Source organism: Calliphora vicina, chromosome 3 (genome assembly GCF_958450345.1).
Source record: "Calliphora vicina chromosome 3, idCalVici1.1, whole genome shotgun sequence".
Taxonomy (NCBI): domain Eukaryota; kingdom Metazoa; phylum Arthropoda; class Insecta; order Diptera; family Calliphoridae; genus Calliphora; species Calliphora vicina.
The window spans coordinates 5222828-5511185 of record NC_088782.1 but is presented as its reverse complement, the minus strand read 5'-3'; the positions used below and the strand labels follow the sequence as shown (position 1 = coordinate 5511185).

At 29.0% G+C, this 288358-nt stretch overlaps 1 protein-coding gene across 3 annotated transcripts; it reads right to left on the bottom strand.

The window, feature by feature from the left end:
* Window positions 1-91763: 91763 nt before the first annotated feature.
* GluRIB (Glutamate receptor IB) lies at window positions 91764-245498 on the bottom strand. 3 transcript variants are annotated; one of them, XM_065503486.1, is made up of 15 exons: window positions 245276-245498; window positions 212187-212339; window positions 207946-208073; window positions 204399-204528; window positions 155195-155448; window positions 151201-151365; window positions 148768-149124; window positions 143373-143715; window positions 142844-142938; window positions 142575-142742; window positions 131185-131281; window positions 118106-118530; window positions 106736-106980; window positions 103886-104279; window positions 91764-92139 (listed from the first exon to the last, which is right to left on the bottom strand). In XM_065503486.1, the coding sequence occupies exons 1-15, from the start codon at window positions 245496-245498 to the stop codon at window positions 92032-92034; spliced, it is 3285 nt and encodes a 1094-aa protein (XP_065359558.1). In that variant the 3' UTR covers window positions 91764-92031. The 3 variants fall into 3 exon arrangements, with proteins under 3 accessions (XP_065359558.1, XP_065359556.1, XP_065359557.1); XM_065503484.1 differs by lacking the exon at window positions 245276-245498 and having other exon boundaries at window positions 212187-212335; XM_065503485.1 differs by lacking the exon at window positions 245276-245498 and having other exon boundaries at window positions 91764-92115; window positions 212187-212335.
* Window positions 245499-288358: the final 42860 nt, after the last annotated feature.

Sequence of the window (288358 nt, the reverse complement as noted above, 5' to 3'; positions counted from 1 at the left end):
AATATTAATCTAAAGAGGTTTGTAAATCAGGTTTCAAATCAGAGCAATGTGTATACAATGAATATTAAAAATGCACAAAAACATGAGATTTATTAATTTTGGTCTCAAATTTTAAAAATCGGTTAACCTGAAAATCATCATTTCAAATTAACCGGTTCGCAAAAAAACGAGATATCGAAGAAAACCGGGTTTTCAGTTAACCGGTTTGTTAACACTAGTCGGGGTGCTTTATTCGTCATGAACCTGTCAGAGACGATATCTCAGATAATAGAAGAACTAACTAAAAAACGTTGCTGCGATTTATTGCATGAAATGTTGTCAATGTAAATAGGCTCTACGCACAGTGGAAAATTTTGGTCATTTTCGTATCAAAAATCTGTAACATTTGAATGGATGAGGAGTTTTGTAAGATTTTTTGTTTTGATGAAGAGGTTTGACTTTATGCTTTAATATGTATTTTTAATCATAAAAATCGAATTATTAAAAAAACAGTTATGAACGGTTAATAATACATTTTTGATTTTTTTTTAGTTTTTGTATAAAAGTAATAGTACTATAGTACCTCTAACTCCCATATTTTTAGGCCGATTTCAAAATTTTAAACAATTATGAAGAGGCATCGAATTAATCTTTCATAAATGTCTGCATATTTCATGAAATTGTATAAGATTTTATAAAAAGTTTAGCATTTTTTTATTTGTTTCGTAATTTTTCAAATTCAACAATAGTTTAAATTTTTTTCTATGAAAACCAATTTTTTTGCACAGTGTTTTAAAGATAATTTTATATAGACAAAAATGAGACTTTATTTGTTAAAATCGATTTATATTTGCAAAAGTTATTAAACTTTTTCGAAAAAAATTATCTTGTTAATTAAAAATTGTACAAACAAATTTTTTTTATACTTAGTTTTTTGTTTTTTTTTTTATTCATAGGCGCTGAGGGAGAAAAGACTATAAAAGGTGTTAATAAAAAATGGGATAACTTTTACAATTTTTATCCGGTTAAAAAAATTAAAACACCGTTTTGTTAAGAACCAAATTTACTTTATACATAATTATAAATTTGTATAACCTATCATAGCAAAATAAGCTACGACAATCAATTAAAATCCAAAAAAAGTGATAATTTTTTTTATTAAATTTCTGAGATGCTCAACATTTTTGCATGCCATTTCTTTATAGGCACAAAGAGGCAGCTAACTTTGATATATCTTTTAAATAATAAATTAAACTTTAATGCTATGTTAAAACGAGATCGGCGGCAATCGGCGCCAATAGTTAAAATCCTAGTCAAATTTGCGTAGGTAAGCCAAAAAACATTATATATTTTAAATGAATAAATTTCAAATCTGCTAACAATATATACAAAACTCGTTATAAAGATAGAATCTGGACAAGATACTCTTTCCAACAAGGTATAACATTCCTTAAAAAAATAATTATAAATATTAAAAGTACGCCCTTGAATATGATATTATTTTAACTGCCCAAATCATTAAAATTGAAAGTAGTGTGTTCTGTCGCCATTTTTGAATACTTCTGTTGACATAATAACTATACTTTCTGCAAATAATTATTGCTTGTCATCTTAACTTTACGATACAACTTGTTTTATGGTTAATTTAATAATTAGAAGTTCTGAAACACATGTCACAACATAATATTGAAAAAAGTACCTCCTTGTCACAGCCTTTTATTAAGATCGATATCGGAAAAAATTCTATATTTCACATTTTTAGAAAATGTATTTAAAAAGAAAAATGTTTTCGTTGCTAAATTATGTTTAGTTTTTTAGGAGGAATAAACTACTAATGAAGTTTTGTTGAACATTTTTAACGGACTCAAAATAACCTAGAGTATGATCAATCGAAATAAAACATTGGAATCGAAACCATCCAAAAGAAAGGAGCAATGTGATTGTTATCTTTATAAAGTGTCTAAGTTATTGAACTATGGCAAACACCCAGCATGATTGTCAAGATCATAAAGCAATTAAGTGATCTTTAACCCTTTTCATGAACTACAGAAATCAGATTTTTACACTGATGTCGAAAATAGGTTTACAAATAAATGTCTTACAATTCGAACATTTGTTTTCATCCTCTTTGAAAACACTGAAATCTGTTTGGGAAATTTTGACCCAGGTTAAGGGTTAATTATTCCAAAGATCGAATATATAATTTTAGAAAACAGCCTAAAATGAATTCAGACATTTAGGCTGACATTCATATGTATGTATGGATGGATGTATTTGGCATAATATATTTTGTTTTATTTTATTTTATTTTATTGTACACTCGTTGCTGATGCTGCTGCTGTTATAGTTGTTATTTTATGTTGAAGCATATTATTTGTTGGCGTTCTTTTAGGCGTTTGTTGTATTTTATTTTTTGGTTATTTGTCTTGTTTGTTTTTGTTGTCGATTTGGTGAAAAAGGCAGTAAAGTAGCAGTGAATGTTTCACAGCTTGTTTAAATTTTAAACAGACTGTTTGTTCGCTAAAAGGGAAAAATCTTTTTTCTACTTTATGAGTGTGTACGAGGGCTACCCGTGTGTGTGTGTGTCTGCGTTTAGATGAGTGTTATTTTTGTTGTTGTTGTTGGGAAAAACTTGTATTGAAAATTTAAAATGTTTAAATATTAAATATCCTGACGTTTCTTTTGGGTTTTAAGTTATTTGTTGTAAATACACACCAACACTCATGCAAACATAAACACAAATATACTAACACATCCATACAGCCCTGCTGCTGTCAGTAGTTAGTTGTACGTGCTCTACCGCTGGTGGTGGGTTTAAGTTTAAATTATATTGTAGATTTTCTTGTCCCAAAACACTTTTTGGGGCTTCAAGTTGCTGTTGTTGTTGTTTGATTTTTTTTTATATTTTCCTATTCTTTACTTTTGGTTTTGTTTGTTTGTATGTTACGCTTCAGTTTGGGTAAAATTCTTAAGTTTGTATTGCCATTGGTACATTTTAGATTCATGAACATTTTAAGTTTTCAGCTTTCATTCGGTTTGATACTTTTTAAGGCGATGCTGCCGTTACGCATTTTTAATAGAAACGTTTTTATGAGAATATAAGCGTTTGTGTGGAATTATTTATTATTATTTATATTTTCTATTTCCAGTTTGTTTTTTATATATAAATACTCGTACATATAAGAATAGAGTTTGGCTGGCTGTATTTAACTTTTAAACGCTCAAGTAAGAAAAGTTAGTTGGTCAGTTGATGACAGCTTTTCAGTTTGGCTTGATTAGAATAATGGAAGGAGGATTTTTGCTGATTTTGATAGATGTTATTATAAGGAAAATTTTAATATTTTTACACGCAAACAAAATCATATTCTTAAAGTTAAAGTAGGATTAGTTAGTTGTCTAAAACTATGAGACATCACTAACCAATTGATTGGTAAACACATACTCTTTAGAGTCAGTTGGACATTTCCATATTTATTTTTTTCTTAATTTCGAAAAACTCGCGATTTTGGAAAGCTACTACTTTTACACTAAAATAAGAAGAAAATGAAAATTGTTTTAAAAAATTAAAATCGGATGACCCAAGGTTAAAAATCTGTGCTTCTCTGAAGATAATGTGATGTTTCTGTAATAATATTTTTGTTAAGGATCTAGATTGATAATAAATTTATTAAAAATTTCTAAGTTTTACTTTAAATTATGATATACAAATCATATGCATATTAATCTTGAAGTCTTTGGTTGTAAAACTTCTGTGAATCTAAATTCTAAAAACAAAACAAAATTTAATGAATAGGCGGCCATGTATTTTTTCAACGTCAAAGGAAATCAACCTAAATATATTTACTCGTACATAAAGACCTAAGGAAGAGTTTGTCTGCTTGTATTTTGTTGCTTGAGATGTTAAGGACTTTTGCCTACAACTTTTGTTTTGCTCATTGATGCAAATGTAGGCGTTTTGTTTACCAAAAAAAATTTGTTGGCTGGGTAGCAATAGCGTTTTCTTTTTTGGTTCTTTTCTCACTTGAATTTATTTTTCAGTTGATGTTTTTTGTGTGGCATTCACATCGTCATTTAGATGGTGTATGTTTCTGCGTTGTATTAAAAATATAAAAAAAAATTGCAAATACACGTGAAATAAAGTTTTCATTTTTATCATCAAAAAAAAAAAAAAAAATAAATGGAATTTTATTTAAAAGTTCGAATTTGAAATTGAGATTTCAAACAGCAGGAAAATAAACTTAGGCCTTTAAAGCTGAATCCATTAAAGGAGTGTATGAGTGACAAAATCGAAAAAATTTTAGAGGCTTTTTAAACCACTACACAATTTTGATGTATCGTGTTTCCTGTAGTACATATATGGTCCAAATTTTAAATTCTATGGAGAGGTTTTTTTAAAAAAAAAATTTAAATAAAATTGTGAATGAAAATATGGAAATTTTACAAGTGTTTTGCTATTGTAACAAAAACAAAACACATGTTAATTTTCCACTCAAAATACACGCTTGTAAGCACGTAAAATTTTGTAAAAATCAGCGAATTCACTTTAAAAATAGCTGTTTTCACGAAAAAAATATTTTTTTTTCGCACTACATATTTGTACATAGCATTCGAAAAATGTTTTCAGAATTCAAGCAACCAAAAGAACTACATAACTACACAATTTTATGCATATCAAACAAAAAACTAAAATTTTGTGAAAATGAGCGAATTCACTTAATTGTTAATAAATTCAAAAAGAGTCCATCCATTTTTGTGCACGTTATCCCATTTTGTTGCTATTATATGTGGCTTTTATATATGATAATAAACCTGAACAATTTCTGCGGATTTAGATTTTTCATGATTTTTTTAAAACAAAAAATATAGATATTTTCACGTAAAAAATAATTTTTTTTCTTCAATTTGTTCTTATAACTCCGAAACTACTGAGCCGATTGATATGCAATAGATATGTGAATATTTTGACATAGTAAGGGGAAAATGTTTTCATATTCAATCAATCGAAAGAAGAGCATTAACTAGTCAATTTTATGTATATCAAACAAAAAACAAAAATTTTGTGAAAATGAGCGAATTCACTTAATTGTAAATAAATTCGAAAAGAATCCATTGATGTTTATGCTCGATATCTTATTTTCTTCCTGGCTTTGCGATAAATTAAAAAATCTGAACAATTTCTGCTGTTTTTGTTTTTTCACGATTTTTTTAAAACAAAAAAAATTATATTTTCATTTGAAAATTTTCGATTGAAATGGAAATTACCAAAAATATATTAGCTATAAGAAGTATACATAAAAAGCTATTACTTATTTTTGTTTTTAAATCGTTGCACAATATTGGTCATAACACAATAACATTTATGCGTAATCAAACAGCATTTAAACCAGAACCAGTTAAAATTTAAGAATTGCGAGATGCAGACTTGAAACAACTAAACAAAGAATTGAATATATTGGTTGTGTGGAATATAATAATTTACCGCAAATTTTAAAACATATTAACGAAATTTCAACATTTAAACAAAATCTAAAAACATTTTTGTTAAATAATTTAGAAATGCTCTTAATGTAATATATTTTACTAGCATAACCCGGTGCACTTCGCTACCCCTACCCTAGTAAAATTAAAAAAAATATGAATGGAAATACGAAAATAACACATACAAAATTTGAGAATCTCTCAATTACAGTTCACTTGATATTCGGTCAAGCCCGACCATATAATACCCTACACTAAGTAAAAGAGCAAAAACATTTTTCTTTTAAAATTTCAATAATTTATATTTTTGAGTGATTTTCGGAAGTGGGCCTTATATGGGGGCTATGACCAATTGTGGACCGATCACCATGAAATTAGGTCGTGTGATTTATGTCTATATTAAAGTTAAGTATGTTGAATTTTGTAAGCGATTTATGCACGTTAAAGTAATTTTCGGAAGCGGGTCTATATGGGAGCTATGACTAATTATGGACCGATCGTAACAAAATTTGGTGACATGAATTTTGTGTATATAAAACTTATTTGGAGCGGAATTTGTGTAGATACATATATAAATTAAACATTTATGACCGATAAAGTCCAATTTCGGGAGGACATTTGTATGGGGGCTAGGTGAAATAATGGACCGATTTCAGCCAGTTTCAATAGCTTGGTCCTTGGGCCGAAGAACTTATATGTACCAAATTTTATCCAAATATCTTCAAAATTTAGATCTGTACTCTGCGCACAATCCAGCCAGAAGGACGGACGGACGGACATCTTTTAATGGACTCAGAAAGTGATTCTAAGTCGATCGGTATACTTTAAGGTGGGTGTTAGACCAATATTTTTGGACGTTACAAACATCTGCGCAAACGCATAATACCCTCCCCATTATGGTGGTGTAGGGTATAATAAATGCTGTAGCCGAATTTGTTTTATCTAAACACATTAATAAGAGATACGTTTACGAACTAATTAAAATTAAAATGGAAACCATTATTTTTTTTTCATTATTTAGATATTCAATATTTCTGTGTTGTAACACCGGTGTCCCAGTGGTAGTAAAAGTGTTAAAGATTTTTCAAAAAAACGACGAAAATTTCGAAATGAAAAATTTTATTTCTACATTTACTGGTCCCACTCACTACTAGATTTTTGTTTAAGTGTATTCACTTTTAAGTAGATAGATGTTGATTTTTCCTCTTTTTATGTTGGCCACCATTTCTAATCATACCGTTATATTTCTTCGAATTCTCTTTTTTTTTTGGTTGTCACACACAAAAAGCGATTCTTTATAAATTCACAGAAATATACAAAAATATCTAAATTAGGATGGTACCATTTGTAAGGAGCTATTTTAAGAATTCATTTCTATAAATGTTGGATGTATCCTTTACCTTTGATGAACTTTGGCAATTGGCAAATACATACTTTTCAGGTTTATTTATTGATATGGAACTTTGATATAGAATCAAATGACTTTGGAAGACTCATTGAAATTTATATGAGAAATCGAAAAGCATCAGCAAAATTCTAAAATTTCAGATATCCTGAGAAAACCCGCTTTTGTTTTGCAGTTATACAAAGTTTTATTTTAGATGCTATAATTTTTGTATACATACATACATGCATAAGTATGTATGTATGTCTTCCTAATGTGTAAATATGTATGTATGTATGTAGATTTTTGAATATTTAATCTGTATATCGAGGCACATGCCAAAACAGAAGATGAAAAACAACGAAATTTTCTCAATGTTAAGAGTGTGTGTTAATTTATATCTGTGTCGATGTGCTGATTATATTTTGTTTTTCTTTCTTATTTTCTTTTCTTTTAGTTTGTTTTGTTTTTTCTTTTCGGTTTTTTGTGAGATTTTTGTTTTATTGAGACTATAGCTTTTGGTTTTTTAAATTATGCGAAAGTTTGTGTGCAGAGAAAGGGTGTGAGTGTGTTCGTCTATTGAAACAAATGGTCTTTGCTCTTCATTCCGTTTACCTTGAGGTGACATTTATCGTATTGAATAATTTAATTTTGTTTATTATTGAAGCATGTGAGTGTGTGCATGAGAATGAATGATATATTGTACAATGTACATATGTATGTATGTGAGTGTAAATAAAAATGTAATTCTAAATATGTATAACAACAAGTACATATATACTTACTTACATACTGACATACATGTGTATTTACATTTTATTGTGTTATTGTTTTTTTTTTTAGATTTTTTTGCATGTTCAAGTAGACTTTAGGATTTTTATTTTTGTAAACACAAAGTATTGTTTATATATTGTACGAATTTGTATATTTTTGTAAATTGCATAAAAATCCATACATTTTCAATTCTCTAACTAAAGGAATTTGAAACAACATCAACAAATATGTAAATTGAAATACAGAATTACATTCATACAACTAAATGTAAAATTGTTTACATATACAAATCTTTATATACATATGGGCAATTCCACGAGAATCGCTACCACGACTGAAAACACAAAAACCCTTGAAACTTTTTTTTTAAGATGATTTGAATAGAAGAAAATAATAAATTACAACATTTTAAAGACAAAAATAATAGTTTAAACTGATTATATTTAATTTTTTAATGTTTTAGGTATGTTTTAAGCTAAAATTGCGACGAAAACTAGGCTCCCAATTAGCTTGTAGTATGAAATGAATTTGACATTGATTGTTTTTTTTGCTATTGTCAAATTGTTCATTGAAACCGAATGTATATTTTCTATTCACTTTTTTAGTTTTCGTATACATATATTTACAGAATATGTATTGTTTTATTATAAGAGAAAAATCTGTCACGTACGGTATGTCGCGTACGATATTAAATTTTATTTATTATAGAATCATCCGAATATTGTTTTTATTTAAATATGACGGATTGTAAAGGAAAAATATTTCGTTTAGTATAAGAAATTAAAAGAAAACATAACACCTCTCACGGTTCGAATATTTTCGCATATTTCTACATGTACCTCAAAATGAGTTCCGTTTTATGTCACGTACGATATTCCCTTATTTCGCTCAATATTTTGGACAACAATATTTTGAAAGAACTTTTTATTATTTGAAAATATAGTACCCTTTGAATGGAACATAAAGACCAAATTATTTTTCAGATACTCTTATTTTTTCAATATCTGTTCCACTCCATAGGCGTACAAACGTCACGTACGATGACATGGAATTGCCCATATGTATATGAGGAAATTAAAAAAGTTTTGGAGAATCGATGAAACTGAATTGAGATGGATTGTATTTTTTTTGGTTTTCGAAATTGATAAAATTAGTAGCGGTATTCAGTGTTTTGTGCATTTTAGGTTGCTACTGTTTGTTATTGCAATAATTTTGCAATTGAAAAATAACCAAAATAATCCAGAACAATTTTTATTTCATCTGGAGTGCACTTTTTGTTTGGTTTTCTCTTTTTAATTATTTTATTTAGAGTTGTCGTCTTCATTACTTGAATTTTGTTTGACGATTTTAAATTATTGTTTACAAATGTCAGCTGTTCGAGTATCACTGATGCAAACGCAATGCACGTAGCAAAAAAGCTAACTAAAACCAGTTTTAGTATTGCGCAAAAGCGCACTTTCTCAAGACCATAAGCATCAATCACTGAACTCCGCTAGTGACACAAATCGGTAGGCTATAGAAACTAATCTTTCAACTCTGTAGTATTTTTTAAAATTGAAAATTAATTTGATATCTGAATTAACAATTTCTAACTTATAGACAAACCTAGAGTTTCGTCTTCGGTTTTAATCGAAACCGAAACAGCGGTTTTTCAAGGCCTAAACATTCTGACAATTAAAATTCAAATGACTGTTTATTTAATATAAAAAAACGAATGCAAAGTGTTTTTAACAAAAACTTAGTTATTTTCAAATATCCAATAAATGTATTGAGTATTGGCTGACCCAGTGCGCTTCGTCACACAGTGGAAAATGTTGGTCATTTCCGGATCATAAATCTGTAACTTTTGAATGGATGAGGATTTTTGTAAGATTTTTTTTCTTGTTGAATAGGTGGGACTATAAGCTTTAATATGGATTTTTAATCATAAAAATCGAATTATTAAAAAAAAGTTATGAACGGTTAAAAATACAATTTTTATTTTTTTTTGGAGTTTTTGTATAAAAGAAAAAGTACTAAAGTACCTCTAAATCACATATTTTTAGACCGATTTGAAAATTTTAAACAACTATGAAGAAGAATCGAATTAATCTTACATAAATGTCTGAATATTTCATGAAATTATGTAAGTTTTTATAAAAGTTTGTGATTTTTTTTTATTTTTTTTTGTAATTTTTCAAATTCAACAATAGTTATTTTAATTTTTTTCTATGAAAACCTATTTATACCCTACACCACCATAGTGGGGAGGGTATTATGCGTTTGTGCAGATGTTTGTAACGCCCAAAAATATTAGTCTAACACCAACCTTAAAATATACCGATCGACTTAGAATCACTTTCTGAGTCGATTAAGCGATGTCCGTCCGTCCGTCCGTCTGGTTGGCTGGCTGGCTGGCTGGCTGGCTGGCTGGCTGGCTGGCTGGCTGGCTGGCTGGCTGGCTGGCTGGCTGTCCATGTAAACCTTGTGCGCAGAGTACAGGTCGCAATTTTGAAGATATTTCGATCAAATTTGGTACATATTATTTTTTCGGCTCAAGGACCAAGCCTATTGAAACTGGCTGAAATCGGTCCACTATTTCAGCTAGCCCCCATACGAATGTCCTCCCGAAATTGGACTTTATCGGTCATAAATGTTTAATTTATATATGTATCTCCACAAATTCCGCTCCAAATAAGTTTTATATACACAAAATTCATGTCACCAAATTTTGTTACGATCGGTTCATAATTCGTCATAGCTCCCATATAGACCCGCTTCCGAAAATCACTTTAACGTGCATAAATCGCTTAAAAATATTGGTAAACACACAAAATTCAACATAGTTAACTTTAATATAGACATAAATCACATGACCTAATTTCATGGTGATCGGTCCATAATTGGTCATAGCCCCCATATAACCCCACTTCCGAAAATCACTCAAAAATATAAATTATTGAAATTTTAAAAGAAAAATTTGTTTGCTCTTTTACTTAGTGTAGGGTATTTATGGTCGGGCTTGACTTTCTTACTTGTTTTTTTTTGCAGAATATTTTAAAGATAAATTTATATAGACAAAATCGAGATATTACTTGTTAAAATCGGTTTATATTTGCAATAGTTTCGAAAAAATGTACCTTGTAAATTAAAAATTGTACAACATTTTTTTTTTTACTTAGTTTTTTGTTTTTTTATTCATATGCGCTGAGGGAGAAAATACTATAAAAGGTGTTAGTGCAAAGTTGTATAACTTTTACAATTTTCATCCGATTAAAAAAAAATACATCACTGTTTTGTTAAGAACTAAATTTACTTTATATATAGTTATAAATATTTATAAGCTATTATAGCAAAATAAGCAATGAAAAGCAACTAAAATCAAAAAAAGTTGATATTTTTTCTTTTTTTAATTTCTGAGTTGTTCAACAATTTTGCATGCCATTTGTTTATAGGCACAATAAGGCAGCTAATTTTCGTATATCTTTTGTAAATTATGAAAATATCTCTTATAGTTTTTCCGTACCTGCGATTTAAATTTTGAAATTTTCGAGAAAAACCAATTATTTGGCAATTTTTAGGCCAATGAGCTCTATTTCCTTATTCTTATGAATTTTAAGTAAAACTTATTGAGAATATTATAGTCCAGATAATTCTAAATATACTCTGAAACTTCTACTAAAATCGGAAGACGTTAACTCTTAAATCGTGAAGGTCAAAGGTCAAATTTTTCAATATTTGGAACTTCTCGAAAGATTTCGAAATGTTGTATATTTTTGGGCCGATTTTAATGAAATTTAACAAAAATTATCTGGACTATAATATTCTCAATAGGTTTTACTTAAAATTCATAAGAATAAGGAAATAGAGCTCATTGGCCTAAAAATTGCCAAATAATTGGTTTTTCTCGAAAATTTCAAAATTTAAATCGCAGGTACGGAAAAACTATAAGAGATATTTTCATAATTTTTTCACATTTTTATTCCCTATTATATTCTTAATAAATCCCAATGAGATGATCAAAAAATTCTGAAATTTGTTTAACAAAATTTTTAAAAATTTGAAAATGGAGTTTTGAAACTGCCGTTAAAAAATTTTATTTTTTTGTTTATACCTAAGAATAAATTAACGGTATCCTACGAAGACAAAAACTCATATACAAGTAAATATGGACATATTTTAAGTAAAAATGAGCTTTTATTGTAATATTTCTCAAAATATGTTAATTTTGTTCCTACATTTCTTGTTGTAATGGTCAGAGACACGTTAATGGCCTGGCGAATTTTTAATAACTTTAACATTTTTTGACCAATTTCTGTTTTTTATGTCTCATTAGAACGACAATTACGTACACATTTCGATTCTTTTAAATTAAGTTACAAAATTTTTTAATTTTAATTAATTTTTTAATAGCAAAATTTTGACAAAAACTGAAAAAAATGCATTTTTTCCCCTTGTAAATGCATCTCAAAACTTCAGAGGGCTTGCGTCACGTCTTAACCCCAACCGATTTACCTAAAATTTTTTCAGGATGATTTTTTTACTAATGTTCACCAAACTGGAGGGTGAGAATGGCCAAAATCCAACTTTCGTTTATTAATGGCCACTCTAGTGTTCTATGGCCGTTTTCGAATACTTCTGTTAACATAATAACTATAATTTCTGCAAATAATTATTGCTTGACATCTTAACTTTACGATACAACTTGTTTTATGGTTAATTTAAATCATTTGCAAAAATCAATTATGATTATACCAATACCTTATATAATCCACTGTGCGCCACCCCAATTAGAAGATAGAAACAAAGTATATATATTCTAGATCGTTATAGATAGCGAGTGGATATGGCCATGTCCGTCTTTCCGTCTTTGTGTTGAAATCAATTTTCCGTAGAACCCCAATAACTTACATATATGATAATAACTTACAGTTATTCGTTTCATAAGAAAAAAATTTTGAAAAATATTTTTAGTCAAATTCTCCAAAATATTTGATTTTCCCCATATTCATGTACACATCATCATCATGTATTGTTTATGAATTTTTTGTATGTATTTCCAAATATATATACAAACAAACATACATAAATATGTATCCAGTCAAATATTTTAAGCATGTTTTAGCATGTCGTTGTATTAAATATTTTGTTTTTGTTTACAAACAAACAACAACTGCCATTGTACAACATACAACATTTGAAAGTATGGGTGTGTGTTTCTTTGTGTATGTGTGTGAGTGTGAGTGTATTTGAGTGTATACATGTGGGTCAGTTGTGTAAACATTTTGTTATTAATTACTTTTTGTTTAGTTGGCAAAATGTTTTTCAAAAATACTCGTTCTACATACTACAATACAATATAATATAATAATATTTTGTTTTTCTATATTAAGTATTGTAGATTAAAGTAATTTGTTAACAGAGAAAGCTGAAAGTATTGTAAAAAAATGAACATAAACCAACTAAAAACATAATAATAGAGAGCACAAAAAACATTCTTGTCCGAAAATTGACCTAAAAAGATAAAAATATTGTATTTCCACTGTTATTTCCTTTTTTTATACGTATGTACGTCTCCATTTTATTTATATGGTCTTTATTATGCAAGTACTATAGCTACCTACTTATTTATTTGGCTTTAGTTTCATTTTGTACTTAAAGCGACTTCCTGTGTGCCAGGCGGTAAGTGCATCTGTTGGCTTCTGCTGCATTCATTTTCCATTTGTTACTTTATTTTATTTTATTTTATTTATTTATATTTTCTACCTCCGAAAATAAAGAAAGAAAGAAGAAATGTTAAAGGTAAGCTGTTGTTTGTTCCCTTTAGATATTTCTAGTTGGCATTATAAATTTGTTTGGCAATTCACTAACAAAGTTAACAAATTAAATATGAAACTTTTATTTTGTGAGTTTCTAAAATGTATCTTTTTATGGGGATAATAGCATTAGAAGTGTTGTTTATTTTTCAGTTTGTATTTGACAGTATAAAATAGTTTCAATAGGAATTCGTGGTGACTGTATGTTATTTCGTTTGATAAAAGGAATTCATGTGCAAGTCTTAAATTCAACCAATATATGTTTTCATGTTTAAAAATCTCTTGAGTATGAGATATGAAAGTGACATTAGAAAAGTAAAACATAAGGATTTGATACACAATAATGCTTGGGAATATTTAAATTTCTTGATTGTATTAAATTAATAAATAATTAATTAATAACATTATAATATATTATCAAGTTATAACTTTGAGCTGAAATTGACCGATTTTTATAGTTTTAAATGATTAAATTTCAGATTTTGTTTAAATTAATACGATTTAAGAAATTTTTTATGAATGAAAACCAAAGAAAGCAAACAAATCTTTGTATATTATACAAAATTTAGACTATAAAAATTTACTACGGGGCGTATGATTAATCTATATAAATAAAAATCAAATGTCGTTCGGTGGTAATTGCATCAGTAGAGAACGCCGGACCGATTTAGACAAATTTTGTTTCAAAATTTGGTCATAGCCCAACTTAGGTTTTTACGGAATGAAAAATTTACCACTCCCACTTCTACGCCCACTTTTTTCGATTTATATAAAAACGGAAAACAGGTACATTGATTTGGCTAATTTTTTGTTAACAAAAATCGATTTTTTATATAAAAACTAAAAATATCTAAATTCTTTAATAACTTGGCCAATAAGCGTTTAATCAAGAAATGAGTTCGATCTGTGACCACTCAGATGTTGTCCTGTCCAAGTTAAAAAAATGCTTGTATTCGATTTGTGAATTTGTGAGAAGCGGTTTGAAAAGGGTAAAAATAGTTAAAAAGAATAATTTTTATTCATATAGGACGAAGAACCTAAGTTTGTTGTCAAAAACCTACGTCTTGCAACAACAGAATACATATAGTTTTTATATAAGTAATCGAATTTTGGTCTGAAAAATGAGTGAAAAATTAAATGACAGATCGAGCATTATTTGCCAAGTTATTAGCGAATTTAGATTATATAAAAAATCGATTTTTGGTCAGAAATATGAGTGATCACAGATCGAACTACTTTTCTTGATTAAACGCTTATTGGCCAAGTTATTAGCGATTTCAGATGTTGAGTGTTTTTATATAAAAAATCGATTTTTGGTCAGAAATATGAGCGATTACAGATCGAGCTCTATTTCTTGATTAAACGCTTTTTGGCTAAGTTATTAGCGAATTTAGATATTTTGAGTTTTTATATAAAAAATCCATTTTAGTTAAGAAATATGAGTGATCACAGAACGATCTCTTTTTCTTGATTAAACGCTTTTTGGCCAAGTTATTAGCGAAATTAAATATTTTGAGTTTTTATATAAAAAATCGATTTTTGGCCAGAAATATGAGTGATCACAAATCGAGCTCTATTTCTTGATTAAACGCTTTTTGGACAAGTTATTAGCGAATTTAGATATTTTGAGTTTTTATATAAAAAATCGATTTTTGGCCAGAAATATGAGTGATCACAGATCGAGGTCCTTTTCTTGATTAAACGCTTATTTGAAAAGTTATTAGCGATTTCAGATGTTGAGTGTTTTTATATAAAAAATCGATTTTTGGTCAGAAATATGAGTGATCACAGATCGAACTCCTTTTCTTGGTTAAACGCTTATTGGCCAAGTTATTAGCGAATTAAAATATTTTAAGTTTTTATATAAAAAATCGATTTTTGGTCAGAAATATGAATGACCACATATCGAGCTCCTTTTCTTGATTAAACGCTTATTGGCCAAGTTATTAGCGAATTTAGATATTTTGAGTTTCTATAAAAAAATCGATTTTTGGTCAAAAATATGAGTGATCACAGATCGAGCTCCTTTTCTTGATTAAACGAGTATTAGCCAAGTTATTATCGATTTAAGCTATTGTGAATTTTTATATAAGTAATCGAATTTTGGTCTGAAATATGATTGATCACAGACCGATGTATTTTGCAGATGTATTCAATAAGTGGGCGTATTAGTGGACTGGACAATTTTTATTTATGTAAAAACTTTTGCGGACTATGTATTGCGTGTATTAAAAAAAGCGAATTCATTTAATTCTGAATAAAATAGGAAATAAGCGATCGATTTTTATGATCGGCTTTGCGATAAAGCAATAAATCTAAACAATTTCTTCCGTTTTCGATTTTTCATTCAGTAAACTTTAGCATGAGTAATAAATTTTCAGTTCTGCTACAAAATTTTAAAAGGGTTAAAAAAAGTTTGGTTGCTTCAACCAAAAATCTGCTTTATCAATTGACTTTCTGTTGATAGAGCCGAAAAATTCTATGTGTGCAACCGAATCATTCGATTGGCAACAAATTCGGTTGCTAATGCGAATCTATTTACTCTGAGTGGGAAATAATGGGAGTGTGCAGTCTGGGTTTTTGATTCCCCCGAGATACTCTGATTTCTAACATTACAATAGTATTCCTTGTTATGATCGTTAAATTAAGTTACAATATTATTTGTAAATATTTATATCGTAGCATAAAATATGTAAATAAAAATCCCTTTAAGTTATATTTGTGTCCCATAGTTTTCTCATGATAATTGGATCATTTAAATTTTAAAAGGAATTTTATCCATGTTGCAAAAATTACAAAATTATTTATGTTTCATATACATATTGTTGAATATTTAAAAGCATTTGTCAGCTCTTCATCGTCATTATAATAGACGGATTTTGAAAGAAAACACATATAATTCGTATTCCATTGTGTTTTTTGAAAAAGGCGCATATAAAATTTAACAACTTTAATTACAAAATATACACACGAACTCAACACACATGCAGTTTAAATTACAAAAGAAGAGGAAACGAACTAAAATCGTGTAACAAAGGAAAAGCGCTAAAATAAACATGAGAAAAAACGGTGAAACAGAAACAGAAGCATCGACATACAAAATTTATTACATGTGGATAATCCGAAAAGCTCATTAAAAATAAAAACAAAAACAAAAATTATTTCACATCTTTTTGAATGGTGTTTAGCAGTACACAGTGGGGTCCATCGAAATTAAAGTGGTAATAAATCTGAATCTTCTAAACTATTTGTCCGATTGTAAAATGATGTTTGAGCTAGGAGGATATAGGCTTTAAGAAAATTAAATTTATGACCATCCTGTTGGAATACATTGCAACTGTACAAAGTTTTCCAAATAAGAGGTGGTCGAATTTGACACCTAGTATTTTAGCTTATTTTCTAGGTTGGCCACAAATTTTATTTCCTTAAAGCCAGTGCACTCCTCTACGACTCGTTCCTTAAACATTTTGCAATCGGACCAGTACACGCAGAGAAAAAATATAATTGGGCATGGTTACTGTAACCATTTAAATAGTGTTACAAGATTTTTAACAATATTATAGTGACAGTAACTATTTACATGCTTGTGGTAACTATAATATGGTTAATTTATGATTCGCATGATTGTATTAACCATATATATGGTTACAGTAAACAAATATATGTTTGTGGCAACCATATTTATGATGAATAATTTTATCATAATATGTTGTTCTCAGATTATGATAAGCCTTAAGCCGAGAGCAACATAATATGATAAGTCCTTCATCATATGAATGGTTGTCACAAACATATATTTGTTTACTGTAACCATATATATGGTTGATACAATCATTTGAATCGTAAATTAACCATATTATGGTTATCACAATAATGTACATGGTTACTGTGACTATAATATAGTTAAAAAACTTGTAACAATATTGAAATGGTTACAGTAACCATGCCCAACTGTATTTTTTCTCTGCGTGTAGTTGAGAAGATTCGAAGTTATTACAACGTTTGCCGAACGATCCCACTGTGCAGTAGCAGCAATGTCTGATCGTATATGTGTGTATGGGTGACTGTGTGTACATGTTTATGTATTTGTGTGGCTTTATTATTTAACAGTTTTGCCTATTTAGTCTATGATGTTTGTTTTTATTTGGTACAAGTCTTTTTTTTTAGTGCATTTGTTTCGCTTCAAGTTTCAATGTTACAGCTGTAGTCTGTGTGTTTAAAATACAACCACAAGCTCTATTACTAAATATTCAAATTGTTCATTTTAACCACATAATTATGCTTATATTTAACCCCTTTTAGCTGAGTTTGTTTTTGTTTTTTGAATTTTATTTTTTAATGTTTTTTTTTTTAATTTATATTTTTTAACATTTATTTCGCACTGTGTTCTGGTGATGTCGAGCTCGTTTTTCTTTTGTAGCAGCCAAAACCATATTGCATGCATGGGTGGTGGTATACAAAAGACAAGACGCTTCGAATGAGTAAGTGTGGCTAGAAGGGAGGGAGGTACCATGTCATGTTGTTGTTATTCTTTTGTATGTATTCAGAGCTTTATGAATTTGTTTCTTCTTTTGAAAACATAAAAATTCATTAAACTTGTCTACGCTTAAGGCACAATTTAACATTAGTCGCTTGAAATGATGCTGTTACATATAAAAGCTCAAGCAGCATGAAGCAAAACTAAGGCTGAGACACTGAAAATTAATTGAAAATATTTTCGAGCAAAAGGACCGAATAAGTAGACACATACAAAAGAACAATAAACATTGGCAATGATATTTTGGAGACACAAGCAAATGAATAATAATTGCTGATGAAAAAGTAAGCAATAGAACAGAAATCTTATTTTGAGAATTAACTAATTGGATCTACATATATGTATATCTAGCAAGTACTTAGTGTGATAACTTGACTGGTTTCACTCTCAAATAGCCATCTTAGGAAATGTACTTAAAAATTCTAATGATGGCAACATGTGCACTTGCCACTTACAAATATTGTGTTAAAACTAAATCGATTAGTATATCAAAACATTATCAACAACTCATAATGTCACACCATCCAAACAGCTTGTTTTAAAATATGTATAAAAATAATATTAGTCTCTCTCATACGATAAACTGATTGTAAGAGTGTTTCCATGTATACGAATATAGACGTAGTTGGATATAAAAAAAAACTCCATATAAAAAATGGGTTATATCAAATGCACAATAACAACATGCTCACACAACACAAGAAACAACAACAATAAAAATATCACAAATATAAATAAATAAATGTATGGATATAAAAAAATATAAGAATATACATATAATACTTAAACATAGACATCAACGTACTGCGTACAAGAAGTTTATGATACAAAATGTTTGTAAAACAGCAAATGTGTTCGACACTATACTTTATTTCATACACTACCCGGAGGCAAACCAAGAAAATCACAAGGACTTCACTTTGCAGGCCTAATTTCTTTAAGTCTCTCTGTTGTAAAACAAATAGGGAAAAAATTATTTCATAACAATATCATGGGCATTTTCATCATTGATATGATTGAGGTAACCATAACATGCTAATGCTACGATTCACATGATGGTTGGTAGAAGTTTTGTAAGATTATGACAACCATAATCTGAAAGCAACATAATTGCTGGATTCACAAGCATGTCACATTAGCATAACACAGTACAACACATGATTTTGGGACTCAATTCTAACAATTGCACGTGAAAGTAGCCCCAAAAATAAGAACTTATGCATCACTAGTTTTGTCAATTTGGCTGCCGTAATAATTTAATGGCCATACGAATTTTTTTTCCTCAAGGTATGATCGGTCCATAATTATTCATAGCTCCCATATAAGACCCGCTTCCGAAAATCACTTTAAAGTGAATAAATCTTTTAAAAATTATGGTATACAAGCAAAATTCATGATAAAAAACTTTCATATAAACACAAATCATACGACCTAATTTCATGGTGTTCGGTCCATAATTGGATTTGTAATCCAGTTATTGAGCAAAAAAGGTGAAAAATTGGTAAAAAATTAAAAAAATTGTCATTTTTGCGATTTTTAAGGCACTGGATGCAACTTTTTCGGGTAGGTATGTTCCGTACTTTTCTTCTACTATTCAATATCTACAACTTTTCTTCAGCCACAAAAGAGATATTCCGTACGGTATACAAGATATAACCGTGCTAAAATATAGAAAAAGTAAATTAATTAAATTATTATGGCAGCCAACTTGACAAAACTAATGATACAGAAGTTCTTATTTTTGGGGCTACTTTCACGTGCAATTGTCAGAATTGAGTCCCAAAGCAATGGACTGAAAAATGTTGTACTGTGTAATCTTCTAATATTTCACAATGGTTCAAAAATTTTATTATTGCCTTTAAAGCTAAAAATTCCCTAAAATACTACTACTCTGTAAGCTGTGTTTATTGTGCTGTCATAGCCAATCAGCAGATATCTGGGTCGAACACCTAATTGCCGGATAAGCTCAGCAGCCGAGTCGTGAAATATTAAAACATTATGACATGAAAGGATACGTTGTGAATCCTTTATCATAAATATGATTGCCACTAACAAATATTTTGACATTTTTTTACAAAATCAAAAACCTTTTTGCTTTTTTTTCAAAATGGCCCTGTTTTTAATTTTTTTTTCTCGATAGAAAGCCTAGGTATTTACCTTGAATACCTATGTGACCGCTTAGTGGGATGCGAGTTGGCTATCTATCAAAATATATCCCACTCGCATCACACTAAGCAACAAAGTCAACAAAGTTTTTGATTTTGCAAAAAAAAGTCAAACATTTTATGTTTTGAGTTACAAAACATTTATTTTTACAGATATCCAACTTGCATCACATTAAGCGATCAAATACGTATTCAAGGAAAATAACTAAACTTTATTTTGAGAAAAAAGGGCCCATTTAGAAAAAAAAGTTTTGAATTCGGAAAAAAAAATTCAAAAAATTTTTTTTTTCGAAAGATTGAAGAAATAGCTATCTAAATTATTTGGGACACATTTTGCTAAGAACAATAGGTATTAAGTTAAATGGATGAGAAGCAACACCAGTTTGGCCAAAATGTCAAATTTTTACCCACTCAGTGAGGTCTTGACCGATCTTATTGAAAAATTGTGTCATAAGTAGGACTAACCTTGGTGCAAATTTAATCCCGATCGGAAGATATCGTTAGTTCACTTGACATGAAATCCCCTATATATATAACTGCGCTGATCATGTACAACTATGTTTCTTCTTTGGATGTAGATCAAATACATATTTCAACTTCTATTTTTTACAAGGTGTTGCCTTGATATTTCGTTTTCTTAGCAACATTAACCCAACTATTCAGAAACCTTTATGAAAACTACACCAAATCCAAAAAAGAAACAAATTCTAAGACAAAGATCACACTGCAGCATGAATTTTTTTTTGTGTTGCGTTAACATTTTTGCAGAGATTGTATTGGATTTTTTAAAATGTTTAGCATTTATTTTGAAATATTTGTACAGTATAAATTTATTCAAACTATTGGGCACTGTTATCTATGACATTTTCCCATCTTTCTGGCAACATATGAATTCCGAGTCAAAACTTCTCATCTTTTGGGTTCAAGAGCGATCGAACCAAATAGTAGTTGGACGGGGCAAGATCTGGACTATAATGCCGGTGAGGAACTCTTCAATCTATATAATTTTCGTCCAATGCTCCGTTCAAACCAATAGTTATTTTGCTTCGATACAGATTTCCAGTGATGATCTGGATTTCAGCTGCTCATAATAGATAGGACACTTTTGGTCACTCCAAATACAGAGAATTACCTTAGCACCATGGCTTTGGTGTCGATTAGGCTGGTTGGACGAGCTTCACATATGATCTAGAACGCTTCGGGTTATCGTAGTGGAAAAAGTAATTATTCGGTTTGAAAATGATTTCCTTTTATAACGTTCAAACTGCATTTAAGACAGTTTCAATTCGTGTGATACCAAATTTCCCTACTTTTGAATGAATCAAGCTGCTTGCAAACGTTTTGAAATTACTGATTGCGTAGTTCCCAATGAGTTTGCAAGATTTTGTTTAGCTCTTCAACAATCTTCATGGAGTAAAGCCTCAAATTATGGTCTTAAAACATTTTGTTTAGTTCAACGAACTTTAAAAAGCACCTTTTGCAGGTAAGTATTGCTTAAAAAGGCCTTTTAGTAGGCCACCTTACTCCTTCATTTTTACCGCCGGGTACTTGTTTGAGAATTTGTGAGTGTGTGTGTGTAAGTGAATATGAAATATTATACACTGTATCTACAACTTAACTACATACAGCATACATTGACTATAATGTCATCTAAGTATATTAGGATGGCCCAATTTGTGTGCCCTCAAATAGCATTATACAATGGTAGCATTCTTTGAGGTAGCTGTACTGTAGCACTATTACTTTGATGATTTTGTAACTCCACTTTGTCAGATTCATAAATTGGTCCTCAATCAATAATTCCTCATTCCGTCATAAGATCAGTGTTGCCAGTTTAGCCTTTTTGAGGCTAAATTTAGCCTTTTTATTTACTCTTTAGCGTCGAAATTTTGGTTTTAGCTTCGTGGCTTTTTTCTAGCCTTTTCTTAATTTCAAAATAGCCTTTTTTGAAATTAAAAAAGGCTAAAAATTTCGAGACTAAAGAGTACATAAAAAAGCCTAAATTTATATTTGTGAACCATTTTCATTTTAATTCATTACTGATTTTCATTTAGCTTTTCAACATACTCAAGAATTGTGCAGTATTAAAAGAACAAATAACAATTGCCAATATCAAGTGGTTCAAAATGAAATAGAGTATTTTATATCTGAAAGCTTAAATGTCTAGCAAATTCTCTTTCAAGACAAAATTGTTATTACACATTATATTCATCATTATATAATGGACAAGAGCCCCACAAACTCTTGAAGGCTTGTGATACTCGATGGCGTTCAATAGCCATTAAACGTCTTGTGGATCTATGCTTCGAGTTAAAACCCATTTTGTTTTAATTTCGTCAAACCAGCAATTATAAAAAGCCAAACTTTTAAGTAATTAATACACTGATTATAATTTGGCGTACCATCTTTTTTTAAAACCAGTATTGCACAAAGTACAAAAAATAAATAAATCATTTGCTGTTTTCTGATTTAAAATTCAAGGAATTTGATCCATTATCGTCGCCAATTGAAAATTGTTTAATGTTTTTGACACATTTTTCATACTAGTTTGATGAATGAGAGATAAAATAAAGAACGTTTTAATTAGTGAAGATTATGACAAAAATAATACGACAAATTAAACTAATTGATCAATTGCGACAAAGATTACCATATGAAAACTCTACGCAAAATCAATTTTTTTCCCGTTGATAATAAAGTAGTAAAACCAAAAAAAATATATTATGTCATATTGATAGTGAAAAATTAAAGTGCTAATAAAATTACGAAGCTTAAGGCTCAGGGGCAGAATATATAAACTACAAATGGACAAATATAGAACCAACAATGTCCATTTTCTGACATGGTTAATCTAGTATTTAACTTTTTAGTACTTCCTTTAAGTAAAGCTGATGAATTTTATAAACATATTTTCTAATTTTTTATTTAAAAATAAATATAAACCAAAATTCTTAATTTATAATATTTTAGCTTTTTTTTGGCTTTTTTTCTAAAGCGGTTTAGCTTTTTCTGGCCTTTTTTTGAAGCCAATATAGCTTCTTTTTTCGCCAGCTCCTGGCAACACTGCATACGATATATCGCGATCGTTTGGTTTTAAACAGTTTTTATGCCGCTCTGCTTGGTGTTTATCGCTAGAAGTAGTTGGATAGTTGAAGCATTCCAACTCAGCTAAGACTGATTTAGCCTAATCTAAAACCGGATTTTAGTACTTTCATGGACTAGAAAAATAAATTATTACAACCGAAATGGTGATCGAAGGGGAGGCAGTAACCTAACCTCACAGCTTTAAAATTAATTGTAATATAGAATTTGGAATCTTTTCTGCATACATTTTACCGTTTCACAGTTGAAGTCAGATTATTTCAGGCTGAGTTGTTCATATAACTGAAATATTTAAGGAAAAATTGTCAGTTCTCGGTTCTTCAATACGTATTGGTGTATGACTTAAAACATTTGTACAATATAAATTTATTTAAAGAGGGTGAGGCAAATCTTCCCAACTACTTCTTTCTAAATAGTTTTAAACAGGTATTGCTAAATGGGGCCGAGCGTTGTCATGATGGAATATTGCGGTTTAATGTCTGGCTGCATATTCTGGGCTCTTTACGTGCAATACTTGCTTCAAACAAATCAGTTACATTCGGTACAGATTGCATGTGATGGTCTGGCGTGAAGGATATTTGACTTTGGTGTCGATTTGCCTGGTTGGCCGAGCCTGGTTACAGTAGTGGATACATTTTTCATCGCCAGTAATGATTTGGTGCAAAAAAGATTTTCTTTTATATTGTTCAGCAGTATTTCTGACATAAAAAATCGTCTTTCAATATCTCTCGGATTCAATTAGTATGGTACCCAATGTCTCTGCCTTTGGATGAAACCTGTTGCTTGCAAACGTTTGGAAAATGCGGATTAAGTCGCTCCCAATGATTTTGCAAATTCTTGTTGAGTTTTTCAATAATCTTCATGGAGTAATACCTCCAATTCTAGGTCTTCAAACTTTTTTGGCTGGCTTGGACGATATTTGTTTTCCGTGTCAAAATCACCACTTCTGAACCGCACAAACCATCTCTCACATAAGCTTCTGTGAGCATTCGGCGTAGTTTAGTGGCAATTCTGAAAGACATTTGACCAGACATTTAATATTTTTTTAATCTGTAGCTTAAAGTATACTTTGTCAAAGGTTATATAAGAATTGGCACAACAGATTATAACAAGCTTACTTGTTATACCAAATAACTTACAAACATGATTGATACATCAATATATCCACTGGCTGAGACATTAAAAATATCTGGTTTACTGAGTCATTAATATAGACACTATGGATATCTAATTATAGATATTTCAAAGTAAATTGTATCAAAATCGGAAAAAAAAAATTTAATTTTTTAAATTTTTTTTCACTAATAAATTTAAAATTTTTTTAACAATTTTGAAATAAAAAATCATAATATTAATAGGCAAGTCGGTTTCTTTAGACCCCTTTTACGCTCACATTCTACATTCAATTTGGGAAAAAAAATTACCATTTTAAAGGGATTTATTCACAGATTATATATATTTTATTGAAATCGGTTCAAGTTTTTAGGAGTTATTTAGCGTTAGCGTTTAAAGATGTTACTAGCACATATGCAAAAACGTGTACATGTGAACCTTAAGCTAAAAAGTAAACACAGCAATGCATATTTGTCCAATTTGTTGTTGTAAATTAATATGAGAAACAATTAAACCGTATTGATTTCGCTCTGTTTTAAGTGAGAGTTGTTATAGAAAACAAAGAAGAGGACTTTAGTAATTTAAAGTCACTTAAATAAATATATTTTGAAGGTGTTTTTTTATTTTTTTAACTCCCATATGCATAAACAATTTTTAAATATATCAAAGGTTTATAAAACAAAATTTCCATTAAAAATTGTTTTTATAAACCTTTGACAAATTTAAAAACTGTTTATGTCTTTTGGGTTAAATATGTAATTGTACGTAAGTAAATAGTTATTTTATAATATGTGCAGAACTATAATTGAAACGATTTTCAAACTTCATACGAATCAATTTTTTATCACTGCATGAAGTTTAATCAAAAATTGGAGGGATCGGAACCAATGGTGAGTCACCTCCCATACAAAGTAAATTGTTATTTCTAAATATTTTGTGAACTATAATTGCAAGATTTTCCAAATTTTGTCTAAAGAGCGTAGCACCTCCCATACAGAGTAAATACTGATTTCGAATATATGGGAAACCAACATGGGATGGGTTGGAAAAGTATTAACTACAAGGTTCTTCAAACTTTCTCCGCATAGCACTCTTACCATTTTATAGAGATTGGCTGAAAATGGTCGAGATTGCATTAGTGGTCGCGTCATAAAGTAGATAACTAATTTTGAATATCTGGAGAACTATAATTCTAAAAGTATTTAAATTCTGTATCAATTAATTTATTACCATTCTCCCATACCAAATTAGTTATTTTCGAATATCAATTGAAATGTAATTGAGAGATTCTCAATATTTTGTATGTGTTATTTTCGTACCAGTTTACGTAGTCAGATTTTATCAGAAATCCATTCATATTTTTTTTAATTTTACTAGGGTAGGGGTAGCGAAGTGCACCGGGATATGATAGTTTTTAAAATTTTGTTTACTTAAAAATATTTAAAATTTGTATTTTAAAGTATAAATTGGCCGAATATAGCTATATTACTTGTTTTTATTTGGTTTCATGATAAGGAAAATAACAAAATATACATATGTATGTATATTTTTTGGGGCTATCCTAACTTGAATGTATGTATCCGCCTTTGTTTTGTTATTTACCATATTTTATAAATGATGATAGTCACAAGCAAAGAACAGTTAGATAGACAGACAGACAGACACACATCTACCCTTTAAAATCCCCTTTATATTGTATATCATGGCACAGACACTTGCATAAATATTGTAAGTATATGGAAACTTTAATATTTATTTATAATATTTGTTATTTATGTATATGCTGCTGCAAGTACATATTAGTGTGTAAATGTGTGTATGTTCATGTGTGCATGCATATGTTTTAATGCTTAAATTCCCTGCAGTTTACGTATGAAATATGTGTACAAATATATGTGTTTGTGGTTGGATTAATTTATAATTACCTTTAATAAAAACCATTTAATTCTAATTTATAACACTACTTTAAAGGTTCGTTAAATGTGTTTATATTTAATAAACTTAGGTAAGTTGAATCCAAATGTGGTAAGTCGACTCGAAATTTCAAAATGTAATATATGTATAATCACTTAATTAAGCTATGATAGTTGGAAACTAGTAGTAAAAATACTTGATACGGACATTATGTATGTATGGTGGGTAAATAATGTTGCGAAATTTTATTATCGATATGAATTTCACATTTCTATTGGTGAAGACTTCTTCGGTAAACAATATCAATGGTATCTACGCTGTTATTAACATTGTTGCTGAGTATAACAGAATTAAATGTGAAGCAGTTTAAAAGCACTGGATGATCCTTGAAATTGCTAGAAGATGACGCTAGTGTCTTCTAGCAATATGCCCAAATGAAAGTTAAGAAAACTATTTAGAAATTACTAACTGAACAATTTAGCCACTCTCATTTGCTATTTCCTTCAGTCTTAGCTATCTGAGTCGTCCTCACATTCAATATACGTTAGAAGATTGCTCTTTATGATGGCTATGCCTTTCATATTTTACTTTTGCCATCGTATTATTTTGTTGTTCTTCTTCTTCTAGTCATCATCTTCATCCTTTCTACTTTATTCACTGTGTTAATATTGTTTTGAGTTGTTTTTGTCTTCTAGAGTCCTGTTGTTGCCTTTGTCGTTAGCATTCTTATTGTTGTTGTTGTTTTAAATTTATATTTATAACAAAAGCTCAAGTAGGAAGTTGTGGTTTAAATAAACCTTTTTGCTAAATTATGATTCCCACCTTCCAGCTACCAACAAAACTAACTAAAGTGTAAAAAAACAACAACTACTACAGCGGCAACAAAAAACAAAAAACATAGAATTATGAATTTAGTACAACAAGAATTACAACTACATCATCACATTCTCATTTATATGGATAAAATAGTGAAGTCAAGTAAAAGTAAATGTTGTTTATCTTTTTTTCGGGGGGGACTTTTTGTCTTTTCATACACATTTTTTCGAGTAATTTTGGTTTGGTAGTTTCAGTTGTTGTCTAAGAGAACATCATTTCTTTTGTTAAATACAATATTCTTTACCTTGGCTTTGTTCATGTACAGATTGTGCTGCTTGCTGTCTTAGTGTAAAAAATCCTGAATAGGAAGGACAACGAAAACAACAATAATGTTTTTTTTTGTATGAGTATAGGGACAATCCTGAAAGTTGTAACGAAATGTATGGGTAGAAACTCGTAGGTTTCAAGATGTTCTTATTCAAAACTAAGGTATGAGCCAAAAACTTAAATTTTGGTTTAAATTTGGAAACGGATTTAGATTCATGTTAGGATTAGAGAGATTACTAATGTAATATCATCAATGGAGGTCTAGTGATCCATCAAATGAAACAACGGAGGTATAAAAGTTTTTATATAGATGAAAGAGAATGGCTCATGATGTAGTTTATACTGTGAAAAGTTAATAAATGTTGGAATATTCACATTAGAATTTAAATCATATTTCATCGGAATTTCAATATTCTAAAATGCTAAGGACATTTATGGAAATGTAAACCAATGACACGTATCAAACCCACTGATCTAAAAAAAATGATAAAAAATCTAATTCATGTAAAATAATGGTCCGATTGCAAAATTAATGAATCATAAAATTTGTGACTACCCGTAAAGTAAAGTCTACCACCTACACAGAAAAAAACTATTTCTTAAACCGTTTCAATTCAAATATATATCATATATTGAACTGGTTTCAATTATTTTATAATTGAATCAAGTATACATGTGCTCAAAATCAAAATTTTCTGATATTTTCTATTGAATTTTGAGTTTTGAATTTAATAATTTTGATAATTGAATATACAATTTTCGTTATTAGTTGAACTTTAAATACAAAACTGATTGAATAGATAATTTTCGTTATTGAAAACACATTTTTGTTATTTTTTGTGTTTTCAATTACGAAAATTATCTATTCAATCAGTTTTGTATTTAAAGTTCAACTAATAACGAAAATTGTATATTCAATTATCAAAATTATTAAATTCAAAACTCAAAATTCAATAGAAAATATCAGAAAATTTTGATTTTGAGCACATGTATACTTGATTCAATTATGAAATAATTGAAAATGATGCTTGGTGTTATAAAAGAAAATCGTTTTTGTACTGAATCATTACTTCGGATGAAAAATAGATCCACTACGATAACACGAAGCGTAAGATATAGTATGTGAAGCCCGTCCAACCAGCTGAATCGACACCAAAGCCAAATATCCATTGCGGTAGGGTAATTCAAGTTCCGAACATAACTGATTCGGTTGAAGAGAGTAGTGGCCGAAAAAAGAATATGCGGCCAGACATGAAATTGTAATATTCCATGATGACTACACTCGGCTGGTTGGGAAGTTTTGGCTCAACCACTTTATATTCTATACCTTGCCTCGTCCACCTACTATTTGTTTCTACCGATGCAGAACGCTCGCTCTGGGATACGCTTCACTTCAGATCAAAGTATCCGAAATTGGCTTGATTCGATCTTGCCCTTAAGAGATGACATTCCATATGTTACCAGAAAGATGGGAGAAGGTCATGGCTAACAATGACCAATACTTTGGATAAATTTATATTGTACAAATGTTTAAAAATAAAAGGTAAATATGAAAAAATCCGGCCTAATCGTGACAAATAACCAAAGTCAAAATATTAAAATTAGTTTGAAAAATTGCTAAATTTTTTTTAAAAAAAGAGCAACGACTTTTGAGGTCTTTTAAATTAATTCAACTAAATTTTTATTCATTTTTTTACCCTTCAACTTCGTGAGAAGGATATATATAAGTTTGTCATTCCGTTTGTAATTTCCAATATAAAGTATATATATTCTGGATCCTTATAGATAGCGTAGTCGATTAAGCCATATCCGTCTGTATGTCTGTTGAAATTAATTTTCGGATCCAAATCTTCAATAATTTGATCAGACATGCTTTCGAGAAGTTTCCTATTCAGCAAAATCGGTCCACAAATGGCTGAAATATGAGGAAAAAACCAGGACAACCTCGATTTTTGACCTATATCTGGATTACTAAGTCATTAATATAGACAATATGGATATCTAATGATAGATATTTCAAAGACCTTTTCAACGGCGTATATAAGAACATAGTAAGTTGGACCTACAATGGGTCAAAATCGCAAAAAATATTTTTTAACCCGAATTTTTTTTTAACCAAAAAATATTTTAAAAACTAAAATTTTTTTTTTTTTAAATTTAAAAAAAAAAAATTAAAATGTTTTTAAAATTTAAAATAACAATTCGAAAAAAAAAATTTTTCCAAAAAATAAAAAAACAACTTTGTAAAAAAAATAAATTTTGTTTACCTAAAATATTTAAAATTTTTATTTTGAATTATAATTTGGCTCTCTTACTTGATTCATTATAAAATTGAAATATGTGATTTTGTTATTTTTGGAAAAATCTTTGGATATCTTTGGCCATTACAGAAGATATTTACAAAAAATTTAAACTTTAATATTTCAAAGTTTTCCTAGCCAGAGGTGGTCAAGTTTGACACAATGTATCTCAGCATGTGTTCAGATTCGGATTAGTTACCACTTATTATCGATCAACCCGGTGCATCGGTTGTACAACTATTCTTTGTACAGGCTGTACTGCAATCTTTTATAATAACACCTCATGATTGTTTCCTTTTTCTGAAGAAAGGGCTAAGTGGATCTGGTATAAAGATAACTCCTATTTGGAAGGATTTGAGAAATTGTTTAATTTCTGAGGAAGGCTGATATATAAAATCTTTTTAATAATCTATTTATCTTTAACTACAAAACGATTTCTCAGACTGATTTCATATGTATGGTAATAATAATGATGTTCGTACTCTGGTGTTAAAAAAATGTTCGTTAGTTTTTGAATTTTTAATAATTCGTGAATATGTTACGAACTACATAGTAGTAATAACAACAACAATAACAGAAGCAGCATCAAAAACAACAACAGAATGGAATGGAAATGGAAATTTCAAGATTACAATATGAAATCCATGCTAAACATCACCATCATCAGCCATTCAGTCATCCAACCAAACAATTCATCTACACACAAATGTATTCCATGTATTGTACTTTACACTTGCAAACATAAAACTAACTAACAGATAGACAGACAGACAGTTTGTCCAACTGACAAACTAAATGACGAAATAACTGACGGACTAACAACAAGCAACTTAGTGAGTTAGTAAATAAGTAAGTAAGTATCCGTAGGATAAAGATGTGCATGTAAATGAAAACTTAAATACAGCAATAGTTTGTGTGTGTATGTCGTCCTCAAATAAGGTTTGAATGAAACAATGTTTTTGTTGTGTTGTCTCGTACGCGTCGTTTTTTGGTTAAAATGTTGAGTGGATTTTTTTTTATTTAATTTGTGCTCATACAAACATACATACATACATCGATACATGTTTAGTTGTAGATTTTTGCACGTGGATCTGTGTTTCTGTCTCTCTAAGTGTGTTTTTGTGTACGAAAAGTGTATTTTTGTTAGCGATTTAATTTGCATAAGTACATACTAAAATAAGTATTTTAATATGCATTGAAATGGGGATTAAATTGTTTTAAGGTTTGGGGAGATAATCGATTTTTTTTTTGTCTTGCTTTCTTTTTACATCCTCCACCTCTATACGTTTCATTCACATTTTAATTCTAATTCGTATGTGAAGCGAGTAAGATCATATACGTATGTATGTACATATGTGTACATTATGTGTTTACCTGGCAACTTGTGTTGGTAAATAGTATTTTAAAATTTTATATTTCCATTTTAGTTGTTTAGTTTTAGTTTCACGTGCTGCAGCACTATTTTGTATATTCTATTGTTTCATTAAAATTTAAAATGATTTGTTGAAAATTTCGTGGTTCCATTGACATTTTTGCCGAATTGATTAGAACAATGTTTTAGTGATTGCTTTTGAAATTCATAGAATTGGATAATTATTTTTTGATTGTTATACATATACACAGAAAAAATTATATTTCAATTCAAACATTTATCCCATATTGAACTGGTTTCAATTATTTCATAATTAAATCAAGTATTCATTTGCTCAAAAACAAAATTTCTTGATATTTTCTATTGAATTTTGAGTTTTGAATTTGATTATTTTGACAATTGAATATACAATTTTCGTTATTGTTTGAATTTCAAATACAAAAATTATTGAATAGATAATTTTCGTAATTGAAACACAAAAAATAACAGAAATGTGTTTTAAATTACGGAAATTATCTATTAATAATTTTTGTATTTGAAATTCAAACAATAACGAAAATTGTATATTCAATTGTCAAAATAATCAAATTCAAAACTCAAAATTCAATAGAAAATATCAAGAAATTTAGTTTTTGAGCAAATGAATACTTGATTTAATTATGAAATAATTGAAACCAGTTCAATATGTGACAAATATTTGAATTGAAACGGTTTAAGAAATAGTTTTTTTCTGTGTAAGTAGGAACCCAAAAAACTCTATTTTATAAAAGCCAATAAAATATTTATGTATGTATATAGTTATGTCCCTCAGTATTCCTGTATCCAAAGATTCCAAATAAAGATTTTACTGTTTACTGTAACCATTTAATTTTTTTTACAAGTTTTTGAACAATATAATAGTCACAGTATTTATTTATACGATTGTGGTAACCATAATATGGTAAAATTAAGATTCACATGATTGTCGCAATAATATATGGGGGAAGAATGACAACCACGACCGAAAAAAACAAAAACCATTGAATTTTTTTTCAAGGTGATTAGAATAGGAGACAACACTAAAATTTTATTATGTGAAATATTTTGAGCTTATTACAATATTTTAAGGGCAAAAATAATGGTTTAAACTGGCTATATTTAATTTAATAGGTAAGCTCTCAATTAGCATGTAGTATGAAATGAATTTGACTTTGATTGTTTTTTTTTCTATTTCAATTTTTTTTTTTTTTTAGTTTTTGTATACATAATGTGTTTGTTACATATATGTATGTACAGAATATATATGTATTGTTTTACTATAAGAGAAAAATCTGTCGCGTACGGTATGTCACGTACGATATTAAAATTTATTTACAACTAGATGACCGCCCCGGCTTCGCCCTAGAGCTATTTACTAATGTTAGTTCTTCAACTTTCTCCAAGCGACATACTCCTTCCTGCCTGTTCTTATTTATTTGCAAATAAAATATCTAAATTTGTACTGCAAACTTTAGGGAGATTTTTTTATTACAAAAAAAATTTCCGAGTATTACCCGGAATTTTTGATTTTTTTTCTTTACAAAACAATCTCCTGACAATTTCTAATCGTATAAAAAAATCAGCCAAAGCGCTCCAGCCGTTCTCACGTGATGCCATTACATACATGAACCATTTAATTTTTTTTTTCTTGGACCAGCACTCAGGGGATGACCACTACTCATGTAAATCATTGTGTTGGAACTAGGAAAATAGGTTTCCATAACTTTGGAAAGTGCAGAACAAATTGCTATTGGGCGATAATTTTCAGGGTTGTTAGCCTCTCCCTTTTTCTGGAAATTTGCAGGCACGGTATAAAGTGCTGAAAATGTTAGCTAATGGACGAACTAGCGTCGAAGAACACTGCCCTTTTAACTGTAATTCTTCACATATTTTAGGCATGGAACTAATAAGATTATATATTGTTGTCATTGGAATAGATGACCATGCCTCATTTACAGCTTGATAAATTTATTTGGATCTCGATGTGCTAATTTCTCATTTCCCATACATTTTCTATAGGGTTCAGGTCTGGTGAATAACGCCTTCCAATTCAAAAAGCCTGTTTATTAAGTTCTATTTGTGTTTAGGGTCATTGCCCTGTTGAAATGTCCATTGTTTTGGGCATTTTAGCATTAACATGAGGTTGAATCTTCTCCTGCAATATATTTATAAGTTTGTCATTCCGTTTATAATTTCTACATTTTTCATTTGCGACCCCACAAGGTATATATATTATGGATCGTTATAGATAGCGGAACCTTATCTATCCGACTGTATGTATGTTGAAATCAACTTTCCGTTGCCACCTAATAACATACATACGTGATTCATATATCCAGATATCCGCTTGGTTGCTATTTAAAATCGTGAAAATCGGCCCACAAATGGTTGAGATATTAGAAAAAGCTAGGACAACATCGATTATTATACCCTTCACGTTCGTGAGAAGGGTATATATAAGTTTGTCATTCCGTTTGTAATTTCTACATTTTTCATTTCCGACCCTATAAAGTATATATGTATATTCTGGATCCTTATAGATAGCGGAGTCGATTAAGCCATGTCCGCCTGTCTGTCTGTCCGTCTGTCTGTTGAAATGAATTTTCTGAAGACCCCAGATATCTTCGGGATCCAAATCTTCAATAATTCTGTCAGACATCCTTTCGAGAATTTTGCTATTTAAAATCAGCAAAATCGGTCCACAAATGGCTGAGATATGAGGAAAAAACCAAGACAACCTCGATTTTTTAACTATTTTTGACCTATATCTGGATTACTAAGACATTAATATAGACAATATGGATATCTAAAAAATTTTTAACCCGAATTTTTTTTAAAAAAAAAAAAATTTAAAAAACATAAAAAATTGTTTTAAAATTTAAAAAAAAAAAATTTTAAAATTTAAAATAACAATCGAAAAAAATTTTTTTACAAAAAATGAAAAAACAACTGGAAAAAAAATTAAATTTTGTTTACCTAAAAATATTTAAAATTTTGAAGTATAATTTGGTGAAGGGTATATAAGATTCGGAACAGCCGAATATAGCACTCTTACTTGTTTTTACCTATTTTTGATATATGTATATCTGGATTACTAAGTAATTAATAATGATAGATATTTCCGATTTTTTTTCACGTAAAACATATTTTGTCATAAATTTATTAGGCAATTTTTTTTTATATTTGGTTCGCCAAAAAATATTTGAAATTTTTATTTTAAAGTATAATTTGGTAATGGGTATGTATTAGGGTATTCAAATTATTCGATTTTTCTCTTGTTCGAATAAGAGATTTTAACTTGTTCGAATAATTCGATCACACGATTAAAATTAATCGAATTATTGGTACAATTTAAATTGTTTTTTAAAAAGTAAAGAATGAAGTTTTGATTTAGGTTTTTTTAATATTTTATTGTTAAAAAAAAACAAAAAAATAATGTTAAAGTTAACAATTCATGTATTGATAATGTTATAAAACATTCCACAACAAAGTCCATCATTAAATTTTCATCAGAAATATTCTGATCAGATTCCCTCCCGAACAATCTATGAAACAAACTCTTTAGTTTCCGTTTTGGAGCTATGCTTTAAAAAATTTCACAAAAGAAATACAACATTGTAAGAACATTTTTAAGCGAGACGTATATAAAAAGTAATAGCTCCAATATTACATACTTGCTGGCTTACTTGGCAAGTAGAGTTTTTGTTGGGACACTTTTCAAGTACAAAAATATTTATCATTTTGAGTTTTATAGTTAAATCAGTATAAAAAAGCACAAGCAAATTAGTTTTTCGTGTGGAAATAGAATAGGAGCGGTTTTCCTGATTAAAGTAAGAATCCTCATAGTATTATTAGTTAAATTTTCGTTCTTCATGACAGTGTTGATGCTTTAAATCCTTTAAAATAAAAGTAAATAAAAATTTGTTTCAAACAAAATAAGCACAGGCAGTTATTTGTTTACATACATTTTATACTCTACAAGTACGAGTAAAATTCATACTTAGCTAATGTTTAAGTATGTATGTATCAAAATGTTAGCACGTGTATGTATTTTGGTATGTATATGTATTCATATTTTCATTAACAATTTTATCTTGTTCATAACACACATAAAAGTAAAATTTAACAACACTAACAATCATTAGCAGCGTTTACAACCTGCCAGATGTATAACTGTTGGCTCACAGAAAAAACAAAAAATTTGTATACACAAACATATTTAAAGAGTTGGTGTATATGTTTTGCAGTAGTAGCAGGACTATGCTGATGAAATGATAATGATGGAGTTTTAGTAGTAGTTGCTGCTATTGTATCTTCATAAAATATTCACGAAATAGTACAACAGCAACGAGCGAGCAGTTATATTTAGTGTGAGAATAAAAATGTAAAGTTCATGCAAAAATAATTTTAAGCCACATGAATTTTTAAAAATGTTTCTTTCGTACATATAGCAAAACTTGAGTCGAAAAGACCTTCACTTACTTAACTCTAAAGGCAAACGCTAACTGCCACATACACTGAGAGAAGAATATGTTAACAAATATTGTGATGTAACAATAAAATCTTCATCATCATCATCATTGTCTTAAACAAAAAAAAAAAAAAAAAAAAACAAAAAAAAAAAAACCCGAAATAAACAAAATTCAAAATTAAATAAATATGAAAGTGTATGTTTATAAAACACTAATACTTAAGTTAACAAACAATAACATCATCATCCTCATCGTTGTCAGCATTGTCATCATCGTCAACACTAGCACCAGCATCTTAAGCTACAGCAGCAACCAGTGATGACAACTAATTTTGATCGAATTGCGCTGAAAACGTTCTAGAAAGCGCTAGCAATTACACAGTGATACAAAACTCTTTTTACCTTTTAAACAGAAAAATGGTTTATAGTCAGAATACTAACAGCCGGGGTATTATACTGACTGATAGACAATATTTCGAACAGGAGAATCCATCAGTGTCAAAGTAACATTTTGTTACGAATTTACACTATCAATTTGAATTTAATCGACTGCTTGCAACATTAATCATGTTTGTAGTGCTCGAATCTTCTACTCATCAACAATATTTATATCACGTTGTTATTAACAGTGTTTATAATTATAACAACATCATCTGTTAAAGCTGCTAAGAGCTCTACAAATAGAACATTCTTGTTTTGTTCGTTAGATAATTCAAGAAACTACTAGAAGATGGCACTGTTTATATAAATAGTAACAAGAAGTTGAAGAGGAGTTAGTTAATTGTAGACGTTGTTAGACTTAATATCAACTGTATTACCAGTGTGTTTTTAAAGTGTGTGTATTAAAAGATATTTACTATTTAAATTGTTGTGTAAATTTAAATAAATAAAGAGTTGTTACAATTGTTAAACTACTGATCGCTTTTATTTGCAATTAACACAATACGATTTATTTAAAGGAAATAAATCACCGTTTTTAAAAGGTTAAAATGTAACAATATGATTTAAAAATATAGACACTAAATATAAAATTGAATATATTTCTTCTAGATAATTAATGGAATAGACTCATAGACGGGGTCAGTCGACCACTTTTCCTTAATAAAATTGGTAAAATCATAAGATACATCTTTGACATTTGAATAAAGTTATATTAAAACAAGTAAGAAAGTATGGTCGGTCAAGCCCGACCATATAATACCCTACACTAAGTAAAAGAGCAAAAAAAATGTTTCTTTTAAAATTTCATTAATTTATATTCATGAGTGATTTTCGGAAGTGGGCCTTATATGGGAGCTATGACCAATTATGGACCGATCACATTGAAATTAGGTCGTGTGATTTATGTCTATATTAAATTTAACTATGTTGAATTTTGTGTGTATACCAACATTTTTAAGCGATTTATGCACGTTAAAGTGATTTTCGGAAGCGGTTCTATATGGGAGCTATGACTAATTATGGACCGATCGTAACAAAATTTGGTGACATGAATTTTGTATATATAAAACTTATTTGGAGCGAAATTTGTGTAGATACATAGATAAATTAAACATTTATGACCGATAACGTCCAATTTCGAGGGGACTTTGTATGGGGGCTAGGTGAAATAATGGACCAATTTCAGCCAGTTTCAACAGGCTTGGTCCTTGGGCCGAAAAAGTAATATGTACCAAATTTGATCGAAATATCTTCAAAATTGCGACCTGTACTCTGCGCACAAGGTTTACATGGACAGCCAGCCAACCAGACGGACGGACGGACGGACGGACATCGTTTAATCGACTCAGAAAGTGATTCTAAGTCGATCGGTATACTTTAAGGTGGGTGTTAGACTAATATTTTTGGGCGTTACAAACATCCGCACAAACGCATAATACCCTCCCCACTATGGTGGTGTAGGGTATAAACACATTTTAGTGAAACGGGCCAATCTAGAGCATTTTTCCAAGTGGCAAAAATGCGACCTTTTGATTATTAAAAAGCCCTAAATAAAGCGCGAAAATCGCTAAATTGCCAACGATGGCCACAACATATTAATATTTTACCTAACGTCCACTGTCAATGTTGTGTTGTTATTTTGTATAATTTTTTCATATCAAAATCCAACAACAAGAAAAGGCAATGAAAAGCGAAAAAGCAAAAATAACTCTTCTTTATTATTATTTGTGTGTGTGTGTGTTAGTATGTGTATTTTTTGCATTAACTACCAACAACGCGCAAGCGTTTACCCGGGAATTCGTAACAGAAGCACTCACTAACTAACAAAACACCGAAAATAAAAATGTACGAGTAAATAAGTACATGATAAAAATCTGTTAAAGACAATAAAAGTTTTTGTTTTCAATAGATAAAGACAATATTTCTGGTTAATTAATGGGGTAACAATGCCGTTTTAAACACATTGAAATTTTCCCCAAATAGTTATAGTTTTCGGAATATGTGTAAAAAGTCAGAATATGATTGTGTCCAACAATGTTATGAATCCAGTTCAACCAATATATGATTATTTTAAAACTTATTAGATGATAGTATTGTTGTAGCATAATCGGAAATTGATTAAGCTCATCCATAAGATGGTTATATGTATATGTACAAACATAGCAGGAGGTATCATTATATCATGGCATGGTATGACAATCATGATCATATTTTGTGATCTACACTATTATATTTTCATTGACTACTTTAAAAGTAATACAAACCCTAGGATATCAACACTAAAAAAGCTAAAGTATTGAACTGAAATCAAATTCACCAACTTCATTTGCAATTAATAATTTTATGATTGTGTTTGTGATCATGTGAGGGCTAAAACTACACAGAAAAAACTATTTCTTAAACCGTTTCAATTCAAATATTTGTCACATATTGAACTGGTTTCAATTATTTCATAATTAAATCAAGTATTCATTTGCTCAAAAACAAAATTTCTTGATATTTTCTATTTAATTTTGAGTTTTGAATTTGATTATTTTGACAATTGAATATACAATTTTCGTTATTGGTTGAATTTCAAATGCAAAAATTATTGAATAGATAATTTTCGTAATTGAAAACACATTTTTGTTATTTTTTGAATTGAAACCAGTTCAATATGTGACAAATATTTGGATTGAAATATAATTTTTTCTGTGTATAATAATATTTTTTATCGTTATTATAATTTAGTTGTACGTAAAATTTTCTTAAACATAAGATCGATCAAAATCAATCACATTGTATGACAATACACTATTGGAGAATCCAAGTTATTATTGAAATGAATTTCAAAAATTTCTTCTTAGATTGTCGCCCTTCATTTATACAATACATTAGGGTGGGATAGATCCCAACTAACATTAAAGTTTATAAATATAATTCTATATTAAACTTCGATAAAATATTATCTCAAATTGTTAATATTTTGATATATAATTTTTTATGATTTTTCTTATATCTACCAAAGGAACTAAATAAGATTTTGGTTTTGAATTGATGCATATGGTTCAGTAAAGAACAAACATTGATCATAAGAAATAAAATTCATCTATTTTATTTGTTTAATATTTTTACTATAGAGGTATAACCATGCTGTTTTTGAAAGTTTTGAAATTTAAGATTACAATTCATAAATTAGCATACCAATGAAAAAATCTCAAATAAAATATTAGAAAACAAACTATGAAATGTTTATAAAGAAATAAATTTAACAAAATTGTGACCAAAAATTTAATTTCCTTAAAATCTGCTGATTCAGAATATGTATTTTATTATAATCGAACTATTTTTATTTTTAAATTATGTTTGAAAATTGTTTCAAAATGTAAAATTTTGGATTTGAGCTGAGCAGGAAATTGTATGATTTTCTCTGGTACAAATATCAAGTTAGAATGGGTTAAAGATGGCAGAAAATTTTTATATTTTATATTTTAAGTTTAAATTTTAAACATCTATACGTAAATGAAATTCAAAAACAGTTTTTAATTGGATTTTTTCAACATTTAATTGAACTTAGGAGAATCTGTTTTGGTGACTGGCTCCGAACTAGTGAATTATCTACAATAAAGGGTCTCCACTGGTTACCGAATTAATTATTTGATATCCCTTCGTGGATGTCAATTGACCCTACATCATATATTACAAGGACTAAATTATGGACAATAATAAGTGACACTAAAGCGATAAGTAAACTTAATTGTCACACTTGCTTAAATAGATAATAATTTGGCCAATAAGCGTTTAATTAGGAAAAAGAGCTCGATCTGTGATCACTCATATTTCTCACCAAAAATCGATTTTTTTTTATATAAAAACTCAAAATATCTAAATTCGCTAATAACTTGGCCAATAAGCGTTTAATCAGGAAAAAGAGCTCGATCTGTGATCCCTCATATTTCTTAACAAAAATTTATTTTTTATATAAAAACTCAAAATATCTAAATTCACTCATATTTCTCATCAAAAATCGATTTTTTATATAAAAACTCAAAATATCTAAATTCGCTAATAACTTGGTGAATAAGCGTTTAATCAAGAAAAGGAGCTCGATCTATGATCACTCATATTTCTGACCAAAAATCGATTTTTTATATAAAAACTCAAAATATCTAAATTCGCTAATAACTTGGCCAATAAGCGTTTAATCAAGAAAAGCAGCTCGATCTGTGATCACTCATATTTCTGACCAAAAATCGATTTTTTATATAATATCTAAGTTATCTAATAACTTGGTCAATAAGCGTTTAATCAAGAAAAGCAGCTCGATCTATGATCACTCATATTTCTGACCAAAAGTCGATTTTTTATACAAAAACTCAAAATATCTAAATTCGCTAATAATTTGGCTAATAAGCGTTTAATCAAGAAAAGCAGCTCGATCTGTGATCACTCATATTTCTGACCAAATCTTGAGTTTTTCTATAAAAACTTTAAATATCTAAATAACTTGGCCAATAAGTGTTTAATCAAGAAAAGGAGCACGATCTGTGATCACTCATTTTTCAGACCAAAATTCGATTACTTTTATAAAAACTCAAAATATTTACATTGATTTACCTGTATTCTGTTGTTGCAAGATTTAGGTTTTTGACAACAAACTTATGGTCTTTGTCTCTCAGTAGCGCTTCTATGTATTTTTATTTTCTATGTTCTATATGAATAAAAATGATCATTCTTTTTAACTATTTTTACCCTTCTCAAACCGCTTCTCACAAATTCACAAATCGAACACAAGCATTTTTTAACTTGGACAGGACAACGTCTGTCGGCTCAGCTAGTATTAAAATAACTAGTCACATATTTAATTCTGTAACTGGTGGTGACCCTAAAATCACTAGATGGCGGACATTAAACCAGAACAGCAGGGCATTTACAAACACTCACATTTACTCGAACACACACAAAGAAACAGACTCGCGCAACTTCAAGTTCGTATAAAATGTTGTGTACGATCAAGTTGATTCGTAAATGTTAAGTGCAAACAAACGAATGAACAACTAAGTACGAGTCGTAGATTCATTTTATAAACAAAACATTTTGTATGTGTATTGAAATGATTATTCGTGTAGTTGTGCGTGTGTGTGTGCGATGGTGCGTATGCAAGTAGAGGTGTGTTGTTCAAGACCGTTTATATGTATAAACGTGTATTTTGGGGCTTTTTTTCTGCTTAATTTTTTTTTATTTTTTTTCATTTTATTATGACCCTTGATGTTCATGTTTTTCAGGTTGTTGATGATGATGTTGATGCTAAAATTGATGCTTGTACCTCATTTTTTGTTTGTTTTTTTTTTATTATTTTTTTCTGTTGCTGTTGTATGTTAAAATTCTTTGTTCTTATATCGATTTTTGTTTTGAACAGAGGCTAACAAAATAAAAGAAAAAAAAAATAACAGAAATAAAAACGCACACAAAAATGAAAAAGTAGCCATCATACGCATTTTATATTCATTTTATTTTATATATTGAATTTGTGTTGTTGTTGTAGCTATTGTATTTGTTTGTTGTATACAGGATTATTGATGCGTTGATATTAAAATTTGCGCGTTTTTGTGTTATTGTATGTGTGTATGTATGTTTGATTCTACATTTGAATTTATTGTGTATTCGTGTGTTTATTATACCATATTTTGCAGATTTATATTTATTTATTTATGTATTTATACGGTACAGGCTCTTATACATATGTTGTAGAGGTTTTATTTGGATCAAATTGATTGTGTTGTCTATAATCTCTAATATAAATGAATATCTTCTTATTTAAATATTAGTTGATTCTAACAATATTTAATACTGAAATTGTTTTGTCAGTTTTTATTAATGCTTAGAAATAAATTAAATTTTAATACTGACATTTTAAACCAGAGTGGGAATAAACTTTTAATACAAATTAGGATAAAACATCCATATCCTTCCTGCTCAAGTACAAGTCGCATCATTGTAGGAATCATATAAATTAAAGGCTTTTTAAACCACTACACAATTTTGATATATTGTAGTTCCAATAGTACCAATATGGTGCAAATTTTAAACTATATGGAGAGGTTTTTTTTAAACTTAGAAAAGTTTAGATTTACATAACCGTTTATATATTGCGTTTTAATCTCCTCAGCAGTTTCGGAATATTTTTTTAAATTTATTTTAAGATTTTATGCGATTACTTTTAATATTTATTTATTCCCTTTTTTTAATTTTAAACAAATTTTAATACAAAAATTTTATATTTAAATTAACAAACCAATGTAAGCAAACTTTAACAGATAGAAGTCAGAAAATATATCGAGCCAAAAATAATCAGATGGATTTTTAACAACAATTTAATGAAAAAAATACAATTATCTATTATTTTTTAATTTGTTTTACCAAAAAAATTAATTTAATATACCTCAATTCTTAAATTGACAAGTCTAAAAACCGGTTATTCGAACCGAAATTATTCGAAAACCGGTCTTTAGAATATGTCGAATATTTGACAACTCTAATATCAAACAAAAAACAAACATTTTTTGAAAATTAGCGACTTCACTAATTGCTAAAAAATTGGAAAAGAATCCATAGGTTTTTATGATCAATATCTCGTTTTGTTCCTATTACATGTGGCTTTGCAATAAAGCAATAAATCTGAAAAATTTATGCCGTTTTCGATTTTTTATGATTTTTTTAAAACCAAAAAATTGGCTATTTTCACGTAAAAATATATTTTTTGCTTCAATTTGTTTTTATAACTCCGAAACTACTGAGCCGATTGAAACGCAAAAATTATGTGAAAATTTGTATATCAAATTAAACAAACTAAAATTTTTTGAAAATTAGCGAATTCACTTAATAGCGTATAAATTTGAAAAGAATCCATAGATTTTTATGATCGAGATCTCATTTTGTTCCTATTACATGTGGCTTTGCAATAAAGCAATAACTCTGAATAATTTCAGCCTCTTACGATTTTTCATGATTTTTTTAAAACAAAAAAATTTGCGTGAAAATAAAAATATATGTTTTGCTTCAATTTGTTTTTATAACTCCGAAACTACTGAGCCGATTGAAACGCAAAATATATGTGAGAATTTGCACGTAGCATGGAGAAAATGCTTTCAAACTTCAATCAATCGAAAGAAGAACATTAACTACTCAATTTTATGTATATCAAACTAAAAATAAAGATTTTGTGAAAATGAGCGAATTCACTTAATTCTGCTGGAATATGAAGAGAATTCATCAATTTCTAAGATCAATATCTCATTTTGTTCGTAGTACATATTGCTTTGCAATAAAGTAATAAATATGAACAATTTTTGCAGTTTTCGATTTTTAAGGATTTTTTTAAAACAAAAAAAAAATGTTTTTTGGTTCAATTTGTTATTTTAACTCCGAAACTACTGAGCCGATTGAAACGCAATATATATGTGAAAATTTGTACATAGTATGGGGACAATGTTTTCAATATTCAATTAATCGAAAGAAGAACAGTAACTTCTAAATTTTATGTAACTAATTTATGAAAATGAGCAAATTCACTTAATTGTGAATAAATTCGAAAAGAATCCATAAATTTTTATGCGCATTATCTAATTTTGTTCCTATTACATGTGGCTTTGCGATAAAGCAATAAATCTGAACAATTTTAGCAAGGTTCGATTTTTCAAGATTTTTAAAAAAAAAAAAATTTGCTATTTCACGTAAAAAATATATTTTTGTGCTTAAATTTGTAACTATAACTCCAAAACTATGTAAATTTAATTTTTTCTAAGTTTATTTTAATAACATGGGACTAAGCCCCTTTTTGAGTTATCATTAATTATGTGGAGAAACGTCTAACAAAATGTATGTGCATCATAATTTTACCATATTATGGTTACCGGTATCTTATAAAGATTTACAGTGAATATAATATTGTTCAAAAACTTGTAAAAACATTGAAATGCTTACAGTAAACATGTCCAACTACATATTTTGTCTGTTTGTATTTTTAAAATTAAAATATTTCATTTCAATCTGATGAATTAGTTTTTGGAGACACTTTGGCAAATATCGCTATTTTGTATACATTTTATTTATGACACCAACCACAGCACCTTGATTTAGTTTATTTTTAATTTTAATAATTTCATCTTTGGCGACATCAAAACCTCCACTCAATCTGATGTTTTGCATAAGCTCTCATCTCAGCACAAACACTGTTTCGAACCGCACAATCCAACTAAATTAGTTTAATGAATTTTAATAAACTGGTAATTTTAATTTTGACATTTATTAAAAAAAAGTGATGTAATCATTTTAATGGTGTAACATTAATGAAAATTACTTTTACCTAACGACATCCTCATACACAGACACACAGACACACACACACATTTACCACATATTAAATTTGTGTGTTTTTGGAAAATTCTACTCAGTTCAATTTTGTTTATTTGTGTGTGAATTTTGCTTTTATTTTTCACACTCGGTCTTTTTTTTCATCCTCTTCAATGCTGATACTGGTACTCATCATTATCATTATTATTTACATTAATTTTTGTAGCTATTGCTCTGCTCTGCTTTGGTTTGTTGCTTTTTATATTCATTGGCATTTGGCATTACAATGTGCATTTTGTCTATTTAGATTAAAATCATCAAAACAAAAAAAAAAAAAAAAAAAACAACAGTACAAAAGTATTTATTATGATAAAATCATTTATCACGTAAAAATTATAAAATTCCTGGCAAAATTTTAAATTTTCAACACAATCTCTTGCAACAACATGAACAAACGAACAAACAAACAAACATTTGTGTTTTGACAATTTCATTTATGTGTTGTACGTGTAATTGTTGTATGACAACTTACAACTGGAGAACAATTATCTCTATTTGTATATTATTATCAATTTTTATTCTCTCTGTTCGTTATAAAATTTTTATTGCTCCATAATTTTTGTTTCATTGATTGGAATTTTATCATAAGAACAATAATGTTACAATTAAATTCAAGGATAATTATAAATGTATGAGAAGAATGTCTGTTTGCTTGTTTCATTTTATAAATATTTAATAAATCATTCAAATTTAGAATTTAAGAGCTCAGAAACATGTGGCTTATTTGCAATTATTAGTTGGCTTTAAATATTTAAAGGATATTAATTTGTGTGCTACATTACATAGAGTAATCAATAAAATTTAATATTACTGAGATTTTGAAACTTCTTTGGGTTGTGAATATTCAAATCCTGATTTAATCATTAACATGTGCGTAATAGGGTTCTATAAGTCGAATGTTCGATTGTTCGAACAATAGACTTTTTGCAGAAAAAAGTCGAAAAGTCGAAAAGTCGACTTTTTTTTTCAGCTATAGAACCCTAGTGTGTAACCTCACCTAATGAATTTTTCGAGATACCGGAATGATTTTAAACAAAAGTGTCCTTAAAATGGGCCTTAAAATGGAATCATCTATGGGGCTGTATAAAAAGACATAACATAGTATTGCAAAGATAATTTCCTATATAAGATTTTTAGTCCCAATCACGTAAGCGGAATGTGTATTAAAAACGTTTAAATTTGAGTACCGGTATTAATACCGATACCGAAATAATTATTTCATACCGGTAATAATACCGTTATCATAACGGTATCATTACTATGGTACTCAATTAATCGGGTTTCTGATTTAATCGGTTAATCGAATAATTTAGATTTAATCGGTTATTTTTAAATTATTCGATTAACCGGATAATTTCCATTTTAAATTTAAAAGAAAAACAAGAATTTTGTGTACTTATTAGGGTATTCAATTAATCGGGTTTCTGGTTTAATCGGTTAATCGATCAAATAATTAATCGGGGTTTAGATTTATTCGGTTAATAATCGGTTAATTTTAAATTATTCGATTAACCGAATAATTTCTATTGAAATGTTAAACTGAAACTAAATCACGAATTGTGTGTACTTATTGAAGTATTTTATTAATAAAAAGAACAAAAACATAAAAAATCAACCAAAAAGTAAATACTTTTCTTTAGTTTTAATAAAACTCGACTTGGAAAAAACTCTCTCGTTGGAGATGTTGGATAAATCGAAAATAAGACGTGATAAAGAATATCCAATTTGTCAGTTATTATTTTAGTTTTTTCGAAGCATATAAAATGCTCCATTATACCATTTTTGGATTTTTTAAATTTTAAATACTTTTAATAATTTCGATAAGTTCTGATAAAAATTCGTTTCAGTAGAGTCTCCAGTTTCGTCTATTATCATGTTCTCATCCGACAATACATGTAAAGTTATTATACTCACTAAACATATTTCTTGAATGCTCGAAAAAATATGTAATTTTAATTTGACATTTGTATTTGAATTAAAATGAAAAATAAAAAAATATGTTAAAATGCAAAAAAAAAAGAAATTTCGGTTAATCGGTTAACCGACACAAATTAATCGGTTTATTCGTTATTTGAAAATCGGCAGTTTTGAATTATTCGAACAGTTAACCGAACAAAATTAATCGGTTGAATATCCTAGTACTTATATAAGCATTTTGTTAATAAAAAGAACAAAAACATAACATTTCAACAAAACAATAAATAAACATGTCAGTTTTTTTAGCATTTTAGATAGATCTTCTGAAATAATCTTTTAAAAAAAGAATATAATTTAAATAATTTATTTTTAAACGATTTTTTTTAGTCTTAATAAAACTTGAATAATAAAACACTGATTGTAGATGATGGAGAAATCGATAGTAATGCATGATAAAGAATATCCAATTTCTCATTTCATTTTTTAGATTTTTGTAAGCATATAAAATCCTCTGTCATACCACGTGAGTCCTTTTTGCATTTTCTTAGATATTGAATACTTTAATAGTATCTTTAACATGTGATAAAAGATTCGTTTCAGTAATGTCTTCAGTTTCGCCTATTACCATATCGTTGTCCGACTCATTAGGACAAAGTTCATCATAGAACATTCTAGAAAAAAGGGTCATTTGCAAATTCCTTAGTGTCAGTTTTCGTACTATGCTTCAAAAAACTATTGCTAGAAGGGAATGTTTACTATATACATATCTATATAAAGTTCCAAAAAAAACAAATTTCGGTTAATCGACACAAATTAATCGGTTTATTTGTTATTTGAAAATCTGAATTGAAATTTTGAATTATTCGAACAGTTAATCGACCGGAATTAATCTGTTAACCGATTAACGGTTAATCGACTGAATACCCTAATAATTACCTTTATCATACCGGTACCAATTGCAAATTAATACCGGCAACATACCTGTTTCAATACCGATATTATACCGGCATTGTAATTAAATTTTGCAAAAATGGTTGATATTACATACAGAATTTATCAATAATATTGCTGCTTGTAGAAAATAGTATTTGAACCTTGACGACAATTTTACTTTTTTGATACTATTGGTCAATTCACAAGGTCTCTTGTCATGTCATATTCTCATAATGTCCTAATATTTCAGAATGGTTTAAAAATATTGAATGCTATTCTCTATTGTGTTGTCGTAACCAACCAGCAGAGACCTGCGCCGAACACCTAAGAGTCGGTTAAGACGAGCCGCCGAGCAGTGAAATATTAGGACATTATGGCAATATGACTGATAAGAGACCTTGTGTATTGACCATATGTATATGATTTTCAATAGTACCTTGATACACCCGATACTCTCAAAATATCTTCAGTGTTTTACATAACATTATTAACAATGTTTATTTAATTTGTACATTTAAATGGTTCTATTACTGTTTTTAAAAATAGTAGTATTTCTACTACTTTTTTAAAGAAGTAGTATTTTTACTACTTTTTTAAAAAATAAATTTCTAAAAAAGTAGTATTTCTACTACTTTTTTTAAATAGTAGTATTTCTACTAATTTTGTAAAGAAATAATAGGATTTTTTCAAAAATAGTTGTATATCTACTACTGTTTTCAAAAAATATTAGTATTTCTACTACTTTTTTAAAAAATAGTAGTATTTCTACTACTTTTTTAAAAAATAGTAATATTTCTACTACTTTTTTTTTAAAAAATATTAGTATTTTACTACATTTTTAAAAATATGTCACAATGATTTAAAAATGTTGTTAGAGTAATATTATTTTAGGAATTTAAAGGCAATAACAACATTTTTAAACCATTGTGAAATATTTTTAAAAATGTAGTAAAATACTAATATTTTTTAAAAAAAAGTAGTAGAAATATTACTATTTTTTAAAAAAGTAGTAGAAATACTACTATTTTTTTAAAAAAAGTAGTAGAAATACTACTATTTTTTAAAAAATATTAAAAATACAACTATTTATTTAAAAAAAAGAGTAAAAATACTACAATTTTTTTAAAAAAAAGGTAGTAGAAATACTTTTTTTAAAAAAAAAAGTAGTAGAAATAATAATTTCTAGAAAAAAGTACTAGAAAAACCAATATTTTTGAAAACAGTATTAGAAATACTGTTAACCAGCAGAGATCTGCACCGAACGCTAAAGAGTCGGTTAAGCCGACATTATGACAATATGACTGATAAGAGACCTTGTGAATTGACCAAATGTTTATTTTATTTCTGATATTTCGCTATTTCATTGAGTAGCATCTTCAGGGTAAAATTGTTTTTTATATAAAAGTAACCTAAAGCTCAATAAATTATAATTTTGAAAACATAGTATTTTTACTATTTTTTTACTTTTTCGAGAGTACTAAGTACTTTTTTAAAAAGTAGTAGAAACACTTTTTTTTAAAAAAAAGTAGTAGAAATACAATTTTTTAAAAATATAGCATAGTTTTTATCAAGAATTTGCTTCAAACTAATATTTTTACCCATTATTCGTTCAAATTTCAAAAAGTTCCAAAATCCGTTTGAATTTTTTTCACAACTGCCCACATATTTTTTTGGAAAAATTATGTACTATAATACAAAATTTCAAGACATACAAATTTTCAAATGTTCAAAATTGGGAAAAAAAATGTTGTAATATGTTTCATATGAGCCGCAGAATAAAAAGTACTTTTTTGAAAATTTAAAAATTTTGGCAAATTAATTTTTTCTAGAAGATTTCAACTCAAATATGTAAAAAAAACCAAAAAATCAATTTGTAAAAAAATTAGAAAAAGTACGTTTTGTTCTGCGGCTCTTCATATACTGAGCTTGAACAAAACTAATACAGAATATTATTACTCAATCCATAGGAAATATATTTATGTACTAGAGATTTTGCTTAAATAGAAAAACGTTAATATTTTCACCAACGGGATTGAAAGGATCTAGATTGTTGTACATTTATGCATTCAACTTTATGCAACTCTTTTATTACAAACTCTGTTCATTATCAAAATTTTGGTTGTGCTTAATTTAGCATTTTACAAATGAATAAATTTTAAACAAACCTCAATAAAATCGGTCTTTACAAACTACGTACATACTACATATCTACTATACATTTACAAATCACTCGACCGAATTGAGTGCATTTTATATACAAATATTGCTAAATGATTATCTGATTAAGGGTAATTTCCAGGTCAACAGATTTTGGGCCTGTGTTAATTGTTAATCTTGTTACGTGAGTTGCAAGCAGCAAATGGCCACCATCATGTACATTTGTATGTAAGTTTGTACACATGTATTGTATATATATACGTATGTATGTCGTGTAATTGTCATTTTCAAGGGCATGGAGATTAAAAACAAATAATAATAATGCGTCTGTAGTGTGTTATTGTGACAGCCAGAACATTTACCAAAATTTAAAATTTATGATTTTAGAGATATCAAATTTATTTATTTAAATTAAGGTTATTTTTTTGTGTTATAATTTATTGGTAAAAAATGAAAAAAAATAAATAAATTTTATTTACTAATTGACATTTATCCGCATCTAATAAAAATGCTAAATACTCTTTCATATCAGTAGAAATGAAAAAAGATCATTATTATCATACAAAATACTTGCTAGAAGTGAAAAAATTAGAAGAAGAGGTACTACTTCCCACTTGGTTGTGTATTGTATATACTCGTGCATACGATGATAGAATTATTATTTTATGTGTATTAGGAGTGCACTAACAGAAATTGTTTCATATGTTTCGTCGAAATGAAGGTCTTCATTATTTTCCACTGCCACTTCTCAGAATTTACTTTAGGTGGTGAGCTGTATTAAAGAACATGATCTTTCTCTTGATAGATTTGAACTGAAGATTTTACCGAAATCGGTCTGAACATTATATTTTATTCTAAGTAAACCTTTTCACAGGCTTTGAGTTCAAAAACGGCGAAATTTTTAAGATATTTCAGTTTTTATACTAAAAATGATTGAAAATGACTGATTGAGCTATTTTCCTTAAAATCACAGTATTTGCAAAGTTATTAACGATTTAAGATATTTGAATTTTTATATTAAAATCGATGAGTGATCACAGATTGAGCTTATTTTCCCTAGAATTGCAGTATTTAGAAAGTCATTAACGATTTATACTAAAAATTGATTTTTGGTATAAAATCTGGGTGATCATAGATTGAGTTTATTTTCCCTAAATATAAAAAGTTAACGTTTTAAAATATTTGAGTTTTTTTTTAATAAAAATCGGTTTTTGGTAAAAATATGAGCGATCGCAGATAAAGCTTATTTTCACAAAAATTACAGTATTTACTAGGGTATCAATTAATTGGGTTTCTGGTTTAATCGGTTAATCGAGCAAATAATTAATCGGGGTTAAGATTTAATCGGTTAATAATCGGTTAATCCAGTTTCGTCTATTATCATGTTCTCAACCGACAAATACATGTAAATTAAATATGTCAGTTTTTATACTCATTAAGGTATTTATAGACGGCAATACTGAGTATTTACACTTTTCAAATTGAAATACCCTCTTGTTGATCAAGTGCGATATCCGATACATATGAAAATAAAAACTTTTTTAAACAAATTTTGAATACCGACAGTAAATCAAAAAAATAATTTGTATTTTTTGAAAATCTAATCAAATTTTGTTTTGACGATGAAATTGTAGTATGATACTTGAGTTTTTGACAAATATTAATACCTTACCGTCTATGAATACCTTAAACATGATTCTTGGATGTTCGAACAAATATGTAATTTTACTTTGACATTTGAATTAAAATTGAAAAATAAATACAAAAACTTGCAAAAATAATAAATTTCTGTTAATCGGTTAATCGACCCAAATTAATCGGTTTATTTGTTATTTGAAAATCGCCAATTTTGAATTATTCGAACAGTTAACCGACAAAAATTAATCGGTTAACCGATTGAATACCCTAGTATTTACAAATTTATTATCGATTAATAATATTTGAGTATATAGTATAAAGATATTATAGTATAAAAACTCAAATATCTTAAATCGATAATAAATTTGTAAGTACTGTGATTTTTGTGAAAATAAAGGCTTGAAAAAAACAAGATTTAACTTGACCAATAGTTTTGTTAGTAATTTTTTATACCGAAAATCGAAAAAGTCCATCAAATTGTTCAAATAAATTTTCCGAAGCTACCAATAACTTACAGAACCGATATATTGACATATCAATATATCGGGTAATTAAAAAGTAGTCCTAATTCAGATGCTGGGGTTGAGATATGAGCTGAAAACCCTGACAACCTCGACTTTTTTTTTTTGTTTACACTATAATGTGCAATAACTAAATGAGAAGAAATGACAGATATGTATCCTTCAAAATTAAAAATAGAAACCGCATTCAAAAGAACGTAAATATTTTTATGAGTATTTAAATCTAATAAAAATTTATTATTTCTCAATATTAGTTTATCAAATTGTATTTTCTCAACTTCAATTTTTATTTTCAAATTCTTAATTGTAATTGGTTTTTTCTCAATATAAAATAGGATTTCTTATTTCATTTTGTATTTTCTCAATATTGATTTCAATTTCCCAATTTTAATTGGGTTTTCCTCAATATTAATTTGATTATGTAAATTTCAGTTTATATTTCTCAATATTAATTTGGATTTTTTAATTTCAATTAGCTTTTTCTCAATGTTAGCTAGCTTTCTGTATTAAAATTTATATATTCTCAATATTAAATTGAATTTCCCATCTTCTGTTTGCATTTTCCCAATATTAATTTGGATTTATCAATTGAAATGAGTTTTTCTTTCATTTCACATTTGCCTGTAGCCTTCGCCATTCACGGTAATGTTGACACTGGTTTCGGATTTAAAGACAAATGCGCCGATGACGCCCTCGGCATGTAAGCCTCTCCTAACAGAGTTTTTTCGGGATGTATTGGAGTATCATGAGGATTGTACTCTCTACAAAAACGACAATTCTGCTTGTTAACATATTCATTAAGCCAAAAATGAGCCTCATCGATGATGATGATTTGATATGACGAAGTGCTTTATAAGTTTCGCGAAAAGAGCGCGATTTTTTGGAAATTAATGTGCACAATTCTTAAGCGGTCCACACTACGCATCTTCGCATCAAAGCATTGCGTGATTTTCATACTTACATGCTTCGCATTCTATGCTTCAAGTTATATGCGATGCTTTTTAAGCGTAATTTTTTTGTTTTATTATTTTTTGAAAAATACACATAAAAAAAAATAATATAAATTGTCAAAATCAGCTGACATGTTCGTGCGCCGTTTGTACTTCAAGCATTTTACGCTTTTGTACTTGTAACTTGCACCGTACAAATACATTGATTCTACTTTTTTGACAGCCGCGTAGAATACAAGAAAGCGTAAAACGCGTGGTGTGGACCTCCAGATTTAAAAGTTATTTTGATGTATGTAAGTCTTTGACATGGTGATTTGCCAAAGTATACTGAAAAAAAGTTAGTATGACAGCTAAGTAGTTTTACAATTATCCCTATCGGAAGTTCTATATGTCTAAAAACCAAGAGCCAAGAATCGAAAAACTTTGTAATATATCATTTTGAAGTAAATTTGTTTGCCCCCTGGAATGTTTATACTGACCCCTATAGGGCTGTGGTCCCCCATTTTAGAACTATTGCTTTACTCTTACTTGCTAATGCTAGAACAAAATTTGTTTGGAAATAAATACTTAGAACGAAATGAACTTTGATTTCATATAAAAACAATGACAACTTTTTTATCACCCCACAAATGAATCCCTCCTAATATACATGCATGTAGGACAAAATCATCTTCAGCATTATTGTGCATGTGAAGAAATATGTATAGATTTTGTTATCATTTCATGAGAATCTTTACTACAGCAGCAGTAGCAATAGCAATAACAACATTGAGATATTTTTGTTAGATTTATGTGGTGATTTTCTTTCTTTTAGATTCTCATTCAACTGAAAATGCGTTCAATATAAATCTTCAAGAATATAAATAAAATCGAAAACAAAAATAAAAGAAAAAAGGACCAAAATTGTCGATAACACAAGAATTAAACGCACACATACGCTCTTACTCTTAAATACATGCAGTGTATTTGAAGTAAAAGAAGCGTATAATTGTGTTGTATGTTGAATACAAGTATCATATTACACGCATATGTATTTGTCCACATACAACGAAACACAAACACATCTATACATAAATACATACATACTAATGTGTATGTGTGCATGTATGTATGTATGTATTTATTTGCAAAAGCTGAGTGTCATGCTGGCATTGCGAACATGTAGTGCCAAAGGGAGTTCAATTTCTTGGTTGTCGAGTACGAAGTTTAGTATACATAAAGTCCATAAATTCTTGCTGATAAATCAAGCAGAAAATCAAAAGTAACATTTTCAAAATGTTTTATTATAATGATGGGAACACTACGCCATACACACACACACAGATACACGAACACATTCACACATATACTCGGAGGGCTTTTGTACGTGCAAGTACGATTATTTGTATACTAAAAACGAAAAACAACACAAAAAGCTAAAACAATAAATACCATGAAGTTTAATAAAAATCTCAAAGGAAATAAACTTTAAAATAAACACACACACATACACGTACACAGATACACACACTCACACACACACACAGAGACACACATATATATTTTACAGTTACACTTGGATGCTGTGCTCAATGTTAGTGTGCATTTATGAGTGTTGCTCTCCATTGAGCAGACCAGAGAGTGTTAAGTGAAATAAAGCTTTTGATTTTGCAACAAAATGAGAGCAAGAGAGTGGAAAACTTGAATTTGTATGTTTGTTATTGTTGTGGTTGGAGACGTTTTGATCCGAAATATAGTGTAATTTTTATGACGTCATTAAAAAGCATTTATGCTCTACCTTGTTATACAAGTCATTCAAAAGAGTCAGTCCTTCACACAGTCAGCCAGTTTAGGCAAAGGTGTGTTTTCTGTCTGTGAGTGCGTTCGTGTAAGTAAGTGTATCAAGAGTCTGCCAAAATGTTTAAATAACCTTCCAGTGGAAGCTGCAAACACAAAATCATAATAAAAACACATGAAAACAAAGCGACTAACGTATGTGTATTTTATTATAGGAATATATATCTATGAATTTTAGTATAATATAATTGAATAAGAGTGTAGTCTGTGGGATTAGGAAAATAGCAAGAAAATGGAATCACAAGAAATGGAGAAAAACAAGAGCTTTGTATTTGAATAACTATTGTACGAGTAGTCAGTCGTATTAGATGTTTTATTTACTTTTCCCTTATACTATATTTCGTTTACTGATTTACAATGCTTACTTACTTACATACCTACCTACATTCATACATATATTCTTTACATTCTGGTAATACATTCACCTCTTTCAGTTTACACTTCCATACATATATTTGTACATTTCTTTGCTTTACTTAGAGTACAGAAAACAAGGCGGGTGTGTTGGTGTATTACTGAGAGATTTCTCTTTTGTACTCCCTTACACATCACACAGACATCCTTATGTTTAAATATAACAACAGTACCAGTGACCAGGGTCCATAAAATACAATCAACATTCTTAAATCTACAAATACTTATACCTATACATTAGGCTGGCCCTTAAATTGGAATTTTTCGATTTTCCGATTTAGAAGTAAATAAAGAAAATTGGAGATAAATTCGGATAATGTTTAGAGGTTGCAAAATTTGGTGCATAGTACACGCAGAGAAAAAACATAGTTCGACATGGTTACGACAACTATACTCTGTTCTTTGTAACAATATATTGTTGTCGTAAACATATAATTGTTGTTTTAATTTAATTTAAACAATGTTTCACCGAATGGTACGGACAACTAAATAATGATAAATAGGTAAAAATATTATATTATGTACAACCATTAAATGTTAGGTTTCTATACGCGTAGTCATAATATGTTTAAGATGCAAACAAAATATGTTTACTTTTAATACACTTTTTTCCAACCATTTGTGGGAGGTGGTGTTTGTCTATGCTGTGTTATTTTTACAAGTAAATTTTGCGTGTCTGTAATTCCTATTCGCTCTACAGTTTTATTTGTATATTATCTTTAACTTTCCTAGAGCGAATAACAATAAATTTACACTTTGCGACAAATAGTAGGGTCAGTGATCGGCGGGGGTTCTGCCCAATGGGAAATTTTTGATCGGTAAAAAAAAGTTATACGTGTCCCGGCGTTTCGCTGGGTCAGGTCTAGGAATCGATATATATCGATTTGAAATTAGTACATATATATCGTATAGGAAAAATTGTAATTCTTTTGCCTTTTTCATGCATTTTGACCATCTAAATGTCCGAATATTGCAAAGTTATGTTGAGTAAAGTTGTTACGCTCAACGCCGGCTACAACATAGTCAAAAAAGAAAAGTGTCATTTTTGGTTTTCATTAAGTGGGACCCTGGAAAATCAGTTTTTCATACTTTTTTTCTTAGTTATCTTACAAAACTGAATTAAAACCTAATACTGTATCCAAATAGCTCCTTCTATAAATATATAAACATTACTGCAAGAAGTTACAATTCTAAAAACAAGTCTTTCAAAATGTTTAATTTAGAACTTGAAGCAATAAAAGTAAAAAAGACTTGATTTTGGAATTGATTTCGAAACAGAAATTTTAGCGTCTAAACATGAACATATGCTGGCGAAATATTAGCAGAATCTCAATTAATAATCATAATATTAACCCTCCTGTAACCTGTAAACGTTATCCGATTTTGCTCAAATTTTCTGCACTGGTTTTTAGATGACATACAACAATTTTAGAGCTTAGCAGCACTGTAAATCGAAAAATTAAAATCTAAGGGCCATCCTAATACACATAGTTACATACATATTTAGAACACATTTAACTATACACAGCACATTCATAAGTTTCTATCAATCTTTTGACTATTTATGAACTGTCTGAATAATCAGAAACTATTTTATAGTATTGAACACAAGTATGAGTTGCATTGTGTTAGTGTGGTTGTGTGTTTGTGTTTACATTCATGTACAAGTGTGTGAGTGTGATACGTTTCCGTTTTCTATTGAAATGTCAGTTAAGTGTACTTGTCAGTTTGACATTTGTTATGCCACACAAACACATTAACAAATAGCAAATGGTTTGCTGTATACACATGCATGTCATTTAGTTATTTGGGCGTTGGGCTTTATTGAAAAGTTTTTGCAAATAAAGAAAGAAAACAGCAGGATGAATATGACTGCAAAAAAAGCAGTTGTCTGCCTGTCTCTATATTTGTGTTTGTATGTGTGTGCAATGGCTTTTTAAGTCAATCTAGTCTTTTGCGATGTAAATATTTTATATATATATGAATGTATGTATGTATGTAAATGTATTTGTGCATATTTGTGTTGGTGTGTTTGTGGTGTTAAATGCGAAAGCATTTTTTATAGTGTTGATATGAAATTCAATAAAATTTAATGAACTTTATCTGACACTCTATATCCTTCATTAAAAGAGTGAATAATAAAATAAAAATAAAAATAAAAAAATATAAAATACATGTATTTTTAACAATTTATTCAATTTATAAAAACGAAGCTGATACATGAGCAAATGAGCGTCTATTGGTTGGAGGATAGTGTTCAATCATATATAGGGCGTGATGGCAATTTAATCACCAATCAACTTTGTTTTTTTTTAATGAGATTTTTTTTAAAGACGTTATAATAAAACATCAATGTTTTGGAAGAATACTTATGAATATTTTAAATGTAGCAAAGCACTTGTTATGTATTTTTGTATTATTCAATTATCGCTTTTAGCTGATAGCAATGAAAATCTATACCAGTATATCGAGTGATCTCATTAATGATCACATTTGTACCGGACTGTCTTTTCCTGAGACAAAAGGAATACTTAAAACACTTTGGGTATTATCTACAAAGATAATTAAATAATGGTTAATGGTTGCCTATAAAATCCATATTATAGCCAAAAAACTAAAAATTCAATTTTTGGGATTTTTCAAATTCCAAGTTTAGCTGTTAAATTTCATTAGAAAATCTTCATAAATATAAATTTAATTTAGGCCCTAATTTTGTAAATCACATCACCAAAGTGATATTTATGTGGAAAGCGAAAACAAAATTTCAAAAATTTTAAAAAGAAAGTGATAGACTAATATTTTTGGGTGTTACAAACATCTGCACAAACGCATAATACCCTCCCCACTATGGTGGTGTAGAAATGTAGGTATACACACAAAATTCAACGTAGTAAACTTTCATATAGACATAAATCACACGACCTAATTTCATGGTGATCGGTCCATAATTGGTCATAGCTCCCAAATCACTCAAAAATATAAATTATTGAAATTTTAAAAGAAAAATGTTTTTGCTCTTTTACTTAGTGTAGCGTATTATATGGTCGGGCATGACCGACCATACTTTCTTACTGGTTTTTCTATACCACTGTGCATTGCGGAAGTTTAAAAAGTTGTATGAGTTTAATGTTTACAGAAGTTAAGCTACATTTAAGTATGAAATGTTTCTACACAGAGAAAACAGATTCGTGATAGAAACCGAATTTGTTGCCAATCGAATGATTCAGTTGCACACATAGAATTTTTTCAGTTCTAACAACAGAAATTAAATTGATAAAGAAGAATTTCAGTCGAGGCCACCAAATTTTAGTTACCACTTCTAAATATTTTAGACACAACTGTAAAATTCGGTCACTAAGATAGAATCATTCGATTGGCAATAAATTCGATTGCTATCACAAATCAGCTTTCTCTGTGTGGGATTCTGCTAGGAACTGGAAAATTAAAATTTTTCGTTTAATTATTCTTGTTTTTGATGTTTTAAAGTTAAAGTTGTGAAACTCATGAATATTTCTTAAAATATTGAAAACGTGAAACATGAATATGAAATATAATTGGAAGAAATAACTATTTAAAAAAAGTCGATTTGGTGTATCAGAACTATTAGGATCCAAAATATGCATGATCTTTAATAAAAAGTTTTTAAAATTTTGAAGTTTACTTTCACGGTATTGAAGTAAAACTACAAAAAAAACAAGTCAGTGCTGGTTCACACGCGTCAATTTTACTTGCGTAAGCGTTGAGTTTGTAGATGAGAGAGAGGAGATTGGAAAGATTTTCCTCTATTTCTTCCTGTCTCTTCTATTCATCATTAAATTATTGTTTACAATTAGCCAGAATTGGTCAATTCCATAGTCAGGGAGTAGTTAAAGAATTTAAAGTAATTGACACAAATCTTTAGATTTGCATATTTTGCTTTGATATGCTTTAATTGCAGATTGTAGATGCAGTCACGTTCTTGATCCCAATTTGAAGTAACAAGCGACAAATGCTATATTTTGGACTAATAAAATACTCTAGGTTAATGGAAACAACAAAAAATAAGGTTTCTTAGTATGTTTCACTCCAAAAATTAGAAGGTAAAATTTTTGTTTCTTCCCAGTAATATTTGGAATTATTGTTGACAGTAATTTGTTTAGACTATTGAATTTGAATCCTTAATAAGTAAGTAGATGGTCAAAACGATTGCATATCGTTTTTGTAGAAGAGGCATTAGTAAAATTTAGAAGTTTCGGCCTTGCGGATCGCGAATATATGTATATTGTGGCCAGAAAATTTGTAGTAATTTAATTGGATACAAATTTAAAACAGTTATTTCAGCTTTAATATCCCAATTATTTTGTTTTCATTTTGTTGCTATTCTCAGGGTCAGAATTTCCAAGTAATTGAATTAATTATAATAAAAAATAAATACACAATGCGAGCCAAATTAAGTTTTAAATCAAAGCGGATTTTCAATCCAATTAACAATATTTTTATTTATAACAATCAAGAAATTGTTCGTGTCACCAAAAAGTAGTCAGTAGGTGTAAGTATAATAACAAAAATAAATATATATGTAAATAATAACATTATTAGTTGGTTCATAAAAGTTGTGGAAAATTTCTAGGAATATGTATAAATAAATACTTAACATTTGTTATATGTAAAACGGTTGATAAGTACGAGTTCTAATTATTTAAATGACAAATTTCAAAATGTTGTTCTTAATTACAGATATGTATATAATTGGGTAACACTGTAGTTTGTTTTTTTGCTGTATACACAAGGTAGATTGATGCTTAATTAATGAACATAATCCATTATACTACGACTATAATATTTAAGTATGTAAATGTGTGTAGGTGACTTCGCAAATGTATGTATGTCTGTGGCTGTGTGTGTTTCTGTTATAGCTTGTGTATGTATTACACGAAAAATACTTCCGCTCTTAATTAAGAACTCATGTAAACTATAATTATTTGGCACATGAAATTTTTATTAATTTATTTCTACACTTTAACACACACTCACATGTTCAGAATACAAAAAAAGGTGACCTTACTCCCACTCAGCAAGAAAGGAAAGGGTGATTGGCTAGAACATTGTGGCTAGATATGTTAAATAGAAAATAAAAATATTTACAGTGCCGGACTTCCATATTTTTTAAATGAACACAACAAAAATATCATTGAAAAATATTATCTAAGAATAGTATTACGTTCCAGAAATCTTTATATTTATTTTTGTAAGATTGTTTGTAAGTATTTTTCAATCGGACGACAGTTTAAGAGTTTGGAGAAGGCCAAACACCGAATTGGAAAATAACAATGTAGTAAACACTGTCAAACATGGTGGAGAAGGGGTCATGTTGTGGGGTTGTATGGCTGCATCTGGTGTAGGAATCTTAGTTTTCATCGACGGTTCAATGGACAAAACAGTGTACCTTAATATTTTAAAAGAAAACCTACTACAATGCGCTCTAAAGTTAAAGCTTGGGAACGTTTCTATTTTCAACAGTACAATGACCCCAAACACACAGCCCATGACGTCCGAATATGGGTAGTGCATCATGTTCCCCACATTCTTCCGACTACTCCGCAATCACCTGACATGAATTCCATAGAACATTTGTGGGATAAATTGGCTGAACGTGTAGGAAAGCACCATATTATTAGAAAGACTCAACTTAAAGAAGTCCTCTTACAAGAATGGCAAAATATTGTAGCTGACGTCACCAAAAATTGATCGATTCAATGCCAAGACGATTAAAATAAGTCATTAAAAAGATAGGCTACTCCACAAAATATTAAGCTATTAAAAAAAAACTATTAAAAATTAGAAACTGTGTGAATATTTTTGTCCCCTTAAAATCGAACTTCGAAACATTAGTTAAATTATTTTTCTGAAATGTGCCAACTTATGTTTAGTTTTTCCATATATTTCAATAAGTTATACGTAAATAAATATTTTTTTGAAACCCGTACGAAAGTTGTGGCCTTCGTTTAAAAAATATGGAAGATTAAAGATAAATCTGCATGCTGTGTGAATATTTAAGTCCGTCACTGTACGTAATGTTTTTTCTTTTCTGACATAAATCTTCTTGTTCTTCTCTGAGTTTAAGTGAGCGTTTAACGTCTTCTTTTCAAATAAAGTCCCGAAAATATGCTACATGTTTCACCATCAATTTTGTAAAAGGGTTAAAAAGTCCCACCTTTGTTTGTGTTAATGAAACAGTTTTTTGTATTTTTTGATTAAAAGTGTTAAAATGGTGCAAAAAGTAATACATTATGAGCGTATGGGTTACCTTTAATAAATGGAACAATATGTGGGCCACAGTTTGTGTCAGAAAAGAAAACGCCATTAGTATCTAGTGCATGTCTAAGCATTCTACTGCATTTACACTGAAAATAAATTAAAACCCGAAGTCAGCTTACATTTCTTAAATGTTATTAAATTTAAAATAATCAAGTTTCATTAGCAGTTTGTTTCCGAATCCTAAAACTTTTAATTTCAACTAAAATTGCAGCAATGGCCACCTTAGTAAAAGTGAACGGTAAATACACATCCATAAACGACAATGAGTGTGTATATATTCATTGCATACAACCAATGATAAACTGCTAAGAGCTTTATTAAACATGATACAGCTGTTTGTTTGTGTGAGTGGATGGATGCGAGACAATGGCTGAAGATAGCAGCACCACCTAAATCCACAATAGTCCTCGTCCTAGTACAATCAAATGATAAACTATCGCACAACTCAACTAAACACAGTGAACTGATGGACAGACTGGTTGGCAGCTTCATTGCTGCTGATGTTGAGGATGTTGCTGATGGTGACTAGTGTATAGAAAAGCATGGCTTAGAAACAATAGTTGGTGGCGACCAGGATGATGATAATGATGATGGCGTGTGCTTGATGATAATGATGACGACGATGATTTTGATTATGATGACGAGGCGAATGACAACCATCATGGTTTTCTATCATTTTTAAAATAATATCTGTTTGCATACGTTTTTTTTTTATGATGTGAGATTCATTACAGCATTGTCACTGGCTAAAGCATTATAAATATTTGGTTTGTGAAGAAGTTAGTTCTCCAAAAATGCGATCTTATCAATGATCAAAATCGAGTCGTAAATAACTTGGTAAATAAACATTTAATTACAAAAGGAGCTCGATTCGTGATGCATAATATTTCAGACATAAAATAGTTTTTTTCTGATCACTCATATTTGTATACCATGGCAAGTGGTATGTCATTCCGTTTGTAATTTCTACATTTTTCATATGCGAACCCACAAAGAATATCTTTTTATGATCATTAATATAGACAATATGGATTTCAAATAATAGATATTTCAATGCCGTTTGCAATGGCGTATATAAGGCCAAAGTAAGCCGGACCTACAATGGGTCAAAATCGGGAAAAATATTTTTTATCCCGAATTTTTTTTAAGTTAAAAATTTTTTTTCTCTAAAAAATAAAAATTAATTTTTAAACATAAAAACAATTTTGTTGCCGTTTCGTTTTTGTCTGTCTGTCTGTTTGCTATTTTCGAGAAGTTTGCTATTTAAAAGCATTCATATTTTTTACCTATATCTGGATTGACAAGTCATTAATATAGACAATATGGATATCTAATGATAGATATTTCAAAGACCTTTGCAATGACATACAGTGGTGGCCACCAATTTAAGACAAATACTTGATTTTTTTTCATCAACTGAATTTTAAGTGCAATAGAGCCAAAATAAAAGGACCTCTAAGGGTATGAAATTTATTATTAATGTTTCTAGTTTCTGAAAAATGTTTGGAAAAATCGGTAAAATATATATGGACAAAGATATGTGGAAATACGTTGACCCACCTCAGCGAACATCCGCTGTTAATAACATGAAATGAGCTAAACTAATGGAACTAAAAATACGAAATTTGGTCCCAATATTTTATAATAATAAAAATATAATCATATAAATGTGAGAAAATATGTTTATTTAAAAAAAAAAATTTCGAAGCTCATGATAAGACTCTAAGAGCCAATTTTTGACTTCGTATTTAAATATTAATGAGTTTCTCAGCGCTTTTTTAACTGATTCTTAAATTGCCAATGTTGGTTATTTAAATGCTATTTAGGTTTCACAAACTACCATATGATATTGACTGCTTACTTTTGTTGTCTGTTTTTTTCACTCCATTGTACGCTTCATTTTTTTACAGCATCTAGCTACATTTCCGATGCTGGGAAATTGGGGCTTCTGACCAATAATTTTATTGTTAAATAAACTTTATTTTATTGAAAAACTCAAAATCTATATAAATACCGCTTAATTTGGACCTACAATTGGTCAAAATCGGAAAAATACTTTTTAACCCTTTTTTTCACTAAAAGTTTGTTTCGCTAAATATTAAAAAAAAAATTTAAAAAAAAATTTAAAATGTAAAAAAAAATTTTTTTAAAAAACAATTAAAATTTTTTTTTCCAAAAAATTAAAAAACAAAAAAAAAAATTTTACCTGCAAATATTTAAAATATTTATTTTGAAGTATAATTTAGTGAATGGTATATAAGATTCGGCACAGCCGAATATAGTTCTCTTACTCGTTTACTTTGACTTTATTTTGTTTTTCGCAAATATCAATGATTCCAGAATGTTTTTCATATTTCAGAAAGATATTTTAAAAATAATTTTAAAATAGTAAATATTGTCTATGTCTGCAACGATTTAAAAATCTGATATTAGCCATTTTTAAAGCCTGTTCTTTTCAAATGTATACAAATTTTAGGAAATATTTTTGTCACTACTTTTATCCGCCTCTATGTTTCCTTCATATATCATTATGAAATCGGACCACTTTTGTTTCAATTGACTCCACTGTGCAACATGTAAACATTGTTTAGATGACGGAGATTAATTTCTGAATTTAAAAGTCCAATGTAAGGGCCACCCTAGTGATATCTAATATTTCTGATTTAAAAATTTTAAATACTAGAAAATCTGAAATCATCAATAGCTATGTAAATAATTGTTTAATCGCCAAAGTTAGCTCAGTATGTGATCAGAGATCACTAAAATTTCTAATGAAGAATTTAATTTGTTAATAAAAAAACTCAAAAACATAACTTTTAAAATAAAAAAAAAATAAAAAATTTAAAAAAAAAAATATTAATTTTGTTTAAATAAAAATATTTTTAAGTATAATTTGGTAAAGGGTATATAAGATTCGGCACAGCTCTCTTACTTGTTCTAACTAGAAATCTAATTTTTATAGATTTTTTGGTAATTATTCGTATTTAACTTACTATTATTAGGAATTAGAATATGGGAAGCCTAATTCATATTTATATTATTTGACCTTGACAATGAAGATTGTTGATGACGCCCTTGGCAGGGTAGAAAATGCTTTCCAATTTGCCAATTGTCTAAAATTTTAGTATTCAGTGATATTCTTTGAATCATTACAAATAAATTATAATAAAAATTAACTTAAGCCTAATTAAAAATTTACTTTCAAAATAGAAATCTAATTTTTATATGAAAAACTCAAAAACGAATAGAAATCATCATCTGTTATCTAAAATATTTCTTATCAAAAATCTATTTGTTGATGATAACCTCCAAAAATCTCAAATTAATCATGAATTACTTCGTAAAAATGCGATCCTTTATTAAGAAAATTTTATATTTTTCCCATGGAGTACATAGAAATTGCTTTCATTTCAACCAAATAATTACATGAACCCATTTAAACAGCCTAGTGTATGCAATGAACACATGTATAATCATAAGTTTGTCACACAAATAGTGTATAGTATGTAAATACTATATTGGTACACACACACACACACACTCATTCATTTTCATATCCGTTTAAAGGAAAATGAGCAAATAATTTTAATGTATTTAGGGAGGCAGTTCGTTGGCAAGCTAACAATAAGTATCTATGTATGTATTCTGTGTGAATGTATGTGTATATTAGTTGTTTGCTTCGTTGTGAGCGGTGTTAGAACGTTAAGTTAACGACTCGACTCCTTTGATGCATTTAACATGAAAAACTATATGTGCAAAAGTTTGTAAGTACAGTTTCATCAAACAGAAATCGTTCAGATTAGATTGAAAATTTGGGTTTGTTAAGGCTTGTGTAGAAAAAAAACTATTGTACAATATGCTTTTTTCTAAAGCAATAAACTATAAGAGTAGCAGGGTAAATTGTTTTTAAACGTGATTAAATAATAGTGATGTTTATTAAGATGCCATGCCAAAAATAACAAAAAAAGAAAAAATCGATGCTATTGCACCGTATAATCAAGGTGCAATAAGGTAAGGTGTTGGCAAAAACAAACCAAAAATAGAAATGAATAAAAATCATGTCCTTCTTTCTACATACGTGATAGATTGTTATTAAAATGAGTTTTTCTTTTTCTCATGAATTTAAACTAAGTACTTCTACTTTTAGTGCGACTACTGCTTACATACATGCAGACATTGTAATGAATACATAATAATATGGTTGTACAAACCAACAGATGCAAATAGGGTTTGAATGGGTTCATTGCATGGAAATTGTGAATTATATTCTCTGTGTATGTGTGTATGAATGCATGAATATGTGTGTGTATTTGCATCTGTGTTTATTGCATCGTTATTGTTGCTGCTGTTGTTGACAGTACGGATTGTTTAGGTTTTTTTTTTTATTTTCTTCCTTTCAATTGCATTGAATTGAATTTGTTTATTGAATGGTTTTTGCCTTTTGTATTGAATTAAAATTTATTTATTTACAAGTATTTAGTTTTTCAGTTTTTTTCTCTCTCTGTGTACTTTGTTTCAAATTAAGTGCCAATAAAGCAAAATGACATTACGAAATTAATTCAATATTTGCACAAAGCCAAGTGTAATTGAGTTTTTATTTCTTTTAAATATTTGTATTTTAAATTTAAATGGAAACAAGAATGACCTTTTCATTTTATAATAATTTCATTTAGACTGGCTTTTGAAATACATATATAAATAACTATCAAAACACATTGATCATGAAATATCTAAATATTTTCAGTTAAGTAAAATTGCATGAGTGATTCAATAATCTATTTGCTAGTACTAAGTCTACACTTTCTATATTAGCATTTAAATGTCCGATGCTGAGAAATTGGGGCTTCTGACCAATAATTTTAAAATAAACTTTATTTTATTGAAAAACTCAAAATCTATATAAATACCACTTAATTTTAAATAAAAATTAACTAATTAAACTGGCCATAACTCGCTAAGTTTCTATATTAATAGAAGAAGAAGATTGTAAAATTTTAAAAATTTTACCACTTTTGATAATACCAGAAAAAACTAGTAAAAGTGTTATATTCGGCTGTGCCGCATCTTATACACCCGCCATCAATATTTGGGTACACACACCGAGAGAAAAAATATAGTTGTACATATTTATAGTAACCATTTCAATATTTTTCCAAGTTTTTTAACAATCGCCGACCAAAATGCTCTTAAATAGTGGTTATAAAAAACCGAAATTTGGCATTTTTCGGTTAACCAACATCGAAAAAACAGGTTAAACCAGTTAACCGTCATATATGTAAACAAGTAAGAAAGTATGGTCGGTCAAGCCCGACCATATAATACCCTACACTAAGTAAAAGAGCAAAAACATTTTTTTTTTAAAATTTCAATAATTTATATCTTTGAGTGATTTTCGGAATTGGGCCTTATATGGGGGCTATGACCAATTATAGACCGATCACCATGAAATTAGGTCGTGTGATTTAAGTCTATATGAAAGTTTACTATGTTGAATTTTGTGAGTATACCAACATTTTTAAGCGATTTATGCACGTTAAAGTGATTTTCGGAAGCGGGTCTATATGGGAGTAACAAAATTTGGTGACATGAATTTTGTATATATAAAACATATTTGGAGTGCAATTTGTGGAGATACATTTATAAATTAAAAATTTTTGGCCGACAAAGTCCAATTTCGGAAGGACATTTGTATGGGGGCTAGGTGAAATAATGCACCGATCAGCCAGTTTCAATAGGCTTGGTCCTTGAGCCGAAAAAATAATATGTACCAAATTTCATCGAAATATCTTCAAAAATGCGACCTGTACTCTGCGCACAAGGTTTATATGGACAGCCAGCCAGCCAGCCGACCAGAAGGACGGACGGACTTCGTTTAATCGACTCAGAAAGTGATTCTAAGTCGATCGGTATACTTTCAGGTGGGTGTTAGACTAATATTTTTGGGTGTTACAAATATCTGCACAAACGCATAATATTAATATTAAGCATTTTAGTAAAAACCTAAAGGAGTATTACGAGAAGAAGATTATAAAATTTTGTAAATTTTACCACTTTTGATAATACCAGAAAAAACAAGTAAGAGTGTTGTACATATTGATAGTAACCATTTCAATATTTTTCCAAGTTTTTTTAATAATTGCAGACCAAAATGCTCTTAAATAGTGTTTATAAAAACAGACTTTATAAAAAACCGGTTAATCGGTTAACCCAAAATTGGCCTTTTTTAGAAAACCGGTTTTTCGGTTATATATAACTTATTTTAGTCCAATTGCATCAAGACAAACAATTTATTTTTGGAGGCTGTCATTTGCTATAATTTATATGGTTACGAAATTAGCTAAGTGGTTTGTGAGGCTGTGAATTGAATGACAGCAGTTAACTTTTCTCAACCAGAGGGTGATGTTAATAATAATATATCCTTACAAAACAATCAAATACAGTTAAACCTCTTTTCTAAAAATTTGTAAAGTATGTAAAAGCTTGTAAAAGCGTTTTTCTTGAAAAACTTTCCCTGGTTATTATATATTTTCTAAATCATTCTAAAAATTTAGCGAGGTCGAAATTAGCGAAGTATCCTTTTTTGTTACAAATTATAGTTTTTTATGTTGTAAATTGTGACTTTACTTAAAATTATTTTAATATTTGAAAACTAAAACTTGGCACTACTAATTATTGACAGTTGCTAAACTTAGCGAAGCTTTCAACCATAATGACTGGTGGCCACATCTTGTTGTGAAAGTTTGCATTCTTGGCAATTTTCCTGCAAATTTTCATCTCCGTTTATCAACTAAACTTGTTTTGACTTTTGCTTTTCACTTTTAGTTGTTCTTCGTGAGGCTGCCGCTAAAATCGTAATCCTGTCGTGTTAAAATTTAATTTAATAACAGACATACAGTCAAGGAAAAAAGTCCAAATACATCCTACGATTTTGAAGTTTTAGAGAATTAGTGGCGATAATTAAAAAAGATGTTATAGCAATGTTTAAGGTATTTAATATTAAGACTATTTGAAGTAAAAAAGAATGTGAAAAAAATGTAACATAGAAATTATTGGGAAAAAACGTAATAATTAGCGGGAAAAAAGTCTACATACAATGTAGTATCTTCTAACATCAACTATGTATAATATTTAAAACAAAGAAAAGGAAATAACTGTTAATTTCGTTGATTTATTTAAATTTACAAACATTACAATTGTTAAAGTGATAATTAAAGATTTTTTTGAATTTTTATCCTTGAAAATGACAAGTTGAAAAGAGATTCATATTCCAGTTCGAAATATGGTCGCAAATCTCAGAAAGGAAAATAAATTTTATGGAGAAATAGCTAAGACAACAAAATTAAGTCAGCTACTGTACATACGATCATAAAACATTATAATAACACCAATAGAACCGCTCTTATTCGAGCATAAGTCGAAAAACACCCTCTATTACAGAGAATTTGATGAAATTAATGCACCGTCGTCTTATTGATGCCAAAGGTGTACCAACCAAATATAAAAGTTATTTTTTTTTTTAATTTTATATCAAATTTTGAAATTATATTTATTTTTTGGATGCTGTATGTAGACTGTGAATTTTTAATGTTTTTGTTATTATGGTTTATATTATGTAAATTTTTTAATTTTTTATTTTATAAATAAAGTTATTTATTAATGCCTTAAATACTGACATAAACATTTTTTTCATTTTCTTCACGAACTCTCTAAAACCCCTAAATCATAGGGTGTATGTAAACTTTTTTCCTTGACTGTAAGTGTTGGATATTAATAAATCTATTATAAAAATGTTATTAAATACATAAGGAACATAATAAATGTGTGTTTTTAATAGAAATAAACATTATGTGTAAACAGTAAATGAAAATAACTTTTTTTCGTTACTATTTCCCACCAAAAACGTTCATTGCCAATTAATGTGTTATAATGTAAATTTCTGACACATCAAAGTGGAGGTAAGTACAGCTTATAGATATATAATTACTTTAATGTCGCTACACATTGGGAGTTAGGTATCACAGAAGCCGTTATCAGTAATAGAAAGATATCAGTTATATTAGAGATAATAAATAAGTCATAACAACTTATTTGTTGAATGTTTACTAAATAAAAGTGTTAAAATAAAAAAAAACTTAAATACCTTTCTTTCTAAATAATTAACTATATTTTTGTAAATATTTTTTCAATCCATTCTGCATACAAATGGTAATTTCTCTGTTGAAATAAAGTTTTTATTATTTTTTAAGAAACTTTTACTAAAATACTAAAAAAGCTGTTAGCTTGGTTCAAATATATGCTTTATAAAATTCTTTACAGCTTTCATGAAAACTTTAAAAGGTCTTAAGAGCTTAAAAAGCTCTACAGTGGAAGGTATTTTTTTTAAACTCAAGGTTGCCAGATAATTTCTGCGAGTAAAATTTCCCACAACGAGTAAAATTGTGTTGTGTATTTTCGTTTACTTACATGTGGCCAGGGACACATAATACCCGGAGAATTTTTAATAACTATTATTATTAATATTTATTTAATGCAAATTTAATTTACAAAAAATATAGAGCAAAAAAGGACTGGCTGCCAGGGCCTTCGCCTTTTAACGAATTTTTAACTTTTTTGTCTTTATTCGGCTGTACCGAATTTTATGTACCCACATTATTATAATATTGTTTATTACAACAAGATATTAGTGGTAATTTTTATGTAGCTAGATTCATGCATTTAACTCATTCAGCCACGCTTTTTTGTGTATAAGTTTAAAATCAAAACAATTTTTACTTTAATCAAGGTTAGTTTATTATAAAAAGTAAGAAAAAATTAATCAAAACATGAAAAAACCACCCCATTCCAAGGTTTTTTGTGAAGTGAAGTGGTTAGTTTACTAACCACCGTGGCGGTTGGCATTAAAAATAACTATGATCAACATTTTTGTTTCGTAATTTTTTTTTTTAAATCGAATATTTTTGACTAAATTATCTGACCAAACAACCGAAATATCAAAGTAACACTGAATTCGATGAACAATAAGAACCCTGTGCTTGGTTTTATTGAATGAGTGAAAGTCTCTTAAAAAATTGATTTTAACAATATTTTTAAATTAATCACCCTTATCGTGGTTGGCGTAAACTTCATACGCCTACGACAGTTTCGTACTAGATTAAATAAACAGTTTGCATTTTATCTTTAATCTAGTACGAAATAGTCGTAGGCGTAAGACCTTTACGCCAACTACGATAAGGGTGAATATATTTATCTAACAAGAGCAAAAAATATAATTGTGTAGCAAAATGGCAATAGATGAAAATAAACTATGTTTTAAAGACTATGGAAAATGTGGTTAGTAAGCTAACCACCAAACCGCAAAGATTTAAATGTTTATCATGCATTTGACTCAAAACATTTTAAATGTTATTGTTATATTTTGTTAATTTTTATGTTTCCAAACAAATAATTAAGAGTTAAAATTTATTCTTCAGATGTCGATCGACTCTTTAATGAATAAAGAAGAGTTCGCAAAGAATGCCAATTGCAAAGATCCCACAACTCAAATCAACACCTTATTTACCCCGATCATATCAAACTAAACAGTTTATTGTACCCCCTTTTGGAGCAGGTAAATTATAAGCGAGTGGTTAAGTTTTCCCTAATTAATTTGGTACGTAAAGAACAAAAGGTAGACATATATATGTATATATTATATATCAATGGATTGGGGATTTTGTCAATTTTGAAAAAATATATATAATTTTTGACAATTAATAAATTTATGGAATACTTTTTTGAAAAATATGACAAAAAATGCCTTTTTGTGTTTTTGCAAAGACAAACATTTTTCAAATTGAAATTAAATTTTTATTCATGAATATTTTTTAAAAAATTTAACAGTTATATACACAGAAAAAAGTTTCAACATAAATATTATGATTTGATTTCAATTCATAACATTTATAAATAATTTCTTAAATATTAAGATTTTGTTCATAATTTAAAAATTAAATCTAGAAGGCTTGAAAAATATAATTTCAATTATTATCTTATTGAAAAATGTTTAAAATTTTCCTTGGAAAATTTTATATTTATTTTTATGATTTTCAGCTACAAAATGAACAAATATGCGCGAAATTGATTACATTTTTTAAGGGGATTATATGCTTAATGTTTATGGATATTTTAATATGTTTAATGATATTTTTTAAGTTTCAGATATTGTTGATTCATCTTAAAATATTGGCCAATATATAGCTATTTAGCAAATAATTTTAAATTAATTAGTTAGAAAATGCAATTATAATGCAATTTATTATAAAATATTATTAAATTTATGCACAAAAAACAAAAATTTCCGTCATGAACAATTTTATAATATTTATGAACATGTTCTTATTCTGAATGAAAAAAGTTTGGGAAAAAAAAAGTCAAGTTCAATTAATAATATTTATTACAAAATTCATTCCAATTATGAATTTCTTTTTTCTGTGTAGTTTTTTCCATTGAAAATGGAAAAATAAAAACAAATTTTGAAATTTGTAATCAGGAATCCCATAATTCCCAAAAAAGTGTTAAAAAATCCCAAAAATATGATTTTTTAGTTTTTTGGCAATTAGAACCATACTAGATGCGGGGTTATCGGAACACTTTACAAAATAATTAAGAACATATTGAGCCGTCTAAAATGGGTTACTATATTTTGATATCGACTATGCGCTTTGAGAATTTGTTCCCTAAATTTGAATTTTACATAAAAAATATTCGTTTTCTGGACGGACCTGGTCCCTTCGGTATCAGAAATTTTTAAATTTGTTTTCATTTAAAATATTTGATGTAACGTTAGCTTTTCAAAAAATATAAATTCCTTATACATCTTCTTAGAAGTTTTTTGAGATAACTTAAAAATAAAGTACTTTTTTCCCAAAAAAATTGCGAAAAATGCATATAATTTTGGACTCAGTCATTATTTTTATGCAATTCCTTTTTCATTTGACATATAAAGTTATTGTTAGTTTAAAAAAGGAGAAGTGGAGAAAAGCGGAAAATATTTGGATCCCGCTGTTATCAAAAAACTGAAGTAGGGTGTTGAAAATTTAATTTTCAAATGCAAATATCTTCTAAGCTATGAGAGATAATTGATAGCTACATGCTCGATGAGGAGATGCTATATATGTAACTTTTTTGAAATCAGAACACAAACGAAGAAATAGGATCGTTTTAAAAATTTAACATACCCTAGGAGTCCATCTTTGGGGACCTCCTGGAGAACCAATTTGGTCCAAGTTCAAAACTTAAAGTCGGCAACACTTTCTCTTTGCGCATGTCGAATTTCATTTGAATCGGACTTAGGGTTTAGAAGTTACAGATTTATATCTCTCTATTTTTTTTCCTATACCACTGAGCAACGTTTTGAGATCGAGAGATCGAAAAGTCTACTGTTGATTTAAACACCAAGAAAGCACCTGGTATTGACAAAATCGGTAACCGGATACTTATATCCCGGATACCCCGGATAGCAATAAAAATAGTTAGTTAATTCTATTTTATCATTATTTTAATGCTATTTTATTTTATAATGCTAATCAGTTTCAACAAATAGAAATATTCAGTTTTATTTAACTGAATAATTACAATTTTGATTAAATAAAATTTGTTTTAAGGAAAAATTCCATCCATCAAATTGGAAAGTAAGAAAACTATTTCCAAATGTGTGAAAACTATTTCCAAATGTGTTACTATAGGCTATTGGGCTTTTGTATCGAAATTAAGTAAGGTACACATATGTGCAACCACGGTCTAAGAGACTAGAAACATAAAACTAATCAATCATCCTAATCTATATTTGCAAAATCAACTAAAGCTTTTTCCATGTTTTTATTCAGAAAATTATAATTCAGTATTAAATATTATGCAATATTTTTAGAAATCTTTATATTTGCTTTACCTTTAAGATGATATTCTTGGTTTAAGAGCCTAACATAAGCTTATCGATTGAATCGTTTATTTCAAAAACCAGTCAAGAAACAAAAAACCAAAAATTAAGCTATTGGGTGATTACTGTTTTGTAAAGGTAAATGCATCGTTTAATGCAAAAAATAGTTAAATACTGCCCCCTTAATATGGTGAAGAAGAGCCGAAAAATCCATGCTTAGTGCGGAAAGAAGTCAAGTGACAGATCCGGAATGATTTTATACTATGTAATACCAGTCCCTAATCTTTTTTTTAAAGAATGTTGTAGATCTCAATAATTGTTGAAAAATAAAAGATTTACAGGCTCTAAAACCCTTCTTGGTTGGATATGAAAAGTTTTATGGGAATATTATCCAATGGCCTACAGGATGCAGAATGTACTGTTTAACGAGTGTAAGATTTGTTGCTTGACCTGTTTTTGAAATAAACGATTTAATTAGTTAAACTTAGAGATTAATTGCAGAATCTTAATGTACAAGATCTTTAACTGTAAACTAATTAATATAAAATTACTATTAAATGAAAACACTTTTTCGATTTTTTTTTTTTTATAAATTTTTATTTTATTTACTTTTTGATGTTTCGTATGCTTGATTATTCTTTTTTTCCTCTTCAAATAATCGTATTTTTCATTAAACTTATTTGTTTTATTTTTGTTGTTGTTGTTAATTTTTCTCTTTTTTTGTTGTTGTTTGTTTTATTACTTTTATCTTTTAATATTTATTAAATGCGTAGTTTTAACAATATATATGTATGTATGTTTTAATATATATTTATATTTAATAATACATATTGTTTATTTCTTTTTTTTTTCATTATTATTATTATTATTAATATTAATATTATTTATTTGTTATATTTAATATAAAATATTTATTCATTAAGTACATACACGGATTAAAAAGAAACACAACCAAAAAAATGTTTAACAAATAAAACATGCGTAATATTTATTGAAATTTTTTAACACATGCAAATATTTAAATACAACAAAAAGACATGAAAGTATACAAAAATAAATAAATATATACATAAATAAATTTAAAAACCACAATTGTAGTGTGCAATTTATATAAAAATAATTAAATGAATATTAGTTTCTTACTTGGAAAAATATAACGAATATTTTTCATTATTGGAAAATTTCTTTGAGTTTTTATTTAATTCTAACTTCCTAGGTAAAATAGTTTTGATTTTTATTATATTCAAATTAGATTTAATTTGAGGGAATTTGGTTTTGTTACTTTGTTGTTAAAAAAATCAAATTCTGAACATTATAACGTCCCACAGTGGGGCAGAATCGAAATTTTTTGGAAATAAATCTGGCATTTCTAAACGGCTGGTCCGATCGGGATAAAATTATTCGTGGGCGTAGCCAAGGAGCATTCGAATTTTTAAACATGTGTCATTTTTTTGTTTCCCATCCGATTTCATAGATTTTAGTATTTTTGAAAAGCTAGGTCTTCAAAAAACATGATTGCGTGTGCTATTTATCTCATCTAATTTTCGAGTTATAGGCATTTAAAAATTTAAATTTTAAAATTTGGCCACACCTTGGCCCGCTTTTTATAAAAATATAGGGCGTAATTTCGTACCGAATGGACTCGAATTTTATTTTTTTGTTATACAACTAAATTAGCAATAATATATAAAAGATTTGAGGTCAATATCTATTATGGATCCAAAAAGAAACGATTTTCAATTTAAATATTAAAAAAATTTGCTGTTTTTTGGGCGAAAAGCTGACTTAACTGTTTTTTAATTAAAAAAAACTTTCTTTGAGAACATATATTTTATCAAAAATTCAACTTTGGTCCACATGTTCTAAAATCCCAAAACTGGGATCAGAAAACAAAAAGCAGTTTTGGAAACCTTGATGTGTTCCCTATTTATTGCCAAAGTATTTTTCCCAGCTCCAAAGGAAATGTGGACCCTATAGGCAAAATTGTAAAAAATACCATTTTTGGGATTTTCGCTCCAATTTTTAGGAATTGCGGGTTGCATTTGACATTTTGACAAGTTTTTTTACACCTTGTTATTTAGAATGACAAACTTAAAAAGCTTTGAAAATTTCATTGAGTTTATCAAAATTTTAATAGGATTGCAAATATTAAGAACAATTTGATCCACATTTATTCCGAGCTATATTTCTTTGTTTAGATAAGTTAACTTTTGGTCTTACAAAAAAAATTTCAAATCAATATCTCAATTAGATTCAAAAATATGCCACTTTAAATCTCAGTCCTTCAAAAATATTGCACTTTTTCATACTAAAAAAATTTGTATAAATTTTCTTAATATTTTATTCAACACAAGCCATTGGTTCTGACTCAGTCACAGTAAGAAAATTTATACAATTTTTGTTTAAAAGTTCATTTTCAATTTTATGAAGGAATAATAATACTTGGTCCATGCAAGTACAAAACTCTTACTTTAATTATATTTATTTAAAAAAAATAACAAGGCAGTTAATGCTCTATCCTTATTTTCAAACAAAATCCCTATAGAACTTAAGTTATTGTTGTCTGAGAACTGATATGGAAAGGGACTTTTAAGAGTTTATATTAAAAGCGGGAACTCTAAAAGTCTAAACCATGCAAAACTAATTTGAAACTTTCTGCTACTGTTCTCAATACTATAAAGCAGTCATGGGCAAACACATACCACCATGAGTATATTTGTGTGCGTTAAGCAGCAGAGAGATGACTGACTGCACTGACTGTAATAAAAGAGAGAAAATCATAAACATAAAAAAATCCGTAACATAAACTTGCTTCTACAAATGCTAAACAGCAACTGATTTGATTTTGATCTCTGAGATCGTAACAAAGCAACAAACAAGTGGTCATTTCAGTAAAACACAGACACACTAATTCACACAAGCTTATAGTGTAGGTGTGTCAACAAAGCGTCAGCAGAATTTTTTGGCCTATGCACGCGTGCATTAGAATCCCAATTTTGCTCGTGACTGCTATAAAGCATTGGTAGGCAAAAAGAGGCATTTAATTTGTGTGCTCTTTTGGGTAAAAAATAAAATATCCACAACAACATCAAGAAACTGAATGAATTGTGTGTATTTTTACGCTCTATTACGCTCTTTTGTTCACATTCGGGTTGTTTGACGAAAATCATCGTAACCTGAACAATATGAACGCCTACCATGGCTATAAAGCAGTAATGTTCACGCCATACAACAATTGTTTGAAAAATTTACACACATTTGTTACGCTCTTTTAAAAACTTTTGTTCATTCATCGTTTAGCTCTCGATGAAAACACATGCGACGGACTATCGTCATTTTTTTCAGACATTTACTAAGCATTGTTGTTGGTTGTTTTTGGACGAAGCATAGCAAACACAAGCGTTTCAATTGCAATTGAACACATAATAACAAAGTCAAAAATAAATACAAAATTAAATAGAATTTAGGCCGTATAATGCATATTTTTTCTTTTCCTTAAAATTTAAATTACATTCATTAAATAAATTGGTTATATGTGACAAAAATTATAAATCTAAACTTTCATTATTTTGTTCTTATTTTAAATGTTTGACATTATGTTTGCTGGGTAGCTCTCTCACCAATACATCTTCATTTTTATTTTTGAACATCACTGCTATAAAGTATTTATCAATAAGTTTGATCTTGATAGTTTGTTGTTGTTTTGGCGACGTCTGTCAAATCAGTTGTTTATTATTGAGTTACTCATGGTAAATCACCATGATCATGATACGATTGAGTGAGCTTTATTATTGAAGTTAGTGTTGGTTATAGTGCAAACGTCAGTATTTTTAGCGACGAGGTGAGGATAAATGGCCATGGTAAAAAGCAAAATTTCTGTATATGGGACGTCGTCTATTCAAACGACCTTCTTCAAGGTCGATGGCGTGTACTATAGATCAATGATTATCTGTATATGTTTGCCCGAGTTAAAGTATATGGATCTGGACAACATGAGGTTCCAGTGGAACGACGCAAAGTACCTCACAACGAACGCTATAATGAACAATCTGCATGAACGATTTGAGGGTGTGGTTATTTCGATCTATCTGGCAGAGTCATTAAACAATTTAACTCTCTATCATAATTTCTATTTATAGCAACTGTAGATCAAATTTTATTCCCTTCTTGTGTTATTTTGAGTTTTCCGATTTTTACCATATTCAGTTAAGACATACCCTTTTTTATTGTTTTGTATTTTGAAAAATTCGCCATTTTATTCCTGATTTAAATTTTTGGAAAAATCATAAAAAATTACTTTTTTTTTTATTTCAACCTACAGACGGATAGACGGGCATATCTATATCGACTCCGCTAACTATAACGATCCAGAATATATATACAAACTTATATATGAAGCTATCAGCGTAATAGTGGTGTAACCCCAAACTAATTACTTAGTAGAGAATAGATATTTTAAAATTGATTAATATTTTTTTTTGAATTGGATTTCTTTTGTGAACATTATAAAAAGATCTTCCAAATTTACGAAGATGTGTATTTTTTAATTAAATGTGGGTTACTCCACTTCTGCATTTATGATATTTTGGTCCAATTTAAAATAATAAACAAGTTACACCATTTTAGAACAAGTTTATTAAGAAATTAAACAAAATTCATAGTACAAGAGCTATTCATCATTTGTCTCATCATAATAAACCTCATCCTGACACTGTTGGAGCAATTCAGGTTGTTATAAAAATTGCAACAATTCGAGAAAGTCTTTTTTAATTTGTTCAGCAGCATCTTCGGTTTTTCCAATGCATCTAGTTGTGTTATGGACACCAACTGCATTTTTTAATACTGTCTTCGGTAAAGAGACATTTTCATTGTTAGAATACTTTAAAAATATGGATGGATTTTATGGATTCTTAGCCACTGAGCTTTCAACCACTCCACCTTAGTGTTACTAACCGACATTTTTCAAGCGTATTATCTTGAATGTTTGCCTTTTTCGAGCAGTGTTAATTACTTCAACCCAGTTTTCTGTTACATTTTTTTATTTTTATACCCTTCAGCTTCGTGAGAAGGGTATATATAAGTTTGTCATTCCGTTTGTAATTTCTACATTTTTCATTTCCGACCCTATAAAGTATATATATTCTGGATCCTTATAGATAGCGGAGTCGATTAAGCCATGTCCGTCTGTCTGTCTGTCTGTCTGTCTGTCTGTCTGTCTGTCTGTCTGTCTGTCTGTCTGTCTGTCTGTCTGTCTGTCTGTCTGTCTGTCTGTCTGTCTGTCTGTCTGTCTGTCTGTCTGTCTGTCTGTCTGTCTGTCTGTCTGTCTGTCTGTCTGTCTGTCTGTCTGTCTGTCTGTCTGTCTGTCTGTCTGTCTGTCTGTCTGTCTGTCTGTCTGTCTGTCTGTCTGTCTGTCTGTCTGTCTGTCTGTCTGTCTGTCTGTTGAAATCAGTTTTCTGAAGACCCCAGATATCTTCGGGATCCAAATCTTCAATAATTCTGTCAGACATGCTTTCGAGAATTTTGCTATTTAAAATCAGCAAAATCGGTCCACAAATGGCTGAGATATGAGGAAAAAACCAAGACAACCTCGATTTTTGACCAATTTTTGACCTATATCTGGATTACTAAGACATTAATATAGACAATATGGATATCTAATGATAGATATTTCAAAGAAATTTGCAACGACGTATATAAGACCATATTAAGTTGGACCTACAATGGGTCAAAATCGGGAAAAAAAATTTTAACCCGAATTTTTTTTTTCAAAAAAAAAAAATTTAAAAAACCAAAAAAAAATTTTTAAAATTAAAAAAAAAAAAAATTTTAAATTTAAAAAAAAAAAAATTTAAATTTAAAAAAAAAAAATTAAAATAAATTTTTTTCCAAAAAATGTAAAAAAAACAACTAAAAAAAATTAAATTTTGTTTACCTAAAAATATTTAAAATTTTGAAGTATAATTTGGTGAAGGGTATATAAGATTCGGCACAGCCGAATATAGCACTCTTACTTGTTTGTCTATTACACCAAAATCTTGGTAAATTTAAATTTCCATTGATCAAAAATGTATGATCTATTTCTTCAATAGTATAATCCGGCTGAGATACAACATACTGACAGAACAAAGACTTATTTTTGTTTCTATTCTGTCCCACACATTGGTAAGAATATATAATGAAAAAGTGATATATTCAACTTACATCACTTCTGCTCTATTACTTTGTTATATTTGGTCAATTCACAAGGTATCTTATCAGTCATATTGTCATAATGTGCTAATATATCTCGACTCGACAGCTCGGCTTAACCGACTCTTAGGCATTCGGCGCAGGTCTCTGCTGGTAGGTTACGATACCACAATAAACATGACATACAGAGTAGTATTATTTTAGGACATTTTTTGCTTGAAAAACAATAAAAACCATTGTGAAATATTAGGACATTATGACAATATCACATGATAAGAGACCTTGTGAATTGACCAATTATGTTCTGTGAAAAAATTATTTTCTGTAGCTCCATCTGTGATAGTTGACAAATTTTGGGTTACACCACTTTTGCGCTGATGACCTCATATACCCTTGTCACTCATGGTGAAGGGTATAAAAATATTGACTATAAAAAATTCATTCAAGATGCAAAAACAATTTTCCAGAATATTCAAATTTTTCCTACAGTTAAAATCGGAAATCCCAAGTGCAATATCTTTGTGATGTCTTTTGGAATGGATGATATATTATTAGCCCAAAAATTTACTATAAAATAATGGAATATTAACCCATTTCGCTCCGCTGTTCGATTTTTCGAAAAGTAAAAATAAAATTTTTCAAAAAAATGTGGAAAAAGGTGGAATTTCTGAAAAATTTTGGTATGAATGTTAAGACTAATCTTTTAGCTAATAGGTTATAAAGGCAGCTAGTTATCAACCAGCTCACTTGGGTCCATTAAATTGGTCCCTTTGTGTTACCCTAAGGATCATGCTCAGGTCCTCAAGAGGTCCTTCACATGTAGATAGATCCGCTAGGCGCGTGTAAATCAAATTCGCATAAAACGAGGTTCTCTTTTGTGGAGCCAATAACTTTTTATTTCAGGTAAAACAATACATCAGTCACATAACAAATAAGAAATTGGGACCTAAAAATCGCGTTAAATCGAAAACACCTTAAATGCAAACGGACGTAACTACACAAAAATTCAAAATTGAGGTTTTGATTGATTATGGTTCTTTTTATCAAACTACATGTTCACGCAAATTTGCGATCAAAAATTACAAGTTTACCAAATAAATTCAAACGCAAAAAATTGCCAAGAATACTCTATTATTATTGATTTTATAACGTGTTTTGCTTCTCCTGTAAAAACAATAAAAATGTAATTAAGTCCGTTTGCATTTAAGGTGACGATATATACTTTTTAAGTAAACTTATTTTATTTGTACTTTTATAAACTTAAAACAAAAGTAAAGTAAAAAAAAAAATTCTTTCGAAAATTAAGAAAAAAATTTCAATTAAAAAAAAAATATTCCAATGCATTAAAGAGATCAAAACATAACAAAAAATTCATAAAAATTAACAAAGCAATTTCAAAATAATAAAAAAGTGCATTTAATTTTGAACTGGCTTTTCTGGGAAAACGAAAAATAGGAAATTTTTTGTTGACCAGATATTTGCAATCAGGGGGTCATAATTATCCTAAAACAGTTTTTTTTTAAAAATAAGCAAACATTTTTTCTCGAAGCGAAATGGGTAAATAAATTTTTAACACAAATTAAGTTTTTTCCCGAAATCCTGAAAAGTTTTACACAAAATTCATATTCAAATCTGGGAAATTAGTGTTTTTAAACTGTTCTGTCTATTCTAGAATTTTTAATAATTTGAAAGTTTTCAAATCGATATTCAATTTTCGTATTTACGATTCCGTTGTAAGAAGTTTTGCAAATGCGATTCCAAACTTAAGATATAGCGGAGGTTAACATTATCCGATTTGGCTTCATGCTAATAAGACCCGCACTACTTGAATTTTGCCATTGAATATCGGCCAAATCGTATTTTAAATAAGATAAAAGAAAAAAGCACATTTCGCCAAAACGTTGTTGGTTCTAAACTTTGTATCCTTAAGATTGTTTAAGTTTCAAAATAATAACAACAAAGACAGGACAAGGAGTGAGTAAAAATGTTTTTATGTTGGCAGTTTTATAAATTTATCACGAAATCGGTTAGTTCAAGAAACTTCACTAAACATATAAATATATTTTACAATCAATAGACACTAACATCTAATAATCTTTTTCTAAAAAAATACTCACAATATAACAAAAAAAAAAAAAAGAAAACTAAAATTGATTAATTAAGTTTTTATTACAAATGTTGTTTTTGATATGATTTACATACAGTTTATTTTGTTTTGTTTTAATAATTAAATTATTAGTTCAATTTATTAAATAATTTTGCTTGGTTTTTTTGAGTTTTTCTTTATCACTTAACTAGTTTAGTAAATTAGAATTTGGAAAATGGAATGGAAATGGTATGAAAAGAAAATAATTTACAATTAACAAGTTAATTTATAATTTTAGTTGATTTATTTACGAGAGAGCAGCCCTAAAATTAAAGATATTTTTGTTTTTAAATTGTCACTACTATTACTTAATTTATTAATTAATTAATTACTATTAATTAGGTTTTGTATATTTTTGTAAATGAAATTAATAGAAAAACAAAAACAATTTACAACATTTATTTAGTATTATTATTCATAATTAAAAGCAGGTTTATAAATTTAATTTAATTTTATTTATTTTTATTTTTTTTTTTGGGGAGATTTTTATTCTTTTGATATAAAAAACGGAAGTTTGTGACATGTTTAATTTTTTTGCTTTATTTTTTATTATTGTTGTTAAATACAATGATTTATTTTATACATGTTTTTATTTGTTTGTTGTGTAATTTAATGTAAAATTTTATATTAAAACTATTAAAACAAAATTGTTTATAACTACCAGTTTCCTTTGTTTTTTAATAAAATTTTATTTCGGTTTTTTTTTTTCAAGGAGTTCTTTTTTTTGGGTTTTTGTAATATTAAATATTTATTTAACCTATAACTATTATTAATTTTAATTACTATAATTAATATTATTTGGTTTTAATATTTATATTTATAATTAATTTTAATATTAATTAATCATCCTGCAAATTTTACTTAGTATCATTTTTGTTTTAATTATAATAATTAATTATTTTTCTGTTTTTTTTTATACGTTTTGATTTTTTCATTTAAAATTAATTACAACAGTAGTTTATGTTTTGCTTTTTTTTACAATTTTATTTAATCATTATTATTTGGTTTAAACTTAAGTATTTTTCTTTTAATAACAAATTTTAATTCAGTCATTTTAATGCAATTAATTGCAAATTCATTTTTGTTTTTTTTTGTTTTATAATAATTATTAAATAATAATAAATTTTAAATATTTGTTAATAATAAATAAACTAAATGTATGTGTGTGTGTATGTATGTATGTAGAGTATGAAATGTTTATGTAATGTACAAATATTAGGGTGGCGTCAAACAAGTGGTATAAATAGTATTTCTCACCAAATGACATGGAAAAATCATATATATGCTAAGTATTCGTAAATAATATTAAAAAACTTGTAAAAATGTTGAAATGGTTATAGTACACATGTATAACGATATTTTTGCTATGGGTGTAGGTACTTCTTTAGGTACTATATGTAGACATTGGTACCAGGACTCATTAGTACATTTTAGTAATTCTGGTCTACACTTTTGGTACTTTTCTGAAGTATTGTAAGAGTAGTCTTCAAATTTATGATTTTCTCTTTTATACCCTTTACCATGAGTGGCAAGCTTGTCATTCCGTTTGTAATTTCTACATTTTTCATTTGTGACCCACAAAGTATATATATTCTGGATCGTTATAGATAGCGAAGTCGATATTACCATGTCCGTCTGTCTGTCCGTCTGTATGTTGAAATCAACTTTCCGTACCCCCCAAATAACTTAGGTACATGATTCATACATCAATATGTCGGGAATTCTGCCGGCTCGGATGCTATTTAAAATCGACAAAATCGCTGATACATAAGGGACAACCTCGATTTTTGGCCTATTTTGGATCTAAATCTGGATTACTAAGTCATTAACAGGGAAACCAAAAAATGCAAATGCATGTTTTTTCTGGTGAGCCTAATGAGCACATGGATAAGATATTTACACGTTTCAGAACTATTTAAGAATTTTGGCATCGATTTGTTAGTGCATATTTTTGCATATTTTACCCTTAAATGCATATTTTTGCTTATATTTGTTTTAGGAGCATATTAATGTCATATTTTTGCATTTTTAGAGCATATTTTACTGTTTAATAGCATATTTTGACTTTATCAAACAAATTTTGTCTTACTTATTTTTCGATGTTGTGTTACAGGTTTTTACTTCCTTTGTTTAAAATTCAATAATAGATGGCTTTTCACCAAAAAAAAAAATTTTTTTTAAAATTTAAAAAAAAAATAATTTAATAAAAAACAATTCGAAATTTTTTTTTCCAAAATATGAAAAAAATTAAAAAAAATGTCTGTTCAGCTAAAAACATTTAAATTTTTTATTTTGAAGTAGAATTTGGTGAACGGTATATAAGATTCGGCACATCCGAATATAGCTCTCTTACTTGTTTTAATATAAAATAAGCACTATTTTAATAATAGCGCCATCTTAATTTCAAATTTTAGTTCTAATTCAAACTTAACCGTTCTAAGTGTTAAATATTGTCTTTTAAATATGCTCCTATAACATCAGTAGATGTCGAAAGAACATTTTCTATGTATAAAAATGTTTTCAGATCCAATAGACAACGATTTTTATTTGAAAATTTAAGTCAATATTTTGTAATTTATTGCAATAATAACCTTAATTGAAGAAGTGACTTTATATTTATATAAAATATCAAACAATACATCTCGAGGCCTTAGTTCATGTTATTTTTGCTTATTTTATGTTACTTTACCATTTTAGAAATGAATGGTATTAGCGGTATTTACAATGTAGAGTACTTGGCCTAGTACAAAAGCAGAAGAGCTATTTATTGACAAACGTTTCAATTTCTAATGTATTTTGTTTTTATTTTTTGGATATTGTATTACTGACTACATTGTCAGGCCAAGTACTCTACATTGTGAATACCGCTATTGATTTTATTTAAATAAAAGTATATTTTTTGGTTAAAAATTATATAAAAGTTTGTTTTTTAAGAGCATATTTTTTAAATTTTAAGAGCATATTTTAAAGTTTTTACTGCATATTTAAAGCGCTTAAAACGTTTTTTTTAGAGCATATTTCCGGTTTCCCTGGTCATTAATATAGACAATATAGATAACTAATGATAGGTATTTCAAAGTCCATTGCAACGATGTAGATAAGGCTATAATAAGTTGGACTTACAATGGGTCAAAATATTTTTAACCCGAATTTTTTTTTTTTAAATTTTTGTCATAAATTTTTTTTTCAAAATTAAAAAAAATTAAACAAAAAAAATTTGGAAAAAACATTTTTTAAAAAATGATTTTGAAAAACAATTTTGAAAAAAAATTTAATTTTGTTTACCTAAAAATATTTAAACAAATTTTTTTTAAAGAAAAATTTGGCATAACATAACACCCCCTAGACCCAACCAAACTTCACCAATTTTTTAAAAAAACATGTTGGTTTGAGTACCAAATTCTAAAAAGGCTAAACACCATTCATCCAAAAAGCTACATATTTGTAACCCTATATGTTTCTTAAACACTTACAAAGTTTTTTTTACTATAACATGATAAATAATGATAAATAATAATAAAGTTTTTGGAACACATTTTCCCCGTTTTAGGAATTTTGGTATTTGAGAATAAAAAATGCCATAAATTATAATGCCATTGATTTTAGAACATTTGAGTCTATATTAGTTCAAAATTTTGTTATCTTTAACCATGAAAATTTTACATTAATTAAAATTTTATGTTTCTCTTCATGGAAAATCACCATATTATATTATTTTAGATTTTAAGGTTTATTATTTATTTTTACTTAGTATCAATCTCCAAGTCCTAAGGTTTTCAAAAATACCAAATAGTTATATAAAAAGCATTTATTTACTCCTCAGAAGATCCACAAACCTTGCCCTCTTTGAAAAATGTGTACATTCATCATGTTTATAAACATTTCCTTCAGTAAAAACGCTGTTATTAATATTGTTTACTAGTTGATCGCCCCGGCTTCGCCCGGTAGCATTTACTAATGTTAGTTCTTCAAGTTTCTCCAACCCACGCACGCACGCCTGTTCTTATTTATTTGCAAATAAAATATCTAAATTTGTACTGCATACTTTAGGGAGCTTTTTATTAAAGTTGACTGGACTCACAAAAAAAAAGAATTTCCGAGTTTTACCCGGAATTTTAGAATTTTTTTTCTTTACAAACCATCTCCTGAAAATTTCGAATCGAATAAAAAAAAAATCTGCCAAATCGCTCCAGCCGTTCTCACGTGATGCCATTACATACATGGACCATTTCATTTTTATATATATAGATAAGTATGAAAACATTAACTGTTAAAGCTGTTAACATAATTTTAAAGCTGCTTAAAGCTTTAGATGATCATTGTGGAAATAGAACATTCTAGTTTTATACGTTAGAAAAATTCATGAAACTACTAGAAGTGTCATGAATAGTATATCGATATATATTGTGATATTTTGTAAACTGAAGCTTATTTATTGATTTTTTAAAAATATAAAATTTTTTCAAACATATTCCTAAATTTCAATTATTGCGAGAACCCTCATTGTGACATTCTAAATTTTATATATGATATTAAATTTGAAATGGCTCATATTTAAAGGAAAATGGGAGATACTTTTTTTGAGATATCCTTTATTTAAGGATGATTTTCTATGTTATATCCTGTTATGATGAGAAACGGCTTATAAAATCTTATATGAAATCAGTTCTAAATTTTGAATTTCTGGAGAATTTTAAATTTTGCATGATCATGGATCATGTGTACCAAATGTTATCGAATTCAGACGAGTAAAGTTTCAAAAATTAAATTCTTGATAGAAATTTTTCGTTTCGTCCCTGCTATATTTATAATTTCGCAAAAAGTTGTAGTTCTAGTTACATATTAATTTATACCGCCCTAATGTAAATGTAGGTAAATGCAGTATGTATGAATTATGAAATATAAATGTATGTATATACATATATTTGTATGTACTACTACTGTAAGTCTATAGAGTTTATTATGTAAATGTTTTATGTGGTTGTTGTGAAGTAGTTTTATGACTCGATAAGCACGCAAGTGTCTAAACACAAAATCACACAGATACCCAAACTCCTTATCTACAACGCTCACTCACTTGCACATGTATAGTGGTGATATTCATGCTGTAAAAAAAGGAAGAATATTTATTCTATTTTACATTTATAGTTGAACTTCATACCCCAACAACCTTGGACTTTGCGATATTTGTTAAATTTTTTAGACACACATCTTGAAGCTGAAAGGCTTTGAATTGTAAATTTTACACACACAAAAAAAAGTACGCAGAAATATACACAGAATATAAACTTGTGTTGGAAAAAAAAAACAAACAAAAAATTCTGTATAATAAAAATTTAAACGTCAAGGTTCTTTTCTATTTTCCTACATTTCCTTTGATATGGCTATACTTTGATGTGTTGCTTTTTTCAATGTTATTTTTTCTCACTTTTTTCACAATATTCTAAGAATATTTTGGACAAACATTTTTGTTTTATTTGAAATACAATTAGTAATGAACTTCCGGCAATAGGACTTTATCCTTTTTTTTTGCTGCCTTAGAAAGATATTTAAGAATTTAATATTACAGTATTTCTTTTGAAATATATTCTAGGCAATTATTTATTATCATTGGCAGTTGTATTAATAGTAATTTAAGAAATGTCTGTGATAATTTTGAGGCTAAAACTCTAGTACCTACAAAGTACTTGAGTGGCTACAATGAATGTTTTAAGTTCAAAGTACCATCCATAGATTCCATATAATACAAAGTAAATATTATTTATGCAATAACTAGAGAAATATTAGAGTGACAGTATCAGAACTTAAGATGAAAGTGGGTGGGGCGTGGCACCTCCCATTCAATTGAATAATTATAGAACTTTGCACGGGTTGGTTCCTTATCGTCCAATATGAGATGAGCATTAGTCAACAGTTGATGTGGCACCTCCAATTCCAATTATTTTATTAGCATCTTACATAGTGAGATAAAAATGGATGATAACCGATTATTGACCATGGTTATTCTTATGCAAATAAATATTTTTAATTAAATTTCTTGAAAACTATAAAAGAGAGATTATTTTCTACAACCTATTTTGCGACTATTGTAATTGAAATTTAAATGAGCTGCGCACATTTTTCATCGGACAAAACCCTCTAACGTTTGAACCGATAGAGATACATATTTTAGATTTTTTGTTTTATGTAGAGAGAGATCGCCCCGGCTTCGCCCTGTAAGATTTACTAATGTTAGTTCTTCAAGTTTCTCCAACCCACGCACACCAGCCTTTTCTTATTTACTTGCAAATAAAATATCTAAATTTGTACTGCATACTTTAGGGAGCTTTTTTATTAAAAAAAAGTATTTCCGAGTTTTACCCGGAATTTTTGAATTTTTTTCTTTACAAACCATATCCTCCAAACCATTTCGAATCGAATAAAAAAAATCAGCCAAATCGCTCCAGTCGTTCTCACGTGATGACATTATTATTTCTTCACTTCATTTTTATATATATAGAAGATATTTTCATGATTTTTTCTCCAGTTTTAACGTCATACAAATCGGTTTAGCAGTTGTTAAGACATTTAAAGCTAAACTTGAACTTTTTAATTTGGTTTTAAAATGACTCAGAGTAATCCAAGAGAGGGCCACCCTAGTGTGTAGTTATTAAATCAGTTTTGTTGTTTACAAACTTAAACACAAATTTTTAATATTCATACATATTAAACAAATATTGAAGTTTAAGCTGTTGTCAATAACTTTTAAATGAATACTAACCCCCATTAACACGAAGACTGGTTATGGCCTAACTAATAGTTATACTGTCGGTTAAAAATATTTTTGTATGAAAACTGTCAGTTTAACTATTAGTTAATACATAACCAGACTTCGTGTTACTGGGGGTAAGTAATAAAAAAATAGTATTTACAGAAAAAGTAATTAAAATATTTTAAACGATTTCTTTTTTAGGTTTAAACAAAATATAATATAAATATGCGTCCGCATAGTTAGAAAAGGGATGATTTTACTGAGTGTGTGTTTTAAGTTTTTTTCTTGTTTAAAAAAATACCAACATATTGTATATGTATACTGAACATACAAATGTCGACAATGTAGGTATATTTTATGATGATCGCTATCGAAAGTGTATATTTTTTCAAAAATAAATAGCAAGATCTTGAAAAAAGGGGAAAATATTGTATAAGTTATAGCAAGTTGCGCAATAAAAAGAATCTTTCTACTATTGAAATATTTATATAACTTTGACGATTGATACTAACAGTGAAATTACAATAAATTTTTCATTACCAGTTGCCTTAAATACGAAGCTGTTTTTGAAATTACTTGTTGAATTACTATTACAAATCTAACGGGAAAATATGTCGCGTTATAAATCCCAAGTGCAAAATCATCCAAAAGTTTATAAAAACAAGTAAGTGGGCTATATTCGGCTGTACCGAATCATAAATACCCTTCACCAAATTATAATTTAAAATAAAAATGTTTAATACTTTAGGTACAAAATTTTGATTTTTGTTTTTTTAAATTCCAAAAAATGTTTAATTATTTTTTTTTAAATTTATTATTGAAAAAATTAAATGAAAAAAATACGGCTACAAAATATTTTTCCCGATTTTGACCCATTGTCCGAATTACTATGGCCTTATATTGCCGTTGCAAAGGTCTTTCAAAAATCTATCATTAGATATCCATATTGTCTATATTAATGAATTAGTTATCCAGATATAGATACAAATTTGAGGTTTGCTTATATATGAGCCAATTGTGGCCCGATTTATCCGATTTTTATTTCAGTAGTGTCTCCAGTTTCGTCTAAGTATTATCATGTTCTCATCCGACAAATACATGTACATTAAATATGTCAGATTTTATACTCGCTAAAAATGTTTCTGGATGTTGGATTTGAATTAAAATGGAAAAATAAATACAAAAAAATATGTTAAAGTGCAAAAAAAAGAAATTTCGATTAATCGGTTAATCGACACAAATTAATCGGGTTAATTGTTATTTGAAAACCGCCAATTTTTAATTATTCGAACAGTTAACCGACCAAAATTATTCGTTTAACCGATTGAATACAATACGGAATATATATAATTTGTAAGGTTGCAATGAACAAATTGTAAAGGGTATAATTAAAACCAATGCAAATATTTCAACAAGTTGTCATTGACAACTATAAATAGATAGCTACATTATTCCATTTTAATTTAAAAAAAAATCGCGTTAAAAAATTATATTCCAATTCGTTTAAATTTTTAGTTTATAACGATTTTTTGTCACGTTCGGGATCTCATGTTTATTTCTAAATTATTGGACATAACTAATCGATAAAACATGCACACAGAAAAGAGATTTGTTGGAAATCAGTTCTGATTATAAAATTTTTATAATGTGGAAGGAAATTGTATTGTAGTTATTAAAATACTATAAATTAAATATAATTTCTATGTTTAGAATTGTAAAACCATAATCGTAATTAAAATATGATTCCAAAAACTGTAAAACACCGGTTTGTGTCTTTACTAAACATAAATAAATTGATTCGGAAATCACAATCGAATTAATTTTAGTATAATAATAGTTGTTGCAATTAAAAATTCGATTATGATTTACATAACAAAGCCAAATTCGAGTTATCAACCAATGGATATTTTTTTTTGTTTTTTTTGACATTTTGAAACAAAATTATTAAAATAAAACGAATGCAAAAATTAAAGAAATTAAAATATTATCCACAAAGACCTAAAGAAGTAGTCAATTAAAATACTGAAGATTATGTTGAGGATTGGAGCTTTCGTACAATTTATGTTTTCACTAATGATTTTTTTATACTCTTACAGATTAATGAATTAATTAGCCATCGTACTTCCTTATGTTGCAAGATATTGTCATGAAGGGAAGGCACGCTGAAGCATTTACTGCGTGTAACTCCCGAAAAGTTTTTGAAAACCACACTACGATATGATCCATGGCCATGAAGTCAACCATCTGAGGTAGAGTACCATAAATATTTTCCGTTATTGCTGTCCAGCCCCTACATAAATGCAGACGTCATAGTATTTCAATATTTAAAACATTCATTATAATTGTATTTTACCAGTTTTCTTGTATTAAATAAAATATGTAAATTGAAACAAAAAAAAATAAATAACTTTGAATATAATTCACAATAGTAGATTTTTATTGTTTTGAAAACAGTTACGAGTACAATATTCATTCAGTAATTGTAACCGAATTAGGTGATAGTACTTGCAACCGACAAAATTCGATTGGCGCCAAATTCGGTTGCAATTACGAATCTGTTTTCTCTGTGTGAGAAAACAATGTTTAATATATTTTTTTCACTTCAAAGCTGTACAAATGTCGCGTTCGGGATCGTGACCTTATAGAAACCGGGCCTTTGAGGGAACCAACAATGATTAATAACTTAAAAGAGCCACGTTGAAAGTTTTTTTTTAATGTGCGTAGTTAATACATACATATGTACATTCATATGTGTTGGTGTATGTGTGTGAGTTTTAGCATGACCTATGTGTTTGTATATGTGTCTGTTGATGTATATGTATGCTTGTGATAATGTTTAACTTATGGCTTATGTTTATATTTTAATGGAGAAACTGTTATATACATAAATGGTTTTTGTGTTTTAGCTCTTTTTTTTTTCTGTTTACAACTGATGTTTTATGGTGTGTTTGTGTGTGTGTGTGGTTGCAATTTATTTATGTTTTTTTGGTTTTTGTTGTAGTTGCCTGCAGCTTCCGCGTTGTTGGTTATAAAATGCTTATTGTTTCCTTTTTTGATGTTTATATTGTATTTTTAAATTAACTCATCATGTTATTGTTCAATGATGGTTTGTTTCTTAGTTTTGTTTTTGGCTTTTATTTGTTTTGTGTTACTTTTAATAAGGTACATACATCTATAATGTTGTTTGTTGTTTTTTGTTTGAAACTACCAATGTGTCATCTGTCATATTGAGTGTAGCGTTTGCTTTCATTTGATTTGATTTAATTTGATTTTTGTTTATGTTTTGATTTTTGTTTTCTGTTAATTTATTGTTTATCTACAATGACTAAATACGGCATTATTTTAGTTAAATGTTGGAAATAATTTTCATGTTTTTTTTAAGGGATTTTAACAATTATATGGGGGATAGTTTTAAGTTTTTTTTTTTTTTGGGAAAATTTTACATCTTACAAAAAAATATATTTATATTTATTTATGTATGTATAATAATTTAATGTTAATGTTAATATTATATTTATATTTATAATACCTATAGTTTAATATTATTAATATTACTTAATTATGTCTATTATTTTAAATATTTTAAAACTAATATTTACTTACATTATATAGTTTATGTGTTAAAACTGGTTGTTGTTTTATTACAACTAATTTCCTATATCGGTTTTCACTTAAAACAAAACCAAAAAAAATGTATTTTGTCTAAGTATGTCTAAGTATGTCAATGTTAATGTTAATGGTTTTCACTTATATATTGAGGGGGAGGAGATGGTGTTGAAATAGGAGTTGTTGTTAGATAATCAGTTCCATTTCATTTATTATAGGGATGATTTACATCTGGATTACGCAACAGTGTACTATTCTGACTGCCAGCCAACTGTTCGTGATTGCTTAAGATCTTTTCGGTTTCTTGTCGACTGTTGGCCATTATGCGTCGTATTGTTGGTGCGCAGGGTGTACGTCATAGGCGTGTATCCTGCGCATGTTCATGTCAAACTTGACCATGGGCATTCATGTGCATTGTCTCGGCATCGGTGGGTGGGGTGCCGGCATTTAATTGAGCTGTAGGATAGTACTGTAACGAGGCACAATTTAAGTACTAAATTAGTGTTAAAAGAGTTGTACTATAAATTAGTTGGTTGTTTAATAAATTGAATGTTTATAAAAATGAATATAAAAAAAATGTAGGAAGAAATTATGCTCTTACTCCATTTCGGTTAATCGTTTCTTATTTTTCTAAATGACCTTACAGTTAAACTTTTGTAGATGATAATAATATTTGCATTATCAGTGATTTAAAAACAAAATGCTGAAAATTTTAGCAAAATCGCATAACATTTGATTTTTTGAAGGTTTGGGTCATTATTTTCCAAAAAATGGTGAAAATAAAAAATTATTAAAAAAGTTTTTGTGAAACAAAATTTGGGATGAAAAAAATGTTTTTGTTGAAAACAAAACTTTTTGCTGAGAAAATAATTTATTAAAAAAATTCGGGTTAAAAAATATTTTACCCGAATTGAATTAAAGAATTGCTTATCTCTTGAACCAAATTCGGATACTCTGTTTTGAAGAGAAACGCATCCCAGAGAGAACGTTCTGAATCGATCGCAAAAAATAAAGAGGTGAATCAAAACTTCCTACCACTTCTATCTAAATATTTTTTAACAGTTATTGGAATGTGGTCAAACGTTTTCATGATGGAATATTATGGTTTCATGTCTGGCTGCATGTTTTGGGCGTTCTCGATCAATGTTCGCTTCAAACGGTGCAGTTGCGTTCGGAACAGGTTTCCTGTGAAAATCTTTCCAGATTTCAGTAGCTCATAATAGATAGAATAGATTTTGGTCCCATCAATTACAGAGCAATTGGAGGCATTACTCCATGAAGATGAACTAGAGCTTGCAAAAACGATTGCAAGCACCATACGAATTGAAGCTGAGAGACCTTGAAATTGTGTATGTCTGAAATGCTGCTTATACGCTATAAAAGAAAATAATTCTTCACCGAATCATTACTTGCGAAGGAAAGTGGATCCATTGCAATAACCCGAAGCGTAAGAGATTGTAAAAAGCCAAATATCCATTGTGCTAAGGTAATTCTCTGTATTTGGTAAGAGAAATAAAATCTATTATGAGCTCCTGAAGTCTAACCACATCATCACAGGGAACATATACCGAACGCAACTGTTTCATTTGAAGCGAGCATTGGACGAAAAAGGCCAGACAAGAAACAGTAATGTTCTATCATGACAACGCTAGACCACATGTTACAATACCTGGTAAAAACTATTTAGAAAGAAGTGGTTGGGAAGTTTTGCCTAAGCCGCCTTATAGTACAGACCTTGCCCCGACTGCTTACTATTTGTATCGATCGATGCAGAACGCTCCCTGTGGGATACGCTTTACTTTGGAGCAGAGTATCCGATATTGGCTTGATTTGTTCTTGCTTTCAAAAACTGAGCAGTTTTCATGGATCGAAATCCATATGTTGCCAAAAGATGGGGAAAAGGTCATAGCTAGCAATGACCAATAATTTGAATAAATTTATATTGTACAAGTGCTTCTAAATAAAAGCTAAAAATTAGAATAAATCCAGCATTTTTAATCAATAAACAAGTAAGGAAGTATGGTCGGTCAAGCCCGACCATATAATACCCTACACTAAGTAAAAAAGCAAAAACATTTTTCTTTTAAAATTTCAATAATTTATATTTTTGAGTGATTTTCGGAAGTGGGCCTTATATGGGGGCTATGACCAATTATAGACCGATCACCATGAAATTAGGTCGTATGATTTATGTCTATATTAAAGTTAAGTATGTTGAATTTTGTGTGTGTACCAACATTTTTAAGCGATTTATGCACGTTAAAGTGATTTTCGGAAGCGGGTCTATATGGGAGCTATGACTAATTATGGACCGATCGTAACAAAATTTGGTGACATAAATTTTGTGTATATAAAACTTATTTGGAGCGGAATTTGTGGAGATACATATATAAACAAGTAAGAAAGTATGGTCGGTCAAGCCCGACCATATAATACCCTACACCAAGTAAATGAGTAAAAATATTTAATTTTTGAGTGATTTTTCGAAGGGGCCTTATATGGGAACTATGATCAATTATGGACCGATCACCATAAAATTAGGTCGTGTGATTTATGTCTATATGAAAGTTATTTATGTTGAATTTTGTGTATATACCAACATTTTTAAGTGATTTATGCACGTTAAAGTGATTTTCGGAAGCGGGTCTATATGGGAGCTATGACTAATTATGGACCGATCGTAACAAAATTTGGTTACATGAATTTTGTATATATAAAACTTATTTGGAGCGAAATTTGTGTAAATACATAGATAAATTAAACATTTATGACCGATAAAGTCCAATTTCGAGGGGACATTTGTATGGGGGCTAGGTGAAATAATGGACCGATTTCAGCCACTTTCAATAGGCTTGGTCCTTGGGCCGAAAAAATAATATGTACCAAATTTGATCGAAATATCTTCAAAATTGCGACCTGTACTCTGCGCACAAGGTTTACATGGACAGCCAGCCAGCCAGCCAGCCAGCCAGCCAGCCAGCCAGCCAGCCAGCCAGCCAACCAGACGGACGGACGGACGGACGGACGGACGGACGGACATCGTTTAATCGACTCAGAAAGTGATTCTAAGTCGATCGGTATACTTTAAGGTGGGTGTTAGACTAATATTTTTGGGTGTTACAAATATCTGCACAAACGCATAATACCCTCCCCACTATGGTGGTGTAGGGTATAATTAAACATTTATGACCGATAAAGTCCAATTTCGGGAGGACATTTGTATGGGGGCTAGGTGAAATAATGGATCGATTTCAGGCAGTTTCAATAGGCTTGGTCCTTGAGCCGAAAAAATTATATGTACCAAATTTCATCGAAATATCTGCAAAATTGCGTCCTGTACTCTGCGCACAAGGTTTACATGGACAGCCAGCGGACGGACGTTTAATCGACTCAGAAAGTGATTCTAAGTCGATCGGTGTACTTTAAGGTGGGTGTTAGACTAATATTTTTGGGCGTTACAAAGATCTGCACAAACGCATTATACCCTCCCCACTATGGTGGTGTAGGATATAAATATCGTAAATTAGAAATACAAACATCAAATTTTAACAAATTTTTATTCGGTGCCAAGGGTCGCCTTCTTAAATTGTTCGTTATATCTTTGGTATTTACAGTCGTATCATAAAGTATGATATATCAATGTGTTTGTCTCTAGAAGGCCAATGCTTTGCTGTTTTACCATAAGTATACTGTTTTAATATTTATCCAAAAAAAATTGTACTTAACTGCTTACTTTATATTAGGGGTTGCACGGGGATTTTTTTTGAGGTACGCGTCTAGTGCTTATCCATCCATAATAGGTAGAATCGTTTAAATTCGCAATATTAGTATTCATTTACCATTTGTTGTAAGCGAGCAAATTTTTATAACATTTTGGAATTTTCATTATGAAAAAATGTGAAAATGTTTAATTTGGGACTATTTTGGGACTAGATATGCTAAATATTTTTGGTTTATCAATGTCAGAAATATTTTATGTTTAAATGTAAATTACGAAAACCAGTTTTAATTTGATTTTTTTTAACATTAAATTTTTAAACATTTTTTAAGCCAAATCACGAAACTTCTAAAATTAGTACCACCCTAATGTATATAAAAATTTCCTAACCCCTGTACTCTAAAATATGCATAAAGTAAACTTCTTAATAATATTAATGCAAAAGCCTTTTATATGTCAAATATAATATTGCTTTTGATAAATTTGTTTATAGAATAATTTACAATAGCCATTGCAATAATCAAGAACATTTCAATGACTTTCTTTACACTTTCAAGACAAATATTTATCTTTAGATTTTTGCCTGTTTTATCAAAACAGTTAAATATCACTCATACGCACGATAAACTTAATATGAATTTACACAACATACAATATGTACATGAACATTATTAAGGTGGACCTTCAATGTATAGAAAAATTTAAAACTCATCTGTTTCAAAAATGAAGGCCAGTTGTGTTAGGTTAGGATAAAAAAAATTTTGTCAAAAGTTTCAGCTCGATCGGTTAAAAAGTTCGTGAGAACATTTACACGGGGAAAAAATTCTATTTTTTCAGTCTTTGTAAAAATTTTGCCATTGACTAATTACTTTTGCAATTTAATATAAGATAATCGAAATCTATACGTAATTGTTGTTGTAATGAGATATAAAAGACAAAAATTGGTTAAAAAGTGTTAAAGTTATTAAAAATTCCCATGGCCATTGATGTGTCTTAGGCCACTGGAACAAGAAATGTATGAACAAAATTAACATATTTTGAGAAATATTAAAATAAAAGCTAATTTTTACTTAAAATATATCAATATTTACTTGTATATGAGTTTTTGTCATGTATCCTACGATGACGTTAACATTCGCAGGTATGACCAAACAAATTTAATTTTTTTATTTTTTAAAACTTTTGTTAAACAAATTTCAGAATATTTTGATCATCACACAGGGATTTATTGAGAATATAATAGCAAATAAAAATATGAAAAAATGATGTCTTAAATTTTGCGATTTTCGGGAAAAAATAATTTGTTGGCCATATTTTGGCGAATGATACCAATTTTCTTACTGTTATTGGGGAATTTTTAATAACTTTAAAATTTTTTAACCAATTTTTGTCTTTTATATCTCATGACAACGACTATTGCGTACACATTTCGATTATTTTACATTAAATTGCAAAAGTAATTATTTAATGGCAAAATTTTTACAAAAACTGAAAAAAAACCAGCATATTATCCCCTTGTAAATATTCTCACGAACTTTAACCCTCGTGCGACATGCCAATTTTTAACCGATCGAGCTCAAAGTTTTGTCAACATTTTTTTATTCTAACCTAACACGAAACTGCCCTTCGTTTTTGAAAATCGAAAATAAAAAACAAGGTCCACCTTAGTGAACATGTATGTATACTCGTACATACACACAAAAACATTCACTCACACACATAAACGGAAACGAGTACAAACAATTTTAATTGAAATTATTGACGTTCTCTATCAAAGCATTATCAAACATTGCTGCTCACATGCACTCATGAAGTTTTATACAGGCCTACATATACATTAACTTTACAACCGGAAATGTGCAGATGACCGTCGATATGTGTGTGTGTGTTTTTAAGTCAGTGTGCGTGTGTGTACATAAAGCACTTGCAAATGACTTTTTCAACACCAAACAACATCATTCAACAACCAAAGGGAAAGTAAAATTGCAAAATAACAACAACAACAACGACTTCAACGTCAACTGCATAAAGTAAACAATTATACATATGTACGTATGTATCTACAAACATATATAGATGTATATACACACGTACACCTGAATGTGGAATTGTACATACATCTGTAGTTGTTTTACCAATACACTCATATTATAAGTTACATTCAATTTGATTTTGAATTGCTTTCAAGATCGTTTTGAATGCAATTAGGATGGCAAAATGGATGGCCCGTATTTTGCGTTTTCAAATACTCTCAAGGTCTAAAATTGTTATCCGTCATCATAAACATCAAATTCTGATCAGATTTAAGCTGAATCGGATAACGTATACTGAGTATTAATACTTTTCAAATTTAAAATATTATTGAAATCATTCGGTATTTCAAAAAATCGTTTCGAAAAAACATTTATTGTTTACACGATAGTATTACAAATATTTTATTTATTTGTCGATTGATATTTTTCTGAAAACTTTATTTTTATTTTATATTTTCTTGACATTTTTGTTTGCCTTATGTATTTGTATTTAAAAATACATACCCGATACATATGAAAATAAAAACTTTTTGAATTATTTTATAGGGCCCATACACAACACCATCATGATTGTGCATTGTGCAATTAAGCTTGAAGCACACAATATACCAGCGTGCTGGTACAAAATTCATTTTTTAACAAAAATTGTATAGAAAAGGTTGTAATGAATAACGATAAAATTTGCACTTATTATTGCTATTATCCAAAAACGAAAACGAAAAAGGGGCAAAAAAAACATTGCTTGTAATTTGTTCGAAAAACGTTGATTTTTTTTACCACTTTGTCTCTATTTGCTTCTTGGTCCACCTCTTTTAATTTTTCTACCATTTTATTGTATTCCGTACTTTTAACTATCCATAGGCAAGGCATAGTTTTATAAAGTTCGAGAAATTCTCCCCAAAATATTTTTTCTTTGGCATTCATATTTAAAATTTTGTATTTTTTTGATGTTTATGCCTTGACTATTTAAATTGTATGAGCTAATTTTACAAAACACGATTCAATCATGCTAGTACAATCAAAAAAATATCAAACTATTTTTGATAAAGCACCAGCAGCTGGTACAATCACACCACAAGCTCATACACGGCCAATCAGCTGGCACAATCAATTGATTGCACAATCATGATGGTGTTGTGTATGGGCCCTATTAAAAAAATTTTGAATACCGACCGTAAATCAAAAAAATCATTCGTATTTTTTGAAAATCTAATACAAATTTTGTTTAGACGATGAAATGGTATTATGATACTTGAATTTTTGACAAACATTAATACTCAGTATTGCCGTCTATGAATACCTTTACAGGTTGTTTTCAAATAAAATCAAATAAATTGTGTAACGTCAGAACATTTTGAGATTTTGGTCAAATTACATAGGTCAATAGCAAAAATAAAAGGCTTGGCTAACCACTAAATAGATTCGATGCATCGTGGTTATCTAAATACAAAAATGGTAAAATTTTATTTTTTAATTTTTAAGTAAAATTATAAATTTTGTTAGAGGTTTCTCCATGTTAACTCAAAAACGGTTAGTCCAATATTATTAAAACAAACTTAGACAAATTTAAATTTAAAAAACCTTTACTTCGTTTATGTATTGTGTTTCAATCGGCTCAGTATTTTCCGAGTTATAATCACAAATTTAAACCAAAAATATATTTTTTATTTTGTTTTAAAAAAATCGTGAAAAATCGAGAACGGCAGAAATTGTTTGAGGTTTATTACTTTATCGCAAAGCTACATGTAATAGAAACAAAATAATATATTGATCCTAAAACTTTATGGATTCTTTTCGAATTTATTCACGATGAAGTGAATTCGCTCATTTTCACAAAATTTAAGTTTTATGTTTGATGTACATAAAATTGAGTAGTTAATGTTCTTCTTTTGATTGATTGAATTTTGAAAACATTTTCCACATGCTATGTACAAATTTTCATATATATATTCCATTTCATTCGGCTCAGCAGTTTCGGAGTTATAATAACAAATTTAAGCAAAAAATATATTTTATACGTGAAAATAGTTAATTTTTTTTGTTTTAAAAAAATCATGAAAAATCGAAAACGGCTGAAATGGTTCAGATTTATTGCTTTATTACAAAGCCACATATAATAGTAATAAAACGAGATATTGGTCATACAAATTTATGGATTCTTTTCGAATTTATTCACAATTAAGTTAATTGGCTCATTTTCACAAAACTTTAGTTTTTTCTATGATGTACATAAAATTGGGTAGTTAATGTTCTTCTTTTGATTGATTGAATTTAGAAAATATTTTCCTCATGCTATATCCAAATTTTCACATATATATTGCGTTTCAATCGGCTCAGTAGTTTTGGAGTTATTATAACAAATCGATGTAAAAAATAATTTTTTTACATGAAAATAGTAAATATTTTTGTTTTAAAAAAATCATGAAAAATAGGAAACGCCAAAAATTGATTAGATTTATTACCTTATCGCAAAGCCACGTGTAATGGGAATAAAATATGATATCGCTCATAATAATCCATGGACCCTTTTCAAATTTATTAACGATTAAGTGAATTCGCTCATTTTCACAAAATTTTTGTTTTTTGTTTGATATACATAAAATTGAGTAGTTAGTGTTGTTCTTTCGAGTGATTGTATTTTGAAAATATTTTGCCATGCTACTTACAAATTTTCGCATATATATTGAGTTTCAAGCGGCTCAGTAGTTTCGGAGTTATAATAACAAATTTAAGCAAAAAATATATTTTTTATGTGAAAATAGCAATTTTTTTGATTTAAAAAAATCATGAAAAATCGAAAACGATTGAAATTGTTCAGATTTATTACTAATTGCAAAGCCATGTGTAATAGGAATGAAATGTGATATCAAAAGCTATATATCCTTTTCGAATTTATTCAAAATTAAGTGAATTCGCTCATTTTCACAATTTTTTTGTTTTCTATTTGATATACATAAAATTGAGTAGTTAATGTTCTTCTTTCGATTGATTGAAATTTGAAAACATATTCCCCATTCCCTATGTAGAAATTCATTTCATTTTTATGATTGCGGTGGAAAACTAATAAATGCTCAGAAATGTGTGAGCAGGCTGAATTGCTCTTCTTTTCCCTTGGTATTATCAATCAGCATTTTATTCTTAAATGACTAAGAAAAATGTTAAAATCGTAAAATTATGGCCACCCTAATACATAGACTCTATTGCAATAGTCCAATGCTAAAGAAAATGTTGAATATTGTTCCCAACTACCTAGGATGTTGTTTGCATCAGCAGAAAATATTCTGGTCTGAATTACCATAAACAATACTACTAAATACGATTAGGCAGCCTTGGGAATTTAACAAAGTTTAGAGTATTGAACATTTTCAATACAATTTTAAAGAGAAATCAATAACAACAACAACATCAAGTTGAAAGTAACAAAAACAAAGAAATCAAATTTCAAAAACTCTATTACTAAATGGTTGTATTTGAATGCTGTTGGGGGAGATGATTTCTCAAACTAAATGTTTTGTAAGACTCAAAATAATTATGCTGTTGTGCTGTGCCTATCTTTGTATCAACAACAAAAGCCAACTTAAGGATCAAAATTCATATTTGACAATTTGGAACAATTTTAGCTAGGATTTCTTCTCTGTTGTTTATTAGTCAATGTAAAAGGCAGCAAATTACAAATATGAGGAAGAATAAGAAAAATATTCTATTTTTGAAAGTGATTTAATATAATGTCGGAACTACTTTCTTATTTGTTTTAAAATTAGAGCCTGTTTACAAATACTTTAATTTTTTGTTTTGATTATCTGTTACTTGTTAAATATATTTTTAATTTACTTTGCATTAAGTAAATCTTGGTATAAATATTTACTTTTTAATTATAGCTAGTCAAAATACTTGCATCCATCAGCAATTTGGCGAAAACAATAATTAAATTTCCATGAAATCAAAATTCACAAAACTTCTTCCATGTTTATTCGCTCTAAATTTTAAACATATTTCAATGGATGTAATTGAACATTTCCATTAGAGTTTATGTGCTCGTAACACAGATTGTGTGTACAACTGCATTTACTAATTAAGGCCGCAAACAACTCTGATGTCTAATTATTATTTGGGAATAAAAATCAATAGTTTGTTAGTTTGTATTTAGATAATAGAAAACTGCATTGCGTTTATTGCTAAATTCTAATAATTTACAAATTTATTTATTAACTAATATTGGGGTTAAATTAAATTGCATTGAATTGCATAATTAAAGCTGCATGCAGGTTTCTCTTAATGTTTCCTATGAAAATAATTCTTCTAGCAATAAACAAATAAAATTAAATTTAGCTGGAATTGGTAAATCTGTTAAGTAGAGACATGTGTTCTTCATAATCAGCAGATTGATAGTTGATATTTTGAAAGTAGAAATATAGGGTTTCATATCAAAGTTATTTCATACTTTTTTGGTTACCGTTTACAATTAGTGAGAACACAAACTAAAATTTTGAATTTTCAATAATTTTAAAGAAAAACTAATAATTACACAGGTCAATGAGTGAATTTACTTAATTGTGAATAAATTCAAAAGCAATCCACCGATTTTTATGAGCGATATCTTTTTTTATTCCTATTACAAGAAGCTTTGCGTTAAAGCAATAAATCTGAACAATATTTACCGTTTTCGATTTTTCATGATTTTTTTGAAAACAAAAAAATTTATATTTTCACATAAAACAAAACTACTGAGCCGATTGAAATGCAGTATATGTATGAAAATTTGTACATAGCATGGGGAAAATGTTTTTAAAATTCAATCAATCGAAAGAAGAACACTAACTACTTAATTTTATGTATATCAACCAAAAAACTATAATTAGGTAAAAATGTGCGAATTCACTTATTTGTGAAGAAATTCGTAAAGAATCCATCGATTTATATAACCGATATTTCATTTTGTTGCTATTACATGTGGCTTTGCGATAAAGTAATAAACCTGAACAATTTCTGCCGTTTTAGATTTTTCATGATTTATTTAAAACAAAAAAAGTTCAATTTTCTCGTAAAAAAAATATATTTTTTTTATGCATTTGTTATTATAACTCCGAAACTACTGAGCCGATTGAAACGCAGCATATATATGAAAATTTGTATATAGCATGGGGAAAATGTTTTCAAAATTCAATCAAACGAAAGAAGAACACTAACTACTTAATTTTATGTATATCCAACAATAAACCAAAATTAGGTGAAAAATAGCGTATTTCACTTGTTTGGAAATAAATTCGAAAAGAATCCATTGATATTTATGATCAGTATCTCGTTTTGTTCCTATTACATGTAGGTTTGCGATAAAGTAATAAATCTGAACAATTTCTGCCGTTTTCGATTTTTCATGAATTTTTTAAAACAAAAAAATTATCTATTTTCACATAAAAAATATATTTTTTCCTAAATTTTTTTCTATAACTCCGAAACTACAGAGCCGATCAAAACGCAATATATAAACGGATTAAAGGCTATGTAAATTTAAATTTTTTCAAGTTTCTTCTTAATAATATCGGACTAAGCGTCTTTGAGTAATCATTAATTATGTGGAGACACGTCTAAAAAAATTCACAATTTTACTTAATTTTTTTTTTTTAAATTTGGACCATATTTGTAGTACTGGAACCACAATACATCAAAATTGAGTAGTGGTTTAGAAAGCCTTTAAAATTTTTTCGATTTTGTTAAAACTACCATAATGAAAAAAATTTAATTTTCTTTTCATCTCAAACCAACTATATCTTTAATAACGTGTTTGAGCTTCACTACTTCTTTTTCGATTTAAAACAAATAAAACGAATAATTGAAAGATTGAAAAAATATTTTTTTTTTTTTTCGATTTTTGTCTTATTTACAACTTATTTATATGCGGCCAGTGGATGGTGATTTTCCAATAGAAAAATCAATAATATAAAACGAAATGAATTAAACAAAGAAAAAAAAAATAAAGGAAAACGAATTTTCATTGCAGTTATGCGGGCACTAGTAAAATTCATATAGAAAATAAAGATATTTGTTTGTATATTTACTGGTGGCATCAATGATAAGCAACCACCGCTATTCTTTACTAACTGCTGCCTTCTCCCATTATTATTTACTTTGTTCTTTTATGATGGAAATTCAGAAAGTTTGAGTGAAACATTCTATGGTGTTTACCCTTTTCAAACTTATGTTGTTCCCAGTTATTCTTGTCTATTTTTTTGTGTTTGTGCTAAAATGAAAACCTCATGAACTACAAAGAAAACTTATCACAAGTACTTTAATGTAAACACAACATGGAAACATTAAATGAGGAACCAACCCACAGCAGAGATACCACCATGGAATCAAAAGCATAAACGTGAACGTAAAAATACAATGGCTTTTTAAAGCCAACCGGATATTAGAGAGTTAGAGCAAGCAATAAAAGGATGAGGATGAGGATGGTTATAAGCAAAAGTTAGAGTTAAGTGGAAACTTACCCCAACACGTCCATTATCATATTCTCTGCTCGCTTGAATAGTCAATTTTGCTTTGGAATGCATGGCATCCGACAGTGAATTTCTTTGATGTGTTGATGATGATGTGGAACCTAACATCGAACCATTTATTTTGGCGGCTGCAGATGACGACGACGATGACGACGATTTACTGCGAAAGCAAAATTCTATAATGGCCACAAAGACTGCCACCAGTAGACCACCGATCAGTATGTAAAAAATGCCAGCTACATTGCTCAGTGATAATTCATTGTGTGAAGTTTCCTGATTGTCCTTGTTGAGGTTGCATTCGGTTTTGTCATACCACCATTTATTGCGCAATTTTATCAGTTCGCCATTCTCCTTTAGCGAGAGTACGGCTAAATTAATTGGATCCCTGGGACAACAACAACAATAAAAAAATATGCAGTCATCGGCGGTATCAAAACAACAAAAAAATGTAGTTGTGCATGTTGTGTTATTGTAGTTGTTTTACAATAAATCCATATAAAAATGGTACACGGAAAGTGGAAGAAAAAAACAGATAGGAAACACGGAACATTGTTGATGATTATAAAGATGAGGAGTTGGGTCGAGTCGGTCGATTGCATTGGCAGTAACGATGATGAATAATAATCGGTTTGTGTAAAAGTAGTCGAAGTAGAGGTAGTAGTTGAATAAAGAACATCGCAGGAAGTGGTGGTGTGGTGGTGGTTGGTTGGTTGGTTGGTTGGAGTAGAAGTGGTTTTGTTGACAATACACATATGAATTTATATGATTTTTTGTTTGTTTGCGTTGATACAGCAAGTCAGCGAAGCGTAAAATACAGATGCATGTAATAATAGTAGTAATAATACCAGCAGCAACATCCCAAGAAACAATCAAATATCCAGCATTTTTATGACGACAACAGCAAAGATGTCAACGATGATGATGATGATGACGACGATGTTTTTGTAGGCGTTAATTTAACACAGGAATTCCAAATGAATTTGATGCAAAACGTTGTGTATATATGAAACGAGAAAGAATTCTTATTTTAATTGATGATTCTTGTACATGTGACAAAATATTGTAGGAAAAACGTAAAGTAGAATTCACAATAATAAACAAATTCCAACACAAAATGAATGCATTAATCTTCTTTAATTTGTTAGTGTGTAAGCCTGCTGAAAGTTCATTTCTTTATTTGTTTTTTCATTTTCTTGTTTTTTTAATTTTTTATTTTCTGTAATGAATAAAAGTGTCTGGTGTGTATGGGTGTGTATGTATGTGACTCTATAATCCTGTTACAGAACTAAGTATAAATTACTACCGTTAGGCGGAGTATGAAATGTACCCAACAATATTTATGCCTGTATTTGTATGTGCTCAACTATGCAGATGTCCTTTGTAATTTTCCTTTAATATTTATTGCTTGTAATCTTATTATACACACATATAAAGTACATTTACAAGTAAATACCTCTCTACTCTAACGATGAATATTTTTCCTATACACACATTTGGAGACTCTAAAATATATATAAAATATTACACTCGGGGAGATTCAGTTAAGGGGATTAGTTTAGTTATTAGAAGGGAATATTGCAAATACAGCAAGTTTTTTATTGTAATTTACATACATGATTCGTACATCAATATATCCGCTCTAGACCCGGTTCGATTGATATTTAGAATCGAGAAAATCAGATCACAAATGGCTGAGATATGAGAAAAAAATCAGTGCAAACTCGGTATTTTACCTATTTATACCCTACACCACCATAGTGGGGAGGGTATTATGCGTTTGTGCAGATGTTTGTAACGCCCAAAAATATTAGTCTAACACCCACCTTAAAGTATACCGATCGACTTAGAATCACTTTCTGAGTCGATTAAGCGATGTCCGTCCGGCCGTCCGTCTGGTCGTCGTAACCACATTTTTTAGCATAAATTTGTTTAATGTTGTTTACTCTTACGAGTGTTTTGCAAGATCAAACAGCATCAAATTAAAAAATAACTAAATATTTATTATGAATCATCCTAAATAAGATACGTTTTTGAAATAAATAAAAGAATTAAAATATATTCTTTTTCGTCAAATATTTGCCATGTGTGACTTTACCTTTAGTCACCAATTTAGTCAATATGGATATCAACTGAAAGATTTTTGAAAGACCTTTGCAACGTTATAATAAGTCGGACCTACAATTTTTTTTTACCAAAAAAATTTTTTTGCCATAAAAAATGTTTCACTAATAAATTTAAAAATTTTATTTTTTTTAAATTACAAAAAAATTTTAATTTTTAAATGCGTATAACTCGGAAATTATAAGAGATAAATAGCACACGCAAGCATGCTTTTTCAAGACCTAGCCTAGCCTTGCTTTCCAAAGATATAAAAATCTTTGAAATCGGATAGGAAACAAAAAAATGGCACATATTTAAAGACCTTACATGTCGAGGGTACCCTACTTTGAGCCCCCATATCGACGCCCCTGGAGCATTTGTATGACCCATACAATAACTTAAACACGTCAAATTGTATCATGATCGGACCAGCCGTTTAGAAATGCCACATTTATTTCCAAAAATTTTTTATTCTGCCCCACTGTGTACTGTGTGGGTACGAAACGTGTAATGTCAATATACTGAAAGCTTTACTAAAATTGCAAAGGCATCTGGAAGAGATCCAGGTTTGAAGCAACATATAACATAAATTAATTTTACAAAACCAACCAACACCCTTAACTGAATTCCAATGAGTGCAACTACTAACTGAGTAAGTGCTCTAATTTCATTATATACAAATAAAATCATCTAAAATTATTTTCATCGTCATTACTAAAATACTAGCAGTAGAATACTCACTTGAGTGGTGATCCAATTGGTGTGGCAATACCAAAGCCTTTGGTATCTAGATTTCGTCCAACCTTCATGGTATCGCAGGGTTCTCGTGCATTTACATACTCATTCTTGGGTGATTCCACAAGTAGAGCGTATTTGCCTTTTGAAGTTCTAACACGTCTGATGCCTTCATCGTACGTACTAACAAAGACATGTTTGCGTGAGTTCATATACTCCCACATTTTATTGTGTAAACCAATTTGGGATCTCTGCAAATAGACACAAAAATAGAAAAAACGGCAATAGAAAATGAGCGGAGAAGTATGGAAAATAAAGGAAGTATGTAGGTATAAATAAGTATATTACAAATATAAGTGCAAAATGTAAAAAAACCCAACAAGAACAACTTAGTAGTATTTTACTTGCATATTATATCACAGTATTTGAGATTCTTTAGTTTTAATGAATGTGTTTACAGGAAGTTGGTTGGGTTTTCTATATTTTACACATTTAGCCAAACACACACACACACACGCAGTCACACAACTAAACAGGATTCATTCAGTGTGTAAATATAAGTTTTAGATGGCTGTAAGTATGTATGTTTGTGTAAACGAGCTCTTGAGTGTATTTAGTTATAAAAGAACCAAATTATTGTTTGTTCATCATAGTTTCTCTATGTATTTATTTAACAGTGTGTTAGTGCAAGACTCCGTTACCAAATTGTGTCTGTGAAAATGTGCAAATGAGCAACAAAAATCAGAAATAAGCATATTTTTCACTTTGATGATTACTGAAAATACGTAAAAAAATAAAACTGAAATAAAATATTAAGAAGAAAAAAAAAAAACATATAAACTAGGGAGTCCCTTTCACTTTTTGGGTTTTCGGTGCTTCCAAGTTCTAAAATTGTTCTCCGCCATCTAAAAACCAAATGGCAAACATTTTAGCAAAATCAGGTAACGTGTAGAGTTTGCACATTTTAAGAAATATTTTCATACTAACAAATGTTTATAAATTTTCTTAATATTTTATTCAAGAAGAAGGCAATGGTTCTTACTTAGTCACATATGGGCAAAATGCGCAGAAAAATAGGCTCCCAATTAACTTGTTGTATGAAATGAATTTGACTCTGATTGTTTTTTTTTGCTATTGTCAAATTGTCTATTGAAACCGAATGTATATTTTCTATTAATTTTTTTAGTTTTTGTATACATATATTTACAGAATATGTATATATTGTTTTATTATAACAGACAAATCTGTCACGTACGGTATGTCACGTACGATATTAAATATTATTTATTATAAAATCATCCAAAGATTGTTTTTATTTAAATATGACGGATTATAAAGGAAAAATATTTCGTTTAGTGTAAGATATTAAAAGAAAACATAACGCCTCTCACGATTTGAATATTTTCGCATATTTCTACATGTACCTCAAAATGACTTTCGTTTTATGTCATGTGCGATATACCATTATTTCGTTCGATATTTTTGACAACAACTTTTTATTATTTTAAAATATAGTTCCCTCTGAATGGAACATAAAGACCAAATTATTTTTCAGATACACTAATTTTTGCAAAATCTAGTCCACTCTATAGGCGTACAAATGTCACGAACGATGATATGGAATTGCCCATATGAAATGAAAAAGTGCAATATTTTTGAAGGGCAGAGTTTTATAGTGGCATATTTTTGAATCTAAATTAGATATTAACTTGAAATTTTTTTTGTAATACCAAAAATTAACTTATCTAAACAACAAAATTAGTTCGCAATAAATGTGGATCAAATTGTTCTTAATATTTGGAATTCTATTAAAATTTTGATAAAAATGTTTGTTTTGGAAACTGAATAAATATGTAATATGAAATAAAATCTTTATTTATTAACAAAACTCAATAGAGTTTTCAATGTTTTTTAAATTAGACATTCTAAATAACAAAATGTAAAAACACTTGTCCAAAGGTCAAAGAGAATCCCGCAATTTCTAAAAATTGGAGCGAAAATACCAAAAATTTGTTGTTTTTACAATTTTTCCCATAGGGTCCACATTTCTTTAGATGCTGGGAAAATACTTTAAGGATAAATAAAGAACACATCAAGGTTTCCAAAGCTGTTTTTCGTTTTCTGATTCCACTTTGAGACTTTAGAACATGTGGCCCAAAATTTTAAATTTTGATAAAAAGTAGGTCCAATTCCGAAGAGTGTAGGGGCGACATATTCGATAAATATTATATGTTTTTAATAACAAAATGTTCTCCGTAAAGATGTCTTTCAGAAAAACATAAAATTGTTATATATTCTTAAAGAAAGTTTGTTTTTTAATAAAAAAAAGAGTTAAGTCACCTTATCGACCAAAAAACAGCAATTGTTTTAATTTTTAAATAGAAAATCGTTTATTTTTGGACCCATTGATATCGCTCTGAAATCTTCTGTATATTATTGGTGATTTAGTTTTCTAACTAACCACTCTAAAATTACGCCCTATATTTTTAGAAATGCGGGCCAAGGTATGGTAAAATTTTAAAATTTAAATTTTTAAATGCCTATAACTCGGAAATTATAAGTGATAAGTAGCACATGCAAGCATGTGCTTTCCAAAAATATAAAAATCTTTCAGAATGGATGGGAAACAAAAATTTGCACGAGTTTTAAAATTTTACATGTCGAATATACCCTAATTAGAGCCTACATAACACCGCCCCTGGAGCATTTGCCCATTTTAATAACTTAAACTCAAATACTCCTTGGCTATGCGCATGTAAAATTGTAACCCAATCGGATTAGCCGTTTAGAAATGCCAGATTTATTTCCAAAAAATGTTGATTCTGTTCCACTGTGCACCGCGTATTTAATTTACAAGGTAATTTTGTCGATATTTTTTTGGTAAAAGTTTAATAACTTTTGCAAATATAAACCGATTTCAACAAGTGATGTCCCATTTTTGTCTATATAAAATTGTCTTTAAAACACAGTGCCAAAAAATAGGTTTTCATAGAACAAATTTTAAATAAGTATTGTTGAATTTGAAAAATTACAACAAAAAAATATGCGAACTTTTTTTTATAAAAACTTAAATAATTGCTTGGAATATACATTCGATACATACATTTTATGAAAGTTTAAGTCTTTGTCTCTTCATAGTTGTTTAAAATTTTGAAATCCGTCTAAAAATGTGTGAGTTAGAGGTACTACGACCCACAGAGGGATTTCGGTGAAAAAGAAGTCAATTTTTCAAACACTCAATTTCAAAAATGTTGAGAAATGTTTAAAGATAAAATGTACACTTATAGTTTTAAGAAAAAATTGATTTTATTTTTAAAAAATCTAAGTAAAGTCCATGCAAGGTGTTAAGCAAAAATTTACTTATATTTTCAAGCAACTCAGTGGTTTATATATGTATAATTTTCCTAATAATGCCATTTACCTTTAACATATTTGAAAAATATAACATTTCTCCATAAATAAAAAAATGGGGATATCATAAACCGTTAAGAAGATATGCCCAAATCTATAAGTCTCTAAAAATTATTTTATTTTTGATATTCCATGGAAAAAAATGTAGCCCCACTTTCCCCCACTTTGTCTTGTTTCGATTAAAAAAAAATAGTTTTCGGATGTTTTCGGAACAGGATGAAAACTTAAAATTTTTTGGCGAATAATAATCGAAATATCAAAAAAATTCTTATCTATGTATGGGTTTCGTGGGCGGTGGGGGTGACCGCCCATGTACCAAATTTCTAGACTTTTACTTGGATAGGAAAAGTGTTATGCGAACAAATCTATTCTATATTAGTCCATATAATTCTCGGTGTCAAAATTCAATGCTCTACCACCATTCCTTATAATTTTTACACAAAAATGTATTGCATGGACGGTATACGGTGGGCATGGCCGATTTTATTGAAACTCGGCATACGTTCATATTTTGTTTCAGAAAATACATGTACCAAATTTCTAGACTCTTAATTGGATAGGAACAATTTTATGCGAAAAAATCGATTTGGACTGTATGGGCAGTGGGCGTTGAGCGTGGTCGATTTTGATAAAATTTTATTTTTTTCTTAGTTTGGTCCATATAATTCTCGATGCCAAATTTCAGCGCTCTACGACCACTCCTTATAATTTTTGCAAAAAAATGTATGAAGCTATCCCTCTGTGCGAACTATCCTAAAACAGTTTTTTCAAAATAACTAAAAATTTTGAGGGTGTTTCAAAGTTTTTGAAAACGATTTTAGTATGTCCTTACCTTGGCCTACAATTCCCATTAGGTCCCTTTTCAAGTTCTGTCAAAAAGTGTTATTTTGTAGCTGAGTGTTATTGGAATCGAAAACATTTTCTTTAAGTTTGTTGAAATTTCGTTTAACAAATTTTAAGAAAATGTCACAAAATTTTTAATTTTTGGGAAATATTGCTGCTTTGACCCAAACCCGAAACTTCAAATAAAATATGCAACCTCTAAGAAATATCCGATTTTACGCAAACTTTCAGCATTTGGTTTTTAGATGCCATAGAGCAATTTTAAATCATGGGAGCATGTAAAATCTAAGAAACTAAAATAAGGGCCACCCTAATCTACACAATTTGCTGCATAAATGTAAAATGAATCCTGAAGTATATAAGGTTTCATATAATAACAAGAATATTACGTTTATTTAATTCTCTTAAATGTAGTTTTTTTTTTTTTTGCCATGTTAAGAATAATGGGTAACAGGCATATAAATATTTATGAACACAGTACTGTGAGAAACTATTAGATACATTTTGCTAAAATTACTAATTTTCTGTAAACTTTAAAAGTAACAAAATTCTTTGCAACAATAACATTTTTCTAATTAACTAAATTTCAAGAAATTATTATGTACTGGAATAAACGAAATTAGGAAATTAATAAAAACCTTTTATTTTATGTATATACCCTAGAAAATGCATGTCAAATTAATTAATATTCTTAGTATTTCGCATAAAACTGTACTTCGTCAGTTGTAAAACCTACTTTTGTATAACAACATGTAATATGTTGGTTGATATTGTAAGGTTTGTTTTCAGAAAAACATGAAATAATGAAACAAAAAAAAAAAAGAAAAACTTTTTTTGTACTTAAAAATTCCAAAGGATTTTTTAATAAATTGCTCGATTTTACCAACAAGCATGGGTTCGTTTATTTTGTTTTTTTTTTTGTTTGTTTTGTATGTGTTCATGAATTAATACTTCTCAGATTCATTTTGTAAATTATACGTTCAATTCTTCATACTGCTGCCACCACCACCACTAACAGGCTACAAAATCCTACTTAGTCCTTTTTTTTGGAGTCTCAAGGAAGAACATACTACATACAATTACATACACTAAATGCCAAGCAGTTCATGTTTTCAAACACACACATACTCTTACTTTTATATAGAGAACGGAAACTACCATTCTACTTAAGCGGATGTTCATCTTGAATGTTTGTGCTTGGTTTGGCAGGCAAATTAAATTAAAATGATCCTCAATGTCTTTGTGGTGGGAGAAGATTGTTTGTTGTATTTTCCCTTTAATTTTTTTTCGTTTTGGTTTGGTTTGCTAAATGTTGTACACATAACTAGTTGTTCTTTTAAGCAGCAGGGAGTAGATTGTAGGTGTACGAACAGTATGTATGACCATGTAGGTGGAAATGGTTCTGTAAATCGTTTCCTTTAACATTTTTTCTACATTTTGTTTTGCCTGCTGTCTGTCTGTGTGTAAATTTTATATGTTGTTCATTTGGTTATAAGGTTTTCCCCTTTTTTTTTTGCTGTATGATTTCCTTAAATATTTGTTTAATTTATTTTCATGATAATGCTGGTATGTTAAATTGAAATGTGTTCGTGTTTGTAAACTTCAATATATGTTTGTTATAAACGTCAAATATTAAAGCCAGTCTAGTAAATATTTTCAACATTTCAGATCATTCAAGCAAGAAATTAATAAAAATTAATAAGTTTTTTAATAAAACATCAACAGTTGTTTCTTTGGGGATTATTGTTAGAAATGAATTATAAAATATGTAGTAGAATACAGTTAAAGAAACATTTCTTGGATACGATTTTATTATTCGAATTTTAGAAATTAATTTGAAATTCTTTAATAAATCTAATTGGTAAAACTATTCTTTCGAATAGTTTTCATACAAATTTTTTTGAATCATTTTTCTTCATCGTGAAACAGGCCTTAAATTTTTTTTAACAATCAATTGAATTTTGTTCAAAATTGGCTTCATTACATTTTGATCATTTTATTCGATTACCACCAAAGGCTTTGGTTTTTCTATAGAAAATTTAATGTTTCTCTCAGATTTTATTTTTTAACGATCCATTGAATTTTGCCCAAAATTCGCTTCTTTATATTACGTTCAACTGTAAATTGAAAACTGGCTTGATCTTCCATTATATTTAAAACAAAACAAAAAATTTTTTTTTATAAAATAATATTTTGCTAAATGAAAGGTTTTTCAGTTTGCATGACAAATAGACAATAACGTAGGAAAGACCTTTAAAACCCCTTTCATTTGATATACGCATTATCTATGATTACAAAACTTTGTCTCTAATATATATATATCCAGAACTATTTCCAATGATTGCAGTAACCATAATATGTTTAAGTTGCCATTCACATGATTGCAATACTCATATATATGATTATAGTAATTAAGTATATGTTTGTGCTAACCATTTTTATTATATAATACATACTCTGAGAACAAAATATTACGATAAATGATTTATCGTGACCATGATTGTCATAAACATACATTTATTTACTACAAACATATATATGATTGATACAATGATGTGAGTGGTAACTTAAACATATTATGTCACTGCAATCTTATAAATAATTACAATGGCCATAATACGATGTACAACTATATATTTTCTCGGGTGTATGCTGTAAATAATCTTTACAAAGTGTGTAAGTAAAATACAATTAAATACGTACTTACTTGTAGTATGTATTAGTTATAAGAACAAATGATCAGTATTGAAATAATTCCAATAGTTACAACATAGTAGTTGCAAGAGTATGATTATGTAAATATTAATTTATGCAAACTCTTGTATATCCAATATGTGTAAATATGTGTGTGTGTATATAATAGTTGTCATTGAATTGTTATCACTTTTGCTGTCAACAACTCGGCAACAGATGACAACAACACAGAACCAGTGCACAGCACCGTAAAATACAAACATACATACAAGCATATGTACAGTCATGGCAACAAATCCGGGTGATGATGGTAAATGATGAAAGTAGTATAAATTCACGCATGTTTTGTTGTGATTTTATTCTACGTTCGTTTTTCTTATTTCAGTTGTAATTTCATTTTGTTTGATTGTCTGTAATACATTTGCAAGTATTTGCTAGAAAAATGTGTCAATTTGCAACAAAAGTAGTTATTGGAATTGTTGTAAAAAAAAACAAGAACAGAAGAAGGGAAAGAGGAAAAAAAAAAGTATACAAATGAATCCTACAGGACACATGATGACAATATAAAATATTCATGCTAGAATAAAAGAAAACAATACAATGAAGTGAATGAATGAATGAAATCAGCAGCAAGAGATAGAGAGAGGGAAAGGGGCAAAGGAAAATTGTTTAACAAAACAGTATAGAGAGTATGAAAGACAAGTCGTTGACAACGTCAACAGTTTTGCAACGAAACAAGCCCAGCAGACTCGTTGGGTCTTACGAGAATTTTTTTTATATGTATTTTTGCACAGACAAACACTCGAGACGCGCTCACAAACAGATGAACAGACAAACAAACAAACAAGTGACATGAAGTGAAACGAAACGAACAAACGGAACCAATCTTGTTTACTGTAGTGTTATAACTGATACTAAATGTATGGATGAGTACGAGTTTGCATGGATATGAGAGCGAGGTTAAAGCGAAAAGTATCTTAAATCCCTTTATACATGATATATTTATAGATAAACACAAAAATTTTAGTAGTGGTTATCAAATGTTAGCCATTTATGGATCGATTTTGTTGATATTTAATTATCAAATTCTCGCACAAATATATTTCTTTTAAAATCTATGAAACCAACCTTAGTTTTTTTTTTATGTCTTACCCTACTTCTTGACGATCGATAAATTTGTTCACACAGCGGATAAATTCGTGTCCACACATGAATTTGTCTAGTGTGGCTATGAACATAACATCGGATTTAGAGTTGTATAAAATAACTGTTCTGTGGATATGGAGGAGCAATATTGTTGTGTGTTATTATTTAATCACCATCTGATCAAAAGTTATAAAATGGTAAATTTTGAAGCCACCATTTTGAAGATTTATTTTTTTGTTTTTAGTTTTTTGACCAGTGGATATGGTCTTCTTAACAAGAATAAACGCAAAGGCCATAGTTAAAAATGTTGATCGCTGTAAGAACTGAAAGAATTTGCTGTATTGATGGAAATTTCACAAAATTTTCAACATTTGTTCAATCAATATTAATTTGAAAGAAAGAAGTAAGTGAGCTATATTCTGTGCCAAATCTTATATACCCTTCACCAAAATATTCTTTAAAATAAAAATTAAAAATAATTTTAGGAAAATAAAGTTTAAAATTTTTTTTTCAAAATATTTTTTTTTTAAATTTAATTTTTATTTTAATTAATTAGTGAAATATGTTTTTTTCAACATTAATTTTTGAAAAAAAATTTATGACAATCAATTTTTTTGGCGAAATAATTCGATTAAAAAAATATTTTTCCCGACTTACCACAACTTGCGTTTTTGTAAACGTACGTCGTTATAAAGGTCTTTGAAATATCTATCATTAGATATCCATATTGTCTATATTAATGAAAGTAATTCAGATATAGATAAAAAATTGGTAAAAATCGAGGTTGTCGTGGGTTTTTCCTTATATCTCAGCCATTTGTGGGCTGATTTTCTCGATTTTAAATAGCAACAGAACCGGTTCTATAGCGAATATGTTGATTTATCAATCATATATGTAGGTTATTTGGGAGCTACATTAATTTGATTTCAACATACAGACGGTAGTGGCTATATCGACTCCGCTTCTATAATTATATAGCAAATGAAAAATGTAAAAATTACAAACGGAATGGTGAAGGGTATAAAAATGATATAATGCAGTTTTGTATGCCGAAAACTAGCTCATTTTATCCAACAAATTTTGCTGGACCACATCCAAGATCATTCGTGAAAGTTTTCAAAACTGAACCCAATGATAGGCTTTTGACAAACTTTATTCTAAATTTGACAGATTCCTGTAAAAATTTTATATTTTCGGATTTAAAGAACAAAAAAAAATGTCGTTGTATAAGCTACGACAAGTTAGATCGTTAAGCCAAATTCAAAAATGCGTTTAAAAGCAGATTATTGTGAAAATGAGCGAATTCACTTAATTGTGAATAAATTTGAAAGGAATCCATCGCTTTTTATGATCTATATCTCATTTTGTTCCTATTACATGTGGTTTTGCGATAAAGTAATAAATCTGAACAATTTCTGCCGTTTTCAATTCTTGATGATTTTTTTAAAATAAAAAAATTTGCTATTTTCACGTAAAAAATTTATTTTTTGCTTTAATTTGTTATTATAACTCCGAAACTACAGATCCAATTAAAACGCAATATACAAACCGAATAAGGCTGTGTAAATCTCAATTTTTCTATGTTCATTTTGATAACATCGGACTAAGCCTTTTAGAGTTATCATAAATTATGTGGAGAAACAACTAAAAAAATTATCAATTTTAGAAAAAAAAAATTTTTAAAAACATTTATCCGTAGAATTCAAAAATTTTACCATTTTTGTATTTAGGTAACTGTGATGTATCAAATCTATATAGTGGTTAGTAAATCATTTTTTTTGCTGTTGATCTGTGTTATTGTTTCATGTCTGGCCGCATATTCTGTGCGTTTTTCGGTCAATGCTCACTTCAAACGAATCGGTTGCATACGGTATATGTTCCCTGTGGGGTTTTGGGCTGATATCGGCAGATAGTAATAGATTGTACCCTTTTGCTCCCACCGAATACAGGGCATTACCATAGGGCTTTAGATATTTGGCTTTGGTGTCGTTTCGGCTGGATGATTGGGCTTCACATACGATCTCTTATGCATCGGCTTATCGTAATGGATCCATTTTTCAACGCAAATAATGATTCGGTGATGAAATGATTTTCTTTTATTGAGTTCAAGCTTAATTTCGGACATGCAAAATCGTCTCTCAAGGTCTCTCGGCATCAATTCGTATGATACCCAATATCAGTGCTCCAATGATTTTGTAAGCTCTTGTTGACTTTTACGATAATCTTGATGAAGTAATACCTTCAATTCTTGGTCTTCAACAATGTTTGGCTGGTCTGGGCGATATTTTCCTTCCGTGTCAAAATCGCAACTTCTGAACCGGACAAACCATCTCTCGCTTTCACCAAAGCTTATGGTGAGCAAGTGGTGTGCATCAGCGGTACTTTTGTTTCAAATTAAAGAAGTAAAGCAAAACTTCCCGCATATGACGATGCATTAATACAAATTCAAAGCAAAATAAAGCTTTGTTGTTTACACTATAGTGTTCAATAACTAAGTGAGAATAAATGAGAGATATATACCCCACAAAATTACATACATATATGTAAGTTATACTAAATTTATTGAGGAGAAAAACATTTTTTTTAATTATTGCAGCAAACATTAAAAATATATTTATTCGAACTTTCGACTTTTTCCAATCATAAGGTCGATTTCGACTTTTAGACTTTTTCCAGCAAAAAGTCAATTATTCGAACAATCGACAATCGCTATCGTGGTGAAGTGTATAAAAAGAAATATAAATTTTAGAAAAGGTAGATAAACCAAAAACAGCTTTTCAGCCTAGCCTCGAACAAAGCTGAATTTGTATTTATAATAGTATATAGGCTTTAGAGATACGATACGTGTCAGAGCATACATTAACTGAGAGCAGAGATTGTCGCATGCATTTCCTTGTCAAAACTAATTGCGCTGCACATCAGTCAAATGTCACAGGAAGATTTCTTGTTTGAATTTTTTTCCCATTTTTTTTTTGATTTTATTATTTGCTCCACTATTTTACCACTTACACTCATACACAACGACAGTTTGCCACTAATGGCAAAAAAGAAAAAAAAACAAAATAAAACGAAAGCAACAGAAATAAAATTGATATGGATAAAATGCAAATTGTTTTTTTCTCGCAATGACAGCAGTAAATAAACAAGAAATAATTTTGATTGTGTCTTCAAAGGCAAATGACAGCAGCCAGAGAGACACTCACGCAGGAATTTCATGCAATTTATCTATTGTATGTAACAAAGGGTGGGGAAAGGGGTTAAGGTGGTTTAAAGTAAACTTACCCTAAAGAAATCCCACGTTGAACCATGCAATAAAGTACCGTATTGTACCTCTGTTTGCATGGCCAAATCCTCAGGTGAATTGATGGGTGTAACCATGCGTTCGACGGTGAGAAAAGCAGCCAAATTGGCTGTATACGAAGAGATTAAAATGAGTGTAAAGAACCACCAAACCGCTCCCACAATACGTCCTGATATCGATCGAGGCGACACATCACAGCCCTGTTGCATGAAGGCGGCCAGTGAAAACCAAAATGAGTTTAATATACTAAAATCGTTAACAGCGGCGGCTGATGTGGCCGGCACAGGGACACCTGTTGGTCCGGTAACACCAGGCGTGACAGCAGTCATAGGTCCTGGCACCGGTACTCCACCTATAATGCCGGGAGGTTGCTGATTTGACAGCTGATCATGATGAGTATGGGTATCTGTAATAAATAAATTGAACAAAGATAGTGTATTACTTATTTTGGTTGTAAAGTTACGTACATATGTACATAATTATTTTCATGAATATAAGTGTGCAAAACAGAAAAAGAAGAATTAATTTCAATTCATGTGTGCTCTAGATTTCAGTCTGTTTTATTATTTCTCGCATCTTGTACCTTTATTATTCTATCATTTCAATAGACAGTAACAACCAGAACAACATGAGCAGCAACATTGAATGATGCCAACATTTTGTATAGAATGTTACGAAACTTATGTGTGTGTGTAGTTTACTTTATCTTCTTTTGTTTCGCTAGCAATATGGGCATTTGGTAAGAGAATTAATTAAAAAACATTAATTTAAATTGTTTGAAGTGCCTTCATAAATTGTAAAGTGAAAATGTTTACTTTAAACACCAAAGTCAAAAAGTCGTAGTGGGCCAGAAAATGTATTTATACCCTACACCACCATAGTGGTGTAGGGTATAGCTCCCATATAAGACCCGCTTCCGAAAATCACTTTAACGTACATAAATCTCCTAAAAATTTTGGCATACACATAAAATTCAACATAAATAACTTTAATATAGACACGAATCACACGACCTAATTTCATGGTGATCGGTCCATAATTGGTCATAGGTCCCATATAAGGCCCACTTTCGAAAATATTTTTAACGAGTATAAATCTCTTAAAAATGTTGGTCTTTACATAAAGTTCAACACAAATAATGTTCATATAGACATAAATAACACGACCTAATTTCATGGCGATCGGTCCATAATTAGTCTTAGCTCCCATCATAGTACTCTTCCGAAATTCATTCACGAAAATAAATTATTGAAATTTTAAAAGAAAAATGATTTTGCTCATTTACTTAGTGTAGGGTATTATATGGTCGGGCTTGACCGACCATACTTTCTTACTTGTTTTTCATTCTTTTTGTGCCGGAATATTATTTGTTCGATGTTTTAGTACCCTACAGGAAATGTCTATAATGAAACTGTACTGATTAACTATTGACACGCAGTACTAGTGACTCATTATACCCCAGACAATGCTATTTGGAATTCTAATACTGACGATAGTACTATTCGAATAATGATCGTTCGATTAATCGACTAATTTCTTATGAATAATTATTCGAACAATGTTATGTAGAATAATCGAATAAAACGAATATTTAAATTTATTAAATTGCTTAAAATTTCTCATAATTACAAATTTAAATAATTGATAATGATATAAAAATTGTATTGTTTGTGATATTCGAAAAATACCTAAAGAGTCTTTCGATCACTGTAGATGAGTGGTCTGATAGCTCCTTCTGACCATAACTCGCTTTTTTATATAAAAACTCAAAATATCTAAATTCACAAATCGAACACAAGCATTTTTTTAACTTGGACAGGACAACGTCTGTCGGGTCAGCGAATTTAGATATTTTGAGTTTTTATATAAAAAATCGATTTTTGTTAAGAAATATGAGTGATCACAGATCGAGCTCCTTTTCTTGATTAAACGCTTATTGGCCAAGTTATTATCGATTAAACTATTGTGAGTTTTTATATAAGTAATCGAATTTTGGTCTGAAATATGATTGATCACAGACCGATGTATTTTGCAGATGTATTTAATAAGTGGGCGTATTAGTGGACTGGACAATTTATATTTATGTAAAAACTTTTGCGGACTTTGTATTGCGAACATTACAAAAAAATTAGTTAAATCGGTCCAGGCGTCCTGCGATTTTAGATATATCGAAAAAAAAATTGGGGTTGGTAAATTTTTCTTTCAGTAAAAACTTAAATTGGATTACTATGATCATTTAAACAAAAAATTAGCCAAATCGATGTAGTTGTTTTCCGATTTTAGATAAATCGAAAAAAGTGGGCGTTGTCAATATTTTAAAAAAAAAACTTGTGTAAATCGGACCGCCGGACCGGCCGTTCTCTACTGATGCAATTACCAACGAACGACATTTGATTTTTATTTACATATATAGAAAGATAGATTACTGAAATTCTAAAAAGAAGTCTTTCAAAATTTTTAATTTACGACTTGAACCAATGAAAATAAAATTTACGGAATAAAATATTTGTTATTTATTAAAAAAGGCTGAGTGAATTTTTAGAATTGATTTCGAAACTGAAATTTTAAAGTCTAAACATGATGGAGTGGCAGTGGTGTGAACATATGATAGCGAAATATTAGCAGAATCCCAATTAATAACAAGTAAGAAAGTATGGTCGGTCAAGCCCGACCATATAATACCCTACACTAAGTAAAATAGCAAAAACATTTTTCTTTTAAAATTTCAATAATTTATATTTTTGAGTGATTTTCGGAAGTGGGCCTTATATGGGGGCTATGACCAATTATGGACCGATCACCATGAAATTAGGTCGTGTGATTTATGTCTATATGAAAGTTTACTATGTTGAATTTTGTGAGTATATCAACATTTTTAAGCGGGTCCATATGGGAGCTATGACTAATTATGGACCGATCGTAACAAAATTTGGTGACATGAATTTTGTGTATATACAACTTATTTGGAGCGGAATTTGTGTAGATACATATATAAATTAAACATTTATGACCGATAAAGTCCAATTTCGGAAGGACATTTGTATGGGGCTAGGTGAAATAATGGACCCGTTTCAGCCAATAGGCTTGGTACTTTGGCCGAAGATATAATATGTACCAAATTTGATCGAAATATCTTCAAAATTGCGACCTGTACTCTGCGCACAAGGTTTACATGGACAGCCAGCCACCAACCAGACGGACGGACGGACTCATTTCATTTTTATAAACGAATTAACGAACGACATAAAAAGTTCCTAATACGTTTGTATTGTACATGAATTCAGAATCATGTGCAAATAATTTTTTAAAGCATAGCTCCAAAACGGAAACTATTGTGTTTGCTAGTCAATTGTTTTGTAGATTGTTTGGTCAGAATCTGATCAGAATATTTGTGATGAATATTTAGTGATGGACTTTGTTTTCCAATGTTTTTTAACATTACTAATAGTTGAATTGTTAACGTTAATTGTTTAGCGTTATTTTTTTGTTTTTCTTTAACAATAAGATATAAAAAACCTACATCAAAACTTCATTCTTTACTTTTTTTTTAAAAAAATTTCAATTATTCTAATAATTCGAACAAATTTCGAGATTTTAATTTTAAAAAATTAAAATCTCGAATTATTCGAACAAAGGAAAAATCGAATAATTTGAATACCTTACCTTACCATAAACTTTTTGTAATTTTCTGAAGTACATATCGATAATCAAACGGCACATTTTGTTAACATTTGACGTTGTATTTAAAAAATTAAAAAAAAACAAAAGGGTACGAAATTCGTACGAATTCATAACAGTCGTCTTCAAATTCATGTTTTTCTTTTTTTTATTCTTATCAGCGACAAATATAAAAATATTGATGCTTCGTTGATAATGTCCGGACAAAACTAGTGACGTGGAGACAGTTGTCCAAAGGTATCCTTCCATGTATTGGAAGTATGATGGAAGAAGGTTAATAATTGAGTTTAGTTTATTTCAGAAAATTCTTGTTGTGGTGCATATTTCCATATAATGGATATTATTGCTTTGTTGTGCATGTTCAATGTGCGGAAGTCCTACCAACATTGTATTTATCAAACTAAACAATCTTACACCAGTGGTTTGTAAATACTTTCACTTTTGTTTCAAACATCATAGCCATAGTGCAAAAAATATATTATTGCAACTTTCGGTTATCAATCCCTTGAAATCACTTTTTCATATAGAATAACTTATGTAACTTACTCATCTTACCCATAGTGCAAACAAAAAAAAATTTATTATTTCAGCTTTGAAATGCATAATAAAAAAAATTATTCTTTAAAAAATTCTCTCTCACATACATAGTTATGTATGTAAAAGTATGAGTTACTATTCAACATATGTATGAATGAATACACATACAAATATATACGGGTACCTAAGTAAGAATGTTTGTGTGAAGGATATAGTATTTTCCTTTTGTTGATTTCAATATTGTTGCTGGTTTGTTTTGATGAGTGTGAGTGTTTTTTTTCTCGTACTGGCCAAGTTTTTTTGTTGGCTAGAAAATGGATCTCTCAATTATTCGATTTTAAGAATTAATCGAATATTTTTAATGTTTTTGGAAATAGCTGCAAGTAGGATTTTAATTGGTTTTAGTTTCGGAATGAAAGATATTCAATGAAAGAAATAATATATTTGTACAATTTTACGATAATCATTTAAATATTTTTATAAGTAAATACATATACAGTGGGGAGCTCAAATGAGTACATGTTTCTATTTTGTGCATTTCTTATGGAATAAAAATAAAACTAATAAAGCAAATCCAAAAATTTTTTCTGTCATTTATTTTATGTTTAATATGTAACAAAATGAATTACAATTCAAAACAAAAAACATCCAATTCTAAATAAAAAAGAGACAAAACTAAAATAACTCGCTTGTACTCAATTTTGCACCCCACAATAACTTTAGGGAAGAATTGCATTTTTTAAAAAAAATTTCAAAATCCTTTATTACGTAAATAAAATTTTACACGCATTGGCATATTTTCTATAAATTTTTCATTAACTTTATTTGGAATACTCCCTCTCTCGTGCTCAATCCGCTGTTAAAGCTCGTACAAATTTGTAGAAGTTAATCGGTATTGTTTCAACCGCCAATTCACGATTCACTAAAAATTCTCAATAGGATTGAACTTAAGACATTGAGCTGATAACTGCATTAATAAGAAATTTTTCTAGGAACACCATTCTTTACGATTTTTTACGTGTGTATTGGGTCACCATCCGAATGAAAAATTACTTCTTCTGCAGGATTTCCTCTTTATATATACAAAAACGTGATGATGAGACTACAAAATCGGTGTGGTGAGTCTGCAAAATACGCAGATGGTTTTCTTTTCTCATTATTTCATTGATTCTTCGCATTTGTCCAAGGTGGCACCATATAAAGCAACCCCATATCATTACCATGTCTTACTGTTTCCTTACTGTGTCACCAATTTTGATAAAATCGGCGATATAATGAGTTAGGAAGACTATCTGCGTATATTGAAGACTAATCATACCGAATTTATAGACTTGCCATTCCGATTTTGTAGATAAGAGCGCCAATCATGCCGAAGAAGTTATTTTACAGCAAGACGGCGAATTAAAGCACTCATCAAAAACTTTGAAAAATGGTTTAGTGAGCAAAATTTCTACCGAAATAGTGTCCAGTTCGATATACCGACCTCAATACTTAATCATCTTTGTATTTTTCACATTCATCTTTGTAGATTATAACGCTTATCCTGCAGAAGAAGTAATTTTTCAATAGGATGGTGACCCAATGCACGCGTCAAAAATCGTAAAGAATGGTGTTCCTAAAAAAATTTCTTATTAATGCAGTTATCAGCTCAACGTCCTGAGTTCAATCCTATTGAGAATTTTTAGTAAATCGTGAATTGGCGGTTGAAGCAATACCGATTAACTCCTACCAATTTGTACGAGCTTTAACAGCGGATTGAGCACGAGAGAGAGAGTATTCCAAAAAAAGTTAATGAAAAATTTATAGAAAATATGAAAATGAGTGTAAAATTTTATTTACGTAATAAAGGATTTTGAAATTTTTTTAAAAAATGCAATTCTTCCTAAAGTTATTGTGGGGTGCAAAATTGAGTACATGCGAGTTATTTTAGTTTTGTCTGTTTTTTTATTTAGAATTGGATGTTTTTTGTTTTGAATTGTAATCCATTTTGTTACATATTAAACATAAAATAAATGACAGAAAAAATTTTTGGATTTGCTTTATTAGTTTTATTTTTATTCCATAAGAAGTGCACAAAATAGAAACATGTACTCATTTGAGCTCCCCACTGTATATATATTAGGGTGGGTCAATTTGTTCGGCCGTGAAAAAACGTGACAGACATATAGAAAATCGGAATCTACACAAAATTCTAAGAAAATTACCAAAATAATGTATGGGTCTAAAATCAAAACCTAGCTCCCGCTGAGAGACATCAAAATACAAGTTTAAGAAATTTCACTGTCCAACAAATTGAGACTTTTTGATTGGAACAGAATAGCGACCATATAATTCTGAAAGGGCATGTTGAGTAGATAATTTTTGTAGAATATACTTATAGTCCAGATGGTCAGAATTTTTTTAAAGTGGGCCATAGTTTTAATTTTTTGATCGAATGGTGTTCCGATAGCTTCTTCTATAAATATATAAAAATTACTGCAAGAAGTTACAATTCTAAAAACAAATCTTTCAAAATTTTTAACTTGACCAATGAAAATAAAGGTTACGGAATAAAATATTTGTTATTTAGCTGGCGAAATATTAGAGGAATCGCAATTAATAATGAATGTGATGGAGAATGTGATTTTAAAACGGTCGTCGAAAGTGATATTGAGGATGACATTTATAATGATTACATTGAAATAGATGAAGGCGATGATCCTAAAATATATGCATATAAATGATGTTATTAACCTCGTACGTAAGTGTTACAAAATATTTTATAAATCGAATGATAAACACAAATATTGCAAACTAACGTTTTGTTGCAAGAAAAGCATGGAGTTCTTCTTATAAATGATTTTGAACATCGTTGAACATCTTTGTCTAACATGATAATAAACTTTTTGCGTATTTATTAATGCGTCAATCATGCACTGCCCGACTTTAAATTAGCCACATTCACTGACAATGATATCAAACTTTGGACAGATTCCCTTTATTGTGTAATTCCCCAAGACCACTTTATTAAGCAAGGATTCGGCAACGTTGATAGAGCTTGATGTGTAATAAAATTTGTTATAAATAATTTAGAAATATTTTAAATTTAATTAATTTACTAAAGAATTAGTTACTTAATTTAAAACCCGAATTAATGAACGACATAGAAAGTTCTTAATACGTTTATATTGTATTTGAATTCAGGATCATGTCCAACTAGCTCAATTTTTTTAAAGCATAGCTCCAAACGGAATATTTCTGTTAAAAATTTAATGATGGACTTTGTTTTCGAATGTTTTCTAACATTATCAATACTTGAATTGTTAAGTTTAACGTTATTTTTTGATTTTCTTTAACAATAAAATATTAAAAAACCGACATAAAAACTTCATTCTTTACTTTTTTAAAAAATTTAAATTATTCGAATAATTCGATTAATTTTAAACGTGTGATCGAATTATTCGAACAAGTTAAAACCTCTTATTCGAATTATTCGTTTTATTCGAACAAGAGAAATAACGAAAAATTATTTCATTCCTACATTATCAAACGTTCCGAGATTTATCACTATGGTTTATCATTCCTATTCGGCTAAATTTTCCGGGAATTCCAGGGAATATTTTCGTTTGAAAGCTTCTGTATTTGTAGGGTACAAATGGATCCTTAGGGTTTTATAACCTCATGATTATCGGCCTGTATCGCCTTCTGGGATTATTGAAAAGCTCTTATTAATTAATACCTATTTTGAATTAATTGTTTAAGAAGGAGGAAGGTCAGTTTCGAACCAATACAATTCTATAGTCCTAAAACATATCTGCATGAATTCGTATATTATAAATGACGATTTCCATGGGTCCAGCAATAAATTTCTATGCAAAATTTCTTGAACGAATTGAATCGAATACTTGTCACAACAAATACAAATTTAAACAATAGTTGGTACTTAGTTATCTTTTGCTACCATTTTTTTGTTGAATTTGTTTGTATATGATTTTGTTCTTGTTGCCAATGTTGTAAATAAAAAAGCAAAAAAAAAAACTACAACAACTTTGTAAATTGTGAAGTAGTATGAGAGTTTTTGTATGTGTTAGTGTGTGGTGGTATTTGATGGTTGTGCCTTTGACTTTTTATTCCTCATGACTACACATATCTTTCAGTTGGGGAATTTATCCAATGTGTTATTTTTTGTTTTATTTTCGTTATTTTTTTTTCATACTTTTATACGCAGAGATACGAATATATGAGGGGATTCATTCAATGTATGTTTTTTTTTGTTGTTGTTGTTGTTATTTTCGAGGTTATCACGTTGCTTGGCATACAACGAAATATTTTTGTAAAAGAAAGAAATAAATAAAAATTCAAAGAAAAGGAGATGTTGTTCTTGTTGCTGCTACTGTTGATGTTATTTTTTTTATCTTTACGCAGAAATTAAATTAAGGCATATATCCCTACTATCATCATTACATACATACATGGATGTGTTTTATGTACATCTATCTGCTCTACTACAACATTCACACAGATGGGCCCATATACATATATTTTGTATATTTTACTACCCCAGTTGGTATTTATATTTGATAGTGCCTGTGTTTGTAGTTCAACACAAGTCTTTTAAACATGACTGATTTGAATTTTTGATATTTTTCTTTTTTTTTGCTTATTTTTTTGATTCGTTTTTCTTATATTTATTTTAGCATTTTCTTTTTTATTTTAGTAGAAAATATTTAGGCTTCTAACAGAATGTCTAAACTAAAAGTTGCTAGACTACACAATTTGGTATTTTACACGTTGCGTGTTGTAGAAACGTGAAAAAATTATTCATAAATAGTTTTAGTATTCATAGAATTTAACGTGTTGTTTTTTTATTAAAGTATTTATTTATTAAGATTCTATATATATGGATCATTCGGATTTTCCTTAATGTTTCATATATCTTTGGATTTTAGTTGTATTTAAGAAACTTTTACTAATTTTGTTTCAGAAATTTCTAATTTAATAAAAATATTTTTAGGTATAAAATTAAAAATAATTTTTTTTTATTGTTTTAAATATCAATTCAAGTGAACAAATTTTTTTTTTCTATATTTTAGTGAAAACAATTTGAAGACATTTTTATGTGAAAAAACTAAGTTTTGGTTAAAAAATATTTTTCCTGATTTTAACACATTGTAGGTTCGACTTACAATGACTTTACAGTGGCGCCTGTAGTACATGTGATGTTGCAAAAATCATGAATTTCATGTGGCCTTAAAAATATTGAATAAAGCAATTTTACAGGAAATTGTCCAACAATTTCAAATATGCTATCATTAATACACACAGATTTTTTGTTCATAAGATATAGCCCTTCAAAATTGACTTTCATTGTTAAAAAAGCCGACTATTTTTAGGTAATTTGGTCCGTTTTTAGATACAATATGTTGAAAACTAGGTAACTGATCGTCATACGCCATAAACACGTTATAAGTTGTTTATGGTGATAAACTAGTTTGAGAAACATGTTTATCCATACAAAACAAAAACCGGTTTGTAACTAGCTTTTGAGATAAACTAGTTACAAACAATGAGTTTTTGCTAATGCAACTCTGTTTTTCAAAATTTTTCTGGCAACGCTGGTAACATTTGCACAAAAATAAAAAACCGTTATCTTTTAAAAATAGCCAAACTGTAAGAAAAAGTTTAAAAAATGTATTAAAAAGTGTTTTTTATATAATATGGACAACGAAAATAATAGGTATGTTTATATGTACATATATAAGTACGTGCAGCAACGTTTTTTTCTTAACAACGTCCATATTTTTATTAAATTTTTTTATATTGAAGCCAGCTGTTTTATGACTTGTCAAAAATAAACCACTTAACTGTCTAAAATGCTGATGTAAACGGTATTGTTTATGAAAGTAGCTTATGCTCATAAACTAGTTTGAAAATTACAATTGTAAATGTACTATAACTATCCATTTTTTGAGTATTTCTCATATATAAATTTTTATATTTGACATATTTTCAAAATAAGTTATTTGCTTATTCCTTTACCTAATGCAACAATTTCTAGCTGCTTGCCCCATTTTTTGCTGGATGTTAAAATTTTAAAAAATACATGGTTCCAAAAATTTTTTTTCATGCATTTTTTTTTTTTGGCAATTTATGACATATAACCGTGAAAGCCCATTAAATTTACCTTCCTTTATGGATTGTGAACAATATTTTACAAAACATTTAAAAAAAAAATTTCTTCTAGAAAAATAAATTAAAAAAATGTATCTTTTCTGGAATAATTTTAATTTTGAAAGCATTTTAAAAGAAATATAAAAAAGCTAAAATTTTAAAAAAATATTTTATTTTTTAATTTCAACTTTGCTAACCCATTCAAACACTCATTTCATTGATTGATCAATTGCCTATCATATGTTTTGTTAAATTTGTGATTTCTTATTTGGTTCAAAAGTTATGATATTTGCAACGATATATTTCATTAGATATCCATACTGTCTATATTAAAAACATAGTAATCCAGATAAAAATCAAAAACTGAGGTTTTTGCGTATATCTCATATTTGTGTTTTTTGAGATTTTAACTAGCAGATATATTAATCAGGTATGTAAGTTATTTGAAGGCTACGGACTACGGAAAGTTGATTTCAACATACACACGGACACGGCAAAATTTATATACTTTGTGGGGCCACTAATAAAAAATTTGGAAATTACAAATGGCCATAGACCCATAACTGACCACTTCTTCCATTCTTCCTTAAATCACTCGATCTAATCCCATGGCTCCCATATAATCATCCACAAAAAAAATGTGCATTGTAACCATAGCTGTTAATTTTGGGATTTTTTAGTTTTTAGGCTATAATATCCATACCAGGGGCGGGGTTATCGGAACGCTTTACAAAATAATTAAGAATATATTGGGTCATGTAAAATGGGTTACTATATTTTGATATCGAGTATGCGATTTGAGAATTTTTGCACTAAAGTTGAATTTTACATAAAAAAAGGCGTTCTTTGAATGGACGCCTCGGTATTAAAAATTTTAAATTTTTTTTTTAATTTAAACGGAATTATATAATTCCATGATTTTTCATAGACCCCATACAAATTTTTTCCCGAAAAATGGTTCTATGGTCTATAAATGCCTACAGAATTGCAGTATTCACACAAAATTCAGCAAAAATAAGTTTCGTGCTAAAAGATATTGATATCGCGTTAAAATATTTTATGACAATCGAATCACAATAGGTCATAGCTCCCATATAAGTCCCACAATCCAGAAATATATTAACGCATATAAACATTAATATCGATAAAAAAAACCACAGAAATTAGTTTCAAGTAGAAAGAAATCATTCTGCTTGATTTTGTAACTATGGGTTCATAATTATGTACAAGGCTCATATCAGGAAAATTCATTAATTGCGAATATATATTAAAATTTTATGATTCCATATGCAAAATTTTTGGAAAATAATCTAAAATAATCAAAAGTAATCTTTGAAAATAGTCGTTTATTTTTTGATTACTTTTGATTATTTTCTCGCAATCGCAAATAATCTTGATTATTATTTGATTATTTGTAATCGTAATCAATTAGTAATCGTGCGAATCTGAATATAATCGTAATTTAATCACTACTTCACCTTTCCTAACCTAATTACTAATTATTATGATTAGTAATCATTATTTAACAGCTATGATTGTAACAGAAAAATATGTCGATAAGGGGCTGACCATCTATACTTTCTTAATTGTTTTTACATATCCCCAAAAAGAACCAATGCCTAAAAATTCAAGCACTTGAATTATTTGTTGGAATTTGACTTGAATGCAAATAAAAGTATGTTTAAACTTTGAAAATATTAAATATTTTCCAACCAAAAGACATATGTCTTGAATTTATGTTTCCTTTTACTGGATAATGCTATTGATTTAAAGTGAAACAAAACTATAATTCAAGGCTTGAATTATACTAGCTTTGAGTTTGAATTCCAGTAAAAATGCTTTTGGCATTTCTTTTTTAATTTAAAAAAAATGTTCTCAAACATATTACATTAAGTTGAATTCAAGTGTAATTCAAGGCTTGAATTATAGTCGAGCAAGTTGTATTACACTTTATTTCAATAGCATTCTCCAGTAGAAATGAAACATAAATTCAAGCCATATGCTTTTTGTTCATAAAATGTTTAATTTTACAAGTTTAAAATATAATTACATTTGCATTCAAGTCAAATTCCAAAAAAAATTTTCATGTGCTTGATTTTTTGTGAATATTGTTAAATTACTTCATGTTCTTAATATTTAATACTCAGCAATCTCAAACCAAAAGACACACATATGACTTGAATTTGTGTTTCCTTTTGCTGGAGAATGCTATTGAATTTAAAGTGTAACAAAACTATAGTTCAAGGCTTGAATTATACTAGCTTTGAGCTTGAATTCCAGTAAAAATGCTTTTAGGATTTCTTTTTTAATTTAAAAAAAAATGTTCTCAAACAAATTACGTTAAGTTGAATTCAAGTGTAATTCAAGGCTTGAAGTCGAGCGAGTTGTATTACACTTTATTTCAATAGCTTTCTCCAGTAGAAATGAAACATAAATTCAAGCCATATGTTTTTTGTTCGTAAAATGTTTAATTTTACAAGTTTAAAACATAATTACATCCAATAATGTTTGCAAGTACTTGATTTTTTGTGAATATTGTTAAATTACTTCATGTTCTTAATATTTAATACTCAACAATCTGCTGTATTATAAACTCACTTAAAAATTTTTGCAATTCTTATTGCATAAATAACAACAAACTATAAATTAAGTATCTGCACAAACAATAAATTACATATGTATTTGCACAACTTACCTGTTTGATACTGCACAATGCGCCACTCATATGGGGAAAATCTCGAGACAAAGAATAAAACAATGCTGACACCAATGTAGCTGAATATCACGCTGACCTAAAATTACAGCCAACGAATAAATAAAAAAACAAACAAAGAACGTATTAACTTAACATTTCATATGGACATGTGGTTAAATAAATTACAAGAAATTTTACGAAAGAGAGTAAACAAAATAATACACAATCATACTTAAATAATAAAGAAAATCACAGTATACAGACAGTACAGAGGAGGCAGTCAGTGGTATATAATAATTTGTCCCAATTGGCCAGATGATGTTATTACTCTTCATCTTCTTCATGTTTCTACACGACACAACACAAGCTTATTGTGTCTTATTTTATAAATACACAAAAAAGTAGCCTTTGTCTGCTCATTAAGATCATTTTTACTTTTTTAAGTAAATTACGTCTTATAGAAAGAAGCTGGTTGAAAAATTTACCTGAATTAAATCATCAAACACATACATATATTCTGTAGCAACCCAGCAGTTAAGCCAGTAGTCAATGTATCCCTTATAGACAGTAATTGTCACTAATGTCTTATCACTTGGCTGACACCAATTTATATATTTTGGGTCATTTGCAATGTATGTGCTCTTTGTAGTGCAGAGAGAAGACAATGGTTTACTTTATACATCCCAGGCAATCTAGCGTGAAGACAATTGCCACTTAAGTGTCTCTAAGTAATCTAGAGTGTAGTCATTTCAAACATTTTGTGAGTAATTGGTTCTTTTGTTTTATACAAATTGTGTTGATATAATTCTCATACAGTTTATTTTTATTGATATCCCATTTAATATAGCGTGAAGTCAATAGTCACTTTAGTGTCTCTTAGTAACCTAAGGTGAAGTCACTTTAAACTTTTATCTTTTCTACTGCACTTTAGAAAATAGTTATTTTACCCACCAGAAGAAACCTATTGGAGAGTTGTCGGAGGAAGGTTCTTTACGTGTTAAAATAACTATTTATGCAGCTGATCAAATAACCTAGTAGGTACCTATTAAGTATGTGATCAAAAAGGGTCAATTGACCCCCTGCTTAGGACATGTAAGTGTTAAAATAACTATTCACGTAGCTAGTTCTTTAACTAGTTCCAACACTAAATGATGGGTAAAATCACTAGTTCGGGACTGTTTCCTTGAACTGTTGGGAATGTATAGATACTACAACAACATTATTAAAATTTACTTATACTTGTATACAGTCATGTGGGTAGGTGTGTTAGTTAATCTACAAAGACACAATTTTTCAAACAAAGGCGAGCACATACTCGTGTTGTTAAGTATACAGTTTCCATAAATGCCAGAATTTGTTTTGCAAATTTTCTTAAAACATGAATACAAACATATACATTTTCAAACAAACTTTTCTGTATAAAAACTCATGTAAATGTATAACTAAAGTCTAGTATACATACACATGCACATGTGTGTGTGTGTGTGCAACATATGCCTGATTTTTGGGGGATATAATCAAGTCATGTATATGTGAGTAAAATACTTACAAGGCCACGAAAAATCTACAACACACACAAAAAAAAACAAGTATATTGTTGGGAAATGCGAAAAAAAGTAAGTGTAACATGAAACAAAATTGTTCATTTAATTTATGTCAAATTACTTGTTGTTACTTTATCTACTGTTAAATGTTTTGTTATTAGCTGTTAACGTCATCTCCCCTAGCTGTCTGCCATAGAACAACCAAAAAAAAAAAAACATTCAAAAAATATCCATAATAATGAAAAACGAGGAAAGAACACACAAGAAGCCATAAACGTATACAAGTGTAAAAAAGTAAGTAAGTTTAGGCGTAACCCAGCAGTTCTAGGAGACTGTGCCAAACTAGTGACAACTAGTTACATAACTAGCTACGTGGCTAGTTATTTTACCATGTGTATGTCCATTTTGATTACAATGAGACTGCTTGATAACTGATCAACTCTTTGGATTCCCATCCCATTACATAGAGTTAATTACTTTACTAGCTACCTAACTGGTTACTTACCAGTTAAAAAAACATCTCATAGACGTTCCTCCGACAACTCTCCAATAAATTATTTTTGGTGTGTAATATAACTACATACTTTCTAAAGTGTACAAAATAAACGTTCAAAGTGGCTACACTCTAGATTACTTAGAGACACTTAAGTGACAATTGTCTACACAATAGATTCCCTGGGATGTACAAAATAACCGATTGACTTTTATCTGCACTACACAGATCACATACGTGTCAAATGAGCCAAAATATATAAATTGGAGGTAGCCAAGGAGTCAGAAATTAGTGACAATTACTGACTGTAGGGGATACATTGACTACTTGCTTAACTGCTGGGTTGTTATTTAAATGTGTAAGTTTAGGCGTAATTGTGTTTATTCACAATGTTAAGGTACATATCAAATGTCTTTTTATTTGCGTATGTGTGCTAGTGATAAAGGTAGACTTTCAGCTGACAAGCATTATTCATATGTTGAGAGATGCGAGGGTTGTATCAAAGTGAGGATAAGCAAGGTCAAATAGCAACAAGTTTATCAGTATATTGCATGAAAATTAGAAGAATTAGTGAAATGGTCCCAAAAAAATATACTAAATCGAAAAGTCATTAAAGCTTTATCAAGACATATCATTCTTCGTGATTTCGGTGTAAACTACAGCAGCCGCGGATACAGGGGGCAGAAAAACAGAAACATTTTAATTTAAACAAGCTATATTCGGCTGTGCCAAATCTTATGTACCTTTCACCAAATTATACTTTAAAATAAAAATTTTAAATATTTTTAGGTAAACAAAATTTAAAACACATTTTTTTTTTAAATTTTTATACCCTTCACTTTCGTGAGAAGGGTAAATATAAGTTTGTCATTCCGTTTGTAATTTCTACATTTCCGACCCTATAAAGTATATATATTCTGGATCCTTATAGATAGAGGAGTCGATTAAGCCATGTCCGTCTGTCTGTCTGTTGAAATCAATTTTCTGAAGACCCCAGATATCTTCGGGATCCAAATCTTCAATAATTCTGTCAGACATGCTTTCGAGAAGTTTACTATTTAAAATCAGCAAAATCGGTCCACAAATGGCTGAGATATGAGGAAAAAACCAGAACAACCTCGATTTTTTACCTATATCTGGATTACTAAGACATTAATATAGACAATATGTATATCTAATGATATATATTTCAAAGACATTTGCAACGACGTATATAAGACCATAGTAAGTTGGACCTACAATGGGTCAAAATCGGAAAAAATATTTTTTAACCCGAATTTTTTTTTCACAAAAAAAAATTTTAAAAACCAAAAAAAAAATTTAAATTTAAAAAAAAAAATTTTAAATTTAAAAAAAAAAATTTAATTTTTTTTTCCAAAAAATGAAAAAACAACTGGAAAAAAAAATGTTGTTTACCTAAAAATAATTAAAATTTTAAAGTATAATTTGGTGAAGGGTATATAAGATTTGGCAGAGTCGAATATACCACTCTTACTTGTTTATTAAAATTTTGTTTTATTTTTAATTTTTTAATTTATTAGTGAAAGAAATTTTATAAGAATCTTTTTTTTTTAAATTTTCCAGGGTAGAAGTTGTCTAAAATTTTAGTTTCATTGAATTTAATTTCATTAAATTCATTGATATTCTTTGAATTATTACAAATTAATTATAATAAAAAAATTAACTTAGGCCTAAATTAAAATTTACTTTCAAATTAAATTTTCCAAATTTTCACCCATTGTAGGTCCGACTTATAAAGAGTTATATACGACGTTCCAAATGTCTTTGAAATATCTATCATTAGATATCCATATTGTCTATATTAATGACTTAGTAATCCAGTTATAGATAAAAAATAGGTAAGAAATCGAGGTTGTCCTGTGTTTTTCCTTAAACCGGGACATCCTGGCTATAGACGGAATGTGTTTCGAACCTAATTGTAGAGTCAAGTGCAGTAAGACGTCGGATGTAAAAGCATCTCTTAGGAGCCGGAACACATTCATTGGAAAGTGTTTTAGTGAATGCTATTCCTAAAGCTTGGAGGAGTTCTCACTTCCCTGCAGATAAAAAATCACCATTCAGCAGTAAGGGAAGTGTTAAAAATATTCATGGGCTAACGACTGAGGAAAAGTGCCAATGATTGTTCTTCTAAGTATTAATTGAGTTTAGGAGAAATCTGGTGTACAGAGGACGTGTGGAAAAATTTAATATTGCTTTAAACGGTATCCAGAGATATCAGAAATTCCGAAATGAACTAGTTCTTTCTTCGGATTATTAAATTATTGAGACGCTATTATAACACGATTTCTTAGTATTAAGAATGCAAAGAATATTATTTGTATTTATGTTCCAAATGGAATTTTTTCTGAATCCCTTTGATAAATTATCTTTTGTGGTTTACACCATTCTTTTGGCATTTAGTTATCTTTGAACAATAGCTCAATATCTTGCTTTGAGCTGAGTTCCAAGTAGTTTGGAGATTTTGTCACTCCTTTAGAAAAACTTGTTAGTGTTAAGTATTATACAAATCAAAATATACATTTGCTGAATTCACAACATTTTGTATTGTGTATCTTGTATTAAATACACTTTTTTTTTATTAGTTTGTGAACAGCCATTGTATATTGTATGAATATTTTTGAAAGAGTAGTATGTATAACATGTAGTCCGACTCTCAATTCTTTCAAATTACTCTCTCACATATTCAGGTACTATGTGACAAAGTTTTGAAGTACTAACAAGATTTTTTATTGAAAGAATAGTTAAAAGGATAAACGTTTGTAAAGGTTTTTTGAAATCGTTCAGAGAAGTTCAGGACAAGTTTGAATGTCGTGAAGATATGTACCTATAAGAAATTTGAATGCTTCTTTAGAATATCGAAATTTCCCCAAAATATATTAAACAGACGTCCTTCACATGTCGGAAAGGGATTTGATTCCTTCATCTCATACACTCTAGATAGATTCGCTAGGCCATGCAAGGAAGGACTGATAGAGCAGGGCAAAGAAAGAGAAGATTTTCTACCGTTTTCTCCTCGTCTTCATCATGACAACTTCGAACGAAGTCATTGTAAGGAGTTTTCAATCCCCTGCATATACGCCAACTAAGCAGTGTCCTGTAAGGACGGCTATCAAAATTCATAACCAGACCCGTGAAACCCCCGTAAGGGACTTTAACCTATAATGGTCGTAAACGGGCCATGTAAGCTTCAATACCGAGCAATTTGTCAAACTAGACCATCTGAGCTGAGCATACTCAAAACATTTACACAATATGATTGATTTACAACAGGAGAGCGGTAAAAAGACCAAAGTATCGATCTCGTCGACATGCAGATATAAGCCTTTTTTCCCAGATCATCCAGAAAGATTCGTGTAATTTAGAATAGTGTAAATCTATATTTTCTGACTGTTGGGAACTAATAAGTCATTTAGTTTAAAAAATGTATGAAAAGAATCAGTAGAAATTTCTATTGCCACATTTCTTAAATGAAGAATAATACTGGGAAATCGAGAAAATTTGAAATCTCAATAAAAAAAAACTAACAGTATGGAAAATAATTGAAGCTAAGGATTCACAATAGAACTGATTGGTATTTTCCAGCACTTCCGACTAAAATTACTTCTCTTTCACTTCATTGGAAGTCCTTTTTTGGTCATAATCAAAAATTTTGGGTAAAATTAAAAAGATGTGAATGTTAAAAGGAAGTGCTAAAAACAATTCGCCTTAGTCAAACTCAATATTCACAATTTAATTCTTGTTGATTTCTTCTTCGTTAATAACTGTCATTGATGTTGTGCCCTTGTGATATATGGCTTTTAGTGCTCAAGTAGCAAAGCACACACAGTGTAACAAAACCATAGCAATTATTCTGCCATCTAACAACTTTCGAGTATCAGTTTATGTTTGTATTTATAAGTGAGAGTTTGTTTATGCATATATGTATTGAGACATGCACTGTTAGTTGTTGTAGTTGTAAGGCAGATTTCTGTATTTGTATTTGTAATTAGCTTAAAACGCAAATCACGGTGTGTTTACTTGTTACAGCGAATAAGGCGAATAAGGATACGTACATACACACACACATACACAATAAATCTCTCTCTTTCCCTCTCTGTATCTGTGTCTAACTGTGTTTATTTGTCTAAGTATGCGTGTGTGTTTACGTATTTAGAATTTAGTATGCAAGCACGAGTATATTTTATTATCTTGACTTGTTTTATTCACATTTGTTTTTTGTTGTTTGAAGGAGTGCGCGTGTTTTATTATTATTACTTATTATTGTTATTTTATAATACTCGTACAGAGATGTATTTTCATATCCGTTTCCTCGATTTAAGATAATATTTGTTTTTGTTTGTATCTTATTTTGTTGTCTGTTGCTGTTGTTTGTGCGGTTTGCTTTTCGCTTATGATTATTAATTTGTACGAATGTGCTGTGAAAATTAAAATTTAATATGCTAAATAAAACCTTTAAGTATTTCACTTTTAATTATATTTACTTTATGAAACTGTTTATTATTCGTACTCTCGTTAAAAATTAAAACACACAACAACATGCGGCTGAGCAAATTGAATTAGAAGTTAAAGGAAGACAACAATTAATATTTAGATGATGTCGTAGAACACATTAAATAACGTGTTTTCAAGGTTATTTTACTGCGTATGTAAATGGCATGATATCAGTAGTTTTGAAATATTGTATTATGGAATTATAATGCATATTTAGTAATATTATTGGCGAACAGTTTAGTTGCACGTTTGAAGGTATCCAACATTTGACATCCGACTTCCACAGATACCCAAGGTCATAGAAGTTGTGCAGTATCACCAATATCTGGTCAGTTAATGACAAGCAGAGGAAGATAAAGTGTTCAACGTCTCGTCCTTTCTTTCATCATGACAACTCATCTAGAAGTCATTATATATACGATTTAATCTCACTGTCACACTATTCCTTAATTGATCATGTCATTCACAGGCCATATTTCTCTAGATATCTCACGTGCCGTGGTCTTAAGCGACCATCTCTGGAAACACTCGTAGATACCCATCGTTTACATTATGTAAGCGTTACTCCAGTAAATCGTCTGACCTTATCATCCAAGTGATTCCTCATTACATTTCCAGGCAGTCCTAGTGTACAATGTCCGGCTATGCCGTTCCAGGTCAAGTTTGGATATCTTGTGTACTTCCATAAGAGATTTCAATGACTCTTGACTAAATCTAAATAAATGTTGTTTTTATAGAGATATAAAACTTTAAGTTTGGAACATATTGTCAGCTCTCTAGTGATTTAGGCTTAGTTTGGTTTGGCATTTCAATATGAATAGACTGACGCCTGAACAAATTGTGCAAATTTATTTTGAAAATCATGATTCTCACTACGTCCATTTTACGGTTAACATTATCGCCCATCAGATCAATTACATCGGTGAACTATGGAACGTTTTCGCACCACGTTTACTTTAAATGATAATATACATCCACGGAGACATCGCGCAGTGCGTACAGAAGACGTCATTGCTACTGTAGAGCGTAGCATAGAGGAAGACCCGAATCAGTCTATCCCTCATCGTGCACAGGAATTGGATATATGTACATCCACTTTATGGACGATTTTGCGGAAATATCTTGGTTTGAGTGCTTATATAATCACCTAGCAATGCGTAGATTCGGTGAATGGGCCCAAAACATGATTGCGGTTGATCACGATTTTCATAAGCTAATTTTGTTTAGCGATGAAATTCACTTTTGTTTGAATGGACACTCAAAAACTGCCGTATTTTGAGTAATGATAATTCTCAAGTGTATGTTGGGACATCGTCCAGAAAATCTGAATGTTTGGTGTGCTTTATGGGCTGGTGGAATCATTGGTCCGTATTTCATTAATAAACGATGCTGGTCAGAACGTTACAGTCAATGGTGACTGCTACAGGGCCATGATTACTGAATTTTTCATTCAATTGTACAACCATGATGTGCAGTAGCAGCGGTTTCAATAAGACGGCGCAGCGTGCCAAACAGCTCGTGCCACAATTGATTTATTGAAGGAAGGATCATGCGATTTAACACCGTTAGACTATTTTCTGATATATGTGAAATCGTTAGTATTCGCCGATAAGCTCGAAACGATTGACTACTTGGAGAACAACATTCGCCGCATTATTATTATTATTGCCGGTATATGGCCACAAATGTTGAAAAATGTCATCGAAAATTAGACCTGCAGATTAGACTACATCCGAGCCAGCGGTGACGGTCATATGCCAAAAGTCTTATTTAAATTATAATTCCAGAATATTATCTTTCGAATAAAGTAAATTTCATGTCAATTTAAAAAATTGGCTTCGGTTTTCCAAAGTTCTATACCTCCATGAAAAACACCCTTTGTTTTTCCAATATACTCAGTTAAACTAGCTGATACAGTATTCATGCATTTTTGACATCCATCTTCACATTGAAGATCTGAAATAGGTTCACTTTGAGACGAACTGTAGAGATATTATTTATTATATACCATCACATTAGTGTTCTGATAGCTTCGAATACAGAATGTCTCTCAAATACTTTGGGTTAGTTCCACGCTTTTAAGGAAGCCAAAAGCATAAGATCAAGTGGCCCTCTTCTAGTGCTTCATGTAGCAAGTGTTTGAAGTGGGAATTCCATTCTTTATGAGATTATGTCTAGATATTTTCTAAACGCTGCCACGGGGAGGTCATTCTCATAAAACATCAACTTATGCAATCCCGTGGTTTGTTAGATTAGTGTAGCCATATTATATGAAATATCCCCCAACTGGACAATATCCAAGAAAGCAACCAATGTGTATTCTTAAAATAGGTATGACTTACAAGCGAATGAATAGCCATCATCTCAGATTTACCATTCATATAGTCATGTTGAGATGTGGATAGTAGATTAGATATTATCGGCATTTTCAGGCGAACAACAATCGCCCTTTCGAAAGCTTACAAAGGAAGACTTATAGACTAGTACTTATATCCTTAACACTCAGTTTCGTAGGAGACATTCATAACCCAGTTCCTAATCATGGCTGAATTTTGTTGTAGATCAACTGGAATGATACCGCCTAGAACTGCGGATTTCTGTACTCCGTATACAGATTTTGATAGGGTGTTTATTAAGATCTTATTTCCATCCAGGAGTGAGTTGTGTAGGGATAATATCGTGTAGGAATGTGACACCAGACGGTTCTAAAATGAGCTGTGGTGTTGGTTCTGGTGTTTTCTGCGACGAACTTGGGATAGGCATCTCATATCGTCTTTCGGATGATCGTTTTTCAGGCTGAAATTTTTGCGATCATGACAGCTTGCAATACACTACTTGATCATAATAAGTACTCGCGGCCATATTGGTATTTTAGTTGACAGTTAGAAGGCACTTCTCTCACTGACTGCCTATATCAGTTCATCTTCTTTAGTCAGGCAATGTAATAATTCTCTGTCAAGGCTAGGTAGTCTATCTGACATTACCTTAGTTTGGGTCCATGCGCACAAAGAATACTATGACAATGAATACACAGACGAATTAGCCAGAATATTGGATATCTCCAATGGGATTTCAATAGCAATACACAATATCAATCAATCAAAAGATGAACATTAACTACTCAATTTTATGTATATCAAGCAAAAAGTTAAATTTTGTGAGAATGAGCAAATTCACTTAATTGTGAATAAATTCGAAAATAATCCATCGATTTTTATGGTCGAAATCTCATTTTGTTTCTATTACATGTGGCCTTACGATAAAGCAATAAATCTGAACTATTTCTGACGTTTTCGATTTTTCATTATTTTTTTAAAACACAAAAATTAGCTAGTTTCACGTAAAAAAATTATTTGTTGCTTCAATTTGTTATTATAACTCCGAAACTACTGACCCGATTAAAACGAAATATATTAACAGATTAAAGTTTATGTAAATTTAAACTTTTATAAGTTTACTTCAATAGTAACGGAGTAACCCATTTTGAGTTATCATAAATTATGTGGGAAAACATAAAAAAATTCATAATTTTAGAAAAAAAATTTAAAAAAAATCTATCCATAGAATTAAAAAATTTTACTATTTTTGGACTTAGGTAACCATTATGCATCAAATCTATATAGTGGTTAGTGACTCCTTTTGTTGCTGTTGACCTGTGTTATTTTATTGTATTATCTTTATTTTATAATGTAGCACAGTGTAATTAATAAATAATTCACTTCAATAAATTATTCAAACGGTTACAAACTGAATTTGAAACTAATAAACGTACAGCTCTTTTTGTTTAAAAAAGAAACAAATTTGCAACTAAAAAAGGGATGAAAATAAGAGAAAAAATCAAGTATGCAGTAACTTTTTTCGTTTTAATCAAACGTTTGCTGGAGGATTAAAGTATTGTCTTACAAAAAAAAAATGAATTTTATAAATTTTACTTGAAACTTTTTGCGTCTGTTATTTTTTGTTAAGTGTATGTATGTATGGATGGATGTATTTGGCCAAAAGCTGTTTACTGCAAAAGTGGTATAAGTGCTGATAGATGTAGTAAGTATGTGAATGTATGCAAGGATAAACATAAGTGTGCGTATATGTAAGTGTGTATGTGTGTACAAAGCCAACAACATCATTTTATAAACGCTTGAAAACGTGGCATAAAATTTCAACAGAATTTGACTTGTTTTTTAAACATTGTACTCGCACTAACTCGTGGAAGATGAGAAGAAAAACTCAAAAAAAAAAACAAAATTCGTTGGTTGGTTTTTTTAGTTTGAAAAATGAGTTGAAACTTTGCTGTTTACTCTATTAAAGTTTATAAGCTTTCTTTGAGCCAATTTTTAGCAAAATACAATAAACTGTAAGAAATAAACTGAATAAGAAAAAAAATTAAACAAAATTTTCTTTCCAGTAAAGAAAAAATAAAAAAAAACTTTGTAGAAGTAAATTTTAAAGTTTTCTCATTTGTATGCAGTGCAATTTCTGCAACATTGACTTTATCAAGTAAAAGAAGAACAACCAAAAGACAAGAAACAACAAAAATATATAAATAAAATAAATACATAAGCAGAGAAACTCAAACATTTACAACAAAGGGACTGACTCTGATGGTAAGTAATACTTTCCTACTCACACAAATAATAAGAAATGAAATTAAAATTAACAAAAAAAGTTAAGAAAAATGAAGTGAATAAGATAAATGATGGCAGCTGAAGGACAATTTATACTATTAAACAGCCACCTTAAATTTCAGACTTTAGCGAACAAATTTGTCGAGTGCTTAAATTATCAGTGGCTTACAAACACAAGAACGCTAAAGAGAAAGCAGCGATAATGAAATGTAAACTTACCCAAATTTCTTGCGATAAAGGATTCATGAAACTGAAAACGCCTGGTGTTTGCTTGACTGGCTTTTTAATCATTATCGAAATACCCAGTGACATAAATGGTTTACTGAAATCGATGACACGTTCACGTTCAGCAGTAATTGTCATGGCAGCTATAGCAATATCCGCTTCCTGTTCAAAAAGAAAAAAAAAAATAATAACACGTTTCCAAAGTAAAGAAACAACTAAAGGCGACTGACTGGCAGTAGAATTTAAGTGTAAATTAAACTTACTCGACGCACAAGTTCACCAACCATGCCATCCCAACCACCATGAACTTTTGGATTTTCAGAGCCATAAGTATTGTCTTTAACCAAACGCATTTCATCTGAAAAACAAACCAAACAAAAAATTACAAAAAAAAACTGTGAAATATTTATTTCTACAGAAAAGAAAAACCAAAATTTGGTAAAAAACGGAATAAATAAATGAAGTGTGGCCAGACCAACAAAAAATAAATAAATAAAACAACCGGTCAGCCAACCAGTCAGTCAGCCAGCCCACCACACCAGCAACAAAAACATTTATAAAAAAGAACAAAAAAAAACAAAAAAGGAACAATTTAATGACCCTTAATTCATTCGTTAAAAAAATAATGAAATAAATGGGGAAAAAAGTATGTTTGTATGTGCGTCAAGCAAATGTTTAAGCACGCATAAATACACGTGTCTCAAATTGTATTTATTTGATCATTCATTCATTCACACCACCCATGGGCTCAAGCAATTGTTCCCTTTTTACTTATTTATTGTTGTCACTTACAATTAATGCCCAATTTTTTGGCCAACAAATCAGCCAAATCTTTGCAATAGCCTTCAAAACGGTCATTGCCCTCCAGTGTCTCACCCACATTCGGGCGCTTCAACATAATGTAGGGCTCTTCCAGGACAGTGGTTACAATGTATGTGCGATTCTTTTCAATTTCAGCGTGCGGCTTCAGTCTTACGTATTTGGCTGACAAAGGTTGCAGACCCAGGTCATCACTCCATTCGGCCACCTTAACCATGGCACTGTTCACCGTCATTTCAACAACATGCAGTGTGTAATTAACACGTCGGCCATCATCGTTGAATTTAATGTCACCCGTAAGTCCTTCAATTTCAACCTATAATGAAGAAAATTGATTCAAGTCAAGTGAGTCAAGTGGGTTCTTTCAATATCATCAGCATCAACATCATCAACATCATCATCATCAGCTTTTTGCTGTTTTCGTCAAAGTCTCTTCTTCTTCATCATCAATAGCATTCAGGAATGGAGAAGTTGATACTATCGTACTTTTGTTGATATTATTTCATATTCAAAAGTAGCCTAGTACTCCACCGACTCTAATTTACATATTCCTATAGATTTAAGGTAGGTAGGTCACACATGACAAATATTTGCTCAAAAAAGCATAACCACTTTTTTTAACACAAATTTGTTTGACGTGTTTACTCTTACAAGTGTTTTGTAAGATCAAACAGCATCAAATAAAATAAAACTAAATTTTTTATTTTGATTCATCCTAAGTAAAATAAGTTTTTGAAATAAATAAACGAATTCAAATATATTCTAGTGAGTGGTTACGTCTTTTTCGTCAAATATTTGTCATGTGTGACCCTACCTTTAGAATGCTTTATCTAAAGTATTTTCTGTGGATTGATCCATCCTAAAGCAGACAGCAGTCGGATTTGTCAGCTTCGATTCTAACGAAAATTCATTTTTTAGTTATTATGTACTGCAAGTGTTTCTCAAATCATTGAATCGAGACACTGTTCGTTCCAATGCAGTTTTTGAGATATAGGAATTTGAGTTTTATAAGTCAAGAATTGAACATTGATCTCTTGAAAGAAATGTGATTGATTCATATAATTTTAAAGGACAATTCTTGATATTTCAAATAAAATCAATTAAGTCCCGGCACACACTGTGAAACATTTGCTGCAAAACATTTATAAATTCTCTTTTGAAACTGCATTCGTGTCCACACAGTGAAGTTTTTGCTTTTCAGTTTTTGACATTTATATACAGAACGAACAAGGCGAATTTATACGGTGGAGTCAGTCAAACAGCTGATAATTTTTTTCGCTTTTTGGTTCTAACAACTGTCAAAGCTTGTTTTTATATTTAAATATCTACATATTCTAAGCTTACTATCAAAACTTTATTGTTTACATAAATAAGAAAAGCCCTCACTATTCAATTATCTACACTATATTAAGTTTATTAAGTTTAAATACTTTTTTTATTTAATTTTTCATTTTGGTTTCTTGACATTTGTTAAGACCAATCGTTGTTTTTGTAGAACTGACACCACCTTGTATGAATTCGCCTTGAGAACGAATAAATGTGGATGACATACTCAACAAAACTTCATATACATGAAACAGAGTACCATTTTCCATTCCTCTTTCCCCTTTCATCAACAAATTTTGAAGGCTTCATATTTCTGGATCGGAAAGTGTAAAAGTTAAAAAGTCTATGATTTTTTAAACACTAGAAATACTAAACGTTGTAAATTTCCTTAAAATCGGATATGAGAAATCCGAAATGTGCAATTTTTTGTCCGCTTTGGAATGGATTTTCCTTATAACAGTTTAATCTATAGAAAATCTTGTGTGTAACAACCTTTTCTATTTAATATCTGATATACAACAGTATTTTCTATAGAAAATCTTAAGTATTACAATTTGTTTTTAGAGAAAATCATGGAAATAACAGTATTTACTATAGTCCCCATCCATACTATGAAACATTTGCTGCAAAACATTTGAGTTTGTTGATGAAATGGGAAAGAGGAATGGAAAAGGGTACTCTGTTTCATGTACATGAAGTTCTTGTTGAGTATGTCATCCACATTTATTCGTTCATATTCGTTCTGTACAGAAATGTCAAAAACTGAAAAGCAAAAATTTCACTGTGTGGACACGAATGCAGTTTCAAAGGAGAATTTCAAAATGTTTTGCAGCAAATGTTTCACAGTGTGGACCGGGACATAGAAAATCTTGTGTGAAAAACTTTTCTAGAGAAAATACGGTTATTATTTTCTATAGTAAAGATTGTGTATAACAATGTTTTGTATCTTCAGTATAACAGTACACAGAGAAAACAGATTCATGATAGCAAACGAATTTGTTGCCAATCGAATAATTCTACCTTAGCGACCGAAATTTACAATTTTGGAAGGGGTAGCAAGAATTTGATTGCTTCAACCGAAATTCTGCTTTATCAACTGACTTATTGTTGATAGAACCGAAAAATTCTATTTGTGCAACCGAATCATTCGATTGGCAACAAATTCGATTGCTATCACGAATCTGTTTTCTCTGTGTAGTATCTATTGGGTGTATGACTTAAAAATGTGGGATCTTTTTTTTAAATTTTTAGATTTTATTTTGATACATTTCTAGCTATGATCTTTTCACATCTTTCTGGCAGCATATGGATTCCGATCCCAAGAACAAATCAAGCTCCAAATAATCTGCTCCAAAGTGTAGCGTATCCCAGAGCAATCTACATCGATCGAAACAGGTAGTAGTCGGACGGGACACGGTCTGGGCTATAAAGCGGATGAGGCAAAACTTCCCAACAAATTCATTCTACATAAAATTCTACAAAAATAAATAACATTTCGCTATGTTTCCTTGAGAAATTCCAAATATTGAAAAAATTAACTTTTGACCTTCACGATTTAAGGGTTAACGTTTTCCGATTTTAGAAAAACTTTCAGACTATATTTAAAATTACGTGGAATATAATATTCTGAATAGCTTTTGCTTAAAAATCATAACAATAAAGAAATTCGGCTCATTCGTCAAAATATGGCCAAAAAATAGTTTTTCTTGAAAATCTCAAAATTTAAATCGCAGGTACGGAAAAAATATAGGAGGTATTTTCGTACTTTTTTCATATTTTTATTCCCTATTATGTTCTCAACAAATCCCAATTTTGAAATTTGTTTAACAAAATTTTTAAAAATTTGAAATTGGAGTTTTGAAACTTCCTTTAAAAAAAATAAATTTGTTTGGTCATATCTGCGAATAGGTTAACGGTATCCAACGAAGCCAAAACTCATATAAAAGTAAATACGGATATATTTTAAGTAAAAATGTACTTTTATTATAATATTTATCAAGATATGTTAATTTTGTTTCTACATTTCTTGTTCTAGTGGCCTGAGACACGTTAATAGCCTGGCGATTTTTTAATAACTTTAACATTTTTGAACCAATTTTTGTCTTTTATATCTTATTGGAACGACAATTACGTGTACATTTCGATTCTTTTAAATTAAATTGCAAAAGTAATTATTTAATGCCAAAATTTTTACAAAAACTGAAAAATTGCATTTTTTCCCTTGGTAAATGCACCACAAAACTTCAGCGTCGTTGCGGCACCAGTTAGCGTTATCCTATAATCCTAATATTTTACACAACGAGTTTCTACAATACATAGAACCATTCTAGAGGGGGGACGGCCTGTACCTAGAACATTTTTTTTCGTCCATACAATCTTGGAGCACTCTAGGCCGCATATTTAGTGCGATTTTCGGCCAATGCTCGCTCAGATTTCAGCAGCTTATAATATAAAGAAGCCTTCTGCTCCCACCAAATACAGGGAATTACCTTAGCGCCATTGATATTGTTGTTTACACTATAATGTTCCGTAAATAATGGTGTTTTCTTTTCTGGCATAAATGGTGCATTTTTTCTGCCTTTTACCCTTCTTTGTGTTCTTTTCTGAAAAAAATGTAGTTTGGTCGTGTTCTTTTCTAATAATGTTACCCTAAAACCCTGAATATATGCTACATGTTTTACCCTCAATTTTATCAAAGGGTTAGAAATGCACCACTTTTTATGTAAACAAAAAGTATAGTTTTATAATATTTCGAAGCTACATAAAAGAAAATTGCATAAATGGTAATAATTTTGTTCTATTGTGATCGTTAAACATGCAACACATTATGAGGGTATGGGTAACATTTAATAAATGGTACAAAATATATAGGCAACATTTTGTGTCAGAAAAGAAAACACCATAAGTGAGAATAAACGACAGGTAAGTACCCTTAAAAAGGACATATAAGTTATGGAAAGTTATACCCAATAAAATACTTAAGTTTTATTCATACATAATATTATAATGCAAATTAAAAAAAAGAAATTATTTTTGAACGAGATTGTTTTTCAAGTTCCTTTGATTGAATTCCATTGGAATTTTTGTCAAATCTCTTTCGATATCGGTCAACTCTTGCCCTTAATAATTGAATAATGAATTTTATATGTTAACAACGTTCTAATTAAATTTTTTAAATTAAATTTGCAAAACAAATAAATATACTTTCATTTCTTCTATGAATAGCAATAGTTCTTTCCACTAAAATGTATTAAAATCAGTTGCGTGTATCAATATATTCCTTGATTACAATCAAATTATGTAATAGTTCTCACAACCGTCAAAATTTGATTATCAACAAATTCGGTTGCAGTAATGAATTGATTTGGTTCAGAAAATGAATATGTCAAAATAACATTCAAAATGACTGAATGTTATTTTGATACCGAACAAAAATTTCACTTACCATCCCTGATACCATTGCTATAATGCATTTGAAAATTGATAAGAAATGAAACACTCGCCCAAAATACAATATAAAAAAAACTGAAAAGAAAACAGGAAAAACGAAAAAAATTCAACAAAATGAGGAAAAAATTTAAAACGGAAGGCGACATGTTTCAAGTGTTCAGTGGTGTAAAGTAAATGACACATCAATTAATTTATATTGAGCCTTCCAGTCAATTAAGAATAAAACTGAAAAGCTCTATATAATGATTAAAATGAAGCTGTCTGTGTTATAGCAATAAGAACTTAAAAAACAGCAACTCAAAATTATACAACAATTAAAATATTCCTTTAGGTATTTAAGGACTTGCTACAAATGCTAACAACTACACACACACTCTCTCTTTAAAGTCGTGTAACAATTGTAGCATAAAATTTTCCATTCATTACACTTCACCACTTCCACACATTGCTGTAATGCTTACTTTAGCATGTCTTAGTTAAACCGTAATTTGATGCCGACATTGATGTTGTTTTTATTTCTATTTTTTTTGTTTTATTTTTGTAGTTGTTGAAGTATGTAGTTACTTACGTAGTTGTACGCTTGCTTGCTTACCTTTCTCAAATAGCGCGAAATTTTATCACCATGTTCCCAAGGGTTTACCCAACCCTTGGATGTGTTACAGTCTAGTGCACGTGGCACACTGTTGCTGCCACTATTACCGCCATTGCCACCACCGCCACCCATGCCATTGCCACCATTGGAATTGGACGAGCCACCCATGAGACCCCCACCCATGCCCATGCCACCACCATTTGGTAAACCAGTGGCATTGGCCGATGTAGAGGCTGCCGCAATCAGTGTCTGGCCTCTTCTGATGTTGTTGCGAAATTGATCAGGTTTCTTACGTAGAATTTTGTTAAAGGCTTCAACTAAAACAAACACAGCATCGTACATGAGAGCTGCCTGGGCCTAAAATTAGTTTACATACGTAAAACAAACAAATCACCACCGTAACAGGAAATGGAAAAAAGAAATTGACAAAAGAAAGAGAAAGAGAAAAGAATGAAAAAAACTCACTTACAATATAAACAAAATTCTATACATATTAATGTTTTTGTTGGTTATTTTGATGTTTGTTTAATTCACAGTTAATGTTTGCCCAAAAAATGTTTTCATATTGTTTATCCAATGTCTTGTTGGAGTGTAGAGAATGAAACGCCAAGTTAAAGTGCCGGAAACGGTTACTCACGCATACCCCCTTGTACTTGTACAAATACTGCCACATAAATGTTAATATTTAATAAGTTATTTATTCTTAGAAAGCCCTTTCAAGTACATCAACATAAAACGTGGCATTTTGTTTTCATTACAAACAAGATAATAAAACAAATATTCTATATATTGGGTTACAAATAGAATTCCATTCTGTTTAATTCTCTTTTATATTTCTGATAAACAATACAAGCGAATACACATGTCTAAATTCTTATTGTCTGTATTGCTTTTTTGGTTTTTTGTAGCCGTGTTTTTAGATATTAAACAATAACAACAAAATAAGAGGAAATAATAATGACAACATGTGTACGTTGATTGAAATTGTATGTATATGTATGTGATTTCTTTTCTTATTCTTGGCTATGTGTCCTGAATTTTACTCATGAATAGGATATTTTTGTTTGAGAGTATTTAAAAGTAAAAGTGAAAAAATGTTTAGAAACAATAATTTTAATTTTTGTCAGCAACATGTAGAAATTTTAAATGCAAAATAAACAAGTAAGAAAGTATGTACCCTACAATAAATAAAAGAGCAAAAACATTTTTCTTTTAAAATTTCAATAATTTATATTCGTGGCTGATTTTCGGAAGTGGGCCTTATATGGGAGCTATGACCAATTATGGACCAATCACCATGAAATTAGGTCGTGTGATTTATGTCTATATTAAAGTTAACTATGTTGAATTTTGTGTGTATACCAACATTTTTAAGCGATTTATGAACGTTAAAGTGATTTTCGGAAGCGGGTCTATATGGGCGCTATGACTAATTATGGACCAATCGTAACAAAATTTTGTGACATGAATTTTGTATTTATTTAGAGCGGAATTTGTGGAGATACATATATAAATAAAACATTTATGACCGATAAAGTCCAATTTCGGAAGGACATTTGTATGGGGGCTAGGTGAAATAATGGACCGATTTCAGCCAGTTTCAACAATTGATCGATCCTTGGGCCAAAAAAATAATATGTATCAAATTTGATCGAAATGTCTTCAAAATTTCGACCTGCACTCTGCGCACAAGGTTTACATGGACAGCCAGCCAACCAGACAGAGGGACGGACATCGTTTAGTCGAATGTGATTCTAATTCGATAGGTATACTTTAAGGTGGGTGTTGGACTAATATTTTTGGACGTTACAAACATCTGTAAAAACGCATTATACCCTCCCCACTATGGTGGTGTAGGGTATAAAAAAAGCCTATACAAGATTTTTATTTTTAAAATTTTTTAATCGATTTACAATTTATTTGTCGAATTTCAATACAAATTTAAATTCATATGAAAACCATGAATCAATGAACAGAAGGTAGTTTCATGTTCTCTTAATGTCAAGTTTATTAATCATTTGATAATAAAGTAGAATTGATGTTAATGTTCAAAATATTGCTACCATATTAATTAAAATTAATCCCACTTAAGCTTATATTTAATGTTTAGTAAAATAACAAATATTATAATTAAAAAAGTTCTTCAACATTTGGCAAATAACATTTTTGGAGATTTCTGTAGGTTTTTTCTTAAAAGCGAAAATGCATTGACGATAAAGATAGTCCACTCAATGAAATCTGTAGATTGAATGTGTTACTGAAAGTTGCTAACTACAAGGTCGATATATAGTGAGTTACATGTAAAAGTTTCTCATTTCCTAACGGATTTTTAATGTAAATTTTGAAAGGCAAATTCGAAAATTCCATGAAAACATTAACAAGTACATATTTATTTTTAATTTACTATAATTTTATATTAATAAAAAAACTTACCGATATTGATTCTCTGCCCGCACCTATAGACGTAGCAGGATCTAAACGTTTCCAACTGTCATAGAAATCCTTAACTAAGCGGCGATTTGTGTCCACCAAACGAAATCCCGTTATATTAATGGCACCAAATTCTATAATCTCACTTTCCCAGCGATCATCCATAACCTGTGAAAGAAAACAAAACAAAAGAAACGCATTTAGTAATGGTTGAAAACCGGAAAGCGGAAATATCAAACCGGCAACTCAAAATGTTACTTAATTGTTTATTAATAACAGTTTTGTATCTACTAATGAATGAACCTGTCTATTCATACTTTGTGTATTCGTGTTCGTTCATCATTTTACAAAACAAAATAGAAACAAAAAACTAAAAGGTACAAAATACAAAATACACATGTCAACAAGAGACTTCATTAAAAAGGTTTACAAGTATGGATGTGTATACACACATTCACATACCTTTATGGATATCGTGGTATACATAGACGTGGTGTATGGTGAATTTTATGAAAGCTACATACATCCAAGCATACTTATCAAGGACATTTTATGTATGTATGTATGTGTATACAAATATCGTTTTTTCTTGTTTCCTTGCACTGCTACAATAAATGTATGTGACATGTCCGGCTTATAAATGAATATAGTATGTACTAACATATTACCCTCTACTACGTTAGCGTATATTTTTATATTAAAATAAAAGTGTATCAATGTACAATTAAAAATTGTATTATTTATGTAGTATGAAATATCTTAACTTACCAAATTATTTGATTAGCAAATAACGTTTTTACTAGCGTTTATAAAAAACCGGATTTTCGGTTAACCGATAATAAGCCACTTATAGAAAACCATTTTTTCGGTTAACCGGCATCGAAAAAACCGGTTAACCGTCACATATGTGTAGAAAACATAAAATGTCCTATAAAGTATACACAGCTTTAAAATTTTTAGTTTTTAGTAGTCAGGAATGGTTAATATTAAATAACTATAAATATACAAAAGAGTTAAGTCCATTTTATTTTGTAAAAATTTCAAAATTATTATCTCATTCTAATGGAATTGAGTATAAATATGATACTAAATATATAATACTTGTTTTAATTATTGGTTTATTCAATAAATTTCAACCAAAAAATGTTAATCATTGTTTTAATTAAATATTTGATAATTTTAAAATTTATTATCACCTCGACTTTCTGAGAATTGTAACAGAAAATGTTACAATTCCCAAAAAAAGGACTTATGAGATTTGAACGCACTTCTTCTTAGCTGTGATAATTTGTCATTATAAATCATACCAAATAATTAATAAAACTCCATTATCAGATTTAATAAATATTTCAAATTATGAATTTTAGAACTATTTTGTCTCTCCAGTAATATTTTTGAAAAGGACTTTGTACACTAAGCTAACGAAATGAACAATAAAATAAAATATATCAAATTCAATTTAACATTTGGTAAAATCATTATTAAGTTTATAATGAATTATTATTAAGATTTGGCTTAACTACTATGTTTAATAGTTTCATTATGTGCAATTTATTCTGAAAAAGTTTTTCAGTAAACCAGAGATCGAAAATAACTCGTCCATATACCAAAAAACCCAAATTGTGATTTATATTTTTGTGATAAAAATAAAATATAAAATGATTTTTATTTAAATGGTTTGGTATGACCTTTATTTGTTTTTGTTGTTTTTCAATGGTTTGTTGTGAGATAAACAATTCATTTGTTCTTGTTCTTAATAACTGTTAATTTCTCTTTTATTTACATACAATAACATATTATTAGTAATTTTTAACAAATTATTGAAATAATCAGGGTTATTCCTGTTCTCACTTTCACCATTCACCTTATTTTTGAAAGCACAATTACAACAAAAGTATCTAATTTTTTCAGAATTTCTTATTAGAAATGTTTACACGTAATTTGTTTAACCTTAATTATATAATTTTTGAAATTTTATTTTATAATAATGTAATTATGCTTTCAAAAATAGGGTGAATGGTGAAAGTGAGAACAGGAATAGCCATGAATATGATAAGTATGAAGTAATGAAGTCTGAGTAACAGAAATGAGAATTTTTTTTAAAGTGTTATTAATTTTTTGATAAATTTTATAAATTTCAGCGTTGTTTTACATCAAATGCATTTTTGCGATTTATTTTTCATGAAAAAAATAAATTATAAATCACTCATCCAGATTATTTGTGTTTGTTTCTTTTCTGTTTCTCTCAACCCCAAACCTAAAATATTCTCGAATAAATAACTCTCTCAGTGATATATCACATAACATTATTTTTAAATGGCTGCGAATGAGAATTTACCATTGAAATGAAAGTGAACCCGTTATTTTCGATCTCGGCAGTAAACTCATCCTCCTCTACTATTTAGAATCATTGTAATTCTTAAAAATATTAATCTAAAGAGGTTTGTATTATAAATCACTAGTTTAGGTTTCAAATCAGACCAATAATGTGTATACAATGAATATAAAAAATGTACACAAACATGAGATTTATTAATTTTAGTCCCAAATTTTAAAACCGAGTGATAAAAACCGGATAAACCGGTTAACCGAAAATCAATATTTTAAATTAAAGTTTCGCAAAAAAACCGAGATTTCGAAGAAAAAATTTGTTACTATGTTTATTGGTTTAAAAGATACATAGTGTGCCAAAAAGTTTTTACCCGTTTTCTAATTGATGAATTTGTTAAAGTAAATTGCAATTCATTTCTAATTCGTTTAAATTGAATTGATTAACCAAATTTTCACATTTTGATAGGATTTTCGCCGACACTTAATAATTCAATTTCTATTCTGCCCGCTACCTGACAACTCTAGTATATCATGGTAATATAAAATCTAAGAATTGTTTGTCTTTGGAAATGAATTTCTATTTTTTTTTAATTCATTTGAATTAATTCAAATCATTTCAATTGAATTGGAATGAATTGCAATTCTCTTTGAAAAATACATTTGAATTGACTCAATTTTCATTGAATTAATTTTTTTGTGTGAAAATAATTATGTAATTCAAAATTTGCTAATTCAGTGCATTGATTCATTTGATTGATTCTGATATAGATAGATATTAAGCAAGTATTTGTATGGCAATTAAATACATACTCGTATATAGTAAACTGTTTTACTGAAATATAATAATTTATGCATTTATATCTTCTATTGAAAATATATTGAAGTTGGCTTTAAGAAATCTTATTTCCAAAAACATTTTAAAAAGGAAATTATGCAAAATAAACTTTTATTTAGTCTAAATGTGTAGTGCGTTGCGTAAAGTCGTGGTGTATGATCATAATTTATTTATTTTCATGTTCATTTAATATGGGGCCGTTGGTTGTCGGTATTTGTATGGCACAAAAGAACAAAATTTACAAAAAAGAAACTAAAACTGAATAGACAAGAAAAAAAGAATCATATTTGCTTATAACCATTTTGCCAGTAATTTTAACATTTATTTGTGTTTGTAGTTGTTATGCACATGTGGGTTTTGTGTGCGGCTATGGAAAAGTGTCCCTGCAGTTAAACAAGTAGCCAATGTATCCCTTATATACAGTAATTGTCCCTAATGTCCTATAACTTGGCTGACTCCAATTTATATATCTTGGATAGTTTGACACGTATGTGCACTTTGTAGTGCAGAGAGAAGACAATTGGTTACTTTATATAACCCAGGTATTCTAGTGAGAAGACAATTGCCACTTAAATGTCTCTAAGAAATCGGAAGAAGGTTTGTTTACAAGCAATCTGACTATTGACCCCCTGCTTAGGAAATACACGTGTTAAAATAACTAGTCATGTGACTATTGAAATAACCAGTTCACACCCTCAATGATGGGACTGTCTCCTAGAACTGCTGTTCTAGATCTATGTGTGAATGTGGGAGAATGTGCGAGTGTACGTATGTAGATATGTATATATTTATCTGTGTGTGAATATGTGAGTTTATTGTAAATGTACTTACCAGACCACTAAGCAAATAGTGGTATGTGCGACGTCCCAATGAAATGTCCCTTACATGTTGGATTAGAATCTCTTTGGCCATTTCCGTTGGGCAATCAAGTACAATGTATTTATTTGTAAAACGACCCAAATCCTCCAGTGTATGCAGGAAATCAATGGCCATGGTAACATTGGCAATGCGCTTTACCATCTCAACTTGAAATGATTCATTTCCGGGCTTTAAGCCTTGATAGATTTGCTGCAACCGCAAAAGACCTTGAAACATAAATGAAAACAAACAAAAAAATATATAAATTTTCGAAACAAAATCCTTATACAGAAATAGTACATACAAATAAAAATAAAAAATAATACATCAATATAAGTTCGTACTATATATTAAGTAAAAGAATTATGGTTGTACAGCAGGAAATTTTATTTTCTATAATGTTTAACTGATTGTATATTCTTATGTATTTAAGTGTGTATGTGTGTGTTCATATTAAAGAGGATAACAAAAATGGAAATTGTAAATGTCATTGTGTCAAAAAATGCAAAAAGTTAGAGACATTTTTTACCCCAGTCGAGAGAGAAATTGAAAATATCTTCTATTTAAATTCATTTAAAAATTCCTTAATTCCTTTTTAGTTGCATGCTTCTCTTTCCTCTCTAGGGTGCCAGAGCATGATGATGTAAATACAAACAGAAACATACACTCGGGCATAGATGGAGAAGCAAATTGTGGATGTACTAAACTAAACTACATGGGTATGGTGTCACATCTAATCAAAGGCTCATTTATTTCAATTTGATAAAAGTTGATAACTATTGTTTTCAATTGAATTGTTTTGTCGTTGTGAATGCAACTACAACTGCAATTGTACGCAAACACACATAATAGGACACATTCTCACATACATGTATTGCAGCATTTGTAAAATAACATACCACAACAAATATGCACGTATGTATGCTCCTAAAATATGGTACAAAAATAATTTCATAGAATAGTATTTGGAGTGTGTGTGTCTCCTCATCCTGATCGTCATCATCATTGTCATTGTCATCATCATGAACATCATCAAAATCTGTATTGTTTTTACCCTTGAGTTTTTAAAAATGCATTGTTGTACCAAATGTTGTTATTTTTGACCACTTTGATTTTTATTCTTGTTTTATTCAAGTTGTTGTTGCTGTTGCTGTTGTTTCATTCAATTCTTATGGACTCATTCACTTAGTATTTTTTCTTTCTCTCTCTCTCACACCCTCACGTTCTCTATTAGATGCCATCAACACGTTCTTTGTTCTATTTTAATCAATGTTGATGACAATGCTCTGATGTTGCTGGTGATTCTGATGATGATGGTGTGGCAAAACAAAAAACTAAACAACATCAGCAGCAACAACAAAGCAAAACTCTTTTAAAACTCGATTTTTTTGTTATGTTGTCTCTATACTCTCTACTCATACACTAAATATGCCAATCAGGGATACAGAGTTGAACATTACAACTTATTTGTAAAGAAATTGTACTTTTGTTTTTTTGGTTTAGAAGGTACCATGAGGTTACGTACAACAAATACATATTAATTGTTTATCTTAGCTTTCCTTCATATATTAAATAAACTTAAATATCATTTCAACTGAAGGATTCAAACTCGTCTGTTTTGCAAATAACATTGCGATACTGATAAGGGTAAGGCATCCAAATATCATATGCGACTTTAGCAATACGAACTTCATTGTTAAATGGAATTAAGGCTGCAGCAAGATTGAAGGCTACCATTGGAACTGATAACAAATATTAATCATTTTTTCAATCTTAAAGTGATAGAATCGCTGTAAGGCATTGAATGTATCAACATAATCGATATATGGGGGAAAACATTTGGAGAACTTGACTAAAAATGTTTATCAAAATTAGCTTCTTATGACACAAACGTCATTCCGGAGTTATATGCGCCGATACTTAAATATGCTAAAGCTGTTCGCGTTAATAATTTTTTTCATTGCGCGCAAAATTTTATTTTATTTATATTAAAAAATTCTGAAAAATAAAGCTTTTGCTCAAACGATATTCAAATTTTGCCAATTCCTGGAGCTCTCTCGGAAATATCATCATATGTTAAAATATATGTTGCATGTTATTGCACATAATAGCTGAAATTCAATAAAAAGAAAAACTTTTAAATCATCACAACTGATTTTTTACATTTCGAAACCCAAAAACAATAGAAGCCATCTAAATTGGGTTTCAACGATTCTCCAAAATTTTTAATTTTCCTGAAATTCCTAACGCCTTTCCAGCCACAATACGGTCTGTAAGGCCGAAGTTAATAAAGGTGCTAAATACTCAAAGTAAAATGGTATCATGGACAATGGTAACCATGCTGCTATCATAGCACTTGCAGATGAAACCGAAACTTGAAGCTCTACAACAGTATGTACTTCAAATTAAGAAGGAAATTAATTCGTATTTAAGATATGAGAGCCAGAGAATCCGAAAACCTGATGAAATTTCCAAAATAGGTACCAGTATGGATAGCATCAGTCTGAACTATGCTAAATATTACCGGAAGATCAAAAATAGTTCATGGAATGGTTGCGAATCTGCCGATCAAGAATCGACTAAGATGCTATGGGGATAAACCTTCTAGGATAAATCAAATAACATTTATAATGAGACTAGTATTGATAAGATTAATAGACGTTCTTACTGGCCGTAATGCAGAGAAATCATGAGAAGAGACTACAAAACATCTATTTATGGCGTTGTTCAGGTTTTGGTCGAATAAGATACACTTATTTATTAATAGGACTAAAACCTAACCTACAGCATATTAATTGAAAATCTCTGAAATATTGTTGAAATTGAAAATGTAGGTCAATCGTAAAAAAACTTAAAATGCCAGAATAAGATAAGAAACAACTTTTTGAATTAGTTGTGCTGATATTTGGTCAAAAGAATGTCAAAGGCAGTTTGTGTTATATTGGGTGTACGAATTAAAAATGCGAGATTTTTTAATATTTTTAGCTTTTATTTTGAAATATTTGTACAATATAAATTTATTCAATGTAATTGCGGTTGTTAGCTATGACCTTTCTGGCAACATATGGATTCCAAAGCAAAAAAAACTGTTCATCTTTTGAGACCAGGAATGAATCAAGCCAATTTCGTATACTATTTTCACAGTTCAGAGTATCCCAGAAAGAGCGTTCTGCATCGATCGACAACAACAACGGGGCACATTCTGGACTATAAAGCGGTTAAGGCAAATTTTCTCAACCACTTCATTCTAAATACTTTTTAGCGGGTATTGCATCATGTGGCCGAACGTTGATATGATAGAGACTATCGAGCATTTACTAAACTTCGCAAAAGCGAATAATTCTTTAACAAAAATGTTCAAAAAATCATCAAGAATTTTGATTAGGTCATGTTAACAGGCAGTCGCATGGCAGAAACAGGAAACAGGTTCCAAACATTAGGTCCCTTTGTGTAACCCGAAAATAGAAGGGGAACATCAGATAGAAGAAGAAGTGGGAGAAATGGAGAAGAAGGTGGTCAGAAGAGAAGAAGTGAGGAGAATAGTTGCAGCAGTCATTGATGGGTAGTGGGTCACTGGAGATTTCCGTGTCTGGCTTGAGTAGCCAATTTATATTCCTAGCGAAGGCATTGATACATTCTAGCTTCATTTTCGATAGCTGCTAAAGACTATTTAAGGAACGTTGTCACAGAAACCTGTTGTGTAGATCTCCTAATGCAGAGAAATGACAAAGAATATGAAAAATGGTCTCATCCTCCACTTCATTTTGAAAACTTCTACAGAAGTCATTAATGGTCAGGCGAAGTCTCCTCGCATGGTTGCCAAAAGTGGAGTATCCGATTATCACTACCACTGCGTTGTCAATTGTGAGCGTGTCAGTCCAAGAAGATATGTTGTTCGCCCTCGGTTTAGTCGGGGCCATATCATTCTAGTAATCGTACAGGTTGATTCACCTCCCTATCTTGTCTGAGCGAGTTCATAGTAAAAATTACTAATTTGCTGCTTGCAATTAGATAATGGAATCTTGCATAGGAAGTCTATATTTCCGCCAATCCACATGAGTACGGGAGTTGAATGTCTAACCATCTTATTTAAGGATGGCCGGCATTCCAGGACTATGTTAGATATTGCGGCTTGGCTATCCCTGCCAGATATCTTGTTATAATAGCCGATGTTTCGGCTTGAATAATACTACATTCATTAGGAATTCTTAAAGATAATCGAATTCCGTATTCTTGAAAATAGACAACTACGACAACTCGATCTCCCTTCCTAGAACCGTCCGTATAGACTGAGAGACTCGTTGTAGTGTGTAAAGGTGCCCCATTGATTCCATATTGTTTGGAATTGAAAAACCGAAGTTCCTCAACAGAAAGAATTTTTGTAAAAGTAAACTAATTTCGATCTGTTTTGCTAATGAATCATTATTGATATCGTTGTCAAATCTTTGAGAATTAAGATTTTTCTGCTACAAACTGAGCGATAGGTGAAAGTTTGATGGTGATAAGATATTCGAATGTTATGGAATTGGAGACATGTTTCCATTCCAATAACTCTTATTACAAATCTTGGGTTTAGATTGACAAATCTCATTATAGAATTTGACAGTATTTAAGCTGTAGTCAATTTTCAATTGATATCAAAGAAGATACCAATATCCACTAGGTTCATATATTTTTGTACTGCAATTGTACCAATTAAAAAAGTACCAACATTTTCATCCCTGATGGCGGTACATATATGCATATGGAACATGTGAGTATGTACATGACTAGAAATACATACATTTGGCACGTTCAATAACATTGTATTGTATTGCCATACCAAATGCTGGCAATACAATACACATAAGCATAAATACATACATACTTATGTATCTGTGTACGTCTGAATCTATGTGTGTTTGTCATTGTAAGCAAAAAAAAAGGCAAAATAAAAACAACGACAAAAACTTAAAAACCAAAAGTCAACAAAGTGTTTAGTTTTATACATATTTGTTTGTTTATTTTCTTTCGAACGTTCGTTCGTTCGTTCATTTTCTGTTGTATTGTGTAGTGTACTGTAGTACGTTGTTATAAGTATTATTACGGCTGGCTGTCATTGTTTGCATGAGTATGTACGAATATGTTACCATTTGTTTTTTTTTTTTTGGGTTTTTATTTTTATTCTTTGCTTCCCTTCGTGCAGCTCTTTTGTTCTAGAGAAGAGTCCGTTAAGTAGCTTTTTTACTTTAACACAAAACACAAAACGGATTTTAAGAAAAATAAACATAAAGACTTTAAGCAATGGGGACATATTGTTCACATACACACATATGAACACAAATACATGTAGATGTATTTACAGATACATATATACAAAAAAAATACAATACAATATTAATAGAACACTGTATTGATTCTAACTTATGAAATATAGTACAAACTAAGATTGTTAGATTGTGCTTTAGTTGTATATGTATTTAGGGAAATGAAAATAACAAAAATAACAAATAAAGTTTTTGTTTTCCAATTTTGCCAAAAAAATAAGAGAGGAAAAAACAAATAAGAATGTTTATCACTGAACCATGACCATTTGATGCGCTACTTTAGTTAGGAGTATGTGGAAAATTTGGGACATTGATACAACAAATGGTAAACATTTTTAATTTTAAGGAAATTTGTTTAGGTTTTCCGAAAATGGACAATCTTTAATGTATACAAGTTTTTTTTTAATTCATATATGGGCAATTCCACGAAAATGACAACCATGACTGAAAAAACCAAAACCCTTGAAACTCTTCTTCCAGATGATTTGAATATGTTACTATGTGAAAGTATTTAGAGCTTATTACACTTTAAGGGCAAAAGTTATAGTTTAGACCATTGGTAGGCAAAAAGAGGCATTTAATTTGTGTGCTCTTTTGGGTTAAAAATAAAATATCCACAAGAACATCAAGAAACTGAATGAATTGTGTGTATTTTTACGCCCTATTACGCTCTTTTGTTCACATTCGGGTTGTTTGACGAAAATCATCGTAACCTGAACAATATGAACGCCTACCATGGGTTTAGACTGACTATATTTATTTATGTTTTAGCCTTGCGGCAAAAACTAAGCTCCCAATTAGCATGTAGTACGAAATGAATTTGGCTGCGATTGTTTTTTGGCTTGTTTATTGAAACCGAATACATATTTTCTATTAATTTTGTTTAATTTTTGCATACATATTGTTACGAAATTGTACTTGAATTCAAATACAACGATTTTAACGGCTGTGCCTCTTAGTGCCTTAGCAGTGTCTCTCAAACTGTAACATATCTGTGGGCATTATTAACATTAAATAAAAGCTTTGAGTTGATCATAGATCGTAGGTACGGCAATGCTGAATGTTTGCTGCGACTCGTATATTCGAATTCGAATATTCGAGTTTTGACAGTTAACACATTGACTGCCACGTCGGACAAATATGTGTGACACTACACTATGCGGTTTACGCCACGTCGGACACATATGTCAGACACGACTTTTATTCTATCTAGCCATGTCAGACAATAGTGCTGGATTTTAAGAATTTTTTCGATGTTGTCTGGAAGTTTCTCATCAAAACTGTAATCTTTACATTCTTCATCACTTTCTGAACTTATACTGAGTATTTTTTCTAAATCAGTATCCCATAAAAAAATTTTTTCGCCATTTCGTAAGACCCTCTTATTTATAAAAAAAAATCTGTTTCTAAGCAGTAAATATTACTGACAGTAGCCTAAATTCCAATATTGACGTTTTCGAAGACATTACGCAAAGAAAATGCTGTGGCCCCCAGCATCTTATTTGCTGAAAGTGCCTTGGCAGTCAATGTGTTAAAGAAAATTGTAGAAAGTTCAGCAGATATGGCGTGTGTATTCGAAAGCTCTAGGCTTCGAATATATGAGCTTTGACAGTTAAAGAAGAATCTAGAGTGCAGATGACAGTTTTATAAATAGTGGCAGAGATTACAGTCGTTAGGGAGTTTATCAGAGACGTTATTCGAATAAACATCAAATGAGTGACTTAAGGCCCAACTATAATGTGCATAAGCTAGCTTAAGTTAATGTCAAAACCGAACGAAAATGCTTAAGAAAATCCGAAGAAACTTTTAGGCGGCCATAATGTACTTATGTGCATTCAAAACAATTTAGCCCCATTTGCACATTTATGTGCAACACGTAATTAAAAAAATACGTATTTCTTATTATTTTATGAAAATAAATTAATTTTCTTCATCCTTTTAATTTTTTCTTTATTTTCTTTGTATACAATAAACAAAAAGGAAAAATAGTTGGTTTAGTGCAAGAAATTAAAAGAAAACATAACGGCTCTCACGATTCGCAAATTTTCGCATATTTTTACATGTACCTCAATATTACTTTTGTGTCACGTACGATATACCTTCATTTCGCTCGATTGTTTGGACAACAATATTTCGAAAGAACTTATTATATTTTTATAATATAGTACCTTCTGAATGGAATATAAAGACCAAATTATTTTTGAAATTCTCTTATATTTGCAAAAGCTATTCCACTCTATACAAATGTCACGTACCATGACATGGATCTACCCATATGAGTAAAAAAACCGTGTTACTTTTAGATTTAAAATTATAAAACATAAAAAAAATAATTTTGTAGATTTTTGTTATTATCATCAGTGATCTTATTATAAAAAATCTTTATTAAAAGTTTTCCAAAAAAAGTTATGGAAAATTGTATTTTTTTCTTTGTAGTTCTCAACAATTAACTTAATATTTATATTTTATTGTTATGTAGTTCTTTTGAAGGTCAATCTCTCATAAGTATTTTTGACGTGTTTCTATTTGATTTATTTTGGGAATTAACTTACGTTTTCTTTACAATTAAGGGAAGTGCATACCTTGCTTATTTCGATTGATGCTGAATGCTCTCTCTCAACTTCTCGTAGCCTCCAAATAACTTAAAAACATGATGATACATCAATATATCGGGAATTCTATTTGCAATTTAAAATCAAGAAAATCAGAAAAAACCGGTACACCTCGATATTTGGCCTTTTTTTATCTATATCTGGATTACTAATATAAACAATATGAACATCTAATGATAGATATTTTAAAGTCCATTGCAACGATGTATATAAGGCTATAGTAAATGGGACCTACAATGGTCCAAAATCGAGAAAAATATGTTTTAACCAAAATTTTTTTTTCTCCAAAAAAAATTTTTTTTGTCACAAATTTTTTTTCAATAATAAATTAAAAAAATTAAAAAGATTGGAAGAAAAATTAAAAAAACAATTTTAACAAAAAAAAAATATTTTTAAAAAGAAAATTTTAAATTTTGTTTACCTAAAAATATTTAAAATTTTTATTTTTAAGTATAATATGGTGAAGGGTATATAATATTCGGCACAGCCGAATATAGCTCTTTTACTTGTTAAATATTGTCTTCTGTTTTAAAGCCCTATTTTTCTCTGAAATTTCATAATTTTAACCCCAGCTAAATTTTTTTTGTCTTTAAAAATAATCTAACATATTCAGCCGGTAGTATTGCTATTTCTGACTTCTAAAAGTCTTATTATTTTCTTTTCAAATTGGACTTTCACAATTTCTGTTTTCCTCATATTTTGATTCCTGTTTGTTTTCTTTCTCTTCAATTTAAGAGCATCACAAAAATTATGATTTTATACAAGCGCTTTGTTCATAAGGTCATATGATTTATTTTATCATTTGCTCTTTCTCAAATTATGTTGTTTAAGGAACTATGTTTTCTGGTTTCCATGATAATTCTTCTAAAGTCGTATTTGTATTTCTACGAAATATATAGGAACTGAACACAATTCCCTAAAGGATACAAACTCATGCGTTTGGAATTCACCAAAAAATTTAGCACTTTAAAGGAATAATGCCTTTTTGAGGGGCTCAGAAAATGGTTTCCGTACATTGGAGTTTCCAAAAATTAATAAAATTATACTCAAGCTGATATTTTCGGACGAGAGGAAATGAAACTTGGAAGGAAAATATTACTAGATATTTTCGATTTATTGACTTTGAACAAATAGAACAAAAATATCGCTCTACTTAGTTCTATGGATTGTTATTTGATCTGAAATACTCGAGTAATTACATATTGTTATAGAGTAGCTATACCATACTGTGCCCAATGTTCATTCGATTGTCTTCCACTTGTAGTTTGGTAACAGATTTACTGTGATTGTTTGAGCAACTTTTATGACAATGTCCCTGTATGATGTTCTAGTTATTGTCCCTTTTTACACTCAATTCCTCTTTTCCATTCCATTTTACTTTTAGTTTATAAATTTTTGGGTGAGAGTTTGAGTGCGGTCAGTAGAAATTTGTACGGTTACATAAGTGTTTTTGATTATGGCTGTTTCTGTTTTCTCCAACATAGATGTTATTGTTTATTATATAAAGTATATTATACAAACAATATATTTCTTAAATAGAACAAAAGTTATGTATGTATACCAACAAACACACACTCTTAAACATTTAAGTGATGATAATGATAATATGTAGTAATTTGAAGTCGAAATAGAAGAAACCGAAAAGAAAAAAATAAAACAAAATATTTAAGAACCAACGAAAAATAAAGAAAAAGGGATCAAGTTGTTAACAGCACATGAGAAAATAAATGGTTTATTTAAATGTTAAAAATGTTGCTTGTGTTTAAGTACCGTGTAATTTGTTGTCAATATTAAATAGTTTGTAAATTTATGTGGCCCTATTTTCTTCTTAGTTTCCTCTTTTTTTCATATAATTTTTCAGACGTTTTGTTAAATTATGTTCTAAAGAAAACAATGTTAAGAATGAGACTTTTCTAGCACAATTTAACATGTTTAAATTGTAGTTATTTTGTTTAGGGTTCACTAAGCGTATGAGTGATATTATATGAACAAGGAAAAAAGACTTATTAATATTAAGTATACGTACTCAAGTACTTAATAATATGTAGCCAAAAAACAATTTTGGTAATTACTGAACAACTTACATTTTTTATTTAATATTTATGCTAATGAATCGCATATTTTAAAATTTTTTTTTCTAGAAATCCATTTCTCACCAGAACAAGATATAGCATAGAAAAACGTCCTTGAACAAAGGTTATCTCAAAGTTATTTATCACATTTGTGATAATTATTTATGTGGAAAGCAAAAATAAAATTTCAAAAATTTGTTTTTGTTTTATATACAAAATTTTCAAATTATGAAAGGTAAATCAATGCTTGAATATTGGTGCGTTTGTTCTGTTCAGAATTTGTATATACAGTGGCTCCAAAGCATAATCGAATGTAAATGTACTCTAAACATCAAAATAATGCACCAACAAAATATTGGTACACTCCACATTCCAATATATCTAAAAAATAACAAAAATTAAAATTTGCATAATTAAAACTGCAAATTTTTGCAGAAAACCAAAACAACTCAATTTCTTGAGTTCAACACATAATCAGACAAAGTAAAATAGGTAATCCAAAGTGTGCGATCAACATTTAGTTGTATATCCTTTGTTGTCTAGAATGGCTTTATTTATAATCGATTTGACCAAGTTTTGGCACACTTCCGGCTCTTTTGAGTTCCATGCTTCTAGTAAGGACCCTTCTAGCTGAACTAACGTGTTACTTTTCATTTGATGCACTCTCCGAGCTAATTCCTCCCAAAGATGCTCAATTACATTAAAGTCTGGAACCTGTGCAGGTGTTTCTACATGCTTGGAACTGTTATGGATCAAGCAACATCTTATGTGTGCTTGGGATCATTGTCTTGATATAAGGAAAAGTTGTTTGCGATACTAACATTTTTGCACATTGCTTTTCATTTTGTTTCAAAATGGTTTAAAATTGTGAGAAAAACAAATCTGTCCATTTGCCTTCAATAAAATGCAAATTACTTACTCCGGCACTCTACATCTAGCCCTAAACTATAACAGAGCCCACTACAGTGGCTTTTGTATTTTTATAATGGAATTCGGCATTTGATTTCCGTCACACAAACAGCTTGCCATTTGACCCATATAAATTAAATTATTTCCGCCAGTGAACAAAACCTTGAAAAATTGAAACCTAGCAAAAATATAATGTGTTTTTCGGTGGTTTACCAACAAATTTACAACTTGTTCATAAAAATCTTCTGTTTTGGTTATAGTTTGGGGTCGGATGTAGAGTGCCGGAGTACGCTGTTGTTGCTGAGGCTGACGGGTCATTCTGGTATTCAGTACCATTTTACTTAAAACTAATTTGTGCAAAATTTTTTCAGGATTGCAACATTTATGGCTGCTCAAACAATATTCCATTGTGACATTTGTATGGGGTCTAATTGAAATCATTTCCCATTTTCAATACCAAACTAAACTTATCAAGAGAGAGTATTTGTGGAAAATTTCAGCCATCTAACTGTTTTCATTTGCGACTTCTCGCATTTTCGACAGACGGACGGAAGAATATAGCTAGATCGTCTTAGAATATACTGTTGTGGGATTACTTTCGATGTGTTATAAACGGAATGAAAAAATCAATATAGCCCTCATACTTTCTGATGGGTATAAAAAGTAAAAGTAATTTTTTTCTTTTCGCATTTCAAATAAAAGATCAACAGATTTAAAATTTGTATTTTTTAATAAATATCCTGTATATAAATAATTTTATTAAAACGAATTTCTCTGCTTGTTATTTATAAACTGCTTATTTTGTTAAGTGTAACAGTTTTATTTAGAAATTACTTTTATGCTACTTATATGCTCGTATGTGAATAAATTGCGTCTCTTTGATAAATAAGCTTAAATGTTTATATGTTTTATGGTATGAAATTCATAAAAAAATAAACTCAAACCCTCAATCCACACACACACAAACACATCAAATCTTATAAATAACCAATATTCGTACAACATCATACAGACAACAAATTTCACAAAGATGATTGTATTTTTTTTATGATAAAAATGGATTTTCCAATAAAATATCTTTTGATTTTCGATTTCAATGAAGTTTTTTTTGTATTTTTTTTATTAAATTCATAGGAGAATCTACTTGTGTCTGTATGGATGTATATATGTTTGTTAAAGATATTTGTGTGTGTAGATTTAAGCACGTATTTATGTGTGTATGAGAGTAAATAACATTATTTGATATTTAGTTGAAATCAATATACAACAACTTGAAATTGGCTGTTTCGAATTTGTAATGTTCACTCGTATCAAATTTAATCACAGCTGTCATTCTCTAGTATTTATTAATTTTTTTTTTTTTGTTTTCAAGATCATTCTTAATTTTGAAGCTAAAAGTTTATATATAGTTATTTACTAAGAGAAAAATAATTTAAATCTTAAGAGTTGTTTATAACTGCATAGTTTTATTGTTTTCTTTTTAATATACATATTTTTAAAAGTTGTAATTGTTTGTGAAATTATAGCATTTATAACGTGATTTTCCATGAAAATATTTGATGCTTTCAAAATTCCATAAACGGAGTTATGATGTAAACAAATCTATTAAATAAAACAAGGCATAATATAATGCATACTTTATGTATGTATTACAACATGTCGTGGAATAAAACATTTATTATTATTTAGTTTGACGTAAGAATATTATACTACCTTGCAAAAATTTTACTGCCATCAAAATCATAACGATTTGCTTTAGCTTATTTTGCAATAAAATCTAATATGAAAAAATTTACTTATATAGGTAGCTAATATTTTTGTTACTCTCATTAAGGTAGATTTTATTATATTATTACGCGTGTACTATAACCCCTTGTGGACCAAGACTTTAAAACGTTGAAAAAGTTTTATTTTTTATACCCTACACCAGCATAGTGGGGAGGGTATTATGCTTTTGTGCAGATGTGTGTAACGCCCAAAAATATTAGTCTAACACCCACCTTAAAGTATACCGATCGACTTAGAACCACTTTCTGAGTGGATTAAACGATGTCCGTCCGTCCGTTTGGCTGGCTGTCCATGTAAACCTTGTGCGCAGAGTACAGGTTGCAATTTTGAAGATATTTCGATAAAATTTGGTACATATAATTTTTTCGGCCCAAGGACGAAGCCTATTGAAACTGACTGAAATCGGTCTATTATTTCACCTAGCCCCCATAGAAATGTCCTCTCGAAATTGGACTTTATCGGTCATAAATGTTTAATTTATATATGTATCTACACAAATTTCGCTTCAATTAAGTTTTATATATACAAAATTCATGTCACCCAATTTTGTTACGATCGGTCCATAATTAGTCATAGCTCCCATATAGACCCGCTTCCGAAAATCACTTTAACGTGCTTAAATCACTTAAAAATGTTGGTATACTCACAAAATTCAACATAAATAACTTTCATATAGACATAAATCACACGACCTAATTTTATGGTGATCGGTCCGTAATTGGTCATTGCTCCCATAGAAGGCCCACTTCCGAAAATCACTCACATAAATTATTGATATTTTAAAAGAAAAATATTTTTACTCATTTACTTGGTGTAGGGTATTATATGGTTGGGCTTGAGTGACCATACTTTTTTAATTGTTTTTATATTCAAAACAAGGACTACAGGAAGTTATAAACAGAATTTTATTTTTCTGGAGGACCTGCAGGGAACCGAAAGGTACCTGGTACCGTTAAAAAGTTTTTTCCAAATTTTTAAAAATTTTTTTTTTTTTGAAAAAAAATTTATGACAAAAAAAAATTTTTGATGACAAAAAAAAATTCGTGTTATAAAATATTTTTCCCGATTTTGACGCATTGTAGGTCAAACTTACTATAGCCTTATCTACATCGTTGCAATGGACTTTGAAATATCTATCATTAGATATCCATATTGTCTATATTAATGACTTAGTAATCCAGATATAGATAAAAAATAGGTCAAAAATCGAGGTTGTCCCGGTTTTTTGCTCATATCTCCGTTATTTATGGACCTATTTTGCTGATTTTAAATAGCAAACTTCTCGAAAGCATGTCTGACAGAATTATTGAAGATTTGGATCCCGAAGATATCTGGGGTCTTCAGAAAATTGATTTCAACAGACAGATCGACTCCGCTTTCTATAAGGATCCAGAATATATATACTTTGTGGGGTCGGAAATGAAAAATGTAGAAATTACAAACGAAATGACAAACTTATATGTATATACCCTTCTCACGAAGGTGAAGGGTATTATAAAGGTCATACCAAACAAAGCATTTAATAAAACTCATTTTATAATTGGTAATTTGAATGTTTTATTTTTATCACAAAATATAAATCACAGTTTGGGTTTTTTGGTATATATTTTTTTAGGCATAATTGTTCGATTTTTATAATTTCAGTGTTTTATAAATAGAAGGGACCTAAACTTAAACATTATTGTTTAAGCAAGTCATATGACTAAATTTTGCACATTATTATTTCAATAAAAGACCATAATGTAAAGATATTTATCTTCAAAAATATACATATATTGGTACTATAAAATTTTCCTTAAAGTTATCATATTGTAGTAAATTTCTATAGATTTTTACTTGCAGTTTCAAACAAAATTGAAATATCCTTCGGCTATATTGCATTTTCACTCAAGCGTTGTGTGGGCAGTATTTATTATTTATCTTTAATTTTTATTTTATAAAACTGAATGACATTTTTATATTTCATTTAGCTTTTTCCAAAACTAATAAAATACAAAATACAAAATATGGCCACAAGTGTAAAATTTTACCGAGATTTTTGTTTGCAAAGTTTTTTAACTGTAATTATTTTCTAATTTAAATTTTATTGTTATAACTCTTAATAAAAATAAATGTAATTGATTTCGATGGCTTCGGAAAAACCCATAATTTTTGTTAAATTTGAAAAGGAGTACATTCTTAATTCTCTTTGAAGCTAAGATTTATAGACATAATATTTTATTTTTATTCACATATATTAGCCATACTCACATACATATATGTATACACCCATAAGTAGTTACATTAAAGTAGCAGTTTCAAATACGCTTAAGGTTAAACAGTAAAAGCGAGAAAAAAAAAAACAAAAAACCATTATAAATTTCCATCAATTGTTCAATAAAATGAAAATAAATGTCATTCATTCAACCCCGTGAACTCAAATATTGCATACGAGTAGAATGTAGAAACATACAGCTAAATAAATGTAAGTTTTTTTCTTTGCCAAAAAAAAAAGAAAAACTGTGACACACTTACATTAAATAAAACTGTGTGTGAAAAAAATCCTTAAATTATGGCATACAATTTGACAATTTATTCCTAAAATAACACATATATGTATGGTTAAATACCAAAATATTTTCACATAAATGAAATTGACTTACACTAACAAAATTTTTATAAATTATGTTTACACTATTGCTTTAAAGACACTTTGATCAGTAAGTTGTGAAAAGTCGTTGGATTAAAACTATTTGCGTTAAACTGTTATGACCAAACAAAATGGAAATTTCCAAAAAAAATGGCTTGAAACTTTCTCACGCGAAAGCGGACAACAAGGTGGCATTACAAAAATTTATAAATTTTTTCATTAAAAAATTCAGGCATTTTACCATATCTACAATCTCTCTCACTCGTACACATACACACAAAATTATATGAATATTATTTAACACCCACAAGCAAACAATCCACAAAAAGGAACAACATTTACGAAATTTTGAAATACCAACGCAATTTTATAATAATAAAAGAATCTATACATAAATACAGGGATATATTCAAATGTTCTCATGTGGAGGTTTGCAATGCAAAAGGTCTTAACTAGAATTTTAAAAAAATTTTGTGGAAAAGCTAAACATAGCTTAGGTAAAAATAAACAGCCTAACCACAAAAGCCTTAACATCGATTCTAAGTCCATAAAGTTGACTATTATTTAAATTTTGTACCACAAAACAAATTTCAAATACAATTTAAAATGTTGTTTTATTTATTATTATTATTTATATTTATTTATTTTTATATTTATTATTAATTTATTTATTATATTTATTATTAAAAAATAAACTTTTTGTTTTGAACTTTGATGTACATTTTGTTTTTTTTAATTTTTTGAAATTTCTTTTTGAAAATATTTTTATTTATTTGAATGTATGAGTTGGAAAAAGTGATGAAAGCTTTTTTAAAATATTTCTCATGGTACGCAAAATAATGTCGACTTTAACAAAAATTAACTTTAAAATTTCTTTTATAGTTAGGCTGAAAGTATTTAAAACAAAATTCTCTTTTATTATTAAGAATTTTTGCCTGGTTTTGCTGTTTTATATTTTTTTGAAATATTACTGTGGACTTTTTACGTTTTAGCCAACGGTATATTCATATGAATTTTGAGAATCTACAATATATGAATTTGAATACTGGTATCAAGCATGACATGAGCTCAGTACAGCACAGCACTGATAACATCATGTACACATTTGTATTTCATAAATGTAAGTGTGTGAGTTAACGAGTGTGTGTGTATGGGAATGTTTGCCAAAGTTGAAATAAAATGCAATCATTTGGGCTCTCTTTTCTCGTTTTCCCTGCTTTTTTTTATTTTTTTTTGGCCTGTTGCCTTATAAACTTATTGATATGAAAATCGTATATTTATGTTTGAATGACTGTATAAAATTGTATGACTGGGAAATATATTGGTTACTAGGTTTTGTGCATGTGTAAAACTACATACATCTGTGAATATATGAATGTATCTATGTATATTTAGCTGTGACTCTGTGCGTATGCAAATATTCGTATAGATGTCAATATGAATAAAAGACTTGGAATGTACATTTATATATTGATTTCTACATATTTCAAGCTCTATGTGTGCTAGTATGCCTGTGCATTTGTATGAATAAAATAATGCTGGTAGAACATGTTGTATAGAAAATATTGGAATATTTGAATGAGTTTTTTTCTTCTCTCAAATAACTATTGCTTTCTGTTGCCTTAATCAGTTTAAAGTTGGCACAATTTCAAAATCGTGATTATATGAAGCGATTAATTGAGATTAGCAATTAATCTTATGTTGAAAATGCATAGAAAATTATCATAATATTCATACACTGACTAAGAGCTTAATTTGATTTCAATATTTTTTTTTTGCTTTTTCAGATCTGTTATTTCAATTCAAATTTGCAGTTTTTAAGTGAAAGCTATTTAGAAAACTATTACTATTTTCTAGATTAATTGGCGACCTAATAAAACTGTTCTTAGTAAATAATTTCAAAGAGTAAAGGATTGTTTAGCCATATTTTCGTTTCTTTATCATATTGTATTTTCAAAAAGAAAAAAAAAAAAAACTGTTTAAATTGGATTTTTCTTGTGTATTATTAATTTCAAAATGGTCTAAGTTAGTTCATATTCTATGCCATAACTTATGATGACTTTGAATGTATTTACTATTAAAGAAGCAATTTTGCAGCAACATGTTTATGGAAAATTTTGAAAAGTTGCAAATTTTGAAAAATGCTACAGCAAAAGTAAATACTACAGCAATATATTTATAGAAAATCATTTTTAGCTGTTGTTTGTTACAAAATTTTATTAGAAAATTCGTTTATAGAAAAAAATGTTTCAGAAACATGTAGCCTCGGTTTCAAATTTTGTTTGAAGTTTCTTGTCAAACATGTTGCAGCAACATATTTACAATAATTACGTTGAAGCAACAGGTTTATAATAAATATGTTGCAGCAACATGTTTATAGTAATAAATATGTTGCTGCAACATGTTTATAGTAATAAATATGTTGCTGCAACATGTTTATAGTAATAAATAAGTTGCTGCAACATGTTTATAGTAATAAATAAGTTGCTGCAACATGTTTATAGTAATAAATATGTTGCAGCAACATGTTTATAGTAATAAATATGTTGCAGCAACATGTTTATAGTAATAAATATGTTGCAGCAACATGTTTATAGTAATAAATATGTTGCAGCAACATGTTTATAGTAATAAATATGTTGCAGCAACATGTTTATAGTAATAAATATGTTGCAGCAATATGTTTATAGTAAAAAATATGTTGCAGCAGCATGTTTACAGTAATAAATATGTTGCAGCAGCATTTTTACAGTAATAAATATGTTGCAGCAGCATTTTTACAGTAATAAATATGTTGCAGCAGCATGTTTATAGCTAATATGTTGCAGCAACATGTTTATAGCTAATATGTTGCAGCAATATGTTATGTTTATAGCTAATATGTTGCAGCAACATGTTGTAGCAACAAGTTTATACCATAAATTATAGTAGAAATATTGTTGTAGCTGTTCTTAAATTGAACCTAATAAAAAACATGAAAAATTACCACAATACATTCCACTTCAATTCAATAATTGTGCCGGTTCTGCTCTAATTGTTTTTACAGCAGAACTAAGCCAAAATAATCCGCAATATTTAATTGACCATTAATTAACCTGTTTGTATTTTGCCATTTTTTTTTTTAGTTTCATTTTTAATATTTTTGTTAATTGTTTTAAAAGCAAATTTGATTAAATTTCAACATGGCAATACCATGTATTTTATAGTCCATTTTTAGCAGCTAAAAAATAAAGTTGTAAACAAAAAATGTGGGTTTTCTGGCTGTGTTCTTGAAAAAAAAAACGGTTTACAACAACAAATTGTTCAAATGTTTCATTATTGAACTATAAAGATAAAAACTCTTGTTTGTTGGAAAATATGAAAAAAAGTAATACATGAAACTGGCCGTTTCTTATTTCCATTTATTATGGTTGTTGCTCTTGCACTTGTGCTTGTTTTTTTTTATTTTTGTAAACTCATCATGAAAATAAAACTGTTTGGTTGGGGTACAAAAACAGAAAAAAGAATTACAATTTTCAACATGACCTACCATAATGTAATGTATTGTTACACAATATTTTTGTTGGTGTTCTTCGTTTGTTAGTAGTATGAAGGCTTAGCACTTATTTGTAGGGGTGTTTGTGTAATGGGTGCGTTTGTGTGTTTATTTGCACAAATATGCCGTTATAAACACAATTCCATTTTGGTTGTTTGTTTTTTTTTCTCATCGTTTTCAACATTTTGCTGTGTGGCGAATACACAGCCCAACGGAAACAACACAATTATTCGGCATAAAGTAATCATTTCTGTTTACGTTTATTGTAGGTTTATATATGTATGTGTCAATATACAATAGTATATGTATTTTTATGTGTGTGCATGTTTATCTGTTGTGCGGCTTTGTTCCCAATACTATTTATGTGTTTGTTTGTATGTGTATGTATTTGTATTTCACAAATTTTCAATAATGGTGTTGGTATTTTTGGTGGTGATGTGTGTGAATTGCTGTTTTTATTTTTGCATATGGGCATTAAGTTACAATAATAAAAAAATATGTATATATTTACATCTATATAAAGAAAACTGTATAACCAAAATGGTTAAATTTAAATGTATGTACATATGGGCAATTCCATGTCATCTATCTATGTTCCTATAGAGTGACATAGATTTTGTAAAAATAAGAGTATCTGAAAAATAATTTGGTCTCTATGTTCCATTCAGAGGGTACTATATTTTAAAAAAATTATAATAAGTTCTTTCGAAACATTGTTGTCCAAAATATTGAGCTAAATTAAGGAATATCGTATGGGACAAAAAACGGATGTAATTTTGAGGTATATCTAGAAATATGCGAAAATTTGCGAATAGTGAGAGGCTTTATGTTTTCTTTTAATTTCTTACACTAAACCAAATATTTTTCCTTTGCAATCTGTTGTATTTAAATTAAAACAATCTTTGGACGATTTTGTAATAAATAAAATTTAATATCGTACGTGACATATCGTACGTGACATATCGTACATGACAGAGTATGTTTCAAAGGTTTTTGTTTTTTTAGTCGTTGTTGTCATTCTCGTGGAATTGCCCATATATATGTGAATAATATATTCCTGTATTGATGTATATAAGTGTGGGTGGTGGCGTATGAATAATGTTAAATTGAAGGTTTTGCCTATTTTATACATATTTACATTCAATACTTGTTGTGTTATTTATTTTGCACACATTCACATAAACACCCATACAAATGCAGATATTAACAAATAATTTATCAGAATTTCATTGATATAAATAAATTTGGTGGAAAAACTGTCTTATTATCGACCTCATTGTGTTTCTGCTATCTTTACCACATATACTTATTTATGTCTGTATAGACAACATTTTTTGCTTTTCTTTCTTTTTACACACATCCATAAAATATGTGAATATATATGTATTTTACAATAAATATACATACATGAATATATTTGTATATTGTGCTCTAAAAATTGCAACTTTAATCAATGTCTATCATATAGTTAGTTAGATATTATTCAAATTGCTTGGTTTTTTATGGCTTTAAGAATTTAAAGAACAAATAATGAATCTTCCTTTCAGTTTTCAGTACTTTGTAATTAAAATGTCTGCTGCTAAAAAAAAATGACTATTCAGGCTGTCTGCTGCTGCCGAAAAACCTAAACCTTCATTAAAGTAATGTTGTGCTTTTAAGTGTGAGAAAAGTTGTAATTTCTTGTGAAAAGTTTCAAAGAACACTTTTATGTAATTGTTGTTCAAACATTTTGAAACAATAATTAGATCACTTAAGTTGTTAGTTGTTTCCAGTTATTTTTATTTTTTGTATTTGTATTAAACACAAATAAGGCTTTCTGTGTCAAAATACTCTGATTGTTGAATTTAGTTCCTCTACAGTATACAATCTGGTCACAGACCAATATCTCAACAAATAATAACGAATGTTTATAAACATGTTTTACGCACTTTGAATGGAGCAAATAAGACAATATTATTGAAAAGATATCAACTAGGTGATATAAACTATAGTTCTCTTATCATAAACGAAAAATAAACTTATACACACTATTCCAGTCAAAACTTATCCTTGTTGCTACAAATTATTATTGTTTTAATCAACTTAGCTTTATGTCAGAAATTATCTTTTCTAAATCAATAATTTTCAATTGTTATTTCGGTAAAAATTAACAGCGAAAAAAAGTATAAATAAGAGAACTATATTCGGCTGTGCCGAATCTCCTATACACTTCAACAAATTATACTTTAAAATACAAATTTTAAATATTTTTAGGTAAACAATTTGTTTTTCAAATTTGTTCTTTTAAAAAAATAGTTTTCCAATTTTTTTTGCGAAATTGTTTTTAAATTTTTTTCAATTTTTATTAAAATTTTGTTTTAATTTTAAAACATATATTTTTTTAAATTTATTAGTGAAAAAAAAAATTATGAAAAAAAAATTTTTGGTGAAAAAAAATTCGGCTTAAAAAATATTTTTCCTAATTTTGACCATTGTAGGTCCAAACTAGTATAGCCTCATATATGTACATCGTTGCAATGGACTTTGAAATATCTATCATTAAATATCCATATTGTCTATATTAATGACTTAGTAATCCAGATATGGATAATGTCTTAGACATTTGTGGGCCGATTTTCTCGATTTGAAATATCAGCAGAGCCGGAAGATATTTGAGGGCTACAGAAAGTTGATTTCAACATACAGATGGACAGAAACGCAAATGAAAAATGTGGAAATTACAAATGGAATGACAAGCTTAGCAAACGATTTGAAGGTTCATCGTCACACTGTTTCAAAAGCCATTAAACAGCATAATGACGACTTGATAATTTAAATAAAACCTGGATCAGGAAGAAAAAAATGTTTATCAGATATTGATAAGGCAAACGAAGTCGAACAACTCGTTTGAAGAGTACCGAACACTTTTATCAGAAAACCAGCAGTTTTTTATCAAAAGTTCAATTCTTGAGATTCAGTCAACAACATATATATTTTTAAAAATTTAAAACTTTTGGTTTTCGAGATATAGACATTTATATCTGAGCAATTTATTCATAATATTCAATTTGTTTATACATATAAACATATTGCTGCAACATATTTTCCACAAACGTGTTGCTGCAACAATTTCATCATGACAATTAATGCAATATTAGTTTTATAAAGATTTTGGTGAAATTTTTTTGATTAAACTTAATACTGCTTAATACAGCTGCAGCATTTATTCTTAATATTTCTGCTGTCAGATCGTTCTAATAGTTTAGAGTTTCTAACTTGAAATTAATTTATTTTGCTATCGATTTCACTTCTTTTTTATTAGAACTTTTCACTTTCAAAATTATTCTTAAAGCTAATATAGAAATCTCTATTATTTATCCTTATTATTGTATCCTTTGTTATTGAACAACAATAGATTATATATGATCCCTTTATTCTCTATGCGTTAAAGTATAATGCTACTTACTTATTTGCCGATAATAACTAAAAACTAGCAACAACAACAACAATATCCACAACAACAAAAAGTAAAAGAAAATGTTGAACAAATAAAGAACAAGTAACAATTGATAGTTCTATTCAACAGGAACATGTCATCTTAGTAAAACAATACTTGGATATGAGCACAACAACGCTTTTTCCTATAGATTTCAATGGAACACAGCGACAATAATCAACGGAAAAACGCGTCGCAAAATTATTTGAAAAGAATAAAATAGAAAAAAAATGTAATAATAAACATTAATGTACAGATGTATAAGTGTTTAATGTACGTACATGTTTATGCATGTAGAAATTATTGGGTTTTTTGAAAAATTATGTCAAACTATAGTTTAAAAAAATATATTCTGTGACATTCTGCAATATTTTAACCTCCAGCATCAAGACTGGTATATCAAAGTGCCTAAATAAATATATATATTGTTACGTTTTTACCTTTTAAAAACTAAGGTTTATTTCCATTAAATAAATTTAAAAATTTTAAAATTTGTAACAATTCTTTATTTATTTAAATTTATATAGCAAAACTTTATCACTCAGTGTTTTTATGCACGTTTATAAATTCGCAGAAATACACACACACTTTATAATGCAGAAGTATACACTGGCAATGCAGTTGATGTCTTTACTTAACGATGCTTAAAATTAGACTCATCCACTACTGCAATCGCATTCATTATTTATACACACTGCCAGCTGCATCTGAGTAGCTTAGATTGTTCTTAACGGTCAAAACTCGTATATTCGAATTCTAGAGCTTTCGATGTTACTGTAAGCAGCTTCAAAATTTAGTGTTGCCGCACTTACAAACAGTGCTAACCACCGCATGCTATCATGCTTATTGATAAGTAGAATCTTCTAATGATGGAAATGTTTATAAACACGATGAATGTTGCTGGCAGTTGCTAGAGACCATGCAAATTCCTAACAATATTATTGATTTTTATGAAATTATAAGTCTCATCAGCCATTCACGTATGTTTGTGTAAAACACACTCACGTCTAAAATACATATCCGAAATTAACAAGATTAAAACAGATTTTTTTGCAATTGTCCTGAGCAGTTTTCTTTTGAAAGTCAGGAAAATTGGTTTAGTAGAAAAAAAGTAGGAACCGATTGTTCACGAAGACTTATGGCGAATAGGTTTCATAGGTTTCAACGTGCGAGAGATTGTTTGTTCGTTTCAGAAGTGGTAATTTTGACACTGACGACAAAGATATTCCAGCCAAAAAAGTTTGAAGTTCAAGAATTGGAGGCATTAGTCAACAAGAGCTAGCAAAATTAATGGGAGCTACTCAAGCAGCAATTTCAAAATGTTTGAAAGCGGCAGGATTCATCCAAATCTAGGGAAATTTTGTAAATTACGAATTGAAGCTGAGAAAATTTCAACGACGATTTTGTAAGTCTGAAATGTGCTTGAACGCTGTAAAGCAAAATCCTTTTTCCGAATCATTACTTGCGATGAAAAATTATAACCCGAAGCTTAAGTGGTCGTATGTGAAGCCCGATACCAAAGCCAAATATTCATGGAGCTAAAGTAATTCTCTATATTTGGTGGGATCAAAAGGGTCCTATCTATAATGAGCTGCTGAAATCTGGCCAGATCATCACAGGAAACCTATACCGAAAGCAACTAATTCGTTTAAAGCGAGCATTGGCCAAAAAAAGCACAGAATATGCGGCCAGACATGAAACAATAATATTCTAACATGATAACGCTAGGCCACATGTTGCAATACCTGTTAAAAAGAAAGATGTGCTTTATAGTCCAGATCGTACCCTGATCTAATAGCATTTGTTACGATCGATGCAGAATGCGCTTCACTTTGAAACAGAGTATCCGATATTGGCTCGATTCGTTCTTGGCCCCTAAAGATGAGCAGTTCTTTTGGTTCCGAATCCAAATGTTGTGAGAAAGGTGGGAAAAGGTCGTAGCTAAAAAAAAGGTCGTAGCTAAATTGGAAATCTAGTCAATTTATTCAAAATAAAATGTTAAATTTTTTTTAAAATTTTGAGAAATTTCGTAAAAAATGTAAATGAAGGTAAATTTTTTACACATTGCTTCACTTGTTTATGATAAATAATTTAAACTTACACCCAATATATTTCTTGCTGCATTATTGTGTTGCATTATAAACGGATGTCGACAGAGTAGACTACGACGACAACAATAGATTTTAGTAAACACACATCCCGACTAAATCTTACTGTGTTGTCTGTTCAAGTTAATTGAGAAAAAAAAAGATGAAAACAGGCAGACAAGTAGATGAAGTACGAAAAATATAATACCATTTTTCTTCTGCTCGTTTTACATCTTGTCTTGTTTTTTTTTTTTGTTGTTTTGTTTCTCTTCTCTCTTTCAACAGCCCTAAATGACAGCATATTTTAGTATCTACTTACTAAATACATACAGAGTAGACACAGTAGTGTGCATTAGTATTATTACTCTTATTATGATATGCCAGGATTTGTTGAGGTTTATTTTGAAACAGAATAATACAAGTTTACAAGCTTTGACTATCATTGTCACTATCATCATCTCAACTAAGGGCTGTGACATTTACTAAATAGAAGGAATTAATTAAATATTTTAAGCAAAAAAATACATTTATTTCAATTTAAGAGGAACATTTTGAAATTTTAACTAACAATTTGTTTTTAAACATAAATTAAGGCGCTTAAATATGGCTTAATGTTTACAAAAGCCAATTTCGTTTTCTATGAATTTTACTAAATTCCCTTGGCAGAGTTATTTTTATTCTATTTTTACAACTACAAAGTTAAGGTTATTCACCTTGTCATTGCATTTAGAAAATATTTTTACATTACTGTGATTTATACTTAAAAGTGTAGTACGCCCACAATTCTGTCTATTTTTAAACCACAATTGTGCTTTATTATTAAGGAGTTTCTTTATGCTTAAAAGAACAGTATAATTCGTATTGTCTTAATACATGTTATCGACTACAAACAAAATTTATTCGTAGCAGTGCAAATATTTAAATAAAAATATTTTTGGTAACTTTCCGCTTCCGGTAAATTAAATCATTTGTGCCTTCTGCCTTCAATCACTTGTGTTTAAGTTAGAAAAGTTTTAATTAATTTAAACCACCCTCAAATTGTTTACTCCTGTATTTGTTAAAAATCTTCACCTATTCCTGTTACAAATGTATTAAACTCTCTTAAACGTGACACCCCATTTACGCGTCGCAACAATCAAATCTAAATGAAAGTGATTTTTATTTATTCAATTTTGTCAAATAAATTCAATATTAGTTTTTCATTTAAATTGAAAACATTTTGTTAGACAAATCGTTTGTTTTTTTGTTTTAAAACCAAATTTTTTATGCAAATAATATAGGCCTTGACCTAAATGTATTTACACACACTGTTTTTTTTCATGTTTTTTTGGCAAAATATTATTGCTATTTTTCACGTTTCTATTTTAGAATGAAATGAATTTAAAATACAATAAAATTATTTTATTTTAAACGAAAATTGTTTCAGCTTACTCTTATATGTATGTTGTGGGGGGTGGTTTAAACAATTTGGCTAAACAATGATTTGAATGGAATTTAATTAAATTGCTTTTTATTCTTGTTGTTGATTAAAATTCATTATGTATTAAATTTTAATTGAAATTCTTAATCTAATTTAATATGTTGAATTGAAAAGCGATTAATAATTAATAAATTTTAAATAATAATCTGGTTTTGAATGCTGGAGAAATATTTCTTTAATTTTATTCATTGAATTGGAAGTTTATTCACTACATAGGCGTTTAGAATGAATGCAGCAACATGTGTATAGAAAAACAAGTAAGAAAGTATGGCCGGTCAAGCCATTTCATTAATTTATATTTTTGAGTGATTTTCGGAAGTGGTCCTTATATGGGGGCTATGACCAATTATGGACCGATCACCATGAAATTAGGTCGTGGGATTTATGTCTATATTAAAGTTAACTATGTTGAATTTTGTGTGTTTACCAACATTTTTAAGCGATTTATGCACGTTAAAGTGATTTTCGGAAGCGGGTCTATATGGGAGCTATGACTAATTATGGACCGATTGTAACAAAATTTGGTGACATGAATTTGGTGTATATAAAACTTATTTGGAGCGGAATTTGTGGAGATACATATATAAATTAAACATTTATGACCGATAAAGTCCAATTTCGGGAGGACATTTGTATGGGGGCCAGGAGAAATAATGGACCGATTTCAGCCAGTTTCAATAGGCTTGGTCCTTGAGCCGAAAAAATAATATGTATCAAATTCAGGTTTACGTGGACAGCCAGCCAACTAGCCGACCAGACGGACGGACATCGCTTAATCGACTCAGAAAGTGATTCTAAGTCGATCGGTATACTTTAAGGTGGGTGTTAGACTAATATTTTTGGGCGTTACAAACATCTGCACAAACGCATAATACCCTCCCCCCCCACTATGGTGGTGTAGGGTATAAATATGGCTCAAATTGTTCATATAGGATAAAATGAGACGAACCGAAAAATATCGAAATGAAAATTGTTTTCATCGTTGCTGAAGTGATTTTTTTTCATTTCAGCAAAATCGTCTTTCAAGATCTCGATTTCAATTCGTATGGTACACAATTTCCCTACTTTTGGATGAATCGTGCTGCTAAAAAACATTTTGAAATTGCTGGTTGAGTAGCTGCTTTTGTTGGTTTTACAACAATCTTCATGTAATAATGCCTTCTAACTTTGTCTTTGGTGAGCAATCGGTGTGCTTCTTTCAAATTAATGAAGTTAAGTAAAACTTCCCGCAATTGACGCTTTGCTGACATAAAATTCGATTCGAGTCCTTGAAGAATGTATTGAAAATTATCTTGAAATTTATATTCTTATTTTGCTATTTTAACTATGAGTGGCAGGGATATATATAAGTTTGTCATGGTGAAGTGTATAAAAATTCGGTTTGAGTAAAAAATTCTAAAAAGGCAAAGCATTGATCAACGAAAAAGCTCTATATTTGTATGACCCCATATGTTTCTTAAATACCTACTAAATATTTTTACTATCACACGGTAAATGACGTCACTCAGTTTTTTTTCCCCGTTTTAGGAATTTCGGTATTTGAAAATAATGAATTTCAAAAATTCTAATGTCACTGATTTAAGCATATTTGACGCTATATTGGTTCCAAATTTTGTTATGATATCTTCAATTGTTAAAATTTTACATTAATTCAAATATTATATTTTTATTCGTGCAAAATCACCATATGACATTTTTTTTAGTTTTTAAGGTAAATGAAGACCCACAATTTTATAAAATTATTTAATTTTACTAAAATAAAAATTGGAAATTTTTTTTGAAATCATTTTTGAAAAAAATCTATAATAAATTTAAAAGAAATAATTTTTTTTTAAAAAAATTAAAAAAAACATTCAAAAAATAATTTTGCCTAAAAATATTTTCAATCTTTATTTAAAGATATACTTTGGTGAAGGGTATATAAGATTCGGCACAGCAAAATAGAGCTTTCTTACTTGTTTCCATAAACTCTTGTTTATATTTTTGAAAAAAACACGTAAAAATTTTGAAATGGAATACTTGTGCTATATATTACATAAAATACCTTTAACCGGTTTAGAAAAATTCACCTTTAAATTCTTCTATTTATTAGTTGGCACAACCTTTAAATGAATTTCAAATATTAGCAAACATAAAATGTTTTGAAAAATTGTCTATACCCTCTTTAATTTGTTTTTATATTTTTCCACTTTGACCAACATTTTTGTTGTGCAAAGGGGATTAAATTGTCGGGAACTATACCATATATTGTATATTTGCAATACAATAAATATTGTAATACTCCTACACAAAAATGAGTTTCCTATTTACAATAAATTTGTATTCAATTTCACTTGAGCCACCAACACTTCTTGCCAGCTTTAACTACAACGTCTTCGTTTCTTGCTTGAGCACTAACTACAACAACTTTTACTTTTACAACAACTACACACATACTATAATATAAACATTTGCGAAAAAAAAAGGAAAAAATTTTCCACTCTTCAGAATTTTCATTTGTTTTTGTAACAAAATGATGTCTAAGATGTAAAACCAATTAAGGAAAACAATGTTGTAGTAATGGAACACCAATAAATGAGTGGGAGCGAGGCAGCAGAGGCAGGAGGTATAACAACAAATAACCAAAAATAACTAGAAAACAAGAAAAACTTTATCACAGAAACTATAAACAATACGCATACACACACAACCTAACTCTCACAAACACCAACGACTAACAGTAATACAAGAAAAAAAAAACACATTTTCATATCTTAGACTTAGTATATACATCTGCAAGAGAGACAGAGAGAGGGGGAGAGAGAGTGAGTTAGTGTGTTTGGGTAGTGTAAAAAGAAAAACAATGAAGAATTCAATTTCATACAAATAAAACTTAACTTGTACTCAAGATAACATCATGTTTTTTGTGCTGTTAAACATTAAGAAGGAAACAAGTTATAGTTGAAACTCCCATACATATATTTGTTTATCCCATCTACATACATATTTAATCACACAGCTACATATAGATACTATGTGTGTACGGAATATGTTAACAAAAAAACGAGCTGTAAACGGATATCCCATCAGCAACAAGGACAATAGCAATGCCAGCATCAGCAGCAGGAACTAACTAACAAAATATGTACAAGCCTGTGCTGGTTCATTTAAAATCAGCTTACACTTGAAGAAAATTCAACATACAATTTGCCTAAAAAATAATTTTAATATGGAAATAGATTCTGGGAATTTCACATTTAATTTAACAAGCATTTTTGCAGATTATCGATTTAAAGAAGAATTTTGATTGAGTTTTTTTTCTTAAATAATTTATGTTAAATTAAATGCTTTTTAATATGCATTAAAACATATATAAAATTAGAAATTAACAACATTTATGATCATCATAAATATTAAGTGGATTTTTTCATTTTAACATATATTCATGTGGCTTTTTAAATATCAAGGTCATGTAGACAGGATTGCTTAGATAGGCACTTAAACTTAATAGATAGAAATTAAGAGAACAGTTTAAAGATATTATTGATTTGAATTTTCCTATATCAAAAGTGACAGGAAAGATGTACGGCTATAGAAAGAATGTTCCCTGTAATGCGTTGTGCGATCAACTGTCCAGTCGACCACGAATGGATGAGCTCTTGCCGAAGAACGTGTACTTCGTAAAAACCTACGGGTTTTGGGAACGAATTCCCTAATTCCTGCAGAGCACATTCCATTGTGGTATCGGTAGAATAATGAAACACAACCAACATTGCGACGATGTTCCAGTGAGTCAAGAGAGCCCTGGATACCCTACCGTCACCGATAAGCAACTTCGCCCTCTCCTGGACGCGGTCGAGTAACTTCAAAATAGATTTCAAAGTATCGGCCCATACATGAGAGTTGTATTCCATTTTGGGTCGGATATAAGTGGTGTAAATAGTAAGGAGATCAGAAGGAGTGAAGTATTTGCTACACCGTTTTAGAAAACCAAGGTACTTGAATGCTTCTTTCGACACTTGAAAAATGTGTTTTGTCCATCGGACATCGCACTGACTACTAATGCCTAGAGCATCTAGAGCGTCTGATTCTTTAATAATTACACCACCCATAAAAACAGAATAAGCAACAAGATCTGTCGTGCGCTTGTGTGTTGACATACAAAACTGAGTCTTGCGTGCATTAGGGCACTGCTACACGTTCAATATATATTGACTGCGATCCAGTATCGCGATATTTATTGAACGTGTAGCATGCAGTATTGATGGATCGCGATCGAAATCACAGAATAACCTAATTTTTCGTGATCCATTACAATGGATCGCGATCCAAATATCACAAAAAATATTGAACGTGTAGCATTACCCTTAAAGTCGACTCTGTTCGCACAACCTTATTCAGAGATTCTCACAAGGTCCAGATTAAGGGAATCGCTCACGTTTTATCTCACTGTCCAAACTCTGACAGGCCTGGCCTTTATTTGTATGAATATGAATGGCTAATGTTGCTGTCTTCTGCAAAAGAATAGATAGGTTTTGCAGTTTTACGTAGTAGGTCATTTAGAAAGATAAGAAAGTATCTAGGAGAAAGAAAGGAGCCTTGTCTTGATCTCGTTTGATGAAAACCCATCTACAACAACTCATATAGAGCAACCTCTGCGAAAGCTCGATATAAATAGAGAGAAATTATTACCGACACCAAAAGCAATGAGTTTGATAGAAGCGCACCATGCCACACCCTATCGAACGCCTTGGAAATATCTAGTGGTTTCAACGTGGTTTTTTCGGCTCGGAAGTGTTGATTTTGACATGAAAGACAAAGATCGCCCAGGCCAGCCAAAAAAGTTTGAACACCAAGAATTGACGGCATTACTCCATGAAAATTGTTGTCAAACTCAACATGAGTTTGTAAAATCAATGGGAGCTACTCAATCAGCAATTTTAAAAGGTTTATGAGCTGTATTCATCCAAAAGCAAGGAAATTGGGTACCATACGAATTGAAGATGAGAGAAGCATTTCTGTGTGTCTGAAATGCTCTTTAACTGGATGAAAAATGGATTCATTACGATAACCCGAAGTGTAAGAGATCGTAGGTGAAGCCCGTCCAACCAAATATCCATTAAACAAAAGGGTATTATCTATAATGAACTGCTAAAATCTGACCAGACCGCGACAGCGACCCTGTACCGAAAGCAACTCATTCGTTTGAAGCGAACATTGGTCTAAAAACGCACAGACATGAAACCTTAATATTCCATCATGATAACGAAAGGCCTCATGTTATAATGCCAGTTAAAAAATATTTAAAATAAAGTGGTTGGGAGTCTGACTAATATTTATTTCGATCGATGCAGAATGCTTTCTCTGTGATTCGCTCCGCTTCAGAATAGAGTAACCGAAATTGGCTTGATTCGTTCTTGGCATCAAAAGTTGAGCGGTTCTTTTAAGTCGGAATCCATATGTTGCCAGAAAGATGGAAAAAGGTCATAGCTAACAATGGCGGATACTTCGAATAAACTTATATAGGTACGGGACAGAATTCAGTGTTTGACAGAGGAAACGGACAGGATGATCTTATAGGTTAACATGAAAGTGACAATAGATGGGTTAATGGGTTGCGGTTGCGGTTGCATATAAGACGAATGTAGACAATTCGGAACAGGAGCACGAGTATAAAAGACGAATATTTTGGATAGTAATCATTCAGTTGTGGTGATCATTCATTGAGTGATAGTTACTCAGGGTGAAAATTGTAAATGATACTGATCGCCTTAAAATATTTTGAATTATTGTTTATTAATTTAAATAAGATGTAAATAGAGTTTTTTGAATGAATTTGAATTGAAAGAAGTGTTTTATTTAGAGAGAGTGTTCTTATGATAAGCAGCGCAACCATGGTGAAATAACTAATCCAGAAAGAGAAGCAGAGTTCTAAGTTTCAAAGTTAAGCCAGAGAAGTAGAGAAGGAAATATAGTTATCTACATTTATATTGAACAAATGTTTCAATATAAAATCTAGAAATTTGAAAAACATCCTTCATTTTTAGGTCATATACCCAAGATTAATTTGCATATTTATAACTGATTTTGTAATTATGTAAAAAAATAAATTGAAAATTATTTTTTTCAATTCTTCTACGGCCGTTTTCAGATATCTTTTAGTGTACATAATGTAAAGCTTTAACAATAAGCACCAAAGCCCCAAAAATTCAGGCAATTGAACATTTTGTTGGAATTTGACTTGAATGTAAATGTAGTTATGCTTTAACCTTCGCTTTACCAATTTTTTTTTATGTACATGGTTTACCAATACAAACCCGGGTGGTACTGCACTTCTAAACATATATCCGACGAACAAAATTTAAAAAAATCGAAAAAACATTATAAAAAGTTTAAAATGTTTTTATTAAATTATATAGAACTCTAAAATTTGTTCAGTGAGTCTAAATTTTATTTAAATCGAAACAAAATGAAAAAAATTACTAAGCTAACAAAAACCGAGAGGTCACCCGGGTGGGTATTGCTGAAGCGAAGGTTAAACTTGAAACATATTTAAATTACATTTGCTTTCAATTTGAATTCCAGTACAAATGCTTATTGGAATTTATGACGTTCAAGGTTTTATAATATGCACATCATATTGGTGCTGTAGTCGATTGTAGTGGGCCAGAATATGCGAAATAATTGGGTATCTCGCTAACCATTGAAGATATTCGTAGCTTAATGTAATTTTACACAAAATGAGCTGTTGTATATTTGAATTTTGCACAGTTTCGTAGTGTAAATATAGGCTAGTGGTTGCCAACCAAAGCTGATTACTTCGTATCTACAATATTGAAAAAAAAAACAATATTTATCCGAATGTTAAAATAAATTTATTTTTATAAACATAATTTTATGCATTACATGTATGAAGTTTTCTTAAACTAATTTCATACAAGCCATAAAAGTTATTAAAGTTGTAATATTACACGAACATCATGAGTTCGAAGAAAATGTTGGCAACAACAAATATTTCTATGCCAACATTAAAATAAATAAATATTGTTGTTGTCTATAAGTAATTCCATTCTTTTTGATTTAATTTTTTTTTCTTCTTATGGCTTTTTTGGGAGTAAGCATACATAAGTAAATAAATTCTTACGAAAAACTTTTAATACAAAATGTATTTAATAGAATGCTAAACATAACAAACCGGAAAACGGAAATACTATATAATACACGAAAAAGAAAATAGAGAAAGAAAAAAATGCAAACCATCAGATACAAACTTTATATGGACATAATGGAAAAGAAAGAAGAAAAAAATTTAGTACGCCTTCTCATATACATACATATGTATGTGTGTATGTATGAACGTATAAGGTTTACTTTTCGAAATTTGAATTGTAGTTACTTTTGGCATTTTATTGAATTCTTTTAAAACGAGATATTGAAGCAAAACAACACAAACTTTCGGCATCAATTTAATACAAATACTATTTATTTAGATATTCCAGCCAAACGGAAATGAATTGTAACATTTTCTTTTTTGGGAATTTTTCGTATGTTGGTTGAGCAGCAAGTAAGGAATGCTAAATATGTGCTAGAAGAGTGTTTGTAGTGTATGTAGGCAAATATGTATTTTAGTTACATTTTGAAGACCTTAATTTAAATGGAATATTTTGTTGTTTGCTTTCGTTTTAAAGTCAATATTTCTGTAGGAAGTCAAATTGTAAACAATTGCTTACAATTATTTAAATTGTAGATATTATGAATTCTACACTACTCTTAACTAGGCTTTTAGGGAGCCACATACTTCTTTTTGTAACTATTACTGCTACTTAATCCTACACTTCCGCTATAAAATGTCCATTTATGTAAAGCTTATTTCCCTGTAGCCATCATTTAAAGTTTATAATAGAAGGAATTCCATATGCTATTGTACTTATCAAGACAATCGGTTCAGTAGAAAAATTTATAAATAAAAATTTAGGTACAACAGTTAAAATGTGATTTTTTAATCTTCATTCAGCATTAATTAGATCAACTTATAAAGATCAACAATAAATATATTTTATGAAGGGTATAATTAAGTAATTTATGGTGGAAAACATTTTTTGTTAATTTTTTTATTTATTAAAAACTAGCTGACCCGACAGACGTTGTCCTGTCCAAGTTAAAAAATGCTTGTGTTCGATTTGTGAATTTGTGTGAAGCAGTTTGAAAAGGGTAAACATATTTAAAAAGAAAAAAAACAACAGAATACATGTAAATCAATGCACATATTATGAGTTTATATAAGTAATTGAATTTTGGTTGGAAAAATGAGTGATCACAGATCGAGCTCCTTTTCATGATTAAACGCTTATTGGCCAAGTTATTAGCAAATTTAGATATTTTGAGTTTTTTATAAAAAATCGATTTTTGGCCAGAAATATGAGTGATCACAGATCGAGCTCCTTTTCTTGATTAAACGCTTATTGGCCAAATTATTAGCGAATTTAGATATTTTAAGTTTTTATATAAAAAAAATTTTGTTCAGAAATATGATCACTGATCGAGCTCCTTTTCTTGATTAAACGCTTATTGTCCAAGTTATTGTCGATTTAAGCTATTGTGATTTTTTATATAAGTAATCGAATTTTGGTCTGAAATATGACTGATCACAGACCGATGTATTTAATAAGTGGGCATATTTGTGGACGTGGACAATTTTTATTTATGTAAAAACGTTTGCGGACTATGTATTGCGAACATTTAAAAAAATTAGTTAAATCGGTCCAGGCGTCCTGCGATTTTAGATATATCGAATTAAATGATATCAAATTGTTAAAGTTTTTTTTTATTTTTTTTGTTATAATTCTTAAACACATTTTTATAAACATATATACATTTTAAGTTTTAATATAATTTGCCAACTTGCCTCAACAATGCCTTTAAGGCACTGAGGCTAACTTATTGTAATGAAATTGAATTGAAAATAAAATTTATATAAAAAAAAAAAAAAAAATTGGCGTCGTCAATTATTCTTTCAGTAAAAACTTAAATTGGATTACTATGATCACGGATGCAATTACCAAAGAACGACATTTGATTTTTATTTATGTAGATAGATAATACAAGAAAATATTATTTCGACAAATTTTTGTCGATATTGTTACTTTTTTACCTTTTAAAACGGTGGTTTATTTTCTTTAAATAAACCGGATACTTTTGATTGCAAACAAAAGCAGTTCAGTAGTTCAAAAATTGTAACAACACTTTATTTATTCAAATTTACACAACAACAATTTAAACAGTCACTCTATGAATTATATACAAACTCACGTTTATAACTACACACCTAAATTACACTTTATAATGTACAAGACAGTTGATGTTAACTCTAACAGCGCTATGATAAAACTAATTAACAACAGCAGCCACTATTTATACACACTGCCATCTTCCTTCGAGTATCTTCATGATTGTTCTTAATGGACAAACCTAGTCCGATGTTATTGTTACAATAACAAAACACATGTAAAATGTAAGCACTTACAATTTTGTGAATAAATTCGTAAAGAATCAATCGATTTTTATGACCAATACCTCATTTTGTTCGCATATATGTGGCTTTGTGATAAAGCAATAAACCCGAACAATTTCTGAGGTTTCCAATTTTTCATGATTTTTTTTTAAAACAAAAAATATTGCAATTTTCACGTAAAAAATATATTTTTATACCCTTTGTAATTTCTACATTTTTCATTTCCGACCATATAAAGTATATATATTCTGGATACTTATAGATAGCGGAGTCCGCCTGTCTGTCTGTTGAAATCAATTTTCTGAAGACCCCAGATATTTCCGGGATCCAAATCTTCAATAATTCTATCAGACATGCTTTCGAGAAGTTTGCTATATAAAATCAGCAAAATCCGTCCATAAATAACGAAGATATGAGCAAAAAACCGGGACAACCTCTATTTTTTTTTTAACCTATTTTTGATCTATATCTGGATTACTAAGTCATTAATATAGGCAATATGGATATCTAATGATAGATATTTCAAAGTCCATTGCAACGATGTAGATAAGACTATAGTAAGTTGGACCTACAATGGGTCAAAATCGGGAAAAATATTTTTTAACCCGAATTTTTTTTTCATCAAAAAATTTTTTTGTCATAAATTTTTTTTTAAAAAAAAAATTTTAAAAAAAATTTGGAAAAAAAAATTTAAAACAATTAAAAAAACAATTTAAAAAAAAAAAAATTAAAACAATTACAAAAAAATACAATTTTTTTTAAATAAAAATATTTGAAAAAATTTATTTTAAAGTATAATTTGGTGAAGGGTATATAAGATTCAGCATAGCCGAATATAGCTCTCTTACTTGTTTTTCTTAAATTTGTTATTATAACTCCGAAACTACTGAGCCGATTGAAACGCAATATATACGTGAAAATTTGTACATAGCATAGATAAAATATTTTCAAAATTCAATCAATCGTAAGAAGAACATTAACTACTCAATTTTATGTATATCAAACAAAAAACTAAAATTTTGTGAAAATGAGCGAATTCACTTAATTGTAAATAGATTCGTAAAGAATTAATCGATTTTTATGATCAATATCTCGTTTTGTTGCTATTACATGTGGATTTACGATAAAGCAAAAAACCTTCATAATTTCTGCCGTTTTCAATTTTTCATGAGTTTTTTAAAACAAAAAAAATAAGCAATTTTCATATATAAAATATATTTTTTGCTTAAATTTGTTATTATAACTCCGAAACTACTGAGCCAATGAAACCGTAATGTATAAAAGGATTAAAGGTTATATAATTCTAAATTTTTTTTGAGTTTACTTTAATAATTTTGGACTAACCGTTTTTGAGTAATCATTAATTATGTGGAGTAACGTCTAAAAAAATTCACAATTTTACTTAAAATTATTTTTTAAAAAAACCTCTCCATATATGTATATGAAATTTGGACCATATTTGTACTACTGGAATCACAATACATCAAAATTGTGTAGTGGTTTAAAAAGCCTCTAAAATTTTTTCGATTTGGTTGACCTGTGTAATATAGTCAATATATTTTGCTGGCCAATTAAACAAATTTAAACAAAATAATTTGGAGAGGATTTAAGATTCTGCAATATTTAATGCAAACTGTGTATGACTCTTGTCGGAACTAAATATGTTATTGATTGTAATGTTTTCAAGTCATTTGAAGTGTTTAAAAAGGTCCTTATTTTTCAAATTTGTTGCTTAAAAAATGATATAAAAAATCATTTAAATTCATTAAATTTAGTTGTTACAATTTATAACAACAAGGTCCACCTCTAAAGTCCTGTTCCCATATTTCCTTGTTTTTTTTTTTCTTTCATATATTTAAACGTTTTTCGTCCTCCATCAGTATATGTATGTATATGGTAGTCTATATATATATGGATCTTTATGAGTGCAAGTGTATTTGGTGCTCGTTAAGTTAACATCCGGTATTTTTTGGTATAGTTTTACAAAATGGAAAATTGTGAAAATAAAAGCAAGGAAAAACTACACTTTATGGATTAAATTTAAGATTATACAGCACTTCATCTTAAAAAGTCGCTCTCAATAAAGGACATATATGTATGTATGCATGTAAGTATGTGTGAGTTGGAAACTAAACTCAACTAAAACTAAAATATAAAAAAATAGGAACTGAATTTTAACTCTAAAACGATGAAACATAATAAATGGAGCACATCCTGGCAAATGCACACACATACAAAACACAACACTCTATCACCCACATATACATACATACATACAGCCATACATTCATACATAATTCACAATACTAACCTAGAACGAGGACGACTACTACAGTTCAGACTACTGCTATAAACTGCTGCTGTTATTGCCATGCTACATATAGACTACTATAGATATAGATATTGTTGTTTAAGCTTGTTGTATTGGGTGTTTGTTGGACCATTTGTATCAAGCAACCAAAAAAACTCTAGCACTCATACTTCGGTTACCAGTTTAAAGATGCCATACAAAAAATGAATTGCAACAAGACTCTGGCAAACTTCAAAAACTTCTGTATAGATTGTTTAGTCGACATCATTTGCTAAAAATGCAAAAAGTACAACGAAAGAACGCATCATGGTTTTAGTGGGACACTACACACTGGTTTTATTTTTCATTTTCTTTATTCTTTTACTGTTGTTGCCTTTTAAAAAATAATCGGTTAAATGAAGTTGGATGGATTTTATTTATACTATACTACATTTTATATTGTATATAGTATACATAAGTACACAGAGAAAACTCATTCGTGATAGGAACCGAATAATTCCATACAAAATTATGGAAGGGTTAACAAAAGTTTGGTTGCTTCAACCGAAATTCTTCTTTATCAACTGACTTTCTTTTCTATGTGTGCAACCGAATCATTCGATTGACAACAAATTCAGTTGCTATCTCGTATCTGTTTTCTCTGTGTATGTAAAAATGTTTGTTTGTACCCGTGAAACTAGACTATATGAAGTTGTTGTAAAGTAAAAGTAGTGTTTGTAGTAGAAAAATATATTTAAACTACAGAAACAATTTACGAAATGTGATACTAACCACTGCTAACATCGTTCTGCTCATTGTTTAATATAAAATAAAAAGTTAACGGCTAAGAAATACATTTTCACATATTTACAGCATTATGTATTATATATTAAGTGTTATATTTAGTTACATATTGATTCAGAGTTTTAAAGTAACAAACATTTAAATTCGTTGTGTTTTCTAATGAAAACTTTTTTAAGAAAAAGAAATCTGCATGATCGACTTAAGTGTTAGATATCTCAAAAAGTTAACAAACTGCCGGATATATCCAAAATAAAATGCTTTTTAAGCCACCTTGACAAGCCTGTCTGTCTGATTGTTCATTGGTTTGTTAGTGTAAAACACTCTCATGTGAAAAATACGAAACAAAAATAAGTGATTTTCATTCAGAATATTTTCTAATAGCCCTAATTAGTATAGTATTGGAAATTAGGTTGAGTAGAAAATAAATTGTTGATAAAAACAAGTAAGGAAGTATGGTCGGTCAAGCCCGACCATATAACACCCTACACTAAGTAAATGAGTAAAAATATTTTTCTTTTAAAATATCAATAATTTATATTCGTGAGTGATTTTCGGAAGTGGGCCATAAAATTATGTTGTGTGATTTATGTCTATATTAAAGTTAACTATGTTGAATATTGTGTGTATACCAACATTTTTAAGCGATTTATGCACGTTAAAGTGATTTTCGGAAGCGGGTCTATATGGGAGCTATGACTAATTATGGACCGATCGTAACAAAATTTGGTGACATGCATTTTGTATATATAGAACTTATTTGGAGCGAAATTTGTGTAGATACATAAATAAATTAAACATTTATGACCGATAAAGTCCAATTTCGAGGGGAAATTTGTATGGGGGCTAGGTGAAATAATCGACCGATTTCAGCCAGTTTCAATAGGCTTGGTCCTTGAGCCGAAAAAGTAATATGTACCAAATTTGATCGAAATATCTTCAAAATTGCGACTTGTACTCTGCGCACAAGGTTTACATGGACAGCCAGCCAGCCAGCCAACCAGACGGACGGACGGACGGACGGACGGACGGACATCGTTTAATCGACTCAGAAAGTGATTCTAAGTCGATCGGTATACTTTAAGGTGGGTGTTAGACTAATATTTTTGGGCGTTACAAACATCTGCACAAACGCATAATACCCTCCCCACTATGGTGGTGTAGGGTATAAACATGATCGAAATATCATCAAAATTGCGACCTCTACTTTGTATACAAGGTCTACATATTTTAATCGATCCAGAAAGTGATTCTGAGTTGGTCAGTAAACTTTAAGATGGGCGTTAGACCAATATTTTTAACATCAGCATAAACGTATAATACCCTCCCCACTATGGCGGTGTAGGCTATAATAAAGTTTGCACAAAATATCAGTCAAAAATTAAATATTTTTGATACAAACATTTTTGAAGTAAACAAGAAAAGTATTTTTCCGAAACGTATTTTTGATATACCGAATGATTTCAGTATTAGCGTAATAAACTACACCGCAAAACTTGCATACCTTGCAAACCTAGTATAAGTGCTATATTTTGTTGTTGTGATATTGTAAAATATATCACTTATCCTAGATTTGCAACATATTCAAGATTTGCAACGAACAGTGATATCCGCTAATATATTTCTTTTGAAATGTATTAATACCCACTTGTAAATACATTACTATTTATAGAAATTGTGCTTGCACACCTTACCTTCTTAATTAGTTTGAAGCTGAATTTATTAAACTGATTAAAATATCTTCAGAAGTATAACTAATTTCGTACAAATAATTTTTATTTTTAGAACTTAAAGTTTGCCGTGTCACTCATTTAATATAAATAAAATTTTGGCATTTAATTTTCTAGGGAATTTCTGGCAAAAATTTCCCAAAGAATTAAAAATAAATAAATAAAACTGAAAGGAATTTATTCTTAAAAGTTCTGCTGACATTGTAAACAAGTCACCATTATTGTTGTAGTTGTATTGTGAGCATAAAACAAAGACAAGAAAGAAAGTAAAATACCGAAATTTACTCTATTAGGTTTTAGTTTTGGGGTTTTGTTGGTAAACTAAGCTGTTGCAAAGGTGTGGATGTGTGTGTGTTGAGCAGAAGATTCCAGTTACTTTACATTCATTATTCTTATTTTGACTCTTTTCATGTGGGTGTTGCTGTGCTGTTGTTTTTAGTTTTAGAAAATAATATTCAAAATAAGGATAGAGAAAATAATGTATAAATATATGTATGTATGTAAGTATGTATATTATATGGAAGTTTATCAGAAGTCTTGACCTTTGCAATCAAATTGTAAATATTTTCCCCTTAATAAGCTCAAAATTACGAAATATTTCACAACCATTACGAAATTAAGAAATATTTTTTGGACAATTTGTATTGATATTGATGGTTTTGGTATGGAATGGAAAACGTAATTATTGGTTTCCGTATTCTGCACTTCAATGCAGTTCACTTCAGATGTATTTTCTACAAAATTTCGATACGAGCGCAATAGGTCAACGATTACCAACTTTTTTTGACCTAAATTCGACGTTATGGACAAAAACGACGAGCTATTGACACATTTTATATCCACGAGCGATTTAAGGACAAATTTACATAACCTTTAATCCGTTTTATGTATTGCGTTTTAATGACACAGTATTAATAGTAGTTATAATAACTAATTGAAGCAAAAAATATATTTTTTACCTGAATATAATTTTTGTTTTAAAAAAATCATGAAAAATCAAAAACGCCAGAAATTGTTCAGATTTATTACTTTATCGCAAAGCCACATATAATGACAACAAAATGAGATATCGATCATAAAAATCCATTGATTTTTTTTGAATTTATTAACTATTAAGTGAATTTGCTCATTTTCACAAAATTTTAGTTTTTTGTTTGATACGCCTAAAATTGAGTAGTTAATGTTCTTCTTTCGATTGATTGAACTTTAAAAGCATTTTTCTCATGTTATGTACAAATTTTCACATATATATTGCATTTCAATCGGCTCAATATTTTCGGAGTTATAATAAGAAATTGAAAGAAAAAAATATATTTTTTATGTGAAAATAGAAAATTTTTTTGTTTTAAAAATATCATGAAAAATCGAAAACGATAAAAAATTGTTCATTTTTATTATATTGTCGCAAAGCCACATGTAATAGGAAAAAAATTACATATCGATCATAAAAATCTATTGATTCTTTTCGAATTTATTAACAATTAAGTGAATTCGCTTATTTTCACCAAATTGTATTTACATGTGTTTTGTTATTGTAACGAAATTGTAACAAAAACAAAACACATGTAAAATTTACTCTCAAAAAACATGCTTGTAAGCACATACAATTTTCTGAACATGAGCAAATTCACTTAATTCTGAATAACTTCGAAATGAATTCATCGATTTTTATGATCGATATCTCATATTGTTCCTATTACATGTGGTTTCGCGATACATCAATAATTTTTTTTTTTTAAACAAACACAAACTGCGAAGCGTTTTGCTTGCCAGTAGATACACCCAGAGTCTCTGGTGGGAATCGAACCCGCAACCCTCAGATTAATAGTTCAGCACACTATCGACTGGTCTGTTGGAGCACCCTGTACAATTTCTGCCATTTTCGATTTTTCATGATTTTTTTAAAACAAAGAAAATTATATTTTTAAGTAAAAAATATATTTTTTGCTTCATTTTGTTATTATAACTCCGAAACTACTGAGCCGATTGAAACTTAGGAAAGTTTAGATGTAAATCTAAACATTCCTAAGTTTATTTAAAAATTTAAAAAAAAAATATTTCTCCATAGAAATTAAAAATTTGGACCATATTTGTACTACTGGTACCACAATTAGGGTTTTTATCCCGGGAATTCCCGGTACAAATTTCCCAATTTTTCACTACCTGATTCCCGGGATTTTTAGTCGGGAATCCCGGGAATTAAAAACTGACAAAATACATAGAAAACAAGTTAGAACTCTATTTTTTTCACCAAAAAACAGTGAAAAGTTTTTTAAAGTTTTTGCTTATATCTCGGTAATAATTTACCGCTTATTATTATTTATTTGGGGTTTTTCGTATGAAAATTTAAAAAGTGAATTCATTATTTATAGGATTTATTTCTTATTGAATCATTCTAATTTCTTTAAATTTCTTCTTCATATCCACAACTAAATTGCTTCAAAAATTTATTAAAGATTAAATTTTTCTTCAATTCAAATCTAGTACAAAAAGGCTTAAGACAATTTTTTCAATTAATTTTGTAAATGATTTGATTTAACAAAAATTTAATCATTAAAAGTTTGAATAAATTCTGTTGTTATTTAACTTTAACTTTAAAATTAATTCAGTTTAAACAAAGGCTTTGGAATGAATCTAAAAAATTTAATATTAGGAATGGATTTATGGAATGAAAGGCTGAAATTCTTCAATTACGGATTAAGATTTTAGTGAATTAAGCTCAAATTTTATTAATTAATTCGAAGCTCAGATATTTAATAATTATAACACTAAGTTTTTATATGAAATTTGGCTATAATATTCCTAACTTACAGTATCATTATATATTTCGGGAATAAACGGGTACCCGGAAAAAAATTTACCGATTCCCGGGAATCAAAAAAGGTCGAGAAATTAAAAACCCTAACCACAATATATCAAAATTGTGTAGTGGTTTAAAAAGCCTTTAAAATTTGTTAGATTTTGTTGCCCTGTATAATCGGAAATCTAACATGTTGTGGGTTAAGCAGTTTTTCCATTTTAGTATCAACATTTTCGCTGTGTAAGTAAACTAGTAAATTATAAAGAATAGAAGCAAGATGGATAATATTATGTTCGTTACTTAAATAGTTGTTGTAAATTACAGTTAATGTAAACTGATATGAAATTACACACACGCCCAAAACTTTAAACGAAACACACGCGTTCTTTGAAACGAAAGTAATGTCTTAAGAGCAGCTTTACCGACTAAACAAATTTCTCTTTATTTTTTTCTACTTTACCTAATGCATGATGATGATGATGTGGTTATAAAAATGTGTGTGAATGAGCTCGGTTACCCTGCACTCCCTTTTTCATCTTTATTACAGGAGATTTTCTGTCTGGGTTTTGTTACTTTTCTCCTGCATTTTATTATTTTATTTTATAAAGTTAATGTTTTTATGAGGCGTTAAGATAAAATACTGTTTTAAAACTCCTAATATGATTTCATGTTCTAAAACTATTATTGCTGCATACTGTTTCTACTATGTAGACTGCCGCATGCATACTGTTGTGCTACAACAATTTATAACAACTTTTACTAATGCCCCCTGATGTTTCTTTATAAATGTTGACTATACTTAAAGGTACTTTATACTCATACACATATAAACTATACATACAAACCAGCATTCTTATTGCCTGCCCCAGTATGCAAAATATAAAAATAGTAGAATTTTTTGTATAAATAGTTTTTTTTTTGTTTTTTTCAAGTCATGGTTGAGTAAACTTTACACTTTCCCATGCATAAAGCAAGTGTGTGAAACTATGTGGCAGTGTATTAGTGTTGTTAGTTGTGTTGGAGCATGGTGCATGTGTTCGTGTTTGTTATTTCATGAATAGTTCACAAAGATGTTGCATGAATGCATATAAATACAGTTGACATTTGTATTTACTTGTTGTTACATATTTTTAAACTATGAAAAAATAAATAAACTATAAACATTCACACGCATACGTACATACATCAAGAAATAAACAAAGCATACATTCATATATACATATTTATATTTAGTATACATTAAATTCTCTCTCATATTGTTCGTACAATACGATACTAAAAGAAAGGAACAAAGAAACAAACAGTTCAAGGGTCGTGCCAAGGATGTGAATATCACATGGCACTAATACTGTCATGTATACATTTTCTTCTTCATGCATCTGCATGCATGCAGATACAGCTACAGCTACATGCTACATTGTACGAATAGCTGAAAATAATAAAATGTTATGCGACATAAACGCAAAATAAAACATACATGAACTTTAATAATAAAAATAAAATAGAGAAAGCAAGAAATCTACATACAAACTTATTAGAATAGAAACTAAACTGAGCAGATTTAATTATCATGTCTTTCTTTTTTAAATCACTTTCATCATAAATTTTATTTGCACTTCATCTTATTTTTCTCTCCCCTTTTTTGTTTTTTTTTTTGTTTTTGTTATTAAAATAAAATAAGTTTGTTATTTGTATTAAAGCTGTACACTTGATTTTAGTTTTTAATCTAGTTTAGAGCTCAGATGAAATTTTAGTCTTTTTGTTTGACCTAATTTGGTGTTTACATGCATGCGAGTACAGTGAGTGACAATAGTTATTATACAGACATTTTAAAATATTAAATTTTAGCGAAAAAGTCATACATTTAACCTTAATGTCAACAGCAGAACTGCTTTACACACTTCAACTGCAACATACCTGGGTATGTTCTAGGGTATTCATTCGACTAATGATCGTGCGATTAATCGAATAATTTCTTACGAATAATTATTCGAGCAATTTAAAAATGGCCATTTTCGAATAACGAATAATTCGAACAATTTTTTGTGGAATAACCGAATAAAACGATTAAATGTTCATATATATATAAATTTATTAAAATTTTTCATAATTTCAAATTTAAATATGTAATAATGACTCACAAAAATTGTATTGTTTCTGAAATTCGACAAATAACTAAAGACAAAGGGACTTTCCATCACTGTAGATGAGTGTTCCTATAGCTCCTTCTATAAATATATAAATTATACTGCAAGAAGTTACAATTCTTTAAAAATTTTTAACTTAGGACTTAAACCAATGAAAATAAAAGGTACGGAATAAAATATTTGTTATTTAGCTGGCGAGAATCGCAATTAATAATCAAAATATTAACTTAGATTAAAATGGAGTTGAATGTGATGGAGAATGCGATTTTGAAACGGTCGTCGAAAGTGATATTGAGGATGACATTTATAAAGATTACATTGAAATAGATGAAGGCCATGATCGTAAAATATATGTATATATGTAAGTTGTGTTATTAACCGCGTAAGTAAGTGTTGCAAAATATTTTATAAATCGAATGATAAACACAAATATTGCAAACTAACGTTTTGTTGCAAGAAAAGCATGGAGTCTTATACATGATTTTGAACATCGTTCAACATCTTTTTGGCTAACATGTTAATAAACTTTTTGCGTATTTGTAAATGCGTCAATTATGCACTGCATGACTTCAAGTTAGCCACGTTCACTGACAATGATATCAAACTTTGGACAGATTCCCTTTATTGTGTAATTCCCCAAGACCACTTTAATAAGCAAAGATTTGTTATAAATAATTTAGAAATAGTGAATAATTAATTTAAATGAACGACATAAAAAAGTTCTTAATTAGTTAATATTGTATTTGAATTAAGGATCATGTCCAACTAGATCAAATTTTATTAAAGCATAGTTCCAAAACGGAAACTAAAGGGTTTGCTAGTCAATTGTTTTGTGGATTGTTCGGGAGTTAATCTGATCAGAATATTTCTGTTGAACATTTTATAATGCACTTTGTTTTCGAATGTTTTTTAACATTATCAATACTTGAATTATTAACTTTAACGTTATTTTTTGTTGTTTTTTTAACAATAAAATATTAAAAAACCGACATCAAAACTTCATTCTTTACTTTTTTAAAAAAATTTAATTATTCCAATAATTCAATTAATTTAAAACGTGTGATCGAATTATTCGAACAAGTTAAGATCTCTTATTCGAATTATTCATTTTATTCGAACATGAGAAAAATCGAATAATTCGAATACCCTAGTATGTTCATACGTTTTGTATGGGGAATGGCATGCCGTTAGCATAAAAATGCTAATATCTAACTCGATTGTTGAAATTTTTATTTTTTTTTTGTTATAAATAAACAAAAGGTTCAAAAATTGTATGATAACCAGTTTTACCCTTACATTTAATGATTGTTTGTTAAAAAGGTATGATTGTTGGTTGTAAAAGTATGACCAAAAATGCAAATTTTTCAAATTGAAATTAAATTTTTATTTAACAAAATTTTTTAATGAAATTTTACTGTTTTATAGATTTTTCTATTAGAAATTGAAAACTAAAAAGAAATTTTAAAATTTATAATCAGGAATTCCGCAATTCCCAAAAAAGTTTTGAAAAATCCCAAAAATGGGATTTTTTAGTTTTTTTGCTATAATATCCATACCAAGGGCGGGTTTATCGAAATCCTTTACAAAACAATTAAGAACATATTTGGCCATCTAAAATAGGTTACTTTATTTTGATATCGACTACGAGATTTGAGAAATTTTGCCCTAAAATTGAATTTTACATAAAAAATAGGCGTTATTTGAATGAATCTGGTCCCCTCCGTATCAAAAATATTTAAATTTGTTTTCATTTGAAATATTTAGCGTAAATTTAGCTCTTCAAAACGTATACATTCCTAATAAATCTTCTAAGAATTTTTTTTATATAACTTAAAAATAAAACAAGTAAGAAAGTATGATCGGTCAAGCCCGACCATGAAGGACCAAGCCTATTGAAACTGGCTGAAATCGGTTCATAATTTCACCTAGCCCCCATACAAATGTCCTCCCGAAATTGGACTTTATCGGTCATAAATGTTTAACTTATATATGTATCTCCACAGATTCCGCTCCAAATAAGTTTTATATACACAAAATTTATATCACCAAATTTTGTTACGATCGGTCCATATTTAGTCATAGCTCCCATATAGACCCGCTTCCGAAAATCACTTTAACGTGCATAAATCGCTTAAAAATGTTGGTATGCTCACAAAATTCAATATAGTTAACTTTAATATAGTCATAAATCACACGACTTAATTTCATGGTGATCGGTCCATAATTGGTCATAGCCCCCATATAAGGCCCACTTCCGAAAATCACTCAAAAATATAAATTATTGAAATTTTAAAAGAAAAATGTTTTTGTTCTTTTACTTAGTGTAGGGTATTATATGGTCGGGCTTGACCGGCCATACTTTCTTACTTGTTTAACTTTTTTTTTTAAAAAATAAAAGTGTAGTTACGTCCGTTTGCATTTAAGGTGACGATATGTATATATATTCGATTCCATTGCATCGAAATAATTTCCTTGAGGTTCTTTTCAAGTAATGCAAAGAAGTTAAACTTAATTTTATATTCGTTTTTATAAGTTTTATTTTTATATTTTTGGTTGTTGTTAAAATAAAACTTTCCAAGGACAGTAATGAAAATTCGATGCGCTAAAAGCACTTAAATATTTATTTGTTTGCTAATCTTAAGACACTTTCCTAAAGGAGTTTAATAAATTGATATTCTTCTTTTATATAATAAAAATTAATGTGCTAGAATGTCTTTTATTCATTTATTGTTATAAATTGTATTTTCAAAAAAAATTCCATGTATTTTTTCTTCATTTGACACTTTTTGTGAAATTATTTCCTTTAAAACTAATGTTTCGGAAAGAAAAGGAAAAAAATTTAAGTTTCAGCCAGACGTCAGAGAATGACTGGCATAAAAATCATTTAGTTACTTTTCTAAACATCGTGACAACACAGTGTTAAATATTGTACATTATATTTCTTAATTACAAAATGTGAGGGTATGTATCTGGTTTTCCTTTTTTTTCGATTTACGTTTGTTTCCGTTTGCGGTGTTTTTTTTTTTTGTGACCATTCATTTGGTGTAATAATAAATATCCGTAAAATAACAATTTTGTTAAGTTTTAATCAAAATAAATGTTACATTATGAACTCTCTCAACAGATTGTTGTTCATTAATCAATGATGAAGTCCTTTTTAGTTTTCGACGTCTTGTCTCGTGATGTCGTAAATAGCAATGTTTTTTTACAAATGTTGTTGTGCTTTGCTCTGGTTGATTTGTATTGTGCCTTTTAAATGTTTAAGTCTTTATTGTCATGCTGTCAAATATAATAGTTGTCCTTTATTTATGTATGTATAACATATGGGTAATTCCACGATAATGACAATCACGACTGAAAAAACAAAAAACACGAGTTGCAAATTTTCGCATGTACCTTAAAATTATTTCCGTTGTATGTCACGTATTTAGCTCGATATTTTGGACAACAATGTTTCGAAAGTTCGTATTATTTTTTTTAAAATATAGTACCCTCTGTATAGAACATTAAGACAAAATTATTTTTCAGATATTCTTATTTTTACAAACTCTATTCCACTCTAAGGAGTACAAATGTCACGTGCTATGACATGGAATCGCCCATATATAGAAATTTAAGGTTGTTTTCATATTTTAGTATTGTACATAATATGTCTGATTGTCCTTTGTTCATATAAATTTTCTATTATATGTTTGTATTTTATTTATAAAGTTAACATTATTTGGACAAAATTCAGAGTTAGAGGGGGCGAGTGAGATAAAATAACAAACATATTTCACCATTATTAGTATTTGTATTATTAAGTATATTTGCTTTAATACATATTACATTTTTTGTTTTGTGTCAAGTCATTATCTCAATAAATTAATTGTATTGTTGTTCATATAGAATGTAGTATTTTAGTTGTTATAGTAGTAGGAGTCTATATACCCAAGTAATCGTCTATACTGCACATTGTTGATGATTATTTGGCCAATGTTTTATTTTATTTTTTGTTGTTTTATTTTTATTATTTTTTGTACTCACCATCATGTGAATCATAGAGATAAATTATTTTACGCCAACCGTAAAATTGTATTGTATCGATAATGGCCTGATGATAGTCCGGACGCATACTAATGGCAAAATCCAGAAAACCGGATGATGGTGTAAGCACCTAAATGAGAGCACACAACGTTTATAAAATTATATTAATAACAATTGTAATGCAACAAATACAAAAATATTATAAAACTTATATAAATTTCCAACATGTGAGATTATAAACACGTAGAATAAGTTGAATGAACTGATAAATATTTTAGAATTATAAATAATTGTGTGATGTTTTTGAATTTATACACTAAATTAAAGTGAAATATGATTTATAAATAGTAAATTTTATAATGTATTTAGATAAAAACAAAAAATTTTCTAATAATAAATTATAATGATACCATTGTCATTATCCTAATAAACATTAGGTATTTTTGCAAAAGAAATAGCAAAAGATATGTAACATATTAACTACTATCCTAATTTTCTTGAAACTTAGAACGTCACACAGTGGTATAGAAAAAAGAGGAAACGCTTAGTCCAGTTGGAATGAAATGTGCAAAGAGGAAGTGTTGTTGAGTTTATGTTTTGAATTAAAACATCATGGGTCCCCCCAGGGGTGCCCAGGGTACGGGCAGTGGTCCCCAAAATAGGACACCTCGGGTATGTTACATTTCTAAAACGTTTCTATTTATTCGTTTGTGTTTCGATTACCGAGGCAAATTCTCTGCGAGATGTTAATTTTTCTCTAGTTAATTTATCACGTAAAAAACTTAAGGTATACATGTTATAAATTAATCGATTAGGAATTTTGTTTATTTTTCAAAAATATATAGAACTTTACAATTCATGGAATACTTTTTTTAAAAATATAACAGGAAGAGCTTTTTTATTGAGTTTATGCAAAGATACAAATTTTTCAAATTGAAATTAAATTTTTTATTTAAGAAATCTTACTGTTATATAGATTATTGTATTAAAAATGGAAAAATAAAAACAAATGTTGAAATTTATTATCAGGAATCCCGAAATTCCTAACAAAAAACTTTTGAAAAATCCCAAAAATGGAATTTTTTAGTTTTTTGGCTATAATATCCATACCAGGTCGGGGTTATCAGAAGGAAGACTTTATAAAATAATTAAGAACATAAGTTGATTTTGATATCAACTATGCGATTTAAGAATTTTTTCCCCAAATTTGAATTTTACACAAAAAGTAGGGTTTGTTTTCCCCTAAATATCAAAAATTAATTTTTTTTTTTATTTCAAAAATTATAAATTTCTTATACACTTCTTAGAAATTTTTAAAATAACTTAAAAGAAAAAAAATATTTTTTTCAGAAAAACCTAGCAAAAAATCGCCATTTTAATTTTTTTTTAAATTCAAATTCATATAACTTTGGACTCAGTCATTATTTTTAAAACATTTTTTCTTGATTTTACACACACATTTGTTCTTAGTCCAATAAAGGAAATATGGAAATATTTGAACCCGCTGTTATAAAAAAACTGGAGTAGGATAAGTAAAAATATTGCAAATTTAATATTCAAATGCGAATATGTCCCTAAGCGAATATGTAGAGCTTGATAAGTAGATTCTATATACATATGTAATTGGAACACAAACGAAGACATAGAATCGTTTTAGAAATGTAACATACCCGATGTGTCCTACTTTGGGGAATCCTGGACCTTGGTGGGCCCATGAGGTGGCAACATGTTGCTGGAACATATTTACTAGCAACATGTTGCTGGAACATATTTACTAGCAACATGTTGCTGGAACATATTTACTAGCAACATGTTGCTCGAACATATTTACTAGCAACATGTTGCTGGAACATATTTACTAGCAACATGTTGCTCGAACATATTTACTAGCAACATGTTGCTGGAACATATTTACTAGCAACATGTTGCTGTATCAAATTTACTAGCAACATGTTGCTGGATCATATTTACTAGCAACATGTTGCTGAGACATATTTACTAGCAACATGTTGCTGAGACATATTTACTAGCAACATGTTGCTGAGACATATTTACTAGCAACATGTTGCTGAGACATATTTACTAGCAACATGTTGCTGAGACATATTTACTAGCAACATGTTGCTGAGACATATTTACTAACAACATGTTGCTGGAACATATTTACTAGCAACATGTTGCTGGAACATATTTACTAGCAACATGTTGCTGAAACATATTTACTAGCAACATGTTGCTGGAACATATTTACTAGCAACATGTTGCTGGAACATTTTTACTAGCAACATGTTGCTGACACATATTTACTAGCAACATGATGCAGCAACATATTTATAATGATGTACCTCCTACATTATTTTTCTTGTTTTATTTTGGCTTTTTTGTTATTTCACAAAATTAAAATTATTGTATCTAAACATTTTTCACTACTTCGAACACAGTACCAAGCTTAATATGAAAAAGTTTCTATTCTTTTTTTAGAAAATATATTTGCTAATAAAATGAAAAATACTTCATTAGCTTTTCTCTTTGTTTAAAAAATAATAATGTCATGAAAAAGCCCATTACCCCCACATTAATTTTGTATTTTTTAATAATAATTTCTTGTTAGCATTCTATTTTTTATATTTTTATGATATTTTTGTTTACATTATTTTTTAAAGGTTAAAAATCTGCTTTAAATGAAGTTGTTAATTTATCTTTTAATACCTCATAATTTTAAGTTTTTATGGACATGTTCACTTGTTATTATGATATCGTTTTGGATTCCTTTTTTTTTCAACTATAATTATGTAAAAAATTTAATACTATTTGTTATATTTAATGTTTTTATGTTTATAGAAGAGATACAAATGTTTTCTGTGTGTGTTTATTGTGTATTGTTTTTTTTCTGCTTTTAGTTGACTCTAAATTCCCAGGGGCTAAAGAGACCGGGGCCAGTTGTTTTTTCAGAAATTATTATGATTTGTGGGCTTTTTGTTTGTTTGTTGGCCATTTGCAGTGTTAATGTGTGTGTGTGAGGAGTTTTTGTTATTTCTGTTTGTTTGGACATTTACTACTTTAATAACAATATAAACTGCCTATAAATTTCATAATGTTGGCAATATTGTTGAACAATACATTCATTTTAATGATGCTCATGAAAATAAACAACAATATAGCCAGCAAAATGCGAAAAACAAGAGAAACAAAAAAAAAAGTGTTGTTTTTATTGGACCAACTGGGCGTATGATTAATCGCCAAAACACAACACAAAAACAAACTCATTATTAACATAAAATTTTATACCATGAGCGAAAATACATACACACATATAAATAAAACAAGAGTTATAAAAACTAAGTTAAAAGAGATGTTAAAATATGCAAAAATAAAATTAAAAATTAAAAATATTTGAAAATAAATTACACTCGAAAAGGTAAATTAAATGGATAAAGCACTTTGCTAGTCGCTAGTTATTTATAACTTAAGCTGTTTATATGCGGTGGAGGTGGTTGGATGGTTGTTGATGGAAGTTGGTTGGTTGGTGGGTTGGCAATGTACTTACCTTTTCCGGAAACCAGGGTGTCACAAATGGCATTTGAAAAGTGTTGCTGTAGGAATGCAATGTATCAAATGAATCCGGCGATACAGCGCCCAGCATTGAATAAACGCCACGAGAAAATTGATTGCATACTGGAAAAAAATAACAATGAAAACAACAAGAGATGAAAATAAATTTACACATACACAGAGGATCAACAAAAAAAAATACATAAAAATGAAATAACACATACAAAAATACAATTGAATGTTTTCAGTTAAACAAAATGGCCTATATATGAATCATACAAACAAACAAACACACATATGCATACAAACAAATACAAGGATGGGTGCATGTGTGTATGTATATGACAATACATTTGTTTGTATAACAGAAATAATATTGCAAAACACAACAACAGCAAAGGCAAAACTGAATTAAACTCAAAAAAATAAAAATCAACAGCATCAGAAAAGAATGAAAAACAAAAACCATAATAGTGGGAGATACATTCACATATATATATTTACAGCAGAAAGATGAAGGACATAAGAGTGGAAAAGTGATAGAAAGAGAGAGAGCGACACAGAGACAGAGAAAGTGGGTAATGCAATCTGATATAAATGCATACAAACGGAAAGCAATTAAAAACAAACATAAAACGGAATTACACTACGATTTTCAATAAAGAAAAACAACTGCAGCTACAACAACAACTACAAGAAAACTGACTACATTGAAAATAAAAACAACAACGCAAACAAAAACAATAAGTATTCAAACATAATTAATGTTAAAGCGTCATTTGCTCACGACAGCAAGAGTGTATTTCTGTCAGATCTATGAAATTGCTTTACGAGCACTCAACTCTATTAGTGTGCTACCAGAAAATTGGGATTATCAATTGTAATTTGCTAAACAGTTGTAGGACAGAAAAACTATTTAATTTTGATGACTATTAAAATGTAATTTCTAATGGGAAATTCTTGCTTCGGGACATTGTGAAATTTTAAATTAACATTAAAGGGTTAAGTACATGACCTAGTTCTCTTTTACGGTAATTAGGTGGCTATGGCTCAATTTCTGTATATTTTTTAAAGATTGTATTTAACATACATAGTAAGAACTTATTGGATTTAATTAATTAATTATTAAGTAATTATTAAACAAAGTTTCGTATGTTAGTTTTGTGTGATCAAATGTCATTAATGTATGATCAAAAAGTGTTTATGGATTTTTGATAATTTTGAGAGTCTAATAGATATTCAGCCCAATCTATATATATAAAAATGAAATGGTCCATGTGTTTTATTCGATTCGAAAAAGAAAAAAAAATTTAAAATTCCGGGTAAAACTCGGATTTTTTTTTAGTCCAACTGTAATAAAAAAGCTCCCTAAAGTATGCAGTAGAAATTTAGATATTTTATTTGCAAATAAATAAGAACAGGCAGGTTTATTTGGGTTGGAGAAACTTGAAGAACTAACATTAGTAAATCCTACCGGGCGAAGCCGGGCCGTCAACTAGTTATGAATAAAAACTCCCAGTGAGTTTTTTTCCTTTTCCCATTTTTTCTATTAAAATTCAATGTTAACAAGTAAAAGAGCTATATTCGGCTGTGCCGAATCTTACCCTTCACCAAATTATACTTTAAAATACAAATTTTAAATATTTTTAGAAAAACAAAAATTTAAAATTTTTTTTTTTTTCGAAAATGTCTTTTTTTTTTTTTCCAAATATGTATGTTTTTCTAATTTAAAAAAAAATTTAAAAAAAAATTTTTTGGTTAAAAAAAATTTGGATTAAATAATATTTTTCCGATTTTGACCGATTGTAGGTCCAAATTACTATAGCCTTATATACATCGTTGCAATGGACTTAGAAATGGACTATCATTAGATATCCGTATTGTCTATATTAATGACTTAGTAATCCAGATATATATCAAAAATAGGCCAAAAATCAAGGTTGTCCCGGTTTTTGCATTATATCTCAGCCATTTGTGGACGATTTTCAACATACAGACATACAGACGGACATGGCTATGGCGACTTCGATATGTATAACAATCCAGAATATATATACTTTGTGGGGTCGCAAATGAAAAATTTAGAAATTACAAACGGAATGACAAACTTATATATACACTTGCCACTTATGGAGAAGGGCATAAAAATAAGAATTGGGAAAAAAACTCCCGGGGCATTTTTATTCATAATTGGTCTTTCTTTATAAAAATAGTCACAATTTTTATTAAGAAAAATATGAAAATATTTAATGAAGTCTTCAGATAATTCTGACCAGTGCAAAAATACGTAAAGTCATATTTTGCAGACAAAACGAAAACTCGCTACATTGCAAAAAATGTTTTCATTTTACTAGACGACTTTGAACAATCGTTACTTTTTGAGGAAAAATAGAAGCCCTTTTCAAAAAGAGCTATTACAAAGTCTTTTGTAGAGACCTAAAAAGGAAGGACTAATAAATCGGCTTCATATGTAAGCTTTTTTGGAAAACTATTATGGACAAAAATCTTAATAAAAACAAACTCCCGAAGAGCACATATCGGCAGACCATAAATCTTTGCTATTTGTTGTTATAACTCCGAAACTAGTGAGCCGATTGAAATGCAATACATGTTCATAGCATGGGTAAAATGTTTTCAAAATTCAATTAATCGGAAGAAGAACATTAACTACTCAATTTTATGTATATCAAACAAAAAAGTAAAATTTGCGAAAAAAAAATGAGTGAATTCACTTAATTGTGATAATATTCGAAAAGAATCAATCGATTTTTATGATCGATATCTTATTTTGTTGCTATTATATGCCTCTTTGCTACAAAGTAATAAACCTGAATTTTATGTTGTTTTCGATTTTTAATGAGTTTTTTAAAACACAAAAATTTTCTATTTTCGGGCTTGACCGACCATACTTTTTTTCTTGTTTTGGCTTGAATTTGTTATTATAACTCAAACGCAATATATAAACGGATTAAAAGTTATGTAAATCTAAACTTTCCTATGTTTATTATAATAATATCAGACTAACCATTTTTGAGTTATCATAAATTTTGTGGAGAAACTTAATAAAAAAGTTCACAATTTAAAAAAATCAAAAAACTTCTTCATAGAATTTAAAATTTGGATCATATTTGTAATACTGCACGCAGAGAAAAAATATAATTGGGCATGGTTACTGTAACCATTTATATAGTGTTACAAGTTTTTTAACTATATTATAGTCACAGTAACCATTTACATGATTGTGGTAACCATAATATGGTTAACTTACGATTCACATCATTGTCTCAACCATATATATGGTTACAGTAAACATATATATGTTTATGGCAACCATATTTATGATGAATAATTTTATCATAATATGTTGTACTCAGATTATGATAAGCCTTAAGCCGAGAGCACCATAATATGATATGTCCTTCATCATATAAATGGTTGTCACAAACATATATATGTTTACTGTAACCATATATATGGTTGAGACAATCATGTGAATCGTAAGTTAACCATATTATGGTTACCACAATCATGTAAATGGTTACTGTGACTATAATATAGTAAAAAAACTTGTAACAATATTGAAATGGTTACAGTAAACATGCCCAACTATATTTTTTCTCTGCGTGTGGAACCACAATACATACATCAAAATTGTATAGTGGTTTAAAAAGCCTCTAAAATTTTTTCGATTTTGTTGCCCTGTGTTATTAACGCAAACAGTTTTTGCGTGACTAAATATCGGCTTACACAACTAGTAGCGATAAAAAATAGTTTGAAAAATATGTTTAAATATTTAAAATGTTATAAATATATGTATGTATTTCAAATATTTTAAGACATACTGAGCAAATGGTTGTGTAACTAAAACCCTATTTAGTTGAAATTTCCTTTAACGCCCCTTTTCAAACATTCAAAGGTTCACATTTCAATTTCATTATCATTTCGCAATTTCTACCCTAATGCTCGTTTGCGTTCAACCATGTCACAAGTACACAATAAATTTTACAAAAATAAATGAAAATACAAACAAAAAATAAAAAATACAAACCAAAAATAAGAGACATAAAATAAATAAAAAAATAAATTTCAATTGGCGCCATTTGTTGACCTTATTTAATGAACGCGAAATTAAAAGCGAGACAAAAACTGATAAAAAAAATAAATTAAATTGAAATGAAATGCAATGCAATAAAACCTTAAATTTAAGTATTTTTTATTTTATTATTGACCACCTACTTAAACGTGATAATTTAAATGCATCCGCAGTATTAATAACATCCACATAAGCCTGCAATTCAAAGCGACGTGAGGACACATTCAGATTGTGATTCAGCATGGCGTATTTAAAGGCGGATTGTACTTCGTCGGTACCCTGCTCAAAGATGGCACCTGAAATTAAACACAAAAGTAAATACAATTAAATTAATGTTAATAAATATTTATGTATGATAATTTAGATAAGTTTAAGGTAAAACTATTTTACTAGTTGAACTTTAATTCTCGGTGGGTTATTGTTTTCCCTTTAGACCAAATGATGAATTTATCTGCATTCAAATGTATCATTTCTTTTGTGAAATACAGTTTTTACCTACAATATTTTTGCTCCTGGTATTGCAATAAAAGTTTTTTATAGAAATTTATGAAAATATGGAAACAAAATCCTTTGGCTTCACAAACCATTAAAACTTTGGCCACCATGTAATATACGAGTATAGTTTTATTTTATACAATAGTTTTGTAATGTTTTACCATAGTTTTGGTTGGGTCTATCTTGTTTTTCATACTCTCTCTGTCTCTCACTCTTTCTCTCATTGGGTAAAGGGTTTCACTCGCTATCTGTGAGCTGTTTTTTATTTTAAATGAAAAATAACTTTATGTAGACAATAACACATGAACAAACACACACGGGCAGGCAGGCGCATGCATGTAAAATTTTTTATTTTTTTTAAAAAAACTTTGGAAAAATTTTTACACACAGTCATCATTCATATAAAATATTTGTTATTTGTTGTAGTTGCAGTTGTAGTTGTTGTTTTAGTTATAGTAAACTTTAAAACATGTAAAACTAAATGAAAGTAGTTGTTGTATATTTGCTACAACAACAAGAGTATAATTGAAAATATTTGCAAAAAATACTGTTAAACGAAAGAGAGAAAAAAAAGTACAACACAAAGGATTTTAATTTTATTTTTCGGTTTACTTTATTTTCACTTAGGACTAGAGCGAACACAGAGAGTAAGAGAAAACAACAAACTTTTAAATTAATTGAGGTATGGGCTGGTACTTTTTTTCTGTTTTTTTTCGCCTTTGTTCTAGATGTAATTTTTTTAGTTTTGCCATTTTTTTTTTGGTTGTTTTTGCGTTTGGTGTTTTTACTTGTGGTCTTGACCCGCTGATTCTAACGCATTGTTTGTTTTGAGTCCGCGCGTATGTGTGTTGTATGTGTAATTTACAAATAAAACGTCATAAACAATTTCAAAAAGTTTTAAGCATAATAAAAACATAAAATATCAAAAAAAAAATATTGCAAAAAAACACTCATAAAAATTCTGTAAAAAACTCCATGTTTTGTTATAAACTTTGTTGAAAAAATATGTGTTTGTTTGTGTATGAGTGTAGGGAAAAACCAACCAAAAAATATCTACAAAAAAAGTTTGTTTCACTTTCCTTTCGAGTTCGTAAACTGTGTCGTTGCATAAATTTCATTTTTCTATTACAACTTTTTTCCATTTACCATCTATGTACGTTTTTCCCCATTCTGTGTTTTTATTTTTGTCCCATCTCAGCAAAATAATCAATTCTACAAATATTTTGAATAAAATAGAAAAATATTAAAGTTCCTCTCTGGTTGTTGCTAGGGCTTTTTTTCTCCACTTAAGCCGGGGTTTTTACTTGACTGCACACTGCCATCATTCTCATGGGGTTTAATACATAAAATCTCCAACATTCCGCATTTAACAAATGTACGCATAAATTGTGTCAAAAGTTTTTAATAAAACGGAAAATGTTGGTAGTTTGATTTGGTTCTTCTCATCTGTTCCGTTTTTTTTTCTTTCTTTCTACTAAATATATTTGTTTGGTTACGGGTATTTTACTGTGGCTTGGTTTAAATGCCAGGAATAAAAATCTAGTATTATGTTACATGATGGTTTTGGTCAGTGTCACAAACTTGTTTGATACGACTAAATGCTTAAGTTATTTTATTGATTTGTTAAATGCAAAAAGTTGATATATTAAGTAAGGGAACTTGTATTCAGCTATATCGATTGGTTTATGAGAAAATTCAAAAATATATGAGAATCGTTGAAACAGAATTCTGATGGCTTTCATTTGTGTCTCGAAATGAAAAAAAACATCAGTGATAATCCATACCGTCGAAATATGTGTGTGCGAAATTTTGGGTAAATAATATTTCTCGACAAGGCATCGGATCTAACCCATTCCAAATTTGTTAAAAATTGGTACACCGGTTCTGTTTGGTCATACAAAATTTAAGGTGGTTCAAAAAATGTAATTGAAGACCAGGAATTGGATGCATTACTCTATGAAAATTGTGCAAGTGCTTGCAACATTATTGGGTGCTACTCAAGCAGCAATTTCAAAACGTTTGGGAACAATATTCATCCAAAAGCAGAGAAATTGTGTACCATAAACATTTAAGCTGAGAGACCTTGAAAGATGATTTTTCATGGCCGAAATCATGTTATCGAAAATCATTACGATAACACGAAACGTAAGAGAATCGACACCAAACCAAATAACCATTGCGCTTAGGTAAACCTCTTATTTGGTGGCACCAAAATGGTCCTATTTATTATGAGTTGCTGAAATTAATTGGAAACTTTGTTTCCTAGACAATAACGTCAATGCTATGGCAAAAATGGTTGAGAAATGAAGACTTTCATTCCATAAAAGAAATCTTTGATTATACCTAAACAAAAATAAACAAAACGCAAAAACAGATTTGCTACACAAAAACGCAAAATCTTCGTGTGCTACTAAGGCGCGAAAAAGCTTTATACGAGCAACTCTTAGTGTTCCCCGGGCTAGTAAAAGCTTTTGGTCATTCGTTAAAAGAGTAAAGGATAATGCTAGTTCCTCAATTCCGACTCTTTTAATTTATGACCAAACACTCACTGACCCGGTCGATAAAGGTAACCTTTTAGCTGAATTATTCGCAAGTAATTCTCAGTTTCCGGAAAGTGATCTACCACTGCCGGAACTCGAAAGAGTATTAGTGACTACATAAAAAGGGTTTTATCGGATATCAACGTAAATAAATCTCGTGGATCAGAAGGCATACCAGCAGTGGTCTTGAAGCAGTGCCCTGCGACGTTAGCTCGTTCATTAGTTAAACTTTTCAGCATGACGGTGTATTTCCTGTATGTTGGTCCTCCAATTCCTAAAAATGGAATTACAATCCAATAGCAATTTGTTTTGTTCTTTATAAGGTTATTGAAAATATGATAAACTAATATCTAGTTAAATATTTGGAGATCAACAATTTATTTAACGACTTGCTAGCCTTCCTTGTTTTGGCGCAAGTAAAGTGGTGGCTCTAGATATTTCCAAGTCATTCGATATAGTGTGGCAGAGATCGCACTATACGAGTTCCTACAGATGGGATCTCATCAAACGATTTCAAGATAAATTCAGGGCTACCGCAAGGCGCCGTTATATCTCCTACTCTATTTCTTATTAACCCTATCTAACTTCCAACTCTATCTATTGGAGATTGGGACAGTGAGACAAAATATGAATGATTCCCTTAATCGCGAACTTCTGACAATATTTGGGGTTGTGCGAATAGGGTCGTTTTCAACACTTCCAAGACTCAGTGTTGCATGTTGACACATAAACGAACGACAAACCATATCATCTGTACATCTGTATTTATGGGTGGTGTAAATATTGTGGAATTAGATGCTCTTGATATTCTGGGCAAGACAATACAATGTAATGTCCTCTGGTCTAAAAACATTTTTCAAGTGTCGAAAGAAGCAATGCATCTGATCTCCTCACTATTTACAACACCTATATCCAAACGAAAATGGCATACAACTCCCATGTATGGCCTGGTGCTTGAAAGTCTATTTTAGAGCTTCTCGATTGCGTAGTTAGAGGAGAGGGTGAAGATGATTGTTGGTGACAGTAGGGTATCCAACTCAAGTGATACGCTGTAGCACCGCTGGAGAACCGCGTTTCACTGTTCTGTCGAAACTACAATGGAATGTGTTCTGATGAAATTAGGGATCATGTTCCTATCAAGGATTAACATAAGACTAAGTTTATAAAAAGTGAACAGTTATTTATGAAAGTATACGCAAGATAGTAAATAAATTTTTCAAATATAACCCATAAGTTCAAATATCAAGATTTCATATCAAGTGGACCAACTTTTGAAATCGATGTCTTCCGATCGAGATGAAATTTGCACAAAGGTTAATTACCAAAAAAATCTAAAATTGTATATCTTGAGTTACAAAACATTTATTTTGATAGATATCCCACTCGCAGGAATGGACATAAGCTTCCTGCTAAGCAAAAAATATAAAAAAGACCCCATTTTGAAAAAAAGTTCAACAAAGTTTAAACTTTTATTACATTTATTTATATATTTGTTCCACTAAGACACAAAATAGGCCTTTAAGTAAAATATCTAAGCTTTATTTTGAGAAAAAAATGGCCCATTTTGAAAAAAAATTTAAAAAAGTTTCTGATTTGGGAAAAAATTTAAAATTTTTTTTTTGTTTAATTTCCTTTTATCGAAGATTGAAGAAATAGCCCACATTTTGCTAAGAACAAGAGACAATATAATAAGTTACATGGATGCGAAAAAATACCTGTTTGGCAAAAATGTTAAATTTTGACCCCGACTAACTCAGAGACTTCTCGAACGATCTTGTTGAAAAATTGTGTCTGAACTAACCTTGGTGCCAATTTCATCCCGATCGGAAGACATCGATATCAAAAGTTGGTTCACTTGACATGAAATTCCACATATATGTTTTTAAAAGTGGAAAGACGAAGATACCTTTTTTGAGATATTCTATGCTCAGGGACGAATTTCTATACAATATCATGTTTTGATGAGACACGAATTTCTAGAAAAATCTACAAAAATTATTTTACTTTAGATAATTTGCGCGCATGTAAAATAAAATTCCAATTTTATAATAGATATAAAGTGATTTTCGAAATACTGGAGAAGTTTAAATTTAGCATGGCCATGGAAAACATGTTTACGAAATATTATCGAATTCAAAAGAGTAATGGGTCAAAACTTATTTATGGTTATTGAAATTTTTCGGTTTGTACCTATGATTAGAAGGGGTGTATACTGTAAAAATTTACTTCCACTAGGATACCCATTGAATCCATTGTCGCTATATAAATTGTAGGTATTCAAATGTTATAACGACAGAGAGAAAATCTTTTGCAAACTTGTTAATGGTTCCTCTAAAGAAAGTCACCTCAAAATTAGAGTAAAAGCAAAAACTGTTTTTTTAATACTTTACAATGAAATTTGAAGACGGATACAACTGTATTTTTTGGCGAAAGAGCAGAGAAAATGGTAGCAGATTTTTATAGTGGGTAGAAAGGACAGTACATCGATTTCTTGCAAAAAGTGAAAATGGAAAAATTTACGATATATTCAAATATAAATTGCGATCTCTCCCTATGTCTTAAAAATTATTTATGGAATGAATTTCTAGTCATTATAACGTTTAACTATATTCTGCTACAGACTGATCGCTTTTATTGCACTTGATTTGTAGTGCAAATAAAGTTAGTTGTGTTGTTTAAAATATTAGATTAAAATTCACACAATTAATCACTTACTTAACTACTTCTAAGTATAACTTATAATCTAACATTTTATAATTTTTTAATAATGCTTTACAAGCACCTCTATCATTATTTTAAATACACAAGAAGTTTTATGCACTTTCTCCTGTCTGTCTTTATTTCTATATACATTTTTCCCAAACAATTTTTTAGCAATTAAAAAGTTTTTATTTTTTATTTTTAATTATTTTAATACTGACTATGTATGTATGTGAGCACATAAGAGCTGGTAAATACAGATAATGGTAAAAACTTTTTGTACTTGTATTACAGAAGAAGAAAAATAAAAATAAACGAAATTAAATGTAATTTTTTTAAACGACTGTCAATTAACAATTTTCGTTTCTTTTTTTCAGTTGTAATATTTGTTTTTATTAAATGAAATTTTGCAACAAACAATAAAAGCAATAAAAATTATTGTGCTAATAAGTATTACATTGTTTAAAGTTAAATTAACATTGAATAGTTTAAAACTTTATTTGGAATTAAAAAAAAAATTACAAAATTTAAAGGGAAGTTAGAATGATTTTTTAATTGGTATAAATATAAATCTATTAGTATTAATGTGGTAATGAAAAGTATTCAAATTAAAAAAAAATGCAGTATGAATGTTTTAGAATTGAAGCTCTCGATAGTAAGCCACTTGATATAAATCTGCCACTTGACAGATAATCGGCTGTCATATTAGGAAATGCGTTTATCAATTGTCACAAAATGCTGAACAGTTATTAATATAATATTAAGAAAAATGTCAAAGTTCTAACTGTAAGAGATCGCTAGCAACTCAAATGATCGCTCATTCCTACATATTTTTTATTCCTTCAAAATTCAAAACTATAATTTTATAAGGCTGCCCTTTCATTAAAAAGCCATAATCTATCTATATGTACAGTGGGGAGCTCAAATGAGTACATGTTTCTATTTCGTTCACTTTTTCAAAAAACATTCAGTTCTAAATAAAAAAATAGACAAAACTAAAATAACTCGCATGTACTCAATTTTGCACCCCACAATAACTTTAGGGAAAAATTGCATTTTTAAAAAAAATTTCAAAATCCTTTATTACTTAAATCAAATTTTACACGCATTGGCATATTTTCTATAAATTTTTAATTAACTTTTTTGGAATACTCTCTCTCTCTCTCGTGCTCAATTCGCTGTTAAAGCTCGTACAAATTGGTAGGAGTTAATCGGTATTGTTTCAACCGCCAATTCACGATTCACTAAAAATTCTCAATAGGATTGAACTCAGGACATTGAGCTGATAACTGCATTAATACGAAATTTTTCTAGGAACACCATTATTTACGATTTTTGACGTGGGTCACCATCCTATTGCAAAATTGAGTACATGCGAGTTATTTTAGTTTTGTCTGTTTTTTTATTTAGAATTGGATGTTTTTTGTTTTGAATTGAAATTCATTTTGTTACATATTAAACATAAAATAAATGACAGAAAACATTTTTGGATTTGCTTTATTAGTTTTATATTTATTCCATTGAGCTCCCCACTGTATATATAAAAATGAAATGGTCCATGTATGTAATGTCATCATATGAGAACGGCTGGAGCGATTTGGCTGATTTGTTTTATTCGATTCGAAATTTTCCGGTTTGTAAAGAAAAAAAATTCAAAAATTCTGGGTAAAACTCGGAAATTCTTTTTTTTGTGAGTCCAGTCAACTGTAATAAAAAAGCTCCCTAAAGTATGCAGTACAAATTTAGATATTTTATTTGCAAATAAATAAGAACAGTCTGGTTGGTGTGCGTGGGTTGGAGAAACTTGAAGAACTAACATTAGTAAATGCTACCGGGCGAAGCCGGGGCGATCAACTAGTTAAATATAAATTCCAGTGAAAAATATTCCCTCTTTTAATACAAATAATAAAATTATTAAAATTCGTGCACATGTTTTCATATCTATTATTTTCAAATATAAATATAATGTTATATTAATAATAAAAAAGAAAAACGTTATACTACATAATAGAGAGCAAGAACAATATGAATAAAATAAAACAAATAAGTTTAATTGTATGCAATATTAACGGAAACTGTTTTATTTTTTTTTTGTTGTGTGGTGGAAATTATATTTTAAATGTTTGTAGCTTCTGCAGAATAAATAATAAAACTGCAATGGAAATGTTTTAAAAATTATAAATCTTTTGCTGAGCCATAACGAGCGAGAAATTAAACGTATTTAAAAAGTAATTAAAAAAAATAATGATACATATCAATTTGTTGTTTTCACTTTTTTATTCTCATTTTTGTTATTGCAATAGTTTTAAGTTGAGTTTTATTTGATAGAATAAAACAATTAAAAAAGAAACTTGCATTTATATTTAATAATTTTAAACATTATTCACAGTTAACATACATATACAAATATTTAAATTTATAGAACAAATTATGCATATTTAAGGTGATTATGGAACATTTATATAGTTGCTATTAAATATAGGATATTAACTGCTTATTTAAATGTTCACTATTTTCAGTTAAACTGAATTTAATAAAAAGCCATTGCTATGGTAATTAAAATTTAAAATTAATGACTATTTTCTGAGGAGGAAATTTGAAATTTGTAATGATTCCTCAATAACGGTGGTCCTTATTTTAACTTTTTGATTCGGTCAAAAATTATTTTAATTCATTTCAAAAAAAAAAAAATTTGAGCAAAATCGGATGTCGTTTAGAGGTTTCACATTTTAGTTGAAGTTTTGTATTTTGTATCACAGTTATTTAAATTATTTAAAAACAATTAAGAGAGCTATGTTCGACTTCTATTTAATATATACATATATGCACTGTGGGGCAGAAAATGAAAAATGTTGAAATTAAAGACGGAATTGGCCCTAGCACCATGCGATTGCCAATGTTGTGTTATTTACGATAACATTTTTGGAATAAAAACCTCACCCACGAAAACGATTTTTTTAAAGTGAACATTTTTTAAAATTTTATTACTTTTTTAAAGTATTTAAAACAGTGGACTTTTTCCAGTTACCGCAAATTTTAAATATAGTAGATTCGAGCTAGGTTGATAAATTTATAAAAAAAAACTATTTTCGTTTTTTTTTTGATAAAAAAAAAAATAAAAAAAATTATCCTCAAACTTTACCGGATTTCCAAGAAGTTTAGTTTAGTTTTGGTCATACATTTTTTAAATTATTTATTTCAAAGGCTTTTCGTAGCCTATTTTCTAATTTCAGATTGTTTCTTTGAGTAGCTTATTTACGATTTTGTAATTTATAGGACATTAGCCCTCTAACCCGCAGACTTTAAAAAGCTAAAAAAAGTTGTGGAATATTTTTTTAGGGTAATTATGACCCAATAAACTCAGAAAAGCCATTAGAAACTAATTCGCAAATTAAGTTTAGGAACCAGGTGCAAAAAGTTGAAGAGTGCCTCAGGGCATTGTTGCCGGTTTAGGTATAAAAACAATAATTATGATACGATTTTATTGAAAAACTAATGAAAAAGAACTAATAAAAAATATGTCGAATAGATTGGGCGACTAAATATTAGTAAAACTTTGATTTAAAAAAAAAAATCACATACAAAATTTCACGTCCTAAAATTATGATATCACACACAAAACAGCTGACAGAACAAAAACTTAAAGTTACAGTGCATTTCTAACTTCGAGGAAAATGTTAACAAATCTGTAAATAAAGTCAGAGTTAAATTTAAAAAAAAAAAACTATGATTACTTTTTGAGATAATTGGTGTTGTAATACATGCCTTAAGGCACTCTTGCGGGTTAGAGACTCTAACTTAGAGGATTAAGCCTTTTATATCTGGTGTCAAAGTTGTCCAACAAAGCAAAGTTAGAGGTCTTAATTAAAAAATATTAAAATGTTAAAATCCATTTTTGTATTCTATTGGGTGTATGACATAAAAATGCGGGATTTACATTAGATGGCGTTTATTTTGAATGAGGTTTTTGTTTTTAATAACTCATATGTCATTTTGGAGGGTGCATATCTGTCATTTATTCTCTCTTATTTATTGAACATTAAACAACAGTGTAAACTACAAAGTTTTATTTTGCTTCGAAAATATCGAGTTTTGTGCCAACAAAGCGTCATATGCGCGAAGTTTTGCTTTACTTCTTTAATTTGAAAAAAAGGACTACTATTTGTTTCAGTTTGGAACAGAGTATTCGATATTGACTGGATTCGTTCATGGCCTCAAAAGATGAGCAGTTCTTTTGGCTCGGCATCCATATGTTGCCAGAAAGAAGGGAAAAGGTCATAGCTAACAGTGGTCAATACTTTGAATAAATTTGTATTGTACAAATATTTCAAAATAAAAGCTACAAGTTTTAAGTCATACACCCAATAATTACAATATTGGTATAATATATGTATATTGGGAATTCCTTATTATAGTACGTGACATATGTACGTCTATAGAGTGTAATAGATTTTGCAAAAAAAATCTGAAAAATTATTTGGTATTTATGTTCCATTAATATGGTACTATTTAGAAAAAAATTGGAAGTATTTTCGAAACATTGTTGTAGAAAATATCGATCAAAATAAGGGTATATCGTACGTGACATAAACCTGCGGTAATTTTGAGATATGTGTAAATATATGCGAAAACTTGCGAATCCTGAGAGGCCAAATATTTGAGGAATTGTAAAGGAAAAGTATTTGGTTTAGTGTAAGAAATTAAAAGAAAATTAACGCCTCTCAGGATTCGCCAATTTTCGAATATTTTTACATATATCTCAAAATTACCGCTGGTTTATGTTTAAATAAATATATTTATATTTAAATAAAAATAATCTTTGGAGGATTTTATAGTAAATAAAATTTGATATCATATATAACATATCGAACGCGACAGATTTTTCTCTCATTGTAAAACAATATATATTCTGTAAATATATAGTATAAACAAAATCTAAAAAAAACAAAAAAAAATATATATATGTATATTCGGTTTCAAAAAACAAGGTCATAATAGCAAAAAAAAAATACAGTCATAGTCAAATTCATTTCATATTATATAGAACTATTGTAACTATATATTGTAATTTCTAATAGGAATTACTACATTTATTATTATTATTATTATTTTTCGATATAACCTATATACTGTCTTTGCTATAAATTTAATTAAAAAATTAATGCTGTTTGCTTTCTAAACAAAACTAAATATTATTTATATGTTTAATTGCATTCAATTTAAATGATTCCCTCTAAATTGCTTCAATTTGTTATTGCAAATTTGTGGAGACTAAAATGTATTTAAAATAATTGTAGATAATTTATTTTATTTTATAAAAACCTGTTTATCCGTTTTTTTGTTCCGCACACTTACGTAAATGTATTTATAGAAATTCTAAAAATAAAATTCAACCAACCAAAGTACAAATAATCAATAATCAAACACAGAAATGTAAACGGAGATGACAAGGTGGAGTGCAGAGTACAAAAGGAAATGGTTTGTTTTGTTTAACAAAACCACATAAATATTTCAAATGCAAATATTAACCACAAATTTAAGGGCAGGATTTTCAGTATTTTAATTTAATTTTTCTTTTTTCTCCATTCATTAATGTTGTACATGTAGTATGTATTAGTGTTTTTATTGGTTAATTATTTTGGTTTGCAATGCTTTTGTGTTGGATTTTTTCGTTTTTTCAATTTGGCAGTTAGAGAACGCAAACATACAAACCAACATTGGCAACATTGAACTAACAACAATTAAAACACTCAATGTGGTTTTAATTGCATAATTCTTTTGACACTCGGCCACAATATTCCCAAACGCACAAATGTGTGTTTTTTGTATGAATGTGTGTGTGTGGGTGAGTGTGTGTGTAAGAGAATGAGTTGTGTCCCAGAAATGCATTTAATTATCATCAGGGGCCTGTTTATCACAGCACTAAAAGAGGCAGCCAAAGCCTTTGCAACGACAACAACTACTATAATGTTGCACAATGGTGGCTACAATGCAACACACACAGATCTACACTCAATTGTGCACTCACTCACTTAAATTTGTACTTACGCATACATATACTCTCACTAGCACTTAAACATACATATTGTACATTGTACATACATACAATCTCAATTATTTATGTAATTTAATGCAAATGTATGTAAAATGAACATTTGCAAAGCCTTAATATGCAAAAGCAATTGCCGCAGTAAAAAGCTCAAGTGCCATAAAATAAATAAATTTATCCTTTTGCTGGCTGCTCTTTGTAACGAACGACACTTTTCGCATGCTCACACACACACATAGCGGCAAAACATTTACATTTACAGTTATACTATGTATAAAGCACAAAACAAGAGCTAGTGTTCGAGTTCGAGACAGAGACAGAGAGAGAATTAAACAAAGCATACAAAAAATAATTGTCACACTAATGCTGCGGCTTAAACAAACACAACGGGGACACCAAAAAAAAAAAAACAACAAAATTCCCTAACGGTCATGCTGCAAAAGTGAACAACAACAAAACGCTTTGGCATTTTGTCTTTTAAACAAATATTGTAATAAGTACTTTTAAATTTAACTAAAAAAAGAAACATTAAACAAAAATAAATAAAATTACATGACAGCTAAGCGCTACAAAAGCACAATAAACATAAATTCTCACATAAAAAGAAGATGAGCAGAAATACATTAAAGAAAAAACAGTTTATTTGTTTTTAACTAAAAACTATAAACAAATTTAGCTTCCAGCTCACCGTTGCTTTAAATAAAACGTTATAAACTACATAGAGACAACCCAGGGATTTTTAAACTGGCAGCAATGCACATTCAAGCTTTTTGGGAAACCAGCTGCAAACCAAATGGAATTTAGCCAAAGCCCATGAAATGTTTAAGCATTTGCTATTGCAATACATAAAATATTAGTAGAGTCTTATTTATTTGTTGGAGTTTTAAGTACTCAGTATACTGCAAGAAGTCATATATGCATTTCCACAGTCAAGAACGCGACATTTGTATGACTTTGGAGTGTATAAAAATAAAAAAATCTTTAAAAATTGTTCTTGTTTAAATTTTTTGATTAATGCAAAAGGTTGCTTTTGTTGTTTTGTTGTAATAAATATGGGTTTAAAAATGAAAAGAAATATATAACTCGTTTTCGCCAGCATCTAGAAAATAGTATACTTAAAATAATTATATGTGCATTTGAACAGTCAAGTACCCAACATTCATATGTCTTTAAAGTGAAAAATAATAAGAAATTTTAAAAATTTCTGTCTTTTTTCAATTTTTCTATAGAATAAACATAAAAATGCGGGATTCACAACAGATGGCGTATCTTTTGAACGTTGTTTTTAATAACTTATATGCAATTTATTCTCACTTAGTCATTGAACATTGTAGTCCAATAACTATAGAAGATGTCGAACATTGGCTTTACATCGACATTGGCTTTACTTCTTTAATTTGAAAAAATGTGCAGCTAAAGCACAATGAATGCTCACCCAAATTAATGGTGATTGGGGTGAGCAATATGGTAATTATCACACGGAAGACAAAGATCGCCAGCGGACAGAATTTGAAGACCAAGAATTGGAGGCATTACTCCATGAAGATTGTTGTCAAACTCAACAAACTCATTTGTTTTTCATACTTACATATATATCATTTTTAAGGATCTGTCATTTATTCTCACTTAATTATTGAACACTATAGTATAAAATACATAGTTTTTTTTTTGCTTTAATAATGTTGAATTTCGTGCCAACGAAGCGTCATATGCGGGAAGTTTTGTTTTACTACTTTAATTTGATAAAAGTGCGCTGCAGCACACCGATAGCTCACCGAAGCTCCGTGCGGGAGGTGGCTTGTGCAATTCAGAAGTGGTGATTTTGACATGGAAGACCAATATCGCCCAAGCCAGCCAACAAAATTTGAAGACCAAGAATTGGAGTCATTATTCCATGAAGATTGTTGAAAAACTCAGCATGCAAAATTATTAGGAGCTACTCAAGCTGCAATTTCAAAATGTTCGCGAGCAGCGTGATTCTACCAAAAGAAGTTAAATTGGCTACCATACGAATTGAAGCCAAGAGATCTTGAAAGACAATTTCTCTTATTCGAAATGATGCTTGAACGCTATAAAAGATTGAAGATTGTCATCAAACTCAAAAAAGGTCATATTGAAATATGATTTTCTATTGTCATGTTGAAATATTTCCCATCATTTTTAATACAACCTTTATTATGATATAGAACGCGACATATTTTTCCGCCACGTTTGTAATTCGGATTAGTAAAAGTAATTTCAGCAAAAGCTTTGTATTTATTATCTGCAAATTTTGAATTTTAAAAAAAGTACTAAACATATATCTGCTGTTTTCTTAAATGGACGAAATATCTTTCGTTTTGAAGATATGAATAAATTTGCCAATATTCGTATTTCCAAAAAACCCTATTTAGTGAATCTAATTTTATGGCGTGAAAGGAACCAACAGTTTAACTAAGACCACTGGTAAAACATTTTATGTCTTCTTTACTCCTTAATCCAATCTTTTCTTGTACCCAATAAGCATTTGTACTGGAATTGAAATTGAAAGCAAGTGTAATTCAAGCCTTGTATTATAATCAAGTAATTGAATTACAGTTGTATTACACTTTATTTCAATAGCATTCTCCAGTAAAAAGGAAACATAAATTAAAGCCATATGTTTTTATTTGAAAAATATTTAATTTTTAATATTCTAAAACATAAGACATAGAAGTCCAACAAAATGTTCTTGAATTTTTGGCGCTTTGTTGCTTAATTATAATTTACCTTTCTATTGTGCAACTTTTTCTGCCTTATACGATAGTTTTCCTATTTAGTTTCAGCAGATTTTTGAAATTTGGTTTAGTCAATTTCAATAGCAATCAGGGTGTTTTCTTTGCTGCTTTTCATAATATTTTCTATACTTTGATGGATATCTTTTTTTTTCAAATTTCCTTATTGTTGATTCGCTTCTTCTTTCGACTCATGTTTTACCCTTCTAAATAAACATGTTAGAAGAAAATGATAGCGAACGAGACATGATTTGAAAATCAAAAGCAATTTTTTTTATAAGCCAAACCAATCAATTTTAATTTGAATTAAAATTTTTAGCCATTTAGCTAGAAGTTCGCGGAGTACTGGTAACAGACGATGATTTAGGTACAAGAACGAGACATTAGAACATGAACGAAATGAAAAATGTGCCTTTGAGCTTGAGCTTTGTTTGGCCTCTTTTAGTATTTTTTTGTTACTAATATTGTATTTTTCCGCTACTATTTAAAAAAAATAAAAATTGTTTTTGGATTTCATTTGATGTCAAAATATAACTTGAGATGTACAGTGGTGGCCAGGTAATTAAGACAAAAATTGTTTGCTAAATTCCATGTAATTGTCAATTATTTTTTCAAATATTTCCACAAATATGTATGCATGAGGACTGTTTTAACACACAAGTGTGATTTATTCGACTATATCAATTCATACATATTTACCTCGAACTTTTTAAATAAACATATTTTCTCACATTTATATCATTATATTTTTATTATTATAAAATATTCTGACCAAATTTCGTATTAGTTTCGGTCATATCATGTTATTAACAGCGGATGTTCGCTGAGGTGGGTCAACGTATTTCCACATATATTTGTCCATATATGTTTTACCGATTTTTCCAAACATTTTTCAGAAACTAGAAACCTTAGTAATAAATTTCATACCCTTAGAGGCCCTTATATTTTGGCTCTAACGCACTTAAAATTCAGTTGATGAAAAAAATTCAAGTATTTATCTTAAATTGGTGGCCACCACTGTATATCTCAAATTCCAAATATTAATTTTTCAAAATTGTTTTAAAATAAATTTAAAAATATTAAATGAGGTTTAAAAGTTCATATTTTAACAGTTTGTAAAACCTATATGTGGGGTGGAGACCGAGTTGAAAAGGTTTCGGTCATAAAATTGTCTTTAAAAAAAATTTCGTAGACAATTTTCTAATATTTAATTTTGGCTTCTTATTTACGCTTTTAAATTTCTAGAATAAAATTGAATTGATTCAAAAATGTATTTTCTTGACCAATTTAACTTTTTTTTTTGTAATTTAATCGGTTTTACCAGACCAATGTTAACCATATCGTATCTATCCCTTGTGTAGGAAACCGTACACAATTTTTATACATTTAAAAATGAAATTTATCGAATTTTAATGTCGCCTGATATTAATTTATTAAAAAATAATTTTTGATGTAAAGATATTTAAAATGTGATGTTGCTAACCTTCTGTGTGGTTTTCCACACATAGGTATTTTCTATATATATTGCACTAGCTAGTAGCTACAGAATTTTTTGTCGGCTAATAAAATTCGTAAACTATTTTTAGTAACACGTATAGAGTGTGTTACTAAAAATACCGGTTTTCGGTTTAACCGAAAAAGTGTGTTTTTGAAAAAAATCGGTTTCGATTGTTGTCTTTTAAAAAAACTGGTTAAGCGGTTTCGGTTTTTGTCTTCAAAAAAACGGTTAACCAGTTTATATTAAATTTGTATTTAATTGAAATTTAGCATTTTCGAATTCTTTATGCAATTATTTTATATCTTTTACGAAATGTTGTCAAATGCTACAATTTTCTATAAAATAAATCAATATTTTTAAAAATTGTATCATAGTGTTTCATAAATATGTTTGAATGAGCTTTAGAAAATATATTTCACTTAAACCGGTTAACCGTCTTACAAAAATCGGTTTGTCAAAAAACTGAAAAGTTAAAAAAACCGAAACCGGTGGAGTTTACAAAGTTTACAATTAAAAAAACCGGTTGAACGGTTTTCGGTTTCGGGTTTGGATAGTCTAAACACGTATTAGCATATACATGTACCGATTTTTGCAAAATTAACCCTTTACTGCATACAATTTTGTATAGGGAATATTTCTTCGTAGTTTAAAATTATTTTAAAGGTTTAACATTTGGGTGCATCAAAAATCCAATATAAGAGTTACCCTAATACATATGTAGTGTCTATTACTATTTCCCCCTAAGTTTCTGTAGTGTTTCTCTTATTTGTCTATTTAGTTTATTTATTCCATCCGTATTTCTTGTACTTCCAAAACGAAGACCTTTGCTAGCTTTTTTGCACTCTCATTCATTTATCCATTTATTTTAAAGCTGCCAAAGAACATGTTCAAATTAAAGTTTGTTTATGGTTTTATTGTAGAAAATCTTTGCAGTTAACATAATTTATTTTCAAATAATACTTGTTTAGCTGCAAAGAAATCGAGTTAAGTTTATTGTATATTTGTTGTTTTGAAACTGATAAATAATTTGATTCGAGAGATTTATTTAATTTGATTTAGTGATTGGAAAACTGAAGGGGGCACTACTTAAATAAATAAAACTTTAGCTTTATCATGATACAGACCCAAGAGGAAAATATCAAAGGAGTGCCTAAAATATTTCTAAATTCAATTTATAACTAACTTTTTTATACCTGCGGGAAATTTGAGTCAACTATTTTGATCTATTCCGGTAACTTATGAAATTTAGACATATCACTGCACGTGTCCAATTTTGTCATAAAATAGACAATTTACTTTGGTGTAGGGTATTCAAAATTCGCTTCTGACAAATATAGCTCTCTTGCTTGCTTTTTCTAAATCTTATTTAATGCCAACACTATTTATTAAATAGTTTTTAAATTTCCTTCTAAATACTTGACAATAGCCAATGTAGGCCACATACATAAATATTTATTACAATATTCATAATCTTTATTGTCTTATGACTTCAAAAGTACATACACACAAAAAGCACTTCTACTATTTTAATTATTTAAATAAAAATTTGAATAGTTTACAAATAAATAATGCATTTTAATCCTGCTAGAATAAATTATTATTTTTTGCCTGAATTTTCTTAACTTCTTAAGCACAATTGAAAACAAAAATAAAAGAATCTGCAAAAGAAAGAGATTGTATTTCTTTCTTAATTTTAAGCCTTACAGTAGTAGTAAGACATTTAAATATTACAACATGAAACCATGAACGGTAGTATGATGGGCTATGGTAGGGTTGAAGTTTAACATTTTCATGAGTTAGATTTAAAATGGAAGCAACCAAAAATTTCCAATTAAGTCTGAAATTGTTGGTTTTGTTTGTAATTAAGTACTACACTGAATTTCGAGGGAAGGGAACTGATACAAAACTAGTTGCATGACTGGTGGAAATTTATATGAAACTAGTTGACCGCCCCGGCTTCGCCCGGTAGCTATTTTAATAATGTTAATTCTTCAAGTTTCTCCAACCCACATAAACCTGCCTGTTCTTATTTATTTGCAAATAAAATATCTAAATTTGTACTGCATACTTTAGGGAGCTTTTTTATTATAGTTGACTGGACTCAAAAAAAGTAAATTTCCGAGTTTTACCCGGAATTGTTTTTCTCTACAAACCATCTCCTGAAAATTTCGAATCGAATATAAAAAAATCAGCCAAATCGCTCCAGCCGTTCTCACGTGATGACATTACATACATGGACCATTTCATTTTTATATATATAGATAGATGAATATATATATTGTATATATATTGTCGGGATCATAGGAACTAAATAAACTAAAGAACTATTCCTTTATTTTGTGCTAAAAACGAATACATATGTATGTAGTATATCACAATTGATATACGAGTTTGTATTTGATTTTTGAAGTATTTTCGAAAATTAATAAAAAAAAAACTAGTTTAGAACCAAAATTTCAAATACATGCAAAATTGGATTTCAAACAAAAACTTTAATTGAACTTTTATTGAAATAGATTTTATGCAAAATGTTTATACTTTTAGAATGTGCAATACTTGTATACAATTACACTAACTGTCAAAATGCTGTTTTTAAATTGTGATTTTTTTGTTCAACATTTTCAATTTAATATTGGTCACAACAAATATTTTATGCTATACATAAAAAAACGATGTACAAAAAGCTGGATCTACATATCTGTCGATTAAAAAGTTTTTGTTTTTTGTTTTTTGGAATTTCTGTTCTCATGCACATTAGGAGGGTTCCATTAAAATGTAATGGATGCAAATTGTAAATTAAGACTTTTTGATTTCTAAACTTGAATTGAATCGAAATTGTAACACGATTTCTTGATAAATTTAACAGTTTTTTAATGTAATTGATTTTACCAGCCAATGTTAAACCGCATCTCTTTTTTGTGTGGGAAACCACACATAATTTTTATACAGTTACCTAATAAAAATTGATAAGCGATATTCATGAAATTGCTTGACTTTTCCTGTCGCATCATTTTAATTTATTTAAAAATATTTTTTTATGTCGAGATATTTAAAAAGTGACGTTGCTAACCTTTTGTGTGGTTTTCCACACATATGTAATTTTTATGTTTTTTGCACTAGCGATTATATGTTTCAGCTAAAAAGTGAGCTATTGCTACGCTCACTACAAAAATGTTTGTATAAAACTAATGCGATGACAAACAGATACAGAAAAGTTAAATTCGTTATTGATGCTAAATTATGATTAGGTCTACAAAACAAAATTTATGTTGTTAGTGTAAAATATATAAACATAACGTTGGTGTGGAAAACAACACACAAACAATGTAATTGTTTTGAGGGTGATATGAGGGTTTTGGTACGTTTTATAATAAGTTATGAATTGTTTAACTGTGATAAGGTCTATCCATTACGTCTAGAAGATCTAATATTCTAACAATTTAGAGTTGCTCACTAAAATTTGGGATAAATCAAAATTTTAATCAATGAATTAGATCAAACTTGTTTCGAAGTGATATTAAAATATCGTGTTATTCGTTGGGAACAAATGGTAAAAAAAATTACCATAGGGGTACGAATAATTTTAATTTATGGATATAGAGGCTCTCTATTAGAGGGTGATTTTTAAGAGCTTTCGGATTTCATTAACAAAAAAACACATACAATTTATAGAATATATTTCTTTTTCAAGTGCAATTTGTTGGTCCAGTGTCCTGTGTTCAAAAGGAAAGAGTAATGCTAGCAGTATTAGAATGAGACCAATATTGTAAAAATTGTATAAGTAGTAAATAGGATATTCGAATTATTCGATTTTTCTCTTGTTCGAATAAAGCGAATAATTTGAATAAGCGATTTTAACTTGTTCGAATAATTCGATCACATGTTTAAAACTAATCGAATTATTCGAATAATTTAAATTTTTTTTAAAAAAGTAAAGAATGAAGTTTTGATGTCGGTTTTTTAATATTTTATTGTTAAAGAAAAACAAAAAATAACGTTAAAGTTAACAATTAAAGTATTGATAATGTTAAAAAACATTCGAAAACAAGGTGCATTATAAAATGTTCAACAGAAATATTCTGATCAGATTAACTGCCGAACAATCTACAAAACAATTGACTAGCAAACCCTTTAGTTTCCGTTTTGGAGCTATGCTTTATAAAAATTTGATCTATTTGGACATAATTCTGAATTCAAATACAATATAAACGTATTAAGAAGTTTTTTATGTCGTTCATTAATTCGGGTTTTAAATTGAGTAACTAATACTTTAGTAAATTAATTATTCACAATTTCTAAATTATTTATAACAAATTGTATTATACATCAAGCTTTATCAACGTTTCCAAATCTTTGCTTAATAAAGTGGTCTTGGGGAATTACACAATAAAGGGAATCTGTCCAAAGTTTGATATCATTGTCAGTGAATGTGGCTAATTTGAAGTCAGGCAGTGCATGATTAATGCATTTACAAATACGCAAACAGTTTATTACCATGTTAGACAAAGATGTTCAAAATCATGTAGAAGACCAACTCCATGCTTTTCTTGCAACAAAACGTTAGTTTGCAATATTTTTGTTTATCATTCGATTTATTAAATATTTTGCAACACTTACGTACGAGGTTAATAACATCATTTATATACATATATTTTAAGATCATGGCCTTCATCTATTTCAATGTAATCATTATAAATGTCATCCTCAATTTCTCTTTCGACGACCGTTTCAAAATCACATTCTCCATCTCATTCAACTCCACTTTAATCTAAGTTAAAATTTTGATTATTAATTGCGATTCTTCAAATATTTCTGTAGCTAAATAACAAATATTTTATTCCGTACCTTTTATTTTCATCGGTTGAAGTACTAAGTTAAACATTTTGAAAGATTTGTTTTTAGAATTGTAACTTCTTGCAGTAATATTTGTATATTGTTACGAAATTGTACTTGAATTCAAAAAAAGTAGCAGAATGCTTTCAAATAACAGTGCTGTAATAGCTGACACAATGATCGTAAGTTGGCAACGCTGTTTGCTGCGAATATTCGAATTCGAATGTTCAGTTAAAGAATATTGTAGAAAGTACACCACAGATGGCGTATGTATTAGTAAGATCTAGAATATTCGAATTTTGACAGTTAAAGAACAATCTAGAATGCAGATGGCAGTGTTATAAATAGTGGCAGAGGTTGCAGTCGTTAGTGAGTTTATCAGAGACGCTTTTCGAATAAACATCAACTGAGTGCCTTAAAGTGTGTTGTGTTTTTCAAGTGAATTCGTGTACATTATAAATTGTGTCTGTATTTCTGCGAATTTACAAGCGTGTATAAAAAAACATTGAGTGACTATTTAATTCTGTTGTTGTTGTTGTACATTTGAATAAATAAAGAGTTGTTACCATTTTCAAACCACTAAATGGCTTTTATTTGCAATTAAAAGTATCCGGTTTATTTAAAGGAAATAAACCAAACGTTTTGTAAAGGTTAAAACGTAACAATATATTGATTCGCGATTCTTCAAATATTTCGCCAGCTAAATAACAAATATTTTATTCCGTACCTTTTATTTTCATTGGTTCAAGTACTAAGTTAAACATTTTGAAAAACTTGTTTTTAGAATTGTAACTTCTTGCAGTAATATTTATATATTTATAGAAGGAGCTATCGGAACATTTATCTATAGTGATCGAAAGTCCCTTTGTCTTGAGTTATTTGTCGAATTTCAGAAACAATAAAATTTTTGTGAGTCTTATTACTTATTTAAATTTGAAATTCTGAAAAATTTTAAGCAATTTAATAAATTTAAATATATACGAACATTTAGTCGTTTTATTCGGTTATTCTACAAAAAATTGTTCGAATTATTCGTTATTCGAAAATGGCCATTTTTAAATTGTTCGAATAATTATTCGTATGAAATTATTCGATTAATCGAGCGATCATTAGTCGAATGAATACCCTAGTAGTAAAGAAATTATATAATTTGTAGACAATTTTAGTTCCCTCCCTATATTACAATGAATCAAATTTCTTTTGAAGAGATTTTTTAAATTTTTTAGAAGGACAAGGAGCAGGTCTAATATTTATACATACATTTTAACATATTTATGTATTCATTTTGTTTTATATACATATATGTGAGTGCATGGGCATAACATTTATGTATATATAGGAGCAGAGTGAAATTTGACCTAATTGCATAAAAATCTTTTCCTAAATGTCAAATAATTTAATTTAGCAAATTCAAAGAAAATTCATTTTTTTTTAGAAATATCCATTAGTTTATATCTTTTTATTTTATTCTATTTGAAAATTTTAGCAACATGTAGTTTAAAATAAATTTTTTACTCACATATCAAGTGTCTTATTGTTTTTTTTTTTATTTAAGTTAAAGGAAATGTATTGAAAAGTACATTTTAAACTGTAATTCAATTTCTTTCAATTCCATAATGTCTTGCAATGCTCCCAGTAGGTTTAATGTCTCGAATCAAAAGTTTTCAATTAAATGTGAAGCAACAAATACTAATCTGCCAAAACATGACCTCAAACATAAAACTCTCCAAAGCTGGAGAGTTGCAAATAGTAATAATGGTTTTCTCATTTCGGGGCAAGTGCTATTGAAAATACAAAATAATATATTTCCATTAAAACGAAAATTTTCTTCATACTTAGATTTCTACTTAAATTTTTGTGTGCAACAAATAAATCAGGTCAATAAAATCTATATAATATGAAATAAATGCTTACTGTTTGTTGTTGCAGTTGCCTGGATATACTTGAACGGGTTTACAAATGCCAAAAGCAAAAAATAAAAAAAAAAAAATAACAGAAATACAATTTGTATTAAATTATTATGAATAATGTTTTGTAATTGTTGTAATCTAAAAAAAGAAGAAGATAATAAAATACTTGAAATCTACATAATAAAATTTTATATTCATGCTTTCTGTACTTTCAACCCTTTCCCCCATTACTTTAGAACATAAAAGCTAAATGCTTGCTTTAGTTTTATATTGTCCTTTTTTTCTGTGTGGAAATTAGAACTTGAACTAAATTTGTACAAAAATATTTTTTGTTGCAGGGTTTTTTTGTTGTTTAAAGTCAGGCTTTTTGTGCCATGAAATTTTTGTGTCACGTTTTTAAAATGCACTTTAAAAATTTGTAAAAACTTGCTCTGGTAACAGTTTTTATGTAGAATTTAGTTACTTATATAGGTTTTTCTATGCAATATAAATGTGTATTAGTATATATCGTCACCTTAAATACAAACGGACATAACCACAAATATATTTTTTTTTACACGAAAAGCAAAAAACGTTATACAATTTATATTAATAACAAGTAAGAGAGCTATATTCGGCTGTGCCGAATCTTATATACCCTTCACCAAATTATACTTTAAAATAAAAATGTAAAATATTTTTAGGTAAACAAAATTTAAATTTGTTTTCCAGTTGTTTTTTCGAAATTGTTTTTTAAATTTTTTATAAAATTTTATTTTTTTTTAATTTAAAAAATTTTTTTTTTTAATATTTAGTGAAAAAATTTTTGGTGAAAAAAAATTCGGGTTAAAAAATATTTTTTCCGATTTTGACCCATTGTAGGTCCAACTTACTATGGTCTTATATACGTCGTTGCACAGGTCTTTGAAATATCTATCATTAGATATCCATATTGTCTATATTAATGATTTAGTAATCCAGATATAGGTCAAAAATAGGTCAAAAATCGAGGTTGTCCTGGTTTTTTCAAAATATATCTCAGCCATTTGTGGACCGATTTTCTCGATTTTTAATAGCAATCGAGCCGGAAGAATTTCGGAGATACTGATGTATCATTCGTGTATGTAAGTTATTTGGGGGCTTCAGAAAGTTGATTTCAACACACAGACGGACAGACGGACATGGCTATATCGACTCCGCTATCTATAACGATTCAGAATATATATACTTTGTGGGGTCGCAAATGAAAAATGTAGAAATTACAAACGCAATGACAAACATATATACACCCTTGCCACTCATGGTGAAGGGTATAAAAACGAAAATCATGTAGTTTGATATAAAGAACCATAATCAACCAAAAACTCGATTTTGAATTTTTGTGTAGTTACTAGGGTATTTATTCGACTAATGATCGTTCGATTAATCGAATAATTTCTTACGAATAATTATTCGAACAATTTAAAAATGGCCATTTTCGAATAACGAATAATTCGAACAATTTTATGTAGAATAATCGAATAAAACGAATAAATGTTCATATATATATAAACTTATTAAATTGCTTAAAATTTTTAATAATTTCAAATTTAAATAACTAATAATGACTCACAAAAATTGTATTGCTTCTGAAATTCGACAAATAACTATAGACAAAGGGACTTTCGATCACTGTAGATGAGTGTTCCGATAGCTCCTTCTATAAATATATAAATATTACTGCAAGAAGTTATAATTCTAAAAACTAATTTTTCAAAATGTTTAACTTAGGACTTGAACCAATGAAAATAAAAGGTACGGAATAAAATATTTGTTATTTAGCTGGCGAAATATTAGAAGTATCGCAATTAATAATAAAAAGTTTAAGTTAGATTAAAATGGAGTTTAATGTGATGGAGAATGTGATTTTGAAACGGTGGTCGAAAGTGATATTGAGGATGACATTTATAATGATTACATTGAAATAGATGAAGGCTATGATCTTAAAATATATGTATATAAATGATGTTGTTAACCTCGTACGTAAGTGTTGCAAAATATTTAATAAATCGAATGATAAACACAAATATTGTAAACTAACGTTTTGTTGCAAGAAAAGCATGGAGTTGGTCTTCTACATGATTTTGAACATCATTGAACATCTTTGTCTAACATAGTAATAAACGGTTTACGTATTTGTAAATGCGTCAATCATGCACTGCCTGACTTCAAATTAGCCACGGTCACTGACAATGATATCAAACTTTGAACAGATTCCCTTTATTGTGTAATTCCCCAAGACCACTTTATTAAGCAAAGATTTGGAAACGTTGATAAAGCTTGATGTGTAACACAATTTGTTATAAGTAATTTAGAAATAGTGAGTAATTAATTTACTAAATAACTAGTTACTCAATTTAAAACCCGAATTAAAGAACGATATAAAAAAGCTCTTAATACGTTTATATTGTATTTGAGTTCAGAATTATGTCCAAATAGCTCAAATTTTTATAAAGCATAGCTCCAAAGCGGAAACTAAAGGGTTTGCTAGTCAATTGTTTTGTAGATTGTTCGGGAGTTAATCTGATCAGAATATTTCTGTTAAAAATTTAATGATGGACTTTATTTTCGAATGTTTTGTAACATTATCAATACTTGAATTGTTAACTTTAACGTTATTTTTTGATTTTCTTTAACAATAAAATATTAAAAAACCGACATAAAAACTTCATTCTTTACTTTTTTAAAAAATATTTAATTTATTCGAATAATTCGATTAATTTTAAACGTGTGATGGAATTATTCGAACAAGTTAAAATCTCTTATACGAATTATTCGTTTTATTCGAACAAGAGAAAAATCGAGTAATTTGAATACTCTAGCAGTTACATCCATTTGCATTTAAGTTGACGATATGTACTATTTTCATTGTACATATGTATGTACAAATATTTGAAAGTCGTTGTTGCTGCTGTTATTTTCTACATTTCTAAATTTGCTTATGTTGTATTATAACAAGCTATAAAATGAGAAGTGTTGATGCAGTGAATGCAATTTTAAAAGAAATGAACATGGAAAATATTCAACAACAACTATAACAAGAAGAAAAAAAGGACTACAGCAGCAGCCACATACAGGAACAGTCAGCCACACATATATATTTTACCTATACATATGTAAGTGTAGAAATTTTTGTATGTTGGTGTATACACTAGGGTGGTAATTATTTTAAACTTTAGCAGTTTTCGATTCTCCCAAGGTCTAAAATGCTGAAAATTTAATCAAAAATGTTTAGAAATTTCACATGAAGTGTATGACTTAGAAATGGGGTAACCAAAAGAACTGTAACATAGGGCAATAAAATCGAAAAAAATTTAGAGGCTTCTTAAACCACTAGACAATTTTGATGTATTTTTTGTTTCAAAATTTAAATGCTATGGAGAGGTTTTTTTTTTAAATTTTTTTAAATAAAATTATGAATTTTTTTAGACGTGTCTCCAGATAATTAATGAGAACCCAAAATCGGTTAGTCCGATATTGTTAAAATAAACATAGAGACAAATTTAATTTACATAACCTTTAATCCGTTTATATAATACTTTTTAATCGGCTCAGTAGTTTCGGAGTTATAATAACAAATTGAAGAAAAAAATATATTTTTTATGTGAAAATAACAAATTTTTTTGTTTTAAAAAACTCATGAATAATCGAAAACGGCAGAAATTCTTTAGGTTAAATGCTTTATCGCAAAGCAACATGTAAGAGCAACAAAATGGAATATCGATCATAAAAATCGATTTATTCTTTTCGAATTTATTTACAATTAAGTGAATTAGCTCATTTTCACAAATTTTTAGTTTTTTGTTTGATATACCTAAAAATGAGTGGTTAATTTTCTTCTTTAAATTGATTGAATTTTGAAAATAAATTCCCCATGCTATGTCTAAATTTTGACATATATATTGCATTTCAATCAGCTCAGTAGTTTCGAAGTTATAATAACAAATTGAAGCAAAAAATATATTTTTTACGTGAAAATATAAAATTTTTTTGTTTTAAAAAAATCATAAAAAATCGAAAACGGCAGTAAGTGTTAAGATTTAATACTTATCGAAAAGTCACATGCAATAGAAACAATATGAGATCATAAAAATCAATGGATTTCTTTTCAAATTTATTAACAATTAAGTGAATTCGCTCATTTTCACAAAATATGTATATAAACGGATTAAAGGTTATGTAAATTTAAATTTTTCTAAGTTTATTTTAATAATATCGTTTTTGAGTTATCATTAATTATGTGTAGAAACGTCTAAAAATATTCTAAATTTTACTTAAAATTTTTTTAAAAAAAACCTCTCCACAGAATGATGCATCAAATCTATATAGTAATAACCACTATATAGATTTGATGCATTATCAAGCCTTTTTTGCTGTTGACCTCTGTAATCTTATAAAGCCAAGAACGAATCATGCCAATTTCAGATTTTCTGTTCCAAAGTAAAGCATATCCCATAGAGAGAGAGAGAGCGTTCTGTATTGATCGAAATAATTAGTAGTTGGGCGGCGTAAGGTCTTGGTCTTGACTATAAAGTGGGTGAGGCAAAACTTCACAACCACTTTTTTCTAAATACTCTTTAACAGGTATTGCAACATCGTTCCGCATATTCTGGACGTTTGTCGGCCAATGATCGCTTCAAACGAATCAGTTGCGTTCGGTACAGGTTCCCTGTGACGGTCTGGCCAAATTACAGCAGATCGTAATAGGTAAAACTCTTTTGGTCCCACCAAATACAGATTATTACCTTAGCGCCATAGATATTTGGCTTTTGTGTCGATTCGACTGATCCATTTTTCATCACAAGTAATGATTCGGTGCAAAAATTGAGTTTTTTCGTCTTTCAATGTATCTCAGCTTCAATTCGTATGGTATCCAATTTCTCTGCTTTTGGATGAATCCTGCTGAACGTTTTTAAATTGCTGCGTTCTAATATGAAAAAATATAGATTTTTGACAACTGAGTTAGGTCTGTGACAGGAGATTTTCCGATCTATATGTATTTATCTTTGGTTTAAGTATGAAATATTAGAATTTTCTAACATCGATAAATTACACGGTGCATCACATTACAAATCGTGTCAAAAAATTTCAGAAACACACTCAAATTCAGAAGTTATCCTGAAAAAAACATTTTCAGTGATGTTCGTCAACTTATAAATCTGTAACTCAGTCAGTTTTTGTCAGAGTTTAAATTTGTTAACGGGTTTGGAAAGAAAACTGATTACGCTTTAAAATAGCGTGCAGTTTCTGATACATTTGTAAATTATATGTATTGTTTTTGTTAAGAATGTCTAAAATTTATCAACTTTTTTGATTTTAATAGCTTTTCATTGCTTATTTTGATATGGTAGCTTATAAAAATGTATACTAATGTATAAAGGTAATTTAGTTCTTAAAACATGATTCTAATTACTCAAATCGGATCAAAATTGTAAAAGTTATTCAACTTTTCATTAACACTTTTTTTTAGTATTTTCTCCCCCAGCCCATATTAATAAAAAAAAACAAAAAACTGTAGAAAAAAAAATATTTGTAAATAACTCAAAATTTTGGGGGTGTTTCAAAATCTTTGAAAACGGTTTTAGTATGTGCTCACCTAGGCCTACAACCTCCATTAGGTCACTTTTCAAGTTCTGACAAAAAGTGTCATTTTGTAGCAGAGTGTTATTATAATTTGACAACAAAAAAAAAACATGAATTTTTTTGGATTTATTTTTTAAATAAATTTTTTTTTATAATTTGTTTTTGCATTTGCTTTTTAGATGACGAAAAACCATTTTAGAATTTTATTTTGCAAAAGTTTAAAATAAAGGCCGCCCTAGTGTTTATGTATACACTTTTGATGCTACATAGAGGTCTACTACTGTGTGCGGCTGTGTTCCCACAGCTCTCGTTTATAATACATCCGTTTTAGCAGGCACTAGAGTATTTTAGTATGTATGAGAATGTGCATAAAAAAGTGTTATATTTTATGTTTCTTTGCATACGAGTGTGTGTGCATCTTCTTGCGATCATGTAGTTGGGGTTTTCGTTGGGTCATATACAAATAGTTGCATACATTTATATCCAGCTTAAATATTACAACTACAAAGTGGGTGTGTATCAACAGTGGATTGACATAATAATGAAAACTATCAATATAATAATAGTGCTAAAAGTGCATATTTAGATTTTGAATATGAAGTAATTTTAAAATTCTAGCTCTTATAGCGCTTATCTATCATTTTGCTTTACATGAAAAAGTTGGATTTTTAAATTCTTGAATAAACTATCAGTTTCCCATATGCATTCCTGATATAATATATTTCTATAGCAAAATAAGTATAAATTAACCATTAAATTTCGCATTTACTTTAGGAAGGATCAATCAGTTGGATTTAACATATTTGATTTGAATGATGTTTATCAAAGTTATTGCATATTACAAGTAGTCATCAAATAAAAAATAATTTGACGCCAAACCCATTTCGGTCCAAAAACTTTACTTCATGAGAATTTGAAAAAAAATCACATAATTGGTCATAACTTTTTATTTATATGATGTAAAACTTACCCTTAATACGGTATGAATACGTTTTATTTATTTCAATATGTAAAAGGTCATAGCTTGAGACAATATCTTCAAAACTCTATAAAAATAAAAAGCGACATTTTTAAAATTCTTAAAAAAAAAACGATAACCAAAATCTTTTCTATACCTATGCAAAACTTCATCTTGGACTAAGGTTCCTAATCGTCATTTAACTGCATCATAAATAATAAGCAGTAATTCGGTCATCGCAATCGTAACTATTTTCTAGGTGTGACAATAATTGAAAAATGTTTATTTAAAACAGGAAAATTAACGTTTCCAGTAGCTCGTTTCTGTATTTTTCGCATCGGAAAACATCTCACATGAAGTGTGAAACAAAAAATTCCATCGTTTCTCGATGTGCGAGAAAAAGGTGTTTCTGTATTTGAATGCGAAAACAGACAACACAGATTCTATTCTTACTGGAATATTTCCAGTAAGTGTCAAATGCAAGACAAACGTCAACGAAAGAAAGAAATTATAATAAAACCAAAACAGTGAAAGGCTAAAAAAAATTAAAATGCCAAAATATAACAATTGTGTTTTATTGATTGTCATTATTTAAATATAAAACTAAAAGTATAGTGGGGCGCTTATAACTGCTGAATTTAAACAAATAATTCTGAAACACATTTTTGTGTACCTACATGTGTATACATAATTATTTTATTCAAACTCTGTGCTACTTACATTTTAAATGACAGATAATTCTCGCAAACTCAAGATACAGAAACACTTGTGCGAGAAAAAACATATTTTGTTTCATTTTACACTGTTTTTGTTGCAATTCAATCGTTTCACGCGGAAAGTTTTTGATTCGAGAAATACAGAAACGGGCTACAGGAGGTCAACTTGATACAAATTTAAATTCTAAGTTCTTAAAAGAATTATTAAAATGCTTAACATTAAAACTTCTAAGGTTATTCATTAGGGCAGGTCGAGTGGTGAAATGATTCTAGGAATAATTCTAAACAGCTTTGCACTAGAAACGATAGGTGTATCCCTCATTTTGTCATAATACTTTGTTTGTTTTCTATTGCCATTTTACTGAAACCAGCTGTTTTATATATGTATCATTTCTGAGCGTTTTATTGAATTACTTAAAAGTTGTATTGCGCATATGACTTAAAAATGCGGCATTTAAAATAGTAGGAGTATCTTTTGAACACGGTTGTTGTTTCTAATAACTTATATCTCATTTTGAGGGGTACATTTTTATCACTTAATCTCACTTAGTTATTGAACCATTGTTTTGCTTCGAAAATATCGAATTGTATACCAACGAGTCGTAATTTGAAAAAAGGTGCCGCAAAAGCACACGGGTTGTTCACCAAAGCTTATGGTGAATGTGTTTCATCGTGCGAGTGATGGAAGTGGTGATTTTAACACAGAAGACAAAGATCGCCAAGGCTAGCCAAAAATACAAAGAATTGGAGGCATTAGTCCATGAAAATGGTTTTCAAACTCCAAATCCTTAGGAGTTAATAAAGAAGCAATTTTAAAATGTTTTCAAGCAGCAGGATCCATCCGAAAGCTGGGAAATTGGTACCATACGAATTGAAGTCGAGATACCCTGAAAGATTGCATGTCCGAAATGATGTTTAAACGCTATAAAAGAAAATAATTTTAGCACCGAGTCATTACTTGCGATGAAAAATGGATCCATTACGATAACCCGAAATGTAAGTGAAGCCCTGTTGACCAGCCGAATTGACACCAAAGACAAATATCCATGGTGATAAGATAATTCTCTGTATTTGGTGGGATCAAACGGGTCCTACCTATTATGAGCTACTGAAATCTGTCCAGACCATCACAGGGAACCTGTACTGATTCGTTTGAAACGAACATTGGCATCAAAAACGCCCGTAATATTTCATCATGACAACTCTTTGACACATGTTACAATACCTTTTAAAAACTACTTATAATGAAGTTTTTCTTCACCCGCCTTATAGTCCAGACCTTGCCCATTTCGACTACTATTTGTTTCAATCGATGAAAAAGCTTTCTCTGGGATATACTTCTCTTTGGAATAGTGTATCCGATATTGGCTTTATTCGTTCTTGGTCTCAAAAGATGAGCAGTTCTTTTGGTTCCGAATCGATATGTTTCTTTATTATTTTCTCTATTATTCATTAACTGCATAACTATGTTTTTATATTTAAAAAATTATTACAATTCCTTAAACGGGCACGTTTTTATGAGCTTTCAAATCCAAAAAATATGTAAATCATACAAGGCCACAAAAGGAAATTTGTTTTACATCCTTTTGTTAAATAAATTCCAAAAATTTAAGAACAAATGTTCATCATTATATATAGATTAAGAGCCAAGAACAAGTAAGTCAATACCACTCATAATGTTGTGGAAATTGCGATTTCAACTCAAAATATTTCAAATTTTTGTTTACACCAAATAAAAATCATATTTTTTTTTTAAATTTTGTTTAAAAATATTCTAAAAAGTTAAGAATTGCTCTTAAGGATTTTAATAATAAATTATACTAGATTATGAGTCAAAGTTCAATACTTCATTATCTATCATAATTTTGCCGCTCCTTGAGTTTTGAACTAAGCATTTAGGATAAAAACTAAAAACATTTTCGCTAGATTAACAATAGCACAGTTATGTCGAAATGCTGCACCAGTAGGAATTGAAGAATGAGAAAAAAGGGAAGAGTCAGTGCATATTTGCAACCAAGAAACTACAATTTTTGTAGATTGATAAAAGCGATTGCTTACCTGTCATAATGTATTTGTTTTGTTGACTTCGTTTTATTCTAAAACATTACAGACTCCTTAATCTAACATTTCTTAGACCAAGCGGAGAGCGGAGTAATTCATGGATGCATTTTTTTTGAAGAATTAAATGAAATAATTTGCTGAATATGTTTGTGTAGCACAGTGTTATTTATTATAAATTTGCATATCGGCAACATTTTAATTATTTAACTTATTTGGACAAGTGTTTAATAATATTGTCATTTACTGTAGTCAGCATCATATTTAAATTTATTCCTTTTAATGTTGGCTAAAGGTGAACAACGCCATAAGAAATAAAGAAACGAAAGAACTCTAACATTTGCCATTTACTACGGCAGTTTTAGTTTAGTGTTTATACATACAGTAAGTAAATACATGTTTGCAGCTCTCGCACACACAGATACTCTAACACAAATACAAATGTATTGTATTTTGATAACTGGATGAGTATGTGTGTGTGTGTGTGTGTGTGAGTGTACAAATATTTGTTTTAATGTGCAAGTGTGTGTTATGTTAGTTATGCCTGTATGCATTCATGCTTTGCGGATGTATTTTAACTGTGATACTGTGTCGTCAACGACTACAAACATTTTTACTGCTGCTACAACAATAACAAAAAGAAGGTTTACATTTTATATAGTTGTTGTAGTTAAAGGAATATGCAGCAGTCAACACAATCCCAACCAAGTTTGTATTGTAAACGACTTTTTTCCCATTTCAGTTTCCACATTTCTTTTATTTTGTGTAAAACCCAGAAGCAGCAGGAGCAGGAACAGCAGCAGCAGTGGCGGCAGAAACCGAAAAAATAAGTGAAAATCTAGAGTAGAGAAATACGAGTAGAGTAAAAACAAAAACATTAAACTGAAAATGGCACACATATGCCACTCAGCCAGTGGCTGACTTGTGTATCTAACGCTACCAATTCTTTGTTTTATTTCGTTCTCTTGTTTTTTTTTTTTTTATTTCAGCAGTTTAGCAAAGATTTATTTTGTGTTATTATATGTATGTATGTGAGAGTGTAGATAATAGTGGTTGTGTTGGTGTATATATATATGTATCTATGTAGTTTTTAAGCACTTGCTTTAAAGCTCCTCACTTACCTAATGGAATTTTCTCGGTTAATGATGATGGTTGTGCCTCAGCCCCCATCAAGGCATTGTGATAGTAAAAGATGCCACTTGATGAGGATGATGTTGATGGTGCTGCCGCTGATGATGATGATGTTGAGTAGAACGTTGATGATGGCTTTAATGGCATGAATGGTAGCCATGAGTTTGAAAGCGTTATCCATAGAAATGTGTAAAATCTTAATCCAAAAGGCATTTTGTTGTTGTTATTTTGTTACTTTTATAGTTGTTTTTTGTATTATTATTATTGTAGTTGTTGTTGCTGCTGTTGTGGTATGTGGCACGGCAACCAAAAGCCACCACGCTGCTTTATTTGTTGTTACAGTTTTTCTCTTTATTTTTAATCTTATATGTTTCACGTTTTCCACACTTTGTTAAATAAACTTCGACAAGTGTTATAATGGCAGAAACACTTTTTCGCATTTGGTTTATCGTCCCATAAAATTGTTAATTATTTAAACAACAATAAAACAAAATCGAACAAAAAAGAACACAAATTTTTGGTTTGTTTAAAAAGTGTATCGTTTTGTTCTTAAAAGCCTTAATTCCACTATTTTGTTAATGTCTGCTTTGAATTAATACTTATTTATTTAATTAATTAATTAACTAATTAAATAGGCAGTGTTGTTATTTTTAATTGTTAAAATAAATTTGTTTGTTATTTGTTATAGTCTTTATTTTACTGTTATTTTTGTTTATAATTCCGTGTTCCATTTTTAAATAAACAATAACAATAGTTTTTTGTTTGGGGAAGTTAAATCAACATTTTATTATAGTTCTATTTTGCTGTGTTTTTACTGATGTCACTTTGCTAAAATTAAAAATAATACAATAAATATTTTATATTCATAGATTTATAAAAAAAATAACTTTATAAACAATAGCAATTGTGTGCAAAATTTTAGGAGAAAAACAAAATAATTTTCTATGGAAAACTATAAATTTTTATAGATTTAGTTCCTCTTATTTTTTTTTATTTAACATCTATAATCTTGTTTCTTAAAGTCCTTTTAATTATAACTTCTCTTTTAAAAGACAGCCATGCGTCTTACATACTTGTGTGCACATAAGGGGGCTGTGTAGTGCACTCGAATCTGTTACTTATTTAAGTACAGTATTTGTATATAATATTTATGTACTAGTATTAATTTAACATCAATTATTTGCCTTGTTGAGCTGTACTTTTACTTGTACAATAAATGCATCCTTAAGAGTGCTTCATGGCGTATGAGTATTATTAATATTATTATGCATTTTAATAAGACTACTTTTAATACTATCACCAGCAGGTTTAGTGACTTAAAATTACAAGATAATTTTATTTATTTAATTATCATATAATATGAGTGCAAGCTTGTACATGTTAAACAAAATCTCAGCATCCTGATTAAAAATTAAGCTCGGTTAAGAGTACAAGTTGTGGAATGAAGAAAATATACATAAAAGTTCTTACGAACGTACTTATCTTCTACCTTGGTACTTATGATTTTGGAAATATTCTATAAACTAATACATTTTAAAGTCCTTTGGACACTTCCAATTTTATTATTTTAAATTTATATGTAATTCAACAATTTTGAGAAAGAAATTGAAGGTGAAAAACGTTTTCAAAGTACAACTTTAAATTGTATTGCTTTGTGAAATCATTTTGAGTGGCAAGGGTATATATAAGTTTGTCATGACAAAATCGGTCTATAAATGGCTGAGATATATGGAAAAAACTGGGATGACCTCGATTTTTGGCCTATTTTTTATCTATATGGATTACTAAGTCATCATATATGATATATATTTCAAAGTCCAATGAAACGATGTAAGTTGGAACTACAATGGGTCAAAATCGGGAAAAATATTTTTTAACCTGATTTTTTTTCACCAAACAATATATTTTTTTTATTAAAAAAAAAAATGTTTACTAATAAATTTTAATAAAAAAAATTAAAAAAGGAAATTTAAAAAAGTTGTTGCCATAACATTTTTTTCTAATAAATTAAAGTTTTGTTTACCTAAAAATATTTAAAATTTTTAGTATAATTTGGTGAAGGGTTATAGCCCAATATAGCTTTATTACTAGTTATTATTTTAAATTTTCAAAAACTTGGCATTTTATATTTGCTTCAAAAATCTTGAGATTTTTTAAAAATATCAAATATGAAAAACTTTACTAAGTAAGTTGCAACTGAAAAATGTATTTGCTTTCTGAGTTCATTTTGTTATGTCATAAATTCCAAAAAAGAGCACATAAAAAACGCAAATTTTTAATCATGGGTCTTCCGATTTTGATCATTTTTATATTTAAATACATAAACTTTGGAGTCCTATGAAGTTTTTAATTTTTAAAGTTTTCAATCTTTTATATTTTGAAAAAATCTCGATTTTATTAATGATATAATTTTTTAAAAAAAACAAGTAAGAGTGCTATATTCGGCTGTGCCGAATCTTATATACCCTTCACCAAATTATACTTAAAAATTTTAAATATTTTTAGGTAAACAAAATTTAATTTTTTTTCCTGTTGTTTTTTCATTTTTTGGAAAAAAATTTTTTTCGATTGTTATTTTAAATTTTTTTATTTTTAAATTTAATTTTTTTTTTTTAAATTTAAAATTTTTTTTTTTTAAATTTAAAATTTTTTTTTTTTAAATTTTTAAATTCTTCTTTTTTGTTTTTTCAATTTTTTTTCCGATTTTGACCCTTTGTAGGTTCCTCTTACTATGGTCTTATATACGTCGTTGCAAATGTCTTTGAAATATCTATCATTAGATATCCATATTGTCTATATTAATGTCTTAGTAATCCAGATATAGGTCAAAAATAGGTCAAAAATCGAGGTTGTCTGGTTTTTTCCCTCATATCTCAGCAAAATTCTCGAAAGTATGTCTGACAGAATTATTGTAGATTTGAATCCCGAAGATATCTGGGGTCTTCAGAAAATTGATTTCAACAGACAGACAGACAGACAGACAGACGGACATATCTATAAGGATACAGAATATATATACTTTATAGGGTCGGAAATGAAAAATGTAGAAATTACAAACGGAATGACAAACTTATATATACTCTTCTCGCGAAGGTGAAGGGTATAAAAACGGAGTTAACTTATTTGGCTTTTAACTTTAAACTAGCATAACCCGGTGTACCCTAGAAAAATTAAAAAATATTAATGATTTCTGATACAACCTAACTCCGTACAATGGAACGAAAATAACACATGCAAAATATAACTAACTAATTTGGTATGGGAGATACCACTCCACTGTTACGATCCCACCCATTTTTAAATCTTTTGTGTAAAAAAAATAACTCATATCAATCAAGCTTTACTTTAACTTTCCTTTCATCACGCTTAGCTAAACTTCGTACAGGGATCAGGAATAAATTCGTTTTTAACTAACCTCCGTAGAATGGTAATAAATTGATTGATACAGAGTTTAAATATTTTTAGAATTATAGTTCTCGAGATATTCAAAATTAATTATTTACATTGTGCACGACTACTACTGCAATCCCGACTATTTTCAGACAATCTGTGTAAAATGGTAAGAGAGCTATGCGGACAAAGTTTGAACAACCTTGCAATTATAACTTTGTATGGAAGGTGACTCACCTCCTTTTCCGACTCCTCCCATTTTTATTCCCCAGATATTCGAAATCAATATTTACTCTGTATGGGAGGTGCTACGCCCTCTAATCTAATTCCGTCTATATTCAGCTAAACTCCGCACAGTAATAACAAATTAATTCGTAAAAAGTTTAAACATTTTTACAATTATAGTTCTACAGATATTCAAAATTAATTATTTACTTTGTATAGGGCCACGCCCACTATTCCAATCCCGAACAATTTCTGCGAAACTATGCAAAATTATAAATGAGCCATTTAGACTAAGTTTAAAGAATCTTGCAATTATAGTTCACAAAATATTTAGAAATAACTATTTAATTTGTATGGGAGGTGACTCGCCATTTATTCCGACCCGTCCCATTTTTTATTAAACTTCATGCCGTGATAAGAAATTGATTCGTATGAAGTTTGAAAACCATCACAATTATAGTTCTGCACATTTTTAAAATAAATATTTACTTATGTACAATCCCAATAAGCATTTTTACTGGAATTCAAGTTGAAAGCAAGTGTAATTCAAGCCTTGAATTATAGTCAAGCAATTGAATTACAGTTGTATTACACTTTATTTCAATAGCATTATCCAGTAAAAAGGAAACATAAATTCAAGCCATATGTTTTTTGTTTGAAATATATTTAATTTTTCAAATATTTTTAAAGTCTAAAACATAATCACATTTGCATTCAAGTCAAATTCCAAAAAAAATTTCAAGTGCTTGAATTTTTGGGGCTTTGGTGCTTACTGGGAATTACATATTTACCCCCATATGCATAAACAGTTTTTAAATTTGTCAAAGGTTTATAAAACAAATTTTGAATGGAAATTTTGTTTATAAACCTATGATAAATTTAAAAACTGTTTATGCATATGAGAGTTAGAAAACAAAAAAAAACCACCTTCAAAATATTGGTTTTTAAGTGACTTTGAATTACTAAAGTCTTCTTTGTTTTCTATAACAACTCTCACTTAAAACAGAGCGAAATTAATACTGTTTAATTGTTTCTCTTATTTATTTACAACAACAAATTGGACAAACACAAATTGTTTACATTTTATCTTAAGGTTCACATGTACACGTTTTTGCATATGTATTAGTAACATCTTTAAACGCTTATAACTCCTAAAAAACTGAACTGATTTCAATAAAATATATATTCTGCACTTCTGTGAAGAAATCCCTTTAAAATGGTATATTTTTTACCCTAATTGAATGTATAATGTGAGCGTAAAAGGGGTCTAAAGAAATCGACTTGCCTATTAATATTATGATATTTGTATCAGATTTGATTGATTCAATAAGCTTTTTAAGTATAATTATGTCCGCTTTGGAATATATATTGGGTGTCTTACTTAAAAATGTGTGATTTTTTCGAATGTTTAGCTTTTATTTTGAAATATTTGTACATAATAAATTTTTCAAGCAAATTTCCATTGTTAGCTATGAACTTTTCCCATCTTTCTGGCAACATATCGATTCCGCGCCAAAAGAACTGCTCATCTTTTGAGACCAAGAACAAATCTGGACAATATCGGATATTCTGTTCCAAAGTGAACGGTAATCCAGAGAAAGCGTTCTGCTTCGATCGAAACAAATAGTAGTTTGGCGGGGTAATATCTGGACTATAAAGCGAGTAAAGCAAAATTTCCCAACTCTTCATTCTAAATAGTTTTTTAACAGGTAATGCAACATGTAGCCGAGGAATATTTCAGTTTAATGTCTGGCCGCATAGAACATTATCTTAAAGTCAGGCATATTTGGTTTTGGTGTCAATTCGGCTGGTGAGCCGGGTTCCACGTACGATCTCTTACGATGCGAGGTATTGTAATGGATCTATTTTAATAATTCGGTTCAAAAATGATTTTCTTTTATACAGTTCAATCATCATTTCGGACATGGAAAATCATCTTTAAAGGTCTCTCGCTTTCAATCAGCTTGTACTCAATTTCCCTGCATTTGGAGGAATACTGATGTTCGCAAACGTTTTGAAATTACTACTTGAGTAGCTCCCAATGATTTTACAAGCTGTTGTTGAGTTTTACAACAATCTTCATGGAGTAATGCTTCCAATTGTTGGTCTTAAAATTTTTATGTCTTCCGTTTCAAAATTACCACCTCTGAACGGCACAAGCCATCTATCACATATTGAATCCGATGGAACACATTCACCATAAACTTTGATGCGCAATGTCATTGAAAATGACATATAAGTTATTAAAACCTAAAACCGAGTTCAAAAGATTGTAAATCGACACAATCGGCCAACAAATGACTGAGATATAAGGAAAAAAACAGGACAACTCCGATTTTTGACAAATTTCTGGATTATTAAGTCATTAATAGAGACAATATGGATATTCAATAATAAATATTTCAAAGACCTTTGCAACGGAATATATAAAAAAATTTAAAAATTTTTAAAAAAAATAATTTTATTTATCTAAAACTATTTAAAGTTTTTATTTTAAATTATAATTTGCTGAAGGGTATATAAGATTCGGCACAACCTAATATAGCTCGGTTACTTGTTTTTATTTAGAACCAATGCATTTCTACATGCAAAAAACGTTGTATTTTTTATGTTTTTTGTTTAAATTGAGTACAACTTCAAATATACACAAACCATTGCCTAAAAGTCTGATTTTATTTATTTCCAAACCTTTAAAAAGCCTATCATATTCACTTTAATCTAGTCTAGTCCAGTTATTTAAATTGGTAATTTTTACTAATTAATATAATGTTTTCTGTGCATCCATTAAGAAAAAACAAACAATATAATTAAAATGGAAATATTCAAATGACTCTTAAGAGTAAGTTTTTATTGAATATTGAATTTTATTTGTGTCAAGCTTAAAATAAAACTGAAAAAAATTATCTTCCTTTTGAAGAGTTCCTAAAAACTAGAAAGGAGATTCTGGTAAAATCTCCGTCAAAAAAACCCTTTTTTTTACCTAAATAATGAAATTTGTATGAACGTTTTATATATTCCGCACAACTGTAATCTATTAAAACAATAAAGAAAAACCCTCTTATTTATACAGACATACCCATAACATACTGAAAAGTCTGACTGAGTGGGACGTTTACTTCCTACTTCAGTTGCTGCTGCTGTTGTTGTTTATTTTTATTTATTTTTTTACATTTTTCCTGTTGTTTTTTTTTTTAATTTTATTTCAAAACTGTATATGTTTGTAAAGCTTTATGTAGTTGTTATTGTAAAAATGTAAATGTAAACAGTAGAGAACAGAACAGAACACACGCACGTGTCAGTTGCACCTGATTTTAACACACAGACACATACATAAACACGCTTACATTGATTTAACTGAACTAACGAGTGAATAAAAACAATAACAACAACAACAGCAGCAGTAACAAATAATAACATTAGCAACAATAATAACAACAACAAGGGACAACAACAGGCAGCATCGGCAACGGCGGCACATTGTTGTAAAATGGTATTTATTTCATGTTTTCAATTATAACGAACACCAGGTTAAAAAGGAAAAACAACAACGACAACAAAAAAAAATATGAAAATGTGTCACGTTAGTGAATTGAATGTGAATGTAATGGGTTTGTTTTGTGTCTGCATGTGAGGGACTGTGTGTTTGCTTATACCCAGCAGTTCCAGGAGACAGTCCCAAACTCTTGATAACCCATCAATTAGGGTGACAGCTATTTATGTGACTAGCTAAGTGAATAGTTATTTTACCAAGTGCATATGCTAAGCGGGGGGTCAATTAACCCTTTTTGATTACAATAGCACTATCTGATAGCTGGTCCAAAGTAATCAACGCATTAGATTTACATATAGGTTACATAGATTCAGTTACCTTACTAGCTTTCTAACTGGTTACTTGATCAGTTACATAAGCTGTTATTTTAACACGTACGGGTGCTAATTGACCTCAAACCGTCCAATAATCGATTGCTTGTAAACAAACCTTCCTCCGACAACTCTCCAATAGTTAACTTCACTAATTTCTAATTTCAAGTAAAAAATTAACATTTAAAATGATTACACTCTAGGTTACTTAGAGAAACTAAAGTGACAATTGACTTCAAGCTAAGTTACCTGGGATGTGTAAAATAACCAATTGACTTCTCTCTGCACATAATGACGCTAAATTGATAAAATGAAGTCAGCCAAGTGATCAGCTATTCGTGGCAATTACTGTCTATAAGGGATACATTGACAACTTGCTTAACTGCTGGGTTGAAGATAGTCAGTGAACTGTAAAACAAGTATGTAAATGTATGGGTAATATACTCGTATTTATAGCAGAGTATAATACACCTTTATTGAAATCCTGTCATTTATACACACTCGCACACACTACTAGACGCCTGATACGCAACAAAAGAAGTATTTTTCTGGGTCGCCAGTTTTAATGTTCAAAGCTTAGATTATATATATTGTAATATTTGTATTATATTCAGTTGCTATTGTTGTTGTTTTTGTTATTTTTGTTAATAATTAAATAGTTTAGATATTTATTTAAGCAACTATAGAAATTATGAAAGTATATTCTAGCATTATTATTTAAATATTTTATTAAAAAAAAAGAAACACACAGGCATAAATGTCATTTACATTAGTTAAAATATGTTAGTTGGCATATATATTGGTATTATAAATACATATGTTTTATATATTGTAGTTGACAACTATTGTTAACACCTTTTTATGGGTCTGTTCATTAAATTGTAATGGTTTCTTAACATGAAAAACAAAATTTAAGGAAAACATTGAATAACACCGTACAACGATATTTTTAACACATGAACCACATCATATACGGATAAAAGTACAGGCTCTATTTAGTAGGACTGCATAACCAGTTATTCGTTGTCCTTTTTAAAGGACTTTAAGGTTTCGGCTATAGTATAAGTTTATATATATATATTCATTATAATATTTTTACTTGCCCCACTGTTTCCTTATAGGTATGAAATTAAAGAGAACATTTATTTGCTTTAATATTTTGGAAACCCATAGTGAAAAAAATGTTCTTAAAATTAAAAATACATTAAGATTTTTTCATAAGTTTTCACTTTTTGCATTTTTTGTATTTGTTGTTTTGTCTTTAGAATGTGATTTTTTTCGTACTACGTTTGTAGCAACAGAAAGAAGGGAGCAGGTAGGCCATCCATAAGGTCTCCCTGAGAAGGCAAGCGATCATGAGTACTGGGTCTAAAAAAAAGGTCTAGGAAGGTGTTACAGAAGGCCTTATAGCTGAAGGCCTCAAAAATTTCGACGCTGGATAGTTGACCTGCCTGTTCTTATTTATTTGCAAAAAAAAATATCTAAAAATTGTACTGCATACTTTATGGAGGTTTTTTATTACAGTTGACTGGACTCAAAAAAAAATTTCCGAGTCTTTACTTTACATCTCCTGAATTTTGAATCGAATAAAAAAAATCAACCAAATCGCTCCAGTCGTTCTCACGTGATGCCATTACATATGTACATTAGAGTGACAATCGGCTGTATGGAAAAAAATTGTTGTTAAAATTTTGAAGAGTGCCGGGTGGATTATTGTGACACTAGGCCTAAAAATTAAGTGCTGAAAATTTGAGCCAAATCGGACAACGATTTCTGGACGCGAATCGAGGTTCAGATATATGCAAAATTTTACTATTTATATGGAATAAATTGATGAAACTCGTTAACTTTCTGCATTGTTTTCTACAAATATGTACATTTATTTATATTCATGAATATTACATTAAAAATTTTTTTTACATTAAAATTTTTCCTTTGATTCAAAATTACCCAAAAACTGTATTATCGCCAAAATTCGGAAAAAAATGCAAATTTTTCAGTTTTTTTTTTTAAATTTTGCTACTAAATAAATACTTTTTCAATTGAATGTAAAAGAATCGAGATGAGTACGTAATTATAGTTGTAATGAGATGTAAATGACAAAATTTGGTTAAAAAATGTTAAAGTTATAAAAAATTCGTCAGACCATTAACGTGTCTCAGGCCACTTGAACTAGAAATTTAGCAAAAAAAAATTAACATATTTTAAGAAATATTAAAAGAAAAGGTAATTTTTACTTAAAATTTATCCGTATTTACTTGTGTATGAGTTTTTGTCTTCATAGGATACCGCTAACCTATTCACAGGTATGACCAACAAAATTTAATTTTTTAACGGATGTTTCAAATCTCCTTTTTAAAATTTTTAAAAATTTTGTTAAACAAATTTCAGAATATTTTGATCGTCACTTTGGGATTTATTGAAATCATAATAGGGAATAAAAATATGAAAAAATTATGTCAATACCTATGTCAATACAGTTTTTCCGTACCTGCCATTTTTTTGTCAATATTTTGGTGAATGAGCTTTTCCTTACTTTCCTTACTGTTATAAATTTTAACAAAACCTATTCATAGTATTATAGTCCTGGTAATTTGAAATATCGTCTGAAAGTTTAGCTAAAATCGGAAAACGTTAACCTTTAAATCGTGAAGGTCAAAAGTCAAATTTTTCGATATTTGGAATTTCTAATGAAAATATAGCGAAATGTTATATATTTAATGAAACTTGATGAAATCGTTTAATTTAACCAGTTCTTATTATGTACGAAATGTCCTTTAACCGTGACTTCAAATATAGAACATGTTCATTATAATGGATTTCTAGATTCTTAAATTTGATTCTTATATCTATATTAGTTTAGTTTTAATAAAACTGTAAAAAAAACAGAAAATTAAAAATTTCTGTTTATGCTAAACTAACAAAGTTAAAAATATGAAATTTTTGAAAGTCATACTTCAAGTAGGCGAACTTATATTTCGAACTTATATATTTTTTTTTAATTTTTTAACAAATGGAATGGATACTTTCAATGATATTAAAGGATTAACGTTTTGAAGGATATTTATGAAAGCTTTGATTTTTTGATAAATTTAAAAAAAATTTTCTCTAGAGATTTCAAGATAATCCTTTTCTATATTTTGTCCATCAAAGTCCTTCCTAAGCACGAAATGAACAACTGAAAATGCTAAGTTCCACGAACACAATTGAGGGTTGTGTTTTTATCAGGTATTTTCTAATGAATCTTAAAAGAGTCGGTTTTTATAAAATTTGATTTGAACTTTGTACACTAAGAACAATATATTTAAGAAGTATTTCTGAACTCGATAAAGCTTCCATTCAAAAATCCCAATAATTTGATTAACACTTGGAATATCTGTGGTAAATTGGAATAAATATTGAATAGTCATATTCGAAAATTGATATTTTTCGACATGTTTTGTGAATGAATATAATTGTTAAGACTTCTTAGAACACCAGGAAGAAAAATGTGTCAGACACTACTCAACCATTACAAATATGCCATCACTTCGGTTAATGGCCATAATTTCAACAAATAGGTATCTATCAGTGCTTAGTTACTTATAGAGTAAAAGTATTTGGTAATTTTTACCCATAATATTTTATACCCTAGATATCTATTTCTTGAAATTAATGGCATAAAAGTTTTTTATTTGTTTATTTTTGTTAATATATGCTTTATTTATTTCTAGACGATTTAGCAAATTATTAAACATATTGTTTATTTTTAATTAGTGTTTGTTTTTGTTTTAAATTGTTTCTCATAATGAACAGTTTATTTATGTTGTTTTTAATTAGTTTAAGTTGAGTTTGTTATTTTAAATCCATTTACAATTATGGGGTTTTGTTTTCGAAAAGAAAAAAAAAGTAAATAAATATGTAGTTTGTTATTGTTTCCGTTTTGATTCATAATTAATAATTTGATAAGTTAAAAAAAAAACAAATTTTTTGTATAAAGGTCTATGCATTTTTAATTATGGCAAGTTTCTTTCCACAAAATACTTTAAGGCAATATTACACAAAAAATTAAATTAAAAAATAATAAAACTACATTTCTCAAATAATCTGCTGATAAAAACCATCCCATGTCTAAAGTATCATTAGCTCTTTGTAAGGACAGAATGTCACACTGAATTTATGCACAGATATTTTTGACATATCTAAACATATATTGAAAACCTTACAGCTGCTAAATATTGCAGCATCTAAATTTTAATTTGGATATTAAGCGGAATTGGATACTGAAAACATCAAAATCTTGATCGTGCCGAAAGGTACCATCCAAACTTATTTTTCATCTCGTAATTAATTACTATGAAAAGCGGTAACTGAGTATGTGAAGTTACAAAAGCTTTCGGTAATAAAATCTCTTATATAACGGAATTACAATGAAAACAAAATGTTTAATATATTTAATGAAACTTTTTTGATGCCATTTTACAGAAAAATGTGTGATTCGGAAAGATAATTATTCCAAATTGTATTTCGACGTTCGAGAAAATAAAATCGTGAATTCGAAGTGTTTGCTTTTCATTCTAGATAATTTTCTTATAAAAATATTTCGAATTTTCAGTAAATCTGTCTAAAAATTCTTAGTGGTAATGCTTTTTAGTAATTTTTATTCAGCTCTTCCAAATATGTTCACCCTTTCTGAATGTTCATTTTAGTTTGCTGTTAAAATAAGCCTTTTATTTATTCATATAATTCAAACCCAGCCTAAGTATTTACATAAATAAACAGCCCCATTCAAACTACGTTTCTGTCACACTATTATTTGCGAAATATAAATTATTTAATTTAGTTGTTCTGACAGCTATTTCAGCAACATTAAATAATTTACATTTGTAATAAATTTAATTGTTTATTTATGAGTTAAATATGTGTTTTATGTACGGATTACACAAAACTTAAATGTTGGCAAATAATTAAACAGAAAGAGAGAGAGACAGACAGATACAGAAAAAAATTATATATTTACAACAACTTTAATAGTTATTAAAATTAATTAGGTATTAGAATATTAATGTGAGATTCGAGAGATTATTTTCAAATGCAAATTGTGTGTAAATAGCATTAGTTTAGGAAATCCATAACAATGGTGTTAACAAATAAAATTTGTAAATTATTTTGTGATAAACATGCTAACATATACAATTAATTATATGCTTCATTGTGCAGTTGAACCAATAATGAAAACTAAATTATTAAGAGACGACAATAATTTTTATTGTCATTCGAATAAAAATTATTTTGTTTTCCTCGATTATTCGAATTTAGAATAAAAACTTATTCGATCAATAATTGTCGAATACCCAAAGAAATTAGACAATCATTTTTATTGTCATAAAAATTATTTTTGTTTCCTCGGTTATTTGAATAATTTTTATTCGAAACTGAAAAACTTTTTTCTTTCGAATAAAAATTATTTTGGTTTCCTCGATTATTCGAATAACTTTTATTCGAATGAATACAAATTTTCAGTTAAGAACAAAAACTTATTCCATCAATAATTGTTGAATAATCGAATATCCGAAAAAATTTTTTATCAAGACAAAATTGAAAAAATAAATAAATATTAAGAAAAATCACAAATAATATAAAAATAAAAAAAAGATAATTTTTGAGTAAACAAAACTGTACAAAATAGTGCGATTCCAGAACATCAATATGTCAGTTATTCTTTTTTTAAATCACTCGATTTCATACAATTAGCTTGTTGTGCTGTTGCACCAATAATAAAAACTAACTTTTTACTGGAGGCTGCATACTAGGGTTGTCATTCGAATACAAGTTATTCGAATAATCGAGGAAAAAAATAGAATTTTTTTTTGGAATGAATAAAATTTTTCAGTTTAAAATAAAAAAATATAATAATCGAATATCTGAATAAATTTATTTTCAAGCTAAAATTTAAAAAATTATATTGTTAGAAACAATGAACAAAAAATCTCAAAAATAATATCAAAGTTTGTTTGGCAAGACAGTTTTAATGAACAAAATCAGCAATTTTCAGAACATCAATATGTCAGTTATTAGTTATTGAAAAAATAATCATTTTTGATATTACAGAACATGGACGAATACTTGACCAAATGACATGAGGATGAGTTAAAAAATTAGCTTAGATTCCAAATACAAATGCGAGGAAATGCTTTCTCACAATTTTATTAATTTTGTTTTAAATATGTTTTAATAAATTTTCAAATAATATTTTTTATTCGTTATTCGTTCGAATAGTCGAGGAAATTTCAAATATTAATTGATCACTTGAATAATAACAAAATGACAAATTTTTATTCGATTAAAATTAAACACGAATAATTGACACCGTCAATTGAGACGTATCACAGTGGAGCCATTTGAGTTTTTTCGTTGAAGAAATCATAACTTTTGAACCAACTGAGGTAAGCAAACAATTTTGAAAGTATATGATAGATAATTGATGAAACTATGAAATGAGTTTTTGAAAAGTGTTCTACGCCTTTTAGGTGTCTACTTATGGGTTAGCAAAATTGAAATTTGTGGAAAAATCAAAATCCATAAAAGATTTAAATTTTTTTCTTTTTTTTAAATTTATTTTTAAATTTTTGGTAAAATATTCCAGAAAAGATTAAAAAAATGTTACACCCAAACTATGAAAGAAATTATAAAGTTAGTTTTTAATAAAGTTGACTTTATTTTAAAATAGAACTTTTGTTTTTATTTGAAAAAAGCTTCAAAACTTTTTCCAACATATACATTCAAATAATTGAAAATATTTTTCAATGAATGTAAATAATAAAAAGAAATTTCAAAAAATTAAAAAACAAAATATACATAAAAGTTCAAAACTAAAAGCTTTTTTTTTAAATAATTTTATTAAACATTTTTAATTATATTTGAAATTTGTTTTATGGTACGAAAGTTATACTTTGGTACGAAATTTAAAATAATAGTCAATTTTATGGACTTAAAATAAACTTTAAGGCTTTCGTAGTTAGGCTGTTCATTTTTTGTAAAATATTGCTCACAATTTTCATGGATATATGGCATAAATTTCCCAAAAATGCACATTTTTGGAATCATATTTTTTTTCAAAATTTTACCTCTAGCAAAAAATGGTACAAGGACATTGCATAAGGTAAAGGTATAATCAAAGAATTTATTTTGAAAATATAGAAATTGATAGTTTTTTTTTATTTTCAAAGTTGAGAAATATTGAAAAAATTAATAGTTGCTAAATATCAATTTACCTGGACAAATACAAAGCAAACAGCACAATTTTGTTTTATTATTTTCTTAATAAATAAATCTACCAATAAAATAAAAAATAATGACGATGCGTTATCTAGTTTTCGTGATATTGTATCTGAAAGTGGTCCAAATTACCTAAAAATGTTTTTTTGAAAACTGAAAATCAGTCAATTTTGAAGAGCTATATCTTCTGAATCAAAAATATAATTGTAATAAGAGTAGCATATTTGAAATCGAATTGGACAATTTCCTGTGAAATAGGTTCATTCAATATTTTTTGGGAGCACATGAAATTTTTGATTTTTGCAACCTCTCTTAAATACGTATTTAGTTGATTTTTACTTAAAATTAAGTTGTATTTAAATACAGTTTGAGTTTTTCAGTGCTACATAATTTGTCTTATTTAAATAAGATAGTTTTGCTTAAAACAGCTGTTCAACCAAAACAAAAATTTATACATTTTGCCCAATAAGAAATAAAAGTTTATTAAACAATAAAATTATTGGTAGGAAAATGTACAAAAGAAGCTCCAATTGCCCCGCATCGGAATTGTATTTTTAGCAAGACGCTGTTGTTTGGTTTTTTATACCCTACACCACCATAGTGGGGAGGGTATTATGCGTTTGTGCAGATGTTTGTAACGCCCAAAAATATTAGTCTAACACCCACCTTAAGGTATACCGATCGACTTTCTGAGTCGATTAAACGATGTCCGTCCGTCTGGTTGGCTGGCTGTCCATGTAAACCTTGTGCGCAGAGTACAGGTCGCAATTTTGCAGATATTTCGATCAAATTTGGTACATATTACTTTTTCGGTCCAAGGACCAAGCCTATTGAAACTGGCTGAAATTGGTCCATCATTTCACCTAGCCCCCATACAAAGTCCCCTCGAAATTGGACGTTATCGGTCATAAATGTTTAATTTATCTATGTATCTACACAAATTTAGTTCCAAATAAGTTTTATATATACAAAATTCATGTCACCAAATTTTGTTACGATCGGTGCATAATTAGTCATAGCTCCCATATAGAACCGCTTCCGAAAATCACTTTAACGTGCATAAATCGCTTAAAAATGTTGGTATACAAACAAAATTCAACATAGTTAAATTTAATATAGACATAAATCACACGACCTAATTTCAATGTGATCGGTCCATAATTGGTCATAACCCCCATATAAGGCCCACTTCCGAAAATCACTCATGAATATAAATTATTGATATTTTAAAAGAAAAATATTTTTACTCATTTACTTGGTGTAGGGTATTATATGGTCGGGCTTGACTGACCATACTTTCTTACTTGTTTTTCATTACAATAGAGTGAAAAAAAATAAACAACAAAAGTCAGCTGTCAAAAACATATGATAGTTTATGAAACTTAAATAGAATTTAAATGGCCAACGTTGACCATTTAAGTATCATTTAAAAAAGTCACTGAAAAACTCATTTTCATAATTAAATAGAACTTACATATAATTCATATTTAAATACGAAGTCAAAAATTGGCTCTTATTCCACGGGCGCCACTCTGCGTATGAGCATTATTTTGAATATAATACTCATACGCCTGGCCTGTCCACTGTTGTAGAAATTAATATAAAATTTTATATATTTTTCACAAACAGAATAATAAATACACGCTGATAAACAAATTATTTTTCCAAATTTTATTTCATATTAAAAAAATAGCCTTAAAATATACCAAATGCTAGAGCCCATACAAATACAATTCAAATCAACTTTACAAAATCCTTTAGTCTATAATTATTTTATGTTTTATTTTTAATTGCATGGTTATAAATTTAAATTATATTGCCTTTTAATGAAAACATCAATGAACTTTCAGTTATTATTGTTTTTTTTTTTAAAAAAATTTCAAAAACTAATTCTTAGCAATCAAAGAACTTACCAAGATAAACTAAACCTTTCTTTATACATAAGTAAAAGAACTAACAAAACTGCAGTTGAAACTCAACTAAAACTTTTGCAGATTTTTTCAAATTAAATAAATATTTTGACTACAACCACTCTCCTTGTTCTTATTGTTGTTCTACTCTAATTAAACCGTAATTTGAGGGCATTTATTTTCTTGTTTTTTTCGTCTTACAAATATTTGTTAACGCTTTTTTCTACATTTTTTTTTTCAAACCTCATGGTCTTTACAAAAAAAAAAAAAAATGAAAAAACTAAAGAATTCTTATCTTTGTTTTGTATGTGTGTTTTTTTCGTTACGTTGTATGACCTTTATGCTTCATTAACACTTAATTTTGTTACTTATTTCTTGAGATATTTTGTTTGTTTTTATGGCAAGATTTTGTTTAAATGGCAAAGATGACAGGACTTTGAAATAAATGTAAAATAGACGGAGAAAAAAAGTGGGAGAAAACTGACAAGACAAATGAAAAAAGTTTGTTGGAGCTATTAGATAAGTGTGTAAGGTTTTTTGAATGAAAAAAAATACAAAATATATATTTCTATGTGTGTGTCCCCACTTATATTAACAACATCCCTACAAACTGTGTAAATCTAAAGGATCTACGCGTGTAATGCTATAATTTGTCACGTACGTACAGACATATGTATTCCAGCAGTTAAGCAAGTATTCAATGTATCCCTTGGCTGACTCCAATTTATATATTTTTGGTCCTTTGTTTGCTCTTTGTAGTGCAGAGAGAAGTAAATTGGTTCCATTATACATCCCAGATAATCTAGGGTGAAGCCAATTGTCACTTAAGTGTCACTAGGTAATCTAGAGTGCGGTGACTTTAAGCTGTTTTTTTGAGCAATTCGTTCAAACTGGTTTTATGCAAATTGTGTTGATATAATTCTTATACATGTTTTTTTCGTCCCATGTAATCTAGGGTGAAGTCAATTGTCACTTTAGTGTATCTATGTAATCTAGAGTGTAGTCACTTTAAACGTTTATAGAAGTAATCTATTGGAGAGTTGTCGGTAGAAGGTTTGTTTACATGGAATTGGTTATTGGACTGTCTATGATGCCTTTTTATTTGACTATTCGAGGTCAATTAGCACCCGAATGTAACAACTAGCTATGCTGCTGATTAAGTAACCAGTTAAGTAGCTAGTAAAATAACTGACTCTATGTAACCGGTAAGTGAAATCAAAAAGGGTCAATGCACATGTTAAAATAACTAGTCACGTAACTATTTGTCACCCCTAGTGATATGTAAAAACACTAGTTCGGCACAGTCACCAAGAACTCCTGGGATGTATGTAGGAATATATACGCAAAAGTATTTTTGTTAAAAATTCTGTTTTTGTTGCTTATTGCTGGCAATGCTTCGCTGACCAAGCGTTGATAAAAATTTACGTTGACAAGCGCTAATATCTTTGTTTTTGGGTACTTTTTCCTTTTCCTGACTCTAACTACTTATTTTTCTCCTTTATTCACAGTCACGAGAAAGAAAAAAAAGGAAGAATATATTCAAAGAAAAGTTTTTCTTTATATTTTTGAGTAGACTTGAAACCGAAAAAGTTTATGATTCCATTTTATTTTGTTAGCTTTAGGTAGTGTATTATATCTACTTATGTATTACTAATTTCTGTTTGTGTGTTTTTTTTTCTTAAGTAATTTTACATTTTATAACTTTACGCTAATATAAGTATTATGGTTTCCCTTTTATACACATAAATTTAAAATTTCCTGAATATTTTTCTTTATTTTTTTTTTTGGGAGGCCAAAAATTAATAGATAAAGAAAAAAATATATGAAATTTTATTTAGATTATTATCTGGAAATTTAGCACCTCCATTTCAAATGTCATCGTAGCAGAAGCCATAAAATCTTATTTGTTTTTGCAACACTAGTGTTGTGATAAATAGCAGCTATTTGTTTAGGTATTGCTTTAAAGTTTTAATTAAGCTTAAGTAAATGTTTGTGGTTTTGTTTCTAAATATTTGTTTTATTATGTGTATATTATAGTAAATTATGAGCTGAAGTCAGTCAATCGTAGCTCGGCAAATATTTAAGTTCAATTAAGTTAAATTATGTTCAGTTTTAATTAATGTTGTATGAAAACTATGATATAAAACAAGGCTGAAGTAGAAATACCTGGAAAGTGATATTATTTCTACATCATCAAAAAAGAAGAGGGTGTATTGGTTTTGCCATTCCTCAAAATTTTGAGTTATTTTGAAAAAACGGTTTTAGGGTAGATCGTAGTACTTTAGTACCTCTAACTCATATATTTTTCGATTTCAAAATTTTAAACAATTATGGATAGGTAAAGAATTAAGCTTTCATAAAATGTATGCATAAAGCCTATATTCCAAGAAATTGTGTAAGTTTTTTTAAATAGTTTCGCTTTCTTTTTTATTTTTTTCGTAATTTTTCAAATTCAACAATATTTATTTTAATTTTTTTCTATGAAACCCAATTTTTTTTGTACAGTATTTTAAAGACAATTTTATGTAGACAAAAACGAGACTTTATTTGTTAAAATCGGTTTATACTTGCAAAAGTTATTAAACTTTTTCGAAAAAAAGTTCCACAAAATTTACCTAGTAAATTATAAATTTTGTACAAAAATTTTTTGTTTGTATAGTTTTTTGTTATTGTGGAGAAGAAAATACCAAGAAAGGTGTTAATGAAAAGTTGAATAACTTTTACAATTTTCATCCGATTTGAATAATTAAAACAATGGTTTGTTAAGAACTAAATTTCCATTATACATTGGTATAAATGTTTATAGCTCCCATATCAAAATAAGCAATGAAAAGCGACTAAAATCAAAAAAGTTGATAAATTTTGCTTTTCTTTTAGATATACTAACAAGTGTATCAAAAAATGTACGTCATTTTAAAGCGTAATCAGCTCTTTTTCCAACCCCGTTTAAAAATTTAAAGTCGTACGAAGACTGACTGTGTTATAGATCGATAACTTGATGAATATCACTGAAAACGAGTTTTTCAGAATAACTTCTGAATTTGAGGGTATTTTTGAAATTTTTTTACACAATTTCTAATGTACTCAGCAAGCCCTATAACCCACGCTAGGTAGTTTTCCAAGTTTTTTTCCATCGTTGCACCGTGTAATTAATATCGAGATGAAATTGAAAATTAACAAAAACTTGAACTTAAATTTTTCTACCAACTTTTGTGAGAATCGATCTGTAATTGACCCTAATCCCCATATAACCCCTAGATCAGGAAAATATTTTATTGTCATATATTCATGGTGGGTATACAAGATTCGACACATCAAAATATAACACTTTTACTTGTTTTGTTAGGTTTTGTCAAGTACAAAATTAATCTTTTTTTGTTAAATCTTGAGTTACGTATAAATAACTGATTTTTCGTAGCAGTTTGTACTGAACTAAGCCAATAACTTAGTCGAATATCAACCGATTTTATTTTATTTTATTGATATTCAACTAAGTTACTGGCTTATAAGTGCACCCGAAATGAACCCGATTTTGGAGAAACTCATTTTCGTATTTAAATAGAACTTACATATAATTCATATTTAAATACGAAGTCAAAAATTGGCTCTTATTCTACGGGCGCCACTCTGCGTATGAGCATTATTTTGAATATAATACTCATACGCCTGGCCTGTCCACTGTTGTTGAAATTAATATAAAATTTTATATATTTTTCACAAACAGAATAATAAATACACGCTGAATAACAAATTATTTTTCCAAATTTTATTTCATATTAAAAAATAGGCTTAAAATATACCAAATGCTAGAGCCCATACAAATACAATTCAAATCAACTTTACAAAATCCTTTAGTCTACAATTATTTTATGTTTTATTTTTAATTTAATGCATGGTTATAAATTCAAATTCTATTGGCTTTTAATGAAAACATCAATGAACTTTCAGTTATTATTGTTTTGTTTTTAAATTTCAAAAACTAATTCTTAGCAATCAAAGAACTTACCAAGATAAACTAAACCTTTCTTTATACATAAGTAAAAGAACTAACAAAACTGTAGTTGAAACTTAACTAAAACTTTTGCAGAATTTTTCAAATTAAATAAATATTTTGACTACAACCACTCTCCTTGTTCTTATTGTTGTTCTACTCTAATTAAACCGTAATTTGAGGGTATTTACCAAACATTTCCGATTTTGGAAGTGTTTGGTAAATTTCAAAAAAGATGGAAAAATAATCCAGGTATTTTTTTGTTGCACAAAAGACAAAATTAATAATCACAGTTCGAATAAATTTTATTTAGCAAAACTAAAAAAATAACCTTTTAGCTCAACTGTTACTGCTAACCTTCCATTACCGAAATAACTGCTAAAATTATCTAACACAATGAATACGATTCCGTAAAAAAACGAATATTTATTAAATGATCAGTTTTTAAAATATTCTGTTTTTCAAGCAATCTTAAATAGAGTTTCGTAAAAGCTGAACTATTTAAAAACACTGGTTTCGATTTTATAAAAATGGAAAAATATTGTTTGAAATTTTAGGCTAGTTTACTAAATATTATGACATTATAGGCACAAATATATTTGATAATATAACAAAATAATAACAAAAATACTATAAAAACATTCTTTTTATAGCTCGTAAATGAATTTTAGTAGTAGCATTTTACTTCATATTAAACAACTAAACTAATGCTTTCAAAGGAATCTATTCAATTAAATTTTGTACATCAACTTGACTTTAAAGGGATTAATACTACTGAACGAAGAATATACACTGAATCAATTAAGTCCCCGTACAGGCATATTCATAATATAAACTAGCAATTTTTTTTAATTCATTTTACAAAAAATCTTATAAACTAGAAAGCAACATAAAAAAAACAAACATTTTCTTTAAAATCGTAAAAATTTACATCAATTCAATAATTGTACAAAAAGTATCGCCAAAAAAGTCTCCGTACAGTTAACTATTTTAAGGCAAGGAATCCCAATATTAAACTTAATTGCATTTAATATGTGGTAGGTCCTCCTTTCTGAGCAATTGCTGCATTTTAATGGCTGTGCATGGAATGGACCAGCTTTGTTGTTGTCAGGTAATCCTAACATAAGCAAATTTTAATGGATAGAAAGAAAATTATAATTAACTTGCAAAATGAAGGAAAAAATCTAACCGAAATCAAAGATATTGTAAAAAGACGCTCTTCTATTCAGCACGCTATTCAACAGTTCAAAAAAACCGGAACAATTGCAAATAAACAAAGAACTGACCATCCAAGAAAACTAGACCACCACTTAGAGAGAAGAATTGTACGATTTTAGAAGCTAATCCAAAAATTGGATTATGCTTTTTTATTTTGGTATCGAGTTATTTTTAGCGATGAAAGTAAATTGAATGTTTTTGGTTCTGATGGAAGAGAAATGTTATGGAGAAAGCCAAATACTGAAATGAATCCGAAGCATTTGACGCTAACCCTAAAGCATGGAGGAGGTAACGTTATTGTTTGGGGTTGGATGGCTTCATCTGGGGTGGGAAATCTTATTTTTGTTGAAAACACGATGGATAAATATGCATAATATATTAAAAGAAAATTTAAAACAAAGTTCTGAAAAGTTAGGCTTGGGACGTTTGTATTGCTTCGAACAAGACAACGATCCCAAACACACCTCCAGATTAGTAAAGGAATGACTTATTTATAATGTGCCTAAGCACTTAAATCGCTCAGCTCAGTCACCTGATCTCAACCCGATTGCGCATCTATGGGATCACTTGGAAAGAAAGATTCGGCAGCACAATATAAACTTTTTCTGGAACTTGCTCATATACCTCCTAATAAATAGTTTGAGGTTACACCACTTTTGCACTGATAGCCACATATGTCGTTACGCAAAATAACGTAACTTCATTTCATCAATTTTTAAAGTGATGGACAAAAATCCATTACAGCAAGAATGGTATCTATATCATAGATACATATAGACTTAACTTCTCTGATGTTATCTTTAAACAGAAATTTTCGAAATAAGATTTTTTTTGTATTTTAAATTTATTCAACATTATCACAACAACTGATTTTGGTACTTTTTGGTTCTACAGTCAATATTTCGATATGTTACAAACGGAATAACATCTTTTCTGATGGTGGGTATAAACACGAATATAAATATTTTAACAACTATCACCAGAAAAAAAAACATTATTCTGTTTTTGCATTTTTCTGGATGCAGTCGTAAAATGAGGTCTCGTTTGTGAAAGTTTATTGCTAATATATTAGAAAAAACGCAATGGCAAAACCTAAAATAAATTAAAATAAAAACAAGAAAAATTCAATTTCAAAGAATGTAGCGTTCTTGACATTTTTTTTAAATTTCTATAGAAATGTAATACTTTTTTTTTTGCTGAAATTTAAAATGATATTGCTTAATATATCGACCCCTTAGCGCCAAATTATCGTAAGCGACAAAACACAAATTTTACAGGAAAAGTTTTTTTTTGATTATTTTGAAATTTATACATAGAATTAAAAATGTTATGATGCGATATCGGATACGCGATTTGAGAATTGTTGGCCTAAAGTTTTATTTTACATAAAAAATAGGTGGTTTTTGAAAGGACCTGGTCCCCTCGGTAACAATAATTTTGAATTTGGTTTTCCTTTAAAATATTTTATGAAGACTAAGCTTTCAGAAAGTAGAAATTCCTTATACATCCTCTTATTTTTTGCGATAACTTAAAAAGAAAAAAAGTTATTTTTTCCCAAAAAAATAGCGAGAAATTGCTTTTTAAAATTTTTTTTTAAATTCGAATACATATAACTTTTGACTTAGTGATTATTTTTAAACAGTTCTTTTTCCATTTGATACATTCATGCGTTGTTAGTCCAATAAAGGAGAATCGGGAAATATTTGGATACGCTGTTATCAAAAAACTGGAGTAGGGTGGGTAAAAATCTAAGCTATAATAGATAATTGATAGCTACGACGAGGTTTTTTGTAGTGCTCGATGAGATGATTCTACATGTATAATGTTTTTGAAATCGGAACTCAAACCAAGAAATAATATCGTTTTAAAAATGTAACATACCCGAGTGTCCTACTTTGAGGGCCCTTGGTCGCGCTCCTGCTGGGCCCTTGAGATCCACGTTCAAAACTTAAACTCGACAACACTTCTTCTTTGCACACGTGAAATTTCATTCAAACCAATCTAACTATTAGGAGTTACAGATTTATTTCTGTCTTTTTTTTCTATACCACTGTGTGTCGCTTACGATGAAATTTGTTTACTGTAAAATATCAACATTGACTTACGATAAAATCTTACCCCCTATATTTTTGATGTTATTAACAATTTTGATATTCTGAGAACGCTAAAACATCTGTCGGTCCATAAAATTTTAATTTCTGCAATAAAACAAAAATTTTAAAAATGTCGCTTACGATAATTTGGCGCAAGGGCTCGATATAATCAACATTTAATAATAATTAAGTCTTTACAAAATAATCCCTATTATTTTGCACCCAGTTGCTAAGTTACTAACAAGTAATATAAAGTATAAAATTTGTTGTTGGTAAAATATTGTTCATGTTATTTTGCTTTTACTTGTACACCATAGGTACAACATACGTACTAGTAGAATAACAAGAGTATTTGTATAGAACAAAAAATAGAATAAGAAGAAGAAACCAACTTTTGGTTACAAGGAAAATCCCTATAAATTTCTTCAGCATGGCAATTTTATGTTGAAAAGCATTAAAATAATATAAAAATAACAAAAAAAAAGGAAACAAAACCGAAACGGGAAAAGATGTAAAATTTGAATGGCTTGATGTTGTTATTTGCGGATGAAATGAGTAATAGGAAAAGGAATACAAAACAACAACAGCAACGTAACTGAAATCTCCAAAAAAAAAACAAAATAAATAAAAAAAGGAAAAGAAAACATCAAGAGTCTCTAATTGCTGTGAAGAAATGTTCGTGTAGATGGTAGATTTTATCTTCTTGTAATTGCGTTGTAAATTACAAGTGTAATGAAAACCAGAAATCCTTGATAGCGAAAGTGCTTTTATTTTTTATTTTTCTCAATTTTATTATTTGATTTCGAAATAATTTCGTTCAAATGGAAGTTGTAATATTTTCATTTAAGAGGTTTTAATATAAAGAGCTTTATTTTTTTACCATTATATATCACTTTATTAACAATTATAACACTTTTGGTTTTAGTTAACATACATTAATTAATTAATTTTTTTTTTTTTATTTTTTTTTATATTTAAAAATATTTATTTGTTAAATTTTTATTTAGAAAAATCACTTTGCTGCAAATGCAACATTTTCTTTTAGTTGTTTAAATTTTATTTTGCATTTTTATTTGTTATTTATTTAATTAACAAAAAATTCACTTTAAGCCACAGCTGATACCGGACCATGCGAAGGAATTTGGGGGAATAAAAGTAACACACAAACACTGCACTTACTCTGCTCTTGCTTGCCAGAGACAGATTTTTTTTCAATTCACTACAGAAATTACAATTTACCCGTTTTCAAGTTTCTGTGTTTTAAATAATTCTTTTCAATATAATATTTTTTTTTTCAGATGTGTGTGAAAAAGCGACCGTTACATTACACGTTCTAATAAGTACTAAAAGTATTTTAGAATTATAACGTTGTTTAAACCCCAAAACAAGAGTTTTTCTTGTTTTTCTTGTTGTTTTCATAGATGTTGATTAAAGCATCAACAGTATACCACACACACTCACATGCAGCATCACTTAGTTACACATAGATACACACTCACACTTGATTGTATTGTGTCGTAAAAGCCGAAATATGCTCACAACACCACGAATGTCCTTTTTGTTGTAGCTGTCTCTAAAAAACAGTCTCTTGCTGGCTTAAAGCACATCGCATTAGCATCTACAGCTACTACAACAACGTCAGCTACATACATTAGCAGCGACAGCAGCTGTGTCATAATTTTTCTCCCAGCACGGCAGAAGTAATAAATGTTTTCTCTTCTCGTTCGTATATGTTCCAGTTACATTTACAACGCTGCTGAGCTGCAATTAAAGATTATTGTCCTTTAAGGCTGCTTAAAAATAGATGAACTCTCTCCTGGCTTTGCTCAGTTCATGTAAAACAGTACGTATACATTTTTAGTACTTATTTTTAAGGATGCTGTTAGTACTTAAATGAGTAAATGTCCTTTATTTTCAAAATATTTAATAACAGGTTTCACTCTCTCTCTCTCTGTTTTTCTATAACTATGTCTCTTGTACTAATTTTCTGTTATTACAAAATTTCCCTTTTCTCTCTCTCTCTCTTTGGGTAACTGTCTTATTTTATCTCTATGTTGTGCTCATTTATCTCTGGTTATTTTTTTTGGCATTTTACTCCATTTAGCTTTGTAAATTTATGCGTACGAACATGTATCTGCTGCTCGTTTTGTGTGTATTTCGTTGAGTTTGGTCATGTAAATGTTACTGACCTAGTAACCGTTTTCAAGTTTACTCATTATATTCCAAAACATTTGCACTGAGCCAGCTTTAACTTGCATTTCGTTTTTTGTTGTTGTTTACATTTTCGTTCTTGATTCCTTTTTGCTCCTGCCATACAAACTTTTATACATTTTCGTTGTTTTCATTGTTTTTGACATGATATTTTGTATTTTGTGTTGATGCTCGAAAAAAAGGTGTAGCTTTTTTTTGCTATTGCGGGTGTTTGTTGTTCGTCTTCGCATGATAAATGTCAAATTCTTTAGTACACATTTTTAGTTGTTTTGTTTTTTTTTTTTTTGCAATTCGTAGTACTTGATGTTGACGTTAAATTATTTTATAATTAAACTAACTGACGTATAATGGCCAGAGTAAATGGAAGTCAAATTTAACAATCGTTGCACATTCCTTTGTTAGACTTTGATAACTAACTATTAACCTGGGTGTAGGTGAAATATTTGGAAATATAAAAATAGACCAGTATTTATTGTGCTACCATAGGAACGTTTAGCTGAGGTTAATTAAAATGGCAAACAAATGAAAAGGTTTTTTTCCATCGTAGCACCGTGTAATTATACAGCTCTCTTACTTGTTTTTTCTTAATAGAACTCTTTGCTCCTGGGGTAGTCCTAATTTTAGAGAAGTTATGTTTAGCTTTTAATAGGAAACAATTGTACAATATAAATTTATTAAAATTATTGGCCATTGTTAGCTATGACCTTTTCCCATCGTTCTGCCCATGATAAAAATATAGAAGGTAGTTTCAATCAAATTTTTTTTTTAAAATAAGGTTTTTTGAAGTTTCCTTTTTTTGTGAGCATTATAAAAAGCGTTGCCACATTCCAAAAAATGATTATGATTTTCGAGAATTTTTTTACAAAAAATGTGTAATTTAATTTATTATTTAAATAAAAATGTATTATGTTGTGTTGGGAGTTATTGATTCAATTCCTAACGTTCGATTACTTATTAAAACACGTTGACTATTGTATGTATGCATTTTCTTCATTTTTTTTATTACTATGTAAATATTTTATATCTTTTAAATGGAGGTTTAATTATAAGAGACAATTAGCACACGGAAGAATGTATTTTCAAGATCTAGCCGAGCACTCTCAGAAAATATAAAAATTCTTTGAAATCGGATGGAAAACAAAAAATGGCACGCGTTTAACAAATTTACATGTCGAAGGTGCCCTAGTTTGGGTCCCATAGCGCCGCCATTGAAGTATTTGTGGGGTTCATTTTCAAATCTTAAACTCGAATATTCCGTTTAGAAATACGAGATTTATTTTCAAATAATTTCGATTCTACTCCAGTGTGCATAGTTAATGGATTATGATCGGTAATAATCGGTGATATATATCCCAAAATATGTTTACATAATAAATAGTATTTTGAAGTTACCTTGTGTTCATTGGGACAGCATTCATATCCAATCTCACACGCTTTGTTTTAACTGAAATATTACTTTTAACTAAATGGTCGGAGCACACCATTGGCTGTTTTGGCAAATCTTCTTCGCAAGCTTTACATATATCCATAAACTGTTGTTGTTGTTGGGTAAATATTTTTTCTATTTTTTTAATAATTTTCAAATTAATGAAAATTATTTTTCCCAAAGGGAAAATTTGAAATTGATATGGTTACTATTTTAACGAAAACGTCAAAATCCTTAAGCATGTCAGACGTAGAATTTTAAAAAATAAAGAGAGAATGAAAGTACCTTCTATTTTTCTACTATGGTTCTGCCAAACGCTGTCTGGAATATAAAGCGGGTGAGGCAAAACTTCCCAACCACTTCATTCTAAATACTTTTTAACATGAATTGCAACATGCCGAGCGTTGTCATGATCGAATATTACTATTTAATATCTGGCCCCTTATTCTGTGCGTTTTTCGACCAATGCTCGGATGAAACGAATAAGTAGTGTTCGGTTAAGGTTCCCTGTGATGGTCATACCATATCATAGATGGGGGTAGTGCACTAATTTTGCAGTTTGCACTAATACTTAGTGATAGTGCAAAATTAGTGCAATCATTTTGTTCATATTTAGTGCTGAGTTGAAAATTAGCAGCCTCACTAAACATTAGTGATAGTGAGTTAAAAAATGTTGCACTCAAAATTAAATTAGTTGATTTACTAATTTGAGTGCAACTTCAAATTGTGCATTAAATTTTTAAGTTCAAAATGGTTTAAGTTTATTTCTGAACACTAATTTAAAACTTAAGACTAATATTTCATTAAACATAACAAAAAATATTTAAAATTTTTATTTTTCGAATTTGGATTCAACAATTTCATGACTACTCATTTTTGAAAATTTAGTGATAGCATGTTTAATGCAGCCTTTTTTGATTGCAGGTTAAAATTTTGCACTAATTAATTGTAGTGCAGATTTTTGCACTAAATCTTCGTTTAGTGATAGTTAAAAAATGATCACTATCACTATTTTTTTTTAGTGCTAGTTAAGAAATAAGCATTATCACTAAAGCTGATAAAAATAGTGCAAACTAAATTTTTTGCAATTTTAGTGAGTGATAGTGCAATGCTGATTTCAATCAACATTTAGTGCACTACCCCCAACTATGTACCATATACAGAGCATTACCTTAGCGCCATGGAAATTTGGCTATGGTGTCGATTCGGCTGGTGGGACGGGCTTCACATACGATCGGGTTATTTTAAGGGATCCTTTTTTCATCGCAAGTAATGATTCGGTCCATGTATTGCACATTGAAACCGATGGAACACATTCTCTTTAGCGGCACTTTTTTTTCAAATTAAAAGAATAAACTTAGTTGTTACAAAATTCGACATTTTCAAAAGAATATCTCGCAAGTTGCAAAGTTTTTGACGGAACGCCAAAAGATTGGAAAACAGTTCACTAGTTCTACATATTAATTTTAAGCTATATTCGATTGGAGCAAATTAGAATCAATGCTTGGATCAAGAGTTGAAAAATATTTCATAAGAAATTAACTCAGAAGGGGGAGTTCAAAAAAGTTCTAAATAATACATTACAAGTCCGTAAAGCTAATAGCCATTAAGGCATTTGCAGAGCCAATTTATCACCACATAAGAAGTAGTCAATTTCCTTTTTAAAGGACTTAAAAGTTTCAAAGAAGTACATTTTTCAAAAAATATTTAAAAATACTCCTGCTGATAACAAATTTTATGTCAAAAGAACAAATTTTATGTCAAAAGAACAAGAAGAGTAGTAGAATATTTTGTATTATCTTTATTTTATCCTGTAAGACTCAAAAATTTCCTTTAAATAGGTCTTCAAGGAAAATATCTGAGCATTATTTTAAGAAAAAAAGGCCCCAATAAAAAAAAAATCAAAAAACTTTTTGATTTCAGAAAAAAAATATTAAAATTTTTTTATTTTTTCGAAAGATTGAAGAAAAAGCTATTTGGGACACATTTTTCTAAGAACAATAGGTAATAAGCAGGGAAACCAAAATATGCAAATGCATGTTTTTTTGGTGAGTCTAATGAGGACATGGATAAGATATTTACAAAAACTATTTGAGAATTTTGGCATCGATTTGTTAGTGCATATTTTTGCATATTTTACCTTTAAATGCATATTTTTGCATATATTTGATTTAAGAGCATATTTATGACATATTTTTGCGTTTTTTGACTTTAACAAAAACAAATTTTGTCTTACTTATTTTTCGCTGTTGTGTTACAGGTTTTTACTTCCTTTGTTTAAAATTCAAAATTGAAAAATATATGGCCTTTCACCAAAAAAAAATTAAAAAACTAATAAAAATTCGACACTGCCGAATATAGCTCTCTTACTTGTTTTAACATAAAATAAGCACTATTTTAATAATAGCGCCATCTAAATATCAAATTTTAGTTCTAATGCAGACCTAACCGTTTTAAGTGTTAAAGAAATATTGTCTTCTAAATTTGCTCCTATAACATCAGTTGATGTCGAGAGAACATTTTCTATGTATAAAAATGTTTTCAGATCCAATAGACAACGACTTTTTATTTAAAAATGTAAGTCAATATTTTGTAATTTATTGCAATAATAACCTTAATTGAAGAAGTGACTTCATATTTATATAAAATATCATCAAAAAATACCCCTCGAAGCCTTTTCATACCTCAAGTTCCTATAGTTTTTATGTTGTATTTATTTTTTGTTATACTGGTTTTAGTTCATTTTATTTTTGTGTATTTTATGTTACTTTACCTTTTTAGATATAAATTGTATTGATTTTTTTAAATAAAAGTATATTTTTTGGTTAAAAATTATACAAAAGTTTGTTTTTTATGAGCATATTTTTTAAATTTTAAGAGCATATTTTAAAGTTTTTACTGCATATTTAAAGCGCTTTTTTTAGAGCATATTTCAAATTTTGACCCCCTCTAACGCAGAGAGTTCTCGACCGATCTTGTTGAAAAATTGTTATCCAATAGAACTAACAACCTTGGTGCAAATTTCATCCCGATCGGAAGACATCGATTTCAAAAGTTGGTTCACTTGACATGAAATGCCCCACTTAAGTAGTGAAGATAAAGGTAAAATTTTAGCATGTGGTATTCAATATTTGGATATTTAATCCACTATTTTTTTGAAAAAAATTATTGGTAATCTAAAAGAAAATTCAAGGATAAATATTTGAAAGGAAATTTTTGACATCTTTGGATCCTGAAAGGATAAAATAAGAATAATACGAAATATTGTACAACTTTTCTTGATCATTTGACACCAACACGAAAGCAGTCTTTAAATTGACTGCTTTCGATTATACGTACGATGATATACGTCTTAAACAATAAATTAAATGGAGAAAAATTGCGTTTTCAGTTTTTCATTTCATGATCCTGTTTCCTTTTAAAAGGACTTCAAATTTTCAGAGGAGTACATTTTTCAAAAAATGTTTTAAAATACTTCTGATAACCCTATTATCCCAAATTTGGTGTTTTTCAAAAATATAGCTATTTTTATGGAAACCAGTTGTAATGTGAAATATAAAAATTATTCAAAAAATTCACACCTCATCGCTTTTTATTTTGCACAGCACATTTCTGGCTAGTTTTTTTTTTCCTTTATATTGACAACTGGACATCCATTTGCAATTTTGACTAACCACTTTTTAATCAATAAATAAATAAAATAATAAAACTCCTATTAAACTTTTCCACAATTCAAATTCGAATGGGAAAAAATCCTTTGACCCAATACATAATCATTCAGTGAACATTACTTAACCATTTAAAATTTATAAAAAAAAAATAAAATATATAGTAAAAATATACTTTATTTGTATGTTTTGATTCGTATTCAGAGTCCCTTTTTTATTTTAGTGCATGTTTTTTATATTTTTGTATTTCAGTGTGTTTTTTGTTTTTTTCTTTTGCAATCATTTTACAAACCACTTTATTTTCTGCTAATGTTTTTCATATTTTTTCCAATAATATTCTTCAAAGTTGTCAAAGAAAGTTTATGTTCGTTCGCATTTGTTATTGTTGTTGTTGTTGTGGCAGTGTTGGTGGTGGTATCTGTTGTTGTTACTGTGGCTGCTGTTGCTGCTGCTGCTAAAGTTGTTTTATTGCAAATTTGTGAACTACGAAGCTGTGTAACACTTTAATGGATTTCAAATCAAATTTATACATCGATTGGTAGTAGTTGAAAGGTATTTTTAATACTCGGGAGAATCCATTTACATACATACACTCTGGTTGCTATACCAAAGTCACCAGCTCCAGCTCCATCTCTATAACTATCTCCACCATCATCATTGTCGTTGTCATCATTATTATTTTTATGATCATCAATGCTGCTACCACTGCCACCACTACAACTAAAAATAAATAGACACACACACACTAACATACTCACAACTCACTCTAAAAGCTTTTCTACATAATGTTTTTGTTTGTGTTGTTGTTATCTTTTTTCCAATGTTTTTTTTTCTTGTTCTAATGTCACCAGTGCAAAAAAAAATAGAATAAAAACGAAAATACAGCAGAAAAAATATTGAAAAAAAAGAATGCTTAGAAAGTTTAGTTGATTTTGCTAGAAAAAAAAAGGAAATCTATGGGGGAAATGCGTACAATTCTTAATATTATTCTTCGCTTTATTTGAAATAAATACAGCAAACATATACACAGTAATGTACAGTTTTGTTCAATGCTAAAGCGGTTTGTTAAATTTTAGAAAAACTTGTAACTAATAAAAACATTTTGTATAGTTTTTGGCTTCTTAAGTAAACGGAAAATAGTTTCGGAGTGAAAATACTACATGAATGAAAAATTACCTTCACAATGATATCAGTACTTGTTTTTAAATCAATCTTCAAAAAGTATACAAAATGTTAAAACAGCATGCAAAATTTTCTTCTCCTTAACCCGACATTACCTCTGGCGTCTACAAATACAAGAGACTTGTGCAACTAAATTGCCTAGTGTGAAAGGGGTCTAAGTATTTGCCTATATGTATCCTGTATGTGACAATTTCGAAAATTTACTTTTTGCTGTTTAATCCAGCTTTCAATGCAAAGAAAATTTTAGAAATCCTATTTCTTTCAGCTGAACAACTTTGGTTTTCTGTATACTGTTAATGACCACATTTTGTGCAATATCGCTGCAATATTTTCAGCTTTTGTCCTCTAAATACTCAGGTTATTTTAAATTCGATTATTATTTTATTTTTGCTCTTTACTGTTTTTAAATATATTTTATAAGTTATGACATTATGAATATGTTATATATTTTTTATGTTCCTACACACATATGTTAAAAAGATACCAGTGATTATGTAAAAGAATTAAGTCAAAAATTCAAAAAATGTGTGCAACAAAATTTTAAAAGCAGAAAGAAACCATTGTAAAACCTGCAACGCTTAGACATATTTACAACCAAAATATAAATTAATTAAATTAAAAGAAAATTTACGAATAAAACTTTGAAATTAATAAATTAATTTTTCTAAGTAGAAATTTATAACGAGTTATGGCCAGTGGGCTAGGTTGTTGAAAATAAATAATAATAAAATAAATTTTATTTCAAGTTTTTATTTCAAACATTTTATTCAATTTAAAAATATTTTTAATTTATTCGTCAACAGCATTTAGAGGAGAATTTTATTCTAATAAAAAGTCTTCTAAAAATATTTTATTCGGATATTGTTACGAAATTGTACTTGAATTCAAATATAACGATTTTATGGGCTGATTTAAAAGTAGCATAATGCTTTCAAATAACAGTGCTGTAATAGCAAACTGTAACATATCGGTGGGCATTATTAAATAAAAGCTTTCAGTTGATTTGATCGTAAGTTGGCAACGCTGTATTCGAATTCGAATATTCGGTTAAAGAACATTGTAGAAAGTACACCAAAGATGGCGTATGTATTAGAAACCTCTAGACAGTTAGAGAGAAATCTAGAGTGCAGATGGCAGTGTTATAAATAGTGGCAGAGGTTGCAGTCGTTAGTGAGTTTATCAGAGACGCTATTCGAATAAACATCAACTGAGTGCCTTAAAGTGTGCTGTGTTTTTCAATTGATTTTGTGTACATTATAAAGTATCTGTATTTCTGAGAATTTACAAACGTGTATAAAAAAAAACATTGAGTGACTATTTAATTCTGTTGTTGTACATTTTTAAATAAATAAAGAGTTGTTACAATTTTCAAACTACTAAGCGGCTTTTATTTGCAATCAAAAGTATCCGGTTTATTTAAAGGAAATAAATCGCGTTTTGAAAAGGTTAAAACGTAACAATATCAATAATTTATATTCGTGAGTGATTTTCTGAAGTGGGCCTATAACCAATTGTAGACCGATCACCATCAAATTAGGTTGTGTGATTTATGTCTAAATTAAAGTAGTTTATATTGAATACTAACATTTTTAAGAGATTTATGCACGTTAAAGTGATTTTCGGAAGTGGGTCTATATGGGAGCTATGACTAATTATGGACCGATCGTAACAAAATTTGGTGACATGAATTTTGTATATATAAAACTTATTTGGAGCGGAACTTGTGGAGATACCTATATAAATTAAACATTTATGGCCGATAAAGTCCAAATTCGGGAGGACATTTGTGTGGGGGCTAGGTGAAATAATGGACCGATTTCAGCCAGTTTCAATAGACTGGTTCTTGGGCCGAAAAATAATATTTACCAAATTTGATCAAAATATCTTCAAAATTGCGACCTGTACACTGCGCACAAGATTTACATGGACAGACATTAAGAAATGGATTCTAAGTCGATCGGTATACTTTAAGGTGGGTGTTAGACTAAGATTTTTGGGCATTACAAACATCTGCACAAACGCATAATACCCTCCCCACTATGGTGGTGTAGGGTATAAATATTGTCAATTGTGTGCGTGTCATGCTGTTAAAGTCAAATATTTTATGTCATTTTATAAAAAATGTGATTTTTGTAAATTTGATCAGAAGTAAATTATCATTATTCGCAAACTATTATCTATAATTGGATGATTTTGTTATGTTGGTAGGATAATAGTCTTTAAGAACTGGTATGATTTGTCACTGTTCCGTTTATACCTGTTGTGTTATTAAATTTTTTCTCAGGTACTATAATTTTGTCAAATTTTAATTTCAGTGGAATAAAAGAGCTTAGGGTCAAAAGGGGTTAAACAAAATTTACCCGCTTTCAAAAATCACATTAACGAGCATAAATCTCTTAAAACTACGGCTATAAACATAAAATTCAGCAGAAATAAACTTCATATGAACGTAGATCACACAGTCTAGTTTCATTTCGATCGGCCCATAATAAGTCATAGCTCCCATATAAGGCCCACTTCCGAAAATCACTTTATCTAGCATAAATCTCTTAAAAATATTGGTATAAATACAAAATTCAACAGAAATAACTTCCATATAGACGGTCCATAATTAGTCATAGCTCCCATATAAGACCCGCTTCCGAAAATCAGTTTAACGAGCATAAATCTCTTTAAAATTTTGGTATAAACACAAAATTCAACAGAAATAACTTCCATATAGACATAAATCACACGACCTAATTTCATGGCGATAGGTCCATAATTAGCCATAGCTCCCATATAATGCCCTCTTCCGAAAATCATTCACGAAAATATTTGTAAATGAATATTAGTCCAGACCTTGCCAAGTCCGATTACTATTTGTTTTGATCGAAGCAAAACACTCTATCTGGAATACGCCTCACTTTGGAACAGAGTATCCAATATTGGCTTGATTCTTGCCTCAAAAGATGAGCAGTTGTTTTGGTACGAAATATATATTATTTGTAAATTTTTTTTTTTAAATTCGAATAAAATTTTCTGTACAAATAATTTTAATCGAATAAATCTTCTAAAGAAATTATTGTATTCTAAAAATTTTTTTGGGAAAACAAATTTCGATTAAATAATATAAAGTTTCGAAAATATTAACTTTTTATAAACTATTTTTTGTAACAAAAAAATTTATTTTAGTAAGATTTAGTTTTCATATGGTTAATTCAAATAAAAAAACTTCTGTGGAATATTTGCACAGAAAAAATTATATTCCAATTCAAACATTTATCCCATATTGAACAGGTTTCAATTATTTCATAATTAAATTAAGTATTCATTTGCTAAAGAACGAAATTTCTTGATATTGTCTATTGAATTTTGAGTTTTGAATTTGATAATTTTGACTAATTTGACTAATTTTGAATATACAATTTTCGTTATTGGTCGAACTTTTAATACAAAAATGTTTGAATACATAATTTTTGTAATTGAAATACAAAAAATAACAAAACTGTGTTTTCAATTACGAAAATTATATATTCAATAATTTTTGTATTTGAAATTCAACCAATAACGAAAATTGTATATTCAACTGCCAAAATAATCAAATTCAATAGAAAATATCAAGAAATTTTGTTTTTGAGCAAATGAATACTTGATTTAATTATGAAATAATTGAAACCAGTTCAATATGTGACAAATATTTGAATTGAAACGATTTAAGAAATAGTTTTTTCTGTGTATTCGGGCTGAAGAATTGGCTATGTAAAAAAACTTACTTTTATGCTTTTAAATCTATATAATCGACAAAACTATAACGTAAACTCACCGAAATATTTCAGAAAATTATTAGATTGTAGTTTCCACAATTTTCAAATATTACGGGAATGCTCAGTTTCGCCATTTACAATCAAATTAAAATTTGAAAAAAAGACACAAAATTGCAAAAAATCCACAATGCTGAATCCAGTTTAAAATGCCTGAAGTAACAACTTTAATTCTTTGTGTAAACATGTTCCTGCAATACATTATCTGCAACATTTGTCAATAAATGTGTGATTGCAAAGGTTTTTCCATAAAATGAGAATGACAAACAAAAACCCTTGAAACTTTTTTCAAGATGATTTGAATCGAAGAAAATTCTAAAATGTTTCTATAGAGCTTATTCCAATATTATAAGTGCAAAAACAATAGTTTAAATTGACTATATTTAATTTTTTTAATAAATTGTCTTAGGCTAAGATTGCGGCGAAACCTAAGCTCAAAATTATCATTTAGTATGAACTGAATTTGACTCCGATAGTTTTTTGCTACTTTCAGCTTCTTTTTTGAAAACGAATTTATATTTTTTATTATTTTTTTTTAAAAATCTGTCACGAACAGTATGTCATGTAAGATATTAAATTTTATTTATTATAAAATCATCCAAATATTGTTTTTATTTAAATATGATGGATTGTACAGGAAAAACATTTGGTTTAGTGTTAGAAATTAAAAGAAAACATAACGCCTCTCACAATTCGCAAATTTTCACATATTTCTATATATATGTACCCCAAAATTACTGAATGGAATATAAAGACCAAATTATTTTTCAGATACTCTTATATTTTTCCAAATCTATTCCACTCTATAGGTGTACAAATATCACGTACGATGACATGGAATTGCCCATATGCCTGTTGCTGGAAATTTGTTCTACAAGAGTGTTTTACTATAAACATGTTGTTGCATCATTTCATAAAAAACAAACGTATGAACATGATGCTATAACATTTCATTTATATTATTTATTATATAAACATGTTGCTGAAACATTTCTGATATAAAGTTATGCTCTTCGATGCTAATAAAACATGTTGCACAACTTTGTGCTTACAAAACTTTAAATATTTCAAAACCAATAAAGTACGACTTGGATCACTTTAACAATAACTTCCTCCTATACATACTTATAGATACATAGATAAATTTACATACTTATGCATACATACATATATACATAAGTAATTCAATGAAGTGTGTATGTGTGTGTGTGTGCATGTAAATAAGTATAAACATACAAGTTGTCCATATTGTTATGAAAAAGTTAATGCATTTGTTAGAATAAAAGATAAAAAGGAAAACAAAAAATAGAAAAAAAATAACAGACAAGGATGTTAGTTTGATTAAAGTGTTTTTCTTTGCACACCACCTACGACCACTCACTTACTTACATCTTGGTTTTGAGAGCAGGTCACATGAATGACAATTGAAGTCAGAATGAAATTGAAAACTATGAAATGCTTTTATCATGTCATTTAATACAATTTCCTTTTTAACATCATTATCTTGTAGCGGATAGGAGTGAGCGAGCGGTAGGGTGGAGTTGTACAAGTGTTATTGGTCTAATGTAGCTGTAGATGTTTATGGAAAATTAACAGGATCGATAGATAATGTAAATAGTAAATCAATTAATACACATTTATGGATGGATGTTTAAAATGTATGTATAACTACATTATTTAGTACATTTTGCCTGTGATTGTATACTATTCTTTGTATGATTCAATTAGTAAAGGTAATGAGTGTAATTTGACTGTTATTGGGGTTTGTTAGAAGGAAATGCTGTTATTGAAAAGGATTTCAAAGCATATGTGCCATTAATTTAATAATTCATTGAGAGTCTGAAGTAGGGATATATTCAAAGAAGAATATGATAATTGTGGTGAAGAAATCATTCGTCGGAATAACTCGAAAATAAGTTTTATTTAAGTTAAATTCACAACCAGCAATTGTAGTAACTAATTTAGTTGTAATACAATAAATATTTATAGAAGTTAGAATTTTATGTGCGTTTTGTTCATAGAGAATAGACATAGAGCAGAAACTCTCCTATCAAAGACCTAACTCAGTTGTCAGAAACCTAAGTAGTGAGAATGTATTAGTAGAAAAAACTATGTGAAAACAAAAACAACACTCGTATGTGTAATTATTTTGAGTATAATTCTGTGAAAATGTGCAAATTCACTTAATTATGAATAAATTCGAAAATAATCCATCGATTTTGTGATCGATATCGCGTTTTGTTTCCATCACATGTGGCTTTCCGATAAAGAAACAAATCTGAACAATTTCTATCGTTTTCGATTTTTTATTATTTTTTAAAACAAAAACAAAATTGTCTATTTTCACGTAAAAAATACATTTTTTGCTTCAATTTGTTCTTATAATTCCGAAACTACTGAACTGATTGAAACGCAATATATATATTGTTACGTTTTAACCTTTTCAAAACGCTGGTTTATTTCCTTTAAATAAATCGGATACTTTTGATTGCAAATAAAAGCCATTTAGTAGTTTGAAAATGCTAACAACTCTTTATTTATTCAAATGTACAACAATAACAGAATTAAATAGTCACTCAATGTTTTTTATACACGTTTGCAAATTCGCAGAAATACAGACACAATTTATAATGTACACGAATTTACTTGAAAAACACAACACACTTTAAGGCACTAGTTGATGTTTATTCGAAAAGCGTCTCTGATAAACTCACTAATGACTGCAACCTCTGCCACTATTTATAACACTGCCATCTGCACTCTAGATTGCTCTTTAACTGTCAAAATTCGAATATTCTAGATCATACGCCATCTGTGGTGTACTTTCTACAATGTTCCTTAACTGAATATTCGAATTCAAACAGCGTTGCCAACTTACGATCAATAATGCCCACAGATATGTTACAGTTTTCTGTTACAGCAATGTTAACTGAAAGCATTATGCTACTTTTAAATCAGCCCTTAAAATCGTTATATTTGAATTCAAGTACAATTTCGTAACAATATGAAAATTTGTACATAACATGGGGAAAATGTTTTCAAAATTCAATCAATCGAAAGAAGAACATTAACTACACAATTTTATGTATATAAAATAAAAAAGTAAGATTTTGTGAAAATGAGCGAATTCACTTAATTGTGAATAAATTCGAAAAGAATCAGTCGATTTTTATGGCCGATATCTCCTTTTGTTGCCTTTATATATGGCTTTGCGATAAAGCCATAAACCCGTTTTCAATTATTCATGACTTTTTTAAAAGAAAACAAGTAAAAATGTATGGTCGGTCAAGCCCAACCATATAATACCCTACACCAAATAAATGAGTAAAAATATTTTTCTTTTAAAATTTCAATGATTTATATTCGTGAGTGATTTTCGGAAGTGGGCCTTATATGGGAGCTATGACCAATTATGGACCGATCACCATGAAATTAGGTCGTGTGATTTATGTCTATATGAAAGTTTACTATGTTGAATTTTGTGTATATACCAACATTTCTAAGAGATTTATGAATGTTAAAGTGATTTTCGGAAGCGGGTCTATATGGGAGCTATGACTAATTATGGACCGATCGTAACAAAATTTGGTGACATGAATTTTGTATATATAAAACTTATTTGGAGCGCAATTTGTGGAGAAAAAGTCCAATTTCGGAAGTACATTCGTATGGGGGCTAGGTGAAATAATGGGCCGATTTTAGCCAGTTTCAATAGGCTTGGTCCTAGGGCCGAAAAAATAATATGTACCAAATTTGATCGAAATATCTTTAAAATTGCGACCTGTACTCTGCGCACAAAGTTTACATGGACAGCCAGCCAACCAGACGGACATCGTATAATCGACTCAGAAAGTGATTCTAAGTCGATCGGTATACCTTAAGGTGGGTGTTAGTCTAATATTTTTGGGCATTACAAACATCTGCACAAACGCATTATACCCTCCCCACTATGGTGGTGTAGGGTATAAAAACCTCTCCATAAAATTTGAAATTTGGACAATATTTATACTATTGGAACAACAATACACCAAAATTGTGTAGTGGTTTAAAAATCCTCTAAAATGTTTTCGATTTTGTTGGCATGTGTCATTGCAATATTTTTGCAACAAATATTTTGCTGCAATATTTTTACGTTGATGATGTTGCTGCATCATTTTTTCTATAAACATTTTGCTGCAACATTTGTCAGAAAACATGTTGCTTCGATTTTTGTTGGAAACTTCTTGCTGCAATACTTTTATCAGCATGCCACTGTATCTTTTATCTACATTCATACAATATTACTTGCGATTTAATGAATAAAATAAGGAATTTTAGGTGTAATCATGGTTTAATCATTTTGAGTTATTTAATGATTCTGAATTGAGTTCGTTGAAAAAAGTACCTACTCCGGTTGGTATAAAATACTTACAGCCAAAAAAGTTTGAAGACCACGAACTGGACACATTACTCCATGAAGATTGTTATAGAACTCAACAAGAGCTAGCACAATCAGTCAGTCAGCAATTTTTAAAAGTTTGGGAGCAGCAGGATTCATCTAAAAGCAGGGAAATTGAGTACTATACGAATTAAAGCCGAGAGACTTTGAAAGACGATTATGCATGTCTGAAATGATTTTTGAATGCTACAAAAGAAAGTAAATTTTGCACTGAATAATTTGTAATGGAAATTGATCTACTACGATAATCCGAATCGTAAGAGATGAATGTGAAGCCCGTTAAACCAGCCGAATCAGCACAAAAGTCAAATATCCATGGCGCAAAAGGGTCCTAACAATTAAGAGCTGCTAAAATCTGGCCAGACCATCACATGGAACATTTACCGAATGCAACTGATTCGATTGAAGCGATCATTTGCCGAAAAACGCCCAGAATATGCGGCTAGGCATGAAACCGTCATATTCTATCATGACAACGCTATGGCAAAAAAACTGTTTAGAAAAGTTGAAAAGTTTTGCCTAACTCGCTTTATAGTCCAGAGCTTGACCTGTCTGAATACTATTTGTTTCGATCGAAATAGAACGCTCTCTCTGAGATACGCTTCATTTTGAAACAGAGTATCCGATATTGGCTTGATTCGTTCTCGGCCTCAAAAGATGAGCGGTAATTTTGGCTCTGAATCCATATGTTGTCAGAAAGATGGGAAAAGGTCATAGCTAACAAAGAATAAATTTATATTATTAAAATGACTTAGTACGTTTTCGCACTAAGCTAACGAAATGATTTTCTTTTGAAATTGTATTCTTTCTTATTTCACAGATGTCGATTTAATTTGATATTTCATTTAAGGTAATTAAAACCAATTAAATTTTTACCAAAAAACTACTGTTACACTTGTCATATAAATTATTTCAAAAATTTTCAATTCTTTAAGGATAATTGGTATTTAACTATGATCACAAGCATAAAAGTGTATGTCATAAATACAAAGAATTATGCTCAGCAAAACAGAAATACTTTCACCTAAATAACATTAAATTTGATGTAAAAATTATTGCTAAATATTTCCCATACACAAATAAATGTTCGTTTCCCTAAATACCTAGAACATACATACCTACATACATATGTATGTATGTACATACCGAAAATAATTGGTGTTGCAAATAAGATTTTCAGCATTTTTGTTATGTTTACTTAAACACACACAAACATACACTCAATAACTCATACATCTAACTGCAAATAATGAAATCTTCAAATATAGCAAAATGTAAATTTTATTCGATATTTGTAAATGATGTAAAATATCCGATATCAATATGAGCACAAATGAATGAGAAAAAAAAAGATACAAAAATGGGGAAAAACAAAATCAAAAAAGGGTTGACATCAACATGAGCATCACAAAGCAAATACTACATTCAAATGTCGTATAACAAATTACTAATACAAATACAAACAGAAATGGGAAATTCTATCGTAAAAGTAGGTGGGGGGAGGGGGGTAAATGGAAAATAACAAAAACGACAACAGCATAGAAATGAAAATAAAAAATCACACACATTTATTTACATAATCATAATAATTTTATACTTGTAGTTGTACAACAAATTTCATAACGTTACGAATACGAATACGTATCATTCATATTGTTGCAACATACATAGATACATATGTATGTATGTAACTCTTGTAACTTAATACACATATTATACATATTTACATATAGGAGTATCATAAATATGAAATGTAATATATGTATGTTGGTGTGTGTGTATATATACATTAGGCTGGTCCTTTTTGTGGCACATTGTTAATGCTCCCAAGGCCTAAAAGTGTTCTCCGTCCTTTAAAAATGATATGCTGAAAATTTGGGGCCTATTTCACTAAGCTACAAGTTCACAATTACAAGTGTTTTTGCCTGTAAAATTGTGAACTTGAGAATAATTGTGTTTCATCAAAATACAATTACAAGTTTGTAGCTACAAGTGAATTTTACAAGTCACAAGTCTACAAGTCATACTTCTACAAGTGGTTTTGTTTCACAAAACTAAATTTGCACTTGTAAACTTATAGAATTGTAGAAAAAAAGCTTCGAGTCGACGCAGACCCTCTGAAAAATTTTTACAAGTGAATTATAAATTGAAATAAAATTTGATTTTTAACTATTTTTTAATAAAAATGAGTTCAAATAAACACAAAATCCAAAAATTTTAATATTAATTAGCATTTGGTTACCTTAATATAGAAAGTCGTGTTTTTTTTAAGTCGAAATTTTTTTTGCTAAATATGATATATGTATGAGTGGACTATTTATCGAAATAATCGAAAATCTGGGCTTATAAAAAACACGATTAGGGCCTTTCTATATTAAAGTAACGATTTATTTATTTTGT

Excerpts from the sequence above, each read along its gene's own strand:
- GluRIB (XM_065503486.1), bottom strand. The coding sequence starts at position 245,498 with ATGCCTTTTGGATTAAGATTTTACACATTTCTATGGATAACGCTTTCA. Across the intron at positions 151,366-155,194 it reads ACTATTTGCTTAGTGGTCTG|GTTATGGATGATCGCTGGGA; the intron begins GTAAGTACATTT and ends TTTCTTTCACAG. Across the intron at positions 149,125-151,200 it reads CGGGCAGAGAATCAATATCG|GCCCAGGCAGCTCTCATGTA; the intron begins GTAAGTTTTTTT and ends AACTAATTTTAG.